General features: G+C 46.3%; 4 protein-coding genes, 6 non-coding genes and 1 pseudogene across 15 annotated transcripts; 6 read left to right on the forward strand and 5 right to left on the reverse strand.

The window, feature by feature from the left end:
• The first annotated feature begins 16,029 nt into the window (after positions 1 to 16,029).
• On the forward strand, positions 16,030 to 25,763 carry HMGA1 (high mobility group AT-hook 1). 5 transcript variants are annotated; one of them, XM_039465778.2, is made up of 6 exons: positions 16,031 to 16,166; positions 16,409 to 16,522; positions 20,149 to 20,327; positions 22,107 to 22,190; positions 23,003 to 23,053; positions 24,365 to 25,763. In XM_039465778.2, the coding sequence occupies exons 3-6, from the start codon at positions 20,193 to 20,195 to the stop codon at positions 24,416 to 24,418; spliced, it is 324 nt and encodes a 107-aa protein (XP_039321712.1). In that variant the 5' UTR covers positions 16,031 to 16,166; positions 16,409 to 16,522; positions 20,149 to 20,192; the 3' UTR covers positions 24,419 to 25,763. The 5 variants fall into 5 exon arrangements, with proteins under 5 accessions (XP_074254025.1, XP_039321712.1, XP_003923210.1 ...); XM_039465784.2 differs by having other exon boundaries at positions 16,032 to 16,166; positions 20,149 to 20,294; XM_074397924.1 differs by lacking the exon at positions 23,003 to 23,053 and having other exon boundaries at positions 16,030 to 16,166; positions 24,365 to 24,504.
• A 160-nt stretch (positions 25,764 to 25,923) lies between these two features.
• On the reverse strand, positions 25,924 to 28,604 carry SMIM29 (small integral membrane protein 29). 2 transcript variants are annotated; one of them, XM_039465802.2, is made up of 5 exons: positions 28,500 to 28,604; positions 27,259 to 27,382; positions 26,995 to 27,020; positions 26,574 to 26,679; positions 25,924 to 26,406 (listed from the first exon to the last, which is right to left on the reverse strand). In XM_039465802.2, exons 2-5 carry the CDS (start codon positions 27,307 to 27,309, stop codon positions 26,341 to 26,343), a joined length of 249 nt encoding a protein of 82 aa, XP_039321736.1. In that variant the 5' UTR covers positions 27,310 to 27,382; positions 28,500 to 28,604; the 3' UTR covers positions 25,924 to 26,340. The 2 variants fall into 2 exon arrangements, with proteins under 2 accessions (XP_039321736.1, XP_003923214.3); XM_003923165.4 differs by having other exon boundaries at positions 27,199 to 27,382; positions 28,500 to 28,601.
• Positions 28,605 to 41,212: 12,608 nt separating this feature from the next.
• Positions 41,213 to 41,355, reverse strand: LOC120363355 (U4 spliceosomal RNA). The gene has a single exon (XR_005578920.2). It is a non-coding gene; the product is annotated as a U4 spliceosomal RNA (small nuclear RNA).
• Positions 41,356 to 48,187: 6,832 nt separating this feature from the next.
• Positions 48,188 to 48,294, reverse strand: LOC120363401 (U6 spliceosomal RNA). Its single transcript, XR_005578957.1, has one exon. It is a non-coding gene; the product is annotated as a U6 spliceosomal RNA (small nuclear RNA).
• Positions 48,295 to 48,342: 48 nt separating this feature from the next.
• LOC101054022 (regulator of nonsense transcripts 3B pseudogene) lies at positions 48,343 to 51,204 on the forward strand (annotated as a pseudogene).
• A 2,774-nt stretch (positions 51,205 to 53,978) lies between these two features.
• On the reverse strand, positions 53,979 to 171,169 carry NUDT3 (nudix hydrolase 3). Its single transcript, XM_039465817.2, has 5 exons — positions 170,752 to 171,169; positions 108,920 to 109,030; positions 64,121 to 64,165; positions 60,184 to 60,268; positions 53,979 to 55,730 (listed from the first exon to the last, which is right to left on the reverse strand). The coding sequence occupies exons 1-5, from the start codon at positions 170,848 to 170,850 to the stop codon at positions 55,552 to 55,554; spliced, it is 519 nt and encodes a 172-aa protein (XP_039321751.1). The 5' UTR covers positions 170,851 to 171,169; the 3' UTR covers positions 53,979 to 55,551.
• LOC120363468 (small nucleolar RNA SNORA70) lies at positions 62,005 to 62,135 on the forward strand. Its single transcript, XR_005579014.1, has one exon. It is a non-coding gene; the product is annotated as a small nucleolar RNA SNORA70 (small nucleolar RNA).
• Positions 68,367 to 68,473, forward strand: LOC120363384 (U6 spliceosomal RNA). Its single transcript, XR_005578941.1, has one exon. It is a non-coding gene; the product is annotated as a U6 spliceosomal RNA (small nuclear RNA).
• On the forward strand, positions 138,794 to 138,899 carry LOC120363393 (U6 spliceosomal RNA). Its single transcript, XR_005578949.1, has one exon. It is a non-coding gene; the product is annotated as a U6 spliceosomal RNA (small nuclear RNA).
• A 6,854-nt stretch (positions 171,170 to 178,023) lies between the features above and the next one.
• LOC120363399 (U6 spliceosomal RNA) lies at positions 178,024 to 178,130 on the forward strand. The gene has a single exon (XR_005578955.1). It is a non-coding gene; the product is annotated as a U6 spliceosomal RNA (small nuclear RNA).
• Positions 178,131 to 193,652: 15,522 nt separating this feature from the next.
• RPS10 (ribosomal protein S10) lies at positions 193,653 to 203,532 on the reverse strand. The gene is made up of 6 exons (XM_039465833.2): positions 203,438 to 203,532; positions 202,484 to 202,633; positions 202,121 to 202,292; positions 197,913 to 197,990; positions 194,591 to 194,646; positions 193,653 to 193,743 (listed from the first exon to the last, which is right to left on the reverse strand). Exons 2-6 carry the CDS (start codon positions 202,631 to 202,633, stop codon positions 193,702 to 193,704), a joined length of 498 nt encoding a protein of 165 aa, XP_039321767.1. The 5' UTR covers positions 203,438 to 203,532; the 3' UTR covers positions 193,653 to 193,701.
• Between the last annotated feature and the right edge of the window lie 28,626 nt (positions 203,533 to 232,158).

Consider the following 232,158-nt stretch of genomic DNA (forward strand, 5'->3'; position numbering starts at 1 on the left):
GAGGCGGAGGTTGCGGTGAGCCGAGATCGCGCCATTGCACTCCAGCCTGGGTAACAAGAGCGAAACTCCGTCTCAAAAAATAAAAAAAAAAAAAAAATTGATGAAATAAATTTCAGATGCTGGGACATAAACCTCTGATCCCTTTTTTTTTTTTTTTTTTTTTTTTTTGAGACGGAGTTTCACCCTTGTTACCCAGGCTGGAGTGCAATGGCGCGATCTCGGCTCACCGCAACCTCCGCCTCCTGGGCTCAGGCAATTCTCCTGCCTCAGCCTCCTGAGTAGCTGGGATTACAGGCATGCACCACCACACCCAGCTAGTTTTTTTGTATTTTTAGTAGAGACGGGGTTTCACCATGTTGACCAGGATGGTCTCGATCTCTCGAACTCGTGATCCACCCGCCTCAGCCTCCCAAAGTGCTGGGATTATAGGCTTGAGCCACCGCGCCCGGCCTGATCCCTTTTTAAATTATGTCAGAGGAGAGGTTCCTAGAAGTGGGATTAGCAGGTCGAAGAGCTGAACCCTCGTCAAGTCCTACGCACGATTCAACTGCTTGCCAGAAAGGCCAGCATGATTTCCATTCCCATGAGCAACATGTGAGAGGATTCAGTGGGCTGAAACATGGCCAGCACTGAGACTGGTCATTTAAAAACTCCGCCAACTGGGGCCAGGTACAGGGCTTACACCTGTGATCCCAGCATTTTGGGAGGCCCAGGTGGCTGAAGTACTTGAGGTCAGGAGTTTGAGACCAGCCTGGACAACATGGCAAAACCTCACCTCTACTTAAAAAATAGAAGAATTAGGCCAGGCACAGTGGCTCACGCCTGTAATCCCAGTACTCTGAGAGGCCGAGGTGGGAGGAATCACAAGGTCAGGAGTTGGAGACCAGCCTGGCCAACACGGTAAAACCCCGTCTCTACTAAAAATACAAAAATTAGGCCAGGCGTGGTGGCTCACACTTGTAATCCCAGCACTTTGGGAGGCCGAGGCAGGCAGATCATGAGACCATGAGATCGAGACCATCCTAACATGGTAACCCTGTCTCTTCTAAAAATAAAAAAATAAGCCGGGCGTGGTGGCTCAAGCCTGTAATTCCAGCACTTTGGGAGGCTGAGGCGGGTGGATCACAAGGTCAAGAGATTGAGACCATCCTGGTCAACATGGTGAAACCCCGTCTCTACTAAAAATACAAAAAATTAGCTGGGCATGGTTGTGAGTGCCTGTAATCCCAGCTACTCAGGAGGCTGAGGCAGGAGAATTGCCTGAACCCAGGAGGTGGAGACTGCGGTGAGCTGAGATCGCGCCATTGCACTCCAGCCTGGGTAACGAGCGAAACTCCGTCTCAAAAAATAAATAAATAAATAAAATAAAATAAAAATTAGCCAAGCGTGGTGGCAGGCACCTGTAATCCCAGCTACTTGGGAGACTGAGGCAGGAGAATCACTTGAACCTAGGAGGCAGAGGTTGCATTCAGCCAAGATTGCGCCACTGCACTCCAGCCTGGGAAACAAGAGTGAAACTCTGTCACAAAAAATACAAAAATTAGGCAGAGCGAGGTGGTTCATGCCTGTAATCCCAGTACTTTGGGAGGCCAAGGCAGGTGGATCACAAGGTCAGGAGACTGAGACCATCCTGGCTCACACAGTGAAAGCCTGCCTTTACTAAAAATACAAAACATTAGCTGGGCATGGTGGCAAGCACCTATAGTCCCAGATACTCAGGAGGCTGAGGCAAGAGAATCTTTTGAACCTGGGAGGCAGAGGTTGCAGTGAGTTGAGATTGCGCCACTGCACTCCAGTCCAGCCTGGGCGACAGACTGAGACTCCTTCTCAAAAAAAACATTAGCCAGGTGTGGTGACACATGCCTGTAATTCTAGCGACTCAGGAGGCTAAGGCAGGAGAATTGCTTGAACCTGGGAGGCAGAGGTTGCTCATCTAAATGACTAATCACCCATACCTGCTTCACAGACTCACTGTGATGATTTAAAGATTTATAGGGGCCACAAACAGTGGCTCGCAGAAGTAATCCCACCACTTTAGGAGGCTAGAGAGGATCACTTGAGGCCAGGAGTTTGGCAAAAGATACGAGTCAACCCATAACAGACAGCATTAGAAACAATGAAGGATGGCTTGAGGTCAGGAGTTCCAGACCAGCCTGGACAACATACGGAGACCCCTGTCTACAAAAAAATTTAAAAACTAGCCAAGCCTGGTGGTGTGTACCTGTAGTCCCAGCTACTTGGGAGGCTGACGTGCAAGGATCCCTTAAGCCTACGAGCTTGAGGTTACAGTGAGCTAAATCATGCCACTGTCTGGGAAACAGAACAAACCCTTGCCTCAAAAAAAAAAAGGACCTTTTTTAGGCAGTGCATCATTTCCCTCATGATTATCATTTTTGCCCATATCCCTATTCTTGAAGAAGCAGGATGATGATAAGAGCTGCAATTTATTGACCACTTACTGGATGCTAAGTCTTTTTTTTTTTTGAGACGGAGTTTTTGCTCGTTACCCAGGCTGGAGTGCAATGGCGCGATCTCGCTCACCGCAACCTCCACCTCATGGGTTCAGGCAATTCTCCTGCCTCAGCCTCCTGAGTAGCTGGGATTACAGGCACGTGCCACCATGCCCAGCTAATTTTTTGTATTTTGTTTTAGTAGAGACAGGGTTTCACCATGTTGACCAGGATGGTCTTGATCTCTCGACCTCGTGATCCACCCGCCTCAGCCTCCCAAAGTGCTGGGATTACAGGCTTGAGCCACCGCGCCCGGCCGGATGCTAAGTCTTGCACTACTTCACTTAGTGCTCATCCTGCCACACAGCAAACAGGGCCCGGGCAGAAAATGGAATCCAACCAAAAGGTTCAAGAGGCTTTAATGGGAGGTGCTGGCAGGGTGAAGGGGACCAACCTGGGTATTGGGACCAGCAATGATGAGAAGTCATGGCAACTTCTGGGCTGAAAGGGCAATGTGAGCCAGGCGCGGTGGATTACACTTGTAATCCCAGCACTTTGGAAGGCCGAGGCAGGTGGATCACAAGGTGAGGAGGTCAAAAGCAGCCTGGCCAACATGGTGAAACCCCGTCTCTACTAAAGATACAAAAAATTTGTCGGGCGTGGTGGCGGGCTACACCTGTAATTCCAGCTACTCGGGAGGCTGAGGCAGAAGCATCGCTTGAACCCAGGAGGCAGAGGTTGCAGTGAGCTGAGATCGAATCACAGGCTGGGAGACAGGGCAAGACTCCGTCTCAAAAAAAAGAAAAGAAAAGAAAGGGCAATGGGAAAATGCAGTGTTCCCGAGCTGACGTCATGGAGGGGGGCACAGCCACAGTCAGACCAAGGGCCAAAACAGGGTCCAGGAGTACCCTGACTTCTCTCTCGCCTCCCCTCAGGCTGGCTGCATGGGTGCTGCTCAGCAGAAAGCCAGCTGGTAAGGACGCAAGCCTGGGCCAAGAAGTCGGCATGGGAGAGGAAGGGGCGGGCGAAGGGAGAATAACAAGCATAGGGAAGCCAGATTATCCTGCTCCATGCCATTTCGCAGATGAGAAGACTGAGGCCCAGAGACATGAAGTAACCTGCCAGCTGCCACAGAACTGGGAAGGTGGAGCTAGAGGAGAGCCAGGCTCTGAGGCCCTCCGCCCAGCCTCCTAATACAGTCCCAGTCCCCAGACGCGAGCAGAGCGCGGAGCAGGGCAGCATCCCATGCTCCCGGTCTCCCTCCTTTCTCCTCGCTCCTCTCACTACTCAGCTCTCCCACCCTCCCACCTTCTGTCTGCCTTAGCTGAACCTCCCCTGGCCTCCTCAGGAGGGCTCTGGCCCCTTTCTTCTGTGTCCCTCCACACTTTGTCTCTCCCTTTTTCCTAAGTCTTCTTGTCTCCCTGTTTCAGCCGCCGTCTTTATTTCCCTCCGCCTTTCCCTGTAGCAGGCTCATAAGGGTGCACCCTCAAGCTCAGTTTCTCTGCCACTCCCGAGCTCCGCCTCCTCTGCCGCCTTGGCCCCGCCCCTGCTGGGCCGCCCTGCCCTGCCCTGCGCTGGGCGGCGGGCCGCGTAGCAGGCGGGGGCGGGGCTGGGGCTGGGGCTGGCGCGGCGCCGGCCTGAGTCACACGCATGAGGCAGCGTGAGTCAGGCGCAGAGGGAAGTCCCTGCGGAAGGGGCTTTCGGAGCCGCAGTCGAATCGCAGGGAAAGAGAAAGTGTTCGAAACGCTGCTTTGACACAGTGACCTTGTGTAAGCCCTAGCCGCACACACACCCCCGCCCACGCCCTCCCCGCAGACAGCAGCACGCACACCCACGGCGGGCTCCCGGTACCGGCCGCTGCCCGCCCCTATGGGGATGGGTGAGCGGGGCATCGAGGATCCAGCAGTCTGGACCCGGCGCCTCCACAGGGCAGTCCCTTTTCCAGCTTCCAAAACCTAGCGTTGCTCATCTACACAACCAGACCCCAGACCCATTTCTCCCACGAACTGTCAAGAAGGACCCCTGAGGGTCTTCCGGGTCACCTCGTGGAGCCTCGTGGGGTGTGGCAGGAGGAGGAGGGCAATTTGAGGTCCTGCAGAGCCTGGGAGAAACAGGGATGAACTCCCTCCCACTCCCGGGCTCTCCCTCTCATCCTCTGAGGTTGCCCTAGAATCGATTGATGAGATTCAATTACAGAAATATTTATTGAACACCGACTATGTGCCAAGTTATAAAAACCTGGAACAAGACAGTAAACAAAGCAGGACAGTAAAAAAATATGTTAACCCCTACCTTCCAGGAGCAGGCATTCTGAGTAGGTGAGGGAGAAAATAAAAAAAAATAAGCAAATGATCTAGACTAGTACTGCCCGACAGAAATAGAAGGGAAGCCAAGAATGTAATGTTTAATTTTGTAGTAACCATATTAAGATGGTAAAAAGAAACACATGAAATTAATTTTAATTTTGTGTGTGTGTTTGGAGACAGTGTCTTGCTCTGTCGCCCAGGCTGAAGTGCATTGGTGCGATCTTGGCTCACTGCAACCGCCGCCTCCCTAGTACAAACAATTCTCCTGCCTCAGCCTCCCGAGTAGCTGGGATTACAGGCATGTGCCACCACGCCCAGCTAATTTTTTTTTTTTTGTATTTTTAGTAGAAATGGGGTTTCATCATATTGGCCAGGCTGGTCTTGAACCCCTGACCTTGTGATCCGCCTGCCTCGGCCTCCCAAAGTGCTGGGATTACAGCTGTGAGCCACCATGCCGGGCCTAATTTTAAAGGAACTGGTTCTCCACTTGTGGTCCAGGCTGGAGTGCAGTGGTGCTATCATATCTCACTGCAGCCTCCCACTCCTGATGCTCCTGCCTCAGCCTTCCAAAGCCCTGAGATTACAGTCGTAAGCCAATGCGCTTGGCCAAAATTAACTTTAATAATATATTATATTTAATCCAATATATCCAGATGTTACCATTTCAACATGTAATCAATATACAAAAAAATACTGAGTTTTTCTGTTTTTCTTTTTTTTGTACTAAGCCTTGGAAATCCACTGCGTACATATACTTCCAGCACGTTTCAGTTCAGCCTGACCACATTCCCGGCATTCAGTGGCCACATGCGCCTAGTGGCTATAGCAACGGGCAGCAGAGTCTTGATGTTAGATGCAGGCTGTGGAATATACGGCGAGCAAAGGGGCTGGGATAAGGAGCGCTGAGTGGGAAGTGGTCTGAGCTGGGCAGCCCTGACAGGGTGGTAAGGGCAGGAGTCCTGGTACAGGTAAGACCTGCAGATACCTGCAGAGATCTGAATCCAGGCTCAGCCACTGGCCTTTGCAAGTCACCTGACCTTACTGAATAAGGGCATTTCCCTCCGGTGTGGATTGGAGTTATGCATCTGAGGCTATGAGGCACTCATTAAATGTTATCCTTATCTCACCCATCTGTCTGCAGCGGCAGGCAGGGCACAGGCCCCCAATCACAGTCACATCCAATTCACCCTTAACTCTTACGGCCACTGAAGGTGGCACCCCACCCCCAGACCCTCCTTTTATCCATTTCTACTCTTTGCTACAGCAAGATATGTAACCTCCTACATAGTAGGCGCTTTAAGCTCTTCAAAGAACAGTATTGTAGACTTCCAGGAGACCAAGCCACCCTCTTAAGATGAACCCAGGCCAATGCTGAGGTGGTTGGGGCCACCAGCTGCCAGGTGCCAACCCCACCACACCTCTTCAAGAACTGGGAGAAAGACTGGCCCTCTTTTCTGCCCACAACAGCCACCCTACCCCCAAAGTCCCTTCCTGCCAAGGACAAAAGTGCTGTGAAAGGATGCATCTGAACTTCGGACAGATCCCAGGAAGCAGGGATGGAGGAAAGGGCTCCAAGTCAAGAAGCTGCTGCGAAGGGAGCTGTTATCACCGTTATCCACCTCATCTCCACGTGGGCTGGCAGGCAACAGGCCCACAAACACAAGAGAAGTACTGGGATCAACAGCCAGCCCTTCCTGGGGGACCTCTGGGCCCAGGACTGAGATGGCAGTAAGGCTGGAGGTGGGGGATGAGAGCAGGCCCAGAAGTGCCCAGTCAAGAGGCAGCAGGAACGGGCTCGGAATGCAGACCTGACCATACCCCTCACCCAAAGCCTTGGAACTCAACAGGCCTTCTTGCAAGATGACACAGAAACCTGACTGTCAGCAGCTCCTGCCTGACACTGCCCATGGCAGCTCCATTGCTTTTCCAGGGAGTCCCTGGCAGTTGCCAGCAGGGCAGGCCCTGGGTTTTCTTACTTGCTAGCTTACCGGTCTCCCCTATAGATCCCACCCCAGACTGCAAGGCATGCCCAGTTCCCTATAGCTGTATTTCCCGCCAACCAGCAGACCTCAGAGAGAAGGCAGGAGTCGGGGGGTGTCCCAGCCTGGGTTGGCCACCAGATTCACGCTGCCCGCCCCCAGGCCACTCAGGTATTCTAGAGACCTCCTAGTGGCTGGATCCCTAGAAAGTAAGAAAACAAAGAGGCTCCAACCCAATTTACAGCGAAGACTAACTAGGTCTTAGAGGGCATACCGACCCCCAGAGATTTATGGGTGGGGGAAAGACGGGAGGACCGGGTGACCGGGGAGCAGGAAAGGAGGTTTAAACCAGATTGGCGTGGAAAGGGGAGCCGGCTGGGCCCCTCCCCGCCACCATCTCCTAGCCAGATTCCAAACCAGCAGGCTTGCCCAGCTAGGCCCGCCTCCCTCCTCCACTCTCCCGCCAGTGGCTACCTCCCCTCCCCCTCTCTGCTTTCCTCCCCTCCCCCAGCTACCCACTTCCTCTGCCCCTCCCCCAACCCCTTTCACTCTCATTCATCCATTCATTCACCAAACTTTTGCTGAGTGCCAAGGTCCCCTTAGGCCCTGGTGCGAACCTTGTGGGTGTGGAGAAGGACAAAACAAAGCCTCGGAGGCTTCCGACAAAATCTCCAGCATGGTGTTGGCCCCGCCCCCCAGCCCACCTCCTCTCCAGCTCAGGCTCCGCCCCTCGACCCCCACCCTGCTCTCCGTTCCATCTCCAGACTTTGGCCCAGGCGCCCAGTGCTTCTGGTTTCAGGCGGACAGCAAACCCTCCTGCCCCTTCCAGGACGGAGACCCCAGCACCACACACAGCCCTGAGAAAGGTTCGGGGTGAGGACGAAGGGTGGCCTGGAGTCCTGGTCTCACATGTCTCCCTAATCAGGGCCGTGTCCCCTAGCTGTGACACACCTTCGGTAAATGGCGCAGCCTGAGAGGTAGAAGGAACTGGCCCAAAACTCATGCAAACCCAGACTGCAGTGGGAGGGAGCCTGCCCACAGCTAGTGACGGAGAACAATCAGGCTTGAAGGCCTGGGGCAGCCAGCCCTGGGGTCACTGTTTTACCCTCCACAGCCCAGGACACATTCCCACCTGGCTTAGAAAGCAGGAAAGAGGCCAGGTGTGGTGACTCACGCTTGTAATCCTAGTACTTTGGGAGGCTGAGGTGGGTGGATCACTTGAGGTCAGGAGTTCAAGACCAGCCTGCCCAACATGGCGAAACTCGGTCTCTGCTAAAAATACAGAAAAAGTAGCCAGGCGTGGTGGTGCACACTTGTAATCCCAGCTACTCGGAGGCTGAGGCAGAAGAATTGCTTGAACCTGGCCAGGGGTGGGGGGGAGGGGGTGGCTCACGCCTATAATCCTAGCACTTTGGGAGGCTGAGGTGGGTGGATCACCTGAGGTCAGGAGTTCAAGACCACCTGGCCATCATGGTGAAACCCCATCTTATTAAAAAAAAAAAAAAAGAATTGCTTGAACCCAGGTGGCAGAGGTTGTAGTGACCTGAGATTGTGCCACTTCACTCCAGCCTGGAGCCTGGGTGACAGAGCAAGACTATCTCAAAAAAATAAAAATAAAAAAAGAGGCCAGGCGGAGTGGCTTATGCCTGTAATCCCAGCATTTTGGGAGGCCAAGGTGGGGAGGATCATGAGGTCAGAAGTTTGAGACCAGCCTGACCTACATGGTGAAACTCCGTCTCTACTAAAAATACAAAAATGAGCCAGACGTGGTGGTGGGTGCCTGTAATCCCAGCTACTCAGGAAGCTGAGGCACGAGAATCTCTTGAACCTGGTTGAGGGAGGTTGCAGTGAGCCAAGATCACACCACTGCACTCCAGCCTGGGCTACAGAGTGAGGCTCCACCTCAAAAAGAGGAAAAAGAAAAGAAAAGAAAAAAAGGCAAGAAATAGAAACAAGAGAAACACGTTAAAGACCATATGAGAATCCCCTGAAACTTCAGTCAGTGTCTGTTCCCCAGTGGGTGTGACATGGCTAGGAACAGTGGCTAAAGTTATAGGACTTGAGCCCCACATCCTAACACTAGATAGTGAGCTGACATGGACTTCCAATCCTAGTGTGTGACCTGGGAGGCAAACCCAGCCCAGGCCTCAAGCTGGATTCCAGAAAACATGCCAGCACCTGGGTAATGGGGTCACATGTGTATGCAGTAGCCATCCTAACAGGCTTCATTCTACAAGCTCACAGGAATGGGACTTTCACAGGCTACACAGCTTAATAATGCATGTGTTTTCAGCCGGTCCTGGGTGGAAAGGGGCACCGTGTTTGGGAGCGTTTTACCTGCAGACCCTGTATCATTGGATTGTGAACTGCACAAATCGGTTTGTTACCTAGATCAAAGGGAAACTATTTTGTTCCACATAAAACCTAAATCTTGCACTCATCCAGCCCAACTCACAGTCTGGTGAGCTGCCACCACTGCCTGGTCACCAACAAGCAAACCAGCCAGTCTGCCCCAACCAAAGGGACAAGGTAATGGTCAGATGGCTGCCAGCTCCTATGACTAAATCTGAGATCAAGTGAGAAAAACAATTTCCCATGAACTGGTGGTAAACTAAAATCTAAAAGTAATACCCATTGGAGAGGAGTTCACGAGCAGGTGAGACGGACGGCACGTAAGTTTTAACCTGGTGATACAAAAAGCACTTACTTATCTCTGGAAGATGCAATAGCCCTTGCACCTGTCTCAGGCTAGGCCATCCTGCCATTCCCATGACGATTGCTGGGTTCCCTGACCTCTTCTTTGCCTTGAAGTTTGGGGACAGATGCCCTATGGCTTGGCCTCTGTGAATAACAGAAACCACTCTGGCTAATCATTCTTCATTCAACGCATTTTTTTTTTTAGTTTGAACACTGTGCTAGGCCCTAGGGATACCCCAGGGAACACAAAAGATAAAATTCCGTAACCTAATGGAGCTGGCATTCCCGTAGAGGTAACTGCAGAAAATACCACACATATTTATACTTGACAACAGTTAAACAGATGAGTTGATTTATGTTAGAAATTGATAAGTGTTATAATAAAAAAATAAAGCATGGTTAAGTGGATGGGGGACTGGAAGGGGAGATGTACAGGTTGTTTGTTTGAGACAGAGTCATATCTGTCTCCCAGGCTGGAGTGCAGTGCCCCGATCTCGGCTCACTGCAACCTCCACCTCCTGGGTTCAAATGATTCTCGTGTCTCAGACTCCTAAACAGCTGGGATTACAGGCATGCGCCAGAATGCCTGGCTGATTTTGCGTGTGTGCGTGTGTGTGTGTGTGTGTGTGTGCGTTTTTTTTTTTTTAGAGACGGGGTTTCATTATGTTGGCCAGGATGGTCTTGATCTCTTGACCTCGTGATCTGCCCGCCTTGGCCTCCCAAAGTGCTGGGATTTCAAGGGTGAGCCACTGCGCCTGGTCTTTTTTTTGTGTTTTTAGTAGAGACAGGGTTTCCATCATGTTAGCAAGGCTGGTCTCAAACTTCTGGTCTCAAGTAGTCTGCTCACCTCGACCTCTCAAAGGGCTGGGATTACAGGCATGAGCTACTGTGCCTGGCCAGAGATGCACAGTTGTAAATAGTGTAGGTGAGTAATACTGAACAGAGACCTAAAGGCAGTGAGAGGGCAAGCCCTGAGGACATCAGGGGAAAAGCATGCCAGGCAGAGGGCACAGCAAGTGCAAAAGCCCTGTGGTGGGCTCATGCTTGGCAGTCCTAGGGAACATCAAGAGGCCCATGTAGCTAAAGCAGACAGAGCAACAGGTAGGAGATGGGGTCAGAGGGCAGACTGCAGGGCCTTGGGGGCCTCTGTTTTTACTGTATGAGATGAGAGCCTACGGAGGAATCTGAGCAGAGGAGAAACATGCCTTACTTTTCATGTAGAGAGATTGAATGCCAGGAATTAGGTGCTTACAAAACCATTGGAAGAACTGGAGGAGCCAGCTCCAAGCTGGGCCCCTGGGAACAACATGACTGAACTGCCGGCCTGGCCTCCGATGTGATGAAAGGGGTAGGGAATTTGGGAGGCCCTACCGGCATGGTTAAGATCTGATCTAGGGTCAGGAGGCCTTGTGTCACTGCACCTGCCTCTTGAACACCATGAAGCTGGTGACTAGATGCTGGATGTCCTGTAGAAAACCTGCATCTCCACAGCCCACATAGCAATAGTTCCTTCTCTGCACTTCCTGCCACTAAATTTTACTTTATCTATTATTTTATTTATTTATTTTGAGATGGAGTCTCACTCTGTCACCCAGGCTGGAGTGCAGTGGCATGATCTGGGCTCACTGCAACCTCTGCCTCCTGGGTTCAAGCGATTCTCCTGCCTCAGCCCCTCAAGTAGCTGAGATCACAGGGGTGCACCACCACCCTGGGTGGCAGCAAGCCCACCCAGTCTGAAAACTTAGCTTCGCCAAGTTTTCTGTATTTTTAGTACAGATGTGGTTTCACCATGTTGCTCAGGCTGGTCTCTTAACTCCTGACTTCAAATGATCCTCCTGCCTCAACCTCTCAAAACGTTGGAATTACAGGCATGAGCCACTGCGCCTGACCCCAAATTTCACTTTCTTTGCTGGTACCTAATTCACATCCAAAACTAGCTTCAAATGAATGCAGAGCATGGTGCGTAACAAATACCTGCCCACCTCATCTCTCACAGCCCCAAGCCCATCCCCATATCAAACACCCTACTGTTCCCACGTGCCTGCGTCCTAGGCTTCCTAGGATGCTCCACCTATGCCCTGGGCCCCTGCCCTGAACTCCCCCAGGCCCACATTACAGTGTGTGCCACACTGCTGGAATTGCCTGTATACATGTCTATCCCCTTGTGCGCCCCACTCAATGCAAGCCCCTTGATGACACGAATGTAGCTACCCATTTCAAGGCTATACCCTTGGTAGTGGTACCTGGAGGGATCCATCTGGCCAGGCTCCGAGGAGGCAGGAAGCCCACCCAGTCTCAGAACGGAAGCAGCAGAGGGGGAAGAGGCGAAATCCTCAGCTATTTAACTGCCCCAAGACTTGATTTTTTTTTTTTTTAAGATGGGGTTTCACCATATTGGTCAGGTCGGTCTTGAACTCCCGACCTCAGGTGATCTGCCCGCCTTGGCCTCCAAAGTGCTTGGATTACAGGCGTGAGCTACCATGCCCAGCCAAGACTTGATTTTAATACCTGTGAAATGGGACAATTGCATCACTCACCAGTAGGGATGTGGAGGCATCTGAGAGAACCTGTGTATTCAGAGTATGCTCATCAACTCCACCCTCTTCTCAGACTTCTTCAGGGGTTGGAGAGGAGCTGGGCTTCCTTGGGGATTCAGTCCTGAAGAAGTAAGCGGAAAAGTCCATGGCATCTTAGGGCCATGCAGGGTGGGTCATTAGCTCACAGCAGGAAGGCGGAAAGGGCCCTGGTTCCTGGGCCCTCCTTTTCACTTGAGAGTTTTTCCCTCGAAAGTTGGAAGCAGCAGAGGCCCTCCTCCCCTTCTAGGCCTGCCAGCCTTGCTGGCAGCAGAACTTGTGGTCAGCATAGCCTGGAGGCCTGATCCTGCCAGATGACCAGATGCACTAGTAGCTGGGTGACTCTCGAGGAGGGAGGTCAAACATTGTGTACCAGGTTTGCCCCACCTCTGATCGGCCTAGGTCAGTCATAGCTGATACTGGGCAGATCAGGTTTATGCCTGTTGCCTGGTCATAAGTATTAACAGTGCCACTTTTACTTTGAGGTGCCCTGCTCATCTGCTGAAGCTAAGCATACACATCCTGTGAACCAGTAATTCCTCTCCTAGGTACGTAACCAACAGAAATTTGCACACTACTCACCACGATATATTCTAGAACATTCGTGGCAGCACTATTCATAATAGCCCCCAGCCAGAAACTGTCCAAATGTCCCTCAACAGAATAGATACATAAATTGTGGTACATTTATGTGTCTATGCTTAGTGATGTAAGTAAGCAGCCCTGAGAATGAACATTCTGCAGCCACACACAGTAGCATGGATGAACCTCACAGACATAAGGGTAAGCAAAGGAAACTCACTCAGGAGAATACATAATGTAAGACCCCGTATCTCTACGTGTACACAAACAGGTAAATCGAAAGGCTGCTGAAGTTGGGATGGTGGTTACATAGGGTAGTGGAGATGTTGTGTTTCTTGGTCTGTGTGCTGGCGACACAGAGGTGATCACTTTGTGAAAATGCATCAAGCCAAACACTTCATAGAACTAAATGGAACCATCCATACTGGTCTTTTCATCTAATCATCCAGAAAATGAGCTTAAGAGTCAGATGTCCCAAAAAATAAAAGTTGACTCGAACTCCCCATTTCCTGGACATTCCTGTTGGGTTCACCGAAGCTCACTGGGTCGTCCCTGAGGAAACTGTACGGGCTGATTCTAGTAACAGAAAATAATGCTTCCTGTGCAGAAGACGGGTTCTGGTATCGACTAACTCCTCAACTCTGCAGGCCTTGACCATGTCCCATGTCCCTTGACCTGCCTGCCCTCAACTGCTCAGCCACCCACCTATCCAAGTCTCATGAAGGCCTGCTCAAGCCGCTCTCCTCCAGGACTTCCCTGACCACCCGGGGCTCCCATCCTCTCCTCCTGTAGCTCCTCCTAAGTCTTTACGCACCTGACCCCTTGGTTCAAGTTTCAAGAGTGCAGGGGACTTTGTTCACTGATTGTACCCCTAGGGTTTGGCCCAGTTCCTGCTGAACAGTAAGTAGGTTCTCAGTAACTACTGAATGAATGTTTTCTACCTCATGCTATCTCCTGTACTGCTACTCAGCTTTCTCTAGTGCAGGCCGGATCCCGATTTCTCTAGACGTGAAATTCGCGGAGACAAAGCCTACATCCTACTCATCTTCTTATCCGTACCAGTCGCTCTTCTGCTTAGTATTTATTCAAAGAGGAAAGGCAAGGCAGTGAATTCAGGGCATTTACAATCCAGAAAGCATGAAGGTGGGGGTCAGTGGGTAGAATTATTTGGATTTCAAGGGTGTGGGTAATCCTGGAGGGGAACAGCTACTATATTTATTTGCCTACAAATTTATTTATACCTGCCTCCTTCCAGAGAGGGCTTGAGGTGGCTTACAAAAATACACACAACACAAAGTAAAAAACAAGTCGCTGAGGAAATCAGGCCGAGGGGAAAATAAGCGTAGGAAAAATAAGATCGAGTCGGCTCGCTAGAAGTGGGCCAAAAAGTTGGCCAAGTTTTCCCACAGCCCACTCGAGGCGAAGTCCCTCTCCCCTCCGCGCCTCCGTCTCAGGGGCGGCCACGCGTCCGTCCCACACGGACAGGGAGCGCTGCACCCGAGGGAGGGGACCGACAGGACCCTCTCCGCACCTCCCCAGCCGCCAGGCCGCCAGCCCGGGCCCGGGCCTAGCAGCCTCGGCGACCTTGCAGAGGGGCGCGCGGCTCCAGGGGCCAGCCCGAGCCCACACCTGGGTCCCAGGGTGCTGGCGGGGCGCCTGTGATCTGGGACAGGGCGCTGAAGGCTGAGGGATCGCGCCTCCACGCCACGCCGCAGAGGTTCCCGCGTTCGAAACCGAAGGCCCTCCAGCCACCTCCACTCACGGCCTACTAAGCGCCCGCTCGGCGCCCAGGGCACAAAGATGGAGGGAGCGGCGCGATCCACCCGCCCCACCCCCACCCACCCGCCAGACAAAGGGGCAGGCCGCCCTTCCCCCAGCCTCCTTCGCGGGCCCCGCCGCCCTCTCCTCCCCTCCCCTCAGGCCGCCCTTCGGTGACTTCCTCTCCCCTCAAGGGGCGGCCCCGGGACTTCTCAGGAACTGCGTTTCACCTGGGCGCGGGGCGGGGAGCAGGCGCGCGGAGGGCGGCCTCCGGGCCCACCCCTAGGCCGGGCCGGCACCAGGCCCGCACCCTCCCCTTTGAACCCGCGCTCCCGGCCCTTGGCGCCTTCCCGCCCAGGCGCCCCCGCCCCCACCCGGCCGAGCACGTGCTGCCCGGGCCCCGAGCGCTTCCCGCCGCCCGGGTGGGAGCTGGGCCCACCCCCCGCCCGCTCCCCACCCCCACCGGAAACATTCCTGCCACATTCCTGCAACTGCGAGGCCCAGCCCGCCGCTCCCCACCCCGCCTCCGCGCCGGGCCCAGGGCTTTCCTGCGTCCCCTCCACTGCCGACTCGCCCCCTGAGGAGGGGGCTGGGCCAGGGCCTCGGCTGACCGGGGAGGAAGAAGGGGAACAGAGAAAAAACATGAGTCACAGCCGTGTGTCACTGGAGCGCATTTCAATTCCCTGCATCACAGGAGGTGTGGAAGGCCGCCTCGGGGACCGGGCGCGGGAGGTGCGCCCAAGAAGGCCCCGGGCCGGCCTGCAGGGCGCGCCTCTCCGCCTGCGCCCTTTCCTCCCCCACCGCCCTCCCCGCCATCTTCCCCTTTGGCTTCCTTCTCGCTCGGTGCAACAAGTCTTTGTTAAGCCGGCCGCCAGGCGGGCCAGGCGTGGCGGGAATGGCCTGCGTGCTCTGCCCCTGCCCTCAAAGCGCTTCCAGGCGCCCTCTGGTCCACCTTTTATTTTTATTTGCAGCCCCAGCGGAAAGGCCGGTGTCCCCACGTGTGTCTGCGTGTCTCCAGAACACTCTTCAAGTCACATCAAGGCATGAAGCCTCCCTCGGGTGTACCTGCCAATGAGCCAATCGTTGGTTTCGCTCGAAGGCTCCACCTTGATCATGGCTCGCTGGTGGCCATTAGTAAAACACTTTGGATTTCACAAGTTTCACGTTTGAATTTCACAAGACTTGTATCTCACCAATCAGCCACACGCGGGTTGACACGGAAAGGCACAGGCTGACACCTGTCCGCCCAGGGGAAATCTACCAGCCCTCTATCTCAGTGAGGGGGCGGAGTGTAGGCCGCGGAATTCTCTAACGAGCGCGTTTCTCGCCACCCCCTCGGCCCGCGTGGACGCCCGTCCACACCCGCACGCCCCGCCGGGGCCGGGCCCACACGCCCAGGAAGCCCCCACAGGTGACTCTCCCGGGGCCCCTGTACCAGGGAGGAAGGATGCCCCCACCCGTCAACACCCCCCGCGAGAAGCTCCTTCGTGACTTCTCTGTTCGTGCCTTCCCACACCACCTCCGTCCCGGACTGCGAGGAGTGGGCGGTCGACTCGGGTTCGCAACCCAGGCCTCCCACACACCCCTCCCCGCCGTCAGCACCCACCCGCGCGGCAGCGGCGGCTGGCGGGCGGCCGCCCTTTTAAATCCCCGGGCTCATTTGCATGGCCCCGCCCCTTGAGTGACACGGCTGGCGCGGGCGGGCCCGTCCCCCCTGCCCCTGGGTCGCTCTTTTTAAGCTCCCCTGAGCCGGTGCTGCGCTCCTCTAATTGGGACTCCGAGCCGGGGCTATTTCTGGCTCTGGCGCCGCTCCAAGAAGGCGTGAGTTCGCGGCCGCTCCGGTGGCTTCTTTTTTTTATATCTATAATTTAATTAAATTATTTATTTATTGAGGCCGCGCACGGGCCGTGCCCAGCTTCCTGCCCCTCGCCATCCTTCGGGGGAGGGCGAATATTTTTGTCCCCCCGCCTGGCTGTGACACATAAATACCCCGCGGGGGCCTGGGCGGCGAGCACGCGGCGGCGGCGGTCTCTGAGCGCCTCTGCTCTCTCTCCCGGTTTCAGATCCGCATTTGCTACCAGCGGCGGCCGCGGCGGAGCCAGGCCGGTCCTCAGCGCCCAGCACCGCCGCTCCCGGCAACCCGGAGCGCGCACCGCAGGCCGGCGGCCGAGCTCGCAGTGAGTCGTCCCCGGGGCCCGCGGCGGCGGCGGCGAAGGGGGACGCCCGCGCCCCCGCCCGCACGCCGCCCCTCCTGCGAGCCGCCCGGGGCTGCAGCGCGCGCCGCCGGCTTTATTCCCAGGCCGGGGCGGCGCGAGCCGGCGGCGGGGGAGGGCCGCGCGGCGCGGGGGCGGGCGGCGGGGCCCGGCTGCGCGGGGAGGACGCCCGCACCCCTTCCCCCGCGCCACGGGCGCCCTGCGGGGGGGCGGGGACCCGGGAAAGGCGCGCGGTGGGGGAGGGGGCGCGCGGCTGCGGCGAGCGCGAGTTGTGCACCCGGCGGAGCCCGGCGCACCTCACACGGCGGCCGCTCCCGCCGGAGCCCGAGCACGGGCCCGGGTTGAGGGGCGGGGAGAAACACGGACTGCGGCGCGGCGGGAGAGTGGGGGGTCGGGCACCCCCGCAGCCCAAGGAAGTTCTGGAAGTGAGGGCTATGGGGAGGAACCCCGAAATTGGGCCCTACACCCTCTCGGCCTTTCTCCCGGCGCCCCCTCCGCAGATGAGGCCGGAGCGCGGGCCTGGGTTTGGGGCTTCACCCCGACCCCACCTCTGGCCTGGCCCTCGCGTCTTCAGCCCCAGGGGCCAGGCCTGCCCTCCGCCCCCACAAACTGGTTTCGCTGCTTTGCTGGGCTCTGTTGGAACTAGTCCCTTTGACTCCCCGTTTCTATTTTATTTTCTTCTGGGGCTTCATCTTGTGGGAAGGGGATGGAGGAAGGGTCTTTTCTTCCTTTCCCCCTCGCCCGCGCGCGCCAGGTTTCCTGCCCCAAGGCGGGCTTGGGTGCCCCCTCTGGCAGGAAGTGGGGCTGGGTGCACCCGCGTGGCGTTGCATGCGGTCGGGGTGCGCTGCTTTCCCGCGCCTGCAGGAGCGGCCTGCGTCCCTCCCCCCCGCTCCCCGCGCACCCTGGCCCCGGGTCCCGCCGGCCTCTAATGGCCAGGCCCGACACTTGCAGAGTCACCCTGGGGCCGAGTCTGAAGCCTGATGGCTCGGGGGCTTTAGCCGCCAGGCGGGTAGGCCAAGTGTCGGCTTGAAAGGGTCTCCGGGAACCTACTTTTTCCTGTTCGCCAACTTGCTGTGTGACCTTCGGTAACTCATCAGGCTTCTCTGGGAAAGCTTTTGACGGGGACGGGGAACCCCCGAGATAATTTCCCAGTGCCTTCGCTTGCCGAGTCCTTAAGCATTTGAGGAGCAAACTTGGCGTGCACAGTGCATGGAGGAGACAGGCTTGAGGCCCAAGCGGGCTTATTACAAAGTGAGGGATTGGGGTTGGGCCCTAAATGTAGTTCCTCCAAGACAGGCCTCTGATGTTCATGAACAGGTGGAAGAGACGAGCGTTTCTTGGCCACACTAGAAAGGGCCTCCGGCCTTCCTTTAGTTCTCGGGGGGTTGGTTGAGGGGGATTAAAGGGTCCTCAGCAGTAAGAGGTGGGAGGGGGCACCAGATGGTATGAGAGCTTCCAGGGAGACCCGCCAAGATCCCCAGGCCGACCGGTCCCAGGCTCTGGGATTTTGGACTGGCCTCGCCCAACTGGAACCCCCTCGATGAGGGGGCCTCAGGCAGACCTTATATGAGGTCAGCCCTCGTTTAGTTGATTAATTTTGATGTTTAGTTTGAAGGGGGACCTGTGGTGTAATATAAGATTCTAATCACTGCCTGTAATTACAGAGCAGGCCAAGCCACTAATGACGGAGCAGTGTAAGTCACCAACCACCTTGTTTAAAAGGATCTCCAAGTCTGAAGTATTATAAGATAGAATAATGACCAAAGTCCTGCTCTCTGGAGGGTCTCTTGATGCTTGAGAATGGAGGTCCTGGGCCCTCCAGAAATCACAAGTCTGCAAAAGTGTTTTTTCCTCTCATTGGGGTAAAAACTTTTTCTTCCTTTTTTTTTTTTTTTTTTTTTTTTAATTAGACAAGGGGTCCCACCTAATTGCTCAGGCTGGTCTCAAACTCCCGGCCTCAAGCAGTCCTCCTACCTTGGTCTCCCAAAGTGCTGGGATTACAGGCGTGAGTCACCTCACCTGGGGTCTAGTTCTTATTTCGGTTAGAGTGAAGATTTCTTTCTATTATTTTAAGTTTTTCTAAACTATTACCTAGTTTGATCTTGAAGCAGTCAGGAGGTAGTTGAGGCAGGCACCTTATAATTACCTTGATCTTACAGATTGAGAAGCTTTCAGAAGTGGAGCCGCTTGGGCCCACCTCTTAACCATGGGCAGGCAGGGATTGGTTACTGGAAAAATGTGTAGCGTAGGCCTCCGGGGTCTCGTCCGTCTATCCTGGGATTGGAAGGACTACGATGGAGCTGTAAAGGACTGTCCTTTCTTTTTTTTTTTTTTTTTTTTTCTTTTGAGACGGAGTTTCGCTCTCGTTACCCAGGCTGGAGTGCAATGGCGCAATCTCGGCTCACCGCAACCTCCGCCTCCTAGGTTCAGGCAATTCTCCTGCCTCAGCCTCCTGAGTAGCTGGGATAACAGGCACGTGCCACCACGCCCAGCTAGTTTTTTGTATTTTTAGTAGAGACGGGGTTTCGCCATGTTGACCAGGATGGTCTCGATCTCTCGACCTCGTGGGCCACCGCACCCGGCCCAGGACTGTCCTTTCTAAGCCTATAGTACAGGGTCTTCCCAAATACAGGGTGCAGGACCTCCTTCTAATGGGAAGTTTTAGAAAAACTCAAAATGAATGGGGTTAATTAAACCCCTTGGGAAGAGGGAAGATTCTAGAAAACGACCAAGAAGCTTTTAGGATGAGTCCTGCCAGGGGGCCGGCTAGGGTCTGTTAGATGAGTGCATTTCAGTTGGAGAATTCCCTGCCCATCTGACGAAGTCCCATTTGACTCAAGTTGGGCAGAGGAAGGGGAAGGGGAAAGAGGAAGATGCTTGGCTTTGGGCTCCCTTCCCTTCATCACCTCATCCACTGCAGCTTCAACATCCCTTCTCCTTCCCTCAGTGATACCAGTCTTTGAATCCTGGGGATTTACCTTGGGTGAGAACAGAGAAGAGAGCTAGTGGGTGGGCACCACCCCTGGCTATGTGAGTGGGATTTTTTGGTCCTGAGGCTTGGACCTTGCCAAATAGGCAATATCATCAGTGAGGCGGGCAGGGCATCCATGTCCATAGCTGCCAGATCTCAAGGCCTCATTCTTTCCACTTTCTTCCTAGTCCCCACGAAGCTGCCTGGGTTGGGTTTTCTCTTAAAGAGAAATAGCAGTGGCTGGCTACAGAGGGAGGGGATGCTGGCAATATGTCAGACCCTACCTCCCCACACCTTTGCCCCATGTCAGCCTCACCCATGTAGCTAGGTCTGGGCTGCATGTACCTCCTGAGTCCTCCCTCCCTGCTCTGTGGGAGCAGTGTTAAGGCAGGACAACAAAGAGCCCTTCTGAACAGCAGATAGATAAGAAGCTGATTAGGGCCAACTGCCCTGCCCCACCTTTGGCAGCATCTAGGGCTGGGCAGACCCCTCCATCTCGGGCAGAGTAGGAGGCCTGGGAGCATAATTTTCTGCAGTGTGCCTTGAAGGTATGGATGATGAGGGGGTCGAAAGGGGCTGGAGTGAGATGTTTGTCTAAAAGCACTTTTCCCTCTCTCAGCATCCCAGCCATCACTCTTCCACCTGCTCCTTAGAGAAGGGAAGATGAGCGAATCGAGCTCGAAGTCCAGCCAGCCCTTGGCCTCCAAGCAGGAAAAGGACGGCACTGAGAAGCGGGGCCGGGGCAGGCCACGCAAGCAGCCTCCGGTGAGTCCCGGGACAGCGCTGGTAGGGAGTCAGGTGGGTGTCCAAACCTTTGCTTCGCTTGCTTTATCCTTTGGGGCTAGGGAGGTGCCTGGCATTTCTTTCAGCAGGTGAGAGCACGCTTGGAGGGTGCAGAATGATTCCGCGCGGTAAGTGTGCGGGTGTGTCCTCCCTCCTGTATGTATTCCTGCCCTGCTTGCAACTCTGGTCAGAGCTCTCGAGACCCCAGGAGAGAACCGGGGGTCGGGAAATTCAAGAAGAATTCTGAAGCCAATGGCAGGAAGTCCAAACCTAAAACACCCCAGAGGTCGCGTAGCCAGTGCTTACCTAAAACATCCACGTTTTTCTTAATTTCCAGTCCACTGTGGACCAGTGTTTTTAAAATACGGTACAGATGAATGAACAAAAATGAAAACGTACACATAGACGCCCAGGGTTTTTAATCCTTAGATTCAGTGCATGTAAAATGGCTCTTGTCAATTTACTGTTAAGTTTCTAAATACTTATGGTAAGTTCCTGTACTTCCTCATCCCAGGCAAGAAACAGGTGCCTGCCTGTGTGGGCCACTGCCTGTTCATGCACAGGCCATGTTATGAATGGGCATTGCCCCTGGCTCTGTAAATGGAAACTGAAGCCCAAGAAGTGAAAAATATTGGGGAGCTGGTGACAGTGCCCCTGAGAACCCTGGTGCTGCTCTCCCCACAAGGTCCCATAGAAGGATGAGGCTGCCAGCCTGGCACTGTGGGGCACCCTAGAGAGCATGGCCACTTGGGCATGGGGGGACTACGTATTGGCCTCTTACAGAGGCAGTTGTCACCCAAGTGAGGGGTGGCTGTTGGTGAAGCTCAGTTACTTCCCTTCCCTGGGGAAAAGGTGAGAGGAGTCGAGGTTGACTCCTGCGCCTTCAACCCGAAGTAGGTGGTTCACCTGCAGGTTTTTCCTGTCTGTAAGGTGGAGAGTGGTCTGTGCTGACCTGGGCCTAGGGAGACATGAGCTGTGAGGGTCTGCTGTGTTGGAATTCAGCAGCCACCTTCAGAGCCTGTGGTGGGGGCATTCATCTTCTTAGCCTGGCTCCCTCGGGCTCCCTTCCTCCCCTGCCTGTTAGCCCTGGTCAGTGGGAGCTGTCAGGAGGGGTGTTGGGTTACTGGACCCTGGTTATAGGCAGCCCCCTAGGAAACAGTAGCTGGCACGCCTTCACTGCGCACCTTCTATGCATTATGCAGCAGCTTTTTATTCTATCTAGGGCTTACTAAAATTTCAGTGACAATGGCAGCAGAGATCTCTGGGGTCTGGGCATAATTCCCCCTCTGTGGGGGCAGTCTGGATGGGTTCAAGGTTTGCAGGTGCAGGCAGGGAGTATGTGTCCAGCACAGGTCATCTGAGAGGGTGGGCAGTGATCATGGCCCAATGCTAGATAACCATACGTTACTGATGTAATCTCAGGAAGTCTTCACCATTTATATATGAAGAAACTGAGGCTCCAGCATTAAGTGTCCTGCCCAAGATCAGTGTCAAAACTGAGACTTGGGCAAAACCACCTACCAGTGTCTTTCTGTCCCCAGAATGCCTTTCCTAGGGGTCTTCTGGGCTCTTGTCATTTTGTGTCTTAGAAACCTGCAGGGAAGCAAGGGGAGGAGTAGGAGGCGCTTGGTAAAGACAATCAAACTGGGGCTTTGGATCCTGAAGGGATTCCTACGTCGGGGCGGTTCTTGGTTCTTGCTGATTTAACCTTGTTGAGGAGGCAGAGAGCTCTGTCTTCTGAGGAGGGTTGAAACAGGTGGTGACTGTCCCTGACTACCCCCTCTGTCTTTACAGAAGGAACCCAGCGAAGTGCCAACACCTAAGAGACCTCGGGGCCGACCAAAGGGAAGCAAAAACAAGGGCGCTGCCAAGACCCGGGTGAGGCTTGAGATGGGGCTGCCCCTGGGTGGGTGACTAGCAGAGGATCCTCTTGTTTGCTTATGGCCACGGCTGTGGGGAGGTCTGGGGGAAGGGCTCAGTCATGCTGGACCACCCCGAACAGGCAGGTGGGTCTGCCCCTCCCTCACCACCAGGCATCCGGTGAGCACTGTTGAGCAGTTTGGACTTAGGAGATATTTTCTCTAACGGTCTAGAAAACCACCACAACTCCAGGAAGGAAACCAAGGGGCAGATGCAGTTGTACACCCCCTTCCCTGGCACAGAGGTGGCAGTGGGCCTTTGCTAATTGGGGAAAGTGGGGCAATGACTGAGGTCTCGCTTCTGTGAGGTTGGTCCTGCCCAGACAATGGGGAGATCAGGTCAGAAGTCCATGGCTTTCCTGATCTAGAGAAGGGGAGAGTGGAGGGTCCCTGCCAGCACCTGGGCTGAGAATGTTAGCTTCTCCCCTTGGGGTGCCCTGGAGCCTGAAGGGGTGGGGACAAGCAGCAAAGACCAGATTCACAGTGGCATCAGCCTTTCAGAAAAGTTGTTTTGTTTTTTATTTTATTTTTTCTAAGACACGACTCATATCCTCTGAGTCATGGGTGGAGGCGGGAGTAGGGGGCGTGTGTGTATGTTGAGGGGGCAAATGTGGCTGGCCAGTCATCGCCAGCTGGACTCGGGTGGGCCTGCTGGGTGAGAGTGTTGGGCCACCCTGAACAGGCAGGTGGGTCTGCCCCCCTCACCATCAGGCATCCGGTGAGCACTATTGAGCAGTTTGGACTTAGGAGATATTTTCTCTAACCGTCTAGAAAACCACCACAACTCCAGGAAGGAAACCAAGGGGCAGACCCAAAAAACTGGTAGGTGAAGAAGCAGATTGCTGCTGGCCTCCTGGGCTCTTTTGGGGGAGGGTGTTAAGAACACACAGCCTCTGATACTATGCACCCCTTATGGAAAGGCTCTCCCTGACTTGATGGGATTTCAGATTTTACAGAAGTCCAGAGAGGGGAAGGTGCCTGGCCTCCGCCTTTAAAGTTCTGTGCCCATGAGAAGTGAGGGGTCCCAGGTACAAACCAGACCACATCCCCCTGACCTGCCCTAGTTGTGTGTGGGGGTCCTTCCCTCTCCTGCTCCTAGAATACTTAGAACTTCTAGGGGAGATCTTGGAAGTCATCTAGTCTATGTCTCCCTCAATTAGAGACGAGGAAAGGAAGCCATAGGGGGGAGGTTTATCCTTCCTATGATCCTCTTGAGAAAGAAACAGTGAAGGAGCTGGGTCCTGGGAGGGGTCGGCACTGGAGGTCTGGTGTGATCCACCACACCGCACAGCGGGGCACCATCCACTTCTGGGCCCACAAACAGCTGGTGGAAAGGCTCAGTGGGCTGAGTCAGGAGGCTGCCTCTAGGGGGCCACTGCAGTTAGGGTCACCCCAGCCTTCCAGCTCCTGGTCCTCTCCTATCCCCAGCCTGCCCTCTCAACTCCCTGAAGCTGTCATTCCTCGAGCTGAGCTGCTGCTGGGGTGGGGGGGTTAGGGGGCGCTGCTGGCCAGGCCCCAGGAGTGAGTAACAGGAAACAAGTTGTTTTGGAGTTTATGCCTGGCACGGGGGCTGTAGCCCCGTGTGGTGTCCCGACATTCCCGCCCAGTGAGTGGCCCCGGCGGCACACACTTCCCCTTCCTCCCCACCCTGACCTGGGGTCAGCCCTCGGCCACCCCAGAGGGCCAGGGCGCCACAGCGAACGTAGCACCTGTCCCTGTGGGCCAAGGACCTGGTTTCCCAGCACCCACCAGATCTCATGGACCTTCCATCCGCCCCTTCCTATTTCCTCCCCCAGCCACCTCCTCCCCACCTCCTCTCCCCTAGGGAGCCAGTCACGTCCTGGAGCTCAGTGCTGCCCTGAGCTCTGCCCTCCATGGGTCTGGGGGCCGAGGGGGCTTGGCTTCTGACTCTGGGTGAGAGCAGCATGTGTGTGGGGTTTTTTCCTCCTTTTAAATTATTTTTATGAATGAAGCCGGGCCGTGGAGGTTGCTGAGTCACCCACACACTCAGCCCTGACTCATCCCTCTTCGGGAGAGCCAGGGAGTGCAGGGAGCGGGTGGGGGCCAGCCTCTGGGGGTGGAGAAGGAGGGTGGCCAGGCCAGAGCTCACACCAACAACTGCCCACCTCACAGGAGAAGGAGGAAGAGGAGGGCATCTCGCAGGAGTCCTCGGAGGAGGAGCAGTGACCGTGCGTGCCGCCTGCTCCTCACTGGAGGAGCAGCTTCCTTCTGGGACTGGACAGCTTTGCTCCGCTCCCACCGCCCCCGCCCCTTCCCCAGGCCCGCCATCACCACCGCCTCCGGCCGCCACCCTCATCTTCCACCTGTGCCCTCACCACCACACTACACAGCACACCAGCCACTGCAGGGCCCCCATGGGCTGAGTGGGGAGCGGTTTTCCCCTGGCCTCAGTTCCCAGCTCACCCACCCACCCATGCATACACACATGCCCTCCTGGACAAGGCTAACATCCCACTTAGCCGCACCCTGTACCTGCTGCGTCCCCACTCCCTTGGTGATGGGGACATTGCTCTCTGGGCTTTCGGTTTGGGGGCGCCCTCTCTGCTCCTCTACTGTTCCCTCTGGCTTCCCATAGTGGGGCCTGGGAGGGTTCCCCTGGCCTTAAAAGGGGCCCAAGCCCCATCTCATCCTGGCACGCCCTACTCCACTGCCCTGGCAGCAGCAGGTGTGGCCAATGGAGGGGGGTGCTGGCTCCCAGAATTCCCCAGCCAAACTGTCTTTTGTCACCACATAGGGCTCACACCTTTCACCCCCACCTTCCCGAGTCCCTCCACTAGGTTGGACAGCCCCGTTTGGCTACAGGAAGGCAGGAGGGGTATGAGTCCCCTATACCCTTTTCACTGTGGTCCCAGCCCCCTGGCCCTCTGCCTGGGATCTGAGTCTATATTGTGGTGATGGAGATGCAGTCACTTAATTGTCCAGGTGAGGCCCGTGAGCCCTGTGGCTACCACCTGAGATGGGCTGGAGCTGTTCCCCCCACCCTACTTTGCTTCTGCTACTCGGCCATTTCCCCCTCCTCAGATGGGGCACCAATAACAAGGAGCTCACCCTGCCCACTCCCAACCCTCCTGCTCCTCCCTGTCCCCCAAGGTTCTGGTTCCATTTTTCCTCTGTTCACAAACTACCTCTGGACAGTTGTGTTGTTTTTTGTTCAATGTTCCATTCTTTGACATCCATCATTGCTGCTGCTATCAGCGCCAAATGTTCATCCTCAATGCCTCCTGTTCTGCCCACGATACCCTACCCCAAGATACTCCTCATGGGGAAGAGGGGCTGGGGCATGGCAGGCTGGGTGACTGACTAGACTACCCCAGTCCCAGGGAAGGTGGGGCCCTGCCCCTTGGATGCTGCAGCAGAGTGAGCAAGGGGGCCCGAATCGACCACAAAGGGTGTAGGGCCATCTCCTCCCCCTGTTCTGTCGGGGAGGGGTAGCCATGATTTGTCCCAGCCTGGGGCTCCCCCTCTGGTTTCCTATTTGCAGTTACTTGAATAAAAAATATCCTTTTCTGGACTGGAGTCTCCTGTGGTGTGTGCCCCTACAGTCTGGGGCAGGTAGGGTGAGTGACGCGCGCTCTTGCCCCCATCCTTCAGGCTGCAGGAGGGAGGGAAAATAGCACTGGAATTGCCTCCAGGAAAGGTCATCTGAAGCCCCTTTTGATGAAATCAACAACTCCTAGTCACAAAACGTTTTATTTACAAAATATATACCGAATGTTATACATCTGGCCCCATCACCATGGGAACAACTCCAAAGCCCTGGGTATTTATGCCCAAGCCCAGCCCAGGAGGGCTGGAGAAAGCAAAGCTGTCTCCCAGCCGCCCCCACCCCAGAAGGAAAAGCTCCTTCCATTGAGTGCCTGTGGGTGGGTGGTGAGCTTGACACCCACAAAGGGCAGAAGGCCTGGGGACAGTGAGGGATGGTGAGGGCCTGGGAAGTGGGTGCTGCTGAGTGTGGGCAGAGGGAGAAGTGGAGGCCCGGTGCGCAGCAGGAAGAGCTGAGTGACTGCAGGTAGGCAGGGGGAGAGTCCCACAATGGCACCAGGTGGTCCAGGGCTCCAGGCTCTGAAGGGTGGGGCAGGGAGGTCAGGTCACGTCTTGACATCCAGCAGTGGCATCCGCTTGTGCTGGTAGCCACTCTGCCAGCCATGTACCACCTGTGGGGGAGGAGACCACACTGCAAGGCTGGGCTGTGCCCCCTGGGAGTCTGCAGCACTCGGTTACAGCCCAAGTAAGCAGAACCAGGCTCTGGTTTCAGTGTGGAAAAGTATGGCCGGGAACAGGGCTGACCACCCCGCTCGCCCCATTCTCCCCCTGTGCTTACCTTGGGGTCTCCCATGTCAGAGAGCAGCTCCTGCTCAGCCTCATGCAGCTCCTCGGCTGGGTCATAGCTGTACATGGGGAGCAGGTGATGGCGCAGCCGGTCCACCCTGGAGAGCAGGGGAGGGGGACTCAGCCTAGGAGGCCCCCCAACCCTCACCAAACACCCGGCTGCCCAGCCTCCTCTCTCTCCCAGGCAGGGGCACTTCCAATGGGTGCCTTTTGGGACACACTTTAGCTCGAAGAATACAGCCCTGATTCTGCAAAGGAGCTCTCCCTAGTAAGCTGAGGCTAGGGCAGGGAAAACAAATTTCAGGCTTGTATCAGGATGGCTGAAGGACATCTTACAGAGAACTCAGAGGCTATGAGCAGGAATTTCAGAATGGGTGTGGGATCAGGGCGGCCGTGGGGACAGGGACACTCACCGTTTTTTCTTCTGTATGTACATTACCTGCAACAGAGACAGAGCACTGTGGGGGCTGCTGAGCCCAGGAAGGCCCACAAGCAGAGAGAGAGGCTCACCTCCACCTCCACACCCTTCACTCCCTCAACAGGACAGTGGGGCCTCTGTGCAGCCCCTGCCTTAGCAAAGCTGTGGGTGTCTGTGTGTGTATATGAGGGCTCCTTACCACAGCCACCACCACCCCGACCAGGGTGATGAGGAAGAAGGGCCCCAACACATAGCCCACCATGGAGTCGCTGTTGGCCTGGGGGGCATTGGGCACAGTGGTGTTACTCATGACATCGGCAGCCGGAGGGCTCGGTGGTCAGCATGGGCAGTGGTGCCTCGGGAGGGCGCCTCCACTGGGCTCCCTGGGGAGAAGGAAGGGCGGTTAGCAGTTGCATCCAGGGTGACATCCAGACCCTGGATCCCTCCCCCAGAGCTGGAGATCTCGGAAAACGGGTCCCAGGTCAAATCCCGGTAGGAGGGATCCTCCAGGTAAATGTACTGGGTGTAACCCTCCAGCGAGTCTTGGCAAATCCTGGCAGGAAAGGGGATCAAGGGAAGTCCTGGATCCAGGACTGAGTCCTGCCCAGCTCCTATCCCTAAATCAGGGCGGGGCCCAGCTCAGATGCTGGCCAAACATTTCAAAGTCTCAACTTCTGGGGAAAGATTAAGTGCAGGTTTCAGGCGCCTGTCCCAGCCCTTTTAGGCATTGGGCTGCCAGCACCTGTCCAGTGGAGCAAAATGTATAAATGAGGTCCACACAGGAGGGACCTGCACTGCAGCCAGGAGTGAGGTGGGAGCATCTGAAGGAGCCCGCTTCCATCCTGGTCCAATCCCACTTCAGGTGATGGGTCCCATGCCTGGGTTCTATGCCCTTGTCCCTGGTGTCACCTCGGACATACAGCTGGAACACCCTCTCCCCCATCGGTCTCGCGTGTCCGGGTGGACACGAGTGGGTAAAGCTGGATTGTATCTTCGAGATGATGTCACCTTCCTCCTGTCTCCACCCGGGGCTCCGCCCAGGTCCCTCCCCTCCTGGCCTGAGCTGACAGACGGAGGTGGAGAGGGTCAGTCCCCATGACAGAAGCAGAGAGATCCTCCTGGGGCGGTTTGCACGCTGATGGCCCAAGATCCGGGACCCAGGTTCGCTTGAGTCTCTATCAGAGGGCACGGTATGAGGGACCTACCCCCGTGTCCGTGGGGCACGGGGCATCGAGCTTGCCCTTACCCAGTCGCATGCTCATCGTCCCAGGTCAAGGGGGCATGCCAGGGTGGGGAGGGCGGCAGGCCGCTGCTAGGATGCTGGCCAGCAACAGCGGACAGGAGGTAGTTCCCACGGCGCGGGGAGGCTCAGGCCGGAGGTGGGGGGTGCTGGGGAACGCGGAGGGGCCGCTCCGCGCCCTAACATCCTGGAATCCCGACACCCCGAGGCGTGGACCCGTGCCGGCGCTCTGCAGCCCAGCCTGCCTGGCCATGCCTTACCTCCCGCCGCTGCAGCCCCGACAGGAACGCCCTCGGTTGGCTCCCGAGCCCCGGAAAAGCCGTCAGGCGCGTGATCAAAGGACCCGGGGAAATGGGCTGGGCCTCAGCACCCAGGCGCAGCCAATCCGGTAGCGGAAGGCGGGTGGCCTGGAGATTTCTGGAGCCGCCAATCCGGAGGCGGGGGTGGGCGGTGCGAAGGGGGATACAGTGGGGCTCACTGCGTCCGCCCCGCGGCGGCAGGGGGCAGCCGAGGGCTGCGCAGCTGGGGAGGAGAGCACGGGGCGGGGCGGGGCGCGAGCAGTTTCTGGGCCATCCCCGGCGCCTATCTCACCCCTCTCGTTGCAGCCAGAGTAGGGTCGCGCCGCGCTCTAACGCTGAGCCCAGGCCCTTTGTGCAGGACCCTGCTCCGGGCCCACTAGGCCTCCATCTGTGTTTGTTGCCCGAACTTCGGGCTGTGCTCTGGGCTACCGGGGTCTGGGACGCCCACCCTCTCTGAGCCTGTCTTATCGTCTGTAAAACAGGCTGCGAGGATTATTATTATTATTACTTTTTTTTTTTTTTTTTTTTTGAGATGGAGTCTCGCTCTGTCGCCTAGGCTGGAGTGCAATGGCGCGATCTCGGCTCACTGCAACCTCCGCCTCCTGGACTCAAAGCAATTCTCCTGCCTCAGCCTCCCGGGTAGCTGGAATCACAGGCGGATACAATCATGCCCGTCTAATTTTTTTGTATTTCAGTAGTTTCAGCATGTTGGCCAGGCTGGTCTTGATCTTGTGACCTCAAGTGATCTGCCTGTCTCAGCCTCCCAAAGTGCTGGGATTATAGGCGTGAGCCCGCGCCCGGCCTGTTGTGAGGATTAAATGGTGACATGAGTACGGAGCCTACCACACTATGCCCCGAAAGGTTAAATTCCTCCTGTTTTCCAGTTTTAGGGACACACGAAGCAGCGGGGTGAGCTATCTCCGGATCACAGGCAACTTGCTAGGTCGGTAAACTGGTCAAAGCTTTTGTGGGCTTATCATTGAAATGGAACATATTTACTGGGAAAAATCTGAGTAAGGCCAGTGGAGTTTCCCAGTGCCAATATCCTGGTTGTGATTATTACAGTTTTGTAAAATGTTATCATTGGGGGAGTTTAAGCAAAGTGTACACAAGCTCATTCATTCATTCATTTGAGACCGGAGTCTCACTCAGTCGGCCAGGCTGGAGTGCAGTGGCTTTATCCTGGCTCACTGCAACTTCTGCCTCCAGGATTCAAGCGATTCTCCTTCCTCAGCCTCCCAAGTAACTGGGACTACAGGTGCCTGCCAGCATGCCCGGCTAATTTTTGTATTTTTAGTAAAGATGGTGTTTCGCCATGTTGACCAGGCTGGTCTCAAACTCCTGACCTCAGGTGGTCTCCCTGCTTCCGCCTCCCAAAGTGCTGGGATTGCAGGTGTGAGCCACAGCGCCAGGCCTCTCTGTACTGTTTCTTATAACTGTATATGAATCTACAGTTAACCTCAGATGTGTATGTGTGTATATGCATATACAGTATTTTTTATTTATGTCTATAGTTTTGTAGCAGACTCTCCTCTACCCACCAAAAATCACACACCATTGGGAAAACTGACTGGCAGATTATGGAAACCACCCAGGAACGTCAAGATTATGGCAGGTGAACTAGGCTAAAGCCCTCCTGGGTCATCAGGTGGTAATGGGGATGAGGTATGACCTAGGTCACTCTGTTCTTGCCAGAGGAACCCTTGGGGCAGATGTGAGGTTCTGGGAGCCAGGCCCTGTTAGCCAGAGTCAGCCAATGGTGCAGACATGGGTGAGTTGCTTGATTTGGTCCAGCCACAGGTTTTCTCAGGCCCTTCCAGGGAAGACTGGATGAGGGCAGTAAAGAAACTGATTACTTTGTTTACTCCTAGCAGAGGTCAGAGGGCATATGGGAACTTTGATCCCTTGTCTCCAGACACCATTTGCCTGTGGTGGGGAATCCAGGATGGAAGGAAAGGAATGAAAGAAATGCGTGGGCCTGCCGGGCGCGGTGGCTCAAGCCTGTAATCCCAGCACTTTGGGAGGCCGAGGCGGGTGGATCACGAGGTCGAGAGATAGAGACCATCTTGGTCAACATGGTGAAACCCCGACTCTACTAAAAATACAAAAAACTAGCTGGGCATGGTGGCGCGTGCTTGTAATCCCAGCTACTCAGGAGGCTGAGGCAGGAGAATTGCCTGAACCCAGGAGGCGGAGGTTGCAGTGAGCCGAGATCGCGCCATTGCACTCCAGCCTGGGTAACAAGAGCGAGACTCCGTCTCAAAAAAAAAAAAAAAGAAAAGAAAAGAAAAGAAATGCGTGGGCCCGGAAGCTGAGCTGGGTCTCCTAGTGCTCTCAGGCTGTGAGTCTGGAGAGGAGGGAGACCCCTCATCCTAGGCTTCTGTCAGCTAGGCCCGCCACGCCTTGCAAGGAGTAAGTGACAGAGTTTGAGAACTTGGACCTTGTGGCTGCCCACACACTCAACTCCTGTCTATTCCTCAGGACTTCTAGCCACAAATCTTGAGGGCTCACTAGGAGCAGGCCCAGTGGTCACACTGATTAGAGGGTTGTGTGGAGAGAGCCAGTCTCAGGGCCAGAGACCCAGTAAGGATTTTACTTTCTTTCTTTCTTTTTTTTTTGAGACAAGAGTTTCACTCTGTCGACCATAGAGTGCAGTGGCTTGATCTCAGCTTACTGAAACCTCCGCCTCCCGGGTTCAAGCAATTCTCCCATCTCAGCCTCTAGAGTAGCCGGAATTACAGGCACGCACCACCATGCCTGGCTAATTTTTGTATTTTTAGTAGAGACGGGAACTTTCAACATGTTGGCCAGGCTGGTCTTAAACTCCTGACCTCAGGTGACCCGCCTGCCTCAGCCTCTTAAAGTGCTGGGATTATAGGCGTGAGCCACCACGCCCGACTGGATTTACTTTCTTTACTCCTAGCACAGAATACCCTTGTGAGCTAGGCAGGGCAGGTGGAGCAACCCCAATTTGCAAGTGAGTGAACTGATGCCCAAGCAGTGTGATGACTTCTCAGGGCCCTTGGCCTGGTCGTTAAGGGCAGGTGGGATGAGATGACAGGTGAGCCTCTCTTCTCGGACACCTCTCTGCTGATAGCTGCCCAGAGCTACACTGGAGGCCTGGTTTCTTCCTGTGCTGAGGCTTCCTATCTGTTGAGAGTGCCTCCACGTATAGCCGGGGGAAAGTCCAGCTCGGCCTTCCCTCTTCATGCAGCTGCCATTTCAGGAAGGAGAAGGCCAGGGTGGGACTGGGGCCACATTGTGCCGCCCCGCTGAGTTGTGGCTGCCTCCTTATCCATGCCGCTGTGCTTAGTGCCTGGACTTGCCTGTCCACTTCGGCTGATGACTCACTCACCCTCGTGTCCTCCAGCTCTGCAGGCACTGAATAAACCATAAAAGCGCTGGGTGCCGTGGCTCACGTCTGTAATCCTAGCACTTTGGGAGGCTGAGGTGGGTGGATCACCTAAGGTGAGGAGTTCAAGACCAGCCTGGTCATCATGGTGAAACCCCATCTTTAAAAAACAAAAACAAAAAAAACAATACCATAAAAGCAAGACCTGAAAGGACTGAACTATTTTCTTTTTTTTTTTTTTTTTTTTTTTTGAGACAGAGTTTCGCTCTTGTTACCCAGGCTGGAGTGCAATGGCGCGATTTCAGCTCACCGCAACCTCCGCCTCCTGGGTTCAGGCAATTCTCCTGCCTCAGCCTCCTGAGTAGCTGGGATTACAGGCACGTGCCACCATGCCCAGCTAATTTTTTGTATTTTTAGTAGAGACGGGGTTTCACTATGTTGACCGGGATGGTCTCGATCTCTCGACCTCGTGATCCACCCGCCTGGGCCTCCCAAAGTGCTGGGATTACAGGCTTGAGCCACCGCGCCCGGCCTGAACTATTTTCAGTTAACTTCTAGAATGAAGCTCAAGAAGATGTATAGGAAGGCAAGAATATCCAGTTTTTATAATATCTGACATCCATTTAAAAATGGACCCTGGCGGGTGGATGCGGCAGCTCATGCCTGTAATCCCAGCACTTTGGGAGGCCAAGGTGGGTGGATCACCTAAGGTTGGGAGTTCAAGACCAGCCTGACCAACATGGAGAAACCCCGTCACTAGTAAAAATACAAAATCAGCTGGCTGTGGTGGTGCTCCCAGCTATGTGGGAGGCTGAGTCAGGAGAATCGCTTGAATCCAGGAGGTGGAGGTTGCAGTGAGCCCAGATCACACCATTGCACTCCAGTCCTGGTGACAGTGTGAGACTCCATCTCAAAAAAAAAAAAAAAAAAAAAAAAAGAGCCGGGCGTGGTGGCTCAAGCCTGTAATCCCAGCACTTTGGGAGGCCGAGGCGGGTGGATCACGAGGTCGAGAGATCGAGACCATCCCGGTCAACATGATGAAACCCCGTCTCTACCAAAAATACAAAAAATTAGCTGGGCATGGTGGTGCGTGCCTGTAATCCCAGCTACTCAGGAGGCTGAGGCAGGAGAATTGCCTGACCCCAGGAGGCGGAGGTTGCGGTGAGCCGAGATCGCGCCATTGCACTCCAGCCTGGGTAACAAGGGCGAAACTCCGTCTCAAAAAAAAAAAAAAAAAGAATGCATTTTAAAGTCAGATGGGGTGGCTCATGCCTGTAATTCCAGCACTTTGAGATGCCAGAGAAAGAGGACTGCTTGAGCCAAGAGATAGGAGATCAACCTGGGCAAAATAGTGAGACGCCCTCATCTCCACTAAAAATTAAAAAAATATTGGCAGAGTGTGGTGACTGTGCCTTTAGTCCCAGTGGTCTTAAAATCCTGGGCTCAAGCAATTCTCTTCACTTGGCCTCCCAAAGTGCTGGAATTACAGGCATGAGCCATTGTGCCTGGCCTAAAAGGTTTTTTTTCTTTTTTGGGGGGGCAGAGTTTCGCTCTTGTCACCCAAGCTGGAGTGCAATGGCGCGATCTCGGCTCACCGCAACCTCTGCCTCCTGGGTTCAGGCAATTCTCCTGCCTCAGCCTCCTGAGTAGCTGGGATTACAGGCACGCGCCACCATGCGCAGCTAATTTTTTGTATTTTTAGTAGAGACGGGGTTTCACCCATGTCGACCACGATGGTCTCGATCTCTTGACCTCGTGATCCACCCCCCTCAGCCTCCCAAAGTGCTGGGATTACAGGCGTGAGCCACCGCGCCCGGCTTGACCTAAAAGTTTTTTTTTGTTTTTTTTTTTTGTTTGTTTGTTTGTTTTTGAGACGGAGTTTCGCTCTTGGTTACCCAGGCTGGAGTGCAATGGCACAATCTCGGCTCACCGCAACCTCCGCCTCCTGGGTTCAGGCAATTCTCCTGCCTCAGCCTCCTAGTAGCTGGGATTACAGGCATGTGCCACCATGCCCAGCTAATTTTTTTTGTATTTTAGTAGAGACGGGGTTTCACCATGTTGACCAGGATGGTCTCGATCTCTTGACCTCGTGATCCACCCGCCTCGGCCTCCCAAAGTGCTGGGATTACAGGCTTGAGCCACCGCGCCCGGCCGACCTAAAAGTTTTTAACATTTATTTTAAATTTTTAAATTAATTTTAATTAAAAAAAATTTTTTTTTAAGAGACAGGCTCTCATTCTGTCACCCAGGCTGGAGTTCAGTGGCACCCATCATAGCTTACTGCAGCCTCGAATTCCTGGGCTTAAGGCATCTTCCTGCCTCCGTCTCAGGTTGCTGAGATTACAGGCCCGTACCACCATGCCTGGCTAAGTTTTTCGTTTTAGTAGAAAAGGAGTCTCAGTTTGTTGTCCAGGGTGGTCTTGAACTCCTGGGCTCAAGCCATCCTCCCAACGCGGCCTCCCAGAGTGCTAGGTCTACAGGTGAGAGCCACTGAGCCTGGCTAAAAAAAGTTGTTTTTTAAAGAGCCTTTTACAAATTAATTAGTGGAGTTAATGACTGATGACTCCACAGACTGGGCCCAGGGTCTGGGAAGGGGCGGACAGCGACGAACAGGAGCCGAGGCTGCAGCGGACTCTCCGGGTCTGCCTCGTTGCACAGGCCCAGGCTTGCCAGGCCAGCCCAGAGTGTCCTGACCCCAGGGCACCTCCTTCCAGGCTCTTTCCTACACGAGCTCACTTTTTTGTGGAATCACTTGGGGTTCCTTGTTTTCCCACTTCCCCACCTTCGCTCGAGAGGGTTTCCCACCATCTCTGCCAGTTGGAAGCCCGTTGGTCTCCTGTGGGAGGCTGGAGCTGGGGCCAGGTCAGCCCCGGGCTCCCACCCCCCTCTAAGGTAAGAGGTCAGTGGGGCTGGGCAGGGCCACAGCTAGGGGAGGGAGGCGGAGGTGCCCGTGCTGGACCTGCACATCCCCAAGGGATTAGTGGGCAGGGACTCGGTGGGTCCTGAGGATTCAGCGGAGGGAACCCCTCACTGACCAGCCCCCGACAGCACAGAGGCCTGACTTGCAAGATGTTTTTTTTTTTTTTTTTGAGACGGAGTCTCGCTCTTGTTACCCAGGCTGGAGTGCAATGGCGCGATCTCGGCTCACGGCAACCTCCACCTCCTGGGTTCAGGCGATTCTCCTGCCTCAGCCTCCTGAGTAGCTGGGATTACAGGCACGCGCCACCATGCCCAGCTAATTTTTTTTGTATTTTAGTAGAGACGGGGTTTCACCATGTTGACCAGGATGGTCTCGATCTCTCGACCTCGTGATCCACCCGCCTCGGCCTCCCAAAGTGCTGGGATTACAGGCTTGAGCCACCGCGCCCGGCGCAAGATGTTTATTCTCCGTCCCCACCTTTCCTTCTCCTTCCCCACGTGCTCCACATTCTGCTGATTTTCCCTGTCCTCCAGTTCCCTGCCGGCTGCAGCCGCCCCACGGTGAGGCAGGAAGGGAAGGACTGCCTCTCAGGTGAATGTGAAGGTCCGCGCCCCGGGCCTGTGCAGGTAGTAGGTGTTCAAGGAAGGGTCTGAACTGATGGAAGAGTGTTTTATAAATTGAAAAACACTAGGAAAATAATATGAGCTATGAAAATTGGTCCACTCAACTTCCTCAGACGGCGTTTGCCCCAAGCAAAACAAATTTCAACTGCACCCCATGAACCGCCAGCCCCCATACCTGCCCCTCTTCCTCTCCTCCTTTCCTGGCTCACCCAAACTTGGCTTCCTTTGCCTGTCCCGGGCACAGGCCTGGCAGGATATGACCAGCCTGCCGTTAGCTCCTGCCCCAGGTCTAGAGAAGTTCACAGGCTGCTGAGCTGAGATAAGAAGAGCGGCAGGAACTGAGGGTTTCCTCCTGGAAAAACGCCGCCCCCTCCCACTCCATTGCCCTCCAGACTCAAGGCAGGAAGAGGAACCTGGGGAAGGGGCCTCAGAGGAGAGGTCTCCATCATGAGTTCATTCTGTTTGCATGTCACCCTTGCCCCAAAGGGAAGAGCCTCTTTACATAACTCTCCGCACCCCCTCCACCTGCTCTAAACGGTCCCCCGCACCAGGTCCCAGGGCACCTTGCATTTGCTTCCAGGTTTTGGGGGAAGTGAGGGGGTGTGTGGAAGGGGGCTGTTGAAGGGACCAGGTGACACTGGCACATATTTCTTGTGCTGCGGACATCCCCAAAAGGTCATGTCATTTCCAGGGTAGCTGCTCTGCACCCCTTGGCTGGAATACCACAATGGAGACAAATCCTCCCTTCCTGCGGAAGGCACCTTCAGAACAGGGGCATGGCCAGCCGACGCGGTCCAGCGTAGGGAGAAGTATCTCAGAGATCTTTCCCAAAGGAGGACACGGAACATGTAAACTGTGACAGAGTGCGATGGTGCAGCATGCATTTGGAGAACTGCTAGAAGTTCCGTGAGGCCAGGAGAACACGGGGATGAGGCGGGGCAAGAAATCGGTTTGGGGGCCGGGCGCGGTGGCTCAAGCCTGTAATCCCAGCACTTTGGGAGGCCGAGGCGGGTGGATCACGAGGTCAAGAGATCGAGACCATCCTGGTCAACATGGTGAAACCCCGTCTCTACTAAAAATACTAAAAATTAGCTGGGCATGGTGGCCCGTGCCTGTAATCCCAGCTACTCAGGAAGCTGAAGCAGGAGAATTGCCTGAACCCAGGAGGCGGAGGTTGCGGTGAGCCAAGATCGTGCCATTGCACTCCAGCCTGGGTAAAAAGAGCGAAACTCTGTCTCAAAAAAAAAAAAAAAAAAAAGCTGTTATTTAAAAAAAAAAAAGAAGAAAGAAATCGGTTTGGTGAGGTAGGCAGGGGCCAACTCACAAAAGGCATTGGGTACTCATCTAAGGAGGTGGAACTTGACCCTGAAAGCTATGGGTAGGAAGAGAACAAGAAATGTTGCCAAGGACACCACACGGCTTGGGGTCCGGCGGTCAGTGGTCAGATGGCCACTTGTGACCTTTGGACTTGTCCATGTGGCAGTCACTGGCCACTGACGGGAAACACTGGAGGTGGAGTAGGGAGTGGGGAGGCATGAATCCATAGTGACCCCGTGGTATTTGGTTTTCTCTGTGCAGGCTCAGCTCTCACATAGGAGGGGATAAAAATGGATGGATTAGGCCGGGCGCGGTGGCTCACACCTGTAATCCCAGCACTTTGGGAGGCCGAGGCGGGCGGATCACAAGGTCAAGAGATCGAGACCATCCTGGTCAACATGGTGAAACCCCGTCTCTACTAAAAATACAAAAAATTAGCTGGGCGAGGTGGCGCGTGCCTGTCATCCCAGCTACTCAGGAGGCTGAGGCAGGAGAATTGCCTGAACTCAGGAGGCGGAGGTTGCGGTGAGCCGAGATCGCGCCATTGCACTCGAGCCTGGGTAACAAGAGCGAAACTCCGTCTCACAAAAAAAAAAAAAAAAAAAAAAAAAATGGATGGATTAATTTAGGTCTGGGATTCTGAGGGAGACTATGCTGGAAGGATATGGGGACAAGAAAGATGGAGTAATGACTGGTGAATGAGTAGTGAAGTCATGGACATGGGCCTTGATGTGGCATGGGCTGAGAGACTTTGGTGGCCAGAGTGGGATAACCCCCCGTTTTTTGTTTTTTTGCTTTTTTTGAGACAGAATCTCCCTCTGCGGCACGATTTCAGCTCACTGCAACCTAGCTCTCGGGTTCAAGTGATTCTCCTGCTTCAGTCTCCTAAGTAGCTGGGATTACAGGCGTGCACCACCACACCCGGCTCACTTTTTTGTATTTTTAGTAGAGATGGGGTTTCATCATGTTGGTCAGGCTGGTCTCAAACTCCTGACCTCATGATCCACCTGCCTCAGACTCCTAAAGTGCTGAGATTACGGGCATGAGCTCCCACGTCAGGCCTTCTTTTCTTCTTCTTCTTTTTTTTTGAGACGGAGTTTCACTCTTGTTATCCAGGCTGGAGTGCAATGGCGCGATCTCGGCTCACCGCAACCTCTGCCTCCTGGGCTCAGGCAATTCTCCTGCCTCAGCCTCCTGAGTAGCTGGGATTACAGGCACGTGCCACCATGCCCAGCTAGTTTTTTGTATTTTTAGTAGAGACGGGGTTTCACCATGTTGACCAGGATGGTCTCGATCTCTAGACCTCGTGATCCACCCGCCTCAGCCTCCCAAAGTGCTGGGATTACAGGCTTGGGCCACCGCGCCCGGCCTCTTTTCTTCTTTCTTGAGACAGAGTCTTACTCTGGCTTTCAGGCTGGAGTGCAGTGGTGTGATCTTGGCTCACTGCAACCTCTGCTTCCCGGGTTCAAGCAATTCTGTGTCCCAGCCTCCTGAGTAGCTGAGATCACAGGCATGCACCACCACACCCTGCTCATTGTTTGTATTTTTAGTAGAGATGGGATTTTACCATGATAGCCAAGCTGGTCTCAAACTCCTAAGCTCAAGTGATCCACCTGTCTCAGCCTCCCAAAGTGCTGGGATTACAGGCGTGAGCCGCTTCGCCCAGCCAGGATAATAATTTAAAAAAATACTTTGTCAGTACAAATGGAATGATTAGCTATTTACAGCATGGCCAGTGATCTGTATTTTCCACTTAGAGTTTCAAATTAGAATACTGGTGAAAAAAAAAAACAAACAATAATAGAGTACTGGTGAAATTCCTTCTCATTGTGTGTACTTCTCAATCTGTGAAACAGGATTGGACTAGATGATCCCTAAAATCCTTCCTGCTCTATCATGTAAAGGCTCACTGCGGTTGTTTTATTTGCATCCTCTTCACACCTACCTAAGCATAAGGACCACCCATCCGCCCTCCATAGATGTTTGTTGAGTACTTGACGGGCTCCCTCTCTCTCACACAAGACACCTGTCAGCATCTAAGCTCATCACCAGTGCGTTTATTGAGTGATGTTGATGTCATGAGGAAGTTCCTCCCTCTGCCTCCCTAGCAACCCTTCCTGTGAGGTGTCTAGGGACAAGGTACAAATCCAGCCTTCATTTGCCCCTCCCGACCTTCAGTTTCCCCTTGCCCTGATCCATCTTACAGTCTGAAGTAACCAGGAGAGGACTGCCAAGGGGGCAGGTTCTGACGTCAGACCCCCTATGTTGAACTGCAGTTCTTCTATTACCTTGGATATGTTACTTAACTTCCATATTTTCTTCTAAATGTTTTTATGACTCTTTTTTCGTATTTGTGAATTTATTTTCATAAATGGTATGTGAAGTAGGGATTTTTTTTTTTTTTTTTTTTTTTTTTTTTTTTTTTTGAGACAGTCTCCCTCTGTTGCCTAGCCTGGAGTGCAGTGGTGCAGTCTTGGCTCACTGCAACCTCCACCTCCTGGGTTCAAGTGATTCTCCTGCCTCAGCCTCCTGAGTAGCTGGGATTACAGGCACATGCCACCACCCCTGGCTAATTTTTGTATTTTTTTTTTTTTTTTGAGACGGAGTTTTGCTCTAATTACCCAGGCTGGAGTGCAATGGCGTGATCTCGGCTCACCGCAACCTCCACCTCCTGGGTTCAGGCAATTCTCCTGCCTCAGCCTCCTGAGTAGCTGGGATTACAGGCACGCGCCACCATGCCCAGCTAATTTTTTGTATTTTTAGTAGAGACGGGGTTTCACCGTGTTGACCAGGATGGTCTCGATCTCTTGACCTCGTGATCCACTCGCCTCGGCCTCCCAAAGTGCTGGGATCAGGCTTGAGCCACCGAGCCCGGCTAATTTTTGTATTTTTAGTAGAGACGGGGTTCCACCATTTTGGCCAGGCCGGTCTCGAACTCTTGATCTCAGGTGATCTGCCCGCCTTGACCTCCAAAGTGCTAGGATTACAGGCGTGAGCCACTGTGCCTGGCTGTGAAATCATTTTTTCCTGTTTGGTTGATTGTCCCAACACCACTTACCACAGAATCCTTCCTTTCCCCACCCAGGTGCATAGTTCCTCTGGCTCCTACCAGATTCCCATGTATGCGCAGGTCTGTTTCTTGGTCCCCTGCTCACTTTTATTGTCTGATTGATTTCTGTTTCCATCCAGCTATTCCATTTAGCACATTTGGTTACTGTACCTTTACGTTAAGTCTTGATACTGACTGAACACAGGACTTCCATTGTAGTCCTGTGTTTTTCCTGGCAGTTTCTCCAAATTGTCTTAGACATCCTTGGTGCATTGCCCTGTGGTTTTTAGAGAAGGTTGTCTGGGTCCTCTAGAAAACGGCTTCCCTAAGCCCCATTTCCTTTACCATGACCTATGCTTCACAGGACTGCAAAGACTAACTGTAAAACAGTGACCACAACCTGACCAGGAACACAAGAAACACAGAATAGATAGTGTCATCTTCCCCAAATGTCCGACCTGATGCAGTCACTCTTCTGTTTTAAAATCATTATTGGCTTCCAAGGCATGCAGAGTAAAGTTCAAACACGGCCTGCTAAGCCATCTGACCCCAGCTAACCTTTCCCCTGGCACCTCTGGCCTCTCCCTCCTCCATGCCCACTCTCCCTATCAGGTTCCCCGAACACACTGCTCTGCCTTCGAACATGCTGTTCCTTTAGGCAGGGATCCCACCCGTGCATCCCTCACAGATCCTCTCAGACAACGCCTTCTTTGAGGTTAGGCACTCCCTCAGGCTTCCCTTATGGCCTTCATCGCTCTGCTCTGCACTGTGACTACTTGTGTCTGTTGGGACACTCAGCACAGGCCTTGGCATTTCCAAAGAGGTGCCACCATTTGATGATCACACCTTGATTTTGGTGCCACACACACTCTGTCACTTATTTATTTTTTATTTTTATATTTATTTATTTATTTATTTATTTTTGAGACGGAGTTTCGCTCTTGTTACCCAGGCTGGAGTGCAATGGCTCAATCCCGGCTCACCGCAATCTCCGCCTCCTGGGTTCAGGCAATTCTCCTGCCTCAACCTCCTGAGTAGCTGGGATTACAGGCACGCGCCACCATGCCCAGCTAATGTTTTGTATTTTTAGTAGAGACGGGGTTTCACCATGTTGACCAGGATGGTCTCGATCTCTTGACCTCGTGATCCACCCGCCTCGGCCTCCCAAAGTGCTGGGATTACAGGCTTGAGCCACCGCGCCCGGCTCTGTCACTTATTTAATACAATGATCCTGAGATGTAGACTTCTTCCCCACTGAACAGGAAGGAGCACGGATGGTAATTTGTCCAAGATCAAAGAGCTTGTCAACAGTGGAGCAGAGACCTGCATCCTAGGCTAATTCCCAACAATCATATCTTCTATTACACCAGAGAGCCTTCAGATGAATGACCGTCCTTCCCTTTTATGAATTCCTTTTTTAAAAAAATTACTATTTTTTTCCCAATGCCAACTATACTGCAAGCTGTCATGGCAGGGTATTGGGAAAAGTTTTCAGTTAACAATAATCGCACCTCGGATAAACCTCATTGGCTACGATACTGCCACTGCGCAAAGATCCTTTTTCTGAATTTATCTCCATCCCATTCCTCCATGGTCCTCCCATCCGAGCTCTCTCTGATATTGCTCCTTCCTACGTCACATCCCCCGAGTGGCTTACTTTTCCTAGGCTGTCATCTCTCTCATTTTGTGCCATCTGTCACCAATCAGGTGCCTCTGTGAGGACTCTGTGTCCTAGGTTTAGCACATTGCTGGTATTCAGAACAGAACATGGAACCTCATGGATGCATCTTCAGATGCTGAGATGTTAGCTGGGTGTCACAAGATCAAGGACAGAAAATAAACCCTGCACCGCCAAAATCTGCTGGAAACCAGAAAGCAAGCAAGGCCATGGCTTCTAACACCAGGCTTTCTTGGAACCGTTACCAGGTTTTCACAGATGGAAGCTAGCCTGACTGGGGATGAGCAGGAATTCTACCAACTCGAACTGGCTTAGATGGTCAGAGCTACCACCCGGCATGTCAACAAAGGATAGAAGAAGTGCAAATCTGGTCCCCACCATGTTGGGAGCTGCACTGGTGTCCTTTGGGCTGATTTCCTCTCTCCACGCATGTCCAAAGTTTTGGAGTGTCTCTTTGGATTTCTCTCTCTCTAGCTAGAAGTCCTGCAGGCCACTGGAAGACCAGACTGCAGAAAGGTAATCCTGAACCTTGCCATTTACCCCCTGAGAATGAAACAGAATCATCATGTAAATGTGATGATGGGCCAGCTTTAGAATGGTCCATAATGATCTGACATGGGCAAGTGGGGTGTTTCCAGAACACTCATGTCCCAATTAGAGATGGCCAATTGATGGTTTCCTGAGTACATCACCAGTTTCAGCATGTATGAGCTCATAGCCTCACCGTACACACTAAATCTGGCAAAAGAAAGAATCCTTTCATGGAGAAAGGAAGGATGATCATCATGGAATGAACAGAGGAAGGCTGCAGAATCAGAATTTTAGGGGAAATGGGTTCCCTGACCAACTGATAGGGAATTTGTCCTGTGGTGAAATGAAGTCAAGAGGCTGTTATTGCTGCCCAGTAACCAACACTGTGGTTTTTTTTTTTTTTTTTGGCTTCCCATACAGCCAGCCAGTACACAAACCAGGTAACTTTGATGTTTACCGTCATATAAATGAACCAATTATTGGCTGGGTGCAGTGGCTTAGATCTGTAATCCCAGCATTTTGGGGGGCTGAGGCAGGTGAATCACGAGGTCAGGAGTTCCAAGACCAGCCTGGCCAAGATAGTGGAACCCCATCTCTACCAAAAATACAGAAATTAGCCAGGCATGGTGACGGGTGCCTGTAATCCCAGCTACTCAGGAGGCTGAGGTAGAGAATTGCTTGAATCCGGGAGATGGAGGCTGCAGTGAGCCGAGATTGTGCCACTGCACTTCAGCCTGGGCAACAAAGCAAAGCTCTGTCTCTAAATAAATAAACCAACCAACCGATTATCATCTGGACACAGAGATTTGTGTGTCTTGTCCTGGAAGTGACTCTCTTCCACTGACTCCATCAGGTTCCTTGGCTTACACTTGACCAGTGATGCTGCCAACAGAGTCCCATTCTAGAAGCCAGCTTGTCTTGGTTGATGGATGTTTCTGACTTATAGGCTGTTCATTGTCGTTTCTCTGTCCCTCTCTGCGTTTCCAGGTGCACTCGAGTCTGCAGAGCCTCAGGCATGGTATCACAACAGCTTCCAGACTGCTCCAATCCAGGCTCTGCTGCCAGCTCCTCCTGAGACATGGCTGATGCCACATGACTGCCCTGTTCAGGTCCACGCCAAGCATAAAACCAAACTCTCTGGACTGGCTTTTGTGGCTTTCCAAAATTTGATCCCACCAGACTTTATTTTCCATTACAGCTCCAACTGTTCCTTCCTTTTGGGACCACGGGACACAGCTCACTTAATCCTGCCCTCCCAGTGCTGAGGCCCACCCACTCTCTGCCTGCAAGCCCTACCACTACACAGCTTCAAAAAATGGCTCCACCTGTCGGGCGCGGTGGCTCAAGCCTGTAATCCCAGCACTTCGGGAGGCCGAGACGGGTGGATCACGAGGTCGAGAAATCAAGACTGTCCTGGCCAACAAGGTGAAACCCCGTCTCTACTAAAAATACAAAAAATTAGCTGGGCATGGTGGCGCGTGCCTGTAGTCCCAGCTACTCAGGAGGCTGAGGCAGGAGAATTGCCTGAACCTGGGAGGCGGAGGTTGCGGTGAGCCGAGATTGCGCCATTGCACTCCAGCCTGGGTAACAAGAGCGAAACTCCGTCTCAAAAAAAAAAAAAAAAAAAGGCTCCACCCTTCCTGATTCCACCCCACACAGAGGAAAGCAGCTCCTTGTGATGCTTCCTTATTCTGGATGTGGCTCACTTCTTTCCCCTTCCAGTTCCTTTGGGCCCCCTATAAAGCCTCCTTGGCTAAGGGCGACAGGCCCTCTCCTTAGCACTGGGCACTGATTGTCTTAACTAGGGCTCTCTCTGGGCACCTGGTAGCAAGGACGGCAAGGTAAAACAAAATGCCATCTAACCATCTCTGGCTTCTCCATTGCATTTCTCCCCTGAATGCCCTGCACACCACATCTTCCACGGGGCCACCCTTGACTTCTGGGGCAATTCCCAAGAATCCAGCAGAGGAGTGGGGAAACCAGGACTGACATGAAGGACTCAAGGGAAACCTCTGGAAAGAAGAGACCAGACACTAAAAGGGATGTGTGTGAAATACTGGTTTTTATTGGTTGGCACAAGATTACAACCTCGTTTCAATGCCCTTCCCTCCCACACAGCTCAAATGGAAGGAAACTCATTAACACATAGAAAGGAAAGGCAGGCTCACAGGTTTAAGCATTTGTTTTTACAAAAAGGAGTGGGATGTGGGGGTGGTCAAGTTTTACGGGTACTAACAACATTCTCTCTAGACTGCAGGGGGTAAGTCTGCCTGGCCCCCGATGCTGGTACCACATAAGGGACACATTAGTAAAGTAGGGAAAGGGTTATACGTGTGGCTGGCCTGCTGTTGAGAAGACGGTGGGATGGTATCTGCGGTGTACCTGACTTGGACCAAACCTGGGGCTGGACTGGTACCCCTTTCTTCTCAGCCCTCCTCCACAACCTGACTGTACTGCCAGCCGCACCCATGGGAAGGAGGTGTGAAGGAAGCCTGAGAACATCCGCCTTGAGAAAAAGAGGAAAACGATTTCCTTCCGCCTTCTCTGGACCAAATTCCACTACCCTCAGCTCCAGAGAGCAAAAATCTTCCTTAGAAATGCTGTGAAGACAAAGGGAAGAGGCCAGCCCAGACAGGTGGTCCCAAGCAGGCTGGAAGAAAAGCTTGACTTTCCATGCAGTACCAAGCAAGGTTGTTTTGGAAAAAAGCAAACAAACCAAAAACGGAAACCAAGACCATTTACCCACGGGTTGGGTACCTCCTAAATCCTGGAGAGCGTTTGGACTGGGGGTAAGGGCAATTTTACTCCAGCTCTTTGTTTCAAAACCCACGCCAGATGTCCAGAGGCTTTAGGACCACAACTGACCTCTTTCCTTATCAGCACCATTCTTTGGATTCCCAGTTTTGTTGAGCTCATTTGGGGTCCTTACCATCCTCTTCAATAATGACTCAGCCTCTTGGTTGTTCTGTTTTCTACCCATTTCTACCATTATGAACAGTCTCAACAGGAGATCCATATATGCTCTCATCCTGCAGCCCAAGGGAGCAGGTGACCTAGTGATGAGAAGCTAACTTACTTGCTTTCCTGGGTGGTCCCGATGGAAAGGAATAGCAGCAGAGTTCCGGTGGGATACAGCAGTCTAGCCTGAGCCACTGTGTGATTCCCCAGGGGACTGGTCCCTGGGTACATGGGCCCCTGGCTGTCTCAGTTCCAGAGACATTACTCAACTTGGCTGTTTAAGCCTCAGCTAAAACATATGAGTATGAGGGAAAAGGGACAAGAAATACTTTTGTCCTCTGGAAAAACAAATCTCGGCTACTTTGCCTCTCAACCCACAGGGATCCCTGGAAACACCTGTTGAACCTGTCCAAGAGGAGACTGTATCTGGATGGTACACCTGTTAACGGTTTATCGCTTTAAAAACGCAAATGGTCCCAGGGATGTTAACATTCCTGCTGCTGCTGGTAGATGAGTGAAGTGAAGGTGCTCATGTGAGAAACTCCTTAAAAACCCTGTTTGGAGACCACACACCGCAGCTGAGCAAACCAAGGCGGGGCCTCACTGCCTCCTCAGAGCCCATCCCTGACCACGTCATTGGATAGGAGAGAAGACAGAAGTCTTTGAAATGGAGGCTGGGTTGGCAAAAGTTACTGCTGGCCCTCCACTCCTCTCTCCGCTACACCTAAGAGGGTGAGAAACACTTGCTTCAGTTCCATTTACAACCGTTCCCAACAGCCTGAAATACTCTTGACTTCCTTAATAAAGCACATGGAAAACTGGTAAGCTGTTTTTCTAACTGAAATTTTACTTAGAAAATTCTAACCACCACCCTTTTGATTACCAACCAGTGTGACAGTTATCAGATCACAAAATAAGAGAACAGAACTGCCATTTACAAACTGTACTACACACTCATTTCCTTTACAGTTGAGTTGGCTGACTGCTTTCCTAACTACTAACGTAACGCCATGCCACTGGGCCCTGGACGCTGATGTTTCTGTTCCCTGGGCAACACATCCATGTCCATTCACAGATGGAAGTGAAAGGGTGAGATTCTCAGAGGCGAAACAAAATTCTGGTAGTAAATTGGATTTTTGAAGGGAGAGACCCCTTGGAAAATTCAGAGCAAAAATGTTCTCAGTCACACAGGGTGAGCGGGCAGGTGCGTCTGTGACCTCTAGCTTAGGTACCTGTTACTCCCTTCTGAACTCCTTCATGTTCTTGGGAGGACACAAGCCTCTTGCTCACTAAGCTAAGGCCCTTCAAGTCTCCTTTTTACTTCAGCCTTTTGGAAGCTCTCCAAGACTTACCTTCAGATCTGGGGAGGTTCTGTGTGGAGCACACCTATCCTTCTTATTCCTGCTCATGGGTGTCTTCATAATCAGCCTGTAAATTCCCTGGCGTAAGTCCTATCTGTTTTGCTGCTGGACTGAGTAAACAAAACTGGATATCCTTTGGACCATTAATTCGTGACACATTTTCTCCACAACAAAGGGAGGTTAAAGACCAAAGTTTATTAACCTGGGAAGGTTTTTTTTTTCCGGCAAGACAGAGGTTAAAGAGGCTATGTGGATCAGTCACTGCTTTAGCTTACCATTTTCAATTCAGCACCAAAGTGCTCAGAAGACAGGCTCAGATCGGGATGACTTCTCAAAGGGATTCACAGGCAATCTTACTGGCAAAATGATTTCCCAAAGCTGAGCCACGAGCCCCGCCCAACAGAGAGGGGAAGTACAGTCTTAAGGCCCAGCACTGGCACTGAGGCATCTTGCTTTTTTTCCTAAGGAATTCCGCAAAGGCTTAAGAGTTTGAACTAAATGCCTGGCTGGAAGCTCAAGTCCAGGAGAGCTACTTCACTGTAATGTTGAGATGTTGTCTGAAAGGTACAGTCATATAACAAGCAATTTAGTAGCTAATTATTCCAGACAAGAATTAATGTTCTCTGAATCAATGATTAATAGAATCTTCACATCTGGCCTGGCTGGGGGGCGGGGCTCAGTGGGCAGGAAAGGGAGGGTGGAAGCATGGGCAGCACATCAGAATGGTGATGAACCTGGCCAAACAGCAATGCTGCTGCTGTTGTATCCTTAAATGTCTATATCCAGGGTTTTAAATGGTGCTTTTTTTGTGTATGTGCTTCCTGATAGGAAGTCAAGTAAGTTTTAGTATTAAGAACTGGGGATATAAACCAAAGGAAACCTAGAGTTATTAAACCATCAACTGCTAGAAGAACAGAAGCCAATGACTGCTTTTCACCTTCTAGATATTAATCTTACTTTTTTGGCCAAAAGCCCTTTCTTCAGCATTCTGAGTTAACATGGCTTCCTTATAAGCTCCCCTTCCCAGGTGGACAGTCTTATTTTCTAAGACAAGCTCAAACTCAGCAAATTATCACTGTAAACAAAGCTTCAGGGAAGAGACATGACTCTCACTTCAAAAGCTTCATGTCAGAGACAGTGAAAATCATGTGACCACCAGCCTCAGCTCAAGTAGTGTGCCCAGATCATCACAAAATAGGATTCCCAGGCCGGGCGCGGTGGCTCAGCCTGTGATCTCAGCACTTTGGCAGGCCGAGGCGAGTGGATCACAAGGTCAAGAGATCGAGACCATCCTGGTCAACATGGTAAAACCCCGTCTCTACTAAAAATCCAAAAAAATTAGCTGGGCATGGTGGCGCGTGCCTGTAATCCCAGATACTCAGGAGGCTGAGGCAGGAGAACTGCCTGAACCCAGGAGGCGGAGGTTGCGGTGAGTCGAGATCGCGCCATTGCACTCCAGCCTGGGTAACAAGAACGAAACTCCGTCTCAAAAAAAAAGAAAGAAAAAAAAAATAGGATTCCCTTCCTATTTATTAATTTTTAAGAGAACTAGGAAGACAAACTGGTTAATCTGAAGGTGAGAGGTATCATTTTCTCAGATGCTCCAAGTAGGCTTCTCACATCACTGAAAGGTTATCAGCTAAAGACAAGAGTTTCTGAGGCTAACTGCAAAAACATGGTCAAATGCAAAACCGCCCTTTTAGAGGCAGGGTTTGTGAAAGGCTGCTGGCCTCTGAAGGACAGCATGCCTAGACTTTCTGGGCTCCTAGGACCTGTGGTGACCTCAAGCCAGCTGATGCACAGACAACAGTATCTTTTAGGGATTGCAGCCAATGCTCCCGATTTACTTTTTTTTTTAATTTATTTATGGAAGGCTTCACGAATTTGTGTGTCATCTGTGCGCAGGGGCCATGCTAATCTTCTGTGTATCGTTCCAATTTTAGTATAGGTGCTGCCGAAGCGAGCACTACTTTTTTTTTAACCTTAAAATCTCAAACGTTTCATTTTTAGGTGGTATCTCAAGTGACACAGAAACACAGCTACCCTGGATGGTGAAGTAAGTCTCCACTGCAAAACTCACCACAGAGCATGGAGGATGGCTCTGGGGTGCTCTCACCTGCTCCAGGTTAGGTGGGTGCCCGGATGGAGGCAAGGCTGAGCCACTAACATGGACAGCTACATGTCCTGGAAGCCTTTGCAGCCATGAGGAGACAGGCTCTATCCAGCAGGCTCAGAATAAATGAGTGCCACGTCACCTGCCTAGTCTGAACTGCAGAGCCGCGAGTCTGACCTCTTCCACAGTCTTTACAACTAAGAACCAGAGCCGCTGGTGCCCAGTGTAACGCGTTGCGACAGAGCCGCCTCTGTGACAGATGTAGCCATGAAGGAAGAGAAGGAGCGCAGGCCCAAGGAGAAGTGAGTAACCCTGTTAACGCCCCCTGGAGCCACAGGCAGCGGTGGTGGGACGGTGGGACTTCGGGGGACAGTTCCAAGGGGGAAGATAAACAGGATCGCAACAAGGAGAACAAAGAGGTGCTGAGCAAGGTGGTAATTTGAAGATTACCTCCCACTTTGACCAAGGAGCAGCTTCAGGAACATCTTCGACCCATGCCTGAACATGATTATTTTGAGTTTTTTTCTAATGATACGTGTCTGTATCCTCATATGTATGCCAGAGCATACATCAACTTTAAAAACCAAGAGGACGTTATTTTACTCAGGGATCACTTTGATGGTTATGTATTCCTTGACAATAATGGTCAGGAATATCCTGCTATGGTAGAATTTGCACCTGTTCAAAAAGCTGCAAAAAAAAAAGAAGACTAAGAAAAGAGATACCAAAGTCAGGACTACTGATGATGATCCACAATATGGAAAGTAACGCCACGGATGATGGGAAAACGACATGTACTCCAGAGACACTGTGAGAGGAAACAGAAGCAAAACACAGAGAATTAATAGCCAAAAAGACAACCCCACTTTTGGGCTTCCTGAAAAACTAGCAGAGAATGAGAGCAGAAAAGAGAGAAGAAAGAAGGAGGAGAAAAACAGAAAAAGGCAAAGAGAAGAAGAGAGGAGGAAATGGAAAGAGGAGGAGAAACGAAAAAGAAAAGATATAGAAAAGCTAAAGAAGATAAGATAGAATTCCAGAAAGGGACAAATTAAAGGATGAACCAAAGATTAAGCTGCTCAAGACGCCAGAAAAAGGGATGAAAAACAACAGCCAAGAAATTGGACAGAGAATCTCAGTGATGAAAGAGCCAGTGGGCAAAGCTGTACACTGCCCAAGCGTTCTGACAGAGAATTTAAAGATGAAAAACCAAAGAGACCTGAAGATGAGAGCAGCAGAGACTACAGGGAGAGGGAACAGGATTATGAATGAGATCAGGAGCACATACTTCGAGAAAGAGAGAGGCTGAAGTGGCGAGAAGAGCGCCGTAGGCAGAAGGAATCCTATGAGAAGGAGAAGACTTTTAAGAGAAAAGAAGAGGCCGGGCGCGGTGGCTCAAGCCTGTAATCCCAGCACTCTGGGAGGCCGAGGCGGGTGGATCACGAGGTCGAGAGATCGAGACCATCCTGGTCAACATGGTGAAACCCCGTCTCTACTAAAAATACAAAAAATTAGCTGGGCGTGGTGGCGCGTGCCTATAATCCCAGCTACTCAGGAGGCTGAGACAGGAGAATTGCCTGAACCCAGGAGGCGGAGGTTGCGGTGAGCCGAGATTGCGCCATTGCACTCCAGCCTGGGTAACAAGAGCCAAACTCCACCTCAAAAAAAAAAAAGAGAAAAGAAGAAATGAAAAAGGAGAAAGAAATACTTCGGGATAAAGGAAAGAAGGCCGAAAGTACAGAATCAATAGGAAGCTCAGAAAAAACTGAAAAGAAAGAAGTGGTCAAGAAAGATTGAATAAGAAACAAGGATCGTCCAGCGATGCAGCTTTACCAACCAGGAGCTGGAAGCCGAAATCGACTCTGTCCCCCTGATGACAGCACCAAGTCTGGTGATTCCAGCAGAAAGGAAGCAGCAAAGCGGTATTAGTCATAGAAAAGGAGGAGGAGAGGTGTTAAGTACGGATGGCCTTAGGTGTCCTGACTGTCTAGGCAGCCAAAGAGCACACGTTAAGCAATCCAGAAGTACCTTCAGGGCAAAGGAATAGAGACAAAGGGGGTCGCCGTGCTGGTGGGGTACACTGCAGAGGAGTTAGTCTTGTGTCAAAGCAGGAATATGATCAGAGGTTCAGAATTGGAAGTACAATTTCATTGCTTTTGCAGTTTCTACAAATTACTTTTAAAGTGTCAGAAAAACGTGATGGCGAGGACATGCAGTGCAATTTGCAGGGGGGAATATCAAGTGAGGACTTTATCACGTGTGACACGAGAGAAAAGAGCGAGCTGGTTCTAAATCAAAAGCTGTTGTTCGTCCTGAATTGAATTTTCTTAATTTGGGTGGAGCAGAGTCGCTTTGAAGCTTTGTTCCGGTCTAGTTCTATTTCACTGTTGATGATAACTGTTGACTTTGTGTATTGTAGAAACAACAAGCATGTCCTTGTAGTACAAGTACAGGGAAGGATAGATCATACTTTTGTTGATGCAAAAATTTAAATAGTTAATGTTATTCTGAATCCAATGTCCTAAAGTTTTAGATTTAGTTTTAGTTTTTTTGTTTGCTTACATGAGCTTAGCATAAAGAATATTTTTAAACATCTCGTTTTGTCTTCAGCATCTTTTCTACTAAGAGGTAAAATGTAGTCCTTGTTTGATTCTTGACTATTCAGTGTGTGTTTGATCTTAGGTCTCATGATCTGAGTGCATACCGTCTCCAGGAAGGAAACTGCACCAATGTCTATTCATGTTAAATAGCAACTTTTAGTCTCAGCTTACCGTTTTGATGTCAATAAATAGTAACAGATAAACAACAACAACAACCAAAAAAAAACCTAAGAACCGGAAGGGCCATCTGCATTATTTAATCACCATTAAATAATACTCTCCCTCCCCATACCTGCTTAACTGTCCCATAAGTCTCCTCTGTTTTATAAAGACGTGGGTTATTTTCTGAAATGCAGATGGGACTAGGATGAAGCCATGTTATCAATTACAGCTAACTCTTATTTCTCTTAAAGCAAAAATTCATCCCACTGTGATTTCTCCAGGTATTTCCTGCAATTCTAAATCCACCCTCGATAACAGAGAATATTAAAATCACACAGCTGTGGCAAAAATCACACTGTGGCTATTAAATTCTTTTTGTGAACTAAAAAAAGTAAATGTGGCTTAGGCTAAGCTGTTGTTTTTTAAGATGAGGATGGGGACTTCAACAAAGGCAATAATAAAGTACTAGGTGAAAATGTGAAATATGTGAAGGATAATGCGAAACATACACCCAGGTCTAACAAATACCTATTACTTCTCTGGTTAAGAAGGTTTGGCAGGAGCCTCCAATGAGGACTGCATGTGGAGAAAAGGGAAGCGGAAGGAGGAGGATGAACAAATCGGCACAGAACTTTCTTCTTCTTTTAAAAACCACAAAGGGTGACTTTTTTCTTCTAAGCAAGAAAGCCTAAGAGGCATTACATGGGCTGACTCCTAAGAACAAAACAAAATATTTCTTTGCCACAAAGGAACTTGACTATGTAGCAACACATTTACAAAACTACTGCAAAACACCCCCAGAGGGCAGTGACCTACTCTGCTCCCCAGAGGCTGCAAGAAGCAAGGCCCCAAGGGCCTCACTGTTCCATGGGGCTGTGCAGCGCAATGCAGAAGGCGGAAGTCCTGCTGTGCTGCCACCCTCCAGACCTTCTGCAGACTGAGAGCGGGTGAGACTCCCACACCCTTTGATCCTTCCAGATGGCTCAGCCTAGACCTAGCAGTGAGAGCCCTCTCCATGCAGGGCAGATGGAGTGGTGGACACTTGTGAAAACAAAACACAGTCAATCCACTAACTGTTCCATCCTGTTATGTTTGTTATGAGCAAAATCAAGATTCCCGTTTCATGGGCTGCAGTGTTTCTGGAAGGCTACAGAAAATCTAACGTGGTTGCTACCTCCTGGCAGCCCTCGTCTCATACACACGCACCCACACACACCCAAGGGGAGAGACAGAGAAAATCCTGGTCCGTAAGATCACATGACCTATTAGTGTTTCCCCACTGGCTGTAATTTATAAACTAAAGAAAATTTTAAGTCCACTGCTATCTTTTTCTGTCCTGAGTTTGGCAGACTTTAATGGATGCTCTAGTAATAACCAGAATCTAGGACATGCAAATTCACTGTAAGCGAGAGGCTAGGGATCTGCCCTAAACACAGGAACCTGTTTCTACCAAGCCTGAATGAGATCAGCACTGGCAGAATTAATGACAAATCAATGTCAATGAAATATTCTGCAAATAGGGTAGTTTTTATGCTTTTGCTTCTGTTCTTTGGGGGACATAAAGGTATTGCAACCATGGTTCTAACTAATCTATCACTAAAGGACTATGATGACATCGGTAAAGACAGCCATGGTATTTATGGTACCAGGGAGGAAAAACACCACTCCCAGATCACCAGAATCCCAGTGCGACAGAAAACAACACCAGTTTCAACAATTCTGATGTTGGACAAAGCCTCCTTTTGTCAGTTAAGAAAGCATCAGCACAATCTCTCCAGTTAATTGCATTAATAGGAATCCATTCATGTCACTAAACAATACTTGTTGGCACAATTCACTTTCCTGACTCAAAGACACCAACAACAATCAAAACTGCACTTTTGGGGAAGTATATTGTTAACATTAGCCCAGTCAAAACATACTCAGATCATTAAAAAAATGTAAAAATTACTGTTAGTACTGCAGTTCTGTTTTGTTTTGTTATTTATTTACTGAGACAGAGTCTCGCTGTTGCCCAGGCTGGAGTGCAGTGGCATGATCTTGGCTCACTGCAACCTTCACCTCCCAGGTTCAAACAATTCCCATGGCTCAGCCTCCCATGGCTAGCTGGGATTACAGGTGTGCACCATCACATCCAGCTCATTTTTGTATTTCTACTAGAGACGGGGTTTCATCATGTTGGCCAGGCTGGTCTCCAACTCCTGGCCTCAAGTGATCCACCTGCCTTGGCCTCTCAAAGTGCTAGGATTACAGGCGTGAGCCACTGCACCTGGCCCTGTAGATCCTTTTTAAAGAGTACTGACTATTTTCCTGCAAAATACTTTCAAATCCATAACCATAAAGGTAGAATTTATCTGGAACAATGTGTTTTCTTGAATTTCATTTAGCATGTGGTTAAATCTACTTTATTTTCCCCTTTATTTATTTGAACAGAACTTTAGAATGCTTTAAGTGAGGATAAGAAACAGTGTGTTCATTTTTAAGAAGAATGTGTGTATAGCAAGTTGGCATTCAGACTCAAGCCCCACGGTGCTGTTCTTATCCAATGGGACCTTTCTCTGGGGATGTAATTCCTTTCCTAGAGGTATCATGGGATCCCAAGATTACAATTGCTCTTTGGCCCTGTGTTTCAAGACTGGGAGAGAGGATATAAACTAAGAGTAGAGAGCAAAATTTAAAGTTCACCAAATGATGTTACCAAAAGTGCTGAACACAAAGTGACACAGGGCTACAAGACACATTTCTTTTAGTGGGACGGAAAAGTAAAAGCTTTTCTAAGTTTGAGTGCTTTATTGGAATTTTTAAATAAGGTGAACTATGATTTTAATTTCACATCTTGGCTAAGGAGATGCCACTGGAGTACTGAGACAATCTCCTGTCCTAAGCCAGGGATCAGTGAGTGTACCCCTTTTTATCCCTCAATCTCAAGACCCTCTTACTTCCCAACCAAACACCACAACTTGCAAATGAAGCCAGCATGAAACCTGTATAAAAAACCAACAAGAGAGTCTGCAGTAAGCCAGTGTATTATGTAGCCACTCTAATAAATGATTACGTGGCTTCTCATGTGGACCTTTCACATCCTGGTGGGAGATGGGAGACCAATTTAATAGCTCTGAGCATGCTCCATGATGCAATCACAAGTGCCGCACCATTACAAAGACAAGCAAGCACCTGAATTTCTCCCACATACTTTTCAGGAACACGGTTACCCAGTGTGGGGACAGGACTGCATTGATGCACCTGCAAAGTATAGTTGGATGCTTCAGAGTACAAGGATGATATCCAGGTCAGCACAGCATAAGGCATATATGGACAGGAAGAGAGGCTATTGTTGGCAATAAGTAGCATTACGGAAAAGGTTCCAAATCAGCAGGACAGAAACAGTGCCTGAGCTCCAGTTTTTTAGATAAATAACCCCAAGAATCCAGTTTACCCTACTGTCAACATGTGGGGCAGAATTCAATTTCTATCATTGTTTTTCCAGATCTGGGCTGAGGCCATTTGCTCATAGCTTGCTTTAAAAAAAAACAAAAAACAAACAAAAAAAAAGTTTCTTCTGGTTTCCTTCTTGGCATGGAAATACAGCATAAAGAAGGAAAGGCCATGAATCCTGGGAGCACTATGAAGGTAGCTAAACTCTTCCCATACCTATGTAACTACAGTCGATGGCTAGGAAACGGAAAGAGGACAGGGTAACCTCCCCAGCTACTAGCATCAAAAACAAAAAGCTGTATTAACTCTAAGGCTCTCAATTCCAGAAATGCCCAAATTAAAAGAGAAAAAAACCTTAAAAAATTAAACAGTTAAATTTCTCTTTCTAGAAGTCATTTATTTACATATTATATGTCCAATATATAATGTGTAGATAAATGTATCCTGCAATGAAAGCGACCACCCTACTCAACTGTACAGCATATTATAGGACAAATTCTTGAAAGGTTATCATCTCATACTGGTATCTTTTAATAAAAAAAAAAATTAAAAATCAAAGAAAAATGTCTGGCCAGGGCTAGGATAAGACAAACAGGAACACTTCAGAATCCAAGGCAGGGGAAGGCTGTTGGCCTCTCTTCAGAGGACTGCAGGGATGGGAGGAGGAAGGGACAGATCATGCACAAAAGTACTTACAAATTACACACCCAACCCCCACCCCTCAATAAAAAGAGAAGAAAAAGCCCCATCACTTAACACCAAACAGCAACATTATCAATATACCCTTTCTCTGCTGCCCATCATGCCTATTTGAAAGAAGAGGCCTGTGAGGAGAAGTGGAAAGAGCCAGGGTGAGAGGGAAGATCTGCACTTCAGTCTAGTTTCCAATTTCCATTTCTCTTACAGGAAGTCTTCAGTCATCTGATGCCTGACATCGAGCTCTGAGCAGAAACTGAGTACGTGGTGGCCACGACTGGGGTGCCATTGTTGGCTGAGTAGCCTTGCCTCAATGTTTCAAAATATGACGCCTGCACGGGTTTGTGATACTGCAGCACTTTTATGGCATCTTCTATTTTAAACCATTCCCTCTTCCTTCCTGTGGAGGCAGAGAGAAAAGAAACTAGTAGAAGAGCAATAAAGTTTCTAAGCCTAGAACTTTTGAGAAAATGTAGTAGAAAAACATTAAAGCGATGCCTCTAAACACTTTTTTTCTTATAAAAGTAATGCAAGCACACTTCATATGCTTCAAATGTGACATCAATGTCTAATGTAGAAAATAGTGAGAACCCTGGAAACTGAAGAGCTAAGACTAACTGTGTAAAACCTGTCCTCCAGAGGAAACTATGGCTAGTGTTTTCCTCCCACCCTCCTGGTTTCCTTGCTTGCATATACATTAGGAGCCAAAGCCCAGCAACATCCCTATCTCCTGTAAAAACTGACATGAGGGTGGGGTGCAGTGGCTCATGCCTGTAATCCCAGCACTTAGGGAGGCTGAGCTCGGCAGACTGCTTGAGCCCAGGAATTTGAGATCAGCCTGAGCAACATGGCAAAACTCTGTCTCTACAAAAAATACAAAAATTAGCTGGGTGTGGTGGTACAATCATGTAGTCCCAGCTACCCAGGAGGCTGAGATGTGAGGAACACCTGAGCCCAGGAGGTTGAGGCTGCAGTGAGCTGTGATCGAGCCACTGCACTCCAGCACGGTGACAGAGTGAGACCCTGTCCCAAGGTGGGGGGAATCAACACGAGCAACAGCTTTCAGAATTACTAGAATGGCTAGTTTGTAATCAATAACTTATTTAAAAGTTTTCTTATAAGAGTGATTTATTACATAACAAAATATTTTTAAATGAAAAAGTCTCAATACAGTCTTATACTTTTCAGTCTATTTTCTTACTCTTTTAAAATGTGTGTTTTTTAAATCCTTTATATTTTTTCTCTTATAAAAGTAGTAAGTACCCATAATCTTATAAACCAGAAAAGACCATTCTCAATACCCTAGCACAATTGCCCTTTTTTCATATACTTGATCTCGGGACAACTAAATTCGGATCATGCTTTCAGGTGCTCCAAATCCTGAGCAGCTCTGCTAGAGTGTTACAGTCAGGAACAAGGATTCTGAAGCCACACTGCTGGGCTCCAATCACATAAATGCCAGCTCGGGCAGCTGTGCTCCTGCTTCATTTTCCTCATCTATAAAACAGACAATAAGTAGGACCTATCTCACAAGTTTGTTATGAGGATTAACATGAAAAGCACCTGAAGAGTACCTGGCACAGAGTATGTGCTGCTAAGAGTTTGCTTTTTAATTTATTGTTACTGGTTCTTTTTTACTTCACATTATTTTTTCTTTCTTTCTTTTTTTTTTTTTTTGAGACGGAGTTTCGCTCTTGTTACCCAGGCTGGAGTGCAATGGCACGATCTCGGCTCACCGCAACCTCCGCCTCCTGGGTTCAGGCAATTCTCCTGCCTCAGCCTCCTGAGTAGCTGGGATTATAGGCACACACCACCATGCCCAGCTCATTTTTTGTATTTTTAGTAGAGATGGGGTTTCACCATGTTGACCAGGTTGGTCTCGATCTCTTGACCTCGTGATCCACCCCCCTCGGCCTCCCAAAGTGCTGGGATTACAGGCTTGAGCCACCGCGCCCGGCCTTCTTTTCTTTTTTCTTTTTTTTTTTTTTTTGAGACGGAGTTTCGCTCATTACCCAGGCTGGAGTGCAATGGCGCGATCTCGGCTCACCGCAACCTCTGCCTCCTGGGTTCAGGCAATTCTCTTGCCTCAGCCTCCCGAGAAGCTGGGATTACAGGCACACGCCACCATGCCCAGCTAATTTTTGTATTTTTTTTTAGTAGAGATGGGGTTTCACCATGTTGACCAGGATGGTCTCGATCTCTTGACCTCGTGATCCACCTGTCTCGGCCTCCCAAAGTGCTGGGATTACAGGCTTGAGCCACCGCGCCCGGCCTTATTCCCGCCCCCTCCCCGCCGCCCCAAGACACAGGGTCTCACAGACTGGACTGCAAGGATACAATCATAGTTCACTGCAAACTCAAGCTCCCAGACTTGAGGGATCTTCCTGAACCAGCCTCCCAAGTAGCTAGGACTACAGGCACATGCCACACCTTCTTGTTCTTTTTTTTTTCGGGGGGTATAAATGGGGTCTCAAATTCCTGGCCTCAAGTGATCCTCCTGCCTTGGCCTCCCAAAATGCTTGGAATTACAGGCATGAGCCACCACGCCTGTCCTATTTCACACTATGTTTTAAGCAATCTATGTTATGAAAAAAATGTGACATTGCCATTGCTAGTGGGGCTAAGGCAGGAGGTCTCCTTGAGCCCAGGAGGTTGAGGCTGCAGCGAGCTGTGATCATGCCACTGCACTCCAGTCTGGACAACAGAATGAGACTTTTTTTTTTTAAAGACATGTGGCTGCGTTGTCGTAATATCTAGCATGGATGTACTATCGTTCATTTAACCATTTCCATATCACTGGACCTCAATTGCCTGTGATTTTTATTATTATTACTTTTGAGACAGAGTCTCATTCTGTCACCCAGGCTGGAATGCAGTGGTGTGACCTGGCTCACTGCAACCTCTGCCACCCAGGCTCAAGCGATTCTCGTGCCTCAGCCTGCTGAGTAGCTGGGATTACAGGTGCCTGCCATCATGCCTGGGTAATTTTTGTATTTTTAGTAGAGACAGGGTTTCCCCATGTTGGCCAGGCTGGTCTCGAACGCCTGACCTCAGGTGATCTACCTGCCTTGGTATTGCAAAGTGCTGGAATTGCAGGTGTGAGCCATTACGTCTGGCTGCATGTAACTTTTATAACTATGGTGTTTAACAGCTGTATAACTATGGTGTTTAACAACATTCCATCAGACGCATGTCATTCATTATTTGTCATTCACTGAGTTATACATTTTTTAATTTATTCTTTTTCTTTTTCTTTTTTTTTTTTTTTTACTAATCAAGCATCCACAATGAGCTATACATTTAAGATGCAACTTTTAACCAGTAAGAGTAATGGTAGTAAGATCATCTGAAGGAAGGCTCCAATGGGCCTGTTTGTCATATTTTAGATTATTTCATTAATTTCATCCAAACAAGCCTTTCACTTTGTACTCCCACTTCTGAGAATTGTACTCCCAATTCTCAGAAGTGGGAGTACAAGGTGAAAGGCTTGTTTGGATATTAATACAGCAATGGTACCTAAAAAAATTAGTATCACAAGTGTGTGACTCCTGCCTGCCAGAGAGTGCTCTGAGGATAGGGCCAGACCACACATCCATTGTCTCCTTTTCAGGCACTAGCACAGCTGTCAGGGAGTCTGTTTTCAGTATACCCACAGTGAATTTATTTCCTTGAGCACCCTGCAGTATTACTAGACACAAAGCCAAAGGGCTACGAACTGCTCAGAGTAACAATGTGAGGGGCATGGTGGCAGGGCAAACACTAACAATAAAGGGAGAATTTTAGCAAGTACATTTTATCTGTCCAATGGAAATTAGTGTTCTTTCTAGAACATACTTTCCTTCAGACGTAAACAAACTGTGAACCAACCTTTGTACCACCAGAGTTTACAGTTCAAAAGATGTAAATGTAATAGCCGTATGAGATCAAAGAAAATGGCTCCTTTGGGAGAATGGATGTACCTAAAGAGCGCACCCAGCACCCTTTTATAAAATTTCACAAATTTTATGATTTTTTATGTTCATGTAAAATATGAAAAAATATAAAAATATATATTCATATTTTATATGAATAAAACCAGAAACTACCTGCACTTTCTGCATCTACTGAATGATTTCTGGAGGGACTCAAACCACGAAACCAACAGTTTCCTCAACACTACGAATGTCGTGAGGAATAAGACCAAGGTCCTGCTCTCACCTATGGTCCCATGGCCAGCAATGAGCCTGGTACGGCAGAGGCTCTCAATCAGTATCTGGTCAAGAGGTACAGAAGTATAGCCCTTTTGAGAAGGATCCAGTTTGATTTTAGAAGCAACATTTCTTATTTTTAGGAGTCATACTTCTATTTGTGGACCATGTACTCCAGACTCCATTGAAACATTTCAAAATACTATTAAGTTCAAAATGTACATACTTGTTTATTAGCAGTATCTTTCAATTATTTCTAATCTTTATCTGGCTCTTTTTTTTTTTTTTTTTTTTTTTGAGACAAGATCTCACTCTGTTGCCCAGGCTGGAGTGCAGTTGCATGATTATGGCTCAATGTGACCTCAACCTCCCAAGCTCAATGATCTTCCTGCCTCAGGCTCCTGAGAAGCTGGGACCACAGGCATGTGCCACCTCGCCCATAATTGTTCTTTTTTTTTGCAGAGATGAGGTCTTACTAGGTTGCCCAAACTGGTTTCAAAGTTCTGGGCTCAGGTGATCGTCCTGTGTTGGCCTCCCAAAGTACTGGGATTACAGGTGTGAGCCACTGAGCCTGGCAAGCTCTTGTTTCTGGTTCTGGTAATGACCTGTCGCATGGCAAGAGCTGGCTGTGAGGAGCCCTTTCCAGGCTGTCTGGTGATGGCTTACCAATGTTAACTGAATCTTCCCAGTCTTCCAGCACTTCAGTGACAATGAGCACATAGACATACGTCCTGTGCTTTCTCTCCTGGTTCTGAAAGGCAAAGAAAGAAAAACAGAGAGTTTTTCCTTAGAGAGCTGGAATTGCTGAAATGAAACATACTCTTATGCATATGTCCAGAGAACTTGGACACAAAGATTCTAAACTTTTGCTTTTTATGGTACTACAGTTATAGCTACATGATTCAAAATAGGCCACACTTGAATTTGAGGGTATACTCTGGCTGGACTTCTAAAACCAAGTATTTACATTGGTTTTTCCTCCCCTTCCCCTAAATACAACTTCACAGGAATGCTGTGATCCCTCAAGAAAAAGGCATCATATAAATTGAATTAGCTAGAACACCAGGGAGAAGACTGTGGATGGGTGGACTACCACAGGGGTCTCAAACTTCAGTGACCCCATCAAGACAAACAAGCTGAGTGTGACACACACACACACCTCTTTTCCCACTAATCCCATTCATCTTTTTTTTTTTTTTTCTTTTGGAGAGAGAGGCCTTTCTCTGTCACCCAGGGTGGAGAGCAGTGGCATGATCACGGCTCACCACAGCCTTGACCTTCCTGACTTTAGGGGATCCTCTCAACTCAGCTTCCCAAGTAGCTGGTACAGGCACGCACCACCACGCCCAGACAATTTTTTTTTTTTTTGAGACAGAGTCTCGGTCTGTTACAGAGGCTGGAGTACAGTGGCATGATCTTGGCTCACTGCAACCTCTGCCTCCTGGGCTCCAGCCATTTGCCTGCCTCAGCTTCCGGACTAGCTGGGACTATAGGCACGCACCACCATGCCCGGCTAGATTTTTATTTTTAGTAGCGACAAGATTCTACCATGTTGGCCAGGCTGATCTCGAATTCCTGATCTCAAGTGATCCGCCCTTCTCAGCCTCCCAAAGTGCTGGTATTAGAGAAGTGAGCCACCACACCCAGCTAATTTTTGTATTTTTTTTGTAGAGACAGGATTTCACCATGTTGTCCAAGCTGGTCTTGAATTCCTAGGCTCAAGTGATCCTCCCACTTTGGCTCCCCAAAATGCTGGGGTTACAGGTATAAATCACAGTGCCCAGCAACCTTTAAAAAAATAATTTATTTATTGCTGGGGTTGGTGGCTCATGGCTGTAATCCCGGCACTTTGGGAAGCCAAGGTGGGTAATTACCTGAGATCAGGAGTTCCAGAACAGCCTGGCCAACATGGTGAAACCCCATCTCTACTAAAAATACAAAAATTAGCCAGAAGTAGTGGTGGGTACCTGTAATCCCAGATGCTTGGGAGGCTGAGGCAGGAGAATCACTTGAACCTGGGAGGTGGCTGTGCTGAGCCGAGATCATGACACTACACTTCAGCCTAGGCAACAGAACAAGACTCTGTCTAAAAAAAAAAAAAAAAAAAAAAAAAAATTTACATTTTTTTTTTTTTTTTTTTTTTTGAGACAGAGTTTCACTCTTGTTACCCAGGCTGGAGTGCAATGGCGCCATCTCGGCTCACCGCAACCTCCGCCTCCTGGGTTCAGGCAATTCTCCTGCCTCAGCCTCCTGAGTAGCTGGGATTATAGGCACGCGCCACCATGCCCAGCTAATTTTTTTGTATTTTTAGTAGAGACGGGGTTTCACCACGTTGACCAGGATGGTCTCGATCTCTTGACCTCATGATCCACCCGCCTCGGCCTCCCAAAGTGCTGGGATTACAGGCTTGAGCCACCGCGCCCGGCCTACATATGTATTTTTTTCCATCAGACACCTTTCTTCTGATATTTTTATTTTTTAAACTTTTTGTAGAGATAAGGGTCTCATTTTTTTCCTCATGGGGGCCCAGTGTGCAATGGCTGCAAACAGCAGCTTCCTTGGTAGCGTATGCAGCCTGTTTCTTGCATGGGTTGCTCTAAGGGACCTTGGAGACAGGCCTTCCAGACATATGGTTCATGTGTCTGACCTTGCACTACCCCAATGTAGGCTCCAAACAAGCAAGTGAGGTGCCTTTGAAAAGCCCCAGGGCACCGTGTCCAGGGTTCACATTGGCCAAGTGATCATGTCCATCCGCACCAAGTTGCAGAACAAGGAGCATGTGATTCAGGCCCTGTGCAGGGCCAAGTTCAAGTTCCCTGGCTGCCAGAAGATCCACATCTTAAAGAGGTGGGGCTTCACCAAGTTCAATGCTGATGAATTTGAAGACACGGTGACTGAGAAGTGGCTCATCCCAGATGGCTGTGGGGTTAAGTACATCCCCAATCGTGGCCCTCTGGACAAGTGGTGGGCCCTGCACTCATGAGGGCTTCCACTGTGCTGCCCCCTCATAATATGAACCAATAAATTTACTTCCTGTCCAGAGAGAGAGAGAGAGAGAGAGACTCACTGTGTTGCTCAGGTTGGTCCTGAACTCCTAGCCTCAAGTGATTTTCCTGCCTCAGCTTCCCAAAATGCTGGGATTACAGGTATGAGCCACTGCACCCAGCCTCTGCTTATCTTTATTTCTTACTTTTTTCCCTGCCTTCTTTCAAATTTTTATCACAGCTAATTTCTCCATTTTTCCTTTGTTATAGTTACCTGTCTTCTAATTTTCTTCTGTCTCTCTACTCTTAGCTACTTCTCCTCTTACCTTCAGAGAAGAGGAAGAAAGGTAGGAATGGGGTAAAATAATACTTACAAATAATTCTAGTAGTTTAGAGGAGACTATGGGATTTCTTCTTTGCTTTCTTTCTTTTTTTTTTTTAAGCATGTTATTCTCTGTAGGTGTTGTTTTCTTTAAAAAACTCACTGAGGCCGGGCATAGTGACTCACGCCTGTAATCCAAGCACTTTGGAGGCCAAGCCGGGCGGATCACCTGAGGTTGGGAGTTCAAGACCAGCCTGAACAACATGGTGAAACCCCGTCTCAAAAAAAAAAAAAACAAAAAACTCACCAAGGTTGGGCATGGTGGCTCACCCCTGTAATCCCAGCATTTTGGGAGGCTGAGGCAAGAGGATCAGTTAAGCCCAGGAGTTAAGAGACTAGCTTGGGCAACACAACAACACCCTGTCTCTAAAAAACATTAGGGAGGCTGAAGCAGGAGATTACTTTGAGCCCAGGAGTCCAAGGCTGCAGTGAGCTATGACTGTGCCACTCCACTCCACTCCAGCCTGGGTGACAGAGTGAGTCTCAAAAAGTTAAAAATAACTAAAAAAGGCCGGGCGCGGTGGCTCAAGCCTGTAATCCCAGCACTTTGGGAGGCCGAGGCGGGTGGATCACGAGGTCGAGAGATCGAGACCATCCTGGTCAACATGGTGAAACCCCGTCTCTGCTAAAAATACAAAAAATTAGCTGGGCATGGTGGCGCGTGCCTGTAATCCCAGCTACTCAGGAGGCTGAGGCAGGAGAATTGCCTGAACCCAGGAGGCGGAGGTTGCGGTGAGCCGAGATCGCGCCATTGCACTCCAGCCTGGGTAACAAGGGCGAAACTCCGTCTCAAAAAAAAAAAAAAAAAAAAAAAAAAAAAAAAACTAAAAAAAAAAAAAAAACCTTGCTGAAACAGAGATGGCATTTTTCCAATGTTGATATCTGTGTGGTCCCCTCTTCCCACAACAGAGTCTTGCTCTGTCACCCAGGCTGGAGTGCAGTGGCACAATCTTGGTTCACTGCAACCTCTGCCTCCTGGGTTCAAGTGATTCTCCTGGCTCAGCCTCCTGAGAAAACTGGGATTACCGGCATGCGTCATCACGCCTGGCTAATTTTTGTATTCTTAGTAGAGATGGGGTTTCACCATGTTGGCCACGCTTAGTCTCAAACTCTTGACCTCATGATCTGCCCGCCTCAGCCTCCCAAAGTGCTAGGATTATAGGCATGAGCCACTGCACCTGGCCTCTGTGTGGTTATTAATACATATCATTTGTACCAAATATTTTAACAGACTTACCTCAAAAATTCCAACTAATCTTCCCAATGTCCCTTTTACTCCAGCCTGAAAAGTGAAAAGAAAAATTAATGCACTTGAATTATATTGCTGGCCTCATTTTGAGTCTTCTTAAGCAGTTTATAAAAAAACAAGAGGACACAGCTTGGGCAGACTCCAGATCTGTGAAGTGATACCAGTATTTTCTGTGTCAGACTGCTAACAGTAGTGTATGCCCTGGGAAGTTAGAATGCCTCTCTTTTCTTCTGGTCTCTCTTCCTTCTGCAAAGCCAGCCAAACAGAGCAAGATAATCAAGGCCAAGAAGCCACCATACCAAAAATATTTTGAGGTATTATTAATTCAGGTCAGGCACAATGGCTCAGTGCCACTTTGGGAGGGTGAAGTGGGAGGATCGCTTGAGGATAAGAATTCGAGATCGGCCTGGGCAACATAGCAAGGCCCTGCCTCTAAAAATTTTTTAAAAGATTAGCGAGTCAGCCAAGTGCAAAGGCTCATACCTGTAATCCCAGCAATTTGGGAGGCCAAGGCGGGTGGATCACCTGAGGTCAGGAATTCAAGATCAGCCTGGCCAACATGGTGAAACCCCATCTCTACTAAAAATACAAAAATTAGCCAGGTGTGGTGGCGGATGCCTGTAATACCAGCTACTTGGGAGGCTGAGGCAAGAGAATCGAATCGGTTGAACCTGGGAGGCAGAGGTGGCAGTGAACCAAGATAGCACCAGTGCACTCCAGCCTGGGTGACAGAGCAAGGCTCCATTTCAAAAAAATGTATAAATAAATAAATAAAAATTGCCGATAGATCCAAGATGGCTGATTAGGAGCCGCTCGGGATTGTAGCTCCCAGGGAAAGCACAGTGTGAGTGGACACCGCATTTTCAGATGGATTTTTATTGCCCACAGACCAGGAGATTCCCAGGTGGAGGAGCCCCACGGGTCACCAGTGCAGCTGTTTTGCCAGCACCCCAGCGCGGCGGTTCTCTGTACAAAATACATGGGTCTGGGCGCTGTTTTAGCTGGCGATTGGAGGTCCTGGGAGACAGAGTCACCCATTCAACTGATAAAAAAGGGGACTGAAACAGGGAGCCAGGCCAAAAGACTCCTAGGCAAAAAAGCACCACAAATCTCAGCACGGCTGTTTCAGCTGGTGCAGTGAGTCACCGAATGGGAAATCACACAGATCCCAGCGCCTTTTCAACAGGCGACTGGAACTTTAAAAAAAAAAAAAAAAAAAGAGGGCTCTGAGGCAGGAAGCCAAGTCATCAGGCTCGGCTGGTTCCACCCCTACAAAAAAACAGCAATCAGAAACACTCTGGATTGAGAGTTTCACAGTATGCATAGCTGAATCCTGGACAGTCCAGCTCTGCGGGGGAGGGGTGTCCGCCATTACCAAGGCAGTCCACCACTACGGAGGTAGTTTGCCATTACTGAGGCAGCTCGCCATTGCTGAGGCAGCCTGCCATTACAGAGAGAGTCGGCCATTATAGAGGTGGGCTGCCATTGCCGAGGCAGTTCTAACTATACCCGTATAAACAGGACTGCAGGTTCACACGGCAGCTGGGCAGAGCCCACAGCAGCTCAGCAAAGCCTCTGCAGGCAGACAGTGACTAGGCTGCCTCCTTGCTGGGCAGGGCAGCCCTGAAAAAAGGCAGCAGCACAACAGAAACTCCTAAATAAAGCCCTAACTCCCAGGGACAGAGCACCTGGGGAAATAAAGGCGGTTTATGAGTTCTGCTGCAGCAGACTTGAACGTACTTGCCCAGCAGCTCTGAATGAACAAAAAAGCTCACAGCTCAGCATTTGAGCTCCTATAAAGGACAGACTGTCTCCTCAAGCAGCTCCCTGACCCCTGTATATCCAAAGAGTCATCTCATAAAGGAGAGCTCAGGCTGACATCTGGTGGGTATCCTTCTGGGACAAAGATAGCAGAAGAAGAAACTGGCAGCAACCCTTACTGTTCTGCAGCTGCTGCAGGTGATCCCCAGGCAAGCAGGGCCTGGAGTGGACTTCAGCAATCCTACAGCAGAGGGGCCTGAATGTTAGAAGGAAAACTAAGAAACAGAGAGAAATAACTTCATCATCAACAAACTGGACGTCCACTCAGAGACCCAATCTGAAAGTCAACAACTACAAAGATGACAGGTGGATAAATCCACAAAGATGGGAAGAAACCAGCACAAAAAGGATGAAAACACCCGAAACCAGAACGCCTCTCCTTCTACAAGGGATCACAACTACGCACCAGCAAGGGAACAAGGCTGGATGGAGAATGAGTGTCATGAATTGGCAGAATCAGGCTACAGAAGGTGGGCAATAAGAAACTTCTCTGAGCTAAAAGAACATGTTCTAACCCAATGCAAACAAACTAAGAATGCTGAAAAAAGATTTGATGAAATGCTAATGAGAATAAACAACTTAGGAATATAAGTGAATTGATGGAGCTGAAAAACAACACGAGAACTTCGCAAAGCATACACAAGTTTCAACAGCCAAATTGACCAAGCAGAAGAAAAGATATCAGAGGTCAAAGATCAACTCAATGAATTAAAACAAGAAGGCAAGATTAGAGAAAAAAGGGTAAAAAGGAATGAACAAAGTCTCCAAAAAATATGGGACAATGTGAAAAGACCTAATCTACGTTTGATAGGTATACCTGAACGTGACGGAGAGAATGAATCCAAGCTGGAAAATACTCTTTAGGATATTATCCAGGAAAACTTCCCCAACCTAGCAAGGCAGGCCAATATTCAAGTCCAGGAAATACAGAGACCACCACAAAGATATTGCTCAAGAAGAGCAACCCCAAGGCACATGATTGTCAGATTCACCAGGGTTGAAATGAAGGAGAAAATGCTAAGGGCAGCCAGAGAGAAAGGGTTGGTTACCCACAAAGGGAAGGCCATCAGACTCACAGCAGATCTCTCAGCAGAAACCCTACAAGCCAGAAGAGAGTGGGGGCCCATATTCAACATCCTTAAAGAAAAGAACTTTCTTTTTTTTTTTTTTTTTTTTGAGACGGAGTTTCGCTCTTGTTACCCAGGCTGGAGTGCAATGGCGCGATCTTGGCTCACCGCAACCTCCGCCTCCTGGGCTCAGGCAATTCTCCTGCCTCAGCCTCCTGAGTAGCTGGGATTACAGGCATGCGCCACCACGCCCAGCTAGTTTTTTGTATTTTTAGTAGAGACGGGGTTTCACCATGTTGACCAGGATGGTCTCGATCTCTCGACCTCGTGATCCACCCGCCTCGGCCTCCCAAAGTGCTGGGATTACAGGCTTGAGCCACCGCGCCCGGCCCCAGAAAAGAACTTTCAACCCAGAATTTCATATCCAGCCAAACTAAGCTTCATAAGTGAAGGAAAAATAAAATCCTTTATGAACAAGCAAGTACTCCAAGATTTCATCACCACCAGGCCTGCTTTACAAGAGCTCCTGAAAGAGGCACTAAACATAGAAAGTAACAACCAGTACCAGCCACTCCAAAAACATACCAAATGGTAAAGAGCATCGACACGATGAAGAAACTGCATCAACTAACGGGCAAAACAGCCAGCTAGCATCAAAATGGCAGGATGAAATTCAGACATAACAATATTAACCCTAAATGTAAATGAACTAAACGCCCCAATCAAAAGACACAGACTGGCAAATTGGATAAAAAGCCGAAACCCATCTCACATGCAAGGATACACAAAAGCTAAAATAAAGGGATGGAGGAAGATTTACCAAGCAAATGGAAAGCAAAAAAAAAGCAGAAGTTGCAATTCTCGTCTCTGATACAATAGACTTTAAACCAACAAACATCAAAAGAGACAAAGAAGGACATTACATAATGGTAAAAGGATCAGTGCAACAAGAGCTAACGATGCTAAATATATATGCACCCAATACAGGAGCACCCAGATACATAAAGCAAGTTCTTAATGACTTACAAAGAGACTTAGACTCCCACACAATAATAGTGGGAGACTTTTAACATCCTATTGTCAATATTAGACAGATCAACGAGATAGAAAATTAACAAAGATATCTAGGACTTGAACTCAGACCTGGACCAAGCAAACCTAATAGACATTTACAGAACTCTCCACCCCAAATCCACAGAATACACATTCTTCTCAGCACATCACACCTACTCTAAAATTGACCACATAATCGGAAATAAATCACTCCTCAGCAAATGCAAAAGAACGGAAATCATAACAAACAGTCTCTCAGACCACACTGCAATCAAGTTAGAAATCAGAATTGAGTGCTCGCTTTGGCAGCATATATACTAAAATTGGAATGATACACAGAAGATTAGCATGGCCCCTGCGCAAGGATGACACACAAATTCGTGAAGCGTTCATATTTTTTTTTTTTGAGACGGAGTTTTGCTCTTGTTACCCAGGCTGGAGTGCAATGGAGCGATCTCGGCTCACCGCAACCTCTGCCTCCTGGGTTCAAGCAATTCTCCTGCCTCAGCCTAGCTGGGATTACAGGCACGTGCCACCATGCCCAGCTAATTTTTTCTATTTTTAGTAGAGACGGGGTTTCACCATGTTGACCAGGATGGTCTCGATCTCTTGACCGCGTGATCCACCGCGCCCGGCTCGGGTTCCATATTTTTAGTCTCTTTCTCCACTCTTCTCTGACCCCTATGAGGAACCTCCTTAACCTGTTCTGGAATCGCTGCCAGACTGTAGCTTTTAATTTAATAAAAATAAAGTAAAATATGCAACTCTTAAAAAAAAACAAAAGAAATAAATAAATCAGAATTGAGCACTGTTTACAATAGCAAAGACCTGGAACCAACCCAACTGCCCATCGATGATAGATTGGACAGGGAAAATGTGGCACATATACATCATGGAATATTATGCAGCCATCAAAAACGATGAGTTCGTGTCCTTTGTAGGGACATGGATGAACCTGGAAACCATCATTCTGAGCAAACTGACACAAGAACAGAAAATCAAACACTGCATGTTCTCACTCATAGGTGGGTGTTGAACAATGAGAACACATGGACACAGGGAGTGGAGCATCACACACTGGGGTCTGTCGGGGGGAAATAGGGGAGGGACAGTGGGGGCTGGGGAGTTGGGGAGAGATAGCGTGGGGAGAAATGCCAGATATAGGTGATGGGGAGGAAGGCAGCAAATCACACTGCCATGTGTGTACCTATGCAACAATCTTGCATGTTCTTCACATGTACCCCCAAACCTAAAATGCAATATAAATAAATAAATAAATAAATAAAAATTAGCCAGTCATGGCGGCATGCACCTATAGGCCCAGCTACTGGGGACGCTGAAGTGAGACAATCACTGAACCCAGGAGTTCAAGGTTGCAATGAGCTATGACTGCACCACTGCACTCCAGCCTGGGTGACAGAGTGAGACCATGTCTCAAGCAATCAATCAGCCAGGTACTGTGGCTCATATCTGTAATCTTAGCACTTTGGGAAGCTGATCACTTGAGTTCAGGAGTTCAAGACCAGCCTGGACAACATGGCGAAACTGCATCTCTACAAAAAATACAAAAATTAGCTGGGTGTGATGGTGCACGCCTGGAGTCCCAGCTACTTGGGAGGCTGAGGTAGTAGGGTTGCTTGATCTGGGAGGCGGAGGGTGCAGTGAGCTGAGATCACACCACTGCACTGCAGCCTAGGCAAAAGAGCCAGAGCCTGTCTTTAAATAGATACACACACACCTACATTGTGGAGAACATTCCCGTGTGAGACCCCCAAAAGGCGTGGGTCTCACTATACGGTGAGTTTGATCCCAAACACAGTTTCCTGTTGGAGGCAGTCAAGCTATCAGGAAAAAGGAACTGAAAGATGGATGATCAGTTTCTAATATCAACCATGATATCATTTGGGTCTAAAACTATGCGGTGCTGCTAGACCGACTGACTCCCTACCAGCAACCAGTTTCTGCTCTTAACATTTTAGGACTCTTTCTTTAAGAATAAGCTTTAAACTTTTCTTTACTTGCCTGACTGCCTTGTACCCTAGATAATGGCTTAACTGTGGGGATATCTGCAAAGCAAATGCCACCATACAGGATGGCTTTGATCCCTGACTCAGAGACTACTAAATGGGGGAATTGAGATAAGTTGAGTCAGGAGCAGACAAAGGAGAATCTGGTTAAAAGATATTCTGATGAGCAAAACCAGAAAACCTTTTCACATCTCAGTTCTAAAACAAGATCAAACCAGAAATACCTGCAGCTATGAGGAATAATGTCTGGATGTAAACAAGCTTTGTGATCACAGGAAATTCTGTTACTTCTTACAACCACTGATTGTGTATCTGACTTCTCTATTGTATAGGCCATGTAAGGTATAGATTTGCATTTCCTCTTGCAATGACGTAAACCAGAGCAAAGAAATTATTCCTGGCCTTTGAAAAATAAAATTTGCTGTTTAGGCACAGTCTATCCAGCCCTCCAGACGCCTCGCTTTCTCTCTCTTATTTCTTCAAGCGCACTCTCTCTTCCAGGTATTGGGACCCTCTTGCAGGTCGAGAGATTCCCCGCATACATGCCGTCCCAGACCGGTCCCTGCCACTACATACATCTATAGGTTACTTAATTCATTTACTCATTGATTCAACAAATGGCAGGGAAAGGGACAACTTCAGTGATAGTCTCTCTCTTTTTTTTTTTTTTTAAGATGGAGTCTCATTTTGTCATCCAGGCTGGAGTGCAGTGGCACGATCTCAGCTCACTGCAACCTCTGCCTTCTGGGTTCAAGTGATTCTACTACCTCAGCCACCCAAGTAGTTGGGACTACAGGTGCGCAGCAACACACCTGGCTGATTTTTTTTTTTTTTTTCATATTTTTAGTAGAGACGGGGGTTTCACTATGTTGGCCAGGCTGGTATTGAACTCCTGACCTCATGATCTGCCCGCCTCAGCCTCCTGAAGTGCTGGGATTATAGGCATGAGCCACCGCGCCCAGCCTAGATCTTTTTAATATATACTTTTTTTTCTCTTTCTTTTCCTTTTCTGAGACAGAGTCTCACTCTGTCACCCAGGCTGGAGTGCAGTGGCACGGTCTTGGCTTACTGCAACCTCTGCCTCCCAGGTTCAAGCAATTCTACTGCCTCGGCCTCCCAAGTAGCTGGGACTACAAGTGTGTGCCACCAAGCCCAGCTGATTTTTGTATTTTTGGTAGAGATGGGGTTTCATCATGTTGGCCAGGCTGGTCTTGAACTCCTGACCTCAGGTGATCCGCCCACCTCACCATCTCAAGTAGCTGGGACTACAGGTGCATGACACCACACCAAGCTAATTAAATTCTTTTTTGGTAGAGACAAGATCTTGTTGTGTTGCCCAGGCTAGTCTTGAACTCCTAGCTCAAGCAATCTGCCCACTGTGGCCTCTCAAAATACTGGAATAACAGGTGTGAGCCACTGGGCCGGGCCTGGATGACATATTTTAAAATTAATTTTTGCTAATTATCTGTCAAGGAACTCTGTTCATTTCTCTTGCCAACATGTCTGCTTTCTCTACCATTTTATATCCACCCCATGTGGCTCTGGTCTACTTGAATGGAAATGTCTACCTTTTTTAAAGTAAGAAAACAGTAAGTTGTCTCTCTACAATTTTAGAAATAACTGCCCTCCACAGCCAGCTAAAACTAGCTAGCGTATACTTCATGAATTTACGATGAAGCTGCCTGAACAAGTGAAACAAGCTGCCCAGTCAGCCTGGGTTGGAAAGCCAGTTCTGTACTCTGATCCCAGGCAGGCTCAACACACTCCGCTCGTCTCCTGATACACATCACCTGTGCTCCTGCCAGAAGGCTCCACTAAGGGTCTGGGAGGAGAGCTGTTGGGGCAGATGAAGGCCTTGGGGGACAAATGTGAGAAAATATTTAAGAGGCCTCATTCACCTTTCTCCTCCACAAAGGAGAGAGAGCATTCTCTTTAGCAGCTACTATCCTATTATTTTTTTCTTTAAGAAACTAAAAGTTTATAAAACAATCTCCAAACTTTTAGGCTATACCTCAACTTAATGTTATAACAACTCAACAGAATTCATTTAAAACTTTTGTGTGGCTGGGCATAGTGGCTCATGCCTATAATCCTAGCACTTTGAGAGGCCAAGGCAGGTGAACTGCTTGAGCCCGTGAGTACGAGACCAGCCTGGGCAATATGGTGAAACCCCATCTCTACAAAATACAAAAAATCAGCCAGGCATGGTGGCACGTATCTGTAGTCCCAGCTACTCAGGAGGCTGAAGTGGGAGGATCATCTAAGCCCAGGAAGTCAGAGCTGCAGTGAGCCACGATCACACCACTGCACTCCAGCCTGGGCAACAGAGAGACCGTGTCTCAAAAAAACAAAACAAAATAACTTCGAAAACCAAAACTTTTATTTAACAATAGTAACCTCTAGCTGGGTGCAGTGGCTCAAGCCTGTAATCCCAGCACTTTGCAAGGCCAAGATGGGTGGATCACCTGAGGTCGGGAGTCTGAGACCAGCCTGATCAACATGAAGAAACCCCATCTCTATTTAAAAAAATAAATAAAATAAAAATAAAAATAACAGTAATCTCTGCATTTGACACTAACATATATCTATGATTCACTCTGCTTGATACAGTTAAGAAAAATGTAAAAGTATCTATTTAAAATAGACACAAATGTGTAAAATCTAGTGTAAACCGAATAATGCCATTTGTACACCAACATTTCAGGGGTCTTTTTCACTTCTAATTAGTCTTCCAACTTATAAAATGTAGATACTAATGATGTTTGTTTGTTTATTTAAAGAGATGATGTCTACATTGCCCAAACTGGCCTCAAACTCCCGGGATCAAGCAATTCTCCTGCCTCAGACTCCCAAGTATCTGGGATTACAGGTGCATGCCACCATACCCAGCTAATGATACTTTTATTTGTTCCTTAGCCTTTCTTTCATAATATTTATGGGATCTAATTAGCAGAATTCTATTTAAAGTGATTTTACCCATAATTCTACAGCATAAAGCAAAGAAATATTTCCATACTTAAGAGTTTTAAAAAGTGGAATTCAGTATTTTTCTCAGGAAGAGGTCCCCTCTTTAGTAAAGGGATTTCGTTCTTTAAAGTCACAGTGCTGACAAAAAGAAAAATTCCTTGAAAGCAAGGGTTGTCCCAGACAGAATTTACCTAACTATCTTACTTTTTCACAGTTTTCCCAGACTCAAGAGTCCAACTTTCATCTCCTAGACTTTTCTCAAATGCTGCTGCAAGCAATCTGAGAGTGGGTTATTTTTATCTGTCACATGATTCCTGCATGCAGGTTGGGATATGTGTCAGGGCCACATCTGACAGATACTTGGCTCACACATTTGGGGATAAGATTGAATTCAGGGGTATATGTAAATTTGGTCCTGTTAGGATGCTGGTTGGATCTGTCTTTCACAAAATTCTATGAAAGCAGTTACAATTTCAATCTATATGTCAAAAGCTGCTAATCTAGAGAGGAAGTCTTTGTTTAAAGCCCATCTTAGTAGAGAAAATTCTTTTGCCCTTGTCTAGTACTTTAGGCCTAGTTATCAAAGATAATCTGAACAACTGCTTAACCTGTTTTCTTTTTTTTTTAAGAGACACGGTCTTGTTCTGTTGCCCAGGCTAACATGTGTGGTCATAGCTCACTGAAGCCTTGAACTCCTGGGCTCAAGCAATCCTGTCTTAGCCTTCCAAGTAGCTGGAATTACAGGCATGTGCCACCACAATTGGATAATTTCTTAAATTTTTTTTTTTTTTTTTAGAACAAGTGTGGTGATTCATGCCAGTACTTTGGGAGGCTGAGGCAGGCGGATCACCTGAGGTCAGGAGTTTGAGACCAGCCTGGCCAACATGGCGAAACCCCATGTTTACTAAAAACACAAAAATTAGCTGGGTGTGATGGGTGCCTATAATCCCAGCTACTCAGGTGGCTGAGGCAGGAGAATCACTTGAACCTGGGAGGTGGAGACTGCAGTGGACTGAGATTGCACCACCGCACTCCAGCCTGGGTAACACTGCAAGACTACGTCTCATAAAAAAAAAATTTTTTTTTTTACAGACAGGGTTTTACTGTGTTGCCCAGGCTGGTCTTGAAATCCTGAGCCTCAAGCGATCCTCCCACCTTGGTCTCCTAAAGTGCTGGGATTACGGGTGTGAGCCACTTGTCTGGCCCTGCTTTTTTAAGAGGAAAAAACACAAGTGTCTCTTTTTCCTTTGAGGTATTCTACTGGGATTGAGGTATTTCTCTGGAAAGAGCTGGATCTCATCTTTCCCTGTGGCAGTCTTCCTGTGTAGGTACAAAAGCTTAGGCAGAGGCACTAATGGGTGGGTGATGGTTCTTCAAACCCGCACCTAAAATGATCTACCACAGGAATCCTGGCTTTGTTGTTTGGTTTGGATGGGCACAAAGTGGACCGTCATCTTCTGAAACCAGCTTTTCACTCTGCAGTGGACATTTTGACGGACACTGATGTCTGCCCAGCCCATAGGCATTTCCCTTCCCTTGCTGCTATCAGGGAGACCCAGATTCTGTCCAGGTGGGGGCTGTGGTGTATTTTGAGATGGCATGCCTAAGCAAGGCATAGGAAATTCTGCTCCCCTCTGCAGGGACTGGTTCAGGGGTGCTGCATATTCAACAGCTTCTTAGAGGCTGCCTCTTGGGGACTTCTGGAAAAGATTTCCCACCATGATAAAAAAGACTGCACAAAATCCCCCCTATATCTGTACTTCCTTGTCAAGTGGGGATGTGAAAGCTGGAGCTGCTACCATCATCTGCTCATAAGGGGAAGGCCAAAGAAATCTGGTGAGAAGCTGACCCAGCGCCCTGATACTGTGGAGCTACTGAAGCAATGAGGTAATAATGGCCAACCTCTGGGCCTTTCATGTTTCTCACATAACCAATGGTGCTGAAGCCACTTTTAATCAGGTGTTGTTCTGTTATTTGTAGCTGAAAGGTTCTTGCTACTTCTTCCCTTTATTTAAAAGGCAGCTCTCTGAGGAAGAACAAGAACTGTATTCCTCACCCCCTGCAAGAGACAACTACTCACCTGAAATTGGTTCTGGCATGTTTTTTTTTTTTTTTTTTTTTTTTTTTCAGACGGAGTTTCGCTCGTTACCCAGGCTGGAGTGTGCAACGGCGCGATCTCGGCTCACCGCAACCTCCACCTCCTGGGTTCAGGCAATTCTCCTGCCTCAGCCTCCTGAGTAGCTGGGATTATAGGCACGCGCCACTATGCCCAGCTAATTTTTTTGGTAATTTTAGTAGAGACGGGGTTTCACCATGTTGACCAGGTTGGTCTCGATCTCTCAACCTTGTGATCCACCCGCCTCGGTCTTCCAAAGTGCTGGGATTACAGGCTTGAGCCACCGCGCCCGGCCCGGTTCCGGCATGTTTTTATGCTTTTACTACTTGGGTATGTAACCACTATTAACAATATTTTCTGCAAGTTTCTCTACTGAATTTTAAAAAAGTATTATATCTTCTATAACTTTTCCCCTCAGTATTATGTTTCAGAGTTTTAGCTATACTGACATATGTAGTTCTAGGTAATTCATTTTCGTTGTTGAACAGTTATCTATTTTAGGAATTTACCATAATTTATTAATCTATTTGCTTGTGAGTTTAGTTCTGCTATTAATAAAAATGCCACAAAAACCCTCTTGTGGATCTAATCTATCTCCTTGTTACCAGGTGAGAGTTTCTCTAAGATTTATACCAAAAGTCAAATTTCTCAGTCACAGAGTATAAGTACTTCCAGATATTATCAAATTGCTCTATTTTGGTAGATCAACTGCAGATATGGTGACCATTTTCCACCTCTCCCTACATCCATGGCCTTTGACATGTGATTTTGCAGTTCTTCCTATCAAGGGATGGAATCTACTTACCCATCCCTATATCTAGGTTTGCCTTGTGTCTTGCTTCGGCCAACAGAATGTAGAAGAATAGTGTACCAGGTCCAAGCCTAGGCCTCAAGAGGCCTTGTAGTTTCCACTTTTCCTCCTGGAACTCTGCCATTGACATTTGAATAAGCCTGAGCTTAGGCTCCTAAAGGATGAAAGACCACAGCTGTCTAGGCTGAGTGGCCTACAGCCAGCTAACCTCCAAACTGTGAGAGTACATAGCCAAGATCAGCAGAGTTGCCTACTCAATTCGGAGCTGGCTGCAGACATCTGAATAGTCCAGCTGACACCAGAAGTTGACCTTGGCTTGTAAGTAGTAGTAAGTATTATTTTAAGTCACTGCATTTTAGAATAGTTTGTTATACAGCAAGCTGATACACTCTCCGAAGTACATAGGCAGCGTACAAGTTGCCATCACTCTTGTTCCTATTCAATACTTGGTATTAGTTGTTAGACATTTTCCCTCCCCACTTTTGGGTCAATGTAATATGTGTGAAATTGTATTACATTATATTTTAACTGAAATTGTTTACTTTTTCCTACTTCAATGAACATTCAGATTTCCTCTTTGGGGAGTTATATATTCATATTGTTATTTAACAAGTGACCATCATAATGGATATGCACTTCTTTGTATCTTTTTTCTTTTTTCTTTTTTTTTGTGAGACCAGTCTCACTCTATAGCCCAGGCTGGAATACAGTGGTTCAATCACAGCTCACTGCAGCCTTGACCTCCTGGGCTCAAGCAATCCTCTTGCCTCAGCCTCCTAAATAGCTGGGACTATAGGCACATGCCACCACAACTGGCTTCATTTTTATTTTTTAATTATATATATATATATAAAATATATATTATATATATATACATTATATATATATATAAAATATATATTATATATATATATACATTATATATATATAATTGCATTTTAGGTTCATTTTTATTTTTTAGTTAGAGATGGGATTTTGCCATGTTGCCCAGGCTGGTCTCAAACTCCTGGGTTCAAGAGATTCTCCCACTTCAGCCTCCTTCTTGATTCTTATGCTCTGGGGTAAACATTTTCTCCCAATCTGGCACTTGTCTTTCACCCTTGTTTTCAATGTTTTTGCTGAGCATATGTTATTAGACATGGTTTATTTTACTTATCTTTACCTTTTTGTGTTAGTTATCTTATTTAAGAAACACATCCCTATTCCTATGGCATAAAACTAGAGTCATGTATCTTTTCAAATTAATTTTGAGTGTTTTATAGTATGATCCATCTGTAATTTATTTCCAAATAGCCAATGGGCTAGAGACTCCCAGAATAGTCACAGATATTACTATTTTACTAATTTAGTTGTCAATTTATGTACTAATAGCATATGCATATGATTAACACAACTTTATCTTTATACTTGGAATACCCTTCTCTGATCTTCTTTAACAAAAACTTCTAAGTCGTTTTTGTACTTTTATTCGATAATTCATGTAAATGCCAAAAATCAGTTTGTTTGTTTGTTTGTTTGTTTGTTTCCCCAGATATTTTGGCAGTGGTGTACACAGCTTACTGCAGCCTTGACTTTCTGGGTTTAAGTGATCCTCCCTCTTCAGCCTCCTGAGTAGCTGGGAACACAGATGTGTGCCACCGTAACAGGCAATTTCTTTTTTTTTTTTTTGTAGAATTGGGGTTATTATGTTGCCCAAGCTAGTGAGAACCAGAAATATAGTTGGTTTTCTTGCATATCAATCTTATCTCCTGTAATCTTTCTAAATGTGCTCACTAGTTCTATTAATACTAGTGTCTATTATTTTTCTTTTGTGTTATAAGTTATAATTACACCTTCTGCAATTAATGACAATTTTCTTTGGAATCTTTACAATTTGTACTTATTTTTCTTGTCTTTTTGTTTTTTGAGATGGAGTTTCGCTCTTGTTACCCAGGCTGGAGTGCAATGGCGCAATCTCGGCTCACCGCAACCTCCGCCTCCTGGGTTCAGGCAATTCTCCTGCCTCAGCCTCCTGAGTAGCTGGGATTACAGGCACGCGCCATGGTTCCCAGCTGAATTTTTTGTATTTTTAGTAGAGACGGGGTTTCACTATGTTGACCAGGATGGTCTCGATCTCTTGACCTCGTGATCCACCCGCCTCGGCCTCCCAAAATGCTGGGATTACAAGCGTGAGCCACCGCGCCCGGCTATTTTTCTTGTCTTAATTGCAGTGGCTAGGATCACAGTTCAATATTAAATGTTAGTATGACAGCAAGCATAAATGTCTTATTCTTTTTTTTTTTTTTTTTTTGACTCTTGTTACCCAGGCTGGAGTGCAATGGCACGATCTTGGCTCACCACAACCTCCACCTCCTGGGTTCAGGCAATTCTCCTGCCTCAGCCTCCTGAGTAGCTGGGATTACAGGCATGTGCCACCATGCCCAGGTAATTTTTTGTATTTTTAGTAGAGATGGGGTTTCACCATGTTGACCAGGATGGTCTCGATCTCTTGACCTCGTGATCCACCTGCCTCGGCCTCCCAAAGTGCTGGGATTACAGGCTTGAGCCACCGCGCCCGGCATAAATGTCTTATTCTTTTTTTTTTTTTTTTTTTTTGAGACGGAGTTTCACTCTTGTTACCCAGGCTGGAGTGCAATGGCACGATCTCGGCTCACCGCAACCTCCGCCTCCTGGGTTCAGGCAATTCTCCTGCCTCAGCCTCCTGAGTAGCTGGGATTACAGGCACGTGCCACCATGCCCAGCTAATTTTTTGTATTTTTAGTAGAGACGGGGTTTCACCATGTTGACCAGGATGGTCTCGATCTCTCGACCTCGTGATCCACCCGCCTCGGCCTCCCAAAGTGCTGGGATTACAGGCTTGAGCCACCGCGCCCGGCCATAAATGTCTTATTCTTATCTGTCATGGGAATGCTTTGAACATTTCAAAAGTATGACGTTTGCTAGGTTTTATTAGACACTCTATGAGGTTAAGGAAGTTTATTTTCAGCTTGCTAACAGTTTTTATAATAAATAGGTGTTGAATTTTAATAATATTTTATTTAGGATTTGTACAAATTCTCATTCATAAATAAGAATTTACTGTTCTTTCCTAGTTTTAATTATCTAAGATAGAGGTCAGTAAACTACAGCTTGCAGGCCAAATCCATCCTGTCATCAGTTTTTGTAAATACAGTTTTACTGGAACACAGCTATGTCATTCGTTTAAGTATTGTCTATGGCTGCTTTCACATCACAACAGGAGAGCTGAGTGGCTATGACAGATACCATATGAATTCTAAAGTCTAAAACATTTACTATCTGGACATTTACAGAAAGTTTGCTACGAGGCCAGGCATGGTGGCTCACGCCCATAATCGCAGCACTTTGGGAAGCTGAGACAAGGGGATCACCGGAGGTCAGGAGTTCAAGACCAGCCTGGCCAACATGGTGAAAACCCATTTCTACTAAAAATACAAAATCAGCTGGGTATGGTGGCATATGCCTGTAATCCCAGCCACTCAGGAGGCTGAGGCAGGAGAACTGCTTGAACCTGGGAGGCGGAGGTCACAGTGAACGGAGATCATCACACCATTGCACTCCAGCCTGGGTGACGAGAGCGAAACTCTGTCTCAAAAAAAAAAAGTCAGTCTGCTATCGCTGGGCATGGTGGCTCATATCTGTAATCCTAGCACTTTGGGAGGCCAAGGTGGAAAGAGAGTGTGAGCCCAGGAGTTTCAGACCAGCCTGAGCAACACAGTGATACCCCAGATCTTTAAAAAAAAAAAAAACAAAAAAAAAGTTTGCTAATCATTAATCAAGATCTTACCAGTCTTACAAAAGGTATGCAGCTATCCTTCTCTGAACAGTCTTCAAAAATATATAAATATTTTAGTAAAATTAATCTGGTCTGATCTTGGTATTTTTTTTTTTGGCAGGAAGGAAGGTGATTACCACATAATTTCTTTAAGGACTAATAATCTACATATAGGTTTTCAACTTTTTTTCTTTCTTACTTTTTTGAGAAAGGCTCTCATTCTGTCTCCCAGTCTGGAGTGTAGTGGCACAGATCATGGCTCACTGCAGCCTTGACCACCCAGGCTAAAGCGATCCTCCTACCTCAGCCTCCTGAGTAGCCGGGACAACAGGGTGCACCATCATGCCCAGCTAATTATAAATTTTTTTTTGTAGAAATGAGGTCTTACTATATTGTCCACGCTGGTCTTGAACTCCTGGGCTCGAGTAATCCTCCTGCTTTCGCCTCCCAAAGTGCTGTGATTACAGCATGAGCCACTGTTTGTGGTCTGAATTTTTTGAAAAGTAAATTTGGGTAGGACTTTCTGGAAAATTTCTATGAAAGTTTTGAAGTCTTTCTGTTTGTAGCTCTTTGTAGCATTCTTATAATTTAAAAACCTCTACTATAAATCTGTGGTTATTTCCCTTTTTTGTTTATTTATTTGTGTCTTCTTTCTCATTTCTTTTATCGATCTTGCCAGTTTATTTTATTAGACAAAAATAACCCACTTTTGGTTTTATTTGTCATTTCCATTTTTCTATTAATTTCTACCCCTTTCCTTATTATTTCTATTCCTTTACTTTCTTTGGGCTTACTCTTGCTTTTTCCAGCTTCTTGAGTTGACTGCTTAATTTATTTAATGTCCATTTAAGTTTCTAATATAAACATCTAAGTGTCAAAGAACTGACTGAGCTGTATCCCGTAAGTCATGAAGTAGAGTGCTTTCGTAGTTCTTCAGCTCTATTTGCTTACTTCTATTATGATTTGTGCTTTAACTCATGGATTACTTAGAACATTTGTTTCCAAACCTATGTTTCTCTCTCTTTCACTGGCTCTGTTGTTGATTTCTGATTTTACTGCATTCTATCAGAGTATATATAGTCTATAATACAGATGCTATGGAATGTTAGCAATTCCTTTACAACTTAACATATGGTTAAGTGTTTCTAATTCTTCCATGCATGCTTGAAAAATTACGTATTCTTTGTTAGGTGGAAGGTTATCTCTCAACATAGCTATGTGCTCAGTCTTGTCAACAATGTTTTGTTAGCCACTTTTTCAATTGCTTTCTAAATTAGATTTTATTGTTCTTCATCAAGCACAAAATGAGATGCTTTGAAATCTTCAACATAGCTATTGAGTTGTCGACTTTCCCCCATAACTCTGACAATTTTTACTTTATATTGACGAAGGTTTACTAGGTGTACATAGGTTCATGCCTACTATACTGTCTTGGCAGTCCTTAAATTTACTTCCTGTGTAGCAAGCTTTGTGATAAGCAGCTTGCATTTGCAAGTACATGGAATTAAGAGAAAGCTGTTAAGTGGCAACTCAGATGGATAAGTTAGATTTGTCTAAATCCAGCAGCTGTTGGTAGTTTAATGATTGTGGAATCTCCAGAGGCAAGGGTTGCATTTAGTATTTGCTGAAGCCACTGTTAATTATATTGAAGTCAATGGAAAGTAAGCTGTGGATATACTTCCTAATGACTAAAAATCCTTTCCTGGAATGTGGGGCTGGATGGGAAAGCAAACACAACTGTTTTGGAAGACTCTTCTGGACTCAGTTCATTTCTCAGAAGGCGACTGGCTCCTATCCCAGTAATTCCGCCTCTATTCAGGGTTCCAACACAAACCAGCTCAAATACAGTACTATATTCTCTAACAGGGCACATTCTAATTTGTACACTTAGCCACTGAACTTAACTATTCATCAATGGGTAGCATTCAATATGTGTTATAACACAGACCACTAGACTGAGTACAAAGGTATCTTTAATTCCAGTTTTAAAAAAGTGGTTAAAAAGTAATTTAGGGTAGTTATTTGCACTGAAAGTATGCTAACAGTAAAATATCTTTAAATTAGGCTCTCCTAGTCAATTAAAAATACCAGTTCCTTGACTAAGGAGCCATTCTTTTTTACACGCTCCTTGCTTTTGAGATAAATCATACACAGAAATGAGTGAATTTACAACAATGTGGCCTATGTGCAATGTGTGAAGGAGTCCATCTACTAAAAGCAAGATATTCCTGTGTAGTATCTGAGAGAAGCAAAAACATTTATATCATTACTTTCAAATGAAAAAGAGAAGAGATATAATTCTGAAACGCTGGGTGTGGAGTTACATATCTGTAATCCCAGCTACTTAGGAGGTTGGGTAGGAGGACTGCATTAAGTCCAGGAGTTCAAGACCAGCTGGGCAACATATCAAGACTGTCTCTAAAAATAACGATAACAATAACAAAAATAATAATAATTCTAAAACTTAAAAAAGTTGAGGCCAGGTGTGGTAGCTCATGCCTATAATGCTAGAACTTTTGGAGGCTGAGGCAAGAGGATGGTTTAAAAGCCAGGAGTTTGAGACCAGCCGGGGCAACAAAGTGAGACCCTATCTCTACAAAAACAATTAGCCAGGCATGGTGGCATGCCTGTAGTCTTAGCCACCCAGGATGCTGAGGTGAGAGAATTGCTTGAGCCCAGGAGTTTGAGCTTGCAGTGAGCTATGACTACACCACTGTTCTCTAGTCTGGGCAAGAGTGAGAACCTGTCCCAAAAATTTTAACAAAAAGTGTAGTGGTAGATTACATATCTTACCTCTTCCTCCAAGGAACTCATTAAAATGGAAGTAGGGTAAGAACAAAAGAAAGAAGAGAAAACTAAGATGCTCAATTAAAACCACAAAAGCCCAAAAAAGAATGGAAGACAAGAACACAAAGAGAGAACAAAGAGAAATGGATAGAAAGCTACCGAACATGGTAGATATTAATCCAATTACATTAACAACCACTTTAAACATCAATAGTCTAAATACATCAATTAAAAGATAGGGCTGGGTGCAGTGGCTCATGCCTATAATCCTAGCACTTCGGGAGGCTGAGGTGGATGGATCACTTGACATCAGGAGTTTGAGACCAGCCTGGCCAACATGACGAAAACCCATCTCTACTAAATATACAAAAATTAGCTGGGCATGGTGGCACATGCCTGTAATCCCAGCTACTCAGGAGGCTGAGGTTGCTGGAAGCTGAGATTGTGCCACTGCACTTCAGCCTGGGAGACAGAGAAAAACTCCATTTCGAAAAGCAAAGATTAAAAAAACAACAACAAAAAACAAAGGCCGGGTGTGGTGGCTCAAGCCAGTAATCCCAGCACTTTGGGAGGTGGATGTAGGAAGATCACTTGAGCCTGGAAGTTCCAGATCAGCCTGGGAAACACAGGGAGACCCTGTCTCTGCAAGAAATAAATAATTAGCTGGGCACAGAAATGTGTGCCGACATGTAATCACAGTTACTCAAGAAGCTGAGGTGGGAGGGCTGCTTGAGCCTGGGAGGTCAAGGATGCAACGAGCACTGATTGCACCACTGCACTCCAGCCTGGGATGGCAACAGAGTGAGATCTTCTCTCAAAAAAGAGAATGAGACTGTCAGAGTGCATCACAGTAGAGCCATCTAATATGTTGTCTACAAGAAACCCACTTTAAATATAAAAACACATACCTTAAAAGTAAAGGGATGAAGAGTGATACATACCATGCTAACATTAATCATATGAAAGCAGGAATGACTACATTTATCTCAAACAAAGCAGACTTCAGAGCACGGAAAGTTACCAGGAATAGAGAAATATTATATAATGATAAAGGGGTCAGTTCTACAAGATGACATGATAATCCTTAATGTATATATGCCTAACAACAGAACATCAAAATACATGAGGCAAAAATGGATAGAACTGCACGGAGAAGCAGATGAATCCATTATTACTGTTGGGGACTTCAATAACCCCCTATCAGAAAGAGGCAGATCTAGGTGGCAGAAAATCAAATGTATATCTGTGACCTCTATAGACCATTTCATCTAACAGTAGCAGAATACACATTATTGTCAAGCTCACATGGAACATTCGACAAGACAGACCACAGTCTGGGCTACAAGACATACCTTAACAAATTAAAAAAAAAAAACAGTAATCACAAAAATGTATGCTTTCGGACCACAGTGGAGTTAAGAAATCAATTAACTTGGCTGGGCATGGTGGTTCACGCCTATAATCCTAGCATTCTGGGAGGCCGGGATGGGAGGATCACCTGAGTTCAGGAGTTCAAGACCAGACTGGGCAACATAATGAGACCCTATCACCCCCACAAAAAAAGGAAAAAAAATCAGTAACTGAAATAGGAAAATCCCCCAACATTTGGAGATCAAACACACTTCTAAATAACATATGAAAGCAGAAATCTCAAGAAAATATTTGAATAAAAATAAAAATAATAGTATCAATTTGTGGGAGGCAGTGAAAGAGGTGCTTAGAGAAAAACTTTTTTTTTTTTTGAGACCGAGTTTCACTCTGTTGCCCAGGCTGGAGTGCAGTGGCATGATCTTGGTTCACTGCAACCTCTGCCTCCCAGGTTTCAAGCGATTTTTTTTCAATTAAAATATGTGAGCATAAAAAAATAAATAAATAAACCCTGGCTGGGCACAGTGGCTCATGCCTATAATCCCAGCAATTTGGGAGGCCAAGGTGAGCGGATCACTTGAGGCCAGGAGTTTGAGACCAGCCTGGCCAACATGGTGAAACCCCGTTTCTATAAAAATTAGCTAGGCATGGTGGCTTGTGCCTATATCCCAGCTACCTGTGGGAGCAGAGGTTGAATCGCTTGAACCCGGGAGGTGGGTGCTGCAGTGAACTGGGATCTCGCCACTGCATTCCAGCCTCATTGACAGAGTAAAGCTGTGTCTCAAAAAAAAAAAAAAAAAAAAAGGTTGGGGGCAGGCATGGTGGCTCACACCTGAAATCCCAACACTTTGGGAGGCCGAGGCAGGTGGATCATGAGGTCAGGAGATTGAAAACATCCTGACCAACATGGTGAAACCCCATCTCTACTAAAAACACAAAAAACTAGCCAGGCGTGGCGGCACACGCCTGTAGTCCCAGCTACTCGGGAGGCCGAAGCAGGAGAACTGCTTGAACCCAGGAGGCAGAGGCTGCAGTGAGCTCAGATTGCACCACTGCACTCCAGCCTGGGCGACAGAGCGAGACTCCATCTCAAGAAAAAAAAATAATAATAAGTAAATTAAAACCCTAATGGCAAAAGTGGTTTCTTTCCTAACTACATAGTTAAAGTAACCTAAAATTATTCATATAGTTCATTAACTTAACTAGCATCCTCCTGACAAAAGTAATAGGGTGATGGGAGGGGAAAAGAGAGGATGAAAGCCCAGGACTTCGGGAGACACTCCTGGGGATTCAGGTCATAAGTCTCTGTGTGATTCAAGGCCTTTTTAGTCTTATTCTCTAGTAATAATAATACCCAGCATTTGAGTTCTTACTAAATGTCTACCTGTAAAGCAGTATTATGATGATTTATACACTCCAGACAAGAAAACTGATACCTAGAGGTGTCAAATAATTTTCCAATACTATGCAGTTAAAGTATCAGCTCCAGGACTAGAACCCAGGTTTCTTTGATTTTAAAGCCTATGCACGTACCAACCTCCTGATCTCTGCTGCTGGGAAAATAAATCAAAACACCTTCCGCAGGGGAGGTAAGTTTATTTAAATGGAACCTTAAATTATTTTTTGAATTTGAAGTTACTACAGGGGTATTACATACATCTTCTGTCTTTTAGACTACTTGAAGACCTGAAAAATCTGTATGAAGGACTAGCTTTAAAAAGGGAGTGGAGGGGAGCAAACACTTAAGAAAAACTGGTTTTGCAGTCTTAAGTGATTCTGGTTCTCGTATTACCTGAAAGGCTCCTCAATTTTCTAGCTCTCATTTTAAAGGCAGAACTGGCAGTTTCAGTTTGAAAGGACAAAAAAATTCAACTTTGCCAAATATCACTACAAAAGTGGTCTTGTTCTTTCTGAAACATTTAATATAACATCTATTGTATTCACTCACCAGGGGTGAACAGTTTCTTTGAAAGCAGCAACGGGCTGCACCCACCTTTCTTATTCTCAATCTGCGAAATGACATCATTTTCTATTTTAGACATTCTAATAGGTGTGTGGTGGCATCTCACTATTGGATGGCTTTAAAGATAATTTATTTCATTAAAAAAATTTTTAAGACAGCGCACAACCGTTGTCTCAAAAAAATTTTACTCATTTAGATCATGTACAGACATCTCTTTCATAAAATATGTATTTAAAAGAAAAAACTAAAGGCCTGCATAGTTATAGGTTTCTGTTTGACCAAAGTATAGATTTAAGATAGATAACCTCTTGACATCCTTTCAACAATGTGATTCTATGACCCTATAAAAATAAATTCCACTTAACATCACAGTCTCCATATATGACAGGCAAACTACCTTAGGCTTCTCAAATTTAAGGATTTTCTCAGTGATGTCGTCATTCAGTTTTACACCCAGAGCTTTCGTGGTCACACGGCCATAAATAGCTGATCATCTTTCTTCCTGTTCTCATAAATCTCTGCTAAAGCATGTCATAGAGGAGCTCTGGTCATCTTGGTTAAAAACAATCTCTTCCCTTCTTTGACTGCCTTATTTTCCACTCTAGAAACCCACTTCAAAAGCCTGGCTCTTTTCACTTTGTTTTGTAGAGACAGGTCTCTCTCTGTTGGCCAGGCTGGTCTTGAACTCCTAATCTCCCACCTTAGTCTACCAAAGCGCTGGGACTGCAGGTGTGAGTCACCACACCTGGAACAAAACCTTGGCTCTTTTGAGAGTGTTTTTATGGCTTATTTTGAAACTAAAACCGTGAGCTATTTTAGGGTCTGATGTGGACCCCTACCAAGTCTCTCAACTGACAGAACTGGTTATTCAGATGGCATCCCAGACTGCCCTCTTACTCCCCCTGAATCACAAAAGATAGTAAAGAAGAACAAAAATGGAGCCAAATGAAATGAACACTTCAGTGGCATTAGAGAGTCTCCTAGAAATTCCTGCCTCTTCCAAAGGACAGGACTGCTTCATATGGAAGAGATATGAACGAGCAAGAATGGTAGGTAGGTGGATGAAAAACAGTATTTCATCCGGCATAGATGTGAATGTTTGGACCTGCTATTTCTAATATAAACACATTCTGTTATTTGAAACTTGATTTCCCATCCTCAGTACCATGGCATTTCTTCACCAATAAAAGGCACTTACTACATAAAGCACTGAAAAAAGCAACAGGATGAAGTCTCTCTCCTCCAGGTTTAACGTAAGACAGTATTTCCAACCATGGTGATTTAGGTAGAGGGAACAGCAATTGCAAGGGCACTGAGAGGGAAGAGGGCTGGTGTTAGAGCAGCAAGGGGGCTACAGTATGGCTGGAGCTCAGTGAGAATGAGAGGAGAGTGAGAGCTGAGGTTCCAGGGGACCCAGAACATAGCCCAATCTAAGGGCTTCAGCTTAGAAAGCCTTTGAGTGACAAGATCTGACCTGTTTTTGTTTGTTGGTTTGTTTCTACAGGATCATTTTGCCTACTGTGTTGAAAGCAGTAGAATGAAAAGGGCAAGGGTATAGGGGGTGTAGCTAAGGAATTGAGGTGAGTGATGATGATGGCTTAGACCAGGGGGATAGTAAAAAAGATGGTGAGAAGAGGTTGGATTCTAGACACACGTATTCTGAAGGTAGAGCCAACAGGATTTGCTGATGAACTAGACAATAGGTATGAGAAAAGAACAAAATCAAGGATGACTTCTAGGTTTTTGGGTTAAGTAACTTAAAAGATGGACTGCCGTTTAATGAGATGGGGAAGACTGCTGGAGAAGCAGGTTTGGGGAGAATCAAAGTTTACACATATTGAGTTTCGGATGGCTACTGAACATTCAAATGAAAATACCAAGTAGGTAGGTTAAGGAGAATAGTGGTTGGGGACAGATTACTCATCCATCTACCCAACTACCTACCTACCCACTAATCCAACCACCTGCCTACTGTATTTAAAGCCTCCAGATTAGAAGAGATCACCAAGGAATAAGTAAGAAGCAGACAAAGAATGAAAAGACAAAGGACCAAATTCCAAGGCATTCAATGTTAAGAGGTAGAAAGGGAGGAATGAGCAAGAACAACTCAGATGTAGGAGAAAAACCAGCAGAGTCCTGGAAACCTACTGGAAAAAGGTATTCAAGCTTCTCTCCCCGCACAGTATTTTGCTCTCAGCCTCTGATGCTTTCACCTGAGGCCTCAGACAACATGGTATATGGCTGTACCTTGTCTGAATTCATGTCTGACAGAAAGCATGAGATAATAAATAATTATCCTTAAGTTTTGTTAGGTAGCAACAGGTAACTAATAGCTTTTCGATACATAAAAGCACCACCAACAGAGGTTACAGAAATATATAATATGAGCAATATTTTCTAGTGATTAATACATCTTGATGGTTCTTCATGGATTACCTCTAGTCAAAGTGTCTTTTACCCCATTAAAGATTAACCCAGGCCTCTGGAAACAGTCAACTGTCTCAATGACCTCCATGTGAACCATCTCTTTCGCAATTAATCTTATCCTCACAAAACATTTTAATTTAGATTAAAAAAAATTAAAACTCTAAGAATAGCAAGGTCAGGTTTAAAAGCTGAAAATAAATTTGCACCAAAAGCAAAAACCTAACTGAAGCTCTGCCATCTGTCCCCAGAGACATCTTTGCTTTCATTTCCTTGTACCCAAGGAGAAGACAATACAGAACAGAATTTCAGCAATTCTAATTTTAACTTTTAAGCTCAAATATATCCCTTCAGAATTCTTTGGGGAGGGGGATGGCTGTATCCTTAAGCACTTTAAATACTAACTTTTACAACTGCCCAACTGCTTCATATTTCTGCCCAGACTCTGGAAAAGGTGATGGGGTTGTGAAAATTTTTTTTTAACTATAGATAAAGCAAAAGTTTCCATAGCTTCCTTTCAGTCCCAATTCCTTCCCCAGAGGTAATCACTCTAAAGAGTTTAATGTTTTCCCTGCCAGATTTCACTCTATATATTTACACATGTATGAACACATACGAATATGTTTTTGTACATTTTATTTTACCCAGATGGGATCATGCTTGCCAACTAACCTTATCTTCAACAAGCATTTAACTCTATGTCTTAGAGGTTGCTCTATGTTGGGATATACAGATTTCCTGCATTACTTTTAAACTCTGGGATGGTAATACAAAATATGAATGTGCCATAATTGACACAACCATTCTCCTGCCAGTGGACACTTAGATTGTTTCTAATTTTTTGCTATTACCAATAAAGTTGTGAGAAAATCTTGTACATGCTTCTTAACAAAAACATTTTTTTAAAATGGAGATAGAGGCCGGGCCCGGTGGCTCAAGCCTGTAATCCCAGCACTTCGGGAGGCCGAGGCGGGTGGATCACGAGGTCGAGAGATCGAGACCATCCTGGTCAACATGGTGAAACCCCGTCTCTACTAAAAATACAAAAAATTAGCTGGGCATGGTGGCGCGTGCCTGTAAGCCCAGCTACTCAGGAGGCTGAGGCGGGAGAATTGCTTGAACCCAGGAGGCGGAGGTTGCGGTGAGCCGAGATCGCGCCATTGCACTCCAGCCTGGGCAACAAGAGCAAAACTCCGTCTCAAAAAAAAAAAAAAAAAAAAAATGGAGATAGAGTCTGGCTATTGTTGCCTAGCCTGGTCTCAGACTCCTGTGATCAAATGATCCTCCCACTTTGGCCTCCCAAATTGCTAGGATCACAGGTGTGAGCCACCATGCCCGGCCTCCACATGCTTCTTTGTGCTAATAAGCACTTCTCAGTACATACTCAGAAGTGAAAATGCTGGGGTGTGATATAACCAAAATGCACAGAAAGTCAGAAGATCTGTCAATGTGTCCAAGCCTGTGGCAAGAGAGGAGAGACAGGGCTCCTCTAGGACAACAGAGCTGGGACAGTAAAAAAAAAAAAAAAAAAAAAGGTGACTGGGATGGTAGAAAATGACAGCTGTGAGGCGGGGAAAACTCAAACCACATTTTTTCTCTGCTCTCACATCAATTAACCAACACAGAAGGCTTCTGTAATGAAATGTGTGGGGGTTTTCCTCCCCCACACCAAGCAGCAATCAGTCCTGCAGTGGATACTGGCAGGGTGCCATCCAATTCAATTTTGAAGCTATCTATCGGGAGATAGCCTCAGAAACCACAGGTTGAGGGCTCAGTCTCACAAGACCCTTCTTCCTTCCACCAGTCACAAGTCCGGGCCTCGGGAACTTCTGAATGACTAGTTTCAAGTTGGGGTTCCCAAGAGCTCCTATTTGGGCTCAACTGCTAAAGCAGCTCACAAAACTCATGGAAGCTCACATTTACCAGTATATTAGAATATATACGATAAGCCATATAGATTAAGAGATGCACAGGGCAAGGTTGGGGGAAGCTGCCTTCCTTGGGTGTGCTGCTCTCCAGGAACCTCCAAGTGTTCAGTTACCCAGAAGCTCCCTGAACTCTGTCCTCTTAGGCCTTTTATGGAGACTTCACTGGATAGGCATGACTGAACAACCATGTTGAAATTGATTGAACACAAAGGGTATGAGCTAATACTAATGGACTGAGTAGGAAAATCTAGCAAGGCCTGTTTGTTCAGATTCTTGGCCTTTCTGTGCAGGATTTCCTCCTCCAATATATGGGGCATGACCCTCTCTGGAATGAGGATCTGGTAACCCACAATCAGAAAGGCAGAGAAAGATCAGAGTCTTGCCTTGGGCAGGAGAAAGGAGGGCAGGAGAAAGTCAGAGACATATTCTGTTTTCTGAGGCCTGCTCCCGAGGCCTAGAGTGCACCAACATTAAAACAAAAGTTTGTAGCTCCAAAAGGCTATGACAGTTATGAGTCGGGAACCTGAGACAAAAACATATCTGTATCCAATATTTGAAAATACTCTTGAAAAGCCTGCAGTCAAGAAGGAGGGCTGTTAATGGCAAAAACGCACACAGAAGGAAATACATCAAAGTGTTACCAGTGGCGAGTATGAACGTTTTAAATTTTGTTCTTTTTACTTTTCTGCTTTTTTCTTTTGGAGACAGAGCGGTCGCCCGGGCTGGAGTGCAGTGGTGCTATCTCGGCTCACTGCAACCTCTGCCTCCCTGGTTCAAGCGATTCTCCTGCCTCAGCCTCCCGAGTAGCTGGGATTGCAGATGCCCACCACCACGCCCAGCTACTTTTTAAATTTTTAGTGGAGATGGGGTTTCACTATGTTGGCCAGGCTGGTGTCAAACTCCTGACCTCATGATCCACCCACCTAGGCCTCCCAAAGTGCTGGTGTTACAGGCATGAGCCACTGCTCCTGGTCTACTTTTTTTGCTTTCAAAATGTTCACACTAGGCTGGGCACGGTGGCTCATGCCTGTAATCCCAGCACTCTGGGAGGCCAATGTGGGTGGATCTCTTGAGCCCAGGAGTTCAAGACCAGCTTGGGCAACAAGGTGAAACCCCATTTCTACAAAAAATGTAAGGAAGTTAGCCAGGCATGGTGGCATGCACTTGGTGGTCCCAGCTACTCAGGAGGCTGAGGTAGGAAGATCACATGAGCTCAGGCGGTCGAGGCTGCAGTGAGCTATGATCACACCAGCTTGGACAAAGTAAGACTCTGTCTCTAAATAAATAAATAAAATATCCACAGTAAATATAAATATATAGGAAAAACACATCTGAAATTTGTATTACAATGAAATGGTGAAAAAAGCACTTATATATCAACACGGAAAGTCATGAAAGCTTCGATAAAATATAGTGACTAAGCTGAAAACCGAAAGAGGTATCTCCAGGTGGCAAGAGGACAAGGCAGCGTTTCTAGCAGAAGGGAACCACATGCATTATGTCAGGTGTGTGGGGTACCCTGGAATGGAAAGTAGTTAGAATGACTGGTATATAGGGTCCGAGATAGCAGAGACATCCTTAAAGTTATAATATATGCGGTCTCCTTCATCAAAAGTTATAATATGTGCGGTCGCCTTCACCATTAATAGAATTAGTTTTAAAATCTTGGCTAATCTAATAAGAGCAAGGTGCCAGCTTGTTTTAATTTGCATTTATCTGATAATCAGTGAGGTGTAACATATATATTTTTCACTTACTATTTCCTCTCTGCTTAGAATTCTAGTGGGAAATCTCAGGGAAGATCAACCATCACTTTCCTTTCCAATCCATTCCATGGGTGTACAAATCACTGAAAAGTACTACACTCTCACCAAGGTGCCCAGGTACTAGAACCTCAAGTGACATGAGCATCAGGAAGCACACAGCACACCAATGCAGCAACTTGCCAAAAATATTTATCCTCAACCTAATCAAGCCTCTAGACCTGTGCTGTTCAAAATGGTGACCATCATACACATGTAGCTACTGAGCACTTGAACTGTGGCTAGTGTAACTAAGAAACATTTATTTAACTTTAATTAGTTCGTTTTTGTTGTTGTTGTTTTACTGCTTCTTGTGGAGCAGAACTATCCCATAGGCAGTGTGCCCAGAAAGCCTTAATTAGTTTAACTAGCCACGTAAGGCAGCTGGTGCCTGCCATACTCAACAGTGAAGATATAGAACTTTTCCTTCACTTCAGAAAGTTCTATTGGATAGCACTGTTCTAGACTACGTTGCTGGATATACAGAGGATGGAGAAACAAGTTAAAGGAAACCAGGAAGAAACAATCAAACAAAACCAGGATGTGAGGCATTTTATAAGACAACTACCCTGGACTCTCCTAAACAGTATCATGGGGGATAGGCATGTGGAAAGAAGAGAAATACAGTTCTATGATAAAACAGCCTGAGAAAACATACAACCAAAAGTGATATATGAACCTAGGTTAAGGCCTAGTGAGGAAACAAATATAACAAACATTTCATGGTAACTGGGGACATTTGAATATGGAGTCAATATTGGATAATATTATGGAATTATTATAAATTTTCCTAGGTGTGACAATGGTATGTGGTTATGTAGGAGACTGGTCTTACTCCAAAAAGATACATGCTACTATGCACAACAGCAAAGACACGGAATCAACCCAGCTGCTCATCAATGGTGGACTGGACAAAGTGTACATATACATAGTGGAATACTATGTAGCCACAAAAAAGAACAAAATCATGTCCTTTGAAGCAATGTGGTTATAGCTGAAGGTCATTATCCTAAGCAAATTAACACAGAAACAGAAAACCAATTACTACATGTGCTCACTTTTAAGTGGGAGTTAAACACTGGGTACACACACATACACACACACACACACACACACACAAAGATGAAAACAATAAACACTGGGGCTTCTAAAAGTGGGGTGAGAGGAGGCTGAAAAATGACTCATCAGTTATTAGGTTTGCTACTTGGGTGACAGGGTCATTAGAAAACAAAACCTCAGCAACATGTAATTTACTCACACACACATGTATCCCCTAAATCTATAATTTTAAAAAGAAAAAAATGAAAGAAAGAGAGGGAGGGTGGGCAAGCACAAAGAAAGAAGGGCTGGGCACAGTGGACCATAATCCCAGCACCCTGGGAGGCCAAGGCATGTGGAGCTCTAGAACCCAGGATTTCAAGACCAGCCTGGCCAACATGGCGAAACTCTGTCTCTACAAAAAATACAAAAATTAGCCGGCTGTCATGGCTCATGCCTATAGTTCCAGCTACTCAGGAGGTTAAGATGAGAACTGCTTGAGCCCAGGAGGTGGAGGTGACAGTAAGGAGGCATTGTGCCACTGTACTCCAGTCTGGGTGACAGAGGGAGATCCTGTCACAAAAAAGAAAAAAATAAAATAAAGAGATACATGCTAAAGAATGGAATTCTGGAGTGATGTGTCACACTATCTACAACTTTACATTCAAATGGAACAGCAAAAGTAAAAATATAGAAAGAAAAAGCAAGTATGCAAAAGGTCAAAAGATTTATCTAGAAGAAGGTATAGTGTTTTATTTTTTAATTTTTCTTGTATGCTTGAAAATTTTCATGATTGAAAAGCTGGGAAAAAATAATTAGCTATGGAATTAGGGTAATATATAATCTTCTTTGCATTTTCTGTCTTTTCATTCTACTAGGAACATGATAGGGTCTCACTTGGTTGTCCAGGACAGAGTACAGTGGCATGATCGTATCTCACTGTAATCTTGAATTCCTGGCCTCAAGTGAGCCTCCTGCCCTGGCCTCCTAAAGTATTGCACCCAGCATGTCTCCATTTTTCGGGTTAAAACTTTATAAACTACTTTAATGGTTAGTCTTAGTCAACAGCTCCTATATATTTAAAACTAAAATGGTTACTAACACAAATATGTAATCACATTAAGAATACCACTTTTCATATAGTCAATAGTATCTACTATGAATTTCTGAAAAACCAAAATGAGTGAGTCCCTAAAAAGTCAAACATCTTAAGGATGACTCTAGAAGTAATCATGGAAATAACCTAGGGGCAGCCATTCACCATTTTGTAACAGTCTTGGAGCAGAGAGGCTTCTCTGAAAAGAGAGAGAGGCAGTTAATTCTATTAGGAACATGGCTCTGGGGCCAGTGTTGAATTATACTCTGCCACGTGAGCACAGAGCAAAAGCTGAGCACAGGAATCAACACAACTGCACCTCAGCCAGGCCCTTCACTGGGGTCTGTCTATGCCAAGGTTTGCTTTCATCCTCGAACTGTAACTGAGAGGGAAGGCCCTTTCTAAGTTCTCAGCTGCCAGAAACAGGAGATTCAATACCTATTTACTTACCACCCTGAAAGGTAACGCCAGAGAGCTATGGGATTCATTCTGTCCTCTAATGTAAAACTGCATGACACCACCTTCTACATTAAAATACGATGGGCAAGAAAAAGCAAATAAAAAAGAAAAACAACAACAACAAAAAATAAATAAAAAGAAAAAAGTATGATATGCTTTCTCTGATCACTTTATATAGTCAATATTTTTTCTTTCTTTCTTTCTTTTTTAAAGAGACAAGGTCTGGATCTGTTGCCCACGGCTTGCTGCAGCCTCAAACTCCTGGGCTTCAGGGATCCTCCCTCCTCAGCTTCCTGAGTAGCTGGAACTACAGGTGCATGCCACCATGTCCAGCCCATTTTTAGCATTTTTTTTGTAGAGACAAGGGTCTCCCTTTGTTGCCTAGGCTGGTCTCGAACTCCTGGGCTCAAGCGATCCTCCCACCTCGACTTCTCAAATCGCTGGGATTACAGGTGTGAGCCACTGTATCTAGCCAAAAATCTAAGGATAAGCTTTTAACTTATTTTGCTATATTTCTTTTCATAAGTTTTCCTAGGAGGGCAGAATAAAAATACTTCCTCACAGCTAGGCGCAGTGGCTCAAGTCTGCAATCCCAGCACTTTGGGAGGCCGACTCGGGCGGATCACGAGGTCAGGAGTTCATGACCAGCCTGACCAACATGGTGAAACCCCGTCTCTACTAAAAATACAAAAATTAGCCGGGTGTGGTGCCACACGCCTGTAATCCCAGCTACTAGGGAGGCTGAAGCAGAAGAATCGCTTGAACCTGGGCGGTGGGGGCTGCGGTGGGCTGAGACTGCACCATTGCACTCCAGCCTGGGTGACAGTGTGACTCTGTTTCAAAAAAAAAAAAAAAAAAAAAAAAAAAAAAACTTCCTCACACAAAAATATGTGTCCATGTTAGGTGAACAAAGGCTTTCCTGAAATTTTTATTATGGAGCCACATTTCCCACTAAATCCTTTAAAAGAATAAATTATCAGAATAAAATTCTCACATATAATGTACTAAGACATGATGATTATTATATATTATAGTGCTGTGACTAAAGGAGCTAAAAGTATCTGTCTTCTTACCAAGTAAAAATAAAAGCACGGTAGTGCTGACAGACATGGCAGTGCTGACAAATACACAATTTGTCTTAGGCAAATTAGCATCTATCACATCACCGTCCTTTGTAGCTTCCAGCTCAGAATCTTGAATACAGCTGGTATATAGTAAGTATTTATGCTTATTTTCTCCCCAACTTTTTATTTTGACAACTGTCAAACATTAGAAAAATTATTTGCCTATTTTGGTACTGATTTTAAAGATAAAGCCATAGGCCATACATGTACTTGTAATGAGAAATTCATATTATTGTGATTTTAAATTCTTTAAAAATTAAATAATGGAAATTCAGGGAATGCCATCTAAATAAAGCCTGCTTTTAAAGAAACAGGGCTAACTCATTGTCTCTCCTGATTTACAGCAATTTGCATCTAGATACACTTTCTAATTTTAACATTTTAACAGTAAAATATTCCAAAGGTTAGAAATTTTTATTTGCTTTAGGAGACTAAAAAGCAAAAATTAGGCCGGGCACAGTGGCTCAAGCCTGTAATCCCAGCACTTTGGGAGGCCGAGGCGGGTGGATCACGAGATCAAGAAATCGAGACCATCCTGGTCAACTTGGTGAAACCCCGTCTCTACTAAAAATACAAAAAATTAGCTGGGCATGATGGCGTGTGCCTGTAATCCCAGCTACTCAGGAGGCTGAGGCAGGAGAATTGCCTGAACCCAGGAGGCGGAGGTTGCGGTGAGCCGAGATCGCGCCATTGCACTCCAGCTTGGGTAACGAGAGTGAAACTCCGTCTCAAAAAAAAAAAAAAAAAAAAAAAAAAGCAAAAATTATCTTCTAAGAGGTTGGAGTTTATCAATTTACCGTTTAAAAGAGTTAAAATCCGGAAAACAGCTCATTCAATTAACACATACTTCGGTTGTTTTTCACCATGAGCCTTTCAGTACTACTACTGTTGCTGTCTTTTTAATTCATACGCAGATATTACCCTGACATTTTAAAAAGCCATTTCTTAAAATTAGTTGCCCACATTGAAAGATCAGAAGATCTTACATGAGAATCCAGCTTTCTTTTCTTTTTTGTTTTTGAGACAGAGTCTTGCTCTGTCACCCAGACTGGAGCGCAGTGGTGTGATCTCGGCTAACTACAACCTCTGCCTCCCGGGTTCAAGCAATTCTCCTGCCTCAGTCTCCTAAGTAGCTGGGATTACAGGCACTCACCACCACATCCAGCTAATTTTCATTGTTTTTAGTAGAGACGGGCTTTCACCATGTTGGCCAGGCTGGTCTCAAACTCCTGACCTCAGGTGATCTGCCCACCTTGGCCTCCCAAAGTGCTTGGATTACAGGTATGAGCCACCGCACCTGGACAAGAATCCAGCTTTCAAGCTTCTCTTGAAACATCAGAAGATCTGATCACACTGGGTCTTCCCCCGATCCCCAGCTTTATTTAGGTCTAACTGACAAATAACAATTGTAGCCCAGGTGCGGTGGCTCACGCCTATAACCCCAGCACTTTGGGAGGCCGAGGCAGGCCGATCACAAGGTTGGAAGATGGAGACCAACCTGGCTAACAGAGTAAAACCCCGTCTCTACTAAAAATACAGAAAGTCAGCTGGGCGTAGTGGCACGTAGTCCCAGCTACTTGAGAGGCTGAGACAGGAGAATTGCTTGAATGCAGGAGGCAGAGGTTCCAGTGAGCCAAGATCATGCCATTACACTCCAGCCTGGGCAACAGAGTGAGACTCTGTCTCAGAAAAAAAAAAAAAAAAAAAAAAAATGTATATATTTATGGTGTACAACGTATTTTGATATATGTATATATACTGGGACTTCACTGCCATTAGTGTATTAGTGTAACCAAGTTTGATCACTTGATTAAGCTAGTGCCCACTATAGCTTACCTTTTCTGATTATAAAAATAATACATGTTCCTAGCAGAATGAAAAGACAGAAAGTACAAAGAAGATGGTATATTATCCTAATCAGAACACCTGTGTATACTTTTTATTAACAGATAGGGTCTTGATCTGTATGTAACCCAGGCTAGAATGCACTGGTGCAACCATGGCTCACTGCAGCCTTGATGTTAGGCTCAAGCAATCCTCCCTCATCAGCCTCCCAAGTAGCTGTGACTACAGCTGTACCCACCTTGTCAGAGGTGTATTCACTGTCAACTGCCTGTCCCCTTCCTGACAAGTTTATGAGCTGGAGATCCCTGACCTACATACAATATTACTTCCTCAAAATTCCCCAAACTGCTTTACTTACGTTGAAATGATCAAAAGTATCCTTAATATATTATTTACAAAGTTTTGCTACTAAATGATATATATTTTGTGATTAAAGTTCTGGATTTTAAGAATGCATGTTATTTCTCTGATAAATCCTATGATAGCATGCACTTCACTGTCTATTCACAACTGCTCACAGGCTGGGTAAAAGGTACAGATGAAAATATAACACAGTCATACTGTGACTTCACTTTTTTCCCCACTCCAAACAGAGCTAAACATTTATGAACTAAAAAAGGGGTGATAAAGAATATCTTAAATTACTCTCGGCCGGGCACGGTGGCTCAAGCCTGTAATCCCAGCACTTTGGGAGGCCGAGGCGGGTGGATCACGAGGTCGAGAGATCGAGACCATCCTGGTCAACATGGTGAAACCCCGTCTCTACCAAAAATACAAAAAATTAGCTGGGCATGGTGGCGCGTGCCTGTAATCCCAGCTACTCAGGAGGCTGAGGCAGGAGAATTGCCTGAACCCAGGAGGCGGAGGTTGCGGTGAGCCGAGATCGAGCCATTGCACTCCAGCCTGGGTAACAAGAGCGAAACTCCGTCTCAAAAAAAAAAAAAGAGTTTTACCTTTCTCACTGAATTAGCACAAAAGAATAGCTCTGAGATCATACAAAAGAGGTGCTTTTCCTCTTTACTATCGAGAGACTATCACATGGCTGGCTCACACAGCCTTTGTTGCCCTGGTCTAAAGCCCATGTCAGGCCATGGGGGCAAGCCTGTTCCCCTAACCCTGTAAGGGGTCACTCTAATAGGATTTTAACCACAGCGACTAAAAAAAATGGAGGCTAATTTGCAAAAGGGAGTCTTTTAGCCTTCCCTTTAAATGTGGTTGCTAATGGCTCAAACTTATCTGTTTCTGAAATTCAGCCAATATGCTAAAAATTTTAGGTGGAGTTTAATGAGACCTAGGACTGACAATGTCATGATAAACTACTCAATAATCTCAATCCTTTCATGTTTATATGGAAACTTTTTCTAGTAACAAAAGAAACATATGCTCAATGCAGAGAACTTGATAACTTATGAACTAACACAAAAATAACCACTGCAAACATTTTGGTGGACATCTTTCAAGGAGCATAGCATTAACAGTGTCAGTGATGAAAGACGTCCTGAACTCAAATCTTACCTTGAGCACACCAGGCTGAACACAACTTGTTGGGGCAAATCACTCAACCTCAGCTGTTTCTCTCCTGTAAAATGTAGATAATCCTACTACATACACAGGACCCTTGAAAAATCTGCTGTAGATGGTACTTAACCATGGGTTGTCATGCTTTTATAGCATATGACTTCACCACTCTGAGCACAACTAAGAGAATTAAATCAGCAGCTGATGCAAAGGTAAAGTAGACATTTTCAAAATGGCCAGAAGTTGATGATGTGGCCTGGCAGCTCTGCCCAAAGGGGCATACTACGTGAAGTTGTCACTAGGCAAAACCGATCAGGTCCTCTCTTGGGAAGGCTGAATGTAAGACAGAATCAACAGACAGGTTAAAGTTTTGCATAAGAGAGGAACAACATAAAACAAAAGCAGTAAGCTAGGAGGCTGAGAAGAGATGAGACAGACAGGTCTACCACAGTGGAAGAGAGGGGCTGAGCCACTGGCGTGTGACCAGGCTTCTTGAACAACTCTGCATTCCCACTGTTGTTCCACCTGCCACGAGTGATGCCTGCCTGTGCATTTTGACCCAAGTTTCCAGCTTTGTACAGCCTTGGCTGGGCAGTTGCTGTGACAATGTCATGTTCTTCCTCAGTTAACTAAGGCATTTAGAGAATATGTCTATTTCTGACAACCTAAAAGGGCCTGCTGCAGTTGCATTTCTATAGCTGTTTTAATAGTTAAGTCAATAATTACAGCACTCTATTAAGCACATGAGATATGTGTTGAGCACTGGAGATTCAACAATGAGCAAGAAAAAATGGGGCTGGGCGCAGTGGCTCATTCCTGTAATCTCAGCACTTTGGGAGGTTGAGGTATGTGGATCACCTGAGGTCAGGAGTTTGAGACCAGCCTGACCAACATGGTGAAACCCTGTCTCTACTAAAAATACAAAATTAGCCAGGCATGGTGATGTATGCCTGTAATCCCAACTACTTGGGAGGCTGAGGCAGGAAAATCACTTGAACCCAGGAGGCAAAGGTTGCAGTGAGCCAAGATCCTGCCATTGCACTCCAGCAGGGGTGACAAAAGTGAAATTCCACCTCAAAAAAAGAAAGAAGAAATAAAAAATGGAGACCAGGTATGATGGCTCACACCTGTAATCCTAGCACTTTGGGAGCTGAGGCAGGAGGGGCTGGAAGCTAGGAGACTAGCCAGGGCAACATAGCAAGGCCTTGTCTCTAATAAACAATAACAATAAATTAGTCAGGCATGGTGGCATGCACCTGTAGTCCCAGCTACTCAGGGGGCTGAGGCAGGAAGATTGCTGGAGCTCAGGAGTTTGAGGTTACAGTGAGCTACGATCACATCGCTGCACTCCAGCCTGGGTGACAGAGCAAGAACCTGTCTCTAAAAAGAAAGAAAGAAAGAATGGTACCTGACTATACAGAGTATAAAGTCTAGCCCAAAAGACAGATAATTAAACAAGCAACATCAATAAAGCATGAACAATACCACAGTGCTAGAAGTACAGACTGCAGTGGAAACATACAGCATCAGTGAACCTACTGAGAGGAATCACAAAAGATTTCATGAGCAAAGTGACCTTCATGTTGATGCAATAAATTAGCTATGTTGATTCATGGTATGTGAACTCCATGACCCCCAGCCTTACGAAGTTATGGAGTCATGATGAAGCAAAAGTGAACAGGGTCAGCGTATCCTGTCAGGTCACCTAAGAGGCATGGTCTCATTCAACAGGAAAGCTCAGTTTTTTTAGTAGGTAAGCATCTTCCAATTCTAGAAATACTTAGAATTAAATATAAAAATGTTTAAGGTAATTAAGTATTTTATAACATAATATTTTAACATTAAATATTATAATGTTTATTACCCCATAATATTTTTGTGTTAAGGAGACTAGACATAATCTAAGATTTTGTAATTCTTAGAAGAATGTCACCTATTAGGCTGGCAGCCTTTGGCCTCAAATTTTAAAAATATAGTTGAATAATTTATTTCTGACTCATGATTTTAAGTTAAAAATCCTAATAAGCTTATATACAGCATGGGAATATTTAAAGACTCTAAAACATCTTATTTCTAAGTGTAATGTAAGAGATTTACAGGAGTTTGTTTTAAAAAAGGTGTTTTCCTGTGTTTTATAAAATTTTATATTTCTTTGAAAATGCTGTGCTTTGTTTTTCATTTTGTTTTTTAAGATGAGGTTTTGCTATGTTGCTCTGGCTGGTCTCAAACTCCTGGGCTCAAGTGATTCTCTTGCCTCAGCCTCCTCAGTAGCTGGGACTGTAGGCCCACACCACCAGGCCTGGCTGTGAATGTTTTTATTACTAATTTTAATTGACACATAATAATTGCACGTATTTATGGAGTACAGTCACATTTTGCTACATGTATACAATACATAATGATAAATCTGGTCGAGCATAATGTGGCTGTAATCCCAGCACTTTGGGAGGCCAACGTGGGCAGACAGCTTGAGCCCAGGAGTTTGAGATCAGCCTCAGAAACATGGTGAAATCCTGCCTCTATAAAAATATAAAAATTAGTGGGGCGTGGTGGCGCATACCTGGAGTCCCAGCTACTCAGGAGGCTAAGACTGAAGGATCATCTGAGCCCAGGAGATGGAGGCTGCAGTGAGCCATAATTGTGCCACTGCACTCCAGACTAGGTGACAAAGCAAGAGTGTCTCAACACAAACAAACAAATAATGATAAATCAAGGTAATTAGCATAACCATCATCTCAAATATTTCTTTGTCTTGGGAACATTCAAAATCATTACTTGTAGCTATCTGAAAATACACAATTGTTTGGCCAGGCGCAGTGGCTCACCCCTGTAATCCCAACACTTTGGGAGGCCACAGTGGGCAGATGACTTGAGGTCAGGAGTTCCAGACCAGCCTGGCCAACATGGTGAAACACCGTCTCTATTAAAAATACAAAAATTAGCTGGGCACGGTGGCACTCACCTGTAACCCCAGCTACTCAGGAGGCAGGTAGCTTGAACTCCAGAGGCGGAGGCTGCAATGAGCCAAGCACTCCAGCTTGGATGACAGAGTGAGACTCCAACTCAAAAAAAAAAAAAGGTTATATACACATTTTTGAGTAGGGTAGAGGAGTCTGGGGGTGGGTCTTGCTGCCCCTAATCCCTGCTCTGTTCAAAATGTATTTGTTGGTCATTTTTCTTCTTCTGATAAATGTCTATTCACATCATTTACCGATTTTAATACTGGATTCTTTTTTTGCAGTTGAGTTCTTTGTATATACTGAATAGTAATTCCTTGTTGAATGAATAGTTTGCATATATCTTCTCCCATTCTGTAGACTGTCTCTTCACTGTTGATTGTTTCCTTTGCTGTTAAGGTTTTTAGTTTGATACAATCCCATCTGCCTGTATTTGCTTCTGTTATCTGTGCTTTTGAGGTTTTACCTATAAAATCTTTGTCCAGACCAATGATCTAAAGTGCTTCCCCCTGTGTTTTCTTGTAGTAGTTTTCCACAAGACTTTTTTCCACTGAAGAGCTTTATAAGGCTTTTTTTTTTTAAAAGTAGGACAACTGAAGTTATTTAAAAACCAAACATTCTAGGCCGGGCGTGGTGGCTCACGCTTGTAATCCCAGCACTCTGGGAGGCTGAGGCGGCCAGATCACCAACCAGGTCAGGAGATCAAGACCAACCCTGCAAACATGATGAAACCCCGTCTCTTTAAAAAAAAAAAAAAAAAAAAAAAAAAACCAAACATACTAATTTATAACTGCAATTTGAAACAACTGAAGATTTTCAATTAATTGGTGTAGAGGTATTATCCACAAAACCCTTCAAAAAGTGGCTAAAACTTCCAACATTTACAAATAAAAAAATCAGATCTGAAAGCATAAACATCTTGAAAACTAAACAAACCTCTAAATAGTGCTTTATTTATAAAAGCTTCCCTTCAAGGACAATAAACACATCTATCAGCATTTCAGGTCTCTGATTTCAAGTCTAATTCTCTGTTGATAAAACTGGAAAAACCCACTTCGTTCATTCTGTTTTGATGGAAGCCATTGAACTGTTTCTGTTTTTGTAATGACATGTTCTCTTATTTTTATTGTTTGTACATTTTATTTATTTGGATACTTACTCTAATGTCCAAGCAGCTCACAAACATTTCTGTATCCTCTCAATAATGCTGGAATAAGATATGGGATATGATGATATGATTCTCATCTGATGGCAGAAAAAAAATTTGCTCAAAGTCAGGAAGGAGTCTTTAAGGCTGAGAATGTCAGGCAGAGCTTGCCTTCAGTCAAAGAAGAATCATATCATCAAATCCCATACTTTATTCCAGTATTATTGACAGAATAAAGTTTCAAGATCAGGATTCCTTCAAGGGAGGAGCTACTAGGTAAGATACTAAGCATATGAGGAGTTTACTTTAATTATCTGTGCTGCATCTTTCATTTCCTTGCTTCATGAGCACTTTATTGCTATTTCATGCTATTCTCCCTTTTACCTACAAAAGAACAGTATGCAATTTCCAGGAAACAAAAGGTAAGCACAGTACCCTATATCTTTCCTCCTCCCTCAATGCATTTTTTGTTGTAAACATCTGGTTTTCTACATCTAAGCTGCACTTGTATAACCCAGGAACAACTCAACTGTAACACTCAAAAACAGAACAGCAACAGTGACAACAAATAAGGTCAGCTTTCCTAGATCAGACAACAAATCCAAATGTGCTCTACAAAAGTAGAACTGCCAGAGATATTCCAACCACAACTCCCAAAGCCAAGTATCAAGTCTTTGCACAAGGTCTTTGATCTTTTTCCTCTCTCTCTCCTCTAGAATCATCACTCAATTTCAGGTCTTGTAACAATCTGTCTGAATCCACAACTGCATGGTGACTCTCAAACACCATTTTTGCCTTAAGCACCTTAGAAGCTACAGAGGCCAACTGGATTTAAATCAGAATTACTCAGTTTAGTTCCACCAACTGGCCCTACCACACTTATTTGAACAGCCAAACTTTTGAGTTCCTACAGAAAGAGCCAGGCAAAGGTTCTGGTGCTGTCAGGCCTAGGGGTGCAAAGGACAAAAATCCTACCTGCCCTTCACGACGTGTCTACGTCCTTCTAATTCCCCATTAACACAGGTCCAACAGTAAAGTGGGAACCCAATTCTGCTTCACAGTAAAGAAAAGCTCACCAGCTACTTCATCCCTCCTCTATCTAGTCTCCCTTACGTGGGGATATGATAGATAAGATCACCATTACACTACCTACTGCAACCCCAAAGTCCCTCCAAAATGGTAAAGTCTTAAATGAGCAGGTCTATAACCATCCAGACATTCTCCTAGGAGCCAATCTTCGTGCCAGAGTTGGCTGGCTACTCTGCCAGTAAGTCCCCCGGCATGCTGTACAAATTGTTCCCTCAATTTTCAAATTATAGTTTCCTATTAACTCTGTATTCTCGGTGAGATGTTAAGCTCATGGGATGATGGCAAAACCCAAATTTCTGTATCTTCAACTTGTGGCCCGGTGTTTTGCGCAAGATAGATGGGTACTCAGTATTTGTTGAATGGACAGATAACATTGTATCAGTGAACAGCTATGAGGAAGGTAGAGATTCTGAACTGGATTCTGCCACAGCTTCACTTTCCCACAGAAACAGGTCTGCCTGATTAAACTACTGACCCACTGTAGATCAGACAGCTTTCTCACAGACCACTGGACACTCTTCCCTAGAGGGGGATGCTTTGCAAAGACATCTCAATTCCTTGATGGGTTAGCCCAGCCAAGGAGAGAAGAATGTCACATACAACTAAAGCAACTGTTATTCACAGGGAATCTAGATGGGTCAAGATTCTTAACTGCAGACAACAGAATCCAACCTGATTAGTTTAAGAGAGTGATTTATTAAGGGATACAAACAGTTTACAGAATCACTAGGAGAACTCAAGAAACACAGGCCAAGGTTCCGAGAACAATTCTCAAAACCACATTGCAGAACTGGACTGCCAAGGCAGTTGCTGCTTCTGGGATGGATCAGGAAGCTGCCAAGTAAAAGCCACCAGCCAAATCAGGAAGTTGACACTGTAACTGCCAATGCCAAAGCTGTATCTCCTTTGTCTAAACGTGTGCCACCAAAACAGATGGGCCTGCTGCTCTCAGAACATGCCCTCCTTGTGACTAAAGCAATCTTGTATAAGTGCTTTGTATTGGGGATATCTAAGTATCATCAAGGAGACTTAGTTGCATTCCTTATATGAGTCTAGGAAAAGTACTTTTTAGCTTTCCAGTCTCTCCATGTGAGAAGAGTACTGGAAGGGGTGTGGAGACCACCAAACCACAGTCTAACCCTCAAAGAGCATTTCACTCCACAGCTCCATCAGGAGGAATTCTCAGAACACTCATTGGTAAGAATTCAACACTCTAATGCATTAAGCTCTCAAAATCACCCCAGGTCCTGTTAGAATCAGATTCTGATACAGTACATCTGGGCTGGGGTCAAAGATTTTCCATTTCTAACAAGCCTGGCTGATGCTGATGTTGCTGGTCCACCAACCACACTGTGAGTAGCAAGAGCGTAAAGAAGGGATTACCTATGGTTCACCAGAGTTTTTATAGACAAGGCGTCACTGGAACACAGTTAGGCCCATTTGTTTACGTGTTGTACAGTTTATGGCTACTTTTGCCCTACAATGGTAGACTTAGTTGTGACAGAGACTGTATGGCCTGTATAATAAATTTTTCTCACTCTAAAATTATATATTATCTATCCATTGTTTTTTAGAGTAAACATATATTAACACATTCCAATCTAAGTTAAATTTCTAACAAAATAAACATTATATCTTCTCTTATTGGCCATGCTTTTCAATTGCTTTAAATTAAAGTCTGAGAGGTTTCTCAAAGTCAAATCCTAGATGGTGAAGGCTCTAGTAGTTTAAACAGGGAACTGACATTCCCTTTGCCAGGAAGTTTAATCGTAAGCATGCAAAGCAACTCTGGAACACTGACATAAAGAGTCTGCTGGACCTTCTGGGGAGGGTTTCTTTTCTCTCAAATAAAGGGAGACCCAGGAGGTAAAACTGTGTGTCCTGCATTTGAAAAGAATGTGTAAGGATAGAGCTGTGATAGCCATCTTGTCACCACAAGGAGACAAGCCTGCAAACAAAAGTAAATGTACCCTATACATTGCTTATGCTTAAACTTATATTTAGAATAATCTTACCCTTGGAATAGCCAAGGATTTCTTTCCACATTTCTGAATTCCTACACTTACATTGGCTTATGTCACTCTCATTGTAGTATCTGTCTCACACCCATAACTTGATTATTCTCTCTGAAGGTAAAAATCACGTTTCCCATCAAAGAGCATGGTGTCACCACAAGAGGCTATGGTTCAACTTAAACATATGCAAGTAAACTGGGGCAATAAAGCTTATACAACTGAGTTATGAGTCCTAAATGAGGTAACAAGCAAAGCAGACCATGCTGTCACAAGAGGCTATGGTTCAAAGTAAATATGCTATGCTTAAATTTGCTGGCAAAGGGAATGTCAGTTCCATGTTTGAACTACTAGAGCCCTCATCATCTAAGACATGACTTTGAGAAACCTCTTAGACTTTAATTAAAAGTAACTGAAAAGCATGGCCAATAAATAAGAGAAGATTAAATGTTTGTTAGAAATTTAACTTATATTGGAGTGTGCCAACATATGTTTACTCTACAAAAGAACGAATAGATAATATATAATTTCAGAGTGAGAAAAAATTTATTATACAGGCCATACAGTCTCTGTCACAATTACTTAACTCTGCCGTTAAAGGGCAAAATGTACCAAGGATGGCAGAATAAAAGACAGGAAGCACCTGGGCTCTAAATACTGCTGAGTCAGCAAACCTGGGACTTCTTGTTATGTGATATCATAAACCTGTTCCCAAACGGTAACGGGCATATTATTATTTTCAGCTGCACACATCCTAACTGGTAGTGATACATAATTCATAAAGGACATTCACACTCATGTTCTCATTGGAACCTCATATTCCCCTCCATTCCCTCCATGATGGAGTAAACAGGAAGATAAATCCAATGAAGGACAAAGGTCTAAGGTGTTTAAGGTTATTTTCTCACAGGTCACACAGCTATTAACTGACACTAATAGAAACCAGGGTTCCCGAGTCAGTGTTGTTTTCACTACACCCCCTCTTGACTCCATTGGGTTCTACCCAAGTTAGCCTCCTCACCACCCACTGTAAGAATGCCTTCTCACATCCTCTTCTCAATGTTTATCACTTTCTATACTCTCATAATTTCCATCTAGGGTATTTCTTCAGCATCTGCATTGTTCCAACCACTGTTCCATCTATCAAAGAAGCATGTATTAATTACCTTCTGTGCACCTAGCTGTGTACTAGGCAAGAAAAGCAGGAATTTTTGATGGGAAACATGATTTTTGCCCTCGGAGAGAATAATCCAGTTATGAGTAGAAGACAGATGCTACAATGAGAGTGAAATGAGCCAATGTAAGTGTAGGAATTCAGAGTGAGGAAAGAATTCCTTGGATATTCCAAGATTACTCTAGGAGTCCTTCACCAAAAGCTAGATCCAAAAGAAACATAAGAATTAGACTTGTTTTTTTTTTAAGTGCTTTTTTGTATGTTCTTAGAATCAATCTTAAATTCCCTCTGGAACAAGGAAATTGATTTCAAAAGCACTACCTATGTGGCCAGGGTGAGTAAACTGGGGCAATAAAGCTTATACAACCAAGTTACCAGTCCTAAGTGAGATAACAAGCAGAGCAGAACATGGTTATCATCAGAAGAGGCTATGGAAAAACATTAGTTCATTTCTCTGGGTTTTGAGTTGCAATCTGTTTCTCAGTTTCCCCCAGACTGTAAATTCTTGAAATAAGAGAACTAAGGGTCCATGACTTTACTTCTTCTATTTACTCTGGAGTATCTGGTAGCATATCATGGCCCAGGAACTCAACACACATATGTGGAACATCATGTTACTAAATAAAAAAGAAGACACTATTATCTCTCAAGTTGTACCATTAACAGTATCTGTCTAACAGAATCATTTCTTTAGCCACAGTTTCATGGCTAGGACACAGGAAGCACCTCCTCCAAAACGTAATGACAATGAGTCATTTATACTAATGCTGCCTGTTCTTCTTATTTCTTAGAGGTGAGGAACTATTTGCTTCTTCATTCTGTGCCACAGGTAACAGGCGGTGTTGGAAGAAATCTATGGGAAGTCACAAAAAACGGTTTGGTGGCCGGGCGCGGTGGCTCACGCCTGTAATCCCAGCATTTTGGGAGGCAGAGGCGGGTGGATCACGAGGTCAAGAGATCGAGACCATCCTGGTCAACATAGTGAAACCCTGTCTCTACTAAAAATACAAAAAAATTAGCTGGGCATGGTGGTGCGTGCCTGTAATCCCAGCTACTCAGGAGGCTGAGGCTGGATAACTGCCTGAACCCGGGAGGCAGAGGTTGCGGTGAGCCGAGATCGCGCCATTGCACTCCAGCCTGGGTAACAAGAGCGAAACTCCGTCTCAAAAAAAAAAAAAACAAAAACAAAAAAAAAACACGGTTTGGCATAGAGTGCCTGGTTAATATTACCATGTCACAACTCCACCACCTGGTAATAAAGAAGGCACTGGGTAACCACTCACTGCCCTTTTTCTGTGATTATAGGTTTACTCAGTGAGTGCTGATATATTAAATAACTACACAGATAGGATGGGTTCATGATTATGAGGCACAGCTGTGCCGTCTCTTCTCTGTGCATACCTCCTCACAGACTTCACGAACTGCTGCCACACTTGGCTCCTCCTCGGGCTCCATGCCTCCTCCAGGGACAATCCATCTGTCTGGATGGCGACTACTGCTCACAAGTAGCACCTGTTAAATCACAGAGGTTTCGTGGTGGGTTAAAAATTCAAAAAGACATATCCACACAAATTCAGAGTTTAAACACCACAAACATCAAAGTAACCAAAATCCCCTCTTTGTTTATGCCTTCCCAAATCACTTCTTGTAAAGTAGCTTTCGTTTCTATCTGAAAAAGCAGACCATCAGCCAGTAAAAGCAGAAGGGCATCTGAAGACCCCTATCGCTACACTCCCCTCAGACGCTCCATCACCTGCCCTATCTATCCCCTCCTTCTTCCTTTTGCTAGAGCCCTTTGCACACAGACCTGACAAGATGACAAAAAGACTTAAAAAAAAAAAAAAAAAGAAGATAACTGTCACTGATGAGCCTGTCAGCACTGAAAAAGCTGGCCAGAAGACAAAAGGCCCTTGGCCAGGATTGCCACCATAACAAATCTAGAACTTGCCTAGTTCCGTTTCCTTACTTACCCCCCTCTGTAGGAAAGATGCTAAACACAGTCAGCTGGACGTCCTGTTTGGAGGCTGAGTTGAGTTGGCTTTAGATCCAAAACTAAAGGAATCTTCAACTGCTTCCTAAACCTTTACTTTCTGATGATGACCCATGAGCCTCCAAACCAAACTTTGCAATTATCCTTGTTGTCTCAAATGAAATGCTAATAGATTTCACCACCGCCTTCTAGTGACTGACTTCCCAGCCTCTTTCTTGAGGTCTCTGCAGCTATGGACCCTTGGAAACTCTACCTTCATCCTCAGTCCCTCTTTCACCTGTCATCAGAGATTCTTCTGATGCTCATCTACAAAATCTGTGATCTGTAGATTCAGAGATGATCATGGTGTTATGGGAAGGAAATCCATAAATCCATATTCAGTCACTAATATGTAGGTCATGGACTTAAAAATTGTCTTAAACTTACAAGTACTATTTTTCAAATATATTTATAAGCTCTTCTTTGATTAATACAATGCAAAATAATTTAAAATACTATGAAATCCACAATAGTTTTTGGTTGGTATGTATATATACTTAGTTCAAAAACACTACAAGACCCTGGTGTGGTGGCTCATAATATATCCCAGCACTTTGGTAGACCAAGGCAGGAGGACTGCCTGAGCCCCGGAGGTCAAGACCAGCCTGGGCAACATAACAAGACCTTGTCTCTACCAAAAAAAAAAAAAAAAAAAAAAAAAAAAAAAAAAATACACACACACACACACACACACACATACACATAAGCAAGGCTTAGCAGTGCGCATCTGTGGTCTCAGGTACAGTGAGAATCCCAACTCAAAAAAAAAAAAAAAAAAATCCTCTCATTGGACTATCTCATACCACATACAAAATCAAAATGGCCCAACAACCTCTAAATGTAAGAGCTAAAACTATAGCACATTTAGAAGAAAACATAAAGGGGTAAACTGTCATGATCTTGAATTTGGGAAGATACGCCCAATTCTTAGATATGAAGCATGAGCAACAAAACAGTAAATAAGATAAAATGGACTTTACTAAAATTAAAAACTTCTGTGTAACAAAGGACATAATCAGGAATGTGAAAAGACAACCTAGAGAATAGAAGAAAGTATCTGCAAATTATGTATTTAATATCTGTCCGGTACCTAAAACAACAAAAACATACACAGCATTTCTACAGAGAAGATCTACAAATGGCTAACAAGCACATGAAAAGATGCTCGACATCATTAGTCATTAGGGAAATGCAAAGCAAAACCAAAATGAGATACAACTTCACAATCAATAAGGTAGCTATATTTCAATCAGCCAAACAAACAGAGCATAAGAAGTGCTGGCAAGGACATAGAGAAACTGGAACCCTTGGACAATGCTGACAGGAATGTAAAATGGTTCATTCAGCTGTGGAAAACAGTTTGGTTGTTTCTCAATAAGTTAAACATAAAATTACCATTAGCTCTAGAAACTGTACTGCTAAGTACATAGCCAAAAAGAACTAAAAACAGATACTCAAACAGAAACGAACGTTCACAGCAGCATTATTTACAATAGTCAAAAGGTAAAAACAATTTAAATATCCAATAACAATAAACAGATAAACAAAATGTGACCTATACATACAATGGAATATTATTCAGCCATTTAAAAAATGAGTTACTGGCCGGGCACGGTGGCTCAAGCCTGTAATCCCAGCACTTTGGGAGGCCGAGGCAGGTGGATCACGAGGTCAAGAGATCGAGACCATCCTGGGTCAACATGGTGAAACCCTCTCAAAAAAATTAAAATAAACAAATAAATAAATGCGTTACTGATAGATGCTACAACATGGATGAACCCTGAAAACATGCTAAGTGAAGGAAGCCAGGCACAAAAGACCACATATTGTATGATTCCATGTATCTGAAATATACAGAATAAGCTAAACCAGAGAAACGGAAACCAGATTGGTGGTTACCAGGAACTGGGGAAAGGGTAAAATGAGCAGCAACTGCCTAACAGGTACAGAGTTTTATTTGGGGAGGATGAAAGTATTCAGAAAGATATGAAATAATGATTGCTAAATACCAATGAACTTTTCACTTTAAAATGGCTAATGTTATGTGAAACTGGTTTTGTGATCACAGTAATTTTTTTTTTTTTTTTTTTTTGAGATGGAATCTCTCTCTGTCACCCAGGCTGGAGTGAAGTGGCACAATCTTGGCTCACTGCAACCTCCACCTCCTAGGTCTCCTAGGTTCAAGTGATTCTCCTGCCTCAGCCTCCCAAGCAGCTGTAATTACAGGTCCCCACCACCACACCTGGCTAATTTTTGTATTTTTAATAAAGACGGCGTTTCACCATGTTGGTCAGGTTGGTCTTGAACTCCTAACCTCAGGTGATCTGCCTGCCTCAGCCTCCCAAAGTGCTGGGATTACAGGTCTGAGCCACCCTGCCCGACCTTTTTTTTTTTTTTTTTTTTTTTTTGAGACGGAGTTTCGCTCTTGTTACCCAGGCTGGAGTGCAATGGTGCGATCTCGGCTCACCGCAACCTCCGTCTCCCGGGTTCAGGCAATTCTCCTGCCTCAGCCTCCTGAGTAGCTGGGATTACAGGCACACGCCACCATGCCCAGCTAATTTTTAGTATTTTTAGTAGAGACGGGGTTTCACCATGTTGAACAGGATGGTCTCGATCTCTTGACCTCATGACCCACCCGCCTCGGCCTCCCAAAGTGCTGGGATTACAGGCTTGAGCCACCGCGCCCGGCTGCGACCTTTTTTTTTTTTTATTGAGACAGAGTTTCGCTCTTGTTGTTCAGGCTGTTGTGCAATGATGCAATCTTGGGTCACTGCTGCAAACTCCTCCTAGGTTCAAGGGATTCTCCTGCTTCAGCCTCCCAAGCACCTGGGATTACAGCCATGAGCCACCAAGCCCGGTCAGTAATTTTTTTAAACCTGAAGGGAGTCAGTGCTACTACTTTTTTCCCCAGAGTCTATACCTCAGTGGAGTAACCTTCCAGAAGGTTATCCTTAGTTGTATATTAATAAATCATAAAACTACTGCCACACTCATTCTCTTCAATAACTGTGACCAATCTTACATTTTAAAACATTCCTTATCAAAAGAAAATAAACTCAAATATAAGCATGTATGTTAACTGAAATTATAAGGTTAAAAAAAGTCCTCCAACGACTCTAGACAAAGGCATTTAAGTCATATTTATCTACCTATAAAAAGATCAAGAATAAAAAGTAGTAAAATGGGTTAATCCTCCGCTGACGGCCGGGCGCGGTGGCTCATGCCTATAAGCCCAGCACTTTGGGAGGCCGAGGCGGGTGGGTCATGAGGTCAAGACATCGAGACCATCCTGGTCAACATGGTGAAACCCCGTCTCTACTAAAAATACAAAAATTAGCTGGGCATGGTGGTGCACACCTGTAGTCCCAGCTACTCAGGAGGCTGAGGCAGGAGAAATTGCTTGAACCCAGGAGATGGAGGTTGTGGTGAGCCGAGATTGCGCCATTGGACTCCAGCCTGGGTAACAAGAGCGAAACTCCGTCTCAAAAAATAAATAAATAAATAAAATCCTCCACTGACTTGTATATGTAACCACACATAGTCTTTCTTCCCTTCCTTCCTGGTAAAGTGTTTGTTAGCCATTATAAACCTAAGCATTGCTTCAAAGGCTGACTAGGGCCATTCAATTAAGTTACAGTCCAAAAGAAAAATCTTTACCGGAATTATTTCAAAGCGAAAGCAAAGAAAAGGAAACCTCTGACTGACATAAAGTATAATCATTCAATTTCTAAATTTCAATCAATGTGAAATACTAATTAGTAAATCTAGCAAGTGTTACTGCTTTGCACATTCAACCACGACTATATGAACTAAGACTACAATAATGAGGCTTAAGAAAGAAAGCTTCATTAGTTTGTAGCCACACTTCAAAGCAAATACCGTCAATGGTAAATAGCTCTCCTCAATAAGTTTCCTTGACAACATACTGAAAAAACACTACAAAAAAAAAAGTTTTTGTTTCTGCTTTTTTGCAGAGACAAGGTCTCATTCCATTGCCCAGGCTGTAGTGCAGTGGCAGATCAGAGTTCACTGCAGCCTCAAACTCCTGGGCTCAAGGGGATCCTTCTGCTTCAGCCTCTCAAGTAGCTGAGACTACAGGCACACACCATCATGCCTGGCTAATTTTTAAATTTTTTAAACTTTATTTTTTAGAGACAAGGGTCTCACTATGTTGGCCAGGTTGGTCTTGAACTCATGGCCTCAAGCAATCCTCCTGCCTCAGTCTCCCAATGTGCTAAGATCACAGGCATGAGCCACTGTGCCCACCCACAAAAATTTTTTACTTTAGCCATTGGTTTTACTCCTTCCTACCATATGAAGTACCAAATGGTGTTCTGATCAGTAAATTCTTATTCTGAAGTTTGATTTTGACATATAAAATTATCTGAAAAGAAATTAAGTGCTACAGTTCCAAAAAGATTCTGAAAATAACACACTAAGGGGGGAAAATTACCTATTCAACAAAAGTTCATTAAGTACCATCATGAGCCAGGAACTGGAGATGCAGAGATTAAATGCACTGCAGTTTGCAGGCAGATCAAAGTGGGAAACCAGCCAATCAGGTATCATACATTTTTGAAGCTTTAGTCATTGAGACAGGGGGTATCTATGCAGAGGAGGATAAACAGACCCACAGAACACACCCACCCATAAATAGACTCTTGGATTCATGATATAGGTAGCTTCATAGAGCAGGCAGAAATCAAGAGGTGGGGCAGGGACAACTTGTCTTCCATATGGGCAGAGAGGAAAAAAACATTGTATTGCCGGGCGCGGTGGCTCAAGCCTGTAATCCCAGCACTTTGACAGGTGCATCACGAGGTCGAGAGATCGAGACCATCTTGGTCAACATGGTGAAACCCTGTCTCTACTAAAAATACAAAACACTAGCTGGGCGTGGTGGCGCATGCCTGTAATCCCAGCTACTTAGGAGGCTGAGGCAGGAGAATTGCCTGAACCCAGGAGGTGGAGGTTGCGGTGAGCCGAGATCACGCCATTGCACTCCAGCCTGGGTAACAAGGGCGAAACTCCGTCTCAAAAAAAAAAAAAAAAACATTGTATTGATTAGTGACGTGCGGGTGTGGGTGGGGCGGGAGATAAACAAATCTGTGGTAATGATAAACCTAATAAAGGAAGAAATATAGCAGGAACACCATTGTTTTATTTCTTAGAAATTGTTGTGAGGTTTTTTGCTTTGATAGTGCTTAATACACATTTTTAAAATATAAAAGAAACCCATAGTCCCTGCACTAAAGAAACTGAGTATCTAGTGGAAGACCAAAAAAGAGTAATTACACAGGGTGAGAAATACTTAGCTTGAGGATATCATAGCGATAATGAAAAGATACCTGCTGAGACATACTGGCTCATACCTGTAAACCCAGTAGTCCCAGTTACTTGGCAGGCTGTGGTAGGAGGTGCACTTGCCCAGGAATTCAACACTAGCCTGAGCAACATAGTAAAATTCCCATGTGTATTTAAAAAAAAAAAATTTAAATTAGGCCAGAAGCACTGGCTAAAGCTTGTAATCCTAGCACTTTGGGAGGATGAGGCAGGCAGATCACTTGAGTTCAGGAGTTCAAGACCCCGTCTCTACAAAAATAATAATATATCTATTATATATATATAATAGATATAATACAATATATATAACATATATTATAATATATAAATATATAATATGTAAATATATATTATATAATATATAAATATATAATATGTAAATATATTATATATTATATAATATATAAATATATAATATGTAAATATATTATATATATTATATAATATATAAATATATATTTTTTATATATATATATATATGGGGAGCATGGGATGGATCAGGACAGAGAAATGAAATGTGACAGTTTCTCTCTTACTTTATTTTTCTTTTTTCCTAAGATGAAGGTTAGCTCATTTCCCAGGCTGGAGTGCAATGGCGCGATCTCAGCTTACTGCAACCTCTGACTCCCAGGTTCTCCTGCCTCAGCCTCCTGAGTAGCTGGGATTATAGGCATGTGCACCACGCCCAGCTAATTTTTGTTTTTAATAGAGACAGGGTTTTGCCATGTTGGCCAGGCTGGTCTTCAACTCCTGACCTCAGGTTATCCGCTTGCCTCGGCCTTCCGAAGTGCTGGGATTACAGGCATGAGCCACAGCACCCAGCTGGTTCTCTTTTTTCGGGCAGGATCTCACTCTTTTGCCCAGGCTGGAGTGCAGTGGTGCAATCCTAGCTTACTGCAGCCTTACAGCCTTGGAATCCTGAGCTCAAGGGATTCTCCTGCCTCAACCTTCCAAGTAACTGGGACTATAGGCACATGCCACCAAACCTAGTATTTTTTATTTTTACTTTATAGAGATGGTGTTTTGCCACATTGTCTAGGTTGGTCTTGAACTCCTGGGCTCAAGGGATCCTCCTGAGTTGGCCTCTAAAACCCAATTTAGTTTTAGAAAGGCTATTTGGCCAGGCACGGTGGCTCACCTGAGATCAGGAGTTTGAGACCAGCCTGGCCAACATGTTGAAACCCGGGCTCTACTAAAAATACAAAACTTAACAGGGCGTGGTTGCAGGCGTCTGTAATCCCGGCTACTTGGGAGGCTGAGGCAGGAGAATTGCTTGAACCCAGGAGGCAGAGGTTGCAGTGAGCTGGGATCGCACCACTGCACTCCAGCCTAGGGGACAAGAGAGACTTCATCTTTTAAAAAAAAAAAAAGAGAGAGAAAAAAGAAAGGTTACTTTGACGTGTGTTGGAGATGGGAAGGCATGCTAATGGAGCAGGTTCCTGCAGTGATTCAGGTTAAGAAAGGATTAGGACAGTAGGAGGGGGGAAGCGGAAAGAAGTGAGAGGTTTCCAGATACATGGAAGAGTCTGTAAGACCAAGTGACTGACAGGACGTGGGAATATGACTCTTTGGATAGGGGCTGGGTCAATGGTGTAGCAGCCTGCCAAGGAGAATTTGGAGGCGTCAGTGGAGGAGGGAAACGCAGGGAGGAGTTGTGAAATCATCCTCTGAACATATAAATTTGAGGGCTCAGTGAGATGTCTAATGAGTATTTCTAGTGAGAAATTATAGGAATGTGGGATTGGAGCTAAGAGGGAAACCAACAGTCATTTGAGAAACAATGGTATCAGAATGTAACAGGCAGAATGAGAATAACGCAGGGGAGAATATGGGCATTTGCAAAGCTCTGGCCAGAGAAGCTGGCCCCTTTCTCCCTACCCACCCACCATCTACCTTGGTATCAGACAAGTCTCCAGACCTACTGCCAAGGGTATAGTGGACACAGATACACTCCAGAGATCCCAGGTTAAAGTTCTGCAAATATTTTCCTTAAAGAAATCAGATTATCAGGCCGGGTGCGGTGGCTCAGGCCTGTAATCCCAGCACTTTGGGAGGCCAAGGCAGGTGGATCACGAGGTCAAGAGATCGAGACCACGCTGGCCAACATGGTGAAACCCCATCTCTACTAAAAATACAAAAATTAGCTGGGTGTGGTGGCATGTGCCTGTAGTCCCAGCTACTCAGGAGGCCGAGGCAGAAGACTTGCTTGAATCTGGGAGGCGGAGGTTGAAGTGAGCCTAGATTGCGCCACTGCACTCCAGCCTGGCGCCGGGCAACAGAGGGAGCCTCTGTCTCAAAAAAAGAAAGAAAGAAAGAAATCAGTTTATCGTCCAGGCGCGGTGGCTCACACCTGTAATCCCAGCACTTTGGGAGGCCAAGGCGGGCAGATCATGAGGTTAGGGTTTCGAGACCAGCCTGACTAACATGGTGAAACCCTGTTTCCACTAAAAATACAAAATTAGCTGGGCGTGATGGCGCACGCCTATAATTCCAGCTACTGAGGAGGCTGAGGCAGAAGAATCACTTGAACCCGGGAGGGGGAGGTTGCAGTCAGGGCAATTTAGATCGTGCCACTGCGCTTGAGCCTCAGGGAGAGAGAGAGAGAGACTCTTTCTCAAAAAAAAAATTATCTATGATGATAATCTATGCCATAGGAAATCTTGATTAACAAACTACATCATTAGACATACTACTAATTTCTGGAGAATCAATTGCATGCAGTAAAGCACTCAGCATGAACTTGTTTCCAACAATGCAATTCCCTTGACATCTGACAAGCCCCTCAGCACTGCCATTACTGCCAGAGTGCTCTGCTGGTACCCCAGATGGCACTGGGACCACACCCTATCAAATCTGTGATATGCTCTGCAAACTGCTTCAGATGAGCCCTTTCTAATAATTTATTTGTTCCTTCTTAAAAATAAGGCAAAGATAAAAGTCAGCAATCATCTATACTTACTTGGATTCCAGATAGATGTTTGCTATATTTTATACAATGTTTTAAAGAACAGCTGTCACAAGCTCTTGCGCATGATGATCCCATAAAAAGCAGAATATGAGGTTAAATAACTTGCTGAAAGTAAATCAACACATTATCCCACGGCCAAGCATATTGGTTTCAATTTCCAGAGCTTTTAAGCCATTTTACTATTTTTTTGAGACAGGCTAGAGTGCAATGGTCCAATCTCAGCTCACTGCAACCTCCGCCTCCCGGGTTCAAGACATTCTACCTCAGCCTCCCAAGTAGCTGGGAGGATGCCAGGCTAATTTTTGTATTTTTAGTAGGGACAGGGTTTCACCATGTTGGCCAGGTTGGTCTCTAACTCCTGACCTCAGGTGATCCATCACGCCCTGCCGCCATTTTATCATCTTTAATAACTATTTTAAAAATTTTAAACATTTTTTTAAACTACAGAGGAACACCAAAAAATGCTAAAAGAAGGAACCACTAGACATTAACAGTCAATTTACAAAATGCCTTATAAACATTCCTTCACCTTAGTTAGCTTATCAGGCTGCTTATTTAACCAAAGAGGAAATTCCCTGCCTAGTACAAAGAAACACCATGCTGTTCTATGAACAGATAGTCTGACAGTTTTTATCTTGGGAATGAGGCTATTTTAAGAACAATATGAAAAGGTTTTCACAAGATACAAACTATTACACAGATATCGGGGCCAGGCAGTGGCTCACATCTGTAACCTCAACACTTTGGGATGTACACTGACAGAAATTTTAAAAAGAAGAAGAAGAAAAAAAAAAAACACTTTGGTGGCTGAGCGCAGTGGCTCACCCCTGTAATCCCAGCACTTAGGAGGCTGAGGTGGGGGTATCATTTGAGCCCAGGAGTTCAAGACCAGCTTGGGCAATAAAGTGAGACCCTCGTCTCTACATTCTCACTCAAAAAAACCTCCACACTTTGGGAGGCCAAGACGGGAAGATCTTTTGAGGCCAGGAGTTCAAGACCAGCCTGGGCAACATGGAAAGATCCTGTCTCTATAAAAAAAAAAAAAAAATTAGCCAGACCTAGTGGTGTATACCTGTAGGCCCAGCTATTTGGGAGGCTGAGGAAGGAAGATCACCTGAGCTCAGGACACTGAGGTTACAGTGAGCTATGACTCTGTACTACACTCCATCCTAGGCAACAGGGCGAGATCCTGTCTTTAAAAAAATTAGAAAAAAAATATATACACACAGATGTATCATTCTTCTTTTTTTTGAGACGGAGTTTCGCTCTTGTTACCCAGGCTGGAGTGCAATGGCACGATCTCGGCTTGAATATTTTAGAACAAGCAATTAAGATGTATAATTAGTGGTAGGCATGGTGGTGCACACCTGTAATCCCAGCACTGTGGGAGCCCAAAATTTCAAGACCCACCTGTGCAACACGACAAGGTCCCATCTCTACCAAAACAAAAAACAAAAAAACAAGACTTATAATTGGCCAAGAAGAATGCCAAACATTATTTCCTAGGAAATTTCTGAAAGCCGAAGAAAGTGAATGAAATATTTTAAATGCTCCAGTTTACTGAGGTTATTTTATTTTATTATTATTATTTTTGAGACAGGGTCTTACTCTGTCGCCCATACTGGACTATACTGACATGATCTTGGCTCACTGCAGCCTCAACTTTCTGGGCTCAAGCAATCCTCTCAACACCCCCTACCCACTCCAGCATCTGGGATTACAAATATGTACCACCATGCCTGGCTAACTTTTGCATTATTTGTAGATAAATGGTTTGGCTGGTCTCAAACTCCTGGGCTCCAGCGATCCATCTGTGTCAGCCTCTCAAAGTGCTGGAATTATAGGCAGGAGACACCATGCCTGGCCTAAGGTTATTTTAACAAAGCCATAGCAACAGCATTTCCTGACATCCATGAAATTGCATAATTTTCCCATAGTCTTAGAACTATAGGAATACTCTGTAAAATCCCTGTTCATTGATATGCTGATTTTGGCAAGCCATGTACCAAATGGCAGCCTCCATAATACATGTTCAAACAGAAGACATTCATTGTAAACTCAAAGGTAGCTGTTGTGCTCCCAACGTAGCATCAACTGATTAACCACAATTCAGTCTAATTTAAGATGTCAAAGTCAAACCACAAACGTACAATGTCTTCTGTATAGAGGAGGACAGTCAGGAGACTTTGGGTTACAGGTCTGCCTCTGACACCAATCAGTCACATAAACGCAATGAAAAAATTACATCTCTCTAGACTTCAGCTTTTTCAGTTTTAAAATGAGATGGTCCAAATCTCTAAAATTCTTTCAGCATTAATATTCTATCATCCTAAATTTATATAGATACATGTGTCTAGAATTTGTCTTCCTAATTCTACTATTTTCAAATTCTACTCCAATTCTACTCTTTTCAAATATCAGTTTGTTCAACAGTACACAATGTGTATATTCAAAAGGTATAAAAAGACACAAAAGCAAGCTTTTCTCTTAACTCTGTCCCAAAAGGCATTTCTTGTGAGGACTTCTAGAGATATTCTAACAGGAGTATAAACAAATACATACTTATTCTTTTCTTTCCTCTTTGTCAACCTCAATAGTAACCCATTACATACAATGTTCTACTTTGCCTTTTCACTTAAATCCTGGAGATAATTTTTTCAGTACATTCTGAAAAGCCTCTTTTTTTTTTTTTTAAATAACCACGGGGTATCTTTTAAAAACTGATTCTTTATTATACACAAATTCCAAATATGCATGAAACTAGGCAAAAAATATAATGAATTCCTAAGTAGTCATCACCCAGCTTCAATAACTATCAATGTTTGTTTTACTTACCTATACACAACCCCTAAGTATTTTTTTGTTTTTTTTTTTGAGACAGTCTTGTTCACTGCAACCTCCAACTCCAGGGTTCAAACGATTCTCCTACCTCAGCCTTCCGAGTAGGTGGGATTACAGGCGTATGCCACCACATCCAGCTAATTTTTGTGTTTTTTTTTTTGTGGAGACAGGGTTTTACCATGTTGGCCAAGCTGGTCTCAAACTCCTAACCTTAAGTGATCCGCCTGCCTTAGCCTCCCAAAGTGCTAGGATTATAGGCGTGAGCCACCTTGCCCGTCCTTGTTTTTGGTTTTTTAAATGGGATCTTGCTCTGCTGCCCAGGCTGGAGTGCAGTGGCGCATCACAGCTCACTACAGCCTCGACCTCCCAGGTTCAAGCGATCCTCCCACCTCAGCCTCTTGAGTAGCTGGGGCTACAGGAGCCTGCCACCATATCTGACTAATATTTGTTTGTAGAGACAGGGTTTCGCCATGTTGCTCAGGCTACTCTTTTTTTTTTTTTTTTTTTTGGAGATGAAGTTTCCCAAGCTGGAGTGCAATGGCACAGCTTCAGCTTCCTGCAATCTCTGCTTCCCAGGTTAAAGAGATTCTCCTGCCTCAGCCTCCCAAGTAGCTGCAAATACCAGGCTCCCGTCACCAAGCCCAGCTAATTTTTGTGTTTTTAGTAGAGACTGGGTTTCACCAAGTTGGCCAGGTTGGTCTCAAACTCCTGCCCTCAGGTGACACACTCCCTTCAGCCTCCCAAAGTGAGCCACCGCGCTTGGCCCCAGGCTAGTCTTTAACTTCTGGACTCAAGGGATCCACCCACCTTAACCTGCCAAAGTGTTGAGATTACAGGCATGAGCCACTGGGCCTGGCCAGGAGTTTGAGGCTGCAGTGCTCTATGATCAAGCCTACAAACAGCCACTGTACTCCGGCTGGGCAGTATAGTTAAGACTCCATTTCAAATATAAATATATATATATATATATTTATATTCACACACATTTGGCTGGGCGTAATGGCTCACGCTTGTAATCCCAATACTTTGGGAGACCAAGACAGATGGATTGCTTGAGGTCAGGAGTGACAACATGGTAAAACCCTGTCTCTACTAAAACACAAAAATTAGCTGGGTGTGGTAACATACGTCTGTAATCTCAGCTGCTAGGGAGGATGAGGTAGGAGAATTGCTTGAACCCAGGAGGGAGAGGTTGCAGTGAACTGATACCACATCACTACACTCCAGCTGGGGCAACAGAGTGAGACTCCATCTCAAAACCCCCCCCCCCCCCCCACACACACACTTGATATCTGTATACTGACTTTGCAGTCTATGCCATGCTAAATTCACTTGTTTGTTCTAGTAGCTTTTTGGTGGATTCCTTAGGATTTTCTATCCAGATGATCATGTTATCAGCAAATAAAGATAGTTTTGCTTCTTCCCCTGTAATTTGTATGTCTTTTATTTCTCATTCATGCCTTACTGTACTGGCTAGGGCTTCCAGAATAATGTTGAATCCAATCTTAGAAGGAATGTATTTGGCCGGGTGCGGTGGCTCAAGCCTGTAATCCCAGCACTTTGGGAGGCCGAGGCAGGTGGATCACAAGGTCAAGAGATCGAGACCATCCTGGTCAACATGGTGAAACCCTGTCTCTACTAAAAATACAAAAAAATTAGCTGGGCATGGTGGTGCGTGCCTGTAATCCCAGCTACTCAGGAGGCTGAGGCAGGAGAATTGCCTGAACCCAGGAGGCGGAGGTTGTGGTGAGCCGAGATCACGCCATTGCACTCCAGCCTGGGTAACAAGAGCGAAACTCCGTCTCAAAAAAAAAAAAAAAAGAAGGAATGTATTCATTTTTTCAATATTAAGTACGTTGTTAGCTGTTTGGGGAAAATGTCCTTTATCGGGTTAAGGAAGTTCCATTCCTAGTGCTGAGATTTTATTATTATTATTATAAATGGACATTAAATTTTATCAAATGTTTTTTCTTAATCTATTGATAAGATGATATGGTGGCTGTTTTTTTAGTCAGTGTGGAAAATTACACTGGCCAATTTTTTATGGTAAAACAGCCTTGTATTTCTGGAACAAATCCCAGTTAGTCATGATGTATTATTATTCTTGCATACTGCTGGATGCAAGTTGCTAATGTCTAGTTTAGGGTTTTGGGGTCTCTGTTCGTGAAGGATACAGTGTGAAGTTCTCTTTTCTTATAATGTACAGTCTTGGTACCAAGGTAATACTGGCTTTATAAAATAGGCAAGTGTTCCCTCCTCTTTTATTTTCTAAAAAATAGGGAAATTGGCCAGGCACGGTGGCTCATGCCTGTAATCCCAGTACTTTGGGAGGCCAAGGCGGGCAGATCACGAGGTCAGGAGTTTTAGACCAGCCTGACCAACATGGTGAAACCCTGCCTGTACTAAAAAACACAAAAATTAGACGGCGTGGGCCGGGCGCAGTGGCTCAAGCCTGTAATCCCAGCACTCTGGGAGGCCGAGGCGGGTGGATCACAAGGTCAAGAGATCGAGACCATCCTGGTCAACATGGTGAAACCCCGTCTCTACTAAAAAAATACAAAAAAAAATTAGCTGGGCATGGTGGCACGTGCCTGTAATCCCAGCTACTCAGGAGGCTGAGGCAGGAGAACTGCTTGAACCCAGGAGGCGGAGGTTGCGGTGAGCCGAGATCGCGCCATTGCACTCCAGCCTGGGTAACAAGAGCAAAACTCCGTCTTAAAAAAAAAAAAAAAAAAAAAAAAAATTAGACGGCGTGGCGGCAGGCAGCAGTAACCCCAAGGTACTCAGGAGGCTGAGGCAGAACAATCTCTTGAACCCAGGAGGTGGAGGTTGCAATGGGCCAAGATCACGTCATTGCACTCCAGCCTGAGTGACAGAGCAAGATTTCATCTCAAAAAAAAAAAAGTATACTTTTTTTATTTTCTAAAAAAATAAAGAAATTGTTTAGAATGATACTATTTCTTTTTAAAATATCTGTTTGAATTCACCAGTGAAGCCACTTCGGCCTACAGCTTTTTTTTGGGGAGGGGGCAGGATGGGGGGATCAGGTATTTTTATTTTTTAAAGAAAAAACATTTAGGTTGGCCGGGCGCGGTGGCTCAAGCCTGTAATCCCAGCACTTTGGGAGGCCGAGGCGGGTGGATCACGAGGTCGAGAGATCAAGACCATCCTGGTCAACATGGTGAAACCCCGTCTCTACTAAAAATACAAAAAATTAGCTGGGTACGGTGGCGCGTGCCTGTAATCCCAGCTACTCAGGAGGCTGAGGCAGGAGAATTGCCTGAACCCAGGAGGCGGAGGTGGCGGTGAGCTGAGATCGCGCCATTGCACTCCAGCCTGGGCAGCAAGAGCGAAACTCCGTCTCAAAAAAAAAAAAAAAAAAAAAAAAAAACATTTAGGCCAGGCACGGTGGTTCATACCTGTAGTCCCATCACTTTGGGAGGCCGAAGCACGTGGATCACGAAGTCAAGAAATCAAGACCATCCTACCAACATGGTGAAACCCCGCCTCTACTAAAACAATACAAAAATCAGCCAGGTGCAGTGGCACACGCCTGTAGTCCCAGCTGCTCAGAAGGCTGAGGCGGAAGAATCACTTGAACCTGGAGGTGGAGGTTGCAGTGAGCTGAGATTGCACCACTGCACTCCAGCTTGGTGTCAGAGTGAGACTCCATCACAAAAAAAAAAAAAAAAGAAAAGAAAAAGAAAGAAATTTCTTTTTATTTATTTTCTGCTGAAGGGATGTCAGAGGGGAGGAGTTTTTAACTACAAATTCAATTTCTTTAATAGACATAGGTTTATTTATTTCTTCTTAAGGAAGCTTTAATAGTTTGTATATCTTTGAAGAAATTTGTTTAAAAACTCAAGACAACAGGGCTTGAGGAACTTCCAGACAGCTAAACATGTGAAGGTCCCTAGAGGGTGGTGCACCCAGGGAAGGCATGGAAGCTCAGTGCCTTTCCCCTATACCTTCCCTATGCATCTCTTCATCTGTATCCTTCACAATATCCTTTATAATAAACCAGTAAATGTAAGACCCTGGTTAGGAGTAGAATGGGACAATCTCAAGACAAAAAGGCATGATAGGAGTCACGAAGGGATTGTGTATTTTAAATGCAGAACATACTGTTCCTGGCTGTGTCTGTGATACTGGCAGACAAGACACCTTAAGAACCAGATGCTTAGCAATATAAGAAATAAAGCCCTGAAAAGAAAGGATAAATGCCTAAGGTAATGGATAGATACCCCATTTACCCTGATGTGATTGTTACTCACAGTATATCCGTATCAAAATATCTTATGTACCTGTAAAAATTAAAAACGGAATTTTAAAAAATTGTCCATTTCATTGAAAATACTGATTTGACTGCCATATAGTTGTTTACAATATTCCCTTATCCTTCTGATATCTGGAAAACCAATACTGATTCTTTCTACAGAATACTGTATTTTCATTCCTGATATGGCTGATTTCATGACCAACAGGAAATATACTAGATAAGTCTGAAACATCTTGTCAAATCAGATACTGAAGAAGCTATCAAAAACCACCAGGACCTTATCACAAGGACTCAGGAGTTAACTTGAAAAGGCTCACACTGGTCAAAAATTGGCCAGTAAGAATGACAACTACAACAGCCTAGAATATCAAATATATTCAAATCTATGACTTTATACCGATAATTTTTAAAAATTAAAAACAGAACTGGTAACCACTTAATAAGCCAATGAACCAACTCATTAATTTGGGAAATAAAGACAAATTGGTGGGGGGGGGGATCAATCATTTATTATGTGCTTTCTATTTAGTTATTTCTAGGTATAATTACGGAATTGTGCTTATTATTTAAAAAGAGCATTCTGTTTTAGAAGTACTTACTAAAAATTTACAGATAAAATTAATGGTGTCTGAGATTCGACCCAAAATAATAGAGGAGGGGGAAGAGCGGTTAAGAATACACACCCTAGGTCGGGTGTGGTAGCTGTAATACGAGCACTTTGGATGGATGAAGCAGGTGTATCACCTGAGGTCGGGAGTTAGAAAGCAGCCCGATCAACACGGAGAAACCTCATCTCTACTAAAAATACAAAAGTAGCTGGGCATGGTGACGCATGCCTATAATCCCAGGTACTCAGGAGGCTGACGCAGGAGAATTGCTTGAACCAGGGAGACGGAAGTAGCAGTGAGCCCAGATGGCACCACTGTACTGTAGCCTGGGGAACAAGGGCGAAATCCTGTCTCAACAAAAAATAAAAGAATATACATCCTACAAAATTGGCCATGAGCTGATAACAGTTGAAGCTAAGTGAGGAGGACATGGGGGGTCCATTATACTATTCAGTCCACTTTTGAACAGGTTTTAAGTTTGCCATAATAAAAATTTTTTTGGGCCAGGCATGGTGGCTCATGCCTGTAATCCTAGTACTTTGAGAGGCCAGGTGGATCACTTGGGCCCAGGAGTTCTAGACCAGCCTGGACAACATGGAGAAACCATATCTCTACAGAAACTTAAAAATTAGCTGGCCATGGTGGTGCACACCTGTAATCTTAGCAATAATAGGTAGGCTGAGGTGGGAGGAGCACTTGAGCCTGGGAGGCTGAGGTTGCAGTGAGCCACGATCATCCCACTACAACACTGCAGCCTGGGTGACAAGAGCAAGACCCTGTATCCTCTGTGCTCTGCAAAAAAAAAAATAAATTAAAAAAAAAAAAATAAAATAAAATCAATGCATTGGTTATTCTTAGCTGTTTATATTTTCATATATTTTAGAATGAATTTATTATTATTATTATTATTTTTTTTTTTTTTTTTTTGAGACGGAGTTTCGCTCTCGTTATTCAGGCTGGAGTGCAATGGCACCATCTTGGCTCACCGCAACCTCCACCTCCTGGGTTCAGGCAATTCTCCTGCCTCAGCCTCCCGAGTAGCTGGGATTACAGGCACGCACCACCATGCCCAGCTAATTTTTGTATTTTTAGTAGAGACGGGGTTTCACCACGTTGACCAGGATGGTCTCAATCTCTTGACCTCGTGATCCACCGGCCTCGGCCTCCCAAAGTGCTGGGATTACAGGCGTGAGCCACCGCGCCCGGCATTTATTATTTTTTTTAAAAAAAGAAACATGCTGATATTTTGATTGGTATTGCAAAACCAAATATATTTGGGAAAAACTGTATGTCTTCTAATCCACTGGCATAGGTTTTCACTTATATAGGTCCTTCAAATCTTTTCTTTTATAACTTGAACTAGCATAATTAGAAGGTCCTGCCCCATCCAAGATTATAATGAAATTATCCCAGGTTTTCTTCTAGTAATTTATGGTTGTAGTTTTTAATGTCTGTACTTCCCATCTATGTGAAAATTATTCTGATTATAAATGAGGAAAGAATCCAACTATATTTTTTTCCAGGTAATCTGCCAGTTGTTCCTATACACATTGAAGTCTATTTCTGGACTATCTGTTTGGTTCTACTGATTGATTTGCCAGTTCATGATCCAGCTTAGTAGCATTCTATTTTAAGTCCCACAGTCTGCAATATGGTTTCATGGAACTAACATCATCATACAGGCCCTTCACTCTTCTTTTTACACACACACACACACCACCCCCCACACACACCCCCCCCTTATAATTTCTGCAAGAATCAAGTTGAATTTATAGATTAATTTACAAGAATTAACATGATGTTGAACCTTCCTACTTAAGAGCATGGTACCTTTTCAAGTTTTTTCAATAACATCTAAAAAGTTTTATCTGCATAGACCTTATTCATGTCTTTTTTTTTTAAATTGCATTTTGGGTTTTGGGGTACATCTGAAGAACATGCAAGATAGTTGCATAGGTACACACATGGCAGTGTGATTTGCTGCCTTCCTCCCCTTCACCTATATCTGGCACCCCTTATTCACGTCTTAAGTTTATTCTTTTTTGCTACTGTTATAATGGGTTCCTAACTCCATCCTACGGTTCATTATTTCAAAGGAGTCACGGAAAATTTTTAAATTAGTATTCTGACATAAGCACAATCAAGTGCTTATTATGAGGAAATTATTTTTTAAAGTAAAAAAGAAATTTTTACTTTATACCAATGGATCGTAAACCATGATCGTCTGGCCAGATGCCCAACTAGAGCCATGGGATGTGAAAGTCATGCCTCACAGTGGGGCCAGAGCTACGGCTGGGCATAGGAGAAATAACCAGAGAGTAGACAGGGCACAAACAGCTCTTCACAGATGTATTAATTCAAGTTTATCATTCTTGCAAAAATGAGAATGAAAAAAAAGAGCCAATCACATGGTGAGCCAGGAACAAAACATTAACTATACAGGAGAAAATTAAGATAGAAAGATAGCTGGAAGATGAGGAGTTATCACAAGAAATCATAGAAAAAGCTAGGTAACAACTGCATTAAGATTGAGAATTCTTGGCTAAGAATTTCTGTACCTGAGACAACCCATAGCTCTAAGATTCACAGAATGAACAGACATAAATGTGGAGAGTCCACAGTGGACCAATATGCTTCAATTATTCCAACGATATAGCAAATTAATATAAATAAATTTTTTTTTTTGAAGACACATGGTCTCGCTCAGTCACCCAGTCTGCAGTGCAGTGGTGTGATTATGGCTCACTGTAGCCTCAGACTCCTGGGCTCAAGTGATCCCACCACCTCAACCTCCAGAGTAGCTGAGATTAGTGGCACCAGCCACCATGCTAGGCAATATAAATAAATTTCGTATACTCAAAACACCTATTACAGGAATTGTAAGAAACTGGTAACACTGGTTGCCTATGGGGAAAGAAACTGAGTGACTGAGTGATGGGAAAGACAAGCATGGGAGGCAGAATTTCCACTGCATTCCACTTGTTCCTTTCAAATTCTGAATAATGTTATTGCCTATTCAAGAGTAAACGTAAGCCAAATGTGGTGGCTCATGCCTGTAATCCCAGCACTTTTGGAGGCTGAGGAAGGTGGATCACCTAAGGTCAGGAGTTCGAGATAAGCCTGGCCAACATGGTGAAATCCTGTCTCTACTAACAATACAAAAATTAACCAGGTATGGTGGTGCATGCCTGTAATCCCAGTTACTTGGGAGGCTGAGGCAGGAGAATCACTTGAACCCGGGAGGTGGAGGTTGCAGTGAGTCAAGACTGTGCCAATGCATTCCAACCTGGGCATCAGAATGAGACTGTCTGAAAATAAAATAAAATAAAATAAAATAAAATAAAATAAAATAAATAAACTTAATTTTAAGACCCCCATTAAACATTATAAATGACCAAATGAAGAATTTTGAGTCTTCTACAAACCACATTTAAAATTATTATACCACGCCGGGCGCGGTGGCTCAAGCCTGTAATCCCAGCACTTTGGGAGGCTGAGGCAGGTGGATCACGAGGTCAAGAGATCGAGACCATCCTGGTCAACATGGTGAAACCCTGTCTCTACTAAAAATACAAAAAATTAGCTGGGCATGGTGGTGCGTGCCTGTAATCCCAGCTACTCAGGAGGCTGAGGCAGGAGAATTGCCTGAACCCAGGAGGCGGAGGTTGCGGTGAGCCGAGATTGCGCCATTGCACTCCAGCCTGGGTAACAAGAGCGAAACTCCGTCTCAAAAAAACAAAAACAAAAACAAAAACAAATAAAATTATTATACCACTCAAATTCCCTACATGTAAGAATTTCTTCTATAAATGCCTCCTAAAATGCAATGTCAGGAAAAAGCTATTTCTAGACTAATTAATATGTGTTCTTTCACCAGTCACTAAAAAGTCATTATACTATCATATTTTCCTCTTTCTTTTAAATAGGTAACTTGTAAAAGAGCTAAATTTAGTGAACTGCCCATTCTTCAAACATCTCCACTGATGTTTTAAAATCGTTAACTGATCTGTTTCATACACATTTAACGTAAGCTCTCGAAAATCCCTGTCTAAAGGAAATTAAAATTAAAAATTATAAACTATTCTTTTTCTTTCTTTCTTTGTGACGGAGTCTCACTCCGTTGCCCAGGCTGGAGTGCAGTGGCGTGACCTCGGCTCACTGCAACCTCCACTTCCTGGGTTGATGCAGCTATTCTCCTGCCTCAGCCTCCCAAGTAGCTAGGACTACAGGCATGAACCACTACGGCAGTTCATTTTTTTGTATTTTTAGTAGAGACTGGATTTCACCATGTTGGCCCAGCTGGTCTCGAACTCCTGACTTCAAATGATCCATGTGCCTCGGCCTCCCAAAACTCTGGGATTACAGGTGTTGAGCCACCAACTATTCTTATTCCTTTTTTTCTATGATGTTGGCTGTGGTTTGAAAGAAAAACAATCTTTTTTGACCATTAAGAGACCAAAACAAAAAATGACTGCCCTACTCTGGGAAAAGCATCATTGGTGAGCAATTAATGAGGTCACTTTTCTTTTTTGAGATGGAGTCTCACTAAGTTACCCAGGCAGGAGTGCACTTGTGTGATCTCAGCTAACTGCAACCTCAGCCTCCCAGGTTCATGAGATTCTCCTGCCTCAGCTTCCCAAGTAGCTGGGATTACCAGCACCCATGACCATGCCCGGTTAATTTTTATGGATTTTTAGTAGAGATAGGGTTTTGCCATGTTGGCCCGGCTGGTTTCGAACTCCTGACCTCAGGTGATCTGTCCACCTCAGCCTCCCAAAAGGCTGGGATTACAGGCATGAAGCACCACGTCCAGCCAATGTGACCACATTTTTATAGTGACTCTAAAACATTTAAAACTTGACTCTATGTGTGTACCTATGTAACAATCTTGCATGTTCGTCACATGTACCCCAAAACCTAAAATGCAGTAAAAAAAAAAATTAAAAAAAAAAAACTCGACTCTACATTTATCTTTCTTTTTTTTTAATTTTTACTTTTTTCTAATGAAAGCTTTGAAAGCATACATTTATCTTTCAACTGTACTTCAAAGCATTTGGAAAATGAAACAGCCTGACAACAAATGCCCAGTGAAGCATGTAAAAAACAAAGCCATTTTACCCATGCAATTATAATGCTGTTAAGTTGTCATTTAGTAACAGACTACCCTACCCTAATGGGAAAATGTTAAAGCAAATACTCCTAAAAATTATTGTGATCTTCCTGGGCGCAGTGGCTCACACTTGTAACCTCAGCACTTTGGGAGGCTGAGGCAGGTGGATCACTTGAGGTCAGGAGTTCAAGACTAGCCTAGCCAACAAGGTGAAACCCAGTCTCTACTAGAAATACAAAAAGTAGCCAGGCATGGTGGTACATGCCTGTAATAACAACTACTCGGAAGGCTGAGGCAAAAGAATCACCTGAACCTAAGAGGCAGCGGATGCAGTGGGCCAAGATCACACCACTGCAGTCCAGTCTGCGCAACAGAGTGAGACTCAAAACAACAACAAAACTAGTTTTTAAAACTTGAAGTGAAATACTCATAACATAAAATTAACCATTTTAAAGTGAACAATTTGGTGGCATTTAGTATTCACAATGTTGTAAAATCACCACCTGTATCTACTGCCAAAATACTTTAATATCCCCAAAATAAAACCTCATACCCATTTAGCAGTTATTCTGTCTCCACCCTCCCACTTTCTGACAACCATCAATTTGTTCTTTGTATCTATGGATTTGCTTATTCTACAGATGTCATATAAATGGAATCATACACTAACTATGTGACCTTTTGTATCTGTCTTCTTTCACTTAGCACATTTGAAAGGTTCACCCATATTGTTGCATGTATCAGTACCTCATTCCTTACAGCTGAATAACATTCCAATTTATGTATACACCATATACCACAATGTGTTTGTTTATCCATTCTCTACTGATTAACATTTGGTTGTTTCTATCTTTTAGTTATTGTAAATAGTGCTGAACATTCCTCTACAAATGTCTGAGTACAAGCTTTTCAATCCCTTTAAGTACATACCTAAGAGTGCTGGGAAACTGCTGGGTCAAACATAATTCTATGTTTAAGTTTCTGAGGACCCACCAAACTTCCATAGCAGCTGAGCCATTATGCATTCCCACCAGCAATGTATGAAGTATCCAATTTCTCTACATCCTCAATAACACTTGTGATTTTCCATCCTAGTGGTTGTGACATGTTAAAACTAAGGCCGGGTATGGTGGCTCATGACAGCAATCCCAGAACTTTAGGAGGCCAAGGCGGCAGATCACAAGGTCAGGAGTTCGAGACCAGCCTGGCCAATACGGTGAAACCCTGTCTCTACTAAAAAAGTACAAAAATCAGCCGGGCGTGGTGGCAAGCACCCGTAGACCCAGCTACTTGGGAGGCTGAGGCAGGAGAATCGCTTGAACCTGGGAGGAAGAAGTTGCAGTCAGCTAAGATTGCATCACTGCACTCCAGCCTGGACAACAGAGCAAGACTTGATCTTAAAAAAAAAAAAGCCGGGCGCGGTGGCTCAAGCCTATAATCCCAGCACTTTGGGAGGCCGAGGCGGGTGGATCACGAGGTCAAGAGATCGAGACCATCCTGGTCAACATGGTGAAACCCCGTCTCTACTAAAGGTGCAAAAAATTAGCTGGGCTTGGTGGCGCGTGCCTGTAATCCCAGCTACTCAGGAGGCTGAGGCAGGAGAATTGCCTGAACCCGGGAGGCGGAGGTTGCGGTGAGCCGAGATCGCGCCATTGCACTCCAGCCTGGGTAACAAGAGCAAAACTCCGTCTCAAAAAAAAAAAAAAAAAGAAGAAGAATATTTATCCTTTGGGAGGCTGACATGAGCAGACTGCTTGAGTCTAGGAGTTTGAGACCAGCCTGACAACATGGAAAAACCCCATCTCTACAAAAACTACAAAAATTTAGCCAGGCATGGTGGCATGTGCCTGTAGTCCCACCCACTGAGGAGGCTGAGGAAGGAGAATCACCTGAGCCTGGGGGAGGCCGAGGCTGCAAGGCTACAGTCAGTGGTAATTGTGTCACTGCAGGCCAACCTGGGAAACAAGAGAGAGACCCTGCCTAAAAAAAAACGCCAGGTGCAGTGGCTCACGCCTGCAATCTCAGCACTTTGGGAGGTTAAGGCAGGTGGCTCACCTCAGGTCAGGAGTTCGAGACCAGCCTGGCCAACATGGTGAAACCCTACCTCTACAAAAAAATACAAAAAGTAGCCGGGTGCAGTGGTGGGCGCTTGTAATCCCAGCTACTCAGGAGGCTGAGGCAGGAGAATCGCTTGAACCCGGAAAGCAGAGGTTGCAGTGAGCCAAGATTGCCAAGATCACCAAGATCGTGCCACTGGGTGACAAAAGTGAAGCTCCAAGTCAAAAAAAAAAAAAAGATCATCTATAACAATTACTTAACTTTTGAAGGAAAGCAGAATGCCCATTTAGTAAGACTGGAAAATGTTACTCCTATTCTCTGTCCCTCCCTGATACACACATATGCAGAAAAAGTTCCAATAACTAGATTTCTTTTTTCCCATGGAAAGTAAGTTAAAATGTGCTAAATACTAAGAGAATGAGAAGTGTAAGCCATAGGATGGAAAAAATATTTGCAAAAGACTTATCTGATAAAGGATTTAACCAAAATATACAAAGGACATTTAAAATTCAACAATAAAAATCCCAATTAAGGGCTGGGCACAGTGGCTCATGCCTGTAATCCCAGCACTTTGGGAGGCCGAGGCGAGTGGATCACGAGGTCAAGAGATCGAGACCATCCTGGTCAACATGGTGAAACCCCGTCTCTACTAAAAATACAAAAAAATTAGCTGGGCGTGGTGGTGCGTGCCTGTAATCCCACCTACTCAGGAGGCTGAGGCAGGAGAATTGCCTGAACCCAGGAGGCGGAAGTTGCAGTGAGCCGAGATCATGCCACTGCACTCCAGCCTGGGTAACAAGAGTGAAACTCCGTCGCAAAAAAAAAAAAAAAACAAAACAACAACAACAACAACAACAACAACAAAAAAAACCAATTAGAAAAAGAGCGCAAGATGTGAAAGAAATATATACAGATGGGGACAGAAGCAGTGGCTCACACTTGTAATCCCAGCACTCTGAAAGGCTGAGGCAGGAGGACTGCCTAAGGTCAGGGGTCTGACATGAGTCTGGGCAACACAGCAAGACCCCTTATCTATAAAAAATTTTTAAAAATTAGCCAGTGTGGTAGTTTGCACCTGTAGTACCAGCTACTCAGGAGGCTGGGGTGGGAGGATCACTTGAGCCCAGGAGTTCAGTTACAGTGAGGTATGATCACACCACAGCACTCTAGCCTAGGTGACAGAGAAAGACCCTGTCTCTAAAAAATAACTTTAAAAAGAACAGATACAAGCCAGACATGCTGGTTTATGACTGTAATCCCAGCATTCCAGGAGGCTAAGGCGGGTGGATCACAAGGTCAGGGGTTCAAGACCAGCCTGACCAACATGGTGAAACTCCGTCTCTACTTAAAAATACAAAAATTAGGCCGGGCGCGGTGGCTCAAGCCTGTAATCCCAGCACTTTGGGAGGCCGAGGCGGGTGGATCACGAGGTCAAGAGATCGAGACCATCCTGGTCAACATGGTGAAAACCCATCTCTACTAAAAATACAAAAAACTAGCTGGGCATGGTGGCGCGTGCCTGTAATCCCAGCTACTGGGTTTTGAAACTCCGGATTTTGAAACTCCGTCTCAAAAAAAAAACAAAAAAAAAAAAAAACAACAAAACAAAAAAAATCAGCTGGGCATGGTGGCACGTGCCTGTAATCCCAGCTACTCAGGAGGCTGAAGCAGGAGAATTGCCTGAACCCAGGAGGCGGAGGTTGTGGTGAGCCGAGATCGCGCCATTGCACTCCAGCCTGGGTAACAAGAGCGAAACTCCATCTCAAAACAAACAAACAAACAAACAAACAAAATACAAAAATTAGCCTGGTGGTGCATGCCTGTAATCCCAGCTACTTGGGAGGCTGAGGCAGAAGAATTGCTTGAACCTGGGAGGCAGAGGTTGCAGTGAGCCAAGAGCATGCCATTGCACTCCAGCCTGGGCAACAGAATGAGACTCCGTCACAACAAAACAAAAACCAAAAAAAACAAAAAAAAGAACATATGCAGATGGTAAATAAATATAAAAAGGGGTTCCACATCATATGTCACCAGGGAAATGCAAATGAAACAACAAGACAACACTACTTAACACCTATTACAATAGACAAAATCCAGAACAGAGATCACCACCAAATGCTGGTGAGGATGTGGAGCAACAGAAACTCATTCACTCACCGGAGAGAATGCAAAATGGTACACAGCCACTCTGGAAGATAGTTTGGCATTTCTTACAAAACTATATATACGCTTACCCTACGATAACACAATCATACTTCTTGGTATTTACCCTAAAAAGTTAGAAACTTGGCCGGGCGCGGTGGCTCATGCCTGTAATCCCAGCACTTTGGGAGGCCGAGGCAGGTGGATCACAAGGTCAAGAGATCAAGACCATCTCGGTCAACATGGTGAAACCCCGTCTCTACTAAAAATACAAAAAATTAGCTGGGCATGGTGGCACGTGCCTGTAATCCCAGCTACTCAGGAGGCTGAGGCAGGAGAATTGCCTGAACCCAGGAGGCGGAGGTTGCGGTGAGCCGAGATCGCGCCATTGCACTCCAGCCTGGGTAACAAAAGCGAAACTCCGTCTCAAAAAAAAAAAAAAAAGTTAGAAACTTAAGTCATACAAAAACCTGCACAGGAATGTTTATAGCAGCTTTATTCATAATTGCCAAAATCTTGGAAGCAACCATGATGTTAGCCAGGATGGTCTTGATCTCTTGACCTCATAATCTGCCCGCCTTGGCCTCCCAAAAGTGCTGGGATTACAGGTGTGAGCCACCATGCCCAGCTGGGAACTCTGTATTTTATACTCAATTTTGCTGTGAACCAAAAACTGCTCTAAAAAGTAAAGTCTATTTTTAAAAGTACTAAATAGGCCAGGCGCTATGGCTCACACCTGTAATCCCAACACTCTGGGAGGCTGAGGCAGGTGGATCACCTGAGGTCAGGAGTTTTGAGACCAGCCTTGCCAACATGGTGAAACCCCGTCTCTACTAAAAATACAAAAATTAGCCGGGCAAGGTGGCAGGCACCTGTAATCCCAGCTACTCGGGAGGCTAAGGCAGAAGAATCGCTTGAACCCAGAAGGCGGAGGGTGCAGTGAGCTGAGATCACGTCACTGTACTCTAGCCTGGGTGACAGAGCAAGACTCCATCTCAAAAAAAAAAAAAAAGTACTAAATATACACATATATATAGACACAGGGAGAAGGAGAGACAAGGTCTTGTTCTGTACGCCAGGCTAGAATGCAGTGGCATGATTATAGCTCACTGCCACTTCAGCCTCCTGAGTAGCTGGAACTACAGGAGCATGCCATCACATCTGGCTAATTTTGTTTATTTTTTTTGTAGAGACGGAGTCTCGCTATATTGCCCAGTCTGGTGTCAAACTTCTGGCCTTAAGAGATCCTCCTAGGCCGGGCGCAGTGGCTCAAGCCTGTAATCCCAGCACTTTGGGAGGCTGAGGTGGGTGGATCGCAAGGTCAAGAGATCGAGACCATCCTGGTCAACATGGTGAAACCCCGTCTCTACTAAAAACACAAAAAATTAGCTGGGCATGGTGGCGCGTGCCTGTAATCCCAGCTACTCAGGAGGCTGAGGCAGGAGAATTGCCTGAACCCAGGAGGCGGAGGCTGCGGTGAGCCAAGATCACGCCATTGCACTCCAGCCTGGGTAACAAGAGCGAAACTAGAAGAGATCCTCCTGCCTCAGCCTCCCAAAGTGCCGAGATTACAGGTATGAGCTAGTGAGCAAACCCGTAAAATATTTTTAAGTGGATTAAATAGATTTTAAAATTATATGCTAGATTACCTCAACAGATCATTAAAGGTTCAATCTAAACTCAATTATTAGCAACAAGCGATGCTCCTGCCTCAGCCTCCCAAGTAGCTGGGATTACAGGCGCCCACCACTATGCCCAGCTAATTTTCGCATTTTTAGTAGAGACAGGGTTTCACCATATTGGCCAGGCTGGTCTCCAACTCCTGACCTCAAGTGATCCCCCCACCTCAGCCTCCCAAAGTGTTGGGATTACAAGCATGAGTCTCTGTGCCCAGCCCCAAGTTCTATTCATGTAAATATAACCTAATAAAATTATCACAATAACCCTAGGAATTAGATAGTATTAGTGGATGTATTTCTGTTTTACACTTGAGGAAACTGGTTAAGAGGATAATTCAGACCTGAACTCCAGATGTGACTCTAAAGCCATTATTTCCACTACACCACCTGTCTCCATTTGACTGCTGCAGCACTAGCTACCATGAACTAATGCTCATGATAGTCCTGAGAATTTGCATCCGAATAACTTTTGGTAGCTTCAGTTCTAATATGGCGCATGGATTCTAACAACTTACACTAGTAAAATGTGCTCAGAATATACAGCTAACAATTGAGCACAACACTCAAACGAGCAAGAACATGGTTTTCCCCTCTCCTTTGCTGGGTAACCAAAAGCTAACAGACATTCACAGCTGGTTTATGAACTGACAGGCTACATAATATGCTAGCAGCCACACCAACGTTTATTGGGCTCTAGGCCCACAGAGCTTGCGGTTCCTCCAGATTCATATCTCAACTCATGAAGAATAAAGGATTTCTTGGGTTCCTTCACAAGTTAACAAGTACTGACATTTAGTCACTTCCACTTGAGGCAAGTAACTATGCAAAAGGCATTAGCAGAAATGGTAAATAACCAAAGGTAAATAAAGGGCTTAACTGTTCATCCACCTCAGCACAGAAAAATAACTGAATTTTTATCCTAACTCATGAAGGGAAATAAGAAAAGCAGGCTTGTCAGTTAAGGGTAAGAAGCAAACTCAGCAGTTGTGAGAGATTAGAGTCTTGGCAGTGGGAAAGAGGGCCCAAAATAGATGTATTAAGCATGGGCTAGGTGACAGTTCTGATCAGCATGTATTTTTAGTAATTGCACATTTGTAACTTTGCCATGTCCAGTTCAACATTAAGCTAGCCAGCCTTCTGACCAGGCGTGGTAGCTCACATCTGTAAACCCAGCACCTTGGGAGGCCGAGGTGGGTGGATTACTTGAGGTCAGGAGTTTGAGACTAGCCTGGCCAGCATGATGAAACCCCATCTCTAGTAAAAACACAAAAAAAATTAGATGAATGTGGTGGCACACACCTGCAGTCCCAGCTACCCGGGAGGCTGAGGCAGAAGAACGGCTTGAACTCGGGAGGCAAAGATTGCAATGAGCTGAGATCACGCCATTGCATTCCATCCTGGGTTACAGAGCAAGACTCCATCTCAAAAAATAACAACAACAACAACAACAACAAGCTAGTCGGCCTTCCGAAATGTCAGAAAAGTTCTGCTAACTCTCACAATCATCCTCACAATAGATAATTAAAATCAGTGCCCAGCACTAAATTTTTTTTTCTTTTTCTTTCTTTTTGAGATGGAATCTCACTCTGTCACCCAGGCTGGAGTGTTTTGCCTTGTTGGCCAGGCTGGTCTCGAACTACCGACATCAGGTGATCCACCTGCCTCAGCCTCCCAAAGTGCTGGGATTACAGGCATCAGCCACCATGCTCCGCCACAGCACTGATTTTGATGCTGCTTTCTCTGTAACCAGGCAGTTACAGTTTTCACTCCCACCATTCACTTTCATTCAGCCTGCCCCTCTGCCTCTGGTCAACAGGAATTTCCTCTATGCTCCACAATTGATTTCTGGGTGGGTATGATAGTGGGCCTGCCTCAGGAAAGCAGAAAGGAAATAAAGAAAAGAAACCTGGTGGCCAGGCGCGGTGGCTCAAGCCTGTAATCCCAGCACTTTGGGAGGCCGAGGCGGGTGGATCACAAGGTCGAGAGATCGAGACCATCCTGGTCAACGTGGTAAAACCCCGTCTCTACTAAAAATACAAAAAATTAGCTGGGCATAGTGGCGCATGCCTGTAATCCCAGCTACTCAGGAGGCTGAGGCAGGAGAATTGCCTGAACCCAGGAGGCGGAGGTTGCGGTGAGCCGAGATCGTGCCATTGCACTCCAGCCTGGGTAACAAGAGCGAAACTCCATCTCAAAAAAAAAAAAAAAAAGAAACCTGGTGCTTGCTTTGGCAGCACATATACTAAAACTGGAACCATACAGAGAAATTAGCATGGCCCCTGCAAAAGGATGACGTGCAAATTCGTGAAGCGTTCCATATTTTTTAAGTGGGCGAAGGATATGAACAGATACTTTTCAAAAGAAGACATATATAAGGCCAACAAACATAGGAAAAAATGCTCACCACCACTGGTCATCAGAGAAACGCAAATCAAAACTACACTGAAATACCATCTCATGCCAGTTAGAATGGCGATCATTAAAAAATCTGGAGACAACAGATGCTGGAGAGGATGTGGAGAAACAGGAACACTTTTACATTGTTGGTGGTAGTGTAAGTTAGTTCAACCATTGTGGAAGACAGTGTGGCGATTCCTCAAGGACCTAGAAATAGAAATTCCATTTGACCCAGCAATCCCATTACTGGGTATATATCCAAAGGATTATAAATCATTCTATTATAAAGACACAGGCACATGTATGTTCTCTGCAGCACTGTTTACAATAGCAAAGACTTGTAACCAACCCAAATGCCCATTGATGATAGACTGGACAGAGAAAATGTGGCATATATACACCATGGAATACTATGCAGCCATCAAAAACGATGAGCTCATGTCCTTTGTAGGGACATGGATGAACCTGGAAACCATCATTCTGAGCAAACTGACACAAGAACAGAAAATCAAACACCGCATGTTCTCACTCATAGGTGGGTGCGAACAGTGAGAACACATGAACACAGAGAGGGGAGCATCACACACTGAAGTCTGTTGTGGGGGGACTAGGGGAGGGACAGTGGGAGGTAGGGAGTTGGGGAGGGATAACATGGGGAGAAATGCCAGATATAGGTGATGGGGATGGAGGCAGCAAACCACATTGCTATGCATGTACCTATGCAATAATCCTGCATGTTCTTCACATGTACCCCAGAACCTAAAGTGCAATAAAATTATATTAAAACCTGGTAGCCTTACTGATTATCTCCCAACATCTGTTTCTCCTCTATTCCAGAGAAGCTAAACAAAGAAGCTGGTTGCTAACTAACCAGACAGACTGTGTCAAGCTCTCAAGTAAGACTAAACTTGATCATGCCTTGATTTAAGTAACAAATTTTTCTGCTGGTATTTTCTATTGCTGTCAAATTACTATATCATAAGGGCTGTTTTTACATGGCTCTATTGGGCACTAAAAATGAAGAAACAGCCAGGCGCAGTGGCTCACACCTGTAATCCCAGCACTTGGGAGGCTGAGGAGGGCAGATCACGAGGTCAGGAGTTCGAGACCAGCCTGGCCAATATGGTGAAACCCCATCTCTACTAAAAACTCAAAAATTAGCTAGGTGCGGTGGCATAAACCTGTAGTCCTACTACAGCTACTCAGGAGGCTGAGGCAAGAGAATCCCTTGAACCTGAGAGATGGAGACTGCAGTGAGTTGAGACTGCACCACTGCACTCCAGCCTGGGTGACAGACTGAGACACTTGTCTCAAAAAAAAAAAAAAAAAGAATGAAGAAACAAACAAACTTACTAAGGTTTTATCCTCATCTAGAAGCCAAGCCCCTTTGTTATCTAGTATAAAAACTCCCTTATCATTTCCAATATATCCAACAGCAGCTCAACCTGTTGTTTGCCTTCTGCAGAATTTTTTTTAATAAGTTGATTTTAAAAATACAAGTGCTACTGACAGTTTCTAAATCTAAACAATGGTCTGTGCTATGGCCTAGGATATAAAAAATAAATACATAAAACAAAACAAATCTAAACAATGGGAAGTCATACATAAACTGTCTCCATTCTTTGAGGCTCAACACAAATACCCTATCTTTTGCCTAACCTTTACCTTGGTAAGTTAAGCCTTCCCTCCCATCATAAATTACAAACCCAGGCAGGGCCTAAGAAATGGCCATTTATGTACCACCAACAGCCTCCAGCACAGCATCAGTGTATATGAAGTGCAACAAATACTTTTTTTTCTTTTTGAAACAGAGTCTCACTCTGTCGCCCAAGCTGGAGTGCAGTGGCACAATCTTGGCTAACTGCAATCTCTGCCTCCTGGGTTCAAGCAGTTCTCCTGCCTCAGCCTCCCAAGCAGCTGGGACTACCGATGCACACCACCACACTCGGCTAATTTTTTGTGATTTAGTAGAGACAGGATTTCAGTGCGTTGCCCAGGCTGGTCAGATCTCCTGAGGTCAGGCAATCTGCCCGCCTTGACCTGCCAAAGTGTTGGAATTATAGGCGTGAGCCACCCCACCTGGCCAACCAATACTTATTAAAGGAATCAAATCAGTAAAAGATCAGTCCATCCAGGGCATGGTGTTGACAAGTAATTTCCAGATTTTTTAAATTTAATAGAGGTGGTTTTAAAATAAATTGTCCAGGCAAGGTGGCTCACACCTATAATCCCAGGACTTTGGGAGGCCAAGGTGGGTGGATCACCTGAAGTCAGGAGTTTCAGACCAGCCTGGCCAACATGCTGAAACTCTGTCTCTACTAAAAATACAAAAATTAGCCAGGAGTTGGGGCAGGCACCTGTAGTCCCAGTTCCTCAGGAAGCTAAGGCAGGAGAATTGCTTGAACCCAGGAGGCAGGGTTGCACTGAGCCAAGATCGTGCCACTGTACTACAGCCCAGCAACAGAGTGAGACTCTGTCTCATAAATAAATGAATAAGTAAGCAAGAAAGGTTCTGGGATATTATTTAGCCTTAAAAAAGAATGAGATTCTGACACGTTGCAAGACGAATAAACTTTGAAGACCATGCTAAGTGAAATAAGCCAGTCACAAAAAGACAAAAATTATATGATTCCACTTACATGAGATACATAGAGTAGTCAAATTCATTGAGATAGAAGGTAGAATGGGGGCACAGTGGCTCATGTCTGTATTCCCAGCTATACGAGAAGGCTGAGGCAGGAGGATCCCTTGAGGCCAGAAGTTTGAGACCAGCCTGGGCAACACGGCAAGACCTCATCTCTAAAAATAAATACAGGCTGGGCGCAGTGGCTCATGCCTGTATTCCCAGCACTTTGGGAGGCTAAGGTAGGTGGATCACTTGAGGTCAGGAGTTCAAGACCAGCCTGGCCAACATGGTGAAATCCTGTCTCTACTAAAATACAAAAATTAGCTGGGCAGGGTAGTACGCACCTGTAATCCCAGTTACTTGGGAGGCTGAGGTGGAAGAATTGCTTGAGCCCAGGGGGCAGAGGTTGCAGTGAGCCAAGAATATACCACTGCACTACACCCTGGGAGCCAGAGCAAGACCCCATCTCAAAAATAAAAAATATGAATAAATGCATACATAATATTTTTAAAAAAGTAAGTAGAATGGGCCAGAGTCACACCTGTAATCCCAGCACTTTGGAAGACGAAGGCCAGCAGATCACCTGAACCCAGGAGTTCAAAACTAGCCTGAGCGACATGGCAAGACTCCATCTCTAGCCAAAAAAAATATATACAAAAATTAGTTGGGCGCAGTGATTCATGCCTATAATTCCAGCTACTAGGGAGGGCTGAGGTGGGAGAATCACTTGAGTTGAGGAGGTTGAAACTGTAATAAGTCATGATTTTGTCATTGAATTCTAGCCTGAGTTACAGGGCAAAACCCTGTAAAAAATAAAAAGGCAGGGGGCTGGATGTGATGACTCACACCTATAATCCCAGTATTTTGGATCACGAGGCCAGAAGTTCGAGACCTGGCTGGCCAAAATGGTGAAACCTCATCTCTGTTAAAAATACAAAAAACTGGGCAGGGCGCGGTGGCTCACGCCTGTAATCCCAGCACTTTGGGAGACCGAGGCGGGTGGATCACGAAGTCGAGAGATCGAGACCATTCTGGTCAACATGGTGAAACCCCGTCTCTACTAAAAATACAAAAAACTAGCTGGGCGTGGTGGCGTGTGCCTGTAATCCCAGCTACTTAGGAGGCTGAGGCAGGAGAATTGCCTGAGCCCAGGAGGCGGAGGTTGCGGTGAGCCGAGATCGTGCCATTGCACTCCAGCCCGGGCAACAAGAGCGAAACTCCGTCTCAAAAAAAAAAAAAAAAAAAAAAAAAAAACTGGGCCGGGCGCCGTGGCTCACGCCTGTAATCCCAGCACTTTGGGAGGCCGAGGCGGGTGGATCACAAGGTCAAGAGATCGAGACCATCTTGGTCAACAAGGTGAAACCCCGTCTCTACTAAAAATACAAAAAGTTAGCTGGGCATGGTGGCATGTGCCTGTAATCCCAGCTACTCAGGAGGCTGAGACAGGAGAACTGCCTGAACCTAGGAGGCAGAGGTTGCGGTGAGCTGAGATCGTGCCATTGCACTCCAGCCTGGGTAACAAGAGTGAAACTCCGTCTCAAAAAAAAAAAAAAAAAAAAAAAACTGCCAGGTGTGGTGGTTCACGCCTGTAATCCTAGCACTTCGGGAGGCTAAGGTGGGTGGATCACCTGAGGTCAGGAGTTCAAGACCAGCCTGGCCATCATGGTGAAACCCCATCTTTCAAAAAAAAAAAAAAAAAAAAAAAATTAGCCAGGTATGGTGGTGCGTGCCTGTAATCCCAGCTACTTGGGAGGCTGAGGCAAGACAATTGCTTCAACCTGGAAGGTGGAGTCTGCAGTGAGAAGGGACTGTGCCACCACACAGACCAGAGGCAGGGAGGCAGGGAGGCAGGGAGGCAGGGAAGGAGGGAGAGAGTAGGAAGGAGGGAGGGAGGGAGGGAGGGAGGATGGTATTTGCCAGGGGCTGAGGGGAGGCAGGAAAAGGAGGCTGAGGTGGAGGGAAGGGAGAGGAGGATGGGGAGGGGGAAGGCAGAATGGTAGTTGCCAGGGGCTGAGAAGACACAAGAACAGGAACTTACCGTTTTGGTTTTTAGACACTCTCACTCTGTTGCCTGGGCTGGAGTACAGTGGCATGATCATAGTTCACTGCAGCTTCGACCTGCTGTGCTAAAGCAATCCTTGCACTTCACCCTCCCAATTACCTAGGAGTGCAAGCTGTGCCACCACATCTGGCTGGGACTTATTGCTTAACAGGTACAGAGTATCAGTTTGTGAAGACGAAAAAGTTCTTGAGATGGACAGAAGTGATAGCTGCACAACAATGTGAATTTACTTAATGCAACTGAACTGTACACTTATAAATAGCTAAAGTTGTGCAAATTTTATGTTACATATATTTTACCACAATTAAAAACAATTTTTTTTTTTTTTGAGACAGAGTCTTGCTCGGTTGCCCAGAATGGAGTGCAGTGGTGCAATCTCAGCTCACTGCAACCTCTGCTTCCTGAGTTCAAGCAATTCTCGTGTCTCAGCCTCCCAAGTAGCTGAGATTACAGATGAGTGCCAACACACCTGGCTAATTTTTGTATTTTTAGTAGAGACGGGGTTTTGCTATGTTGGCAAGGCTGGTCTCCTAACAACCTCAAGTGGTCCATCCACCCACCTCGGCCTCCCAAAAGGCTGCGATTATAGGTGTGAGCCACTATGCCTCGTCTAAAAAAATTGTAATAAATAAGTAAGGTACTAACAATTGCCACTATCATATTTTGTCAAGTAAGTAAATGAAAGATTAAACATAAGTACTTACCAGCATGACCAACCAGTTAATAAGGAACATTTCAGTACCAATCTAATTTCAGAACAGAAGACAAGTGGCAACTTTCCCCAATGCACTTATACATACATTGGCTTTCTTTTTCTCATTTTACCATACAATAAATACTTGCTCCTAGCCTTGCATTTGGACACTGCTGCTCTAAAGGAGGCTCAGAGCATGACTTCATACCCTAGGGGGACGAAGAGATGGAGGAGGAAGAACTGTGCCATGGGCAAAACTGACTACCATTTTGGGGAGTGGGGAAAGCTAGGGACTGCCAAAAGAATGGAGAGGTTAAAAGCTGCATCTTCCATAGAGAATAGTTTTTGGGTGTTTCTTTCTTGCAATGTTTTCATTTTAGGACTACTTCTAGCTGCTTTTTCCCCCTTCCTCTTCCCTACCAAATAGCTGGGACCTGAGAAGGCCTAGCCTCCTTACAAGCTTGAGAAGGGACCTGAAATCTTGGAGGATTACCTGATCTGGAAAGGCACAGGCCAGGAGACTTCATAAAGCAAAGAAGCGTAGCAGCTTACAATACCTTGGGCTCCAGGGTATGGAGAGAAAGTCTTGTTTATCTGGTTATCATTAAATCATATCATCAAAAATCGTATCAAAAAAATCAATCGTATCATCTCCTTTTGTACAGGGGAAAAACAAACACACAGTGTGGATGAATCTCAGACAGTGGCTCACAAACTCCCAGGTTTAAGCATCAATGTATGAAACAGCAGCTCTGTTTTACAAGTAATTCATTGTTTTCTGGAGTGGAGCTTGAAAAGCTTCCTCAGTTCAACTCCCTTAGCAGCCTAGTCGATTGTGATTTAGTTCTATAGTGTTTATTTTGGACCTATAATAGACCATTTGTTAAACACAAGATATAGAAGGAAAACTTGCATAGAAATTTATATTAACAAGGAACATAAATATAATTATGCAAATTTCTTTCAAAATGATTTCTACCCGATCTGTAAGTTAAATTCAACCGACCAAAATGACTACATATGAGAAAAACATATAATAAAGACTATCTTCAACTTGACTTTTTATTTACTGGGGGTTAAGTTACTCACAGCTACATTATTTACAAAAGGATTCTTCCAAAGAGCATCCTGGTATCTCTCTTCTTTCATCATTCAGAAACAAAATTAATCTAAAAACATGAAATAAACCAATAGTTTTCTTGAAGTTCAAAGGCAAAAATTGCAAACATTAAGACATGTGTGTCAGACTTTTGTCTAGGCGATGGGGCTACAATGGTAAGCAAGACAGAGGACATGGCTGCTCTGATGAAGTCACAGTTAAGACGAGGTCTTGTAAACCAGTAAATAAGATCATGTCAAACAGTGACAGGTGCTAGGAAGGAAATTAAAGACCATGATGTGACAGTGTGTGGCTTAGAGGGCAACATCAAAGACAGGGAAGGCTTTGTCTGAGAAAAATCAACATGTTGATCTAAAGTAATTCATATTCTACTAAAAGTCATTTACCACACCACCCTAGTACAATAAAAAGATTTTTTTAAATTCTACTGAGTATTGTAACTTACTATAACTGAATAAGCCACAAACAGAGCAGGTGCCTGGAAGGTCTTCTCAGGGAACCTGGCAGTATCAGGCAGCTAGCTGGGAGAGACTACAAGGACCCAGAGACCCTAATCCTGAACTCTTCCTAGTATGACTAACACATGCCACCAGTGAAAGGTATATACTATTCATAATCTTGGAGACAAATCTGAGATTTCCTAGAGGCAGTTTATTATGTCTATTACCTGAAAAAAAAATTTTTTTTAAGAATTTGCATTTGAATAAAGCCCTGAAACATAATATTTAGAAAATGCTACATTTTTCTTGGTTTAAGAATTAGTGACTCCTCAAAGAATAAGGCAAGTTATTACTCAAAATCCAAACAGATTATCCAGAGAACATTCATGACCATTTGCACCTGCCCTAATGGATAGTTTCTGCAGCCTTCTTGGCACCATTCTACAAGTCATCGCCACTATGTTCTATGAATCTAAACCTGAATAATGCTGGCTAAAATAAATTACTGTTACTTTTCTCACTAACAGAAACCTGAGGAAGAGAGCTACTGGAGCTGATTTGACCACTTGGTGCCATCAGGAGCCAGACTCTCTATCTTTGCACTCTTCCATTCCTCCTCATGGCCTCAAAGTGGATGCTACAACTCCAGACACCACTTTAGCATTCAAGGCAGATTATACAAGTAATGGTGCCAGCCACATCTGTTCTGCAGCAAACTTCTGCTTCTGGGTCAGACAGCACTCCCAATTGTACAGAAAGCTGGGAAATGAGTATTTAATGACAAGAGGGTTCAGGACGTGGGGTCAGACAAACAACAGTGTCTGTCACACACTGGTTGAGCCAAATATGGAAAACCAATGTCCAACTTCCTTCCCTGGACAGGACTTGACAAGCTGAACAATGGTGTTAATTTTAGACTACGCTGACCATCAAGCCAGTGAAGTCCAGCACCTCTGGGTGAATTCTCACATATTTTCTTTCGCCAAAACATAAACACAATTTTTGTTACAGTTGTTGTACTGTTGATGACCATCACCAACAAAGAAAAAAATGCATTAAAAATGTCTGATACTGGCCGGGCACGGTGGTTCACACTTGTAATTCCAGCACTTTGGGAGGCCGAGGCTGGCAGATCACCTTAGGTCAGGAGTTCAAGACCAGCCTGGCCAACATGGTGAAACCCGTCTCTACTAAAAATAAAAAAATAGCCAGGTATGGTGGCACATTCCTGTAATCCCAGCTATTCAGGAGACTGAAGCAGGAGAATTGCTTGAACCCGGGAGGGAGAGGCTGCAGTGAACCAAGATTGTGCCACTGCACTCCAGCCTGGGAAACAGAGCAAGACTGTCTCAAAAACAAAAAGAAAAAAAACAAAGTCTAACACCACTTTGCTGTGTCTTTAAAGAGCAACTTTATGGCTACTGAAAATGCTTTGGGCTGGGTGTGGTGGCTCATGCTTATAATCCCAGCACTTTTGGAGGTGGAGGCAGGTGGATCACAAGGTCAAGAGATCAAGACCAACATGGTGAAACCCCGTCTCTACTAAAAATACAAAAATTAGCTGGACGTGGTGGCACACACCTGTAGTCCCAGCTACTCAGGAGGCTGAGGCAGGAGAACTGCTTGAACCCAGGACGTGGAAGTTGCAGTGAGGCCGAGATCGGGCCACTGCACTCCTGCCTGGCAACAGAGCAAGGCTCCCTCTCAAGGAAAAAGAAAAAAGAAAATGCTTTGAAGATACCAAGTTTCATACTCAGCAGATGCAACACGGGAAACAGGACAGTACGATCACTACTGAATTGTTATTCATCCCTTACTTCATTCATTCATTCATTCATTCATTCATTCATTTATTTATTTATTTATTTATTTTTTGAGACAGAGTTTTGCTCTTGTTACTCAGGCTGGAGTGCAATGGCACAATCTCGGCTCACCGCAACCTCCGCCTCCTGGGTTCAGGCAATTCTCCTGCCTCAGCCTCCTGAGTAGCTGGGATTACAGGCACGTGCCACCATGCCCAGCTAATTTTTTGTATTTTTAGTAGAGACAGGGTTTCACTATGTTGACCGGGATGGTCTCGATCTCTTGACCTCGTGATCCACCCGCCTCGGCCTCCCAAAGTGCTGGGATTACAGGCTTGAGCCACCGCGCCCGGCCCATTCCTTACTTCAAATACATCTGTATGAGATCCTTTCTGAAACCATTAGAGATGTCTGTTTACATGGTTCACTGATTAAAAGAAGAGAGAATCGGCTGGGTGAGGTGGCTCACGCCTGTTATCCCAGCACTTTGGGAGAATGAGACAGGTGGATCACTTGAGGTCAGGAGTTTGAGACCAGCCTGACCAACATGGAGAAACCCCGTCTCTAAAAAAATTAAAAACTTAAAAAAAAGAAGAATAGAGAATCACACTAATTCTTATTAATGAGCACTGGGGAAACAGAGTAGCCAAGAGGAGAATTGTAATTTTTTAAGATGCTTGGCTAAGTGTCTTTTTTTTTCTTAAGTGTACTCTGTGAGGTTGGAGAAAAATAAACCAATAATTTATAAATTGCTGGTCAACAATACTATCTTCTTTTGTGGCTTAACATTGTCATTTACCCCCTATTTTATATATATATATATAAACACTGCCATCTACAACAAGAGAAGAACAGTCAAGTATCTTCTTTCATCCTTTTCATGGGCATATAAACATTAAAAATGTGTATACAGAATTCAGATTAGGAGAAACTGCATATCATACGTGAAAAAAACAAGATTATAAAACTGTATAATCTAATCCTGTAGCCCAAGCTACTCAGGAGGCTGAGGTGGAAGGATCATTTGAACTCAGGAGTTCGAGGTCAACCTGGACAACATACCAAGGCCCCATCTTGGAGGGAAAAACAGTATGTAAATTAAACACAATGCTATAAAATTTAAAGCCAGAATGATTAAAGAGAATAATTTCCTTCATATGTTTTGGAGGAAACTAGAGGCTGAATGGTATTTATCCTCATAAACAACTGTGAGCCTACTGTGTAAGGAGCACCATGTAGGCACCACAGAGGATAAACTATAAGCAGAAAAGACTATTTTAGAACTCTGGTAACTTGTACCTAGTGGGCTCAAAAGAGGATATATTCCAAATTTGCTATGGTGAATGTGAAACATCTTTATAATGGAAGGAAGACTACTAAAACTGCCTCAAAAAGTATTCTTTGGCATTCAAAATTTGCCAAAAATATCCACGTTTCTGACAAATTCAGCTTCTTCCCACAACACACATGCACTGGGCTGGGATTCGTGATCAGCTTCAGCTAACGGTGACAACAGCAATAGATGCTGCTGAAGTCGGTATAGATTACCCTTCTATAATTGTGTTACAGCCTTTCATTCCACCTGTTTTTGTTCTTTTAAATGCTGGTAGTGGAAGTCTGCTTAGGAAATATATTTTTATTCAGCTGGGTGCAGTGGCTCATGCCTGTCATCCCAGCACTTTGAGAGGCTAAAGTGGATGCATCACCTGAGGTCAGGAGTTCAAGAACAGCCTGGTCAACATAGTGAAACCCTGTCTCTACTTAAAAAAATACAAAAAATTAGCTGGGTGTGGTGGTATGCACCTGTAGTCTCAGCTACTTGGGAGCCTGAGGCAGGAGAATCACTTGAACCTGGGAGGCAGAGGTTGCAGTCAGCCAGGATCGCACCACTGCACTCTAGCCCGGGTGACAGAACAAGACTCCGTCTCAAAAACAAAGAACAAAAAATATTCTTGCATTCCACTTGTTTACCTCCTTTTGCGGATCTGTCAGGAAAAAACTGTGTTATCTTTGAATATATTATTTTACCAGAATTATCACAGTAGACAGATTTCAACACTCTTTTGGTTTCACTTCCCTTATCTCACTGAGGTGGGTGGATAGATCATGCCTATGTTTACTTCCAGGTTTACAAATTTAAGGTTCTATAACTTCAGGTCTTCCTCTCTTTCCATAAAAGCCTTTCACAGTCAACTCACAGAGCACCATTTACTGCACTGAATCTTTCCTTTCCTTCCCAGGTGTTTTTTTTTTTTTGAGACAGAGTTTTGCTCTTGTTGCACAGGCTAGAGTGTAATGGTGCAATCTCGGCTCACCGCAACCTTTGCCTCCTGGGTTCAAGCAATTCTCCTGCCTCAGCCGCCCAAGTAGCTGGGATTATAGGCATGCGCCACCATGCCCAGCTAATTTGGTATTTTTAGTAGAGAAGGGGTTTCTCCATGTTGGTAAGGCTGGTCTCGAACTCCTGCCCTCAGGTGATCTGCCTGCCTCAGCCTCCCAAAGTGCTGGGATTACAGGTGTGAGCTACCATGCCTGGCCTCTTTCTCAGTTCTTGTATTTTTTAGATCACATGCCACACTGAAGTCTATCTTTGTGCCGCTGTTATGATCGGCATCTGATTTTTTTTTTAAATGTCTGCATAATCTGTATTGAAGTAGCAGCAAACTTATACTCATCCTTTAACACTCAGATCTAGTCTTTTCCCACTGTGTCTGACTCCTCAGTCCAGGATTCGTCTACTCCTTTATTCCTAAAGCATTTGGAGCGGGTTCTTTTATGGCACTCATTTCGCTGTATCATCATCATTTGTTGGCCAGTGTGATTCCTTCTGTGGTTCCTACCTTCATTACAGCACCAACTACGTTATCTCAGAGGCACTTTACTTTCCTCATTAAAATCTCAACAACTTCAAGAATTAGGTATTATTTATTTCATTTCATAAATTAAAAAAACTGACTCTCAGTCAACTTTCTACTTCCTCTGACCTTATAACATGCTCCTGAATCAGTCCTCAATCTTGGAACATCTCTACCGTTATCTTTCCCCTCTCTAGCATCTACATGCAAAGGGATAAGGAAATATATAAAACTTAAACAATATAAATTCCATTTCCTTTTGAGCCCACTAGGTTGTAAGTTACCAGAGTTCAGCAAGGCACGGTGGCTCACGCCTGTAATCCCAGCACTCTGGGAGGCTGAGGCAGGCGGATCACCTGAGGTCAGGTGTTTGAGATCAGCTGGACCAACATGGTGACACCCTGACTCTACTAAAAGATACAAAACTTAGGCAGGCATGGTGGTGCGCACCTGTAATCCCAGCTACTCGGGAGGCTGAGGCAGGAGAATTGCTTGAAACCGAGAGGCAGAGGTTGTAGCGAGCCTAGATTGTGCCATTGCACTCCAGCCTGGGTGACAAAGAAAGACTCTGTCTCCAAAAAAAAGAAAAAGAAAAAAAAAAGAGAAGTTACCAGAGTTTTGTAAAGAGAAGTTACCAGAGTTTTCTAAAATAGCCTCTCCTGCTCACAATTATCCTCCGTGGTGCCTACCTGCTGCTCTGTACACAGCAGGCCCACAGTCGTTTGTGAGGATAAATACCATTCAGCCTCCAATTATAAAACTATCACTTCGGCCGGGCGCGGTGGCTCAAGCCTGTAATCCCAGCACTTTGGGAGGCCGAGGCGGGTGGATCACGAGGTCAAGAGATCGAGACCATCCTGGTCAACATGGTGAAACCCCGTCTCTACCAAAAATACAAAAAATTAGCTGGGCATGGTGGCGTGTGCCTGTAATCCCAGCTACTCAGGAGGCTGAGGCAGGAGAATTGCCTGAACCCAGGAGGCGGAGGTTGCGGTGAGCCGAGATCGCGCCATTGCACTCCAGCCTGGGTAACAAGAGCGAAACTCCGTCTCATTAAAAAAAAAAAAAAAAAAAAAAAAAAACTATCACTTCAATCCTGACCACACCACAGTAACTCTGCCAGACTTTTTCATGCCTCTCCAACACCAGACCAGTATATTGACTGGAAAAGTAAATAAGCTTCTCTCCTTCTCAGAATAGATCCAACAGAAAGGAGTTTTTTCAAATTTATGTCAATACAATTCAGGCTCTTGGGTTTTTCATTTATCCACCCTCCAATCTCAAGCAGAAAATATGCTTATTTTCTAAAGCCTGATTTAATCAACCCAAATCCACACGAGTCCATCTTACCATCCTACTGCAACAGTTTTATAAAGGAATCATTAAATCTGTTGCTACATCTTATCTTCAATATACATGATGGCTCTAGATGTGACCTATCACCCATTACATCTTTGTGAAATGTTCTTCTATCTCCGCTTTTTTGATAGTGCCTCTCTGACTGCCATGATGCCACAAGCTCAGGCTCTGCCTTCAGCATTGCTTTCTGTGCACTCTCTCACGCTAACTTTCTGTTCTCCCTCTCCAAGGTCCCTGACACTCCACACTCTATCTATAGTCCTAACTTCTTACTCCCCTTCTAGTTCCACATCTCCAATTAACATCAGTTGAATTTAGTTCATCACTTCAAATTCGACACAACAAAATCAAAGTTCCATCTTCTCTCCAAAACCAACTTCTCTTCTAAATTTCCATTTTTCCTGTCACACAGGATCAAAATTTAAAAGTCATCTTCAACCATGAGCTCCTTCATCTTTTTTCTTTTCTTTTCTTTTCTTTTTTTTTTTGAGATAGCATCTCACTCTGCCATCCAGGCTGGAGTGCAGTGACATTATCATGCCACTTCACCTACCAGGCTCAAGTGCAATGGCACTTACTGCAGCTTTGACCTCCCAGGCTTAAGTGACCACCCTGACCTCAGTCTCCTAAGCAACTGGGACTACAGGCACTCACCACCACGCCCAGCTACTTTTTTTTATTTTTGTAGAGATGGGGCCTCCCTATGTTACTCAGGCTGGTCTTGAACTCCTGGCCTCAAGTGATTCTCCTTCTTCCACCTCCCAAAGTGTTGGGATTACAGGCGTGAGCCACCGTGCATGGCATTCTTTATCTTTAACACATCATCTGTTAACAAACCTGTCCACCCTTTGATTGCAATGTCACTTAAGTCATACTTCATTCCATTCTGCTGCTACCATGGCTCTCACTTCTAGAACAGAGTATTATTATCCCAACCATTTCCTCTTATAGCCCACTGAGCTCACCGTGCATTCCACTCTCACAGAAACCTTCCCACAACCCTTCAAAGGACAACTGTGGTTCCCCACTGTGGGATCAAACCCAAACTCCTCATTATCTCAAATCAAGGGTCTATACCCTTAGCTCCTTGCCAGCTAACCCCCCCATCACTCCCCACAGATACCCTGCCACAACACTATCCCAGTCCCAGGTTCATATACTCAGAGTCTCTGGCATGCTACAAACTCATTCCCACCTTCAGTCATGCTGGGTCTCCTTCTCCTAACATACTCTTTCCCCTCCTTTCTACGTAAGTCCTATCAACCTCTTAGAGCCCAAGATTGACTACTTCTGTATTTTGCCTCCAAAATGAAGCACTACCGAAGCATAGCCTTTCCTACATTTTTTTCTAATTTCTCCATGTAATTTATGCCCCACCTCTTTTTATATCTGAACCTACCCAAGGCACATAGTGCAGTCACTTGTTCAAATGTACCAAAATGCCTAATGGTAATTTAATTAATTCATCAATTTAGAAAAGCATTCTTCCTGGAGAGCAGTGGACATGTCCGCAGTTTTAAAACCATCACTGCACCTAGAATAGTGCTTTGCAAAAGGTGAAGACTCAATAAATTCCTGTTAGCCAAGACAGAACTTGGAGACGACAATGCTTATTTTAAAAAGCATCGTTATCATTTTCATCAACTTGGATTTTAAAAATTCATTATTAAAAATCTGGTCCTTGATATCCCCAAGGTTTAAACCATTAAAAATTTACACATTCTCAAATATTATTAAGTATAGTTCTAAAAAGAGAATTTAAAAAGCATGAAGAGGGCAGCATACGGTAGTTCACACCTGTAATCCCAGCACTTGGTAAAGCTGAGGTAAACAGATCATCTGAAGGTAGGAGTTTGAGACCAGCCTGATAAACATGGTGAAACCCCATTGCTACTGAAAACCACAAAAATTAGCCAGGTATGGTGGCACATACCTGTAATCCTGGCTACTCAGGAGACCAAGACATGAGAATCCCTTGAACCTGGGAGGTGGAGGTGGCAGTGAGCCAAAATTGAGCCACCACATTCCAGATTCCAGCCTGGGCAACAGAGCAAGACCTGTCTTTTTTTTTTTTTTTTGAAAAAAAAAAAAAGGTGGCCAGGCTCAGTGGCTCACACCTGTAATCCCGGTCTAGGCAGGGAGACTGCTTGAGTTCATGACCAGCCTGAGCAACACAGGGAGATCTAATCTCTCCCCTGCCACCGCCCCCTCAAAAATTAGCCAGATGAAGTGGCACACACCTGTAGTCCCAGCTACTTGGGAAGCTGAGGTGGGAGAATTGCTTGCGCCCTGGATGAGGCTGCAGGGAGCCGTGATCATACTGCTGTATTCCAGCCTGGGAGACAGAGCTAGATCCTGTCTCAGGAGTGGGTGGGGGAGAAGGAAAAATGTTAAAGCTTGCTTCATAAATAAAATGAAAAAGCTCTCCCACACACACAAAAATTTCTGACTCAACATATATCCATTTCTTCTGGTGCACTAGATTAGTTGAGAAGGAGGCTACCTTAAAAACTACCAAAGTGATATATCAGAGCGTTCTTAGTTGCAAGCAACAGAAATGAATCCTGGCTGTCTGAAGCCAAAAAGAATTTATTGGAAAAAAAATTTCAAAGGCTCAGCAAATTGGAGTGGCAAGGATTATAGAACTAGCCTTGGAAGACAGGCCCACAGTAGAGGCACTCCAGTGGTGGCAGCAAAAGCCACAGCCTGGGTCTACAGCACAAACATCTGGTCAGCACACAGCCACTGCCTTACCCCACCCATCCCCTTGGCCTCCTCAGGCCTCCAACTGGTGGAGACTTAGTCCTACATCCACATGTACACACCAGAGAAGAGAGCTAAGCTAGGTGGAGGATGGGTCCTTCCTTCTCTCCAACAGGGCTTTCTCCAAAAAGAATAGTGTTCTGCTCAGAAGAGGACCATTCGTTTTGGAGAAAGCCCTGTTGGATGCCAGAAAAATCAATCATTCAATACATTCCACAAACTCTTCTCCAGTAGCACCACTGTGCATGCTTATTGCCTCTACTATCCTTGGCCTCTTCCGCCCAGTCTGGCCATAGCACACCCTCCTCAAGTCCCTGATCAAGTTCTATGCTAAGTCCTTCTCAGTCATATGCATTTTTTTTTTTTTTTTTTTTTTTTTGAGACAGAGTTTCACTCTTGTTACCCAGGCTGGAGTGCAATGGCGCGATCTCGGCTCACCACAACCTCCGCCTCCTGGGTTCAGGCAATTCTCCTGCCTCAGCCTCCTGAGTAGCTGGGATTACAGGCACGCGCCACCATGCCCAGCTAATTTTTTTGTATATTTAGTAGAGACGGGGTTTCACCATGTTAACCAGGATGGTCTCGATCTCTTGACCTCGTGATCCACCCGCCTCGGCCTCCCAAAGTGCTGGGATTACAGGCTTGAGCCACCATGCCCGGCCATATACCTTTTTTTAAACCCAGGAAGAATTCATCTCCCCTCTTCTTTCAACCACAGCAATGTAGTTCTAGTTTTCTTTTCATTAGCATGACAGCTCCATGATCTTTATAGACTCATGAAAAATTGAAAAGTTCACCTATGTCAACATTTGTTTAGTTTTCAATGCTTCAAAATAAAATTTAGATTTGTTAAATGTGTGACATAGTATAAAAGTATGGACTTTTTATACTTTTTATGACTTATTATAAAAGTAATCCTCAGCCTGGAATGCTGTTTAAAAAAAAAAAAAGTAATCTATGGTGGGGTGCAGTAGGTCATGCCTATAATCCCAGCACTCTGGGAGGCCGAGGTGGGTGGACCACTTGAGGTCAGGAGTTTGAAAACACCCTGGCCAACATGGCAAAAACTTGTCTCTACTAAAAATACAAAAATTAGCTAGGCATGGTGGAGGGTGCCTATAATGCCAGCTACTCAGGAAGTTGAAGCAGAAGAATCACTTGAACCTGGGAACCACGATCACACCACACCACTGCACTCTGGCCTGGGTGACAGAGTGAGATTCCATCTCGGGAAAAAAAAAAAAAGTAATCCACAGAGGTTTGTTTGTAAAAACAGGGTCTTGCTATGTTACTCAGGCTGGTCTCAAATTCCTGGCCTCAAGTGATCATCCCACCTTGTCCTCCCAGGGTGCTGGGATTACAGGTTTGAGACACTGCACTTGGCCCAGAGATTATATTTTAAAACTTAGGCTGAGCATGGTGGCTCAAACCTGTAATCCCAGGACTTTGGGAGGCTGAGGTGGGCAGACAACTTGAGGTCAGATGTTCAAGATCAGCTTGGCCAACATGGTGAAATCCCATCTCTACTAAAAAAAAAAAAAAAAAATTGCCAGACATGGTGGCCTGCCACCATGATCCCAGCTTAGGTGGACAGGCAGGGAATAAGAGCTTTCTTTATCCACAATACTTTGATACAAACAGCCTTCCACAGGCTGCATAGCAGGGCCTCTGACTCTCTGTGGTCTAGCCAGCCCAGAGTCCTTCATCTAGGATATTCTTCAACTACCCAAACTCAACCAAGCTGTTCAGGTCTGACCATAAAGTCATCCCTGACACTCCAGCTCATCTTTCTTCACAGGCTTCTCCAATTCCTATAAACATCCCTCTCTATCACTTTTCTATTTTACACTCCAAACTGCATCTTTTTCTCTTTTGAGACAAGGTCTCAGGGTCTCTGTTACCCAGAAGTACAGTAGCACAACCAAGACTTACTGCTGCCTCGACCTCCCAGGCTCAAGTGATCCTCCACCTCAGCCTCCCAAGTGGCTAGGACCACAGGTTGCACACCACCACAACAGGCTAATTTAAAAAAATATTTTATATAGACGAGGCCCCACTATGTTGCCCAACCTGGTTTCAAATTCCTGAGCTCAAGCAATCCTCCTGCCTTGGCTTCCCAAAGTGCTAAGACTGCAGGTGTGAGCCACTGCATCTGGCCAAAATTGTATCTTGCCAGCAGACTGAAGCTCAGATTCTGTATTCTACACATCTTAAGCTCCTCAGTTTGTAGTATTCTTTGTAAATACCACAATACAATTACTTTTGTAACCAAAAATAATAATTCTCTTTTGAAAGAAAAAAAAAATCACCCATAGTGCCTGGCAGAAGGATGATCATCCCCAGCTAGCTCCTTATAAAATAATTGCTGAACCTATTAAAAAAAAAAAAAAACCACAGAAATACAATTATTATATACAGAAACTCTCTGGATTTTTTTTCCTAACTCATTTTGGCAATAAAATCTAAAAGTTTTGTCTTACTTAAAGGCAGACTACCCAAATGCAAAGCCTCCTAGGAAGAAATCAGTAACACAGTGATAAGTGTAAAAGCCCTGAGTCAGGGCTCAGCCCATTTGTTTAATGATGGCTGAATATAAGTCTAGCAATTAAATCATTTCTGCAAAGAGGAAGCAAATGAAAATATTAAATAATCAAACATGCCAGACATGGTCACTCATGCATGTAATCCCAACACTTCGGGAGACCAAGGAGGATCAGTTAAGCTAGGAGTTCCAGACCAGTCTGGGAAACATAATGAAACCTCATCTCTACAAAAATAAAAAACATATATTACGAGGGTGTGTGTAGTCCCAGCTACTCAGGAGGCTGAGCTGAGAGGATCACTTGTACCAGAAGGTTGGAGCTGCTGTGAGCTATGATCATGCCACTACACTCCAGCCTTAGTGGCAGAGCCAGACCCTCTCAACAAACAAATAAATTTCCAACTATGAGCACAATGTAACTTGTTTTTTGGTTTTTTTTTTTTTTTTGGCATAACTTCTCTTAATGTATATTTTATTAGGATTCCTAAATATTCAAAGAAAAATCATGGTTAGGTATAGTGGCTCACAACTGTAATCCCAGTACTTCGGAAGGCCAAGGCAGGAAGGCTGTTGCTTAAGCCCTGGAGTTTGAGACCAGCCTGAGCAACATAGCAAAATAAATAAATAAATTTATTTTGCTATGCCTCTACTCTAAATAAATTATCCAGGCATGGTGGTGCATGCCTGTAATCCTAGCTACTAGGGAGGCTGCGGAAGGAGGATCACTTGATCTTAGGAGGTCAAGGCTACAGTGAGGCATGATAGCGTCACTGCACTCCAGCCTGGGTAACAGAGCAAGACGCTGTCTCAAAAAAAAAAAAGGAAAAAAAAATCACTATCCTTCCTCCTTTTAAGAAAAGCATAAGCATTATGTCAAGTTCATATCCATTTACATTCATCATTGCTAGACTGCTCTTATAAAACACATCAGAAATATGGTAAATAACCAAGACAAAGAAAAGATTTTCTAAGCAGTTCTTTAAAAGGACTTCACTGTTTTATGAACAAAGAGATCAACTAACTGTATACAAAGAAAGTCTATTTAAGAAATCATTTCTTTTTTATGTTCTGTTTTCTTTTTTTTTCTGGAACTATGGTCTCACTTTGTTACCCAGGCTGGAGTGCAGAGATGCAAACATGGTTCACCTCATCCTACACATCTCCGGCTCAAGTGATCCTCCCACCTAGGCCTCCCAAAGTGCTGAACAGTCTTAACTATCCATGTATTCCCAAGGTCTTACACAGACACTCTAAAAATGTGCGCTGAAGAAATGAATAAACAATTATATTCCTGAACAAGGGCCCTTCCTCTTTGTACTAGGCTATGAAGAAAGATAGAGATTGCTTCACACGCAGCACACACTAGATGTGCAGCACTATTTTTATTGAGAAATGAGAATTAAAGCAGAAGCAAAGAAGTAGGATGGGAGCAAGGAGTTAAAAGAATGGAGACTGCAATATGAATTCACACCAGAATTCACACCTTGGGAAGGAGGCAAAGAAGAATGTAATGGAAGAAATGACTAACTGGTATTAGGCACACAAAATGAGAAGCAGGGGAAAAAAGCTTCCAGGAACGATTTTGAGAAATGAGGAGCAGAAATGTCTAGTCCAATGCACCCATCATGATCTTAGAGCAATGCAATACTGAACAGTGACCAAGTTGTGTTACAAAAGGACTCCCCAACCATCTTGGGATCTACTGGAAGCCCTTTGTCATGGTTATCGCTGCTGGCATTGCTACCTATGTCTTACGCCCTTCTCTAGAGCCTATTGGAAAGTACAGTCTTCAGAGACGTCCTTCCATCTGCTCCTCTGGGGCATTTTATAGACAGGCTACCAGTGTCTGTCCACTGAGAATTTCCAATGTCAATCATCTCTCCATCCAACCTGGTGAGCTCAAGGATCTGAGGAAATGTGAAGAAGCTCCCCCTTGCCAAGAGATATAGGGCTTCTAGTAGAAAAGTTCAACAAACAAACCTAACGCCTTAGGAAAAGCTTCACCCTTTCTTTATTAAAACAGCTTTAAGGCACAGGGAAATCGAACTCACACAATCCTACTGGTAGTCATTTTTCTCCCTGGATAGTAACAGACCCATAAGGAGCAGCTTTAACTTTCCTAGGCACTGTGATGTCATTTGATGTATGTTCTGTATCCTTTGGCCTTTTACTTTTTTTTTTTGGAAATGAAAGGTCTCACATATTTATTACCGAACCCAGCCAACCAACACGTTCATAACAAATCCAGAGAGGAAACTGTTCAAAATTCTCCAGATAGGGGTGACATTTTCAGCTTGATTTGGTAACAACTGTGACCTTCAGAAACATAAATATGTGTGCCATCTCACGTGTCATTTCTTAGAAACCCAGCTTGGTTCTTCTCCAATGTCTCCTTTTGGAGTTGTACCTGATTTTACTACCAGTTTTCATCTGAATCCACTGGGGAATGAAACAATTTTGCTTTTGTTTCTTGGCCAGGAATCACTCAATCCTGAAAGTCCTGTGAGAAGACATGGCGAGAAATGGAGTAAAGCACACACCCTGATGGTGTAGAAATGAAGAGGGGCCATTTGGCCTTTCTAAGAGTCTACCCTGTCTCTCACTTCTCCTCACAGAGGCTCTAAAAAAGGAAAGATTTGGGGAACGGGGATAATCTCACTGGGAGTACTTTAGGAGGGCCAAAGTTGAACAGTAAGGCAGAGGAATGTCATATTACCCAATTTAGAATAAAATCTTACTCAAGAAGTTACAGTCTTCTATACAGTTTATGATAAAGTATTAAGCAAAGGATTCAGTCAATCTAAAAATATAAATGTAGGCCGGGAGTGGTGGCTCACGCCTGTAATCCCAGCCCTTTGGGAGGCTGAGGCTGGAGGATCGCTTGAGCTCAGGAGTTCAAGATCAGCCTGAGTAACAAAGACCCCATCTACACACACACACACACACACACACACACACACGCACACAACACACACACACACACACAGAGACACAATTCGCTGGGCATGATGGCATGCACCTGTATTTCCATCTACTTGGGAGGCTGAGGTGGGAGGATCACTTGAGCCAGGAAGGTGGAAGCTGCAGTGACCTGAGATCACACCACTGCATTCCAGCCTGGGTGACAGAGCAAGACCCTGCCTCCAAAAAAAAAAAAAATCCTTCAAAACAAGATCTTGGTCCTATGAACAAAGATTAGCACATATATATTTACACACACACACACACACACACACACACTCTCTTTATATATTATATTATGTAAAATATATAATTAATATTTAATTATATTAATTATATATTTGCAAGGAGGAAGCAAATGAAAATATTAAATAATCAAACACGTCAGATGTGATGGCTCATGCCTGTAATCCCCAACACTTTGGGAGGCCAAGTAGGGAGGATCCCCTGAGCCAGACCAGTCTGGGCCAACAAAATAAGACCTTATCTCTACAAAATATAAAAAATATATTATTAGCAGGGTACAGTGGCACACACCTATAGTGTGTAAATAATAATATGTATATGTATTATTTATTATCAAATAAATCTTTTCTATGTATATAAACATATATTTATTTGCTAATCTTTGTAGGGCCAATATCTTGTTTTGAGTATGAGTCTATTGTTGAATTGTAAGTTATCTTCTCTCATATGCCACACCCATTATGAATGACCTATGTTTTCCAGTCCTACTTTCTATAAAGAACAAAAACCTAAAAACATTCATGGGCCGGGCGCGGTGGCTCAAGCCTGTAATCCCAGCACTTTGGGAGGCCGAGGCAGGTGGATCACGAGGTCAAGAGATAGAGCCCATCCTGGTCAACATGGTGAAACCCTGTCTCTACTAAAGATACAAAAAAATTAGCTGGGCATGGTGGTGCGTGCCTGTAATCCCAGCTACTCAGGAGGCTGAGGCAGGAGAATTGCTTCAACCCAGGAGGCAGAGGTTGCGGTGAGCCGAGATCGCACCATTGCACTCCAGCCTGGGTAACAAGAGCGAAACTCCGTCTCAAAAAAAAAAAAAAAAAAAAAAAATTCATGAAGTAACCTATGTACAGAGTCCTTCTAGACTTTTAAGATCCCCTCTCCAATCTTCTCCAGTTTGCTTGTCCATATAAAGTGAGCAGTAATTTCTTTTTTTTTTTTTTTTTTTTTTTTCTTTAAAGACAGATCCTCATTCTGTCACCTAGGCTGGAATGGCATGATCTTGGGTCACTGCAACCCTGCCTCCCAGGTTCAGGCGATTCTTGTGCCTCAGTCTCCAGAGTAGCTGGGACTACAGGTACATGGCACTGTGCCTGGCTAATTTTGTATTTTTAGTAAAGACAAGGTTTCATCATGTTGCTTAGGTTGGTCTTGAACTCCTGGGCTCACATGATCCGCCTGTGCCTTGGTCTCCCAAGGTACTGGGATTACAGGCATGAGCCACCATACCCAGCCTTGTTCTTTTTTGAACTCAAATTTCACCGGTTAATTAAGTTGCACAATTACAATAAGAAGTACAATGAACATCAACAGATACAGGAATAAAGGTAACTAACTGTAAGGATTCAAGTCAGCAGCTGGGAGGCTACCTGGTTGGGGTACACCAGACCCAGCAGCCTGCTGAGTAATAGCCAAACATTCAGTGTACCAAGCTGGTTAAAGTGGTGGTTGGTTAAGAGGCTCTCCACTGTATATCAGGTTCAAAGTACTGTAATAATTGTTATCTACCACAAATACCCAATTTAAAGATTTTATTAGCATAGCAACAACAATCAGGAGAACTTGTTAAGTGGGAGATATTTTTCTGTTAATTTTTGTTTATCAACAGGAAAAAAAGCCAGAAAGAAAAAAGAGAATCATTTTCATCATGTCGCTGGGAGTTTGTTCTTCCGTATCTCCCATTAGACTATATGTTCCCTGCATGTCTGTTTCCTTTATAACTGTATCATAAAACTTGGCACTCAATGAGTGTTCAATAAACTTGCTATGTTAAGACATCCTACTTGGGAGGCTGGATAAGAATTTCAGCCTCTCATTGCTGGTCTATAAAAGTTTTCTGGGGCTGGAAGAAAAAAAAAACCTAGAATAATAGAAGGTTTAGCTATTCATGATCTATTAACCTTCTTATATAGTCATGTACCACATAACATTTCAGTCAACTACAGACCACATATATAAGAGTGGTCCCAAGAGATTATAATGGAGCTGAGAAAGTCCTATCCTATTGCAGCTATGGTGTCACAGCACAACACAATCAAACCTACTGTGCTGCCGGTCATATACAAGTCTAGCACAGATGAGCACCGTGGCTCATGCCTGTAATCCCAGCACTTTGGGATTACAAATCTGCGGGGGAGGCAGACTGCTTTAGTCCAGGAGTTCAAGACCAGCCTGGGCAACATGCCAAAACCCTGTATCTACAAAAAAAACCCACAAAAACACAAAATCAGCCAAGCATGGTGGCGCCTGCCTGGAGTCCTAGATACTTATGAGGTTGAGGTGGGAAAATCACTTGAGCCCAGCAGATCAAGGCTGCTTAAGCCCTGATCACACCACTGTACCCCAGCCTGGGCAAGAGTAAGATCCTGTCTCAAAACAAAACAAAAAAAAGTCCAGCACATACAATTATGTACAGTACATAATACCTGATAGTAAATGATAAGTTTACGTATTTACTGTACTTTTTATTGTAATGTTAGAGTGTATTCTTTCTACTTTTTTATTTATTTGTGTTTTGAGATGGAATCTCACTCTGTCGCCCAGACAGGCGTGCAGTGGCACAATCTCAGCTCACTGCAACCTCCGCCTCGTGGGTTCAAGCGTTTCTCCTGCATCAGCCTCCCGAGTAGCTGGGATTACAGGCATGCACCACCATGCCAGACTAATTTTACATTTTTAGTAGAGATGAGGTTTAACCATATCGGCCAGGCTGGTCATGAACTGCTGACCTCAGGTGATCGGCCCGCCTTGGCCTCCCAAAATGCTGGGATTACAGGCATGAGCCACCCTGCCCAGACTCTTTCTACTTATTTTTAAAAACAAAGTTAATTGTGGCCGGGTACTGTGACTCACGCCTGTAATCCCAGTACTGTGGGAGGCTGAAGCAGGTGGATCACCTGAGATCGAGAGTTTGGGACCAGCCTGACCAACATGGAGAAACCCTGTCTCTACTAAAAATATAAAATCAGTCTGGCGTGGTAGTGCACGCCTGTAATCCCAGCTACTCAAGAGGCTAAGGCAAGAGAATTCCTTCAACCGGGGAGGCGGAGGTTGCAGTGAGCTGAGACTGTGCCATTGCACTCCAGCCTGGGCAACAAGAGTGAAAAACTCCATCTCAAAAATACAAAAAGGAAATAAAGTTAAATGTAAAACAGCCTCAGAAGAAGAAACTGTTATCATAGGAGATGACAGCTCCATGCGTATTATTCTCCTGAAGACCTACCAGTGGGAAAAGATTCGGAGGTAAAAGACAGTGATAGTAATAATGATGATCCTTACCCTGTGTAGGCCTAGGTTAATGTGTGTTTGTGTCTTTGTTTTCAACCAAAGAAAAAGCTTTAAAATATGGGTAAGCAGAGGAACAAAAAGTAAAACAAATAAATAATGTAATAAAACATGACATTTTAAAATAAATTTTCTAGAATAAAGATATAACAAAGAAAACAGCCAGGAAGGGTGGCACACACCAGCTGTCCTAACTGTCTGGGAGGCTCAAGTGGAAGAATCACTTGAACCCAGGAGTTTAAGACCAGCCTGTGTAACAGAGCAAGATCTCGTGTCTCTCTCTCTCTCTCTCTCTCTCTCTCTCTCTCTCTCTCTCTCTCTCTTTTAAAAGTGATTTAAGTATGACAGGAAAAAAAGATAAAATATTTTTATACAGCTATACAATGTGTTTTAAGCTAAGTATTATTACAAGAGTCAGAAAGTTAAAAAAAAAAAATGTAAAAGTTTATAAAGTAGGCCAGGTGTGGTGGCTCACGCCTGTAATCCAAGCACTTTGGAGGCCAAGGCGGGCGGATCACCAAAGGTCGAGAGTTCAAGATCAGCCTGACCAACATGGTGAAACCCCATCTTAAAAAAAAAAGAAAAAGAAAAAAAAAGTTTATAAAGTAAAAAAATTACAGTAAGCTAAGGTTAACTTATTATTGAAGAAAAATAATGTTTTGATTTAGTGTAACCTAAGTTGTCCAGTGTTTATGAAGTCCACAGTAGAGCACAATAATGTCCTAGGCCTTCACATTTATTCACTGCTCACTCACTGACTCACCCAGAGCAACTTCCAGTCATGTAAGCTCCATATAGTAACTGGTAAACGATTTTTATTTTTTGTACCGTATTTTTCCTGTATATTGCTTGTTTCGATATGTTTAGATACACAAATACTACTGTGTTACAAATGCCTATTTATTCAGTATAGTCACATGCTATACAGTTTTGCAGCTTAGAAACAACAGGCTATCCCACTGAGCCTACATGTGCAGCAGGCTATACCAGCCAGGTCTGCCTGAGTACATTCTTTTTTTTTTTTTTTTTTTTTTGCTGCCTGAGTACATTCTATGATGCTGACACAACAACAAAATCACCCAACAATGCATTTCTGAGTACGTATCCCCAGTGTTAAGTGACACACGGCTGTATTTTCATCTCTTTTTCTTCACATTGCATGTATGCTTCTTGACATTGCTGAAATTTATAAATCAAGGTCCCCGGACCGGGCGCGGTGGCTCACGCCTGTAATCCCAGCACTTTGGGAGGCCGAGGCGGGTAGATCACGAGGTCAAAAGATCGAGACCATCCTGGCCAACATGGTGAAACCCTGTCTCTACTAAAAATACAAAAAAATTAGCTGGGCATGGTGGTGCGTGCCTGTAATCCCAGCTACTCAGGAGACTGACGCAGGAGAATTGCCTGAACCCAGGAGGTGGAGGTTGCGGTGAGCCGAGATCACGCCATTGCACTCCAGCCTGGGTAACAAAAGCGAAACTCTGTCTCAAAAAAAAAAAAAAAAAAAAAAAAAAATCAAGGTCCCATTTATATTTGTATTACTACTGTATTAATGCTAATAATATTCTGTAAATGATTCTATCTTGATTAAAGCCAAGAGTGTCCATTAAAAAAAAATTTCTTTTTGAGACAGAGTCTCGCACCATTGCCCAGGCTGAAGCGCAATGGCATGATCTCAGCTTACTGCAGCCTCCACCTCCCAGGTTCATGAGATTCTCCTGCCTGAGCCTTCTGAATAGCTGGGATTACAGGGACACATTACCATGCCTGGCTAATTTTTTTGTATTTTTAGTAGAGATGGGTTTCACTATGTTGCCCAGACTGGTCTTGAACTCCTGACCTCATGATCCACCTGCCTCAGGTTCCCAAAGTGCTGGGATTACAGGCGTGAGCCACCAACCCTGGCCCAAAAAAAATTTTTTTAATTGGGTTGAATGCCCTATTTGGTTTGAATTTTACATTCCCACAATGTGTAGCAGCTAATGCTTCTGGCATGTCTATTGAGAACATAAAAGTTCTCCTGGAACTAACAAATTACTTCCCTTCCAACACAATTATATAATCTGAGAGTTGAAAAGCACCCTAGAGATTATTCTGTTGCCCAAAGTCCCTCCAAATTAAGGAATCTCATCTAAAACTACTCAACTCTGTGAGCAGGGAGGGATGATAATCTTTAGATTCCCCATGACACAGTGCTGCAGCCATAGTAGGCTCTTTAATACATGCTTTTGTTGTTTTTAATACATGCTTGTTAAACTGAACAAGTCTAAAATGGACATATTAATTTTCTTGTTCTACCCAGGCTTTAGCTGTATCACCCACTGAATCTGTCAGTTAAAGCTCTGCATGATTCCTCTGCTCATTAACCAGTGTTCAAAGACATTCAATAAAGGAAACTCAATGTTTCAATCCATTAAAGAAACTTCATTTTAACCGTTTAAAATTTTAAGCTCCTGGCCTGGCAAAGTGGCTCTTGCCTATAATCCCAGCACTCTGGGAGGTTGAAGTGGGAGGATCTCTCGAGCCCAGGAGTCTGACACTAGCCTGGGCAACACAGGGAGACCCTGTGATATGGTATGGCTCTGTATCCCTACCCAAATCTCATCTTGATTTGTAATCCCCACCTGTTGAGGTTGGGACCTGTAATCCCTCCCATGTGTTGAGTGAAGGAGGTAATTGGATCATGGGGGCAGTTTCCCCCATGCTGTTCTCATGATAATGAGTTCTCACAAAATCCCATGGTTTTGGTTTTGTTTTGTTTTGAGATGGAGTCTCGCTCTGTCATCCAGGCTGGAGTGCAATGGCACGATCTCGGCTCACTGCAACCTCTGCCTCCCAGGTTCAAGGGATTGTCCTGCCTCAGCCTCCTGAGTAGCTGGGATTACAGGTGCGTGCCACCGCACCCAGCTAATTTTTGTATTTTTAGTAGAGACAGGGTTTCAACATCTTGGCTAGGCTGGTCTCGAACTCCTGACCTTGTGATCCACCTGCCTCGGCCTCCCAAAGTGCTGGGATTACAGGCATAAGCCACCGCGCCCGGCCAATCTGATGGTTTTGTAAGTGGAAGTTCCTCCTTTGCTCCTCTCTCTTCTGCTGCCTTATGAAGAAGGTTCTTACTTCCCCTTTGCCTTCTGTCATGACTGTAAGCTTCCTGAGGCTTCCCCAGCCATGTAGAACTGAGTCAATTAAACCCTTCTTTATAAATTACTGAGTCTCAGGCATTTCTTTATAACAGTGTGAAAATGGACTAATACACCCTGTCTCGACATAAATTTTAAAAATCAACGAAGTGTGGTGGCTCATGCATGTAGTCCCAGCTACGCGGGAGGCTGAGATGGGAGGATCGTTTGAGCACAGGAGGCTGAGGCTGCAGTGAGCTGTGATCACACCACTGCACTCCAACCTGGTGACAGAGTGAGACCCTGTCTCAAAAAATAAATAAATAAAGGCCAGGAACTGTGGCTCATGCCTGTACTCCCAGCATTTTGGAGGCCCAGGCAGGTGAATCACCTGAGGTCAGGACTTCAAGATCAGCCTGGCTAACATGGCGAAACCCCATCTCTACTAAAAAATACAAAAATTAGCCAGGAATTGTGGCGGATACCTGCAATCCCAGCTACTCAGGAGGCTGAGGCAGGAGAACTGCTTGAACCCAGGAGGTGGAAGTTGCAGTGAGCCAGGATGGCACCACTGCACTCCAGTCTGCGCAAAAGAGTGAGCCTCTGTCTCAAAAATTAATTAATTAATTAATTAATTAATTAATTTTAAAAATTTAAAAATAAAAATTTAAGCTCCTAGAATCGCTTGAACCTGGGTGGTCGGGGTTGCAGTGAGCCGAGATTAGGCCACTGCACTCCAGTGTGGGTGACATAGCAAGACTCTTTTTTATTTTCATTAAATTTTTTTTCTTGGTGCTGTGACTCAGATGCAAGACTGACTCAAAAAAACAAACAAACCAGGCCGGGAACGGTGGCTCAAGCCTGTAATCCCAGCACTTTGGGAGGCCGAGGCGGGTGGATCACGAGGTCGAGAGATCGAGACCAACCTGGTCAACATGGTGAAACCCCGTCTCTACTAAAAATACAAAAAAAGGCCGGGCGCGGTGGCTCAAGCCTGTAATCCCAGCACTTTGGGAGGCCGAGGCGGGTGGATCACGAGGTCAAGAGATCGAGACCATCCCGGTCAACATAGTGAAACCCCGTCTCTACTAAAAAAAATACAAAAAATTAGCTGGGCATGGTGGCACATGCCTATAATCCCAGCTACTCGGGAGGCTGAGGCAGGAGAATTGCCTGAACCCAGGAGGCGGAGGTTGCGGTGAGCCGAGATCGTGCCATTGCACTCCAGCCTGGGTAACAAGAGCGAAACTCTGTCTCAAAAAAAAAAAAAAAAAAAATACAAAAAAAAATTAGCTGGGCATGGTGGTGCGTGCCTATAATCCCAGCTACTCAGGAGGCTGAGGCAGGAGAATTGCCTGAACCCAGGAGGCGGAGGTTGCGGTGAGCCGAGATCGCGCCATTGCACTCCAGCCTGGGTAACAAGAGCGAAACTCCGTCTCAAACAAAAAAAAAAAAAAAAAAAAAAATTAGCTGGGCATGGTGGCGGGTGCCTGTAATCCCAGCTACTCAGGAGGCTGAGGCAGGAGAATTGCTTGAACCCAGGAGGCGGAGGTTGTGGTGAGCCAAGATGGCGCTATTGCACTCCAGCCTGGGTAACAAGAGCAAAACTCCGTCTCAAAAAAAAAAAAAAAAACAGTAAGCTCTCCTAGAAGGCAAGTCCTATGCCTCGTCTGACTTGTAAGAGGCCGTGGGACAGCCTAAACAGACAAGTAATTACACTTTCAACATTAATGTTGCTAATGTCAGTGCATAATAAAACATTTAACAGAAAACAGAAAATTAAGCCTTTGTTAGTTTGCTTATGATCTATAAAGGGCTTTCAATTTTCCAAAAATATGTTTCCTATTTCTAGTATGATTTATTATTATTATTATTTTAATTTAGAGATGGGGGTCTCTATGTTGGCCAGGTTGGTCTTGAACTCTTGGCCTCACCATCTTGGTCTCCCAAAGTGCGAGGATAACAGGTGTGAGCCACTGCGCCCAGTGTAGTGCGATTTTTTAAAAACAAATAGTCTTGCATCATTCATACAACTAAATTATACACCATAATTGGGGTGCTCACAGATTTAGGCATACTAGCAGTAAAACATGCTATTATCGTTTTCACTTAAAAGCCTGTGATACCATCTGATTTCCCATAATATGATAACGAAGAGAATAAAGCCTCTGGAGCGGTAAGCACCACCAATAACTTAACTTTACTCAAATACGTATTCCAAAGCAGTACATAATTTACAACATGGCCCCGCTTAGCTATTACAATGCATCTGTTTCAGCTGTTTTGGGGATCCTTTTTTTTTTTTTTTTGAGACAAGAGTCTTGCTCTGTCTCCCAGGCTGGAATGCAGTGGCAGGATCTTGGTTCATTGCAGCCTCCACCTCCCAGGTTTCAGTGAATTCTCCTGCCTCAGCCTCCCAAGTAGGTGAGATTAAAGGCATGAGCCACCAGGCCCTGCCCACTGTTTTGGATTTTCAGTAGAGACAAAGTCTCACCATGTTGGCCAGGCTGGTTTCGAAATCCTGACCTCAGATGATCTGACTGCCTCAGCCTCCCGAAGTGCTGGGATTACAGGCGTGAGCCACCTTGCCCCGCCGGGCACTTTTACAATGTATGGTAGTATACAAAGCATACATTTCCAAATCTCCTTTTGTTGTTTTGCTGAAAGGGAGCACACATGGGATTCCTTAACGGCACAATTCACTGTATCTTCTTCAGGCAATAATTCGAACTCCCACTTCCTCCTAAGTACCTCTGGACAGCATGGCAATCCTCTCTTTCGCCACAGCTTCTTTTCATAACTAATGGGTCAAGTTCCTTTCCCCATTTCGACACGATGCACTATACTGCGGCCCTGCCTCCATAACCCACAGCTGAATGCCGGAATATAACAAGCTGAATTCCACTGTCCTTCATTGTTTCCAGTTTAACTGCCATTTTACCACCATGCACACAGAGAAATGCATTCCCACAGGCATCTTACGAATGTCCAAAGCAGCTATTCTTTGTGGATTTACAAAACATGTGCTTCTCTGAATTCCCTTCATCACCACAGAAACGGCTTTGGGAAGCCGAGATTTTTTTTTTTTTTTAAAGTACCCTATGTATTATGAAAAGAAACTGATTCTAAAACATTTTTATTTTTCTAGCTCATTTAATCCTAAAGGTCTTCCCGCAAGGCAGTGAAGGAACATCAGGGAAAAAAAAAATTTAAATACCGCTTTTGGTCTTCCCAATTAATATGGAACATTTTCAGCACACAAAGATGATCAAATTAAATGTCTTTTCTTCTCAGTAACCATAAGGGCTACCCAGAACACTGTAAAATAAACAGCTGGCTGTGGCTTATGCACAACGCCCTAAATCTTCCTGACACCCCCACCCCCACCCCTCGGCTTTGGGCTCAGAGACACATAATCCCTCAGCAAACCCCAAACCTGCCAATGAAGTGCACTCTTTCTCCGCCACAAAGGCCAGCCCGCGCCTCGTGCACACCAGCCTCCGCACACATGTGCCTGGCTGACAAGCGCGGAGCGGCCCTTCCTGGATCAAAGCCGTTGGCCTGGACCGAAAGCTGCACTCTTCCCAGCCCACTGCCTGCTCCCGCGGCCGCTCTCCCCGGTGACCGGCGGCCAAACCGAAGCGCTCCGGCCACAGGCCGGCCACCCCCTCCGCCCGGCGTGTCCTGTGCGGCCGCGCTCAGATCCGCTTCCCCCCCACACCCCCCCGCCCCACCGTCCTTTTTTCTTCTCCGCCGTTTTTTGCCTCAGGAAATTCAGTCGGAACTTCATTCTCCCCGAACCGAGCAGCTGGGGCACACCCTCCTCCCGCGGCCGCGCCCCCCGCGCCTTCACCCGAAGCGGCCGGAGACCCGGCGACCCCCGCCCGTCCAGCCCGGCGCCTCACCTCCTCTTCGCTCTCGCTGCGGAAACACAGGCATGCGGCCCGCTTCTTGTAGCCGTCGCCGTCGTAGGTGCGGGTCTGGTTCGACTTGAGCTTCATCATCCTCCGGGCCCGGGTGGGGGTGCGGTGCGGGTCGCGGGAGTCGAGGGGTGGGGAGCCCGCTCCGGACGGCCGCGCACGCGCGCGCCCCCGGCTCGGCCAAGGAAAGCAGGGAGGGGGAGCTTCTCCGCTACACGGCTCCGCCGCTGGCCCGCCGCGGCCGCCTCATTCCCCTCGGCCCAGATCCCGCGCCGCCGCTGCCACCGTCACGGCTGTCGTCTCCGCTGCCGCCAGGGCCGCCGCCCCCTCTGCCGCCGCCACCCCCGACGACGACTGCGCCGCCATCTTGAGCGCGCTGCGTCAGCGGCGTAAGGCCGCACCGGCCTGCGGGACGGCCGCGCGCTCGCAGCGCAGGCCGCGTTCGGGAATCGCGCCCACCCAGTCTGCGCGGCGGAAACCAGCGTCTGAAAAGAGAGGGCCGCAAGTCTCCAGGCGGCTACTACGCCTGCAGCGTAGACGTAGGACTGGTGGGACGCGCGGAGGCAGCCCAGGGAGATAGGGGTACCCGCGCAAGACGCCTAGCGGCCGGGCGGAGACCCTCCGGTCCAGCCTCGCCAGTTAGCGGATGGGGAAGTGGGGACTTAGCCAAGGTCACGCCGCGTCTTCGCGGCCGGGGATGAAGCAAGGTCATGCCACCCTCCCATGGGCCCTGGGTCGGTGTCGAAGGGGATGAGGGAGAATGTCTGGAAGAGAAAGTAGGATGCAGTTAAACGCAACGGAAGTTGCAGCCTGAGACACCTGGGATTTGGGACTGCACGGAAACAGGGCGTGGGAGGCGCGTGCACTTTGCGTTGATAGCCTGAACCTCTGGATGTCTTACGAGTTGGTGCATGTCGTCCATTACAAAGAACAATATTTATCCTGCAATCCTTTATTGATGCTAAAACCAAATGCTTCCTTTTTTTTTTTTTTTTTTTTTTTGGAGACGGAGTCTCACCCAGTCTGGAGTGCAGTGGCTCAATCTTGGCTCACTGCAACCTCCGCCTCCTGGGTTCAAGGGATTCCCTTGCCTCAGCCTCTTGAGTAGCTGGGATTACAGGCTCGTGCCACAACGTCTGGCAAATTTTTGTATTTTTAGTAGAGACCGGGTTTCACCGTGTTGGTCAGGCTGGTCTAGAACTCCTGACCTCGTGATCTGCCCCCCTCAGCCTCCCAAAGTGCTGGGATTAGAGGCGTGAGCCACCGTGTCCGGCCTGCTGCCTCTTAAGGTGAACAAGGGACAGAAAGGAAGGCGCACACGCGTGTGTGTGTGTGTGTGTATGTGTGTGTGTGTACACACATAATGTTAATCATAAAACGTCGTTTCTGGCAATAAATGAGGAGTGTGTGTTGTGGATGTCAAACAGCTTCTCCAGGAAAAGATAGAAGCTCTCCAGAAAGGAAAACTGATATATGACTTGTGAATGTTCTTAGCAGCCCAGAACTAACCTTATGCCATGCAGATGCCCTAAACATACGAAAAATCCTGTGCAGGATATGTCTGTGACTTGCTTATTAACCTTTTGGTTTTTTAAACTTTTTTATTTAATTTTTTGTTGAGTTGGCGGGGTGGGTCTCATTTTGTTGCCCAAGGTGGTCCCGAACTCCTGGCCTCAAGCTATCCACCCTCAGCCTCCCAAAGCGCTGGGATTCCTGGTGTGACCGACTTATTACCCTTTACGAATTTGCTTGTATTTAGCATAGTCAAAAAAATCTGGATTTGAAACCAAATATGTCTTGGTTGTAACCTCAATAACATTTTTTTAATGTTCATAGCACCCAATTACATCATTTTTTAACTTCTATGAAATAGAAATGAAAAACCTACTTGGCCCTGGCACATAGTCGGCACTCTGCACACCAGATGCTACTAATAGTTTGTTTGCCTATTAAATTTTCTTCTCTTCGAGAAAATAAAATTAGCATTCAGTAAATGTTGAATGAATAGATAGATGGAGATTTTCTTTTGGTTTCTAATTCCTTACCCAGGCTTTTTTTCTTTTTCTTTTTTTTTTTTTTTTTTTTGAGACGGAGTTTCGCTCTTGTTACCCAGGCTGGAGTGCAATGGCGCGATCTTGGCTCACCGCAACCTCCGCCTCCTGGGCTCAGGCAATTCTCCTGTCTCGGCCTCCTGAGTAGCTGGGATTACAGGCACGCGCCACCATGCCCAGCTAATTTTTTGTATTTTTAGTAGAGACGGGGTTTCACTATGTTGACCAGGATGGTCTCGATCTCTTGACCTCGTGATCCACCCGCCTCGGCCTCCCAAAGTGCTGGGATTACAGGCTTGAGCCACCGCGCCCGGCTTACCCAGGCTTTTTATGGGCAGGTTTGTTTTGGGTTTTTTTGTTGGTTTGTTTTTGTTTTTGTTTTTTTTTCAGAAGAGGGTCTTGCTGTGTCAATCAAGGCCAGCTCACTGCAGCCTAGACCTCCTGGGTTCAAGAGATCCTCCTTCCTCCGCCTCCCAAGTAACTGGGACCACAGGTGCTTATCATGCACGTTGGAGCACTACTACATTTGGCCAACTTTTTTTTTTTTTTTTTTTTTTTTTTGTAGAGATGGGGTTTCACCATGTTGCCCAGGCTGGTCTCGAACTCCTGGACACAAGCAGTCCTCGTGCCTCAGCCTCCCAAAGTACTGGGATTATAGGCGTGAGCCACCACTCCCAGCTTATGGGCATGTTTATTTCAAGAGTCCACAAAATCACTCCCACATCCCTTGGCTGAATAATAATTACTTTATCTTTGTTCAGGGAGCATTAACCAAGGGATTCTGTCCTTTCCTTGAAGATAATGGGTAAGGATGGGCGTGGTGGCTCACGCCTGTAATCCAAGCACTTTGAAGGCCAAGGTGGGCAGATCACCTGAGGTCGGGAGTTCAAGACCAGCCTGACCAACATGGTGAAACCCTGTCTTTATACAAATAAATAAATAAATAAAATAAATAAAGATAATGGGTAAGTAGTACATTTAAATTTGTTTAAACAAATTATACTTGGCCTAGCACAGTGGACCATGCTTGTAATCTTGGCACTCTGGGAGGCAGAGGTGGGCAGATCACCTGAGGTCAGGAGTTCGAGACCAGCCTAAACAACATGGTGAAACCCCGTATCTACTAAAAATACAAAAAATTAGCCACGTATGGTGATGGGCACCTGTAATCCCAGCTACTGAGGAGGCTGAGGCAGGAGAATTGCTTAAACCTGTTGTTTAAATCCAGGAGGCGGAGGTTGCAGTGAGCCGAGATCGCACCATTGCACTCCAGCCTGGGCAACAAGAGCAAAACTCTGTCTCAAAAAAAAAAAAAAAATTAACACATTATTCCATTTAAGTACATTTCCAGAAGTCGTACAAGAAGCCAGGGCATGGTGGTAGACACCTGTAACTCGTAGCTACTCAGGAGGCAGGATGATCACTTGAGTCCAGCAGTTCAAAGCTACAGTGAGCTATGATTGTGCCACGGCACTCCACCCTGGGTGACAGAGTAAGACTGTCTCTAAAAAAAAAACAAGTCCCGTAAGAAAACACTAATACGTTATTTATTCATCTTGCTAAGCCAGAAACCTAGAAGGCATTGTTTTGCTTGTTTGTTTGTTTTGAGACAGAGTCTTACTCTGTCCCAACACTGGAGGGCAGTGCAGTGGCACAACCTTGGCTCACTGCAACCTCTGCCTCCCAGGTTCAAGCAATTCTCCTGCCTCAGCCTCCCCAGTAACTGGATTACAGGTGTGCACCACCAGGCCTGGCTAATTTTTGTATGTTTTTAGTAGACGCTGGTTTTCACCGTGTTGGTCAGGTAAGGCAATTCACCTGTCTCGGCCTCCCGAAGCGCTAGATGTGAGCCGCCATACCCAGCCACTGGGAGGCATTGTTGACATGTTCTTACCCACTATCCAGTTGATAACAAACTTCGTTGCTTCTCTCCTTGACATCTTTGGGCCCAGCACTTTCCTTCCTTGCCCTCTATCATTACTTCATTGAGACTCTACGCTCTGAACTGTGACCTTCCATCTGGGTCGTCTTGGCTCCTGTCCAGCCCTCTTCAGTCCCATCCATCCACTGCAGCAAGAGAAATCCTTCCCAAGTACAAATCTGATTAAGTCAAGCCCCTGATTAAAACTACAGTTGTTCCTCAGTACTTTGAAGACAAAAATTAAAACCCTGCCAGGAAATATAAGACAGAAAGAACTGGGTCCCTGCCAACCCCACTCCTCCCTTCATTTCCTATATTCTAGGCATTCAGAACTACCTACAGTTTCTTGAATCTCTAGAGAACTTTCCATGTCGTTAAACATGCTTTCTCTGCTGTCAAGAAAGCGTTTGGGGCTGGGCACAGTGGCTCATGCCTGTAATCCCAGCACTTTGGAAGGCTGAGGCAGGCAGATCACGAGGTCAGGAGTTTGAGACCAGCCTGACAAATATGGCAAAACCCTGTCTCTACTGAAATATACAAAAATTAGCTGGGCGTAATGGCACATGTCTGTAATCCCAGCTACTCAGGAGGCTGAGTCAGGAGAATTGCTTGAACCCGGGCGGCAGAGGTTGCAGTGAGCTGAGATCATGTCACTGCACTCCAACCTGGTAACAGAGCAAGACTCTCAAAAAAAAAAAAAAAAAAGGACGTCCATTCTCCCTAACTGTCATATATATTCAACACAATTCCTATAAAAATGCTGGCAGTTTTTTGGGAAGAAGTAGGCAAACGATTCTAAAGTGCATATGAAAAGGATATAAAATAGAAAAAAAAAAAAAAAAACTTGAAAAATAATAGAGTCCAGGCTGGGCGTGGTGGCTCACACCTGTAATCCAAGCACTTTGGAGGCCAAGGCGGGCAGATCACCTGAGGTCAGGAGTTCAAGACCAGCCTGACCAACATGATGAAACCCCTGTCTTAAAAAAAAAAAACAGTCAAAGGATTTGTATAACCTTTTAATGCTTACCATTAAATGACAGTAATTGGGGAGAGGAAATGACAGTAATCAGGGTGTAGTGGCACGCACCTGTAGTCCCAGCTGCTTGAGAGGTTAAGGCACGAGAATCGCTTGAACCCAGGAGGTGGAGATTGCAGTGAACTGAAGTTGCGCCAGTGCACTCCAGCCTGGGTGACAGAGCAAGACTTTGTTTCAAAAAAAAAATGACAGTAATCAGGACAGTGTAACATTTGTGTAAGGATAGATAAATTGATCAATGGAACAGAATGGAGCACCCAGAAATAGACTCACACTTCATGGTTATTTATTTTCAACAAAGACACCAGAGCAATCCAATGAAGAAAGGACAAGTGCTTTTTAACTAATGGTCCTGGAATAAAAGAGTATCCATATGGGCAAAAATGAACCAGGACTCCTACCTACATCATACACAAAGATTAATTCAAGATGGATTATAGACTTTTTTTTTCTTTTTTGAGACGGAGTCTCACTCTGTCTCCCAGGCTGGAATGCAGTGGCGTGATCTTAGCTCACTTAGATCAACCTCTACCTCCCGAATTCAGCCGATTCTCCTGTGTCAGCCTCCGGAGTAGCTGGGACTACAGGCATGTGCCACCACACCCTGCTAATTTTTTATTTTTTGTGGAGATGGGGTTTCACCAGGTTTGCAGGCTGGTCTCCTGACCTCAGGTAATCTGCCTGCTTCAGCCTCCCAAAGTGCTGGGATTACAGGCATGAGCCCCCATGTCTGGCTGGATTATAGACTTTAACATAAAAACTAAAACCACGGAGACTTTTGTGAGTCAGGCGCGGTGGCTCATGCCTGTAATCCCAGCACTTTGGGAGGCTCAGGTGGGTGGATCACCAGATGTCAGGAGTTCAAGACCACCCTGGCGAACATGGTAAAACCCGATCTCTACTAAAAATACAAAAAACTAGCCAGGCATGGTGGTGGGGTGCCTGTAATCCCAGCTATTGGGGAAGATGAAGCAGGAGAATCTCTTGAACTCCTGGAGGCAGAGGTTGCAGTGAACCAAGGTCACACCATTGCACTCCAGCCTGGGCAGCACGAGACTCCATCTCAAAAAAAAAAAAAAAAAAAAAAAAGACTTTTGTGGAAAACATAAGCCATCTTCATGACTAAAAGGTAGAGGAGAGGAGGACATAGACTTTAACATAAAAGCTAAAACCGGCCGGGCGCGGTGGCTCACACCTGTAATCCCAGCACTTTGGGAGGCCGAGGCGGGTGGATCACGAGGTCAAGAGATCGAGACCATCCTGGTCAACATGGTGAAACCCCGTCTCTACTAAAAATGCAAAAAATTAGCTGGGCATGGTGGCGCGTGCCTGTAATGCCAGCTACTCAGGAAGCTGAGGAGGGAGAATTGCCTGAACCCAGGAGGCGGAGGTTGCGGTGAGCCGAGATCGTGCCATTGCACTCCAGCCTGGGTAACAAGAGCGAAACTCCGTCTCAAAAAAAAAAAAAAAGAAAAGAAAGAAAAGAAAAAGATTAATCTAAAGCTGTAGTAATCAAGACAATGTGAGGCCGGGCGCTGTGGCTCACGCCTGTAATCCTAGCACTTTGGGAGGCCAAGGTGGGTGGATCATCTGAGGTCAGGAGTTCAAGACCAGCCTGGCCATCATGGTGAAACCCCATCTTAAAAAAAAAAAAAAGACAATGTGATATCAGTCTAAAAATTGACATACAGATTATAGATCAGTGAAACAGAGTCCAAAATTTACCCACACTTACATAGTCAATTGATTTTTGACAAAAGTGCTATAGCAAGTCAATGAGGGAGAGAAACTACTTCAACAATTGGTGCTAGAACAACTGGATAGTCATGGAAAAATAATGAACCTTGACTCTTGCATCACGCTATACAGAAAAATTAATTTGGGATAGGTCATAAATATAAATGTAAAAGTTAAAACTGAAAACATCCCTTTAAACTTTGTAAAATTAATCAGGGAAGAAGGAGGAGGGAGAAATGAAAATCAGCCAAGCTAGTCACACATTCAGTATTAATCATGAGGTCAGCTTGCTCTCTGAGCTGCTTCCTTCTGGTTATTTGCTGCCTATTCTCTTAGGATCACATAGACGCTGTTGCAAGATGGCAGTTCCCTTCAGCTGCTCTTTACGTAACAACTTTAACATTAAGAAATGTTAAGTTTTCCCTTTGAGATAGTCCTTCAGGTCCTGCATACTAATTAAACTACTGACACCTGACACGGCTGCTCTGAAAAACCCCATTAAGAAACTAACCATGCTCGCTTCGGCAGCACGTATACTAAACTTGGAACAATACAGAGAAGATTAGCATGGCCTCTGTGCAAGGATGACTCGCAAATTCGTGAAGCGTTCCATATAAAATTTAATAAAATTATTTTTAAAAAAAACTAACTCACCAACGAATGCAGTTTCCACATCCTGATAATTTCATCCCCTTGTCCTGACCAATCAACAACCTCAGTTTCTCAGCCCCTCACCCTCTATTATCCCCTTTAAAATCCCAGCCCAGAACTCCTTGGAGAGATGGATTGGAGTGTCCGCTTCTGTCTCCTCCTTGGCACCCCATGATTATCAAACTCTTGGCTGCATTTCTGCTGTCTCAGTGTAATGGGTCTGTTACTGCACAGTGAGCACACAAACCTGTTGGTCCTATAACAAAACTGTGAACAATTTGGAAGAAATCATAGAACATTTTCGAGACTTGGAGGTAGGCAAAGATTTCTTGGCAGGACTCAGAAAGGAATAACAACAACAAAATTGCGGGCCAGGCACCGTGACTCACTCCTGTAATCCCAGCACTTTTGGAAGCTGAGGCAGCCAGATGATGAGGTCAGGAGTTCGAGACCAGCCTGACCAACAAGGTAAAACCCTGCCTCTACTAAAATGCAAAAAAATTAGCTGGGTGTGGTGGTGTGCACCTGTAATCCCAGCTACTCAGGAAGATGGGGCAGGAGAATTGCTTGAACCCAGGAGGCAGAGGTTGCGGTGAGCCAAGATCATGCCACTGCACTCCAGCCTGGGTGACAGAGTGAGACAACATCTCAAAAAAAAAAAAAAAAAAAAAAACAGGCCAGGCACCATGGCTCACACCTGTAATTCTAGCACTTTGGGAGGCCGAGGCAGGTGGATCCCGAGGTCAAGAGATCCAGACCATCCTGGCCAACATGATAAAACCCTGTATCTACTAAAAATACAAAAATTAGCTGGTCATGGTGGTGATTACCTGTAGTCCCAGCTACTCGGGAGGCTGAGGCAGGAGAATTGTTTAACCTGGGAGGCAGAGGTTGCAGTGAGCTAAGATCATGCCCCTGCACTCCAGCCTGGTGACAGAGTGAGAGTCTGTCTCAAAAAAAAAAAACAGAACAAAAAAATGAATTAGGCTGTGCCCAGTGGCTCACATCAATAGTCCCAGAACTTTGGGAGGCCAACATGGCAAATCGCATGAGCCCAGGAGTTTGAGACCAGCCTGGGCAACATGGTGAAACCCCGTCTCTATAAAAAACAAAAAATTGCCAGGCGCGGTGGCTCAAGCCTGTAATCCCAGCACTTTCGGAGGCCGAGGCGGGTGGATCATGAGGTCAAGAGATCGAGACCATCCTGGTCAACATGGTGAAACCCCGTCTCTACTAAAAATACAAAAATTAGCTGGGCATGGTGGCACGTGCCTGTAATCCCAGCTACTCAGGAGACTGAGGCAGGAGAATTGCCTGAACCCAGGAGGCGGTGGTTTCGGTGAGCCGAGATCGTGTCATTGCACTCCAGCCTGGGTAACAAGAGTGAAACTCCGTCTCAAAAAAAAAAAAAAAAAAAATTAGCTGGGTTTGGTGGTGCATGCCTGTGGTCCCAGCTACTTAGGGGGCTAAGGTGGGAGGATCACTTGAGCCCAGGAGGTGGAGGCTATGGTGAGCCATGATTGCACCACTGTACCCCAGCCTGGGTGACAGAGCAAGATCCTGTCTCAAGAAAAAAAAAAAAAAAAAGAAAGAAAGAAATAGGATAAATTAGACTTTATCAAAAAGTTAAAATTCTGCTAATCAAAAGATATATTTAAGAAAATAGGCCAGGCACGACGGCTAACGCCTGTAATTGCAGCACTTTGAGAGGCCAAGGCAGTGGATCACAAGGTCAAGAGTTCAAGACCAGCCTGACCAACATGGTGAAACCCCGTCTCTACTAAAAATTTAAAAAGTAGCCAGTTATGGTGGCTTGCACCCGTAATCCCAGCTATTCAGGAAGCTGAGGCAAGAGAATCGCTTAAGCCTAGGAGGCGGAGGTTGTAGTGAGCCAAGATCGCACTCCAGCCTGGGCCACTATACTCCAGCCTGGGCCACAGAGTGAGACTCCATCCCAAAAAAAAAAAAAAAAAAAAAGGAAAGGAAAAGAAATAGGACGGGCACAGTGGCTCAAGCCTGTAATCCCAGCACTTTGGGAGGCCAAGGCAGGCGGATAACCTGAGGTCAGGAGTTTGAGACCAGCCTGGCCAACATGGCAAAACTCTGTCTTTACCAAAAATACAAGAATTAGCTGAGAGTGGTGGTGCATGCCTGTAATCCCAGTTACTTGGGAGGCTGAAGCAGGAGACTTGTTTGAACCCAGAAGGAGGTGGCAGTGAGCTGAGATCACGCCACTGCACTCCAGCTTGGGCAACAGAGTGAGGCTCCATCTCAAAAATAAATAAATAAGGCCAGGCACGGTGGCTCAAGCCTGTAATCCCAGCACTTTGGAAGGCTGAGGTGGGTGGATCACAAGGTCAAGAGATCGAGACCATCCTGGTCAACATGGTGAAACCCCTTCTCTACTAAAAATACAGAACATTAGCTGGGCATGGTGGTTCGTGCCTGTAGTCCCAGCTACTCAGGAGGTTGAGGCAGGAGAATTGCCTGAACCCAGGAGGTGGAGGTTGCGGTGAGCCGAGATCGCGCCATTGCACTCCAGCCTGGGTAACGAGTGAAACACCGTCTCAAAAAAAAAAATAATAATAATAAATAAATAAATAAATAAATAACCAAGTCACAAGTCACACATTGAGGAAATATTCACAAGAGTTATTACTAACAAAGGACTTATATCCAGTAATATATAAAGGACTTTAGCCATTTAATAATTCAAAAAGCTGGCCACACATGGTGGCTCGAACCTTTAGTCCCAGATACTTGGGAGGCCAAGGCAAGGCAAGCGGATTGCTTGAGCCCAGGAGATCGCGGCTGCAGTAAGCTGTGATTATACCACTGCACTCCAGACTGGGTGAAAGAGCAAGACCCAAACTCAAAAAATTTTTTTGCCAGGTACAATGACTCACGCCTGTAATCCCAGCACTTTGGGAGGTTGAGGCGGACAGATCACAAGGTCAGGAGATCGAGACCATCCTAGCCAACATGGTGAAACCTCGTCTCTACTAAAATAAAAAAAAAAAATTAGCTGGGAGTGGTAGCGTGTGCCTATAGTCCCAGCTACTTGGGAGGCTGAGACAGGAGAATTGCTTGAACCTGGGAGGTGAAGGTTGCAGTGAGCTGAGATTTTGCCGCTGCACTTCAGCCTAGTGACAGCGAGACTCTCTCTCTCTCTCTCTCTCTCTCTCTCTCTCTCTCTCTCTTTCTCTCCTCTCTCCCTCTCCCCCTCTCTCTCCCCCCCTCCCCTCCCCCCCGTCTCTCTCTATATAATAATGAAGGCAAACAACTCAATTTTAAAGTGGCATAGTAGGCTGGGTGTGGTGGCTCATGCCTGTAATCCCAGAACTTTGGGAGGCTGAGAGGGGAGGATTACTTGAGCTCAGGAGTTTGAGACCAGCCTGGGCAATATAATGAGACTCCATTAGTAAAAAAAAATTAAAAAACAAGCCAGACATGGTGGCGTGTGTCTATAGTCCCAGCTACTCGGGAGGCTACACTGGGAGGATTGCTTGAGCCCAGGAGGTTGAGGCTGCAGTGAGCTGTGATCACACAACTGTACTCCAGCCTGGGCAACAAAGCGAGACTCTGTCATAAATAAATAAGTGTTTTCAGCCACTGTTTCCGAGAATTTGTTACAGCAGCAATAGGAAATGAATGCACCCAGCAAAAATGAAAACACATGCTGACAAAAAGATGTGTATAATGTTCATAGTAGTTTTATTCATAATAGTCAAACAACATACATGTGTGTCTGTGATGGGTGGAGGGATTAACTGACAAGAGACAAGAGAGAATGTTATGGGAAAGTGAAATATTTTGGCTGGGTGCAGTAGCTCACACCTGTAATCCCAGCACTTTGGGAGGCCAAGACAGGCAAATCACTGAGGTCACGAGTTCAAGACTAGCTTGGCCAACATGGTGAAACCCCATCTCTACTAAAAATACAAAATTAGCTGGGTGTGGTGGCAGGCACCTGTAATCCCAGCTACTCTGGAGGCTGAGGCAGGAGAATCACTTGAACCCAGGGCGAGGCGGAGGTTGCAGTGAGCTGAGATCATGCCACTGCACTCCAGCCTGGGCAACAGAGTGAGACCCTGTCTCAAACCAAAAAAAGGTGAAATAGTTTTTATCTTGACAGGGACATCAGTGATCAGTGCCCTCCAGGCAAAGATTAGAAACGTAGCTGTCGCCAGGTGCCAGGCTAGAGTGCAGTGGGGTGATCTCGGCTCACTGCAACCTCCGCCTCCTGGGTTCAAGCAACTCTCCTGCCTCAGCCTCCCAAGTAGCTGGGACTGCAGGCACACACCACCATGCCCAGCTAATTTTTGTATTTTAGTAAAGACGGGGTTTCACTATGTTGGCCAGGATGGTTTCCATCTCTTGACCTTGTGATCTGCCCACCTCGGCCTCCCAAAGTGCTGAGATTATAGGCGTGAGCCACCGTGCCTGGCCACAAAGTTGAGTTTTTGCTGGTTGTCATGAAAGAGAGTAAGTACCGTGGAAAAGCATAGGGTGTCTTAAAGAAAGTGACAAAGAGGATACAGGATTCGGACTTCCATCAGGTGGTTTTGGGGAAGGCCAAGGGACAGAGGCTTTGCTCTGGATTGGATGACCTCATGTGATCCACCTACCTCAGCCTTCCAAAGTGCTGGGATTACTGGCGTGAGCCACTCACTGCACCCAGCAGTCTTGATATTTTTGGTGTACTTTATCATGGTCACAAAGCGACTTTGTGATGTTTGTTGATGTTTGATGATGTTCATGTCCACAGGAGAATGACATGGCCTCATGGAGAGCACCAGGCTAGCTTCAAACATGCCAAGAGCTGGCTGTTAGGATCAGGCCAATTCCTGAAGTGAGGGGCTGCTTTTCTCTTTCTCGGGGGTATGAGTTACATGGTTGTATCCATCATCAAAGGGTAGAGTTAATGTTCGTGTATTTCAATGTCATTTTGACTCAAAAATGCCTGTATAAAAAATGAATAAACAGGCAGGGCGCAGTGGCTAACACCTGTAATTGTGGCACTTTGGGAAGCAGAGGCAGGCAGATCCCTTGCGGTCAGGAGTTTGAGACCAGCCTGGCCAACATGCTGAAACCCCATCTCTACTAAAAGTACAAAAATTAGCTGGATGCAGTGGCAGGCGCCTGTAATCCCAGCTACTCAGGAGGCTGAGGCAGGAGAATTGCTCAAACCCAGAAGGTGGAGATTACAGTGATCCAAGATCGTGCCATTGCACTCTAACCGGGGTGACAGAGCGAGACTCTGTCTAAAAAAAATAAAATAAACAAATTGTGGGATGGGAGCAGTGGCTCACGCCTGTAATGCCAACACTTGAGGAGGCCAAGGCGGGTGGATCACTTGAGGCCAGGAGTTTTGAGACCAGCCTGGCCAACGTGGTGAAACCTGTCTCCGCTACAAATACAAAAATTAGCTGGGTGTGGTGGCAGGTGCCTGTAATCCCAGCTACTCAAGCGGCCGAGGCATCAGAATCACTTGAACCCAGGAGGCAAAGGTTGCAGTGAGCTGAGATCACATCACTGAACTAGAGTGACACTTCATCTTAAAAAAACAAAACAAACTGCAATATATCTGTCATGGACCGTCCGGACGGGTAGGCACGTCTGCCTGGGGGTCTCTCTACCTGCAAGAGGGTCCCAATACCTGGAAGAGGGAGTGCGCCTGAGAAAATAATAAAGACAGAGAGAGAGAAAGCGAGGCGTCTGGAGGGCTGATAGGCTGTGCCTAAACAGCAAATTTTATTTTTCAAATGCCAGGAATAAATACACTTTCTTGGCTTTGATCTTCGTCATAGTAAGAGGAATGTAAATGTATGCCTCACATGGCCTATACAATAGAGAAGTCAGATATGCGATCAATGGTTGTAAAAAGTAACAAAATTTTCTATAATCACAAAGCTTGTTTATATCTAAACATCATCCACGAGACTTGTTTATATCAAAACATTATTCAGGAATCTCTAAGTCAGGAATCCAAGCCATCCCTTATGGTGGCATTTTTCTTTGCAGATATCAACAGTTAAACCATTATCTATGGTACAAGGCAGTTAGGTAAGTAAAGGTTAAAACTTAAAGTCATAGAAAGGTCATAGCAGGAACCGGTTGCTGGTAGGGGGTTACTCGGTCTAGCAGCAACGCATAATTTTAGGCCCAAATGATATTGTGGTTGATATTAGAAACTGATCATTCATCTTTCAGTTCCTATATTCCGGATAGCTCGACTGCCTCCAGTAGGAAACTGTGTTTGGGATCAAACTCACCGTATAGTGAGACTCACGCCTTTTAGGGGTCTCACACGGGAGTGTTCCCCACAATATCCATATACAGAATACTACTCAGCAATAAAAAGGAACAAACTATTGATGGATGCCAACACCATGGATGAATCTCAAAACACCATGCTGAGCAAAAGAAGCCAGACCCAAGAGTATATACAGTATGATTCCACTTATCTGACATTCAGGAAAAGGCAAAATTATAAAGACCAAGAAGAGTGGTTGCCAGGGGTTTGACCACAAAGCTGGTAGCATGTGGGAACACTTTTTAGGGCAATAGAAAAGTTCTGTTGCTTCACTTTGGTGTATATCTTTTTATCAAAACTCAGAACTCTATATCTAAAAAGAGTGAATTGACCAGGTGCGGTGGCTCACACTTGTAATCCCAGCACTTTGGGAGACCAAGACGGGCGAATCACCTGAGATTGGGAGTTCAAGACCAGCCTGACCAACATGGAGAAACCCTGTCTCTACTAAAAATACAAAATTAGCTAGGCATTGGTGGCACATGCCTGTAACCCCAGCTACTCGGGAAGCTGAGGCAGGAGAATCACTTGAACCTGAAGACAGAGGTTGCAGTGAGCCGAGATTGTGCCATTGCACCCCAGCCTGGGCAACAAGAGCAAAACTCCATCTCAAAAAAAAAAAAAAAAAAGTGAATTTTGGCCAGTTGCGATGGCTCATGCCTGTAATCCTAGCACTTCAGGAGGCTGCGGTGGGAGGATCACTTGAGCCCAGGAGTTTGAGACCAGCTAGGCAACATAGGGAGACCCCATCTCTACAAAAATAAAAATTAAAAATTAGGCATGGTGGTACATACCTGTGGTCCCAACTACTTGGGAGGCTGAGGTGGGAGGATCACTTGGGCCTGGGAGGGAGAAGCTGCAGTGAGTCGTGATGATGCCACTATACTCCAGCCCAGGTAACGGAGTGAGACTTTGTCTCAAAAAACAAAGTGAATTTTACTACATGTAAATTATACCTAAATAAACCTGACTTAACAAAATAATCAAATTAGGGGTGGGAGGAGAGGGGGTGCAGGTATCAATGCAGCAAGAATGACAGAGGTCATGCCTGTAGTCCCAGCTACTTGGAAGGCTGAGGTATGAGGAGTTTGAGTCTAGCCAGGGCAACACCATGAGACTTCATCTCAAAACAAACAAACAGAAAAGGAATGGCAGAATGTTGATGACTATTGAAGGTCAGTGGTGGGTACACTATGGTTTATTACACTCTCTCTCTTTTTTTTTTTTTTTGAGACAGTGTCTCACTCTGTTGCCCAGGCTGGAGTGCAGTGGCATGATCTCAGCTCATTGCAACCTCTGCCTTCTGGGTTCAAGCTATTCTCCTGGCTCAGCCGCTTGAGTAGCTGGGATAACAGGCGCCTGCCACTACGCCTGGCTAATTTTTGTATTTTTAGTAGAGACAGGGTTTCACCATATTGGCCAGGCTGGTCTCGAATTTCTGACCTCAAGTGATCACCCACCTTGGCCTCCCAAAGTTCTGGGATTACAGGCATGAGCTACCACCCCCGACCTTGGTTTATTATACTCTTATGTTTGTTTTACATGTTTGAAGTTTTCCATATTAAATGTTTTTTATTTCAGTGGAATCTCTGTGTAACGGAGGCAAAGGTGTCAAAGAGTCAGTTGACTGTTCAGCCTCCCAGTATACTTTCTGCACGTTAATAGATGGATGCCCACAGATTCTCAAACTGACCTTCTGCTTTTCACGCACTTCAACAAACTAGAACTTAAATAAACGATTTGCTGTGACATTTCTTGCAGATACTCTTCAGAATTTCTTACTCCCACTGATTTGTAACTCTCATAAATTTTGCCCCATTTTGAGGCCTCCTTAATTCCCTCAGCTTGGGTATCCTCTCTCATTTAATATTTCGTTTTTAAAGATGCCCTTTTCCTCACAATGGGCTCTTTGATATGTCAGTAAACCATGCAGGGCTTATTTTTCAAGTGGCTGTTCTCTTGGTCTGGTGCCATGCATTTATCACGGGCTTCCAATAAAGGACTTTTCAATAGAAATGGGCTCCCGGCTTTCTATGGGCTGTAACTTTTTAAACAATTCCTTTCATTCCCCCACTACTGCCCTCATTCTGTCCTAGTTTGCCTTTCAAAAACTGAGCAATCAAATGATGGATTTCATCCCCTCCCTTTCCTGGTAACAGCCTGAATGTGTATTGTCACCACTGACCAAGTAGCTTACCCGTGAGCACTCGCTGCTCCAGTGTGGTCACTGCACAGACCCAATCCAGTCCACAGTATTCTGCAGTGTAGGTTCAAGTATTTCCCAAGCATCAGCATTCTTGGCTGTGTTAGTCCTTACCTCCATATTGTTTTTAAGTTTTATTTTTATTTGATTTATTTATTTATTTTGAGACGGAGTTTTGCTCTTGTTACCCAGGCTGGAGTGCAATGGCGCGATCTCGGCTCACCGCAACCTCCGCCTCCTGGGTTCAGGCAATTCTCCTGCCTCAGCCTCCCGAGTAGCTGGGATTACAGGCATGCGCCACCATGCCCAGCTAATTTTTTGTATTTTTAGAAGAGAAGGGGTTTCACCATGTTGACCAGGATAGTCTCGATCTCTTGACCTCGTGATCCACCCGCCTCGGCCTCCCAAAGTGCTGGGATTACAGGCTTGAGCCACGGCGCCTGGCTTAAGTTTTATTTTTAACTGACAAATAATAATTGTGTATATTTATGGGGTATAATGTGATGTACATATTGCGGAATGATCAAATTAGGCTGATTAGCGTATTCATCCCCTCAAATATTTATCATTTCTTTGTGGTAAGGACATGTAAAATCCTCTCTCTTTTTTTTTTTTTTGAGACGGAGTTTAGCTCTTTTTACCCAGGCTGGAGTGCAGTGGCGTGATCTCGGCTCACCACAACCTCCGCCTCCTGGGTTCAGGCAATTCTCCTGCCTCAGCCTCCTGAGTAGCTGGGACTACAGGCACACGCCACCATGCCCAGCTAATTTTTATATTTTTAGAGATGGGTTTCACCATGTTGACCAGAATGGGCTCGATCTCTTGACCTTGCGATCCACCCGCCTCGACCTCCCAAAGTGCTGGGATTACAGGCTTGAGCCATCGCGCCCGGCCCTAAAATCCTCTCTTTTAGCTCTTTTAAAATATACAATACAGTATTATTAACTATAGTCACTGTGCTATGCAATAGAACACCAAAACTTATTCCCATCTAACTGAAACTTTGTACGCATTGACGAACATCTCCCCTTTCCCCATCCACTGTCCCCCTCCCTTTTTTTTTTTTTTTTTTTTGAGTTGGAGTCTCACTTTGTCATACAGGCTGCAGTGCAGTGATGCAATCTTGGCTCACTGCAACCTCCACCTCCCAGGTTCAAGTGATTCTCCTGCCTCAGCCTCCCAAGTAGCTGGGATTACAGGCACCCACCACCACGCCCAGCTATGTTTTGTATTTTTAGTAGAGATGGGGTTTCACCATGTTGGCCAGGCTGGTCTCGAACTCCTGACCTCAGGTGATCCACCTGCCTCGGCCTCCCAAAGTGCTAGGATTACAGGCGTGAGCCACTGCGCTCAGCCTTCCTATCCCACCTTCATATTGTTCACTGGCTCATGATCACCTGTGGGATAAAATCCAAACTCTTCATGCCTGTTAGAATGGCTAAAATGAAAAGACTGGCCAGAACAAGTGCTGATGAAGATGAGAAGGAACTGAAACTCACACACGGCTGGAGGGAGCATAGAATGATGCTGCTACTTTGGAAAGCAGTTTGGCAGTTCCTTTAAATGTTAACCATAGAGTTACCACATGACCCAGCAACTTCACTCCTAGGTATATACCTAAGAGAACTGCAAACATATGTCCACGCAAAAGCTTGTACACAAATGTTCTCCACATTAGTCACAATAGCCAAGAACTGGAAACAACCCAAATCCCCAAGTACAAGTAAATGGATAAGCAAATCGTGGTGTAGCCACACAATGGGGTGCTGCCCAGCACTAAGAAGGAACCACTGATACACGCAGCACTGATGTGTCTCAAAACAATGATGCCGCCAGGTGCGGTGGCTCACGCCTGTAATCCCAGCACTTTGGGAGGCCGAGGCGGGTGGATCACGAGGTCAAGAGATCGAGACCATCTTGGTCAACATGGTGAAACCCCATCTCTACTAAAAATACAAAAAATTAGTTGGGCATGGTGGTGCGTGCCTGTAGTCCCAGCTACTCAGGAGGCTGAGGCAGGAGAATTGCCTGAACCCAGGAGGCGGAGGTTGTGGTGAGCCGAGATCGTGCCATTGCACTCCAGCCTGGGTAACAAGAGCGAAACTCCATCTCAAAAAAACAAACAAACAAACAAACAAACAAAAACAAAAAAACCAATGATGCCAAAATAAGCCAGACTTTAAAAAATGCATACTGCATGATTCCATTTATATCAAACTCTAGAAAATGAAAACTAGTGTATCCCGAAAATGACTAGCCTTCATGGGCCCACACTGCCCTGCAGGAGGCCCACCCATGCCAGGCACCAGGTAAGTAGTGTTCTTGTAACCTCCTCAAAAACAAGTCTCTTAGGGATCTTTTTGTTTTAGACAGAGTCTTGCTCTACCACTCAGGCTGGAGTGCAGTGGTGCAATTTCAGCTCACTGCAACCTCTGCTTCCTGGTTCAAGTGATTCTCCTGACTCAGCCTCCCAAGTAGCTGGGATGAGAGGTGCGTACCAACATGCCCAGCTAATTTTTTGTATTTTTCAGAGCTGGGGTTTCACCAGGCTGGTCTCAAACTCCTGACCTCGTAATCCACCCACCTCGACCTCCCAAAGTGCTGGGATTACAGGCGTGAGCCACTGTGCCTGGCCTCTTAGGGAATCATTTAAGCTGCTCTATCTTGTCTCCATGCATCTAACATACCTACATGATAGTTGCTTCTTGAAGGTCCGTTTATTAATCAAAGCAGAAGTGGTGTTTCAGCTGGGCGTGGTGGCTCACGCCTGTAATCCAAGCACTTTGGAAGCCAAGGCAGGTGGATCACCTGAGGTTGGGAGTTCAAGACCAGCCTGACCAACATGGTGAAACCCTGTCTTTAAAAAAAAAAAAAAAAAAAAAGAAGTGGTGTTTTTTTTTTTTTTTTTTTTTTTTTTTTTTTTTTTTTTTTTGAGACGGAGTTTCGCTCTTGTTACCCAGGCTGGAGTGCAATTGCGCGATCTTGGCTCACCGCAACCTCCGCCTCCTGGGTTCAGGCAATTCTCCTGCCTCAGCCTCCCAAGTAGCTGGGATTACAGGCACGTGCCACCACGCCCAGCTAATTTTTTGTATTTTTAATAGAGACGGGGTTTCACCATGTTAACCAGGATGGTCTCGATCTCTCGACCTCATGATCCACCCGCCTCAGCCTCCCAAAGTGCTGGGATTACAGGCTTGAGCCACCGCGCCCGGCCGAAGTGGTGTTTCAAAAGGGTCACTGAGATGTAAAGTTGCTATTGGCACTGGCTGCACGGTGTTTCTGTTTTTCAGGGAAGGAGATTTGTGCCCATATTAGGAAGTTTATGTTTAATTAGGAAAATGTATCTTCAGCCATCAGCTTCAAAAACCCCTTAATAGTAGTAGTAGTGGTGGTTGGGATTATCGGATGAACCATTGGGCTGGTGGGTAGATTTAAGTCTATGGTGCACCTGGAGACCAACCCTGGAAGATGGGTTAAACCTCTTCAAAGCGGCCGGGCATAGTGGTTCACACCTGTAATCCAAGCACTTTGGAGGCCAAGGCGGGTGGATCACCCGAGGTCGGGAGTTCAAGACCAGTCTGACCAACATGGTGAAACCCCGCCTTTTAAAAAACAAAACAAAACAAAACAAAACAAAAAAACCTCTTCAAAGTTTTCCATGAGTGATGACTGGGCCCGTGCACCCACCCAGGTGGACCTCTCCCTACCCCTTTTAACCCACCTTCCCCAAATAACCTCCTCAGGCACCAGTAGTGGGACTTAAAATGTTCCTTTTTAGCTTTGCTTGATAAAAAAGTAACTTGATTTTTTGACATCAGCTAGTTTCATAACCTGACACCACCTGCCATCTTCATTTTCCAGTAAAACTTTTTCAAGATGACTAGTCTCACCCCTCCTCTGCCCTACAAACACCTCTGGGCCACTTCAGCCTTCATTCATCTCCCTTGCCCTACACTTCCTTAGAATTCAGTCTGGATTTAATGATTTACCACTTGCAGAATAGTTGTTACTCTGGACTTTTAACGTATAGCTTTTTCTTTTCCCAACTTGACTGTCAGGTGCTTAGGGGCAAATTTTGTTTCTCAGAGCTCTTATTGGCAATGAATCCTTGAGCAGCTAATATTTTTGATTGGAAGGGACATTTTAATCTACCAAGCTAGGGGACAGAGCTGGCGGGCACCGAGATCCACTTCTACCTGCATGTTTTTATTCACATTCTCTTTTATAGATTCCTTGGGTTTCCCCAGAGTCCATGGCTGATCTTGGAATACATAATATGGAACTAATTTGAATCATGAGGAAAGAAGATGACAGAGCGCTAGCTGAAAAAGTGACATTTTAGGGCCAGAAAATCACTAAGGTTGTAGAGGAAAACCATTCACTAGCTGGCCTCAGTGGGAAACAGAAAGGCAGGAGCTACTAACATTTCACAGTGGAATCCAGGTTAAACAATCACAAAGCGTGTGAACATGGGCAAACCACTTGACATCACTCCAGCCAGCAGAAAAATTGGATAAAAAGCAATCTTTGAAACGAGCCAAGGCCATGCTGAAACGAGCTTCCCCAAAACACTGCTTCTTTCTGCCAAAGCAAGCTTCTATTTTATTGGTGGCTCAGATTCCAAAGCTCACTTCCCAGGACTAACACTTAAGTGGATGTTGCTATCAGCTGCCACCTCGTGGTCTACATTACAACTGTCTATCAATACCGAAGGTGGTTTAAAATTCTCACCTGTGTAGTTTAGAATTATCATCCATCTCATTTGACCAATTCTTTTGAGATTGGGTCTCACAATGGATGGTTTTGAACTCCTGGGCTCAAGTGATCCTTCTACGTCAGCCTCCTGAATACCTGGGACTGCAGGGGTGTACCACAGTGCTCAGCTTCATGAGACCAATGATTGTTTTTGGACAGTCTTGATCTGTAGCCCAGGCTGGAGTGCAGTGGCACGATTTTGGCTCACTGCAACCTCCACTTCCTGGGCTCAAGTGATCCTCCTGACTCACCTTCCTAAGCAGCTGGGACTACAGGTGAGCATCATCATGCATGGCTAATTTTCACATTTTTTGTGGAGACAGGGTTTCACTGTTACCATGCTGGTCTCTAACTCCTGGACTCAAGTGATCTGCCTGCCTTCGACTACCAAAGTGCTGGGATTAAAGGTGTGAAACACCGTGCCAGGCTCCATTTAACCAATTATCTTCCATTTCTATACAGTGCTTGGCCCACAGTACTCCACAAATATGATTTCCAAGTCCCCAGAACCCGTAAGATGCACCTCCAATTAGCTACCAGTTTTTTTTCTTTTCTTTTTTTTTTTTTGAGACAGAGTGTTGCTGTTGTTACCCAGGCTGGAGTGCAATGGCGCGAATCTCGGCTCACGGCAACCTCCGCCTCCTGGGTTCAAGCAATTCTCCTGCCTCAGCCTCCTGAGTAGCTGGGATTATAGGCACACGCCACCATGCCCAGCTAATTTTTTGTATTTTTAGTAGAGACGGGGTTTCACCACGTTGACCAGGATGGTCTCGATCTCTCGACCTCGTGATCCACCCGCCTCGGCCTCCCAAAGTGCTGGGATTACAGGCTTGAGCCACCGCGCCCGGTTTAGCTACCAGTTTTTCTAACTGAAAAACATTACCTTGGGCCTGTCTTGAGCCACCAGTTGGTACAGAGCTGGTATCTGAAATGCTTTAACCTCCTCCATCCCATAGCTTGTATTTACTGCAGATAGTCATGGTGACTGATCTACAAGCCAAGGTTGGTGTCCCGCCCAGCAAAGGTCTGCAGGATTGTCTCAGCTCTCACTGGGCTACTCCCAAGTTCCCTTCTGGCATAGTGCCAGGTGTAGAGTATGTCTGCAGTCCCTCTCTGGCACCCATGCTAAGGTCATACTTGACCACCAGAAAACTGCACACACACCTCTAGTCATGCCATAGGATGACAGATCACCACTCTACATCTCATTCCTTCTTCAAGGAACCCTGGACAGCAAAGCTCCAACTGCCCAATATTTATTCGTCACATTAAGACATAGAAAATATTGGCCAGATGTGGTGGCTCCTGCCTGTAACCCAGCACTTTGGGAGGCTGAGGCGGGCAGACCACTTGCTGGGAGTTTGAGACCAGCCTGCCGAACATGGAGCAACCCTGTCTAATACAAAATTAGCTGGGCATGGTAGCGCATGTCTGTAATTCCAGCTACATGGGAGGCTGACAGGAGAATCACTTGAACTCAGGAGGCAGAGGTTGCCGTGAACCAAGATCTCACTGTAGCCTGCACAACAAGAGTAAAACTCCACCTTAAAGAAGTTTTCAGGTTACTTTCAAATGTGTTTGTGCTTTTCTTTTTTGGAGACATGGTTTTGCTATGTTGCCCAGGCTGGTCTCAAAACTCCTAGCTTCAAGCAATCCTCCTGCCTCAGGCTTCAGACTATCTGTGACTATAAGCATTAGCCACTGTGAACAGTTGTTCTTGTGCATTCTTTTCGCCATTGATTATTATAAACAAACCCTGAGGCTTGAAGACTTAGATTAGTAATACTGGCCTAAACCTCATTCCTGTGCTTCTTCCCCATAAATTGAAGAATTCCAAGTGTACCGTTTTCCTTGGTGGTTACTTTCCGTCCTCCCTCCCCAGCACTTCTTATAGTTCCAGACAGCAGGCACAGATCACGACTCCAGGACAAACAGCAACGTTCCCGCCTCACAGGGTTGCAGCAGCATGGCTCATCTGGAGAAGGGACCCAGTTTTCCAACTGCCTCCAAGGTGCAGCAGCATATGGGACACCACTCTGCAGGGAGGCGCTGGCTAGAGAAATCAGGGCACATACCAAAGCCAAGTACAGCACAGCCGGTGTCACCCAGGACAATGACAGCTCCCCAAACCAAGCCAGTACTGCCCCATTTACATTCTGCCCTTAAACCGTCCGTTCCTGTTCAGGCTGCACAATGCAAACAAACTGGACACAAGGTTTTTTTTAAGCTATAAGTTTATTCAATGCAAAATAATCCTCTCCCATTTTACTGAGGTGGCTGACCACGTCCACGACCAAATCCGCCTCTCTGCAAGAGAAAGCACATGACATCAGCATGAGCAGCTCTGGTTTGACCTTTCAAGGTTTTGCTAACTTTCAGGCCTCATTATAGCTGCAGAGGCCCCCCCAAATATAAATAGCTGGGACAGAGCTGAGCATAGGCCATAAATCCCAGCACTGCTCTTTACTGGATGTGGGGCCATATCTAACATCTAGGCCCGTTTCCTCATTGGTAAAGTGGGAGTATGGCCACCCACCCATACTCACATGGAAGCATCCAGCACAGGACTGGACCATTTCTATTGTACATGCTTTCCATTTTACAAATGACGTATCTAAGAGCAATCATGTGCTATGAGTACCTGCCACTGGCCAAGTTATATGCCAGCACTGTGCCTGGATTAGCGAATCTCACAACTAACTTGGTAGCTGTAATTATCACCTCTATTTTATAGACAGGGAAACTGAGGCAGAGGGGAAACCTACCTAACATTACATCATCTGAAAAAAGATGGAGGATTTGGTTTTATACCATCTTGGTTCCTAAGGCTACCCACCTTCCAATGTTTAGTTCAATCTCAAGCTTCAGTTCCCAAAACTATTTCAGGGGGTTACATGACCATCATTAATAAAATAGAAGATACCAGTAGGCCACATGTACTGATCTGTGAGACTCATTTTAGTAATTTATATACATACAAAAGTTTGCATGATACATCTCAATGTACAACCTATTTGGAATTTGGAAAAAGGCACTGAGGAGGGAACTAGCTGACAGGACCCAGACACACTATACGACATCCTCACAATCTGCACAGCAACCAGACTGAGACCAGAAAAAGTGACTCATGGAAAACTAATAGGAAGATACTCACAAACTGGAATTCGGTTGCTGAACCAGCACCCGCCTCGGCTTTCTTGTCAGCACCAGCTGGAAAGTGAAATACTGATTTAGAATCATCATATGATGGAATCTACTATAGAACAAGGGAAAACAACTCACCGACTCCAATCTTGCAGGAAAAGCCATGTACCACCCCATACACCAGTGGAGGGAAACACCTTCTGAGCCACCTTTGCCTCTCCTGGGGTGCCCGTCTCAGCCTTCCTTATATGTCACCCTTCAATTCTCATAGCCCAGACTATCAAATCCTCCCTAAGGATTCCCACTTCCTATCACACTGACTGACTTACCCACTTCAGAGCAGCATCTAGATAACAAAGGGAGTGTAATTAGCGGAAAAACTAAGATGTAAAGGCAGCAAGGGCCCACAAAAGCAAAAAGCTGCTTTACCACCACGGGAGAGAAGTAGACAAGACGCTCTGCTGTCGTAAACGCCAGTCACATTTCAAATGGAGATGTGTGCGAAATTCACCAGTTTTGTTTATCTGAGACAGGGTCTTACTCTGTCACCCAGGGTGGAGCGCAGTGCCCTCATCTCAGCTCACTACCGCTTCTGCCTGCTAGGCTCAAGCTGGCCTACAAGCAGCTAATTTTTATATTTTCTGTAGAGACAGGGTTCTGCCATGTTGCCCAGGTTGGTCTCCTGAGCTCAAGTGATCTGCCTGTCTTGGCCTCCCAAAGTAATGGAATTACAGGCACGAGCCACTGTACCCAGCCAAGATTTCAAAGAATTAAGGAAAAAAGTAAAATATCTCGCTACTGTTTACTGATTATATGTTAAATTAACACTTTTCGATATATGTATTTTTGAGACAGAGTCTCACTCTGTCACCAGGCACCAGGCTGGAATGCGGTGGCGTAATAGCTCACTGCAACCTCCGCCTCCCGGGTTCAAGCAATTCTCCTGCCTCAGCCTCCCAAGTAGCTGGAACTACAGGCACGCGCTACCATGCCCAGCCAATTTTTTTTTTTTTTTGAGACGGAGTTTCGCTCTTGTTGCCCAGGCTGGAGTGCAATGGCGCGATCTCGGCTCACCGCAACCTCCGCCTCCTGGGTTCAGGCAATTCTCCTGCCTCAGCCTCCTGAGTAGCTGGGATTACAGGCACACGCCACCATGCCCAGCTAATTTTTAGTATTTTTAGTAGAGACGGGGTTTCACCATGTTGACCAGGATGGTCTCGATCTCTTGACCTCGTGATCCACCCGCCTCGGCCTCCCAAAGTGCTGGGATTACAGACTTGAGCCACTGCGCCCGGCCTAAATTACATGGCATACTATGTTTTTTTTTTTTGAGACGGAGTTTCGCTCTTGTTACCCAGGCTGGAGTGCAATGGCGCGATCTCGGCTCACCACAACCTCCGCCTCCTGGGTTCAGGCAATTCTCCTGCCTCAGCCTCCTGAGTAGCTGGGATTACAGGCACGAGCCACCAAGCCCAGCTAATTTTTTTGTGTGTGTTTTTAATAGAGACGGGGTTTCACCATGTTGACCAGGATGGTCTTGATCTCTTGACCTCGTGATCCACCCGCCTCGGCCTCCCAAAGTGCTGGGATTACAGGCTTGAGCCACCGCGCCCGGCCAGCCCAGCCAATTTTTTGTATTTTTTAGTAGAGATGGGGTTTCACCAGGTTGACCAGGATGGTCTCGATCTCTTGGCCTTGTGATCCGCCCGCCTTGGCTTCCCAAAGTGCTGGGATTACAGGGGTGAGCCACTGCGCCCGGCCTAGATACATTTTTTTAAAAACCGATTTGAGTTGGGAGTTCTCACTGTTGCCCAGGCTGGGGTGTAGCCAACAAGATCATAGCTCACTGTACCTCAAACGCCTGGGCTCAAAACAATCCTCTGGCTTTAGCCTCCCAAGTAGCTGGGACTTTAGGCACATACCACCATTCCCAGCTCAGTTTGACACATATTTGATTAAATAAAATACATTACTAGTACTCAAATAACCTATTTCCACTTGCTTTTTCTAGCATGGCTACCAGGAAATTTTGTATTACATCTGTGGCTCACATTGGGCACAAGGATACGGGGAGGAAGAAAGCAAATGCCAGTAACAAACATGGGTTTAGGAATCGTTAAATCTCTTTTGAAACAGGGTCTTGCTCTGTTGCTCAGGCTGGAGTGAGCCACTATGTCTGGCCCAAAAACGTTAAACTTCCAATATGAGCAATCATGAGCTTCCTCTGAAGCAAGGGCTAGAGAAATTAATTCCTTCTACTATCCTGTATGATACTCATGTCAAGTGGTCATTTCTCTAAAAGATGACAAGAGGAAGGGAAGAGTGGTAGAAATTAGTAAAAACTCTTCTTGCACACCTTGCTTTTGTATCACAATCAACAGTGAGTGACTTTAAAAACAAGTTGAGTCCTACTATGCCTTTGCAAAAATACCGAAGGCTCCCCATCTTCAGGAGCCTCAAGAACTCAAAAAACTGAAAAGTTTTTTGTTTGCTTGGTTTTTTTTGAGACAGCTTTGCTCTGTCACTCCCGTTGGATTGCAATGGCATGATCTCAGCTCACTGTAACCTTGGCATCCCAGGTTTAACCTAAGTAGCTGGGACTACAGGTGCCCACCATCACATCGCCTAATTTTTGTATTTTCAGTAGAGATGGGGTTTCACCACGCTGGCCAGACTGGTCTCGAACTCCTGACCTCAAGTAATCTGCCCACTTTGACCTCCCCAAAGTGCTGGGTTTACAGGTGCGAGCCACTGAGCCTAGCCTGGGTTTTGTGTTTTAAAAAATTCCAACCCCGGCCGGGCGCGGTGGCTCAAGCCTGTACTCCCAGCACTTTGGGAGGCCGAGGCAGGTGGATCACGAGGTCAAGAGATCGAGACCATCCTGGTCAACATGGTGAAACCCCGTCTCTACTAAAAATACAAAAAAATAACTGGGCATGGTGGCGCATGCCTGTAATCCCAGCTACTCAGGAGGCTGAGGCAGGAGAATTGCCTGAACCCAGGAGGCGGAGGTTGCGGTGAGCCAAGATCGCGCCATTGCACTCTAGAGCCTGGGTAACAAGAGCTAAACTCCATCTAAAAAAAAAAAAAAAAAAAAAAAAAAAATCCAACCCCAACTCAGAAGGCTTCCCTTCCTCCTAATTCCCATCCATGAAATCACTGTGTAAGGAAAGCAGCACAAAGGACTCCTCTAGCTGTTCTGATGATCTGCAGAGTGAAACCAAGAATCTTTCCTGGTCATTGTGTCATCAGGGGCTGAGCCCCAGCCAGAGCCGGCTGTGAGAATCCAGACATTTCCCAATGCCCCTAATATAGGTGATGCATTTACTCACGTGGCACAGCACTCCGTCTGTAGGTATCTCTGTCAGCTTCCCCTCTGGTGAGTCTTGCAGGTCGCTCACCTTCCAGACCTATGCAAATCAAACCACACTGTGAACACAGGACAATCTGGGAACTCTGTCCCTTGGAGCCAAGAAACTGGCATTGCTCTCCTGTTTTCACTTAGCAACCACTTGGTTAAGATGGGTTAATAGGGACACGAACTCCTTAAACCGACAATGTCAGCTAGAAACAATTATTTCTCCATAGAAATTTATCACTGACAATCTCGTTCCTCAAAGACCTAGAAAACTCACATCTCAGTTAAAATGCCACCAATCTGCAAAAAAGGCTTCCATTTGTTTCAACATAAAACCCTTTTTCAATTATTTGACAAATCTAGATACGTAGCTATTTCTATGAACACCCGAAAAGCCAAAATTTTGAACCTGATGCATGGAAGTGAAAACTCAGGCATCATAAGCTCAGTCCCAACCCCAGCATTAAGTGCATCATCTAGGGGCTACCAAGAATCTGTTAGCTCCTCTTGAGCTTCTTCACATACCTGTTAGGCTACAGGATATATATTAAGGCAAACTTTATTATTTATTATCTTTTTTTTGAGACCGAGTCTCGCTCTGTCACCCAGGCTGGAATGCAGTGGCACAATCTTGGCTCAATACAATCTCTCCCTCCTGGGTTCAAGCAATTCTCTCACCTCAGCCTCCCAAGTAGGTGAGATTACAGTTATGTGCCACCAAACTAGGCTAAGTTTTGTATTTTTTTTTTTTTTGAGCCGGAGTTTTGCTCTTGTTACCCAGGCTGGAGTGCAATGGCGCGATCTCGGCTCACGGCAACCTCTGCCTCCTGGGTTCAGGCAATTCTCCTGTCTCAGCCTCCTGAGTAGCTGGGATTACAGGCACGCACAACCATGCCCAGCTAATTTTTTGTATTTTTAGTAGAGACGGGGTTTCACTATGTTGACCAGGATGGTCTCGATCTCTTGACCTTGTGATCCACCCGCCTCGGCCTCCCAAAGTGCTGGAATTACAGGCTTGAGCCACCGCGCCCGGCCTAAGTTTTGTATTTTTAATGGAAAGTGGGTTTCACCATGTTGGCCAGGCTGGTCTGGAACTCCTGACCTCAACTCATCTGCCTTAGCCTCCCAAAGTGCTGGGATTAAAGGAGTGAGCCACCGCACCCAGCCTAATTATTTTTGTTTTGGTTATCTTTAATAGAGACAGGGTTTCACTATGTTGGCCAGACTGCTCTTGAACTCCTGACCTCAAGTGATCCTCCCGCCTTGGCCTCCCAAAGCTCTGGGATTACAGGTGTGAGCCAACACACCCTGTCTAAGGCACAAACTTTAAGAACTACCTTAAAAATATTATCATAAACACCCAGGCTCGGTGGCTCATGCCTGTAATCCCAGCACTTTGGAAGGCTGAGGCTGGTGGATCACTTGACGCTGGGAGTTCAAGACCAGCCTGGTCAACATGGTGAAACCCTGTATCTACTAGAACTACAGAAATCAACTGGGCATGGTGGTGCCTGCCTGTGATCCCAGCAACTCAGGAGGCTGAGGCAACAGAATCACGTGAACCCAGGAGGAGGAGGAGGAGAAGGAGGAGGTTGTAGTCAACTGGGTGCACTCCAGCCTAGGCCACAGAGTAAGACTCCGTCTCAACAACCACCACAACCACAACAGCAATAACAACAACAAAAACCTCATAAACAAAGTGAGTAACCATTCAATCTAGCATTTTCTTTACCCAGTTACCTTGGAACTTACTAGATTAAACGGTTCATATCCCATGATTAGAGTATGAACTGTTCCTCCCCCCCCCCCCCCGAGACAGGGTCTTGTTCTGTCACCCAGGCTGAGTGAAATGGCCACAATCACAGCTCAATGCAGCCTGAAGTTCCTGGGCTCAAGGACAGGTGTGCACCACCAAGCCTGGCTAATTTAAATTTATTTTTTTGTAGAGATGGGGTCTCACTATACTGCCCTGACCTCCCAAAGTGCTGGGATTACAGAAATGAGCCACTGCACTCAGGCAGAATGAACTGCTTTTAAAGCAGAAATAACCATGTAGTGGCCGGGCGCAGTGGCTCAAGCCTGTAATCCCAGCACTTCAGGAGGCCGAGGCGGGTGGATCACGAGGTCAAGAGATCGAGACCATCCTGGCCAACATGGTGAAACCCCGTCTCTACTAAAACTACAAAACATTAGCTGGGCATGGTGGCACATGCCTGTAATCCCAGCTACTCGGGAGGCTGAGGCAGGAGAATTGCCTGAACCCAGGAGGCGGAGGCTGCGGTGAGCCAAGATCGTGCCATTGCACTCCAGCCTGGGTAACAAGAGTGAAACTCCGTCTCAAAAAAAAAAAAAAAAAAAAAAAAAAAAAAAAAAAAAAACCATGTAGTAAGTGGCAAAAATAAATGTCAGGCCCAACTAAATCAGAACATACCAAGTACAGATAGGCACTTTTATTTTTGTCCCCAGGTGATTCCATGATGTAGTACAGAACTTTTGCTAAAAAGGTACATTATGGGCCGGGAGCGGTGGCTAATGCCTGTAATCCTAGCACTCTGTTCTGGGAGGCTGAGGTGGGCGGATACACCTGAGGTCAGGAGTTCGAGCCCAGCCTGACCAACATGGTGAAACCCCATGTATACTAAAAATACAGAATTAGCTGGCAGGCGCCTATAATCCCAGCCTCAGGAGGCTGAGACAGAATTGCTTGAACCTGGGAGGCGGAGGCTGCAGTGAGCCGAGATCTAACCACTGTACTCCAGCCTGGGCAACAGAGTGAGACTCCATCTCAAAAAATAAAGATACATTATGTCTGCCTAACCACCAGAATCCATTGGGGAGCTTTTACAACAAATAAACTCCTGAGCTCCATAAACTAACTCTCCAGGGGAACCCGGACTCTCTGATGGCATTTAGCAATCTGCGCATTTTGTCACCCCAATCTATGCTCTCTGCAGCTCCTATAAAGTTTTATAACAAAGAACCATAACTCCTGGGAGTAGGGGACCACCAGTTGCCCAAGGAGGGAGCAGATCAAAACTCCTGTGCTGATCCATAGTGGTATTGTGCCTGTGAATAGCCACTGAACTCCAGTCTGGGCAACATGGCGAGACCCTGTCTCTTAAAAAAAAAAAAAGAAAAAAGGAACCATAACCTAGACAAAATGCAGGTTGGGTGCAGTGGCTCACCACTGCACTCGAGCCTGGACAAGAGAGCAAACATCTGTATCAAAAAAAAAAAAAATCAGCTAGCAACTATCTCAAGAATCAGAAGATAATTTCCTCACACCACACACAAGTGCATTTCCTTTCACTCTGTAGTATATCCTGTTGGTTCTCCATTCGGTTTTTTAAAAATTTTTGCCCTGTTGGCAAGAAAACTACAAAACTCTTGTTTCTTTCAAGGTGGTAAATAGCTTTGCTTTCGACTTCTTGGGGATAGTACAACTGATTCTGCTGGAAAAGTTACCCTATGTGTCTGGATGTTTGTACAGGTGTGGGCAAAGGAAGTTGACAGACTAGGCCAGGTGCGGTGGCTCACACCTGTTAATCCCAGCACTTTGGGAGGCTGAGGTGGGCGGATCACCTGAAGTCAGGAGTTCGAGACCAGCCTGAACAACATGGAGAAATCTCGTTTTAAAAAAAAGAAAGAGAGGCCGGGCGCGGTGGCTCAAGCCTGTAATCCCGGCACTTTGGGAGGCCGAGGCGGGTGGATCACGAGGTCGAGAGATCATCCTGGTCAACATGGTGAAACCCCGTCTCTACTAAAAATACAAAAAAACTAGCTGGGCGTGGTGGCGCATGCCTGTAATCCCAGCTACTTAGGAGGCTGAGGCAGGAGAACTGCCTGAGCCCAGGAGGCGGAGGTTGCGGTGAGCCGAGATCGCGCCATTGCACTCCAGCCTGGGGTAACAAGAGCGAAACTCCGTCTCAAAAAAAAAAAAAAAAAAAAAAAAAAGAAAGAGAAAGAAAGCGACAGACTATTTGTGCTTAAGACCATCTCATAGATGGCCTGAAGAACTGAGCCTAGTTCTAGTCCAGGTCCCAAGCCATGGGCCAAAGGTTCTAGCACTTGACCAAATTCCTGCAGGCCAGAACGTCTAAAGCTGAGACCAGCTAAGAATGCTTCTGTCCCTTACACAAAACTATCCTTAAACAGCTGGAGGCATTTGTTTGGGCATCATACCTTTAGGCCGAGGCCTGCCTGTCTCTGGACGGCTGCGGCGTAGGGTGGCAGGCACGATCTCTGGGGGCAGATGGAGGTAATCACGGAGATACTGGATACCCTCATTGGTAAGGTACCAGTAGAAATGTCTCCAGGCAAACTGTTCCTTCACGTAGCCTCGGGACTTGAGAGACTGTAAGGCAGAAAACTACTGTTAAGGCCTAACTAGAAGCTTGGATCATCCTATACAAATCTTCAGTCCCTGCCCTTCAAGTTAGCAAGCAGCCCCGGCAGTCATGACCCCCGCTTTGGAACTTGCCTTAACGTTAAGGGAAGATCCCGCCATCCCATGCCATCCCACAGCCTTCATCCTCACCCTCCTACCTGCATGGCCTTCATGACATGAAGGTTGGGCACGTTCTTGTCTGCCAGCTCCGGGTGCTTAGGCATGTGGACATCCTTCTTGGCCACCATGACTCCCTCCTTAAAAAGGAGCTCATAAATGGCAATCCGGTTCTTCTTAGGCATCAACATCTGCAAGAAGGAGGCGACTGTCAAGAGCACTTCTGGGTAACGTGGCTGGGGCCCGGTAACCAAGTGACCACATAAAACCGTAGACAGCATGCCGGTGTAAAGACTACACGCTGCCAATCAGATTCGGCAGAGACCAGCTCCGTCCCGCCACACCCCCAAAAACAGTTCATGTGGAAAACGTGCCAATACGTTAAAACAAAAGCAGGAGAGGGGTGCACATTCGCCCCAAACTTCCCTAAGTTCTCACAATCACACAGGTCAATGGGAGGGAGGGCAAGAGGCGCAGACCCTGTACTATCCGGAGCAGTCGGAGGCCACCAGCGACTGCACTCATCACGGAAGCGCGCAGCTTACCATAAGGAGTGCAGGCAAGGCCCGGAGGAGTCAAGCCCCCGCTTCTTGAAGGCGGCAGACCCCAAACCGAAGGGCTAAGGCCTTCGCGGCCTCGTTTCCTACCAACCACTCCTCCCCAAAACCAGAGCTCCAGGGCCAAGCATGGAGGCAGTGGGGGGAGTCCTGTCACCAAGGAAAAAGCGTGTCGGCGGGACACTAACTCTCTAGCCTCGTCTGGCTCGTCTCCGCCACACACTGGCTTCATCCTTCCCTCCTCCCTCGGACAACCTCCGCCTACCAGCGTCCCCCCTACCCCATAAAATAGGCCTCCGGCCCCTGTCGCTACTCAGAAATGGGTGGGTGGGGAGTGGGAGAGAGGCCCCCTGCCCGCACTCTGGGGAGAAGCAGCCGCTAAGGCGGCAGAATGGCCCGGATGGGGGCCGATGGAACTCGCACTCCGCAGAAACTCACCGCGGCGGCTGTAAGGACCGGGGCCGGAGCTGGAAAGGAAAGAGCATGCGCGGCGCTGCGTCTCTTCCGGGCTGAGGTAGGCCCGCCCCCCGCCAGGACCCGCGGGGAGCCTGGGGCGGCCTCGGCGGTGCCTGCGAGACTGGCTGTTCTGACCGCAGAGCCTGAGTGCCTGAGAGGCGCACGCACGAGGAAACCGCCACCCGGAACTTCGGAGCTCGCGTGCTTTATCAGTACAAGGTCACTTATTTTGGGCCTTCTTTTTAGGAACGCTTCTCCTTTTTTCCCGCCCAAAGTGAAATTTATTATGCAAGTGATGAATGCTCTTTGAGCAAGAAAAGAGAGGACATACAGGCCGGGCGTGGTGGTTCAAGCCTGTAATCCCAGCACTTTGGGAGGCCGAGGCGGGTGGATCACGAGGTCAAGAGATCGAGACCATCCTGGTCAACATGGTGAAACCCCGTCTCTACTAAAAATACAAAACATTAGCTGGGCATGGTGGCGCGTGCCTGTAATCCCAGCTACTCAGGAGGCTGAGGCAGGAGAATTGCCTGAACCCGGGAGGCGGAGGTTGCGGTGAGCCGAGATCGCGCCATTGCACTCCAGCCTGGGTAACAAAGAGCGAAACGCCGTCTCAAAAAAAAAAAAAAAAAAGAAAGAAAAAGTAAAGAAAAGAGAGAACATACAAATCAGATAACAATAAAAGACTAGAAATGTAATCCCATCAACCAAAGAAAATGGCTATTAACATTTACATTTTTCCAAACTCATAAGCACTCAAACAAATAGTTTTTTTTTTTTTTTTTTTTTTTTTTTTTTTTTTTTTTGAGACAGAGTTTCGCTCTTGTTGCCCAGGCTGGAGTGCAATGGTGCGATCTCGGCTCACCGCAACCTCGACCTCCCAAGTTCAAACGATTCTCCTGCCTCAACCTCCCATATTGCTGGGATTACGGGCATGTGCCACCACGCCCGGTTAATATTTTGTATTTTTAGTAGAGACGGGCTTTCTCCATGTTGGTCAGGCTGGTCTCGAACACCTGACCTCAGGTGATCTGCCTGCCTTGGCCTCCCAAAGTGCTGGGTTTACAGACATAAGCCAACGCGCCCGACCTAGATTTTTTTTTTTTTTTTAATAAAAAAGTAGAATGTTGGCACAGCATTTTGGCAGCCTGATGAAGAAGGAATGCTTGAGCTCAGGAGGTCCAGACCAGCCTGGCGACAATGAGACTTCATCTCTACAATTTTTTTTTTTTTTGAGAGGGAGCCGGCCTGTCATCCAGGCTGGAGTGCAGTGGTGCGATCTCGGCCCACTGCAACCTCTGCCTCCCGGTTTAAGCGATTCTCCTGTCTCAGCCTCCCGAATAGCTGGGATTACAGGTGCATGCCACCATGCCTGGCTAATTTTTTAATAGTTTTAGTAGAGATGGGATTTCACCGTGTTAGCCAGGATGGTCTTGATCTCCTGACCTTGGGATCCACCTGCCAGGATGGTCTCAATCTCCTGACCTCGTGATCCACCTGCCTTGGCCTCCCAAAGTGCTGGGATTACAGGTGTGAGCCACTGCACTGGCCAATTGTTTTGTTTTGTTTTGTTTTTAATTGACTATGGTGGTGCACGTTTGTATTCCCACCTATTCAGTAGGCTAAGGCAGGAGGATTGCTTGAGCCCTGGAAGTGGAGGCTGCAGTAAGCCGTGTTCTGCCCCTGCAGTCCAGCCTGGGTAACAGAACGAGATTCTGGCTCTATTAAAAAAAGAAAAGAAAGAAAAGAAAAATGGACCGGAAACAGTGACTCAGCCTGGCTAATTTTTTTGTATTTTTAGTGGAGACAGAGTTTCACCTTGTTAGCCAGGCTGGTCTCGAACTCCTGACTTTAGGTGATTCTCCTGCCTCAGCTTCCCAAAATGCTGGGGTTACAAGAATGAGCCATTGCGCCTGGCCAGAGGGATGGCTTTAGGGAATATTGTAAAAGCAGCCTGCAAGAAGAGACAGGTGTTACTGTTCCCTTCCCAGCAGCAACGCTGGAATGCAGTCAACTGAAATATGGTCTCCCAGTTCTCTTCCCTTCCTAGAGCCATGGTGATCCTGCTGCAACATCAGACCATGTCACTTCCCTGCTTAAATCCCTCTATTGGCTCCCCAGCTCACTTAGAAAAATAGTTCTTTTTTTTTTTTTTTTTTTTTTTTTTTGAGACAGTGTCTTGCTCTGTCACCCGGGCTGGAGTGCAGTGGCATGATCTCAGCTCAAGCAATTATTGTGCCTCAGCATCCCAAGTAGCTGGAATTACAGGTGTGCTCCACCACGTTTTTTTTTTTTTTTTTTTTTTAGTCGAGACAAGGTTTCGCCATGTTAGCCAGGCTGGTCTTGAACCCTTGAGCTCAATTGATCCGCCCACCTCGGCCTCCCAAAGTGCTGGAATTACAGGCGTTAGCCACCGTGCTCAGTCGACTTTTATTTTTTATGTTTACATCTTTTATCCTCCTGGAATGTTCTCTGATGTAAAGCATTTTCCCTCCAAAGGGTTAGCCAGTATCTCAACACCATTTCCCCAGTGAGCTATGCATCCATTTATCTGAAAGACCACTAAATTGTTTATGAGAGATGAATTCAGTTTTAGATTTTGTTGCATTTGAGGTTCCTTTGAGACACACTGGTGCAAATGCACAGTTTAATTTTGGATGAAGGGTTCTGAATGTGTCCTGTGGAAGAGAGCTGGGTCAGATGAGGGAAGGGCGTCATCCAAGACCCTGTGAGGTTCTGAGGTCACCTAGAGAGGATGAGGAGTGAGGAGGGGACAAGGAGGAACCCCGCAGCACTGCCCAGTCACCCTGGAATGATAGCATTGCCTTGGTGTCTCCATCCTGGATGGCACCTCCCCGAGGTCAGGGACCATGCCTTCCCCTCTCTCGGTGTCCTTTCCAGCATTTAGCATGATGTCTCACACGTTAATAAATGTTTCAAAATTAACAGTAACCTCATGGCGAGTGGAGGAAGCAAGAGACTATGAGTAAGGAAGGAAGTGAATAATAATATCTCTGCCATTACCAAAACCTTCTGAGATGCCAGTGCCTCATGGAGTTTGCCAAATTCCATTCCGCGGTTAGGCACTGGGTCCCTAGCCCTGGGCCAGATGATGGGACTGAATGGGGACATGAGCACACAGGGACCCCTCGACAAGCAACAAATACCTCTGTCATGTGCAACAAATATCTCTGTCGTGCTGAGAGCTGTGGAGAAAATGGTCAGCCCATGGTGACAGAGAGTAATGGGGAGTGAGGAGGTGATGTATGAAACCTGCAGAGAACTGGGATGAACTGGGAATGGGGAACAGGGCCTCTGAAAGGCCCTGATGCAGGAAGGAGCTTGAGCTGAAAGGCAGCCAGCCTGGTTAGGGCATGGTGACCAAGGTGAAGCTGGACTGCACGTGGACCTCAGGAAGGCATCAGAGTGTTTTTTTTTGTCTTTTGTTTTTTTTTTTTTTGGTGGATGGAGTCTCGCTCTGTCACCCAGGCTGGAGTGCAGTGGCGCGATCTTGGCTCACTGCAACCTCTGCCTCCCAGGTTCAAGCGATTCTCCTGTGTCAGTCAGCCTCCTGAGTAGCTGGGATTACAGGCACATGCCGCCATGCCTGGCTACTTTTTGTATATTAGTAGAGATGGGGTTTCACCATGTTACCCAGGCTGGTCTCAAACTCCTGAGGCAATCCACCTGCCTTGGCCGCTCAAAGTACTGAGATTATAGGCGTGAGCCACCATGCCCTGTGGCATCAGGATTTTATTCAAAGTGCAAGGGAAGCCGGGCGCGGTGGCTCAAGTCTGTAATCCCAGCACTTTGGGAAGCCGAGGCGGGTGGATCACAAGGTCGAGAGATCGAGACCATCCTGGTCAACATGGTGAAACCCCGTCTCTACTAAAAATATAAAAAATTAGCTGGGCATGGTGGCGCGTGCCTGTAGTCCCAGCTACTCAGGAGGCTGAGGCAGGAGAATTGCCTGAACCCAGGAGGCGGAGGTTGCAGTGAGCCGAGATCGCGCCATTGCACTCCAGCCTGGGTAACAAGAGTGAAACGCCGTCTCAAAAAAAAACAAAGTGCAACGAAAAACTGTGGAAATGTTTCAAGCAGTAGTGACAAGATTCCATGTATGTTTTAAAGTGATTACTTTTATTTTATGTATTTATTTATTTTCAGATGGAGTTTCACCCTTATCCCCCAGGCTAGAATGCAGTGGTGTGATCTTGGTTCACTGTAACTTCTGCCTCCTGGGTTCAAGCCATTCTCCTGCCTCAGCCTCCTGAGTAGCTGGGATTATAGGCACGCCTGCCACCACACCCGGCTAAATTTTGTATTGTCAGTACAGATGGGGGTTTCACCATGTTGGCCAGGCTGGTTTCGAACTCCTGACCTCAAGTGATCTGCCCGCTTAAGCCTCCCAAACTGCTGGAATTACAGGCATGAACCACTATGCCCCACCAAAAGATTACTTTGATAAGGACCAACCCCACCCTTTCCATTCTCACCCCATATTGTACATGAGATGTTATATATCCCATGAGATACAGGAATAACTTCCTGCCAGGCGCTGAAGACAAAAAAACAAAGCAAGACAAAAAAACAAAGCAAAACAAAACAAACAAAATCCCACTGAGGTTTAGAGACATGAGTGTTTCTTGCCTGAGATCATGGAGTTAGCAGTGATGGAACTAGCCTCTGACTGGGGAGCCTGCAGGCTTCCCACGGCTCTAGGCTGTCCCTTTGCAATGAGGTCCTCCTGCAGGAGCCAGGGCCCAGGGTGTGCAGCCGAGGGAGAGGAGGGCTTACCCCTGCAGCCCACAGAATCCTCTGGAAGGCTTTTAAAACTTCGTTCACCCAGGCCACACCCCTGACTGATGTCATCAGATACCTTGGGATGGGGCCCAGGCGTCAGTATTTTACTTTTTATTTTTTTCTTGGTGTATAATATAAATATTGGAAAATGCACAGATCTTTAGGTTGCTACTCAATGCATTTTTTTTCTTTTTTTATTTTAAGTCTCAGGAGATCTGAAAAGTTAGATGCAATTTCTCTCTTTTTTTTTTTTTTTGAGACAGAGTCTTGCTTTGTCACCGGGGCTGGAGTGCAATGGAGTGATCTTGGCTCACTGCAACCTCTGCCTCCTGGGTTCAAGTGATTCTCCTGCCTCAGTCTTCTTAGTAGCTGGGGTTACAGGCATGCGCCACCACGCCCGGCTAATTTTTGTATTTTCAGTGTAGACAGGGTTTTACCATGTTGACCAGCCAGTCTTGAACTCCTGACCTCAGGTGATCCACCCACCTCAGCCTCCCAGAGTGCTGGGATTACAGGCATGAGCCACCACACCTAGCCAACTCAATGCATTTTTACATGTATGTATGTGTGAGTATAAATCCATGTTAATTACCATCCAGACCAAGATATAGAATATGGCCAATACTCCAAGAATCTCCTGTGCGGACAGTCCCCCCACCTGCATTCTCAGGTGCACACATTCTGACCCATATAACCACAGTGTGCATTGGGGTCCGGTGACCTGCCCCTCCCTCTCGGTGAGGATCATGCATGTAGGTAGGTAATTTTTGCTGCCGAGCCATGTTCTACCATAAAGCTTACCATAGTTTGTTTATCCATTCACCAGCTGACGGACATTTCTGTTTTTCCAGTGTTTAGCTGTTTATAACTAAGCTGCTAAGAATGTTCTTGTGTATGGCTTTTGGTGGACATAGGTATTGAGCAGCAGCTGTTTTCTTTTTCTTGTTTTTGAGAGAGGGAGTCTTGCTCTGTCGCCCAGGCTGGAGTGCAGTGGCGCGATCTTGGATCACTGCAACCTCTGCCTGCTGAGTTCAAGTGATTATCCTGCATCAGCTTTCCAAGTAGCTGGGATTACAGACATGTGCCACCACATTAATTTTTGTATTTTTTTTTTTTGGTAAAGACAGGGTTTCACTATATTTGGCCAGGCTGGTCTTGAACTCCTGACCTCAGGTGATCCGCCCCTTCTTGGCCTCCCAAAGTTCCGGGATTACAGGCATAAGCCATCATGCCCGGCCTTTCCTTCCTTCCTTCTTTCTTTCTTTCTTTGTTTCTTTCTTTCTTCTTTTATTTTTTTCTGAGTCAGAGTCTCCGTCTTTTGCCCAGACCGGAGTGCAGTGGTGTGATCACAGCTCACTGCAGTCTTGACCTTCTGGGTTCAAACGATCCTTCCTACCTTAGCCTCCCAAGCAGCTGGGACTACAGATGTGCACCACCATGTCCAGCTAGTTTTGAAACTTTTGTGTAGCGACACAAGGGGCATGGGTTGGGTCTCACTGTGTTGCCTAGGCTGGTCTTGAACTCCTGGGCTCATGTGATTCTCCCACTTCAGCCTCCAAAAGTGGGATTATAGGTGTGAGTCACGGCACCCAGCCTAAATGGCTATTTGTAAAGCAGCGAAAGTTGTGAACCAGTTACTTTGAGGAACCTATGAACACCAAGAGAAGCCAGGATTTGGGTCCCCAGGGACCCTGGGGGTCTCCTCAGATTGGAAAAGAGTAAAGTGTGGTTTCTAAAGATTTTCAAGTTGCAATTCCTTGTTTTGAGATTCCTGGGTCTTTTTTTTTTTTTTTTGAGATGGAGTTTCGCTCTTGTTACCCAGGCTGGAGTGCAATGGCGCGATCTCGGCTCACTGCAACCTCTGCCTCCTGGGTTCAGGCAATTCTCCTGCCTCAGCCTCCTAAGGAGCTCGGATTACAGGCATGTGCCACCATGCCCAGCTATTTTTTTTTGTAGTTTTTTTAGTAGAGACGGGGTTTCACCATACTGACCAGGATGGTCTCGATCTCTTGACCTCGTGATCCACCCACCTCGGCCTCCCAAAGTGCTGGGATTACAGGCTTGAGCCACCGCACCCAGCGATTCCTGGGTCTTTAATGAAATCTCTGATCTCACAGCAGGAGTGAAGGAAGACTTACAGGAGCAGTGCCCTCTGTGGCCAGCGCTGTGGCCAGGAGATTTCCCAGGCTCTGAGGATGGGGCGGAGGATTCCTGTTCATGGCCCTGGTACAGTGATGCACTGGTTGTAAAAGCAATAAACCAGACATTCCTCAAGAGACACCCTGGGCCTCACCTCTTCCCCCATCTCCTGGCGCCGCACCTAAAATAGCTTCCTAATCCTGTAGAATATCACCTCTTCCCACTCATGCAGAAACCCATTCAAAAGAGCCATCTGTGCTGCGAATCTTCATTTGTAGCTCGAATGGCATATGTCAGTTTGTGGACGTAGGTATAGATGGCTGCTGATACATTCCCGGACACACACACGCACACACACGCACACGCACACACACGCACACGCACACACACACTACTCGATGCCATGGGCCGAAGGCCTGTTTTCTCCTCTAAATGGCACCTGTTCCCCTCCATATGGGACATCCCCTCCCCTTCCATGAGCCACCTCTTTTCCTATCGTGGTTTGGAGCAGCTCCTCTGACCTCACCTTTCTGGTGCTGCTGTGATTATTTTCCTGAATTATTTTATTATGACCAATGTGAAAGTGAAAACAGAGTTCAGGGAATGTCACATATTTATAGCCTGTTGCATCTGCTGCCTTTGGACGTTACTCTTGAGGAGCTGATCCACATTGCTGTGGAAGTGGTCCACACTGGAGGCCATCCATGGTGCTGTTAAGGTCTGGCTCATCCATCACTACCTATACACCTCTGAGCTTTTCTATTGCTTCTTATATTCTTTTTAACTGTCTTTTTGTTTGAGACATACAATTATTATTATTTTGTTGTGTTTTTTGAACATTTATCCTACTTCTTTTATTCTTTTTTAACTGTCTTTTCTTTTCTTTTTTTTTTTTTTTTGAGATGGAGTTTCACTCTTGTTACCCAGGCTGGAGTGCAATGGCACGATCTCGGCTCACCGCAACCTCCGCCTCCTGTGTTCAGGCAATTCTCCTGCCTCAGCCTCCTGAGTAGCTGGGATTACAGGCACGTGCCACCATGCCCAGCTAATTTTTTGTATTTTTAGTAGAGACGGGGTTTCACCATGTTGACCAGGATGGTCTCGATCTCTTGACCTCGTGATCCACCCGCCTCGGCCTCCCAGTGTCTTTTCTTTTAAGACATACAATTATTTGCTGGGCATGGTGGCTCACACCTGTAACCCAAGCACTTTGGAGGCCAAGGCGGGCGGATCACCTGAGGTCCGGAGTTCAAGACCAGCCTGACCAACATGGTGAAACCCCGTCTTAAGAAAAGAAAAGACATGCAATTATTGTTATTATTTGAGACAGAGTTTCATTCATGTTGCCCAGGCTGGAGTGCAGAAGCACAATCTCTGCTCACTGCAAGCTCAGCCTCCTGGGTTCAAGCAATTCTCCCACCTCGGCCTCCTGAGTAGCTGGGATTACAGCTGCATGCCACCATACCCAGCTAATTTTTGTACTTTTAGTAGACACAGGGTTTCACCATGTTGGTCAAGCTGTTCTCAAACTCTGGACCTCGTGATTTGCCCGCCTCAGGCTCGCAAAGTGTTGGGATTACAGGCGTGAGTCATTGCACCTGGCCAGTGTTTTTATTTTATTTTATTTTTTTTTAAGTAGAGATGGGGCTTTACTTTGTTGGCCAGGCTGGTCTTGAACTCCTGACCTCAGATTATCTGCCTGTTTCTGCCACCCAAAGTGCTGGAATTACAGGTGTGAGCCACCGCTCCTGGTGTATTTTGTTATATGTTTGTTTATTTTGAGACAGAGTCTTGCTCTATCACCTATACTGGAGTGCAGTGGTGAGATCTCAGCTCACTGCAACCTCTGCCTCCCAAGTTCAAATGATTCTCATATCCCAGCTTCCTGAGTAGCTGGGATTACAGGCACCTGCCACCACTCCTGGCTAATTTTTTTGTGTGTGTGTATTTTTAGTAGAGATGGGGTTTCACCATATTGGCCAGGCTGGTCTCGAACTCCTGGCCAGAAGTGATACACCCATCTCAGCTTTCCAAAGTGCTGGGATTACAGGCATGAGCCACCACACCCAGCCTCTTTTTAACTGTCTAACCACATTTCCGAGTACCAGTTTTACAGCTGGAAAAACTGAGACGTGGAATGTCAGCTCCATGAGGGCAGGAATTTCTGCCTGTGGTACTCATGGTTGGGGCCCAGCAGCCTGGAACCCCGCCTGGTACACAGGACAATCTCAGTAAAGATTTTTTTTTTTTTTTTTTTTTTTTTTTTGAGACGGAGTTTCGCTCTTCTTGCCCAGGCTGGAGTGCAATGGCACAATCTCGGCTCACCGCAACCTCCGCCTCCTGGGTTCAGGCAATTCTCCTGCCTCAGCTTCCTGAGTAGCTGGGATTACAGGCACATGCCACCATGCCCAGCTGATTTTTTGTATTTTTAGTAGAGAAGGGGTTTCACCATGTTGACTAGGATGGTCTTGATCTCTTGACTTCGTGATCCACCCACCTCGGCCTCCCAAAGTGCTGGGATTACAGGCTTGAGCCACCACGCTCGGCGCCTCAGTAAAGATTTTTTAAAGAAGTGAATGAAGCTTGTGGTGCATTTTAATTTTGAAACTCCTACTTTAACATTCGCTTTCTACTGAACCTCCTTCCTCAGCATAGTCCGCCAGGACAAGCAAGGTGCCCACACTTCCCCCCCGAGAGTTTCCTCTCCTATCCCCCTTCAGAGGCTCCTTTTACCTCTGCAGCTGAGGGCACAGACTCAGGAGCTATATGGCCTGCAGCAAACTCTGGTTCCGCCACTTTGTAGCTGTGGGGCCCTGAGCAAATCTCTTAGCCTCTCTGTGCCTCAGCTTCCTCATCTCTTTTTATTTTTGAGACTGGGTCTCAATCTGTCATCCAGGCTGGAGTGCAGTGGCGTGATCTCCACTCACTGCAACCTCCGCCTCCCGGGTTCAAGTAATTCTCCTGCCTCAGCCTCTTGAGTAGCTGGGACTGCAGGAGGGTGCCACTATGCCTGCCTAATTTTTGTATTTTTAGTAGGGACAGGGTTTTACCGTGTTGGCCAGGCTGATCTCTAACTCCTGATCTCAGGTGATCCGCCTGTCTTGGCCTCTCAAAGTGCTGGGATTATAGGCATGAGCCACCATGTTCTGCTTCCTCATCTCTTTACTGGAGATGACAATAGTACTCACCTCATGGAATTGCGGAGATGATTAAGAGAGTTCATACAAGTGATGTGCTTAGAGTACCTTGCACATAGAAAGTGCTCCATAAATGCTAATCAGTATTATCTTCAATTTAAAAAAGGTTTTTAGGCCAGGCTCGGTGGGTCATGACTGTAATTCCAGCACTTTGGGAGGCCAAAGAGGAAGGATTATTTGAACCCAAGAGTTTGAGACCAGCCTGGGCAACATAGTGAGACCCTGCTTTAAAAAACTTTTTTTTTTTTTTTGGTTGGGCTAGGTGGCTCACTGTGTTGGCCAGCCTGGTCTTGAACGCCTGACCTCAAGTGAGCCGCTCCTCTTGGCCTCCCAAAGTTTTGGGATTACAGGTGTGAGCCATGAGGACTGGCAGCTTAGTGAACATTTTTTTTTTTTTTTTTTTTTTTTTTGAGACGGAGTTTCGCTCTTGTTACCCAGGCTGGAGTGCAATGGCGCGATCTCGGCTCACCGCAACCTCCGCCTCCTAGGTTCAGGCAATTCTCCTGCCTCAGCCTCCTGAGTAGCTGGGATTACAGGCACGTGCCACCATGCCCAGCTAATTTTTTGTATTTTTAGTAGAGACGGGGTTTCACCATGTTGACCAGGATGGTCTCGATCTCTCGACCTCGTGATCCACCCGCCTCGGCCTCCCAAAGTGCTGGGATTACAGGCTTGAGCCACCGCGCCCGGCCTCTTTCTTTTTTTTTGAGATGGAGTCTCGCTCTGTCTCCCAGGCTGGAGTGCAGTGGCACAATCTCGGCTCACTGCAACCTCCACCTCCTGGGTTTAAACTGTTCTCCTGCCTCAGCCTCCCGAGTAGCTAGGACTACAGATGCCCACCACTACACCCAGCTAATTTTTGTATTTTTAGTAGAGATGGGGTTTCACCATGTTGGCCAGGCTGGCCTTGAACTCCTGACCTTGTGATCTGCCTGCCTCAGCCTCCCAAAGTGCTAGGATTACAGGTGTGAGCCACCATGCCCGGCCAGAGTGTTACATTTTGATCGAGTCTAATTTGTTATTTTTTATTATTGTGATTTTTTTTTTTTTTTTTTTTTTTTTTTTTTGAGATAGGGCCTCACCCTCTGTTGCCCAGGCTGGAGTGCAGTGGCAAAATCACAGCTCACTGCAGCCTCAAACTCCCAGGGCTCAAGTGATCCTCCTCAGCCTCCCAAGTAGCTGGGACTGCAGGCATACACCACCATGCCTGGTTAATTTTTAATTTTTTTTGTAGAGATAGGGTCTCACTAGGTTGCCTAGGCTAATTAAAAAAAAAAAAAAAAATCCCGCTGGGTGCGGTGCCTCACGCCTATAATCCCAGCACTTTGGGAGGCCAAGGCGGGTAGATCACGAGGTCAGGAGATCGAGACCATCCTGGCCAACGTGGTAAAACCCCATCCCTAAAAAAATAAGTAAATAAAAAAATAATCCATGCTTTCCAAGTCCTAAGAAATCTTTGCCTACCTCAAGGTTACAAAGACTTTTTCCTGTGTTTTCCTTTAGAGATTTCTTAATTTTAACTTTTATCCTACAATCCATTTCAAATTAAATTTTGTTTATGGTATGAGGTAAGAATCAAGATTTTTTTTTTTGAAATGAGGTGTTGCTATGTTGACCAAGGATTGTCTCAAACTACTAAGCTCAAGGAGTCCTCCAGCCTCAGCCTCCCACATAGTGCTGGCCACCATGCCCAGCTCAAAATTCTTGTTTCAAATGGATATCTAGGCTAGCGTGGTGGCTCATGCATGTAATCCCAGCACTTTGGGAGGTCGAGGAGAGTGGACCACTTAATGTCAGGAGTTCAAGACCAGCCTGGCCAACATGGTGAAACCCTGCCTCTACTAAAAATACAAAAATGAGCCAGGAGTGGTAGTGCACACCTATGATCCCAGCTACTTGGGAAGCTGAGGCAGGAGAGTCACTTGAACTTGGGAGGCAGAAATTGCAGTGAGTGGAGATGGTGCCACTGCACTCTAGCCTGGGCAGTAAGAGCAAAACTCTTGTCAAAAAAAAAATATATATATATATATATATATCAAAAAAGGGAAATAAAAACAAACAAACAAACAAAAAAAGGCTATCTAGTTCTTCCAGCATCATTTGTTGAAAAGACATTGAATTACCGTATTGAGTTAACTTGGCACCTTTGTTGAAAATCAATAGACCACGAACCATGAATTTGAGAATTTTTCCTGTTCCATTGATTTATAGGTCTATCCTTATACAAATAGTACAGTTTTTTATTTTATTTTATTTTATTTTATTTGAGATGGAGTCTTGCTTTGTTGCCCAGTCTCGAGTGCAATGGCATGATCTTGGCTTACTGCGACTTCCACCTACCAGGTTTACCTCTCCTGCCTCAGCCTCCTGAGTAGCTGGGATTACAGGTGACTGCCACCATGCCCAGCTTATTTTTGTATTTTTAGTAGAGATGAGATTTCTTTTTGCTTTCTTTTTTAGAGTCAGAGTCTTGCTCTGTTGCCCAGGGTGGAATGCAGTGGTGCAATCTCAGCTCGCTGCAACCTCTAGAGACAGGGTTTCACCGAGTTGGTCAGTCTGGTCTTGAACTCCTGAACTTGTGATCTGCCCACCTTAGCCTCCCAAAGTGCTGGGATTACAGGCATGAGCCACCGCGTGTGGCCGAATAGCATAGTTTCTTAACACTAACGTTACAGAAAGTCTTGAAATCAGGTGGTATAAGCCTTTCAACTTTGTTACTATTATTATTTTTTATTTGTTTGGTTTTTGAGATGGAGTTTCACTCCTGTTGCCCAGGCTGGAGTACAGTGGCGCGATGTCAGCTCCCCGCTGCATGGCCCTCCTTGTAAGCTGGTCATGGCATGGCTGTTTGCTTCTTTAAGACGAGTAGGAGTGTCTCTCCATGCTGTTGGTCAAGGTGAAATCTATAAAAAACCATGAGCACGTGAGTGACATCCCCTCCCATTTGCCCTACTCTGTGGGTCAGGAGCAACTCACAGGTCCCGCCCACACTCAAGAGGAAGGAATTACACAGGGTAGGACTCACTGGGGTCAGTTAGGGTGTTCTGGCCTTCATTCTTCACAACAAATTTGTCAAAGTACCTGGGCTGTATAACCTGTAGAGTTTCCTACAGTCTGGATTTTGCTAACTGTACGCTCATGGTGCATGCAATTCAGCATGTTCCTCTCTTCTCTGCATTTCTGGTGAACTAGCAGCTGGACACAGACAATTGATCAGGCTCAGGTTGGATCCTGTTAGCAATATTTTAGATGGTCGTGGTGTGTGGTCTTCACTCAGGAGGCACATAGCATCTGCTTTGTCTCAATAGCTGGTGGCTATTGAGACGTAATGCCTGCATTAATTAATTCACTAGGGGCAGCAAAATGGTGGTATTCTAATTCTATTTCTTTTTTTTTTTTTTTTTGATTCACTGAATTGTCATTTATTTATTTCAAGACGGAGTCTTGCTCTGTTGCCCAGGTTGGAGTGCAGTGGAATGATCTTGGCTCACTGCAATCTCTGCCTCCTGGGTACAAGCAGTTCTCCTGTCTCAGCCTCCCAAGTAGCTGAGACTACAGGTGCACACCACCACGTCCAGCTAATTTTTGTATTTCTAGTAGAGATGGGTTTTCACCATATTCGTCAGGCTAGTCTCAAACTTCTGACTTCAGGTCATTCTCCCGCCTCAGCCTCTCAAAGTGCTGGCATTACAGGTGTGAGCCAACACGCCCAGCCTGTAATATTTTTATAAGATGACGCTTTCCTTCATTTATTATTTAAGTCTAGTTCATATAGGGAAGGAAGGATAAACGTTTGATTCATTTATTTACCAGTTTTCAAAATACATATATTGGTGACCAGTTGTTTTTTAACAGCATTGTGAACCCACGGATTTAAACCTATTTGATTGGTTTGAGTTCATTGCAATTCTTATCCTTATTAAAGCTCACACGGTCTAGCAGGAGCCTCTTCAAACTGGCTCCCGAGTCTTTTTGACATGATCCTATTAGTCTTTGAGAGCTGCCTTGCAAGCTGGTATGTCAAGGTGATCCTGCTCTTGACTTGGAACAAAGCATTTCTCCAAGAAGCCCTGGTTTTTGTTTGTTTGTTTGTTTTTTGTTTTTTTGAGATGGAGTTTTACTCTTGTTGCCCAGGCTAGAGTGCAGTGGTGCTATCTCGGCCTTTATTTTTATTTTTTATTTTTTTAGAGATGGGCTCTTCTTGCTCTGCTGCCCAGGCTTTAGGACATTGTAGCTAACTGCAACCTTGAACTCCTGGCTTTAAGCATTCCTCTCACCCGGGTCTCCCAAAGTACTGGGATTACAGGCATGCCATTGTGCCCAGTCCCCAGTTGAAATATTATTTTAAGACCATAATCAAGGCTCTGGGGATGGTACTATCACAGGGTTAGCCTTTTTGGTGAACAAAAGTAGGAAATATAGGCCAGGTGTGGTGGCTCACACCTGTAATCCCTGGCCTTCATTTCCGTGGTCCCTGTTCTGCTGCTTAATTTTCTTTCTTTCTTTTTCTTTTTTTTTTTTAACATGAATGAATAACCTGGTGTCTGGGTAAGGTTTTTTGTTTGTTTGTTTTTGAGACTGAGTCTGTCTCTGTTGCCTAGGTTGGAGTGCAGTGGCATGATCTCGACTCACTGCAACCTGCCTCCCAGATTCAAGCGATCCTCGTGCCTCAGCCTTCCTGGTAGCTGGGATTACAGGCATGCGCCACCAAGCCTGGCTAATTTTTGTATTTTTAGTAGAGATGGGGTTTTGCCATGTTGGCCAGGCTGGTCTCAAACTCCTGACTTCAGGTGATCCATCCGCCTCGGCCTCCCAAAGTGCTGGGATTACAGGCATGAGCCACTGCGCTTGGCCTTCTGCTGCTTAATTTTATTCCATGGCCACAGTTTCTGCCAGGTCCCGTCTGCACAGAGCAGGGAGCCTTGGAGGGTCTGTTTCAGGATGTAGAGGAGCTTGATAAACCCCATATGCTGCCTCAGCCCCTCCAAGCTCCCTGCGCTTGGCTGCAACCAGTTTCAGCTGCTCTTCTCAAATACGGCCGAGCTTTCTTCTGAATGTCTGATGCCTATTTTAGGATCCTCTCTTTTCAGGTCCACCTGACGCTGCCCTGGTTGCTTCCCTCTCCTTCCTCCCCGACAAGTCTTGTGACTGTCAGTGTTTTGTCCTTGTTCACTTGTATTTTAGGCTTCGAGGATGGAGCTTGTCACCAGTTGTGTTAGAAACCTTGTCTGGTGGTTTTTGGAGATGGCTAGGCTCATTCACGCAGCTGGTCACGGGTTACGCTGGAAGGGCCACAGCAACTTCACCCAGCTTTCCCTGTCATGCAGTAATCTGAGCTTTTTAAAACAAAGTGGGCTGGGTGCAATGGCTCATGCCTGAATCCCAGCACTTTAGGAGGCTGAGGTGGGCAGATCACGAGGTTAGGAGTTCGAGACCACCCTGGCCAACATAGTGAATCCCTGTCTCTATTAAAAACACAAACAAAATTAGCCGGGTGTGGTGGCAGGCACCTGTAATCCCAGCTACTTGGGAGGCTGAGGCAGGAGAATCACTTGAACCCAGTAGGCAAAGGTTGCAGTGAGCCAAGATTGTGCCATTGCACTCCAGCCTGGGCGACAGTACGAGACTCTGTCTCAAAAAAAAAAAAAAAAAAAAAAAGCATGGTGGTGGCTTTCCCAGAAAGCACAAAAACAGAAGCTTCTAGGTCTCCTAAAGGTCAGGTGGTCACTCCCACTGCCTTCTGGTAGTCAGAGCAAGTGGTAAGACCCGGTCAGAGTCAAGGGCAGAAACATGACTCCGAGGAGCTGCAGGTACACAAAGGCAGAAGGGGTGGATAGTGCCATCTTTAGAGCTGCCAGCTCAGGCTTGTCTGACCCAGAGCCCAAGCAGGTGCCATCCCCTAGGAAGCTTGCTGCAGGCCACATGAACACTGTACCTTAGCTTTCGATAAGGGGTAGGGCAGGGGAGGGAAAGGGCTCCAGGTGTTCACACTCCTGGGGATTCCATGTAGGTATGGAGTTTCCACCTGGGTCTGTGGGGAGCACAGGGGTTGGCACAAGACTGGCACCGTGGAAAAGAATTAACTTTCATCTTTCCTCTCCACCCCTATCGCTTGCCGGCCCTCCCACGGCTGGCAGGACATACGGCCCTGCCAGTGGTAAGTCAAGCCGGGAGCCCTGCCAGGGAGGGCCAGATGGAGACGGAGGAAAGCACAGATCAGCTCCGTGGCCGGCACCATAAATAATGCTCCTAGGTGAGGGTGGCAGCTCTGCAGGCCCATTTGATCAGCCGTGGGTGTCAGGGCTTCAGCCCTCCCCTGCCTCTGGCCTGAAAGTCTTAATCCGCCTGGCATAAGGGCTCCCTGCAACCTGCGCCGGGGAGGAGGACGGCTGAAGGGGAAGGCAGATAATCTGACGTATCAGGGCCACTCCAAAAGCCATTCTTTTGCTCCCTCCTGGCTGAGGGGAGGTGCGTGGGGCCGGCTGTGTGTGGGGAAGGACCACCGCCTGGGGCCTTGACGTTCTGATGGACCGTAGGGCAGGCATTTTCCTCTCTGATGCCTCAGCTCCTTTTCTGGGGCTGGCTAGGAGCACTTGCAAGGCTGATGCCATATGGTGGTTCCACTTCCTCAGGCCTGGAAGTGGATCTTTGCAAATCGGAGAGCAGGCGCTGAGCCTCACTCCTGCTGTCTTCTACGCCGGGCTGTCTCCCCTCAAGAGGTGGAGATTTGACCTTCTGCCTCAGGACAAATTCCACAGGCTGTCCCATTTATCCTTAGGAAGACAAAACAGAGGGTTCCACCTGCCAGAACTCCCCAGATATTTTTGCTGTCAGGCTCACGGAGAGCCAGAGCGGATCAGAGGGCGCAAAGATGAGAGAGGGCGAGGGAGGGCCCGGGAGGAAGCCGAGAGCTCCACGCTGCTGGCATCTCGTGGTCCCCGTTCTCCCTGTACTCGGTGTCACTGCACTTTTTTGAACAGGGAAACATTTTAGAGCTCTGATTGTCAAAGTGTAGCCTGGGACCCATCTGGGAATCAACTCGGGGAGCTTTAAAAAACGGCAGGTTCCTGGGCTTTGCCAGACCTGATTAATCGTAATCCCTAGAGAAGAGGCGCCCGGGGAGCTGCATTTTCAGCAAGCCCTCTGGTGATTCCTTAACCTTTCTTTCTTTCTTTTTTTTTTTTTTTGAGATGGAGTCTCCCTCTGGAGTGCAGTGGCAAGATCTCAGCTCACTGCAACCTCTGCCTCCCCGGTTCCAGCGATTCTCCTGCCTCAGCCTCCCAAGTAGTTGGGATTACAGGTATGCGCCACCACGCCCAGCTAATTTTTGTGCTTGTGATGGGGGCACGGTCAGGCACAGTGGCACTCTTGGCCCCTTGGGGTCTGACGGGTCTGGGAATTTAATCATAGCACACCCTTGGTCTGGCTTGGTTTTGTTGTAGCCTGGCTCGGATGAGTTCTCCAAGGCATTTTGTGCTCTGAGATCCCACAACGAACCTTTAATAGAAATGCGTGAGTTCATAAATTGCATCTAGAAATGCACATTCTATAATTCACTTACCTAGAGTCAAACACTGCAGCTGTTTCTCAGCCCTGTCCTCTAACTGCCCTACTCAGAGATGCTCAGCAAAGTGACCGCCCCCCACCCCCCGCCCCGATACTGTCCGTGACACTGCCTGTGGTTTTCCCATCATTACTGAGCAGAAGTGGCATATTAGAGGTGGCAGGTCTGTGTTGCCAGAGGCCAGGAGCTCCCCTGGCTCAGTCCACCAGTCTGCAGCTACCTTCTCTGGGGTCAGGTGCCAGCCAGGCTTGGTTGGTAGCGGGGCTTAGGGGTCTTGGGTGATGTAATATGAAAGTGGGCTGAGCTTTGGAGGGTGACAGGGACTTGGCCTGTTGTGCGTTTCTGTGGTCATCACTATTGCTTTCCCTTCAGTGGAGCTCAGGGCATGTGGGCAGGGGCAGGGTGCATTCAGAGATAGGCCTGGGGTCCTCCACTCCTCCATGACGCTGCTCCACTGCAGCTGAGGGCCAAGGGGACAGAGGAGGACAGATGGGGCTTGGTGCCTCTGTGGCCTGCCCACCACTCAGGGCCACTGCAGATTCGGCAGTTAGAGACACTAACCCAGAGCCAGAGAGGAGTAAGAAAACATCAAAGGACTCTCCTTTCTGCAGAAAGCGTCAAACACTCCTTCCTAGTAGAGATCCTGATATTTGCAGGAGGAAAAGTCTTCCTTTCAGGAGGCTATGCCTATGTGAACAGCCGAGTAATCTCCATCACTGCTGTGGAGTCCCGCTATGTCCTCACATTATCCATAGTCCTTCTGACAACCTGCAAAGTGGCCACTGTTTGCTCCATTTTGCAGATGGGAAAGCCGAGCCCTGGGAGCTCAGCTCTTACACAGCCAGCAAGCGGCAGGCTAGGGTGAGGGCTCAGGACTACCCCCAGGCCAAGGCTCTGCTGGCTTCCCCTCAGGCCAGGACAGGCAGCCTCAGAGAGGTCGGAAGAGAGAATTCAAGATATACAGAGTCAATGCAATTCCTATCAAAATCCCAACAGCATTTTTTTTTTTCTTTTTTTTTTTGAGACGGAGTTTCGCTCTTGTTACCCAGGCTGGAGTGCAATAGCGTGATCTCGGCTCACCGCAACCTCCGCCTCCTGGGTTCAGGCAATTCTCCTGCCTCAGCCTCCTGAGTAGCTGGGATTACAGGCACGTGCCACCACGCCCAGCTAATGTTTTGTATTTTTAGTAGAGAAGGGGTTTCACCATGTTGACCAGGATGGTCTCGATCTCTTGACCTCGTGATCCACCCGCCTTGGCCTCCCAAAGTGCTGGGATTACAGGTGTGAGCCACCGCGCCTGGCCCCAGCATTTTTTTTTTTTTTTTTTTTTTTTGAGACGGAGTTTCGCCCTTGTTACCCAGGCTGGAGTGCAATGGCGCGATCTCGGCTCATTGCAACCTCCGCCTCCTGGGCTCAGGCAATTCTCCTGCCTCAGCCTCCTGAGTAGCTGGGATTACAGGCACGCACCACCATGCCCAGCTAATTTTTTTTTTGTATTTTTGGTAGAGACGGGGTTTCACCATGTTGACCAGGATGGTCTCGATCTCTCGACCTCGTGATCCACCCGCCTCGGCCTCCCAAAGTGCTGGGATTACAGGCTTGAGCCACCGCGCCCGGCATCCCCAGCATTTTTTTTTAACAGAAATAGAAAAGATTATAAAATTTATATGAAATCTCAAGTGATTCTTCTGTCTCAGCCTCTTGAGTAGCTGGGACTTCGGGCTCAAGTCACCATGCCTGGCTAATTTTTGTATTTTTCGTAGAAATGAGGTTTCACCATGTTGGTCAGGCTGGTCTTGAACTCCTGACCTTGTGATCCACCTGTCTTGGCCTCCCAAAGTGCTGGGATTACAGGCGTGAGCCACTGCACCTGGCCTCTAACAAATTTTAAAATCCCATATGACTTACTGACTTTTTGGGGGTCTGGGGGAGAGTGCACAGCAAATTTCATCGTTTAAGTTTCCTCTGTGAGTATTTTTTTGTGGCCATTATTTTCACCAGGTATAATTTCTCCAATCAAATTTTGTAAATTCAAATTTTTTCTTTTCTTTTTTTATTTTTTCTTTTTATTTGAAGCACTGTGGTTTGTACAGATTCAAACTTCTTTGAGATGTTTTGATTCTTTCTTCTGGCCATTTAAATTTTATTTTTTAATTTAATTTAATTAATTTATTTTAAGATGGGGTTTCACCGTGTTGGCCAGGATGGTCTTAATCTCCTGACCTTGTGATCTGCCCGCCTCGGCCTCCCAAAGTGCTGGGATTACAGGCGGCCTTATTTATTTATTTATTTATTTATTTATTTATTTATTTATTTGAGACTGAGTTTCACTCTCGTTGCCCAGGCTGGAGTGCAATGGCATGATCTTGGCCCACTGCAGCCTCTGCCTCCCAGGTTCAAGCAATTCTCCTGCCTCAGCCTCCTGAGTAGCTGGGATTACAGGCATCTGCCAGCGCCTGGCTAATTTTTGTACTTTTAGTAGAGATGGGGTTTTGCCATGTTGGCCAGGCTGGTCTCGAACTTCTGACTTCAGGTAATCTGCCACCTTGGCCTCCCAAAGTGCTGGGATTACAGGCATGAGCCACCCTGCCCAGACTTTCTGGCCATTTTTAATTTTAATTTTAATTTATTCATTTATTTTTGGAGACAGAGTCTCATACTGTCATCCATGCTGGAGTGCAGTGCTGCAACCTTGGCTCACTGCAACCTCTGCCTTCCAGGTTCAAGCGATTCTTGCTCCTCAGCTTCCCAAGTAGCTCAGAGTACAGGTGTGTGCCACCACACGCTGCTAATTTTTTGTAGTGTTGTAGAGACAGGATTTCACCATGTTGTCCAGGCTTGTCTCAAACTCCTGAGCTCAGGCAATCCACCTGCCTTGACTTTCCAAAGTGCTGGGGTTATAGGCGTGAACCACTGTCCCCAGCTCTTCTGATCATTTTTATGTTGTATTGATGATTTCTTGGGAGCAGTCACTAACTTCTTCTCTAAAGAATATCTACTATTGGCCGGGCGCGGTGGCTCACGCCTGTAATCCCAGCACTTTGGGAGGCTGAGGTGGGTGGATCACGAGGTCAAGAGATCGAGACCATCCTGGTCAACATGGTGAAACCCCGTCTCTACGAAAAATACAAAAAATTAGCTGGGCATGGTGGCACGTGCCTGTAATCCCAGCTACTCAGGAGGCTGAGGCAGGAGAATTGCCTGAACCCAGGAGGCGGAGGTTGCGGTGAGCCGAGATCGCGCCATTGCACTCCAGCCTGGGTAACCAGAGCGAAACTCCGCCTCAAAAAAAAAAAAAAAAAAAAAAGAATATCTACTATTATTCTCTAGCTCTCGAATCCCCGTTATGCTTTGTAGCATTTATCAGCAGCTGGTGTTATTTTACATTTACTTGTTTATCTGCTTACCATCTTTCTTTCCTCCAAGGCTGTGAGCCCCACGAGGGCAGGGATGTCGTGTGCCTTGTTCATGGCCACATTCCCAGCACTTCGAACAGTGCTTGGGACACAGTGGGCCCTGAATACATGGAAATAATGTACTGAAGGAATGAAGTACAGCTTGGATAGAACACCCATGGTCTGAATTTGTCCCTGGGTTGGTCCATGAGTAAAATCACAAGGAACTTTCTTAGACACACAGAGAGAAACAATGGCAGACAGAGAAGGGTCCAGGGCCCAGACGGCGGGCCAAGCCCTCCCACTGCACACTGAGGATGAGCCAAGTTCCAGGAGCTCCGGTTGTGCCAGGGAGACACAGGTAGCCAGCAGAGCAGCTTCTGCTTTTGTGTTTGATTTACTGATGCTACAAAGTCATGACTTATGGCTTAAGGGCAGCACAGAACATTGTCAGTACGACCATAAATGGTGTTAATGATGCTACACAGACCATCAGGGCAAAAGGAGAGACCAAGACAGACAAGGAGGCGGAGCTTTGACAGCATCGGAGCCAGCACCTTTTAATAGCTGTCGTAGCTGGAGGCCGGGACTGAAGAGCCTAGCTGGGGTCTCTGCCTTCTCTCCCACCATTTTGCCCAATTGAACGCAATTGAGCAACAGAACCACAGCCAAGACCTGGGCCCCACAATGAGTGATCTCATGTTTTAAAAAATTAGGTGGCCAGGCACGGTGGCTCACACCTGTAATCAGCACTTTGGGAGGCAGAGGCAGACAGATCACTTGAGGTCAGGAGTTCGAGACCACCCTGGCCAACATGGTGAAACCCCATCTCTACCAAAAATATTTTTTTTTTTTTTTTGAGACGGAGTTTCGCTCTTGTTACCCAGGCTGGAGTGCAATGGCGCGATCTCGGCTCACCGCAACCTCCGCCTCCTGGGTTCAGGCAATTCTCCTGCCTCAGCCTCCTGAGTAGCTGGGATTACAGGCACTCGCCACCATGCCCAGCTAATTTTTTTGTATTTTTAGTAGAGACGGGGTTTCACCATGTTGACCAGGATGGTCTCGATCTCTCGACCTCGTGATCCACCCGCCTCGGCCTCCCAAAGTGCTGGGATTACAGGCTTGAGCCACCGCGCCCGGCCCCAAAAATATTTTTTAAAAAATGGCCAGGCACGGTGACTCACGCCGGTAATCCCAGCACTTTGGGAGGGCAAGGCAGGCAAATCACGAGGTCAGGAGTTCGATACCAGCCTGGTCAACATAGTGAAACCCCATCTCTAATAAAAATATAAAAAATTAGGTGGGCGTAATGGCAGATGCCTGTAATCTCAGCTACTCGGGAGGCTGAGGCAGGAGAATCGCTTGAACCCAGGAGGCAGAGGTTGCAGTGAGCCGAGATCATGCCACTGCACTCCAGCCTGGGCCACAGAGTGAGACTCCATCTCAAAAAAAAAAAAAAAAAAAAAAAAAAAAAATTAGCCGTGTGTGGTGGCATGCACTTGTAATCCCAGCTACTCGGGAGGCTGAGACAGAAGAATCGCTTGAACCTGGGAGGTGGAGGTTGCTGAAATTTCACCATTGCACTCCAGCTTGGGTAACAGAGCGAGATTCCCTCCCAAAAAAGAAAATTAGAGACGAGTTCTTATTATGTTACTCCAGGCTGGTCTCGAACTCCTGGGTTCAAGTGATTCTCCCACGTTGGCCTCCTGAGCAGCTGAGATGACATGTTCGAGCCACTATACCCGGTAAGTCACTTTAAAGCCTCCATTTGGGCCGTTCCTTGTTGCATAACAAACCACCCCAAAGTTTAGTGGCATCAAACAGCAACGTGTGAGTGTCTCTCCTGATTCTGTGGGTTGACCCAGCTCAGCTGAGTGGAGTTTCTTGTGTTTTTGCAGTTAGATTGCTGCTGGGGCTAGAGTCTCTGCAGTCCCGATGGGGCTGGAAGTCTAGGGCAGCTCTCTCTCTGTCACAGCTACTGGTTGGTGCTGGCTGTCAGAGGGCTGCTGAAAGGACTATCCATACGAGGTGGGAAGCACAAACTGCCAGGTGGGTAAGGGCTAGGTCGGGAATTAGCACAACATCAAGTCTGCCGTTTTCTGTTGGTCAAAGTAGTCATAGCATCCCACTTGAAACGGGTGGAGGACAGACTCTTCTCTTTTTTTTTTTTTTTTGTTTTTTGTTTTGGAGTCGGTGTCTCACTCTGTTGCCCAGGCTGGAGTGCAGTGGCGTAACCTTGGCTCACGGCAATCTCCGCCTCCTGGGTTCAAACAATTCTTCTGCCTCAGCCTCCTGAGTAGCTGAGATTATGTGCCACCACACTGGCTGATTTTTTATTTTTATTAGAAAACGGATCTCACCATGTTGACCAGCCTGGTCTCGAACTCCTGACCTCAGGTGATCTGTCCAATTGGCCTCCCAAAGTGCTGGGATTACAGGCGTGAGCCACTGCATTCAGCCCCAAATTAGTTATTTTTATTTTTGAGATGGGTTTTGCTCTTGTTGCCCAGGCTGGAGGGCAATGGCGTGATCTTGGCTCACTGCAACCTCTGCCTCCTGGGTTCAAGTGATTCTCCTGCTTCAGCTTCCCAAGTGGCTGGGCTTAATTATAGATATGTGTCACCATGCCCCGCTAATTTTTGTATTTTTAGTAAAGACAGGGTTTCACCATGTTGAGCAGGCTGATCTTGAACTCCTGACCTCAGGTAGTCTGCCCACTTTGGCCTCCCAAAGTGCTGGGATTACAGGCGTGAGCCACTGAGCCTGGCCCTAGATGGTTTTCAGGCTTCAGCTCCAACACACCACGCTGCGATCCACCTTCACTGCGTTGGAGAGGAAGCCAAGGCTGAGAGGTGGTGTCCCTTCCCGGGTCACCTGGTGAGTTAGTGGCAGAACCAGGATCAGATGCAGTCTCTGGCTCTAAACACTGTGATGTATTCCATCTCATCTGGTCTGGGCCCTCCTGGCTCTGGGAAGGGGGGCAGCATGAAAAAGGGACAGAAGGCAGCAGGGCCAGGGCGTGAGCAGGCTGATCTGCCAGGTTGTCTCCTCCTTGGCCTACGCTTGGCTGCATGATGAAGGAGGCCCAGCTGGAAGGAGCGCCTTGTGCTCCCAGACTGAAAAGCAGCAGAGAGCTCATGGGCTGGAAAGGGTGCTTTGCACTGTGAGCTTTGTAGGAGCAGACAGGTGTGATTTCTTTCCTCACCCATCACAGGGAGCATGCCAACGCTGCTGTAACAAAAGCCAGGTTAGCAAGACAAAAGCATACCACGTTTATTTAATCAAAGTTTTATGTGACATGAAACTTTGTCACATGAAGAGACAAAGCCTTCAGAAATGAAAGGCCAACGACTCTTGGAAAATGGTCTATTTTTACACTTAGGTTGAAGAATAGACAGCCGTGTGGAAATGGGGTTGGACAAATGGGCATGGGCTAGTGGTAACGGACTGAGAGGGGAAGCCCGGTGACGGCAGTGGCTGCTGGCATCCCACTGGCTACAGCAGGGAGGCATGGCTGGGGCTGCACACTCCATGGAGCTGGTGGGCGCCCCGCCCCTTCCGAGTTGGGACGGGAGCTCCCTGGGTGCCGCTGCAGCTGCCCAAACCTGGCTGCAGACCCTGGCCTCCTGCTCTGTGGAGCAGGCAGGAGCCTTGCCCTCCTGGGTGGGGCTACAGCTATCCAAACTGCAGCTGTGGCTCCCAGCCTCTCTGTGCTGTTGCAGCGGGCCGGGAGCAGGCAAGATCTGCCCTCCTGGGTGCCGCTGCAGCCCCCTGACCGCAGTTGCAGATCTGGGCCTCCCGCTCCACGGAACAGGCAGGAGCTGGGGATAAGCAGGAACACCACCCCTTCTGAGTTGGTGGGGTGGGAGCTCTGGAGTGCAGCTACAGCTACTGCCCTTGCAGGTGCAGGACCCGGGAGTCTCTGCAGCCTGCACTCTCAGGGGCCCCAGGAAGCCTCCCTCCGACACTTCATCCCATCTCTGCAGGCTCGGGGTGTCTGCTGCTTCCACCTCCTGGCCTCTCTCCTCTCCCAGCACCTGCTCTGATCTCAGAGCAGGGGTGGAGCTGAGTCCTAGGGCCATGAATGGCAGTGGGAGGCCTGGGTAGATGGGGGCAGGTCCCCAGTAAAGCCCCAGCTTCAGGCTAGGGAGGGTGGGCCTGAAGTCTGAAGGCTGGGCTGCCCATCCAGCTGCCAGACTCAACAAACTGGAGTGGGGACACATGGTGCCTCTTCTGGCCCACCCATGGCCACTCTTGTACCAATCAGCAGGTACTTCCTCCTCTCTGAGGTCCATAAAAGCCCTGGGCTCAGCCAGAGCAGGGCAGAGGATGGCCAGAGAACGAAGAGGGCAGAGAGACAATAGAACACAACCAGCTGCAGAGAGGAGCTACCCTCTCCAGGGTCTCCTCTCTGCTGAGCACTGAACGCTTGACTGAGGGATGCCCTGCCTGCAGAGAGGAGCTCCCCACCGCGGTCTGAGCTGTTGTAACACTCAAGAAAGCTCATCTTCGTCTTATTTACCCTTCACTTATCTGTGTACTGCAGGATGAGAACTCCGGCAAATGTACCATGTCTGGCCAGAAAATCGACACCCCGAAGATTCTGTAACACCAGCAAGGCCCAGCAAGGCCTTCTGTTCAGATTCATCTTTTTTTTTTTTTTTTTTCTCTTTTAATTTCAACATTTATTTTAGAAATGGGGGTACATGTGCATATTTTTTGCAAGGAAATATTTTATGGTGCTGAGGCTTGGAGTACAGATCCTGTCACCCAGATAGTGAGCGTAGTGCCTCACAGATAATTTTTTAACCCATCCTCTCCCTCTCTCCTCTATAGTAGTCCACAGTGTCTAGTCTCATACTTATGTCCATGTGTATTCAGTGTTTAGCTCCCACTTATAAGTGAGAGCATGTAGCATTTACTTTTCTGTTTCTGTGTTAATTTGCTTTGGATTATGGCCTCCAGCTCCATCCACGTTGCTGCAAAGGACGTGATTTCATTCTTTTTATGGCTGCATAGTATTCCATGGTGTATATATTTCACATTTTCTTTATCCAGTCTTCCACTGATGGGCACATGGGTAGATTCCATATCTTTGCTATTGTGAACAGTGCAGCAGTGAACATATGAGTGCATGTGTCTTTTTGGTAGAATGATATATTAGAAAGTTGAAAAACAACAGATGCTGGCAAAGCTGTAGAAAAAAGAGAACACTTTTAGTAGAAATGTAAATTAGTCCAGCTCCTGTGGAAAGCAGTCTGAAATTTTCTCAAAGAACTTAAAACAGAGCTACCATTTGACTCAGCATGTTCAGATTCATCTTGGTCTCTCTGTGTAGCATTCCTTCCTCCACGGTCTGGGGCAGGACCCTTCTAGAATGAAGGTCTTCAGGAGAGAAGGGAGAGGGTGACCTTTCTAGGTGACCTTTATGGCTTGCTTTGGGAGAGAGGGGCTGTGGTTTCTTTTTTTTTTTTTTTTAGACGGAGTTTCGCTCTTGTTACCCAGGCTGGAGTGCAATGGCACCATCTCGGCTCACCGCAACCTCCGCCTCCTGGGTTCAGGCAATTCTCCTGCCTCAGCCTCCCGAGCAGCTGGGATTACAGGCACACGCCACCATGCCCAGCTGATTTTTTGTATTTTTAGTAGAGACGGGGTTTCACCATGTCGACCAGGATGGTCTCGAACTCTCGACCTCGTGATCCACCCGCCTCGGCCTCCCAAAGTGCTGGGATTACAGGCTTGAGCCACCGTGCCCGGCGGGGCTGTGGTTTCTATGTTTCACCTTGGAGAAGACAAATTCTGGTTTCTGTGACTCCCCTCAGGGGAGAAAGAGGGGCAGGAGACAGGAGGGCAGGAGAAAAGGGCGGGAGACTTTGTTTCTGAGGCTACTCTGGAGGCCTTTCCCTTAGCTCAAAGTACTTAACTTGCCAATACGTCAGCCTCTGGGGTTTCGTTTGCTCAGCCCAGCAACCTCATGGCAGTGCCTCTGTTTATCCCCCGTTTTCTTCTTGGGTGCATTTGCTTTGGAGGAAGTAGAAGCGGAAGCACAGTCCAGGACCGAAGAGGAACTCAGCCCTAACATTCTGGAGACCAGGGCTTGGGGCCTAAGCCTGCCACGGACTCACTGGGACCCCTCAGCCACTCACCCAGCCTTTCTGGGCCTGGGACACGGGAGCTGGACCCAATGGGGCCTCTCCAGTTACAGGATACAGGGTCTGGCCATCAGGCTTGGATTCAAAGACCAGCTCAATTGGATGCCTATTGGATGAGTCATTTTCTCATTTAAAAAAAGTCGGAGTCAAAGTAATATTTGGTGTGGTAAGAATCAAATGAAACAATGCATGTGGAGGCCTTTGGAAAACTGAAAAATCAATACTTTGGAGAGATTCTCCCCTGCCCTCCCACCATTCATTTTGAGGATGACATCACTAATGATGAATTCTGCCCAAGACCCCATCTTAAATAGAAAAGATGATTTTTGACTGAGCACAGTGGCTCACACTTGCAATCCCGGCACTCTGGGAGGCTGAGGTGGGCGGATAGCTTGAGGCCAGGAGTTTGAGACTTGGCTTAGCCTACATGGTGAAACCCCGTCTCTACTAAAAATACAAAAATTAGCTGGGCGTGTTGGTGCACACCTGTAATTCCAGCTACCGGGAGGATGAGGTGGGAGGATCACTTGAGCCTGGGAGGTGGAGGTTGCAGCGAGCCGTGATTATGCCACCGCACTCAAGCCTGGGCGACAGAGCAGGACCTTGTTTCCAAAAAGAAAGGAAAAGAAAACAAGAAAAGAAAAGGAAAAAGAAAAAGTTTAATTGACCTGGCATCCTAAACAAGCAAACAAAAATTAGAAAATCTGCCACGCGTGGAACTTGACGGCCAGCCTTCGGGTCGTGGTATTCTGCTTGCGTTTAAGGTACAACGCCACTAGGTGGCGATAGTATCTGGGCCATTGAGGCTTGTTCCAGAGCTAGGTACCCCAAGGACAATCTCAAGCGTCCTCTCTTTTTATACTTGGAGAGAGGCACCCCCGATGGACCCACCGAGCCTCAGTTTCCTCAGTTGTAAAATGAGGATAAGAGTTCCTACAGGAGGGCGAATTCGTAAACTCCTCCCGTGCATGGTAATGTGCTTAGCAAATCTTTGTTTCTTTCCTAGCTGTCTAGTTAGGAGCATAGCTTTTGGAACCAGACTGCCTGGGTTTGAATCCCAGCCCTACCACTCACCAGTTTTGTGACCTCAGGCAAGTTACGTAACCTCTGTGGGCCTCCATTGCCCTGTCCGTGAAATGGGGGCTGTAATCAGACCCATCCCTGTAGTTTCTATGTGTAAAGCTTAGAAAGTGCCTGCTCTGCTGGGCGCGGTGGCTCACGCCTGTAATCCCAGCACTTTGGGAGGCCAAGGCAGGCAGATCACGAGATCAGGTGATCGAGATCATCCTGACCAACATGGTGAAACCCTGTCTCTACTAAAATACAAAAAAATTAGCCAGGCGTGGTGGTTCACACCTGTAGTCCCAGCTACTCAGGAGGCTGAAGCAGCGGAATCACTTGAACCTGAGTGGAGGTTGCCGTGAGCTGAGATCGTGCTACCACTACAGCCTGG

This window comes from Saimiri boliviensis, chromosome 4 (assembly GCF_048565385.1).
Source record: "Saimiri boliviensis isolate mSaiBol1 chromosome 4, mSaiBol1.pri, whole genome shotgun sequence".
NCBI classification, from domain to species: Eukaryota; Metazoa; Chordata; class Mammalia; order Primates; family Cebidae; genus Saimiri; species Saimiri boliviensis.

Bases quoted from the DNA above. Each gene is read 5' to 3' on its own strand.
- NUDT3 (XM_039465817.2), bottom strand. From the start codon at position 170,850: ATGATGAAGCTCAAGTCGAACCAGACCCGCACCTACGACGGCGACGGC. The intron at 109,031-170,751 runs GTGAGGCGCCGG...GTGATTTAACAG, and splicing joins GCAGCGAGAGCGAAGAGGAG to GTGCTACTTGTGAGCAGTAG. The intron at 55,731-60,183 runs GTAAGCCATCAC...CTGCCTCCACAG, and splicing joins GGAAGATTCAGTTAACATTG to GAAGGAAGAGGGAATGGTTT.
- RPS10 (XM_039465833.2), bottom strand. From the start codon at position 202,633: ATGTTGATGCCTAAGAAGAACCGGATTGCCATTTATGAGCTCCTTTTT. The intron at 197,991-202,120 runs GTATGATGCCCA...TGATTTGCATAG, and splicing joins AGGCAGGCCTCGGCCTAAAG to GTCTGGAAGGTGAGCGACCT. The intron at 193,744-194,590 runs GTGAGTATCTTC...TTTCTCTTGCAG, and splicing joins CAGCAACCGAATTCCAGTTT to AGAGGCGGATTTGGTCGTGG.
- HMGA1 (XM_039465778.2), top strand. From the start codon at position 20,193: ATGAGCGAATCGAGCTCGAAGTCCAGCCAGCCCTTGGCCTCCAAGCAG. The intron at 20,328-22,106 runs GTGGGTGTCCAA...CTGTCTTTACAG, and splicing joins CAGCGCTGGTAGGGAGTCAG to AAGGAACCCAGCGAAGTGCC. The intron at 23,054-24,364 runs GTAGGTGAAGAA...CCCACCTCACAG, and splicing joins GGGGCAGACCCAAAAAACTG to GAGAAGGAGGAAGAGGAGGG.
- SMIM29 (XM_003923165.4), bottom strand. From the start codon at position 27,309: ATGAGTAACACCACTGTGCCCAATGCCCCCCAGGCCAACAGCGACTCC. The intron at 27,021-27,198 runs GTAAGGAGCCCT...TCTCTGTTGCAG, and splicing joins TCGGGGTGGTGGTGGCTGTG to GTAATGTACATACAGAAGAA. The intron at 26,680-26,994 runs GTGAGTGTCCCT...CCTGCTCTCCAG, and splicing joins TACATACAGAAGAAAAAACG to GGTGGACCGGCTGCGCCATC.